At 41.1% G+C, this 221,102-nt stretch overlaps 2 protein-coding genes, 1 long non-coding RNA gene, 1 other non-coding gene and 2 pseudogenes across 5 annotated transcripts; 3 read left to right on the top strand and 3 right to left on the bottom strand.

The window, feature by feature from the left end:
* Positions 1-1,777: 1,777 nt before the first annotated feature.
* LOC109452258 (mitochondrial import receptor subunit TOM7 homolog) lies at positions 1,778-2,362 on the top strand (annotated as a pseudogene).
* Positions 2,363-34,769: 32,407 nt separating this feature from the next.
* Positions 34,770-34,843, top strand: TRNAI-GAU (transfer RNA isoleucine (anticodon GAU)). The gene has a single exon. It is a non-coding gene; the product is annotated as a tRNA-Ile (tRNA).
* A 4,511-nt stretch (positions 34,844-39,354) lies between these two features.
* LOC141569996 (uncharacterized) lies at positions 39,355-45,629 on the bottom strand. The gene is made up of 4 exons (XM_074324805.1): positions 45,582-45,629; positions 44,791-45,454; positions 44,625-44,705; positions 39,355-40,050 (listed from the first exon to the last, which is right to left on the bottom strand). The coding sequence occupies exons 1-3, from the start codon at positions 45,627-45,629 to the stop codon at positions 44,650-44,652; spliced, it is 768 nt and encodes a 255-aa protein (XP_074180906.1). The 3' UTR covers positions 39,355-40,050; positions 44,625-44,649.
* On the top strand, positions 45,139-207,352 carry TSPAN5 (tetraspanin 5). Of its 2 annotated transcripts, XM_019741139.2 has the most exons (8): positions 45,139-45,721; positions 177,796-177,846; positions 194,214-194,360; positions 198,728-198,898; positions 201,162-201,287; positions 203,147-203,194; positions 203,289-203,405; positions 205,163-207,352. In XM_019741139.2, exons 1-8 carry the CDS (start codon positions 45,641-45,643, stop codon positions 205,226-205,228), a joined length of 807 nt encoding a protein of 268 aa, XP_019596698.1. In that variant the 5' UTR covers positions 45,139-45,640; the 3' UTR covers positions 205,229-207,352. The 2 variants fall into 2 exon arrangements, with proteins under 2 accessions (XP_019596698.1, XP_074179380.1); XM_074323279.1 differs by lacking the exon at positions 45,139-45,721 and having other exon boundaries at positions 177,819-177,846; positions 194,183-194,360.
* On the bottom strand, positions 82,370-82,672 carry LOC109452289 (10 kDa heat shock protein, mitochondrial; annotated as a pseudogene).
* LOC141569563 (uncharacterized) lies at positions 183,562-188,014 on the bottom strand. The gene is made up of 2 exons (XR_012493289.1): positions 184,257-188,014; positions 183,562-184,127 (listed from the first exon to the last, which is right to left on the bottom strand). It is a non-coding gene; the product is annotated as an uncharacterized LOC141569563 (long non-coding RNA).
* Positions 207,353-221,102: the final 13,750 nt, after the last annotated feature.

Consider the following 221,102-nt stretch of genomic DNA (forward strand, 5'->3'; position numbering starts at 1 on the left):
CTGAGTGTCAGTTTCCTTTTCTATAAATTGAGAGTATTGAAAAATAATACCTATTTCACAGATCACTGTAAGGAAAATTTGCTTGACGTATCTAAAGGCAACTTGCATAGGATTTAGCTAAAAGTACACAATAAATCAATATTTACTCATCATTCATTTGTTTTCAGATATGGGTGAGTAGATCATAGTTACTGCTCTAGAGACCTGTCAGAAATCAACTGTAACACTGCTTAAAGTTAGCACTTCATCGTATACTATCCTGCCCTGTGACTGTTTTCTGAGAGCCGTTTCTTCAGTTATACTGCAAAGTGTTCCCTGTGCAGTAAGCTAGATAAGAGGTGAGTTTGGAATCTGGAAAGTCTGGCTTCAAATCCTGCTCTACCACTCAAACTTGTGGGATCTTGTCCAACTGAATTACTTTCCAAGAGACTCAATTAGCTTATTTGTAAAATAGGGGTACTGATGCTTACCATGTTTCCCCGGAAATAAGACCTAGCCGGGCAATCAGCTCTAAGGCGTCTATCGGAGCAAAAATTAACATAAGACCCAGTCTTATTTTACTATAATATAAGACCTGGTCTTTAATATAATATAGTATAGTATAATATGATATGATATGATATGATATGATATAATATACCGGGTCTTATATTAATTTTTGCTCCAAAAGGCGCATTAGGGCTTATGTTCAGGGGCTGTCATCCTGAAAAATCATGCTAGGCCCTATTTTCCAGTTAGGTCTTATTTTCAGGGAAACACGGTACCTCACTGGGATTGCTAGAAAAAAGAAATGAGATGATATTTATTATTTCCCTGCCACCATGACAGGTTCAATATATAGTGGCTATCAGCCTAGGCTGGTGTCCACAACACAGTGACTATTCAGTAAATGCATACTTGGCATTAGACACATACTCTAGATAGACCCTCAGGTTTGGTGACTAATGCCTAAACTCTTGGGGCAGCTCTGCTTCCACAGACGTGAAATAACTGAAATAAAAATTTATTCTTAAGACTTTCCTTGGACGTAGACTTCTGAACAGTCAGTATTTCAAAGACACTCTCTTCAGTTTAATAACCATCCCAAAAGATGATATTTTACCCTAGTTTATTCTTGAAGTCTATTCCATATCAATAATTATCCTTCGCTATCATTTATATCATGGACTAAACACTTAATTATCTTTTTTTCTCAATTAACACTGTTTCTAAAGGGGCTCCAGGGTAGAGGGGGGTAAGTGCACTTGTGCCGTACTTCTAAGCTTTTGGTTTAGAAGTTGTGAAAAGGCAGCTTTCAAAGAGGAAAAGAGTGGTAAGATGATGTTTAAGGACAACATGTAACTTGTGTGTGGATTGGGTGTGAAAGGGGCTGGCATTACCAGGTAGAAAAGCAGCACTGACATTTTGGCACCAACTGTTATTACCATCTTCTCCATTTCTTAGGTTTTTCATTTTTATCCACTTTTCTTTATTCAAAAAATAATTGTTGAGCCCGTATTATATCCAGGCTGGTTGTGGGGCAACAGAGGCAGCAAGCCACAGCTTCTGACCTGAAAAATCTTAGCGTTCTTAGAGTTGACAATGAATGTGGAGAGAAGGCGATTCTAGTGGGAGATAGGCCAGGAGTGGGAATGGGTGGGGATCAGGGAGAGCAGCTCTGTTTTGGCTAAAGTCTGTGGACTGCAGAAAGGGGAGTATAAGACAGCATGTTGGACAGTAAGGTAGGACCACATCACATGTCAAGGAGTTGACTTTCATATTGCATATTGATCCTACCATGGGTGATCAAACGCCAGTGGCCCCACGCACCACCCTGGGCGTTGCTGTGGTGAAGCGGAGCAAAGAGGCCCAGCAGAGGCTGCAGCAGCTCCTCAAGGGCAGTTTGCCATCTGCTGGGGCTTCATTCTCTTGTGATTCACTTGGAATTTAAGAGGAATGCAGATCGTGAAATGTCTGAACCAACTGTTTTGAGCCTACTTTGGAGACCGAGGACCATTTGGTCGTCTGGATTTGGAAGCAGTCAGTGAATGGGAATGACATGGAAGGTGTGTGCTCTGACTAAAATAAGGAATTGCACATCGTTCAGATGTTTACCTCGTGAATGGCACAGGGATCTTCATGGATGCATCTGTGGCAGTGAAACTTTGACTTACTTATGATAGACTGTATAAAACAAATATTTTTAACAATGGAAAACCAAAATTTAACAAACCCATCAACCCAGGCTTCCTGTCTTTAGGTTAGTAAGGAATTGTCTTCATTTGATTGATGAGGCAATAAAGTTCAGAGATGTTCAGCGACTTTCCCAAAGTCACACAGCTTCCATGGGCCTTCTTTGGGATCAAGCCACATCTTTAATATGTCTCTGTTCTGAAAAGGAGAGTTAATATGATTTACAATGGGATCTTCATAAACTACCATGTTTCCCCGAAAATAAGACTGGGTCTTATACTAAGTTTGCTCCAAAAGACATATTAGGGCTCATGTTCAGGAGATGTCTTCCTGAAAAATCATGCTAGGGCTCATTTTCCGGTTAGTTCTTATTTTCGGGGAAACACAGTAGTTGACCAATAAGTTTCAGAAATAATGACACCTACAAATATTTTAGTATTTCTTTTAATTTATTTGCCTTCAGTTCAGGAAATAATAATCTAAACAGAGACACTGTTTAGATTTCATTCATCCATAAACACCCATTACATAGAAAGTACCGGGCTAGGATTATTCAGTGAAGAATAAACAGTACATGCTTTCTCTTTCACTTGTATGCATCTAATATAATCCTAAAATGAGTTCTGTATTCCATCAAGGTCATCAAACCTATCCATTTTGACATCAAGCTGTGTCCATTATCCAATACAAAGCAAGTTCTTTTTTTATGTTAAGACAATTTTTTTAAAGCCGTTTTAGGTTCACAGCAAAATTAAGAGGGAGGAACAGAGATTTCCCATATACCCGGACAAGAAAAAAAGTTATGAGATGTTCTAAATTAAATTACAGAGGCCAGAGAGTGAGAGAATGAGATAGAGCTGTCAGTTTGTTAATGGCTGCTGACCAGCTAATGAAACCCTTCTCATATTCCTGGTTTGCCTGTTGGAATTTGGATTAATTTCCAGGTAGCTTTGTCCGCAGATTATTTCAGCCAGACACCATCTAACCCAAGGAGTCTCTACTGTTGTTCACACGTAGCTTTCTGGATGGCTGCCTCAGCTAATCCACAGGAGCGGGTCCTTCTTTCTATGGACTCTGTGATCCCAGAGTCCTCTCTTCACCTTCCTCCACCCCTTGCCTATTTGGCTTCGGTAAATTCTGTCAGACTACCTCCTCTCTTCCCCTTGCCTCCCACTGATGTATAAAAACACCTGCAAAACTCTAGGATGACAGATATATTGTCTTTTTGACCTAGCCATGCTGCTGGTGGTTGACACTCCATGCCCCAAGACCTATCTTTTGGCTAACATTTTTGGCTTAATAAAAGCTTACTTACAAAAGGACTTGCAGCTGTGGAAGTTAACATTTTTAGTTTAACAATCCCCTTCTCCTACACATGAACAACCTTCCCCATCATCTACATTCCGCACGATGTGGTACAATGGTTATAACTGATGAACCTCCGCTGACACATCATTATCACCCAAATTTCATAGTTTACATTAGGGTTTACTATTGATGTTGTACATTCTATGGGTTTGGACAAATGTTTAATGACATGTATCCATCATTATGGTATCATACAGAGGAGTTTCACTGCCCTGAAACTCTTCTGTTCTGCCTATTCATCCCTACCCACTTCCAGCTCTGGACAACTAAAAACCTTTTTACTGTTTCCACAGTTTTGCCTTTTCCAGAATGTCATATGGTTTTGAATGATATAGTATGTAGCTGTGATACTGTGATTTATAATAAGAAATATACATTTGGTCTTCCTCCAGTTCCTGGCACAGAGCTCCTAAAACCCGTGGAATTTCCTAAGTGAGGAGAGCAACAAAGGTGTCTATTGGTATGCTAATGAGGTGACCTTTGAAAGCACCTAAGGTTGCCAGGAGAACCAACCACATGTTTAAAGGGTTGGAACTTTCAGTTTCACCCTCTGACCTCTGGGGAGGGGAGAGGTGCTGAAGGTTGAGTTCAAGTGCCCAATGACTTAATCAGTCATGCATAAGTAATGAAACCTCCATAAAAACCCAAAAGGATGGGGTTTGGAGAGCTTCCATGTTGGTGAAGTTGTGGAGGTTCTGGAATGTAGTGTGCACTGAGGGCATACTCTGAATCCCTTTCTCCACACCTTTCCCCATGTATCTCTTTCATCTGGCTTTTCCTGAGTTATATCCTTTTATAATAAACCATGATCTAGTAAGTAACACATTTCTCTGAGTTCTGTGAGTCACTCTAGTAAATTAAGCAAACCTAAGGAGGGGATTGTTTGAACCTCCAATCTATAGCCAGTTGGTCAGAAGCACAGGTGACACCCTGGACTTACCACTGGCATCTGAAGTAGGGGGAAGGGGGAGAAGTCTTGTAGGACTGAGCCCTTAACCTGTGGAATCTGACTCTATCTCCAGGTAGATAGTGTCAGAGTCGAGTTGAAATGTAGGACACCCAACTGGTGTCTGGAAAATTACTTGTTGCTGTGGGGACCATCCCCCTGCTCCCACGTTAGAATTGGTACCAGAACCTAGAGGAGCCTTTTCAGATTGGCTTATTGTACTTAGTAATATGCATTTAAGGTTTCTCCATGTCTTTTCATGGCTTGAGAGTTCATTTCTTATTAGCACTGAATAATATTCCATTGTCTGGATGTACCATAGTATATTTACCTGTTCACCTACATCTTGGTTGCTTCCAAGTTTGGACAGTTATGAGTAAAGCTGCTGTAAGCATCTGTGTGCAGTTTTTTGTGTGGACAAAAGTTTTAAACTCCTTTTGGTAAATACCAAGGAGCATGATTGCTAGATCATGTGGTAGGAATATGTTTAGTGTGTTCCAAAGTATCTGTGCCATTTTGCATTCCCACCAGCAATGAATGAGAGTTCCTGTAGCTCTGCATTCTTGCCAACATTTGGTGTTGTCAGTGTTCCAGATTTTGACCATTCTAAAAGATATGCAAGTAAGTTTTAATATAAGGAAAATCAAATTTACACACACACACACACACACACACCTTTGATAGTATAGTGGCAAAAAGATAAACTTAGGAAACTGACCAGGAATGATCCCAGCTCCATTAATTCCTAGCCATGTGGCCTTGGGCAAATTATTTAACCTCTTCATTTCTTCTTTTATAAAAAGGTCATGGTAGTGGAAGTCTTACAGCATTTTGAGACAATTCTCTTCTCTTCCCACTGTAAAACATGTGACACATGTGGTTCAGGTCCTCTCTCTTTATTATGACAGCACTTCCCTATTATCTCTCCATTGCAATTACTAACATGACTAGACTTGACTTTCTGATTTTTCAGGCTATATTTTTAACTTATTTCACAGAATAATAGTGAACTTAATCTAAACTACTTGCCTTTACTTTATTAGTGGATACATAGCACATAGGCTATAACTTAAAGCAATATAGAATCCAATATTAGATGCTCATTTCATATAACATATTTTTAAATGAATGAATGATCAAATCCTCCAATTTGAAAAAACCTCTACATTGTTAAAAAACCCATCAAGTAAACACAGAAACATATTGTCCTGAAAGTTTATAGATTCCTTCTTAGATCACCTATCCTGGAACATATTGGATCTCAGAGTTTTAAGTTTCTGTTTCAAAATGTGATGTCTTTCAAAGGGAGATTATTACGTTTTTTTCACATAAGGAATATGCTACATAAATAAGTTATGCCCTAATGCAGAATGCTTTCCACACAAGAACCACAAGAAATCAACAGAAAAGATCATAGAACTTCCATAATTATAACAAACCCTTGGAGCAAGCAACATTAGTGACATAGAACAGTGGGGCAAAGAAGGAAATAGAACTTCGAGACTTGGTTCAAACCTCAGCCAAAGGAATTAGGAAACTGATGGTATAAGCAAGAGTTGCTTGTGTTTGTTTCTCAAATAAAAGTAAAGGAAACTAGGAACAGTGGGAAAATTCCTTCCACCTCCTCAAAGGGACATAGAAGGGGTCTAGGAAAGGGGTCACCCCGGCTTTGCAAAAAAGAAACTGAAATACTTACAGACAGTTTTATTGCCATCAAAATGTGAGCCCTTTCCAAATGTAGCTAATGATGGGCACACTGAGCTAGGATAAGTTAATTTTAATTCCAGAACAAACACATCACATGCTTGGTTTTCCTTATCCTGCTTTTCTGTCACTGCGATAAATGATGTAAATAGTACATTTTTTCCTTTGGGAAGAATAACAGAAGTGACTGTGGGATTTTTTTTTTTTTTAAACTCTTCTGTTTGTGTTGATACACTTGACTAGGGAGAAATCTACCAAACATATAATAATATGTAAACAATTCAGCATGCAACTTGAGGCTGCAAGTTCCTTGAGGCTAAGGACCATTCTGGAGCTGTTTTCACATCCTTCAGAGTATCTAGAGGTGTCCACAGCACTTGACATTCAAAAGATAATTAGGGATGGGCTCCCTAGAAGCTTGGGGCTATCCTCACCTAATGATCACAGAGAGTAGTTTCCAGAAAGTAAAGGAGGCAAATTAAGACAAGGAACCAGAGGAAAACCCCTCCCACACACATACGCCTCACATGAAAATTGCAGAGAGAAGGTGGTAACTGATCCTTAAAGGAATGTTGGCATCCTTTCTGAATGTTGGCATCCTTGGTATAGTAAACTTCCTGGTGGTCTTAACAAATCAATAGATCGACATCAGCCAAAACAACTGTGAGAAATTAGCCACTTAACGTGGTTATATAACCACCCCTGGTGGCAAAAGGCACATATTATGCCACAATACTACTAGCTAGCACTTTTTGAGCACCTAGTATGTGCTAGAGGGGCAACATGTTAAGTATTCTATAGATATTATTTTATCCGGCCCTCATAACCTGATGAAGTAGGTACAATTATTCTCATGTCATGAATGGGAAAACTGGGGTTTCAAATGAGAGATGAAGTCACTTGCCCAATGTTACACAACTAATAAGTAATGAAGCCAGGTTTAAACCCAAGAATTTTGATTCTTGAACTTACACTCTTAATTACTATGCTTAGCTGTGGGGGAAAAAAGCACCATTTTTGTCTTATTTCCCTGAAGTTTCAATATTTGTGTTCAAAAGTCTTATCACTTTCTTTTAAAGTAGCAACTTTTGAACTTCTGAAGAGTTGTCTCAAAGTCCTTTAATTATGAAATATCCTTGTCTGAGGATGCAAGTCTGTGAATCTTTTCAACAATTTTCTTTGAGTTAGCTATCTTATTTTATTTAACTAAACACCTATAATTTAATACTCTGCTTCAGCTTCTCATAAATGTCCCAGAAACCTTGGTGATTATTAGGACAGAAACAGGAAGAAAACTCATCATCTTAAACGTTTTTCTACATAATAATATGGGATGAATCAGACTTGTAAAGTTCATAGCACAAAAGTTCCCGTTGAATGCTAATTCTGGGGATGCTGTGTATCCTACTCTCTTTTAAAACAAAACTTCCTTTAGATGTTTATTATATTTGTGGCAGATTTCCCAAATTTAGTTTCATTCCTTACTGATGTATGGATAGGAACTTTATTAGGTCATAAATACCATGATAGTCTCATATCTATTACTGGGAGACCTTAAGCAAGCCATTTAATTCCTTGAGTCTGAGTGCTTTCACGTCCAAAATGAAGTGTGGTGTAAGGAAGGCACCTCCAGATCCGCTCTCTGTCTTCCTCCTCTACTCTATGTCCTGGCGTCTTTAATGGGTTCTTTTGCCTGCTGACTTCCAGATGGGTTCAACCAATAGAAAGCACCAGCAGAAGGTCAGAGGAAGGCATTTTTATTTGACCAGCTCCCCTCTTGCTAGCCATGCATGGCAATAGTCACATTCCTATACCAAAGGTCATTGCCTCTCCTATAACCCCAGCTCCAGTTCCAGTTACCACTCTCTCCCCACCTGCTTACCCTCAATCTACCAGGGCAATAATGGCTTCCTACCTATGTTAACCCTATCCTCACCCTGACTAATGTAGAAGTTGTAGGTTTAAGAAAATGCTAAAGTTTCTTCTAATTCTAGAACAATTATTATCCCTTTTTGATATGTCCTAATAAGATTTTCTCTTCTGGGAAAGGAAATGGTTGTAATGCTTAATTACTAGAATGTACTCTGATAGGAGCCAGACTATATAAATGACAGGATTCTGGACTGGGAGCCAGGAGATCAGCAATGCTACTCACCAGGTACGCAACTTTCTTGCTTTCCTTCTGCCTTGTTCTCTACCTCTCCCCACCCCCACCCTCCTCCCTCCCTCCCTCCCTCCCTCCCTCCCTCCCTCCCTCCCTCCCTCCCTCCTTTCTCTCTCTCTCTCTCTCTCTCTCTCAATTCTTATAAAATACACATAACATAAAATTTACCATTTACCGCTTCTTAAAAAAATTTGCTGTTTTTAAATGGCATTAAATTCGTTTGCATTGTATGTTACCATCACCATTATCAGTCTACAAAACTCTCTTTATCTTGCAAAAGTGAAACTCTGTGGCCATTAAACAAATAACTTGCTGTTTTTCCTTCTCCCAGCTCCTGGGAACAACGGTTCTACCTTCTGTCTCTTTGAATTAGACTTTTCTGGGTACCTCATATAATTGGAATCATACAGTATTCGTCTTTTTGTGACTGGCTTTTTTCATTTAGCATAATGTCTTCAAAGGTCATCAGTGTTATAGCATGTGTCAAAATTTTCTTCCTTTTGCGGCTGAAAAATATTCTGTTTTATGTATATACCACATTTTGTTTATACATTAATCCATCTATGAACAGTTGGGTTGCTTCCACTTTTTGGCCCTTACAAATAAAGATGCTATCTATGAACATAGAAATATCTCTTCAAGTCCCTGTTTTCAATTCTTCTGGCTATATTCCAGAACTGGGATTGCTAGACGATATGATTATTTCATTTTTAGTTATTTGAGGAACCGCCATATTGTTTTCCGTAGGGGCTGCACCGTATTATGTTTCTACCAACAGTGCACGAGGGTTCCGATTTCTCCTCACAAACATGTGCTTTTTCCTGTTTTTTTCTTTCGTCTTTCTTCTTCTTCTTTTTTTAAAATATAGTAACCATTCAATAGGTATACAACATTGAACCAATATTTATTTATCACCCATTTATCCATTCATACCCTATGTCAGGTGTTGGGAACATAACAAACAAACCCTGCTCTAATGAACTTATTCTTCTAGAAGGACAGACAAAAATAAGCAAATGAAGGAAAACACTTAGAAACTATGATAAATGCTGTAAAGGAAACAAGCAGATGAGGCAGATTATAATGTGGACCTACTTTAAACACCTTTTATGAAGAAGTAACATTTATAGAGAGATACTTAGAGCGAGCAATATGGAAGGGAAGAATATAGAAAAGAGCAAACCAGGCAGGGGCAAAGAAGATGCACAGGCCTGAAGCTAGAAGGAGTCTGAATTGCTCAAGTTATGGTGGGAACTACATTATTCTGGGAACAGTGTAGCAGGAGGACAGGGATATGGAGAGAAAGGCAGGGACCTGTCATTCAAGTCCTCATAAGCCGTTTTTCACATCTGGGGTTTTAGTCAATATTCAGGAGGAGGCCATTGGAGCTTGATGTGGGAGAAGTGCATGCTTTGAATTTTGGACTAAACACTGACCTCCTAAGCCTCTGTTTACTAGGTTTCTTTCCAACAGCCTTTACAGGGTGAGGGCTGTGGCTCAGATGCTCACTGGCTCCTGGAAGCCATGTTGCACAGTGGTTAAGAACTTACGCTCTGGAGTCAGACATACTTGGATTCAAATCCCCATCCTACCACCTATGGCAGTGTGATTTTGAGCAGGAGGGTTAAGCCCTCAGAGCCTCAGTTTCTTCATCAGGAAAATGAAAATAATAGTACTTTCCCCATAAAATTGTTTGAGGATAAAATGGGGAAATATATGTGAATCCCTTAACACAGTGCCCAGTGCACATTAAACTCTCGTAAACAAAAGCTATTATAATTACTATAATCTTGTATTCATTCATTCAACTAGCTTTTCTTGAGAGCCTATTATATCCCTGGCTCCATGCTAGGAGAGGGGGGTGAAATGATGAGACCATTGTCCTGATTTTCAAGGAGCAGTAACATATCTAATTATGTATAACACTTAGAATGCTAAGTGCAGTGGGAGATGTATGGATAGGATATTATAAATGCACAGAGAAGGTACAGCCAACCAACTGACACAGTGGCATGATTTTTTTCCCCTGGTCCTCAGCTTTATGCACAGAGATATTAATTAAATAACAAAATACCTATATAGCCAAGTTGTCACAAAGACTGTTTAATGGCAAAGGAAAAAATCTTCTGATATGCTGTAGCAGACACTGTGGGGACCCCTCGGCATTCATCTCCGTGCAGATCTCTGTTCCTGCAAGGTTGTTTGCTGTGACCGTGTGAAACTCTCTGACGGAGGCTTTCCTCTGGCAGGGAGCATGCTAGAAGTCAACACTAGGGGAATGCCCATCAAATCCTAGGGGAATTATTGCTCCCTCCTCAAACTTTCCAGCCCTAACAAATGACTGATTGGAAGTTGATAGTTAAATACTTTAGCTTCCTTGGGGACAATTTGAAGATGTTTTCTGCACTGTTTGCAAGAATCCTCCAGCAGAACTCAGATCCAGTAGCAACACAATGCCAGTTGGATAAATTACATACAATTTACTGGCTTTCTTCTTATAATGATTTTTTAAAAGTCCCCAATTTTTTGGCATTCCTCCCACTAAGTGGTAGGGTCTATGTCCCTTCCCCTGTGAGCTTGTGACAGCCTTAACTAAAAGAGGACACCAGTATTGAGACCATATGATTTCCAACGCTAGACTATCCAAGGCCATCAGCTTCTGCCTAGTTCTCTCGGACACTCACTCTTGGGGAACCCAGTCACCAGGTAAGAAGTCTGACTCCATTGAGGTGGCTGTGCAGGCAAGCCCACCTGCAGATGCTCTGGTCCACAGCCCCACCTGAGCTCCCCGTAGGGCTTCAGGATCAACTGTCAGCCGTAGAAATGAGCCATCTGGAACATCCAGCCCGGCAGAGCCTTCAAATGCTGGCAGACTCAGAGGCTATTTCACAATTGAGCCCTTTTCAAATTTCTCTTGCACAAAATTCTATGCAAAATATAATGGTTGTTATTTTATGCCACTAAGGAGTAACTTGTTACATAGCAGTAATGACTGGAGCATTTCCCTTCCCTGTATCTCTTCCCCACTTTCCGACCTGTGTTTCCTGGAGTTGTCTTCAAAATAAATTATGTGCTCTTGAATTTTTATTTCAGAATTTGTTCCTAGAAAACTCAAACCAAGAAAAACTATGTTAAAAAATATTAATGATAACCACAACCATGGGAAAAAAAAAAACACTAGGAAAAAGAAAAGAAATATATACAAATGTTAACCAGGTTAATTTCTAAGTAGGAAGATTGAGGTTTGTTTCTATTTTTAATATTCTTTTTGTAAATTTTCTAAAACTTATAAAATACATATTTCTTTTATCAGAAGAAAACTCTTTTATAAAACATGGGGAAATGAGTAATGTACTATGAAAAGATTTTTCTATGAAAATTAAAATTGAGCAGTTAAAGTAAAATTTGTGATCTGAAAATTAATGGTAGATCTTCTAGCTTAATGGGCCTTATGCCAACGAACAGAGTGATTCTAGTATCATGTGAAGCACTTGCCTATCACAGCCGATGGGACAAAGGGGAACCATATTTGACTCCCTAAGAACCAATCCATAGTCTGGCCAAAATCCAGTCCTCTTCTCTCTAGAATTTGACTAAGAAATGCAGTGCCTGTAGTGACCGGGCCGTGAAAATCCAGCATTTGAGGCCCAGTAGAGCCAGGACTAGAGGTGGCCCATGGCAGGCTGATGCCACATAAGAGCTGAAGTTGTATGGAGGAGAAGAAACCATGAGAAAGAGAGGACATTGATCTGTTTCGAGAATGGGGCAAATGCAGAAAGAGAAACAATTATGAAAAACTGTTTCTCTTTCTGTGTGTCTGCACGCACATCTATAGAGAGAAAGAGATACGAGGCTTTCTAGTTCCCATAAAGCTTGGCTATTCTTCCTTGAGATTCTCACGTAGCTCTTCATGATCCCCTTTTACCTGACCTTGTTTGTGTGGTTTCTGTTCTTTGTAATCAGTAGAATCTGATCTGAAAAAGTTCATTTCCAAAGACCAAAAAGCTAAAATAAGGCTAATGCTGATATTAATATTGTCTTAGTTGGTTCCAGATGTTATAACAAAAATACTATATAGACTGGATGGCTTAAGCAACAGATATTTATTTCTCACAGTTCTAGAAGCTGGGAAGTCCAAGATCAAGGCACTAGCAAATTGGGTGTCTGGTGAGGACCTGTTTCCTGGTTTATGGACAGCTGTCTTTTCTCCGTGCCTTCATTTGGTGGAAGGGGCAAGAGCTCTCAGGGTCTCTTTTATAAAGGCACTAATCTCATTTATGACAAATCACCTCCCAAACCCCCCACCTCCTAATACCATCACATCAGGGTTAGGATTTCAACACTGGAATTTTGAGGGGATACAAACATCCAGTCCATAACAAATGCTAACACTAATTACTTAACAAGGAAGAATTATTCCTCTTCCTATTTCATGTATGATGTGCTGAGACCTAAGGACGATTGGTAAAGCCCACGGTCCTGTGGCTGGCAAGTGCACTTAACCTCTATGCCATCCATGCCACATTGCTGCCCGCTCTAGGTTGGGGACCTGAGGCCATGGCTCTTCATTGATGACTCACTGTGGGGTGCTGAGGAGGTAAAGTGTCAAGGCTCCCCAAACTGTACACATAAATAAGTACTCCACAGGTTGGAGGCTGTTGTAAGATAAAATGTGCATCGTATGATGACTGGCAAAAACAGCCTGAACCAGCCTTTTACTCTCCCTCCCCCACACGTACACTTTTCAGCAGTGTTTATTCATTTTCCACCCATGACCTCACTGGCAAGATGACCTAAGAATACCGAGAATAAGAAGGAACTATAAACTGTAAGGTACTTGAGGCTGAGGAAAGGCAAGGAAAGCCAAGTGTGGAATGCAGCTCTTGGAGGCACAATGCAGTGACCAGTTGAAGCCTCAGGTGGGCTCATAGCCTCAGTTTAAGGAGGGTAAATGGGAGGCATCAATGCCTTCACTAACATTCTCTAATTTCACCCTTTCTACAACCCTGTGATGTGACTAGCATTAAACTTAATTTAGAGATGGGAAAATGAAGCTCAGAGAGGGTAAGTGATTTGGCAAAGGACACACAGTGAGTAACGGCAGAGCTGAGATTCTAAATCCCATGCAATTTCCATTGCAGGATATTGTGTCTTCAGTCTGGCCTTCTCTACATTTGTTTTTCACTCTGTGTCTTAACTCTCAGATTAACAATGTGTGAGCTAGGGTAGAAATGTATTAAAGCTTACGTAGTTTGTTTTAAGTATGAACCTAAAATTGTGCCATATAGTGACCAATAGTCTCATTCACTAACATATAAGACTGGTATGGTTAGTTTCTTCCTTAGGCACATATTTTTGAACTTAGTGCTACTAATTTTTAAATTTGTAAATTGAGAGCCAAGGCTATGCCAATCAGATGCTGGCAGGGATTCAGTACCCGTTATTAGCCTCACAGACAGATAGACACACAGACAAGGACCTACGAGGCAAGGAGGTTGCTCATCTCGTAACTGATAACACCTATTTTATAACTAGTTAGAACAGTTCATCTTTTTCCAGAGTATCCATAATAGTTTCACTGGTTGCTAATTTTTAAAATAAGTACCACAAATAGAATCTCAAACATATATAACATTAAAGGGTGAAGATGGAAATTTCTCTCCAAGATCGATAACAAGGAGATAGGTAGTCCACATAAATAATGAGTCCAGCATTTTTATAGAGTGAAATGAGTTCAGTCATTTGGAAAAAATATGTCACTTCATACTTTAGCAGCTCTCTGGGCCTTTAAAAATGCAGCATATGGCCACCAGTTAATGCTTGTACAGGACTGTCTATCTTTTAATCTCGCCTGAAAGTCAGCCCTGAAAGCAGTGCATTTAGTAGGGGACATCAATGGTGCACGAACGTTCAAGAAAAGAAGAGAAGCTGCTGACATGAATGGTCCGGAAAAAGAGAGGATGCAAAAACAGCCTTTCTGACTTTTTCTTTTCTTTTCTTTTCTTTTCTTTTCTTTTCTTTTCTTTTCTTTTCTTTTCTTTTCTTTTCTTTTCTTTTCTCTTCTCTTCTCTTCTCTTCTCTTCTCTTCTCTTCTCTTCTCTTCTTTCCTCCCTCCCTCCCTCCCTCCCTCCCTCCCTCCCTCCCTCCCTCCCTCCCTTCCTTTCTATCTTTTAAACTGTGACAATGAAGGGAAGAGAGCGTCCCAAGGAACCATGGGGTGGGGAGTCCCCAGCTCCTCAGAATATGGTTTCCACATTTCCATGGCCCCGATCTGCTTTCAAACAGAAGAACTTCTGAGGTTCTCTGACATCCACAGCCAGCTCCAGCCACATATGTGCAACTTTTAAGAGCCCCATTTTGGTCTCTGGGTATCATGGTCATCACCCCTGAACCCTCAAGATCCTGACACTACCAAGAAGTTTCTTGGAATAGGAAATTATGTGGAGTAAGTGTGGAATGTGGTAAAGCATGATTTGCTCCAGTGAGCCTTACATTGAAATCCTGACTGCACAACTTCCCAGCTGTGTGGCAATGGGTATGTCACTGGAATGCACAGAACCTCAGTGTCCTCATGTATGAAGTTCACTCGACAAATATTTCTTTAGTACCTACTCTGCACCACCTGAGCTGTACCAGGTGCTGGGGATATGGTGTTGCCTTCATGGAGCGTTCCCTTGTGATCACGAATCCTCAGGGGGGTTTCCTTGAAGAATTGTTGTGAGGATCCTAGATCATGGCGGGGGTTTCTGGAACACTGTGAAAGGGCTGAGTAGACATCAGCTCTTTTATTATGAGAAGCTGATACATTCTTAAAGGCCATCCCTGCATCTCACTCAATGGTCCATGGCAGAGCAGACACCAGGGCCTTCATATCCAGATAGGGAACTTGTATGTCTCCTGCTTTGGAGGAAGTTACAACCAGCTCTGAATCCCCTGCCCTATGGAGCTGTAGACACCTAGCGTTGGCATGAACCATGGCAAACTCTGGCTCTCTGAGGTGCATCTCACAGGTGCATCTCTCTGACCCAGAGAATCAAGTACAAATCCCAGCCAGTCCAGGAGCCCAGGGAGAGATTACTTTTTTCCCTAAAGTTCCTTTGTCCATCTCCAGTCGATCCATGAATACATTTCCTCTGTGCCAGCCCTGGGCTTGGGGTTGGGAAACAGCATGGACAGGATAGGCTTGACACTGTTGTCTTAGGGCTTACTCTCTAATGGTTTGTTTGTGTGCATGGATGGGGTGGGGGAGCAGTTTGATATAAAGGCATTAAAGAAGCTGGTTAGGCACACAGACTCTGAGCTAGATGGCTTGGGTTCAAATGCCTCCAATCCTTATCTGTAAACTGGGTAAACCCTGATTGAATTGATGTGAGAATTAAATAAACAAATATACATACAAGTCACTTAGAACAGTGCCTGGGTATGTGGCAAATTCTATGTAAGTGCTTATGACGGTGTGAAGTCTTACCAAAAGGGATGTCGAAGTCATCTAAGGGATCAGGGAGTGGTCTGAGGAGGTGCCATTTAAGATGTGACCTAAAGGATGAGTAGAAGAGGGAGAGTTGGGTGGCTTCCATTCTGGGTAGCAGAACTGTCAAGTGGTGACATTAAAGGAACTCAATAAGAGTCATTTTGGTGGTGGTGGTTTTATAGAAACAATGTTGTGAATTGAGTACCTGCTCTGGGCCAGGCACTGCGCTGGCCATTGGAATAATTGTGGAATGTGGGCAAAGCATGACTGCCTTTGTGCCAGAGAACCTTATGTTGCAAGTCATTGTTTAAATGGTGGGAGCTCGAGAAGCACAAATGCCAATCATCTGATCTAGATAACTATATTTGTATAAATTCTACAGTCATATTGGTTAAAAATGACTTGTTTTCATTAAAGGCAAGACTTTGATCCCCTATCTGACAGCTGCATATCTATATAAGATGAGACACTTTGACATCTACAGCTCTGATCTCAATTGGACAGGAGGTTTCCTGCACACTAATGGGACAGAAAGACAAATGAGCATTATTAGATAGGAGAGAATGTTCTCACACACAGGAAAATAGCTTTTTCTTTTGAAAAAAAACATGATGAAGAGCAGAAAATGACTGACAGAACCAGAGCTTCCCAAATGTCAGCAGAGCTGTTTCAGCTACATTCTGGCCTCTGTTATGGAAGATTAGGATAGTTTTTAGACAAGTATTGAACATACCTTAGCACTAGCTGATGCAGGAGGAATTTGCTGGGAAAAGAAGCCTGCTCTTGAAGCATGTCAGAAAGCAAAACTGCTTCTTGGGCTTTTTGTATCAAAGCAAAGCAAACACCTTGGTAAAGCCTAATTTATACACACTTGCTGAAAAGTTTAGTAAGCAGGAAAACTTTAGTGTAAAACCTTCTTTGTTCTTTCTTTCAATAAATACCTTCCAGAGTACACATCTATCCTAGATGCTGGGAATATGTGGGAAAGACAGTTGAGGTCACTTTACCCCAGTGATTTACAGATTACAGGACAAGACAGACATTAATCTAATAATGAAAATAAACTCTGAAGCACGTTGTGTTGGAGGAAGTAGACATGCTACCAGTGGTTCACCCTGAAGTGACCTAATTCAAGCCAGTGACTTGGGGAAGCACCCAGAGGACCAAAAGTTGAGTAAGAGTTTGCCAGTTCAAGGGGGTGGGCGGGGAGAGGCTTTGGACTGTGTGCTATTTACCTGGCAACATAAGAACTGTTTTCTCACATATTTTATATCCATCATTGGATTTTCCTTTGACAATCCAAATCATTACCGTACATGCTGAAAAAAAAGTCAGCTCGTATTGGTAGCAGGACCGTAATGTAGGAAACAAGCATTTCTTACAATACTAATGATAGCGGGCTCTTTTGCAAAATGCAAATCCTATGTTTTCATCTTACTTTTTTTGTCACAAAGAAGTTATTTAAAACCAAACGATGAGAGTAGATGACAGGCAAGGTTGTGGAAAAACCTGAGACAATGACTGGTAGAATGCAAAATGATGCTGCTACTTTGGAAAACAACCTGGCAGTTCCTCAAATGGTTGCACGTAAAACTACTACATGACTCATCAATTGCACTTCCAGGTATATACTCAAGGGAAATGAAAACATATACCCACACAAAAACTTATACATGAAGGGTTACTCATAATATTCAGAGTTGCCAAATGGTAGAAACAACCCAATAGTTCATCAGTTGACAAATGGAGCAACAAATGTGGTACGTTCACACAATAGAATATTATTTGTCCATAAAAAGGAATGAAGTTAAGTACCAGTACGTGCTACCAGGTTGGTGCAAAAGTAATTGCGGTTTTTGCAGTTTTTAACTTTTTAAACTGCAATTACTTTTGTGCCAACCTAATACAATATGGCTAAACCTTGGAAACACTAAGCTAAGTGAAATAAGCCAGACATAAAACTCCACATTGTATGACTCCATTCCTATGAAATGTCTAGAATAAGCAACACTATAAAGATCAAAAGTAGATTAGTGGTGGCTTAGGGCCGGGGGAGGAATAGGAAGAAAGGGGTCACAGCTAAGTTTCTTTCTGAAGTGATGGAAATATTTTAAAATTGACTGTGGTGATGGTTGCACTTATCTGTGACTATATTAAAAACCATTGAATGGTATACTTTAGATGGGTGACTTTTATGGTACGTGAACTTTATCTCCATAAAGCTATTAAAAAAGAAACGTGAGCACACGATAGTCACCTCATTCTTCCTTCCTGGGTGTTGGACCAGCCAATAGAGATGGGTGATGTGGTGTTTGCTTATGACACTGAAGCATGTCCCTGTTCTTTCCACTAAAAGTCCCTTGGCCTTTGCCTTTTTTCCCCTTCTGTTCATTTTTTTCTTTTTCCTAAATAAACACCAGGAATACTTGTGTCATTTTCTTCTTCCTTTTATATTTTTATCCACTAGTCTCCAGTAACGTATTGAAGTGCAGTATCTTTAATTTGGTTTGGAATTGTGATGCCTTACCCTTGTACACTATAACTTAAGGCCCTCATTTTCAAAATTTTACCCCTGTTATTAACCACCCCCATGTGTTTACATTTCAGCCCTTTTCCCATGGCTTTAACCTTGCTACTTCTCCACTAATCTATGGGATTCAGCTCCATGGAATGGCTGATAAGTCATCAGCCAGCCACGATTACATTACTTTCCTCTCCAGGGGCCCAGAGAAGGGATTGAGCTTAGATGTGACTGATTTGATGATCACGACTGAGCCAGTGGCAGCAAACATTTTAGATGTCAGAAAAGCTGTTTGGTAAAAATTAATACTGGTGTTTATACATAGACATGATCTAAGAGTTTTAAGTGAAAAAAAGTTTTTTTTTAAAATTTACAAAACCACACAATTCTTTGGCCAGGTTATCCTGTTCTCCAGTTTAATACAACAAAATTAAAATATTTTGCATCTGGCTTGTTCAGCAATCTTGGCAAGTAACTGCAGTTAGAGAACCCAAATGTCATAAATGTTTGGTTTTTTAATGTATCCCATTCGTGGCCGCAGATTTACCTTTCTACTAATGTAATATGTAGCTTAATATTAAATTGTTTGCATTCTATAAACACACGCGAGATTGGTGGTGGGAAGTCAGCCAAGAATAAATGAGGAGTTCATGGGAAAATCTACTTATTTTCAAAATTTTGCTAGAGCTAATTTGCAAAGAGAATAACCCACATGTGGATTATTGAGGGTTAGCTGTGTAATTTCCAAAGAGCAAAACACTGGGTAATGATTTCTATTGAGAGAGATTTACTGCCATTTTCCATGTTTCAAGGATTTTGCATATATTATGTCAAATTCTTACAATAAACTTAGAAAATAGGTATTATATCCACATTTTAGATGAGGAAACTGAGGCCCAGAGAAGCTAACCTGCCCAACGCCACTGAGATATTATTGATGGAGCCAAAACCTGGTAGACCTGGGTTTACCTATTAATACATTGTCTCATTTGTTCATTCATTGATTTATTCCATCATTATTGCAGTGTGCGAAGAACTGCCTTGATCGTGGGACAGCATCTGTGGATAACAATTAACAAAACAATTCAAGGGAAGGACAAGTTAGAGGGTAGTGTCTTGATTGTAAACAGTTTTAATGACAAAGCATTAAAAGAAAGATTACTTAGCAGAGGCCAACAGCCATATTAAAAAATAATCATTTTCCAAAGGTCTCCAAAACTCAAAAATCTCTAGGCAATACGTAGGTAACAGTCTGCCAGAAGGTCTCAGTTGGGTCTCTAAGTTGCAGCTGTGACTTCTCTCTCTTTCTCTCTGGCATGCTGAGCTGCTTTCCGTATTAGTGTAAAAAAGACTGACTTTTCTTTGATATATAAAGTTCAAAGGAACTTTGTTGGACTGAAGTTAACTTACTTACAAGTTGAATAATAGCACACAGGTGAAAAGAATTCTGGGTTGACTGGTAAGCTGTGGTCCCCACCCAAATTGCAAATATTTGGCTAAAATCAGGAAAGCACAAAACGACAAAGTAGCAATGAAAGGAAATGGACCGCCCAGGAATCTGGAAATGGACTTTGATGCCCTTTGGTTTTATTGTATAATCAGCAATTTAAATCAAGCCAAGACAAATAATAAACAAAGTAGTAGTATTTATCTCTTGATCTCATGTGCACACTAGATACCGTGTTTCCCCAAAAATAAGACCTAGCCGGACAATCAGCTCTAATGTGTCTCTTGGAGCAAATATTAACATAATACCCAGTCTTATTTTACTAGAATATAAGACCAGGTATAATATAATATAATATAATATAATATAATATAATATAATATAATATAATATAATATAATATAATATAATATAATATAATATAATATAGTATAATTTTAATACTGGGTCTTATATTAATTTTTGCTCCAAAAGACTCATTATAGCTGATTGTCCGTCTAGGTTTTATTTTCGGGGAAACACAGTAGCAACTCAACTCATACAAAATACAACCCTCAGAGTTCTTAAGAGTGGAGATGTCACCAATGATCTTTATGATGATGATGATGATGATGATTGATATTATTATTATTATACTGGGGGTGCCACAAAGATGTAGATACATTTTAAGAGATGTTAACATTTTGGTCAACGTTATTCAAACAGTAGTTCGTGGTAATCAGAAGTGTCTGGATGCTGATGGTAACCACTTTGAGCACCTCTTGTAATTGTAGAAGTCAAACATTCATCTTTTGTTATTGGTATATATTAACACAGTTTTTTCCTTTCTTAAAATGTATATACATTTTTTGGCACCCTCTGTATTATTATTATTATTATTAATTTTTAAAGAGAAAAGCCATTCCCATCTACCTCACTCTTACACCACCATGTTTGAAAACCTCTCCCTTTGGAGGGTTAAGAATGAAGATATTCCATAGATTGTTTCTTGCAGTAGAGTGGGAAGGCTAGGGAAATGTGGTAGGCAGAATAATGGAGCACTAAAATCTGTTTTAATTCCAAGGACCTGAGAATATGTTAACTTATATGGCAAAAGTAACTTCGCAGATGTGATTAAGTTAAGAATCTTAAAATGGGGACATTAATCTGGGTTTTCCAGGTTGGGCCCAATCAAATCACATGAGTCCTGAAATGTGAAGACTCTTCCTCAGCCGTGGTCAGAAACAGACATGCCGATGGAAGAAAGGCTCCATTGCTGGCCTTAAAGATAAAGGGGCCACAAGCCAAGGAATGTGGGCAGCCCTTAGAATTTGGAAAAGGCAAGGAAATTAATTTTTCCCTAGAGCCTGCAAAAAGGAACGCAGCCCTGCTGACCCCTTTATTTTAGCCATTGAGACCCATGTGGACTTCTGATCTCCAGAACTGTAAGAAAATACATGTGCTGTTGAAAGCCACCAAGTTAGTGATAGTTACAACAGCAAGAGAAAATGAACACAGGAGAGAACAAATCAAGGCAGTTAGAGAATCTGACCCCTGTGTCAGCGTATCCTTCCACCAGCTCTAGGGTGAAACCAGGAGTAGGATGCTTTTTAGTTAGGAAGAACATCTCTAGCTTCTCAGACCAAAGTTAATACCTGTTAAAGTCCTCGTGACTTTCACTGATCTTTCAGATTGTTTTTTTGTTTTTATACTCACTAAACAATAGATTGCATGTTAATGCCTTTGAAAATTCATTTCTTTGTCTTCCTCTACCTAAAGATCTATAGTGCAATTTAATTATTAATCAAAAGAACACTTTATTTATATAAAGAAATCTACCAAATAACCAAGGGCTATTCTTAACACTATGGCTTCAGTTGAGCCAAAGAATACAAAAGCAAACAAAATTTGGTGGGCCCCAAAACTAATATTATCATTATTATCACTATGAGAAAAACATAGGCTTTTTCCAGTTTATTATTACTATGGCTAAATACAAACCTTGTGTACTTTCTGTTTATAAACATATTAAGAAAATCATTTGGTCTGAGGCCCATGTGAAAATAAGGTACAAAGTGATAGCTCAAATGAACTTTCAGTGGATAGGTCCTTATATCTCAAACCTTTCTGGATTGAACAAAACCAAGTTTTCTGACTCCTTTGGTTAATAAATCAGATTGGCTTTATATTGTCTTTGAAGGTCATCTTCTATTCTTTATATTAGACATAAAGGACAGAGAAAATGCTATATTTTGAACTTGTTGCTTATTTCCAGCTACACTACCACTTTCCAGGTCTTCTAACTATTCTGTTCTCATTTACCCACTCTCTTTCCTTTTCATCATAGCCTACCACTTACCCCAGAAGCGTTGCCTTTATTCCCTGCTGCCAAAGTATTACAAATGATCAAAAATGAAATATATAAAGTACATACCAGTGACGAAGCTTTAGATCATTCATTTAATTCTATGAAAGACAGGGTTACCGTGAAGTGAATGAAGCTCAAGCCTCGAGGTACTTCTCATGGAGGGGTCCTCTCATGCATGGGCTCCTTCTAAGGCCCTTGGAAGGATCCTGACACGTGTACACAGTTGTAGTTTTTTTTTTATGAACTTTGCAAGAGTAAAATACTTCCATTGCAATTTGTTAAGGCCATTCTCTTTCCACTCTGACTTCCCATCTATCACACTGCAGTCAAGTGGTGTTACTGTGGACATGAGTGTTTTGGAGATCTGGGAAAGGGAAAGTTTTGTTGGGGGCACATTAAGTTTCTGTTTAGTGGGCTATATTTATGAGGGTCTCAGTCATGTCCTTACGTAGTTAAGCTGTTCCTGGCTGACCTGGTATAGAAATGGCTTCTGGATACTCTTCCTGCTCTTGAGTCAATTTATCAGGGATCTGACTTGAAGGACCAGGGTCAAAGGTCATGATAAGAATGTGTCCCGAAGCACCTAGCACTGGAAGTATGTGGGGAATAGAGAGAAACAAGATGTGCAATGATCAGAGCCAGAAGCAATTCTGTGGAAAATTCCTCCAAGCATCAGATGTGTAAAGTTATAAGCAGAGGATTCCATTACCATCAAGGCAGAAATTCTCTCCTGTCAGGAATGTACTTGATAATACATGTATATCATGATAAACTCCAAATATATTTTTATGGAAATCATCTAAAATAGAATTTGTTAGAATTCCCATGTTTCTGGCTCACAATCCTATAGCAGCGAGTACATCTCTGTGTGAAATTGCATGTTTTATGCATCCCATCCATCAATAATGAAAAACAAATTTTGACCACCCATGCTAGTGGAAGACAATTTTCTTTTCTCTTTGTGGAAAACCATGTTACAAAATTGGTGTCATATTAAGAGGTGATCAAAGAATATGCAGCCAAAATATGTAGAACAAAAATGTTATAAAGGGATGTGAGGTAATTGAAAAATAAGAATGTTATATAGTTGTAGATTTAGGGGTATTTGTAGTGGTTATCTTCTTTCTAATATTTGTAATTTGTTTTATTCTAAATAAATGTTTACTTTTGTACCAATTTTGTATTTATAATTTTATACTCTTAGAGATGATTAAGTAACTTCGTGCCTCACACAACCTAGATCCACTCCTGCATCCAATTCTAATCATTGATTTTTGAGATTTGGTGATCTGTGGTGAAGATCTTTATTGATTTGCTTGATTATCTTTTATGTGTAAACCCACTGGGAAAATAAGAGAAAACAAACTAAAAACATTTTGATACTCCTGAGGCAGGCTTACATCCTGAGCAACATCCTGAGTGTCAAACATTAATTAACACCAAGTCGTTTTCTTAATCTCTGTTTCCAGGGGAACCCAAAGTAAAAAATATGCCTATAGTAATTGACACATGCTGCCATAACAAAGTATCATAGACTAGTTGGCTTAAGCAACAGAAATTTATTGTCTCATAGTGGTGGTATAATAGAGTGAAGTGATCAGTCTCAATGACTCTCTTAATTCTAGCCTGCATTTCTCCTTTGGCCTTCAGGGAAATAGCTCCTGCTGTAGATATGCTAATCATTAGAGGTTTTCTGCTAGAGGCTTGAGCTTTTGGAAAGATTTGTAGGAGCCTCAGGACGTCACTTAGATAGGCATGGGTCAACAGACTGGGAACAAAGAAACTTAGAGATTTCGAACTCTTTCTTAGACCCCTGTTGGCCCCCAGATGTCACACAGCTCTTGCCCCACCCATTCTCCCTTCCCTTGACATAAATGAAACCTCAATTCTGGGCTCTCTTAGGATGTATTTGTGGATGCTCTAATGCCCTCTATCTTCTCCTGCTGGCACCTTCTCGATCAATAGATAAAACTTTCCTTATTCCAAACTGACGTTTTGAACATTGGCCTTTTGACGCGTCGGGCATGCAAGCCTTGAATTTATAACAGTGGAGGCTAGAAGTCTGAGATCAATGTGTTGGCAGGGTTGGTTCTTTCTGAGTGTTGTGAGGGAGAATCTTTTCCATCCATGCCTCTCTCCTAGCTTCTGCTGGTTTGCTGGTAGTCATTGTTATTGCTTGGCTTGTAGCTGCATAGCCCTGATCTGTACCTTAATCTTCACATGGTGTTCTCCATGTGTGTGACTGTGTTCAACTTGCCCTGTTTTATAAGGGCATCAGTTATATTGGATTAGGGCCCACCCAAATGACCTCATCTCAGCTAATTACATCTGCAGAAACCCTACTTCCAAACAAGGTCACATTCAAAAACAAAAAAAGGAAAAATTAAAAAACAAAATTAAAAAATAAACAGAGAAAAAGAAATAAGGTCATATTCTGAGGTACTGGAAGTTAGGACTTTAACATATCTTTTGGGGTGAGGGGACACAATTCAACTCATAACAATCTCTCTCTCTTTTTTTTTTTTTTTTGTACTTTTATTCATTATAAAAGCAAGCAATGATAATACCCAATGCTGATGAGAATGCAGTAAAGTGGTCATTTCCTTTATATTGCTGTTGGGAATTAATTAGAACATTAGAAACAGAATTTGAGTTCATGCTAGAATGTAAGCTCCGTCAGGTCAGGGACTTGTGTGTCTTCCTTTCCACTGCAACTTCAGCTGCAGAAATAGAGCTTAGCACAAAAGAGGCACTCAACACATACTTGTTTTAAATGAATGTATGATCTTGAAATGCCTACACTAAATGGTTACAGTTTGATAATGGTTAGAATACCAAAACAAATGTTGCTAAATACCAGAATCTTGACTATATACATAGATGGAAAGGGTCCACCCAATCTGAAAATTTATCCAAAAGAATTACTTAGATCTTTATAAAAGTAATAAAATTTGTTGAATGTGATGGAATTCATGCAATGGAACAAAAACTATAATTATACTTAATTTAACTATAGAAAACATATGTCGACGTAAGAAACATCCAAGCCTGTAGAGAATTTTAATGAGTTTGAGCCAAATTGACAATTGCAGGGAAGCAAAATCTCACTTAATTCGCTGGGATTAAGAAAATGCTCCCGAGATTGGCAGTTTTGCAGCGTATTTTATACATTAGAATCAAAGGAGGAGACGTAAGGAGGGTTACATGAAATCCATTGATGGTAGGTTAAGTGGGTAGGAGAAAGCAAAGCGAGGAAATCTCTGGGATTGGATAAAAAGTGAGATGGAGAGACACACACTTCTTTTACATTGGTGGGTACATGACAGTTAACATTTACAGCACATAGAGATGGTATTTGGGGAACAAGATAGCAATGAGGGGCTTTGTGATCTGGAGCTGTAGTGCCATGGATTGTACCCTGAGGGCTTTGGAAAAACAGATTCACGGTTACCTTAAATGCAAAAAGACAATAGACAGGCTCACTTAAGGTAAAGACTGACCTTTTCAAGAAAGCTACAGGCCCAGGATATGACTACCTGCCATGACCTGCTTTTAGTTAGGGATTTTTATGTTCAGGTCATACTATGTAGTTCATTTTGGTCTCTGAGTTTGTAAGGCCCACCATGCTGGTTCCTCCTGAGCTTGTTACGTTTAGTATGTGGCCTCTTTTTTGTCCACACATATGTTGTATAATATATTCAGTAAACCACAAATAAGGTTTCCAATTCCTTATCCACTAAGGAACTGGGAAAAACCCTTACCCTAGCTAAATCTTTTTCACCTTTCAATTTTGATTTAAAATTTCAAGTCTCATAGACACCCAAAGAAGGATTCTCTGATCTTCTGAGTTAGGTTAGGTTCTCCTGTCACTTACTCTCACAGATTTCAAAACTTCTTTTCTGTTAGACTTATCACAATTGAACTTAAATAATGTTATTATTATTTCAGTCCTAGCTTTGCTACTGTATGTTCTATGAAAACAGATCTTCTTTGGCTTTTTCACTAAGGTAATCCCCAGTACTTGGTCTGGCATATATTTGCTACTCAATAAATATTTGATGAATCAACTAATAATGAGTAAATGAAAAAGTGAATGAGTCAATAAATGAATATGCATGGAAGTGTGACTAAGTGAACCATCTCTAGTCTGGACTCGATTTCTCTCCTTATGACTTTGAGTTCTGCTGATGATTTTCATCTTCTTTTCCTATGCCAATATTTGCAGGAATGTCATTTTCTTTTATTGTGATCCTTATTTCTCTACAGAAAGTCTGTCTTTGCTCTAAGTTTGCTCAAAATGATAGTCTTTATTAATTTTATTGAAAGGGAGACTTTGTCTTCCTTCAATAAACTCTGCAAAGATGCCTACGGCTGCTTATTTAGTATCAGAGGGACCTCCCTTTCTATTTGCATGACCCTGGAGCTTTCTCGTCCTTCAATCTGGGTTCTCTGTGTTCCCTGGTCAGTGGCCTCTATGTTCTGCCCACATGGTGCGGATGGAAGCAAAATTCTGTTTTTGGTGGACAGAGTAACTTACTTATTGGGGTCAGAACTACAAAGAGATCCCTACTGACAAGAAATATGCACACAGTGAAACTTCCTTTGTAACATGGAGAAATATTTCTGGCTGTAGCTGGGAAGGCTGTTTTCTAATTTAACCATTTTAGGTCCACTGCATCTGCATAACTTTTGTATCATTTCCACTTGGAAGCTATTATAAATAATCATATTTTGATTTTCTTTTTTTGTGTGTAAAGCTTTCTCCATATAAGGATTATTCCTTTAAGATAATCTACAAGTGGAGATGTTGGGCATTCATTGAGTATGAACCATTTTTTTAAAGGATCTTGATACAGATTTAAATTGCTTTTTACAATGTATACCATCAGAACAAAAGAAGGCCCTCCTGAATGCATCCCAAGATTACATTATGATTTTTAAAAGCTAATCTTTCACAATAGGACTGGTGAAAAATTATAACAATTTATTGTGTTATTTCTTACATTATTATCAAGAATCAACGTGCTTACATATGAATTGTCTAGCTGGATTTTCTCTTCTGGGCAATGACCTCTTCTGTGAATGTTCTGTTGACCACTTATTAATCAGGTCCTAGTGCTTTTCTTATCAGTTAGTGTGAGCTCTTTATGCAGAAAATATATTAAATTTGACATTTTATTGAAAACATTTTCCCATTTTAATATTGCCTTAGTCTCTTGTGCATAGAATTTTTCATTTTTTAGACTGGTCTTTTGCTCTATAATTTCTTCTGTTATTGCTAAGCTTAGGAAATATTCCCCTTGTACAGTTTTACAAATAGAGGTCTTCAAATGTTTCTATTGTTAGAATTTTAAGTACTGAACTTTTTAATCAATCTAAAATTTACTTGGGTGTGTAGAACAGAGTGAAAAATCAATTTAGTATTTATATTTCTAGACATTTGTCCCAGGACCATTTATTGAATAATTTATTCCTGCCCAATGGTTTAATATGCTTCTTTATAGCATATTAGATTCTTGTATACAATAAGATCAAAAGCAAAATTTCTTAGACAAATTTTTCTCAAGCATGTACTACATTTTGTTAACTTGCTACAAGAACACCAACAAGGTGACTGAAACAAATGTGCCGATATAAAAATGGAGGGATTATACAGTGGAAGACTGAATGCTCACATAAGCAAGTAGCTTATTTTTAAGTAAGAAAGATTTCATTTTCATTTTACAAGGTCATAAAAACATCCATGTCCTTGCCAGTTATTACAAAAGAAATATGTAGTGGGATGGTCCATTATTCTAAGCTTTTCTGGTATGTTCTAGAATGATTTTGTCAGTTAATAAAAATAAGTCATTGATATTTTGATGGGAGTTATATTAAGCGCTTCTTTGGCTTCTGAGACCCCAAACTCACCCAGGTTCTCTCCTATTTTCTAGCTGCCTCATTTCAGTCTTCTCTGTGAGATCTTTTTGCTTGTCCCAAATTTCAAATGTTGGTGAGCCCTAGGGGTCTATCTATGTGCATTCTCTCCCTAGATGACCTCATCCAATTCAATAGCTTCACATTTCATTTGTCTGCTGATGGCCTGAGAAGTTCCCCTGAGTTTCAGATTCATAGCAACTGCTTGCTCAACATCTCCACTTGGGGTCTGATAAACATTTCAAGCTTAACATGTTCAAAACACAGCTCTTCATTTCAATTCCCCAATTCCTGCTCCCTTCCCAATCTTCCCCATCTCAGTATTTAATGCTATAATCCAACCGGTTGCTTCAAGACAAAAACGTAGGGTCCAACCTTGATTCCTCTCTTTCTCTCACCCTTCTTACCTAACTCTCCAGCAAATCTTTTGTCTCCCTGCAAAATATATCTGGAATCTACTTCTAATGCCTCTACTCCTTTATACCCTCGTACAAGCCCATTTTGTCTAGTCTGAATTACTGAAATAGTCTCCTAATGGCTCTCGCTATTTCCCCATCACTTCTACCCTATTCTCAGCACTGACACCAGACAAATCTTTTATAAAAATGTAATTAGATCACATCCTCACCTGATCGAAATCTTCAAGTGGTTACTATCCAACTTAGGACCAAACCCCAAGTTCTTATATGGTTTACAAGACTGTCGGATCTGTCCTACATTACCCTGTCCTCATCTCCTGCCAGTCTCCATTTCACTTACTCTGCTTCGGCAACACTGGATTACTTATTGCTTTTGGAAGATATCAGGCATAGTTACACATCTGGGGTTTTACATGTGCTGTTCCCTCTGCAAGAAACACTATTCCCCCAGACAGCCACATGGTTTTCTACTACACTTTATTCAAATATCTGCTCAAATGTTACTTCCTCAGGGGCCTTTCCTGACCACTCCTTTCTAAACAGCACCTCCTTCCTTTCATTCTCTCTGTCTTAACCCTGTCCTATTTTTATTTGATTAACATATCATTGCCTGACATTATATTTTTTTAGCAAGGCTCTATTTGTTTGGTGTGTCCACTCCATAAAAATCTAGACACCATGTGGGCAGAGTCTTTGTGTTATTCACTGCCTGTATGGTTGGTTATCCCCAGTAACTAGGATTTTGCTAGGCATATAGTATGTGCTCAGTAAATATTTGTTGAATGTCTTGATTAAACCGATATTGTTTTGAAAATATTTAAATATTTCTAACAATGTCTTCCTACTCAGGAACACAGTATATTTTTCCACTTTCTCAAGCTTTGATAAATATAAAAATTTGCATTTTTCTTTGACTAGTTGAAAGACATTATGAATTAAGGCTGCCTCTTAGATGTTTTATATTTTTTGCTGTTATTGTGTGTGGGCTTTCTGTATTCGTTTTTTTTCTTACAACCATCTCAAATATTTTTTAGCTGATTATTTCATTTATATTGGAATGTTTCTGTCTGTTTATTTTACATGAATCCCCTTGTATTTAATTAATTTTTAAATTATTTCTTTGGAGTTATAAATGTATCTTGACTTCATCCAAAAAATATTATTTTATTTCTTCATTGTTAATAATATACCTTTAGGCCCAGCCCGGTGGCTCAGGCAGTTAGAGCTCCATGCTCCTAACTCCGAAGGCTGCCAGTTCGAGTCCTACATGGGCCAGTGGGCTCTCAACCACAAGGTTGTCAGTTCAATTCCTCGAGTCCCGTAAGGGATGGTGGGCTCCTCCCCCTGCAACTAAGATTGAACATGGCACCTTGAGCTGAGCTGCCTCCTGGATGGCTCAGTTGTTGGTTGGAGCCTGGGCTCTCAACCACAAGGTTGCCAGTTCAATTCCCCGTGTCCTGCAAGGGATGGTGGGCTGCGCCCCCTGCAACTAGCAACAGCAACTGGACCTGGAGCTGAGCTGCGCCCTCCACAACTAAGACTGAAGGGACAACAACTTGAAGCAGAATGGCACCCTCCACAACTAAGATTGAAAGGACAATAACTTGACTTGGAAAAAAGTCCTGGAAGTACACACTGTTCCTGAATAAAGTTCTGTTCCCCTTCCCCAATAAAATCTTACAAAAAAAAAAAAAAATCATCATTTTGATTAAAAAAATATATATATACCTTTAATTTTGTATCAAATCTTATTGCATTGACCATAACTTTCAGAACAATATTAAGTGATAGTCCTTCTTTTGTACATATTTTTAATGGTGATACCATATACTACTACTAATAAATATAATGTTGGCTGTTGATTTTAATCTTGTATGTTTTCTTACATTAAGGATGTATTTTTTCTATGTTTACTCTTAAAATAATGTAATTAGAGATTAGTGTTGAATCTTATCAAATGCATCTTAATAGCTCTCCTATTATTTAATAATTTCTATCTCCCTAACTATGGTAGCTTATTCCTTTATATATAGCATAATGCAACTTGGGAATATTTATTTTGCAAAGTTGTGGTCATTTTATGTCTCTCAGTCTGTATTGCTGGATGTTTTAATTCAGAGTTTTCTTGCTAATCTTCTTTTTCCTATCTACCTGCTATTCATTATTACTACCAACCCTTATTATTATTGGCTAAGACATAAGAGAGAAGAAGCCATTACTTCTGCTTCAAAGTCTTATCTCAAAAATAAAAAATAACCCTGTCATCTTCTTAATGAGTAAAAAGGACCAGGTGGTGAGTATCTATAGAGGAAGGTTTTCATCAGGCTGGGTTAGCAGGACATCACCTTCCATTATAGGTAACAGTCTGTCAAGGCTCCATTCAACATTTGCTAATGGGAATTACCATTTGTTGAGAACATTTTTTATGTGTCAGACATCTTGCATGTTTTATCTCACTCAGACTTTACACTAATCCTAGGACCTGAATATTAATATTCTCATTTTTACAGATGGGAAAACTAAAGTAGGGAAGGGTTAAATAATTTTACAGCAAAAATGGCTATGGCAGAGCTGGAATTTAAACGTAGGGCTCTCTGACTCCAAAGTCCACTCTCTTTCCATACAGCTGTAAGGCTCACAGGGCAGTGCTCTGAAGAAGCAACAGCTCCGTGAAGGGGATAAGATATAGCCATAGATAACCACACTGCAAGGCAGGATATAATGACTGCGTGAAAGAAGGTCAAGCACAGTGTTTGTCATCGGCTTCAAATTCACTTGGAGAACTCTGAGAGTGTTTAGGAAGGAGGTGGCATAGAGTGGGGAGGAGGGTCTTCTAGGCTGAAGGAGCTGTAGGGTGAGGGCACATAATCAGGAAATCCTAGGACATTTTTAGAAAAGAAAGAGCAATACTCTTTGGCGATGGAGTATGTTCATGCTGCCGTGTAATCCAAGATGAGGTTGGAAACTTACATTGGTTTCCTATTGTAGAACCTAAAAGATAGATGAAGGGGTTTATTTTGAAAGGTTAGGCAGTGGGAACCACTGTAGTTATTCAAACAAGGGGCTAATAAAGTCAGATTAGCATGGCTCAGAGAGGATAAAGATGAGAGAATGAGACCTCTGTACACGGCTATAAACAATATAAAGATATAAAGGGAGCCTGGTTTAAAGAGCAGCAGTAGGAATGGAAAGCTGGGACCTGATATGGGATCAGATGTCGGGTAGGTTTGTGCAGATAGGATGCTGGGAGCACAGAGTGTCAGAATCAAAGATGCCTTCTAGTTGTTAGGAGCCTGAGACACTGGAACAAGGGCTGTGCCACTAACAGAATGATATGAAAAGCAAGGCTGGCAGGCAGGCAAAGAGCTGCTGAGATACCCAGATGGAAGCTGGTTGTTTCTAGAGAGTTTGATTTGGAGTCATCTGCCTAAAAATGATAGCTGACGTTTTGGAAGGTCATTAATGTCTTAAGAGAATGTTAGTAAAAAGTTGAAGAGCTGAAACCAAACAGAGATTCTCAGTCCTACTTACACATCAGTATCACCTATGGATCTTAAGACACACACACACACACACACCAAGACAAATAGCTGAGAATGCTCCATCCCCGTATCTGTTGACTCAGAATATCCAGAGGTGAGGCCCAGGCCCTCAGATAACTTAATGGTTCCACAAATGATTCTATTGGAAAGCCAGAGCTGAGAACAACAGGGTAAGAGCTAAGAAGGGAAGGAAGAAAGAGTGGTACAGCTCTTTTTCCAAACCTAGAACAGAGGTGTACCATCTGGATTTCTCTTTAAGTTTCCTCATTCCCGTCCTTCAAACATCTCTTTATTTTGCAGATTCCATCAATAGCTAGTTAGTACTTTAACTGAGAACCTTCTAGTTTCTTTAGCAGGCATTCATCCCTCTTATCATCGAATGTTAAAGAATCAGAGGGTGTGAGAGCTGAAAGGAAACAGTTGATTCAGTCCACTGGTTTACAAAGTTTCTTTAGCAAGGGATACCTTTCAGAAAATGAAATCTTTTATGAAATCCCAATGTGCAAACAGATAAAAGTGGAAAGTTGGGAGAGAACCACAGCATTGAACCCAGTTACTTTCCCACTTGCCCAAAGCAGGGACTTTGGAGAGTTCTTCCAGATGAAGATTTCTGTCTCACAGGTTCAGTCTAACCTCCTCCCTTTCAGGTAAGGAAAGGAAGGTTTTGGATAGTGGAGTAACGAATCGTTCTGAGTTAGGATAGATCTCCTAAGTCCTTAAATAGTTTTCCTTCTTTCACAGGGTATTGCCATCCCCTGGACCTAACATCTCCCTAAAATCCACTTTCCATTCTGACAGAGAAAGGTGCACAGGGAATTAAATTACCCACAGTAGCTTTGGTACAAGGTTAAGTGAGGGAAGAGGCTGCAACTCCTGACTGCCCTGAATTACGTGGTTTATCTACAGGGATCTCATTTGTCTGTGCTGCTCCACTTTCAGCTCTCTCTGGTAATTCTGAGTGGCCCGCAAAATCGTTATCTGGCCAACTCGGGGAGATAAAAAGCCTTGTTAGTTTTAAAGGGAAAGTTTTAGTGATTGAAATTTTATCAGCAGGATGGGCGTGAAAAAACTTTGTCTTATGCATATCTGAGGAAAAAGTAATGAGACCTAAGGAATTATAATTGAAAGTGAGAATTGTTAAGTGTCTTGCATGTTTTTGTGACTGTCAAAGGAGGCTAACTTTGTGGCATATTTGGCATTTAACGTGTTTTTGGCATCTAATATACTTCCTAATTATCCCAAAGCCATCTCCTGGCTGCAGCTCAACTAACTGCTTGGGAATGTTTGTCACAATGGAAGCAGCCACAACTTCTAAAGAGGCTAAAACACATTGCTGAGTTAACCTAGAATTCCTTTGTCTTTTATAATTTACTCAGAAAACAATTGCATCTAGGAGATTTAACTGCTCTTCTCATTTATGCTATTTATTTGTACAATGTTCCTTTGCCGAGTTGAGTTGCTTATATTTAGTTATATAATCATGGCTTTAGAGGTGATCATAAAAAGCCAATCCATTTCTGTCACTATGCAGAAACATAGTCAGTTACAAAAGATCTTTTTAAGGAGATTTGGAGCACGATTTTCTTTTTCTTATTGCCAGGTGAGTCTGCAGGCTACTATTTAACTCACAGCTTCTTGTTCAAGCTTCAAAAAGAGGGGTTGTTATCGCTAAATTATCTCCCAGCACCCTACAAGAATATACATTTCTGGCATCATTGCGAATTTTCATCAGTATGTTACAGGAGTCTCGGTTCTTGCAGACACAGTGAAGAATCAAAGTTCAGCAAGCTCATTAACATGCAAGCAGGGTTTATTAGTGATACTTCTCAGGGAAGGGAAGGGGGCTAGCCAAGGTGGGGGAGAAAGAGAGAGAGAAGCCTAGGTCCCCAGTATTAGTGATTCATTCTCAGGGAAGAGAATGGGCCTAGCCCAGGAGGGGAAGAGGGAGAGAGGGGGCGAGAGGGAGAAGGACAAAAGGAGAGAGAGAAAGAGGGAGCAAGAAAGGGGAAGAGCGTGTGAGTGTCAGAGAGGGCTCTAGAGCCAGAGAGAGCCCTTGTCCCAAGGACTTCTAGTTTGCTGGGTGGGGTGAGGGAGTTACATATTGCTTTGGTGGGAAAAGTGGTGCATGCTCTTCCACAGGAGGGCGTGACCTCCTAAGATGGGTGGGGGTCTGTTGACTCAGATCCAGACCACCTCTTGTCATCTGTTCTTGTAAAAACAGATATGTGGCTGGAGGCATTTAATCAAAGCTAGTTATGAGCTTTATCTGTAGGCATTATGGACCCCCTCCCACCCGTCCTCCTTCTGCATTTTCTAACTTCTACCTAACAAGTATTGTACGGAATGGCCTGGTCTTTGGGTCTGTGGAGGAAGACCACACTCTAACTGCATCTGTCTTTAATTTATGGTAAGTCAGCAGCAAAATCGCCAGGATAGAAACTTTTCCCTAGCTGTGGCAATTTCATGTAGATGACTAAAACACACTAAAACTACTTTGTATGACAGCCTACCAGACAGATGCTTGTCTTAGCACCTAGTTGTATCTCACTTTCATTCACATAGTAATACTAAAAAATAAAATTGCAAGTTCAATAAATGAATGATTCAGCTAACACATTCAGTTTTTAATATCTAAAAATTCATGCTGTTTACATTTCTCCCCCTCAATCTCTTTCCTTCCTTTGATTTATATCAGCAGCCACAGCAGCTGTGAATTGAAATACATATGTATTAATTTCCAGATTCCAGGGGTGGCCCGTTAGCTCAGTTGGTTAGAGCGTGGTGCTGATAACACCATGGCTGCCGGTTCGATCCCCACATGGGCCACTGTGAGCTGCACCCTCCTTAAAAAGACAAACAAACAAAAAAATGTCTAACTTCCAGATTCCAGCCTTTGCTATTCCTCTCCCTCTCTCCTCTGTCTTTGGCCCCCTCCTCAACCTCCTCTGTCTTCTGGGACCTCAAAGACGTGGCTGGTCACTTGGCCCTATGTGTTGAGAAGCACACCCCGGCTGTGTGTATTGTCCTGGTGGCTGTGGCTAAAGGTATATAATCATCATAATGACAACATGCCTTGGATTTACAGACTCTCTAGTGTACAGAGCACATTCCCCTTCATTATCTCTGTAGATAGCAAGGCTTGAATCTATGCAGGGCAACTTTCCCTCCTGGGACACTCCAGGAACACTTTGAAGAGTGCTTGATTTCAATATTTCCCAAAATTCCTTGATGAAGAGCATCACCTGGGCAGTTTTAAAAATTCAGATTCTTGGACCCTGTGAGGAAGGGGGAAAGTTCCTTTTCCCTCTTCTGGTTCTTTTGGCTGGCCGAATAATCACATCAACAGGAGACAAATTGACAAGAGAAAATCAAATTTAATGTTGTGTGCATGGGAACCCCATATACTTGAGCGTGTCAGAGACCCCGCATACATGAGAGGTTCAGAGACAGAAAGGGGGATTGAGGTATGTAAGACACCCTGAGCTAGGGATGAGGTCATTGCAGGATGATAAGAAGAGCAGATGTTCGGTAATTAGTAGTTTGCCCTGCCCGATAGATAGGTCAAAAGACATTATCTCTGATAATCTCTTATGAGCAAGGCCTCTAATTCAAATACTTTTAGGTAGTTTAAAGGGAGGGGCAGAAGTTTCTCTTGAACCTAACACTAAAATTGCCTTTAGCTCAAAGTAATCTGCATACCACTGAGGCATATCTTGGGGTAGCTCATTCTAGACCCCCCAAACCCCAAAGAGACCTACAAAATATTCCCAGGGAAGGGCCCTGGGAATCTGTGATTACATCAGCATCCCTAGATGATTCTTATTAGCAGACAAGGCTAGAAAACATGGCTCTAGAAAGACTCCTGTTTTTCTCATAGGCTTGGTGCCAGCAGTCCTGGGAGGACCCAATGACCAAAGTACTGGGCATTCATATGGTGCCAGAGGTGTATCAATAGCAGGGTGCAAGAGGAGGCTGGGTGCTAGAAATTCTATCCAAGCTACATTCTTGGTCCTAGAGAGGTGCTCCAGGTGGTGGTAAATCTTGAGGGACTGAGGAGTTAAGAGGAAGGGACAGGATATCTCTTAGTAGTAGAGATTCGAGCCCCTCTTAATGGTCTTGGCCCAGACCTGGTGTTGCATCTAACCTAGGTTTGCAGTTTGGATCTGTTCTTCCTCCTGGTTCATTAGTGTAACAGTATACAGAGTTGTTTCACTACTTCATGGAGTCTTCTTTGCTCCAGATAGGGTCTTGGAGAGAAGAAGGTGGTGATGGACTAGCAGTAGCAGAAGGGCACATAGAAGCTGGAGCTATAGAGGCTGCAACTTGGAAAACTGCACCTTTCTGAGGCTATATAGGGCAGCAAGGTGCTAGGGTTCTGCATATATATATATATATATATATATATATATATATATATACACACATATATATATACATATGTGTGTGTGTGTGTGTGTATATATATATATATATATATTATTTGGTCAATTCCAATTTATCATAGTGAGGGACAATAGTTCCTATTCTGTACCTCAAATTTTAGTTTACCATGGTGATATTAGATATTATAGAGCAAATTTGATTTTCAATGATCTTATCCCTTTCAATTTAGATTTTCAATGATCTTATGCCTTTATTTTATTTTTGGAGGATAAACAATCATCTAATTGAAATAAAATAAAAGTTAGCTTTTAGTTATACATTTTTACTGAGTGTTTTATGCCTAATAATTATGTTACTGGAATTGATGAATTTGAAGAGACACGGAAAATAACATTGGCTATAGCCAATGTGAATCTAGTGATATGAGACACTGAATTTATATGTTAATTTAATTCATGTGCAAGTCAAAACATGCATATTTTAATCAGCAGATGGTTTAATATGCTTTCCATACTTGTAAAAAATGAAAAGTTCTGCACGCTATTTTTTTGCCTTGTCATTCATTCTGTCAACAGTATTTATTGTGAACCCAGTTAATTTATTTTTTGTTGTAAGTGTAGACTTATTTATTGTGGTATAATAGACATAACAAAATTTACCATTTTAACCATTTTTAAGTGTTCAGTTCAGTGATCCTAAGTATTCACAACCATTACCACTATCAATTTCTGGAAAATTTTCATCATCCCAAACAGAAACTCTACCTATTAAACAAAAACTCCCAATTCCCCTGCTCGTCAGTCCTTGCTAACCTCTATTCCACTTTCGGTCTCTATGTTCTCGGTACTTCATATAAGTGGAATCATACAGTCTCTGTCCTTTTGTGTAAGGCTATTTCACTTAGCATAGTGTTTTCAAGTTTCATCCATGTTGTAGCATGTGTCAGAATTTCCTTCCTTTTTAAGGTTGAATAATATACACCACATTTTATTTATCCATTCATCCGTTGATGGACACTTGGCTTGTTTCCACCTTTTGGCTCTTGTGCCTCTATGAGCATTACTATACACGTTATCTGTTTGGGTCCCTGCTTTCAATTATTTGGAATATACATCTAGGAATAGAATTACTGAATCATATGGTAATTCTTTTTAATGTTTTGAGGAACTGCTGAACTGTTTTTCACAGTAGCTGTACAATGTGGTGAAGTGTAAACTTAAAAAATATTTTTTTGCAATCTTGACCTCATTCAACTAAATGATTCCAATGTAAGACATTCAGTCCTGATCAATGTAACTAGTTTTTATTTCTAGTAATTGTACTTTAATGTTACTACTATAGGAAAGAAAAAGAAGAGAAAAATTAGAACTAGAAGAAGTGTTTTTTCATGATTCCATTCTGATCGTTTGCTGTACAAATATTGCACTTTGTTGGAATTGTAGCACTTCATCCCTTCTGACTTATATTCTTAAACCACTATTAGTTCCAGTTGCATTCTTAGGGCAGGACCTGTAAACACAGGTGCTTTAATGGGAGATGTGCTCAATAAATATTTGTTATTGAATCAACTGATTATGCATAATAAAGCCTAAAATGATAACTGATGAATCTACTTCTCTTCCTTGTTTCTGAATCTTCAGTTCAATGTTCCACCAATTACAGTTCTCTTGGAAAGCGATATATCGCAGAAGCAATGGTTTAAGAAGGTTTTTAAAAGAAACTGTGTGGTGAAAGAGAGAGTTACTGGATATGATTAGCATGCCTCATGTTAAATGGGGGCAGATTTCATAAGGAGTTGAATTATACTTAACTGCAAAATAATTTGATTTGGTGATGGATGTAAGGGTGGAGTTTGTGGGGTGGCAATAGCATTTAGAGATTGTTTGGAGGTAGGAGTGACTTAGGAATGTAAGGAAGCATGAAGGCATGTTTGCCTCATAAGAATGGAAACAAAAGACTGATATATGGTGGAAACGGAAAACACTCAGGACTAGAGGTATGGGATGATGAGGTTAGAATCTTTTTTTAAAAAAATTATTTTTATTTGTTTATTTTTTAATTTTTATTGGGGAATATTGGGGAACAGTGTGTTTTTAGGACCCATCAGCTCCACGTCAAGTCATTGTCCTTCAATCTAGTTGTGGAGGGCACAGCTCAGCTCCAAGTCCAGGCACTGTTTTCAATCTTTAGTTGCAGGGGGCACAGCCCACCATCCCATGTGGGAATTGAACTGGCAACCCTGTTGTTAAGAGTTTGCGCTCTAACCAACTGAGCCATCCTGCTGCCCGAGGTTAGAATCTTGGCCGATAACCACAGCCTGGAAATTGAAATGGACTTGCTTCTGTTCTAATGGAGGATTTCTCTGTGCTGTTTTTGGGCACTGGAAAGTGGAAAATGTAATAGTTTTAAGTTGTTTTCTCTGAAGAATGAGGTAAATAACATAAAAATATTTATTAATGAATGAAATATATCAAAATAATGACAGTAGTTTCTTTGTAAATGTTGTCATGGGTGATTCTTTAAAAATGTTTTCTAGATACTGTATAATGAGAGTAACTTACTTTTGAAACCAGAAAATTAACATTTCTCTTTGGAAGTACAGTTTTTAAAGCTCACATAATATTGATTAGGAATTTTTTGGTCTAAGCCATAAAAACAGGCATTGACTAATTTAATCAGAAAGGAAATTCACTGGAAAGAAATAAACTAGCTGAAGGAACTAGAGAGAGGGCAAAAGAACCAGGAGGTCTCAAGGGCATCCTCAGGCTTGTCTAGAGGCTGCAATCAACAAACTTCAGGTGGTTTTTGGTCTTTTATTCCCTCTTCTCAGTAACATCAAGAGAGCTTCTGATTGGCCAAACTGTGTCATGCACTTGTCTCTGGTAAGGTGAGGCATCTTGATTCACGGGCCTAGATGACTATGTCCATAGTGGGAGGAAATTGAGGTGCTATTTCCAAAAAAAGGCAGAATAAAATAAATATCAATGCCTGCCCTGTCATATTTTGTTACAGATAGAATTCATTTTATTACGCAAACAATTATAATTGATTTTTAAAAGTGAAACAACTGTATTCCATATATGCTTGTGTAATCATATTTATAAGAGATACACTTTCTTTTTATGTTCTTCTTGGGGCCTTGAAAGCTTCTTTAATGGGTATGTGTGAGCATGGGGCAAGAGGGGTATGAGGGTGGTGCTGATCCTGTTTTTTTACAGAAATAAAATTTTTTTTACAGAAATATAACATTTGAATGTACTCACTTTTCAACTAAGGAACAGTAGGCACAATATTTAATTCATTAATTCTCACAAAAAATACACTTTAATTTTATATTATGGCCAATTAAAAAAATGTCATTTCATTTTTGAGGGGGGATGACCTGTTGTGTTAATCAAGGTTCTTTGATTTGCAAATGTGAGACACCCACTTCAAAGTCGTTAAAGCCAAAATGGGATGTGATGGAAGAATTCTATCTTCAAGTCTCATAAACCTCGAGGACAGGGTCTTCTTGGAGAAATCCGGAAGTAGAATGTCTTTAGCAGGGCCAGGAGCCTTTTAGAGCACAAAATGCACAACCATTTGTACGGCCCACGCTATCACAGACTCTGCTGCTGCTTCTCTCTGGTGTTTATGCTTCCTTCCTCTTTCTGTAGAGAGAGACAGAGTGTCTGGCTTCCTCCTGGAAACACAGGCCCCCAGCTCTCCTAAAAACATTGCCTCTATTTCAGCCACTTGCAGGATTGCTTTGTTACCGAATCCCATCTCCAGTGAGACAGGCTCTCAGGCGTCCCCGCCTAGATCCATCCAGGCCTGTCAACTGTGATGTACACATTGGGTTGGAGGTGGGGAAGCACTTTATGGTTGAGAAAGTCTGAGAGAAAGGGGTGGGTGTGTGCTGGCCAGACAATGCTAAAGGTTTCCCCTGTATTGTTCAAGAGAGACAGGAACAGTTGGGGGAGAGAGGAGAAGGGAGGGAAAAGTAAAATAAAAAGAGTGGTGCTGAGAGAAAGGTGAAAACACTGGTGGTGATTCAAGAAGAAGAAAAAAATCAAAGGGTCGGGGGAGAACATTGGGAGAGTATATAAGTCAGGATATTTTCAGCCAGCTGTTTGCAATGGAAAACCTCTTACTGTGCCTTAACCAAGCAAATTCTCTCATGACAGGAAGTCCTGAGGTAGGCTTAAGTCAGCCATGCAACAATGTCATGAACTTAAATCCAAAGCCAAAAAGAAACCCCTTCTTAGATGTGAGGAAACCCCTAGCAGCTTCTCCTCATTTCTCATTGGCCAGAATTGTATCACATGCCCATTTCTGAACCAAACAGTTGGCAAGAGCCACTCACGCACTGGAGCTGGGCTTGTCTTCCCAAAGCTGTTAAAAGAGGGGGACATTGGAACAGCACCAGGGTTCTGAGAGGACGGAGATCATGGAGGTGTGTAGGCAATCAGCAGTGCTGGTTACAGAGAAGAAAAGAAAAAATACAGGACTGGAGGAACAGAGAGATGGTGAAAGAGAAAGAGAGAGGAAGGAGACAGAAGAGTGGGTGGGAAGAGTGAAACAGAGACAGACAAGCTCATTAAATTTGGTGTCTTAGGTTAAAATGTTGTTGTCATATCTTGCTGTTCATCTAGGCAACTATTAGAAAAGCATGCTTTACCTGTTCTTATTGCCATTTGCAAGACTGATTAGCTTTTCAGTAATGAAACTTATTAACCATTTTTCAATCTCAGAATTATGAAGGAGATGGCCATAAGAGTCTCCAGGGAGAAAATTACTCACTTTTTTTCTCCTTAAAATAGACCAGAATTCATTGAGTCATGGAGTTGTGATGAAGTAAATGTGATTACTTAGTTTCTAGTTTATGTCTTTGTTGATAATTCTGTCTTCATAATTGTAAAAGCAATATAACCACATTAAAAAAAAATTGGAAACTGGAAACATGAAACCCAAATCAGACACAATACCACAATCTAACTGTTACTATTTGGCCAGAATTAATTCCTAACATTTTTTCCTTGTAATTGCATACAAGTTTGTAGGGTGATTTATTTTTCTGTTGTTTTTTAAGGAGGGTGCAGCTCACAGTGGCCCATTCCAGGATTGAACCAGCAACCTTGTGATGGTGTTATTAGTACCATGTTCTAACCGACTGAGCTAACCGGCCACCCCAAGAGTGATTTATTTTTCAGAATGGGTATATTATGTACATGGTACAGATTTTGAAAACAAACAAAAGGGTAATTAAAAAATAAATCAGGTCTCCTTCCCATCCATCTCTTTTAGTCTTCCAGTCTGCCCAACTCACCCCCAACTACTATTACCAGTGTTCTTTATTTTCATCTACTGATAGCCTACCCATTAACAAGGAAGTGTATGTGTATATAAAATTTCCACTTTCTGTTGCCAACATGCATTTTTTCTTTTTTTTTTACAAAATGGTACCCTACTGTGCATATTGTTTTGCACCTTGATTTTTTTCATTTAACAATATTACTTTAAGATAATTCCATATATAGTGCCTTTACAATTTAACATTATAATGTATTCACACATTGCCACATACTCTTTATAATTATCATCCTTGATGTCTGTAAAATGTTTGAGTAAGTGATTCATCCATTCCTTTATAAATATTTACCAAGCACCTGCCACATTAGCAAGGCACCAGTGATTCTAAGATTAAAGAGAGACAGACCACACCCTTGAAGGAGTCACAGTAGAGTGGAGGAGAAGAACAGGTAAACGAGTGATTTACAGGAGTGGCCAGTTAGCTCAGTTGGTTAGAGTGTGGTGCTAATAAAACCAAAATTGCCGGTTCGATCCCCACACGGGCGACTATGAGCTGTGCCCTCCATTAAACAAAAAAAAAAAAGAAATCATGATCCAATAAAAGAGAAGTGGAAATAATAAAAAAAAAAGACAAAACAACAATGACAAAAAAAAAAAAAAAACAACCAAGTGATTACAGGTAGTCTCCAAGTGCCCAAATGGAAGAATGGAAGAGGGTGTTCAGGGGACAAAAGAGGGGGCCTTGAAAAAGCTGATCAAAGTATTGAAGATAAAAAAGAGGAAGCAGCTCACAGACAAAGGGCAGGGAGAGTGCTTTAGCCTCAGACCTGGAATGCCATGTGCATAGGCTGAGAACAGGGATGGTGGCTACAAGGAGCCCTACTCTAGGATCTGCAACTCGTGGCCAAGTCATCAATATAAATAATGCTATGGTATACAACTTTCAGTATACAAGTTTTTTTTTGGGGTGTGTGTGTGACTATTTTGGAATATTTCTTTGGCTGGATTCCCAGAAATGGTACTGCTGTGTCAAAATGTAAAGACTACTCTGACCTGTAACAGCCAAAAATGCTTTCCAAATGGACGATATAATTTCATAACAACACCAGCAGTATATGAGCAAACTGGTGCTCATGATCTTTGTATCTTTATCATTAATGTGTTTTAATGTCTATTTCTGATTACTAGTAAGATTAATTTTCACCATATATTTATTACAATTCAATTTCTTTGCATGTGGCTTGTTTTCTGTTTATACTCAATCATTGAGACTCTATATTTTACTTTAGCTGTATAAGCCATATAGATATTCAGATTTTTAAAAAGGTTTTTGCTGTCAATATATTATTTTCCTGGTTTAGGTTGCCTTTTTTAAAAAAAGTTTGACACATATAAGTTTTAAGATATTACCGAGTCATATCCATTGATCATTCCTTTTACCGCTTCTAAATTGAGAAATACTTCTAGCCAGAGGTTTAATAAGTATTCTATTCTTCCGGTTTGCTTTAGAAAATACATTTAACTCATTGATCCTCCTAGAACTTATTTGTGATATATGAAATGAGAATTCAACTAGTCTCCCCCCCACCCCCGCCAAATTACCAAAGAGTAATCTGAACTTTACCCTCTCTGTTGATTTTTATTTCAAAGATAAATCTTGCTTAGGGATCAACTCAGTCATCAGTTGGACCTAATGTCTAGTCCTTTTCTGAATTGTGTCACATCAGCTTAAGACAGACCTTTCTTCTGACATCCAGGAATCTGCAGCAACTGTTCTATTTATATATAGCAAGAATTAAACTATTACAATTAGGTAAAGCTTGTTAGTGCTTTCTAGTTATTAGGGAATCTGCTGCTGAATGCAGACCTTACCTCTGAAGCCTATCAGATTGGTGGTAGGACGCTGTGTGTTTTGTGGAAGGCACTTTTGAGGGAGAAAGGGTTATTTCATCCAAAAGTCTGGTTATTTCAGCCACAGTTAGCCAGTGTCATAGTTCTGTGGTATTGAATGGGTAGGATTTCCTGGCTCTCCCACATTTGTGGATACCATGGCTCCTATCTATGACCTCAATGTAGCCTCAATCCCCCTGAACGCCAAGCCTACTTCAAAGCGTGGTTTATTCCAAGAAAAAGTAACGCCTTGCCCCTCCAAAGCTGGAGGTTGTCAATTAGCTAGCCAGTTTTTGAGAAAGGTGAGAGGTGGTTAAGTAGGTTTCCCTTTGCCAAAGGTTCTCAAACTTAAGCTTACTTAAGTATCACCTGGGATGCTTAGGAAACAAGCAGATTTCTGTGCCCAGAACCATGTTACACGAGGTCCTTCCGGAAAATTTTCCTGATCTCATCTCTCTTTCTAGCTTTTTTTTGAAGCTTACTCTCCAAAAAACAAACAAACCAACAAATGAAAAACAAAACAGCTGTTCTTCATCCTTCTTACATGAGATACTGGTATCTGCTTGCTAGCACCTATGAAAATGCTCCAGGAGGAGGATGGAGACGCAACACTTTCTCAGGTAGGGCTTTGAAACAATTTCCAGCCACGCGTTCTATCCTTCCCTAGAGGTCAAAAGCTTAATGATTCATGATCTATAAACCCTATTCCAACCCCCCAGACCGTTCTGGAACTCCTGGATCTCTTTTTAAGAGTTAGGAACCAGTTAAATTTCTTCAGCACTATTCCGTGCGGTGGGGGCATTAGCTGTCTGGGTTTGTGTTGTTGCAACAGATCCTAGGGGAGGGTCGTATCCCGGGTCAGGACTCCTTTGGACCATCTCCCCTTTTCATCCCCATTTCTAGGATGAAGCTCATTTCTTCAGCAGGTGGGGAGGTTGGTCTGGAGCCACACTGGGATTCAGGAGACTTTCCTTTGCAACCCTCTTAATTCGCTCCCCCCATTTCCCGTCTCTCTTTTTCTCCCCATTCCCCAACACCCTACCTTCTTCCTCTGCCCCCAGAAAAGTCTACGACCCCTTTCCTCGTCGGCGCAGCAGCTCGGTGCCTTCTCTTGCAACATAACCTGGTGATGGAAGAGGGAATATGAATGTGGTTACACCCAAGGGGGGCTTGTCCCAGGGCGGGGGGCTCGCAGGATCCCCACTCACCCAGCCCTCTTGCTCCGGAGCGACCCTTGCCCCAGTGTCCCTCCAGGAGCTGTCTGTTGGTGCGGGAGGCGGAGAGAGATCGGACCCGCTGCTCATCAATTGCGGTCACTCCGCCAACCTGCTTCCAATCGGCGTTCTCCCTGGCTCCCTCCCTCCTTCCTTCCGCCCGCTGTCCTTCCGAACTACCCCGCTGCCGCGCTGGGGGGTCGTTGGCGCTCCAGGCTGCCAGGGAAGGGGCGGGGAGAAAGGGAGCGGGCGGAGCCGAGAAGGTGGAAGGAGGAGGTGGCGCGGCTACGTGGTGCCACGGCCACCCGGGAGCGCCCGAGCCCGTGCGCGCGCGCGGGACGCACCGAGGCTCGGGCGGCAGGCGGAGCTGCAGGCGGCCCGCGGAGGAGCTGCCGGGGGAGCGGGTGGAGCGAGCGGCGGGCGGAGCGAGGGGTGGGCGGGCGCGCGCCAGCCAGCAGGCGGGCGAGTAGTGTCTCCAGCAGCATCGGCTGCGGCCGCGTTTGCCTGAAGCCGGTAGACGGACCGACGGCCAGATCGTCTGGCGGACGGACGCGGGCGCTCGCCGAGTGCTCGGGGCCACCTTCGGCGAGTGTCGGGCTTGCAGCGCGCGGATTCCTAGCCCGCTCGCGGCCACCCCGACTCCGGCGGCCTCGGCGTGCTAGGGGCTGGAGGTGCGGGAGCCGCTCTCCGCCGGGCGGTCCCCGCGCGGCTCAGCCCGGGCCACCGCGCCGCGGCCCCGAGTGGCATCCCCGAGTCCCCGCTCCTGGCCGGGCTGCTCCGAGCACCGGGGCTGCGGGGCTCCAAACTCGGGCTGCCGGGGCAAGTGTCTTCATGAACCCAGAGGATGTCCGGGAAGCACTACAAGGGTCCTGAAGTCAGTTGTTGCATCAAATATTTCATATTTGGCTTCAATGTCATATTTTGGGTAAGTTGGAGCGCTTTAGGATTTCAACTACTGTGGCCGATCGATTCGCGATTCCCCCCGCGTTGCCGGCTGCCTTTACTTTTCGCAGCCCTGCGGGCGCATGCCAGAGCAAGAGGAGGCATTTGCCTTCCGCCTTTCCAGCTTGCGTGTTGGAGAAACATTTAATCCTTTCTAGGAATGGGAAGAGGTGAAAAAGAAAAACCGAACCGGAGAGGGGGCACCCAGGCCTTGGCGTAGCTTTGTAAGGGACGAATCGCAGGGATGCAGATGAAAGAATGGGCTCGGCAGTTGGAGAAATGAGCAACCACACGCATTAGATTTGCTCCCGATGGGGTATGGATGTTGGGCAGAGCGTGGTGTCATAATAGGGAAGGCTAATCCGGCAGAGCCGACCCTGAGGTCCACCTTCTAACAAGGCTCTGATTGGACGAGGGCTTGGCTCCGTGTTGCCGCGGCTGGTCGGTGCCGTGCCCAGCGTGTATCATCTTGCACCATCTCGGGCTTTGTGTAGGATGCAGATGTGGCGGTATATGGCTCTGTAATGTGTACGCAAATAACGCTTCCTGCAAGCTCTTCCCTTTGGGCTGGAAAGCGCTTCTTTTGCATCATGGACTGCCTAGTGGGCACGTGAGGTGGAGGGATTTATTGCTACATATAGTCTTGTCAAGATAATAACAAGTCACCATCAACATTTGTTTCCATGTGTTTGTGCCTCACGTCCTCCTTTTCTAAGAGTGACATAGAGCAGGCCCTTTGGGGGAAACCTTGGAGAGACGCAAAGGAGAAGGGGAGCGAGACGTGTTTTATTGGGGGTACCCAGAGAGCAAATGCTTGAACGCAAGGTTGAAACCATGCTTTCCTGGCACTACAGTGTGCTGGGCACCTATTGTAATTAGGTTGGGATGCCGACTCTTTTGTTTGGATTCTTTTCCTTGGTCTCACAAATGTTTTCAGCAACCAGACAAAGAGTTCTCTAGTACCAGGGGAAAACGCTGGATCAAAGACTATGTTATTTTTCCATCCCATCCCATCCCACCCCACCCCACCCCACCCCACCCCATCCCATCCCATCCTCTTCTTTATTCCCCCCCCATCCCACCCCATGGAAAGTAAAGATGGTGGCTCTCTGAGGGGTTCTCCAAGTTGCTGTTGGGTGTAGGTTCAGTGTGAGATAAACAATAATGCAAAAAAGGCGGGATCAATAATAATTCACAGCAGTCTGAACACAGGGTACATTTATTTTGGTTCCCTTTAATTTTGGCCATTTGCTATAAGCATATACATCTATGAGAATAGTTGGCTATTTTATTTTTATTTTCCATTTTCTATAGGAGTATCTTACATTGTTCATGCATGTTTTGCAAAAAGGAAGTGGAAGGGATTGGAGACTACTTTCTGTAGGACTGATGAAGATATGAGGGGGACACATGAATACATATATCCAGTCATTCACAGGCAATTTTTATATTTTTTGCCAGTGATTGTACGCAATTCCTCTTAGCAGTCATCCCCCTACCTCCAATCAAACATGACTACAAATATAGGAAAAATAAATTATTTTCTCTCTGCCTTTTTTTTCCCCCCACCCCTGCTGGTGTTTAAAAATGGTGGGTAGTCACATTTCTGAGTGAGGTGTTTTGATTTTATCTGAACTAAAAACTTGTGACTTTGAGAGTCAGGGACTACGAAATTAAGACAGGACCTTGTTGGGGGAGTGAGCCCAGGCCTCTTGATTCTACTTGAAAACTTCCAAAAGTTGCACATTTCAGCTGCCAGGCAACAAAAAGCACCCAGAGACTTTCTCTGCAGTTTCATTGCAGGAGGTGGAAAAGAAATAAAGAGATTTGGGCCTGTTTCCTTGAAGTTTGTTATAATTTTGTAGCATGTACAGAGGTAAATTTAATATTTTCTGTGAATTAGGTTGTAGCAAAACCTGTAAAATTGTGGAGAGCTTCAAAGAATTGCAGAGTGCTTGCCTAGAGAGTTCCAGAATAAAGCCATACCTTATCTGATTTTGAAGGTGGGGGTTTTATGGGAAGGCTGAAAGCAGAGGTAGGCTTTGAAATGAAACCAGCTGCCCAATTGTTACATAGATGCCTTTGTCATAAGGGCCCTTCTCTTACTCTGCTTTCTATACACCCTGATCCCTCTTTTCTCTGCCTAAAGCCTTCCACTCGGGTACCCCCTCATACCTTTCCTCTCCTGCTGTCTGCTTTAGAATCACCCCATATTTAAATCTTGCAGTTTGTCAGTTCCCTGGTCTCTAATAGATGATCAGCAGGAAGGCAACCATGATATTTGATCAAAGTAATTCAGACTAAGATGTTAGTGTCTGAAGAACTGGGGTCAGTAACTTGGCAGCCTGTTGCTGTCAAGTGGCACCTTTGCTCTCTACAGAGTCACCATCCTATCTGTGACTGCCAGAAACAGCCGGCTCGGGGCCACCCTTATACAGGTGTGAAGAAGAGACTGATAACAGAGAGCATGGTTCCCTAATCTTTCATGTTCACACTGTGAAATGCTAGAATAAATTTGAAATACATTGAGGACATTTAGAGGTAAAGTTCTGGTAACATAAACATTGAAAATGTAGTAACACCAGCACGAAGAGTTTGGTTTTCTTACTAATGAGTAGTCTGACTCCTTGCTACTCAGTTATCTGCCCTGAGCTCTAGTTTCTCAGCTGTTAAAATGAAAGAATTGGATGAATTGTAAGATTCTCTCTGGTTCCGAAAAAGGATGAGTCTATTGAGTTTCAACACGCTGGGGAAGAGGAATACAAGAGATGGGCACCAATATATAATGAAAGTAGCATATATTGGGATATTTGTTAAATTATAGACTTTTTCTCGTACTACTTCCTTTCTTCGTCAAACATTCTTTCATTAAAAAAAAAATTTACGTAATTTCGTCTTGGCTTATTCACTTATTGGTATAGTATGCGTTTTTCCCTGTCCCCGCTGGAAATCTCAAATGTAGTCCTATGAGTCATTAAATATATTTTCATAATGAGAGTTTGAGTTTTGTGTGTAAAATCTGAATCCTTTTATATAACAGTTATATTCTGAATAACAAAGTCGACATCTTGTACAGATTCCTTTCTCATTAGTTATCATAGCGTGGTGGGGGAAAATCTCATTTTCCCTATTTTATATTGGAAGAACTCAAGCCAGAAGAGAGTTGATTTTATTGAGGGTGTCACCATACTAGGACATTTCTCAGAAAAGCCCAAGGCTGCTTTGAGGTAGGGGAGGGAAGAAAAAGGGAGTTTTGTTTTATAGTTACTTCTTTTGTGTATTGGACCCCCACATCCCATCACCCAGTACTAATAGCTGTTTTGCTCTGGACGCTTTTGGATCTGGCTGTAATACTGAACTGTGCCTAGGCAAGTACATTGATCTCAGTATTCTGGTGATTTATTGCTACATAACACACAACTCCCAAACTTAGTTGTTTTAAACACTACTTCATTACGATAGCTCACAGTTCTGTGATTTGACTAGGCTCATCTGGGTGACTGGCATTTGGAATTTCTCATGCAGTTGCAGGGAGATGTGGCTGGAGCTGGAGTTATTTGAAGGCTCTTTGGAGCGGTACCCAAGATGGTACACTCACATAACTGGCAGTTGTTACTTGCTGAGAACTCAGCCAGGGTTGTTGGTTGGCGCACCTATACATGGCTTCTTTCTGTCTCTGAGACTGGATTAATGTTATACCCAGAACTGGCCCAGTGTCGTTTTCATCTATTGCACTGGTTAAAGCATGCATGGAGCTTGCTCAGTTTCTGGATGTGTGTGTGTGAAGAAAGGGACTCCATCTTTTGATGGGCAAGTGTTTAGGTTATGTGGGTTGTGGCTATCTTTGGAAAATGCAGTCTGCTGCACTGAACCTTAACTTCTTGTTTACAAAAGAAAATACCATTATCTAATGGAGCTGTAGATTCAGGGATTCAATGAGATAATGTATTACCTAGCACAATGTCTCAGTATTTAACCAATGGTGAATATCATTATTGTTATTATCTCCAGATTTCATACTAGTTCCATCCTGGACTGTAGAATTTCTAAAATACCTTAACCTGGTACATTGGCGTCATTACTGCCAGGTAATAGTGATACCCTTATCTCCAAAGAGATGAGGAGAATGGATGCAGTAGATTTAATCATCACTTAGTAGAAGAAAGTCTCATGGATCAGCGGAAGCCTTGAATGACTTGGGAGAACCAAGTCATTTTTCTCTTTTCTTTGCTGTATAAGCATTAAGACAGCCTTGCATACCTAAGGCCAAATTTCTCTTTGATGTGCTTGCAAATATTATATTGTATCTTTAAATGGAGGTTTTTCCTGGGTTGATGGCAGAATGTTGTATCTAATTTGTTTCCGCAGGGCTTAAATGCAGAGAGAGATTTAGGGAACCTTGGGGGGCATCTCGTAGGAAGCCTTATCTTATGATTCACTATAAATTGTAAGATGTTCTGGAATGATGATACATCAGCAGTTTATAAGTCATAATTTTTGTTTTAATTTGCTAGACATCTGTTAGCTTCGATGGCAACCATATGGAAGTCTAAATTGCCTTTTGAATTACAGGGAGATGGTAGGAAGAAAGCTAAATATGGTTATGAAAATGTCATATGGGAAAAATGTAAGAAAGGTGTGTGTAGACCTCAGTGGGGGAAGTAATTCAATACTGACTTGCTTGGGCTGGCCACTCACTCTTGGGTCAGTGAGAAGGCACTGAAGCATTCTCACTCGATGATATGCCTAGAAGACTGAAATGCAGCCAAGGGGAAAAGTAGGAAAACAAAATAATGTTCCACCCTCCATAAAATTGCCAAGGTGAGCTCATTTAGATGGATCACTCTGTCTTAATATGGCCACAGTAATAGTTAGTCCCTGGCAGAAGGTGAAAGCAACCTGTATTTGAACAGAGCTTTATAATTACGATGTCTTTCTTCTAAGCATCTCAAAACAACTTACAAGCATATTATGACATCTTTGTGACAGATGAAGAAATTGGAGTAGAGACGTGGAGTGACTTTTGAGTGTTGAAGAACATGTCAGGGTTCACTTTTGAAGTGTTAAGTCTCATCCAGTAACTACAGCCCTAGCTTCTCCTTTTTTATTTTAGAAGATGCTTGTTATTTTAAAATAAAACATCAAGTAAGTTACTTACATCTGTTCATAATTGAAAAGTGATAAAGTTTTTGCATATGCCTCAATTAACACCACCCACAAGCACAAAAATGTTGGGATGAAAATGTTGTTAAAGAATATGATGGAGTAATAAACTATTGTGCAGTCTATTGAAAATTCACGGGTGGGCTGGTTGGCTCAGTGGATTAGAGCACAGTGCTTGTAACACCCAAGGTTGCTGGTTCGATTCCCACATGAGCCAGTGAGCTGCGCCCTCCACAACTAGATTGAAAACAATGACTTGACTTGGAGCTGATGGGTCCTGGAAAAACACACTGATCCCCAATTTAAAAAATTGGAATATTAAAAACAATGTTCTTGGGTCATGTGCTTCTTTCTGTATCAACACTGATGACTGTCTTAAAATTGCTAACTTCCAAACCATCATACTTCACTGAAGGACCTCAACTGCAGGAACTGTCTCTCAGTCATTTTCATAAGCCTAGTGTCTAGTACATTGTCTGAAACACAGTAGGTGTTTAATAAATGTTTGTTGAATGAAGGAATTATGAAATCATTGGAAAGTGCATAGGTGTCATCTCCTCTAACTTCCTGTTCAGTGAAGCATTTTCTCTCTAACATCCGGCCAACCCTTCTAAGGATGGATCTGGTTTTGGACCACTTTAATCATTAGAGAGTTTCATCTATCCTCAAATAGATGTAATGTGTTTCCCTGTAACTTCTGCCCTCCTAATTTACGGTTGATAATTTTTAATTTTTATTTTGAAATAATCTCACACCCACAAAAAACATTGCACAAGATACAATTTGATTTTATCCCGGATCATTTGAGAAAAAGTTGCCGGCATGATGGCTGTCACACCAACACTTTAGTGTATATTTTCTGTAAACTAGGATATTCTCCTAGATAACCACAGGACAGCCATCAAAGCCAGGAAATGACCATTGCTATATCACCATCATCTAACCCTTAGACTTCATTCAACTTTCCCCATTGTTCCAATCATGTCTTGTAAAGGAGAGGAATCCAGTTCAGAACACACACTGTGTTTAGTTAAGCCTTTTCAGTTTTTTTCAGCCCTTCACTGAAAAATGTCAGGATCTTGACATTTTTAAAGATTCTAAACCAGTTATTTGGTATAATGTCCCTCAGTCTGGGTTTGTCTGCGTATTCGTCATTCTTAGATTCAAGCTGTGCATCTTTGGGAGGAAAATTATAGAAATGATGCTGTGTTTTTCTTGTTGCATGCCATCAGGTGGCACTTTCTGTTTGTGCCACTGCTAATGATGGTCACTTGATGAAAGTGTTGTCTGGCAAGCTTCTCCACAATAAAGTTAATCTTTACCCTTTTTTGTAATTTTTGTGATTTTGTGACAAGTTACTTTGAAACTATGTAAACAGCCCATTTCTCATCAAGTATTTCATCTATTAATTAAACTGTTACTCTTATTACTTACTTTGATGTTCCAGTTGGTCCAGGTTTGGCAGTCAGTGACATTCTTTTCAGGCTGCCTCTTGTGCCCTTTCACTCCCATCATTCTTTGAGGACTTCTTTGTTTTTGGCAGAACAAGATGTCCCAACCTCATCATGTAATTTACTGGTGTCATCTGTTTTGTATCAGCTATTTCTCCAAGGAGCCCTGGTTCCTTTGAGTGGAAAGTGGTATTTAGAAACCAATATCTGGTGAAGTGTGCTCATGACTACGAGGGTGTCACCACCCCTGGGATCTCTCAGTGGATAGAACCATGGGATAGATGTACGCATGTGCACACGTACACACCTTTATGCCTGCATTTCGATATCTGTCTATATATTTTGAAAATCATGAGTTCACAATGATACCTCAAATCCCTATCTAATACCACAGTGTTTATTTTAGATTTCATCCTTTTCCATATTTATAACTACCTGCTTTGACAGTGAGATTCCTGGCTCCCTTACTCTGTGTATAGCCAGGCCTCCCCTGCTGCCCCCATCCCTCACAAGGCAGCCCTCCTTACCTGCTGGGGCTCTGACATGCTGTGGTACAACCCCACACCCCAATGTGAACACCCTTCTCACTCTGATTTGGCTCTGATGCCCTGTTCTGTTCTTGCACATCCCTCCCCATATTCATCTCGGGGCAAAGGTCTATGATGTTTGGTCCCCACTAATGGCTTCAGGACTGAATTTTTCAGGAAGGAGAAGGGGAAGGGCCTGTGCTACTCTTGTGTGATATGAAACAAGACTCATCTCCCTTCTGTATATTTAAAAATAGCCATTCTGTCATTCCTAAACTTTCTGTTTCCCATCTTTAAAAGCTCTTTGTTCCTTCATGTGTTCTTCACATATTATTTCCAGATTGTTCCTTGCCCTGGTCATGGTACTTGGCCTGTGGTCCCATTTGGACACACCTCCGTTAATGTAGCAACCAGAATGGAACACATTCTTTACACGCTAATCCAGCAATCCAGAGAGAGGTGGGCTGTTACTCTTAAACTCCTCCTTAAGTCTCTAGGTTGTGCTGGAGCTGGAGGCAGAAGCCTCTGCTACTGCCTGGATTTGTCACTGAGTAAGTTACGCTCACAAATTAGTTCCTCAGTTGCTCATCTGAAGTATGGGGAAAATAATTCCAATAGATCACCGAGTTGTTATCCAGTATTAAATAAGATCATGCATACGAAGGTGCTTTGTAAAAGGTAAGCCTCTCAATACAGATAGTAGTTAATAACCCAGGTGAAACTGCATCTGCTTTTCCTGGCAGCCAGAGAACATGGTTGGCTCAAGTTGATTCCTAGTGCAATGGAACCTTCCCCGCTTTTGCAAGTGAACTTCTGTTAAACCCATCTCACTAGGCTAAGTGCTAATCAGAATCCAAACCCTCCAGTTAATGATTTGAATTTAGATTTAGGACTATATATTCATGCCATTTAAATGTTTTATTCTGACCCAGTGGTTTTCAAACTGTGCTGCCAGCAGCTCTAGGCTTCCCTGGAGTGTTCAGGGGCCTGAGTGGGAGTGTCTCTGATCTCTCTGTCCTCCAGAGAAGGTCAGGCGTTAGGTTTGATACTCTGGGACACCATCAAGGATTTTGCTTGAAAAAAGGGGTCTACTGCTTAAACATGCAATTGAGCTGTCATGTTTTTGAATCTTAATAGTCAAGGCATAATTTAAAAAAATTATTCCCAATGTGAGTTTATGAATCTGCATGAATCTATACATAGGAAGTCCCTCTCACTAACCAGGGGTGACTTCTGTAGCATTAGTTGGTATTTCACCCCTTTATAGATGTAGCAGTATGAGTAGTAAGTTCTTAGTAAGTTTTAGTCTTCCCAACAGGGGATCTCGTTCAGTAGGTTAGGGATAGGGTCCTGGGATTCATTCACCTTTTCTGTTTTGTTTTGTTTTTTAATTCCCTGCAGGTGATTCTGATACTCAGCTGAGGTTGAGAAGCTTGTTTTTCTTGGCAAGATGTGACATCTCTTCCCATTGCTCTTGGGAGGGGACACTTGGGGGAGCTGGGAGTGGGTAGTGTAGAGTTCTGACCAAAGGGTGGCTGATTTCACAAGCACATGAAGCTAGTGTTCCTTGCTTATGAGAAAAAAAAAAAAAAAAAAGAAAAAAAGAAAAGAATGTGGCATGTTTTATCCTTGAAGGAATTTTTTATTAATCCAAAAATGCCAGTTTATTTTTAAACCGGAAAGCCTTAAAAACAAAATGAGAAAATTCTCTGCTAAAGAGAACCTCTTGTACTGCAATTAATATGCTAAAAATTAGCATCATATGGGGAATAGAAGCTAGTTATTTATTCGGGAGGAACAAGGAAGAAATAGATGTTTTGTTCTTTTGGTGTTGCCGTCCTGTACACTTCAGCGCCAGGCAGTGACCAGTCCTTCCTTCAAAAACCAGCCTCCTTGTTCAAGATGCTCTGCCTTGCATCCTTTGTTTCCGGGGGCTTCCTCACTGTGCTGTGATGCCGCGTAGGGTCATTTCTTCTCTCGTATCCAACTTTGCAGCACTGTCACCGAGAGCTGACAGGAAAGCAAATACAGGAGACACAGCCCCAATATTTGACAGTTTTCTTTAAACGGAAAAGTTTCATGGCAGAATATTTAGAGTATGTGTAACAAAATTTCCCATTATTTTCTCGATGTCTTCCTTTCCCTTCTTAAAAAAAAGTTAATTAGGTATTTGATTATGGCTGGGCTCCTAAAGTGGAAATCTTTTGAAAGAAATACAAGTTTGAATAAAAATCTAAATCATTTCTCTGAGATGTTTTACTGGGGCATAGTCATCACCACTCCTATAAAAAATACCAAACCCTCCAAAAATGGCGTGCGGACCCTATGGTTAGGTAGCATGATGATACTATCTGTATGTACATACAGGATCATCAATTATGAAATGCAAGGTATAATTTTTAAGTCATGTCCTCACCAACCTCAATAACAACATAGTATTTGGAAGTGGATGGCAAAACATATTGGCGCCCCACACTGAAAAGGCATAGTGGTGTTCTAGACCTCTCATAGCACTATTTACTATTTAGACAAGTATTATAAGGCATAAGGCTCTTCTGACTTGTTGACAATTTTTTTTCTAAATCATACTTGGCACTAAGGCTCGAATTTCTAAAAATTTTGAGGGGACAGCTGGTGCTCTAGTAAATATTCAGGCCAGCTATTTTAATGCTTTTTACATAATTAAGTAGTCCCAAGAAAAGAGGAATACTTGACTTAAGCATTTCTCACAGTACAATGTTTTGTTTCCAACAAAAATTTCCCCCAACTGTTAATATTTCCCCTGAAGCAGCCTTAAAACTTAGTTCTGCCAAATAAGTATGATAGTTCTTAACCACGATTGAAGACATTTAATGCCAAACTTCATTTTCCTGTTTGAAGGGATGGTAGCCCCGCCTTTTCACTGAAGAAGACTCCACAGTCATTGGCCTTTTAGAAAAATTCTTTTTAGAGTACAGTATTAGAGAATGAGAAAAGGTTCATCCCGACATGGGTATCCTAGTGCCCTGGTGGCAGGCTGGCAGATGAGTCTGGTGTGAAGGAGTTTGGTCTTCGAGTATGTCTGGAGTTTTCTGCAACTCCCTTCGTAGGCTTGTGACCTTAGACAGGTTACTTACCTTGTGGTTAAGCGTCCACCTCACCTGCAAAGTGGCATTCTTGGCTGTAGTGTTAATTAATGGTATTAGTAGTAGTATTAAGACCTAACAACTAACTCGGAGTCATGAGGATTAGAGGAGTTAATATGCATACACGGCTTGGAATATGTAAGTAGTATTAGCAATTATTCTGTTTTCCTCAACGCCCATCATTTCTTTTGGTTGTTTTTCGTCACTTCTTTCAGAACCATTAAAATAATCTTACATTGTAACATATATTTTTTTGTTCTCTGTAATGTTCAGCCTACATGAGTACATTCTCAAAATAACTGAAGGGAAAAAAGATCTGACAAATGTTCACAATGTTCTTTTCATTGAAATGAATGGCATGTAATTCTTATCATGGATACCAGACTTTGAGTTCACGTCTATTGTTTGTTGTTAATTTTCCCATTTTTCTTTACCCAGTTAGATACACTCTTCAGTTTCTTTGCCAAACCAAACTGTCTCATATTAGTGTTTTGTACTGGGAAGTTGCGTTTCAGCCTTACGGGGGGGGGGGGGGGGGGGAATGGAAACATTTTATTAACATTTGTTAAATCTGGATATTCTGGAAATATCTAGATGGCTGTAACTATATATTTTCAGTGTCCATGCTATAAGTTCTGTGCATTTTGGTCATTGTTTTACTTCTGTATTTCAGACAAACTCATTAGGTTGCGAAGGTGAACATCCAGTCAGTGATACAGTTACCTCATGATGTTTTCCCCTTGTGTGTCCTGCCAGTTGCTGCACCGCTAGCATTTTGGCTTGGACAACCTGGATCATTGACTAAATGAGCCACCCATCTTGGTGTATGAGTGGCCTCCTGGCTTCACCTCTGGGGCATTAAAGGGATGCACCAAGAGCTGTGCTCTTTTGCCTCTGGTACTGTCGCCTTATGCAGAAAACCCAAGCTATCCTATTTCCAAGCATCATCTTCTCTCTAACTGCACTCGAGCCTGGGAGCAAAGGCCAGGGCATGCTAACTTAGTGCGAGGAGACTTGTCACTCATTCTCATGCAGAAGGAGTGCAGGAAACACCAGCCCTGGAAGGTGGAAGAGGAGGGATTAAGGGGAGGGTTAAATAGAATTTTACTATGGTATTCATTGGTAGAAAGAATGATCTTTGTAGCATGATAGGATATTATAGGAGTGTATTTAAAGTAATTTTAGCTTACTACCACACCCCCAACACTGCTGGTTTAGATTCACTCACTGATCTCACAAACCATTGATGGTTTGTGACTCCTCTTTGGGAAAGCATTCAAGTTGCCTCCTTTTCCTGACTTCTCGCTGATTTCTTTGAGTGTCTGGAGGATAGCCACCTGATTATCGAAAGCATGCATCTCACAGCTCAGTCATTTGCAAACTGTCTGCATGGTTTTGGGCAAGCTTTTGTGCCACCCCAGAGTTTCTCAGATTTTAATGTGCATACAATTCACACAGAGATCTCATTTAAGATGTAGATTCTCATTCAGTAGATGTGACACCTTGAACAAGATCCCAGCTCAGGTGGAGGAAGCTGCTGTTCCACTGATCCAATTTTGAGTTGCAAGGATCTAGACCATTTCAACCTTATTCTTTTCTTTTAAATCGACTCTGTTTTTAAACCTTAAATACACTTATTTAAAAAGGAAACTTGAAAAATATCATCATTCAAATGCATACAATGATAACAATATGGCTTATTAACTTCTAGGTAGCTCTTGGTGCCTGCTGGCAGGCCTGAGTCAGGCAGATTTTCCTTTGTTACCGTGGAGGTGAACAAGTACACAGTGTGTTCGACATACTGGCATCCATGGAGACTTTCTCCTTGACTAGACCAGAGGATTTAGAGAGTTGAAATGACGTTTTTATTCAAAGTTATTTAATGCTATATTCTAAAATTGTCTCTTCTGGCACCCCAGGTCACCAGGGAATCACACTTTGGGGAACACTGCTTTTAAGTAATTTGCAGGAAGGCACGCATTTATAAGCTGAAACCTATTAGTGAGATGGATGAATCTCTAGAGGTAAAGTTTAAAGTGGGGGGGCGGGGAGGGGAGGATGTGTTGAAATTTTTGCCTAGTCCGGGTTCTATTTCCTATCAGGGAAAAAAAGAAGGGCATCCTCCATTTCTGAAAAGTTGATAACCCCAGGCCCAAGGTCTGCAAGTGCTGCACCTTAGGTATAAAAAGGGAAATGCTTTGGAAAATTACATCTCAGGCTAACAGGAAGCCAACCTTTCATACTTAGGAAACCTATCTCAGTGCCTTTTTCTTCCTCTGCTCCTCCGTCTCCTCTTCCTTCAAGTTACTCTTGATATTATTCAACTTTGGATTGAGTCCATTTATTTGATGCATTTTTTAAGAATAGGGCTTTTTATGCTTTTCTATTGTAAAAACAATACAGCAACATTAATACACCTTTTTTTCTTTTTAAGGAAAGAAATACACCACAATCCCAATAATACTTTCTTTTGGTTCAATTATTATAAAAGTGGAGACCTTTGGTCAAATGCTCTGAGAGCAGTGAACAAACACCCCAAACCAAACAAACAAAAAATATTTTTGAGTTTCAGTTGTAGTCACAAGAATTTGGATTTAACAAATCTTAGTTACTAAACTTTGTATATGAGAAATGTGCCTTTCTATCACTACCTTTTAAGTGTTTCTTCTGACTTTACTGGCATTTCCCCCTCAGGATAACATTTAGAATAAGTGTTTTCAACATATAGAACAAATACCTTGTAAATAAACATCAATTTCACACAACCGAAAAAAAAAAATTAAATCAATAAATCTGCTTTAGGCATTTGAGTGAGGAACCTTGTACTTTTAAAGGAGTTATAGTGTTAAGTTACTGAAAAACAAAAACAAAAAAAAGGCCCTTAGCTTTAAATGACCTTTAGGTAGATGAAAAAATGTAGTTGAGAGCTTTCTGAGCATTTGTTTTATTGTTGGTGCCCAGGTGCTACTTCATATTTCTTTTTTTAATCTTGTAACTGGACTCCTAGGGAAAATAGTGTTTTTCTGATACCAGTTTGTATATCTTCATCTATTGGTTTTTGAAAGAATAAACTGAATGGCTAGATGATATAATTATATGTGGCATTTTAATTTTTTCCGAGTCTGCAAGATTTAATAATCCCTAATCTTTCTACTGTATGCTTTGAGAGTTTTAAAGTTGCTCTCCGGTGGGGAATTAAAACGATTGCAGAAAAGTTGCAAAAATAGTATTTTATGCATCTTAAAAAAATGCAGAATCAATATTTTAGAAATGAAAGGATTGGGGTCACTAAAAATAAAATTGAAATAACTTTTCTATTTTTTGAAATACATATATAGTCAATTTAAATATTGATATATATTCTTGGATTTTTGAAATATAGATTATCAATATATATCCTTCAAGGATATGTATGTATGTATGTATGTATGTGTGTGTGTGTATATATATATATTATCAATATATATCCTTCATATATTGATCTATATCCTTGGAATTCTTTTTTTTTTTTTTTTTTTTTTTTTGGTGAGAACGTATGTGCTCTCTTTGGAGAAAGAAAAACTACCTAAATGACCATTTGACCTCTAAACCGTTTCATTTTCAGTAAAAGAGTAAAATTTCCTTATCATAGTATACTATAAATATGCAAACTAAATGAAACTTTCTTTTAAATTAAAAATAAAAATCAGAGATCAATTTTAGTATCTAACACACAAGCTGAACAAAAAGACTATTATTGTATTTTTTGTTCTTAGACGAAGATTAGAAAATAAACTCTTTGAACTATGAAATTACTATATCTTAACTAGAGGCACCAGCAGATCACCAATTATTGCTAAGAACCTTTCAGGTGCAGTTTTTAAATAATAAGTATCCTTCCTATTGAAAATTGCCCTTCTCTCCCCGCTTCTTTCTGTGATTTTAATTCCAAATTGAGAGGACAGGGCTCTTTGCTTTTAGGAAAGCTAAATCTCTTTCTCATTCTTTAAAAAGGTTAACCTGCTGATGAAGGAACAGCAGGTTGAAATTATTTTGAAATAGGAATCCAAATACTTAATTCAGTGTTCCTGTGGGTCATTTTAGTGCCCATATATTGGAACTACCCTTTAAGTGGTCTTTTGCAGTCCTGATTATGTAATCTTAGGACTTATATGTTGAAAGGGACCTTAAAAATCACTTAGCCTTCTACTTTTTACCTCCCTTTCCTACCTTTCCCCTACCCTCTTAGTAGTGGCATCCTTTCTTTTTTGCCTACAAGCAAAATTCTAAGTAAAGCCCCCAATTTATAAAACAGAGAACAGCTGCTGTTGTGGGAGCTTAGCATCTCGGTGCGCTCAGCCATTCTCGGCCTTGCTTCATGGGGAGAGTGTGCAGAGAGGACAATGGGAGGCCTTGCGGATTTCATGTCTTGCGGGAGGAGGGTGGAGAAGGCATCTGTTTACCATTTACGCATTGTGAGAACCAGGATGAAGCCAGCATTTGCCAGCGCTGTCTGTAGACTGTGTGCACAACAATTGCCCAAGTTTCCAAGACCCCAGCACTTTGACGCCATTTGGTTCTACTAAGCAGTTTTGGCGCAGTCATTTTGATTAACATCAACCTTGCTTATGTTGAGTAAGTATTCAGGTTATTTATTATGTATTATTCTCCTGCTCTGGAATGAGCAGACTGAAAAACTCCTGCTTCATATGGATTCCATATGTGGCTTTTAAGTTAGCAGAAATGCAAAGACTTCCAATTAATTTGTACATAAAGTTGCATATTTAATAGATTAAGCTTGATGGCATAGATATTATTTGAAATTCTTTGTAGTCGTGAATATTGTTCATATTTCACTTAAACAAGCGATTAGGTGTTTGAAGATTTTGTGGTGGTGAATTTAATCTATGAATTCACATATGTCCTATTTGGTTTTTTTTATTTTTTATTACTGAATGCATCTATCCATGGAATTTATTTTGTTTGTTTTGCACTGATGAGGTCCAGATAGTATGAGGTGATATTTTTTTAAAAAATGGGACATTTACTCTTTATTTCTAACTTTCCTGCCTCCCTCCACCCGGCCCGGCCCCAAAGCTAGGCATCGAATATTGCAACATACGAGTGGTGACTAAGAGTGAGACTAGTAAGGTTCAGATATTGGCCTTGACACTTCTAAGTTGTGTATCCATGAACAATTACTTCATCAAACTGAACTGTTCCCTGTTCCTTTTGGGCAAAAAATGGGTAGCAGTAGTGCCCACCTCTAGCAAAATTGTATATGTTTAATGAGATGATGAATGCATAGCCCTGAGCATGGTGCCTGAGAGGGGTGGGTGTTCAGTGAGTACTGACACTGTAATCAAGTGTGGAATAGATGGCAGCTCAGGACACATGCAGGATTTTGGTTCATTATCACCTGGGAAAGGTATTGTCAATGTCCAGGAACCTCAACTTTCTGTGTCAGAGAAGTAGACTTTGTATGATAGAACTTTTCACACATGCCAAGCTTCTTGTTCTCCTTCACCCACTGGAGGAAATTATATCTCCAAGCTTTCCTTTGGCAACTGGATCTAGCTGAGAATTTGCTAGCCAGAGCAGCTGCTCTATTCTCCTCTCTCTTGACCCCTCATTTCCTCTGACGTTTAGCTGCAGCTGTCCACCATGTTCATCCCTGGCATGACCTGAGCAGCCCTCTGTTTCCGTATCCCAAATGCCAGCATTTCTCATGTCTTGCCTAGAGGGTCACTTTGAGGTCACAGACCTACCTGGGTTTTATTTTTATTTTTAAATGGTAGTATATGTAGAAGATTACAGTTCCAATAAAATAATATACATATGCCTAGAAAAATGCCTAAAATATAGTAGATAGCCCATAATTATTGAAATAAGTTAGTTAAAATGAATTTTCTTAGCTTAGGAACAAAATTAGCAACCATCTGGTTCCCTCTGCAAAAGTTTGTTATGCACAAATAGGTATGTTTATGAGGTTTAATTTATTAATGTATGATTTATTCTGATGATAATTACAGATTTTCTAATTGAATTTATATTTACAAGCTTACAAGTTTTTGTTACAAATGGTGTTCCCGGCTGTTGAACTTTAAGGAAATCTGGCATTTAAAATTATTTTTTGCTGTATGGGAAGTAAAAATGATTTGAAAAATCATTGATGTTATAATAAAAGAAAGCTGCCTCCTTCCCTGAAGTTAGTGCTTTTCAGAGTGTGAGCATTTGTCAAGTGGAACTTTATCTCATTGTTTTTCATTTTCTGACCTATCATAAGTGGTTTCTCTTCCTTCGACTGTGTGGACAGAGATTTCTGGAACTAAAGTTTTGCCCAGATTGAGACCAGCTTCTCTCCTCTCCACTATTCATTCATTTTTTGATTTCTTGTGCATTTCTAAACATACATAAGTTTATAAAGTTGGAGGAGGTGGAACGGAAAGGAGAAGCAAAGGCTGTGTTGGGGCGCTGTATTGAGGGAAGGATATACTTGGTGTCCCAGACTATATTCTTGGACTAAGCAATGAAATTATGGGGTGTTTCCAAGTACCTTTCCAATGAGGGGCGTATGCTGCTGCTTTTGCCATTGCTGATGTGAAGAATGTAATGGGAGTTCATGTGGAGGAGTTGCTGGGGCCATGAACCCCATAAGGATAGTTGGAATAAATGTAGGAACATGAGCAGTTTGTTTGGAGATGCTCCTGCGTACGTAGGTCTCTGATGCTTCTATGTGGCTTGCTGAGTGTGCCAAGAATGCTCTTTATGTGGGCCGTTTCTTAGGATTGTGATTGCAGTGAGCAACCTTGAAGGATGAGGTGATGTCGCTCTTGGGAACAAAGAACAATCTCACTGCTTAGTATAAAGCAGTAGGTTCCCTAAGCACAGGTTTCTCAGCTCGATGCGAACATAAAGCAGCACGTGCAGCTTCCATCTGGGCCCCGCAATGTCACCCCAATTGGACGTTGGGGGCCAGGAGAACTGACATAAGCATGATGCTCGTGCTGCCTGCTGTGCTGCGAATAATAAAATCCTTTGTCTCTGACCCAGGAGTCTTGTATCTTCTGCCAGCTTCCATGAAACACAGGCACACCTCAGAGATATTATGGGTCTGGTACCAGACCATCACAATAAAGTGAGTCTTGCAATAAAGTGAGTCATAATCTTTTTGTTGGTGGAGGGCCTTTACTTCATTTTCTAAAACATAACAATGTTATTGCAGCATAGTAAAGCAAAGCACAAAGAAACGAAGTATGCCTGTAGTAACAGGCTAATTTATTACCTTGTAGTAGGGTAAAAGCTAATCAAGGCCAGACACAGTTGTATTGTATATAAGGTGCATACACATCAAATTAAATGTGTTCAGATGTGTCCTGTTCAGAACACAATCACCTGGGTCTACAAATAGTGTGGTTAGGAAGGTGATGGTGGGTGGCTCCTCAGGTTTCTAAGACCTGCTGAGGGCTTCTCAGGCACTTCGTATCTCTGCCACTGGCCAATAGGTCTCCAGGGAACCAAGGAGTCTTTGCCAAGAATTGTGGATCCTGAGTTAGGTAAGATGTAAAACTGGCACTTGTGAGTGGTTGATTTGGAGAATGCAGAACAACAGGCTCCAGGGTTATTGGTGGCAGTGGGAGGAGAGCACAGAATGGTAGGAGCCCAGGCAGCCCCAGCGGGCATAGATGGGGGCAAGATGCAGAAATTGTCAGACATCTGGCCCTGAAAGAAGAGACAGAAGTGGGGAAGTCCAGGCCACGGCAACGGGCCAGAGCTAAGATGGGGCAAGAAAAGCCTGGTTCAGAAACATCCTGGCTTCTGCTGAAATTGAACAGGGGAAGAGAATTTCTGTTTGCTTTTTTGATATTTGTGGAATGAATTGTTTTCAAGCAATCAGTTAACCAACCTATTGGAAAATGATGCTGAGATCACCTCCAAGCTGGTTTAGGCAATTTAGAGAAGCATTTATAATTAACAGCCATGCTGCTGATGATCGCCAAGTAAGAGCATTTGTTTAGAACAATGTATATATATTTTTCTTTGTAATATATCTGTAAAAGTTTGCTCCTTCCCCCATCAGACGATTAATTATACTTGACTTTAAGATTCTAGATGGAAAGAGGACTCTCAGATGTCAAATATGAGATAAGATGTTGAAACCCACCCCTGTTGTCTCCAACATGAATCTTACTGACATTTAGTCAGAACCAAATTCTAAATAATATTTTTCATTTGTTTAATAATATGTGAAAATTATTAACTTCCTGCAGCCATCAATTTAGATCCATGGTGACTGCCAGAGTCTCGTGATTCATGGATTAACTAAACAAATTGATCAGGAAGTGGATTTTAATGGAGATACATCTGAGGAAGTGACCCCTTCTCTCTAAGGGCTGCCACCGCATATAGCTGCACAGGCTGTGAACCACACACCTCCCTGGGACATGTGTGATGCTCCCTGGAGTTGTGCTGTGTGGCAGCTTTGTGAGCACTGGGCAGCCATTCAAAGGTTTAAATAAGTGGCATATAAAATGGGTGATCCTTTTAAGTTGAATGGGTTCAGACATTGCTGTTAGTGTGATAAGTACTGCCTGTGCCTTTCAGCCCTTGAAGAGGAAACGTGGTGGTGGTGGTGGTGGTGGTGGTGGTTGTGGTTGTGAGGGCGTGGGCTTCTCACGGGGAGCTGTGGAGCTCCCTGCCAAGGGAGAACCTTTCTCAGTTTGACAAAGATTACTCAGGTGCCAAGGGACCTTGCAGACTGGGCCAAGAAACCTCATCCCAGGATCTACTCTTAGTCGGGCCCAGGGAGCCCAAAATACCTGCCTTTGCTGAAGCTCTGTTACTGTACCATTGAAGCCAAGTAAACCATTTGTTTGCTTATGTTAATGGATAAAGAAGCAGGATCACTCATGTTCAAAGAAATTAACCCTCATTTATGAAGTAATTGTCTGCAATTGCTTTTGACTCTTGAAACCAGTGTATTTGTTATCAAAATGAAGAGAGTGCCAACCAAGTTTTTTCAGTTTCTTAATACCATTCCTCTACTTTATTTTAATTATATGTGAAGTGTTAGCTAGCTTAAATACACAGATTAATAGAGATAATTTTTACGTGGAAAGTTATTTTAATGCATACCTCTGCAAGTAATTTTAGGAAATCAAGGCCGAATATTAACATGTAAACTTTTTTTCATTCTGAATGCATTGTCACATAACACTTAAAATTTTGTAGGGTGGATTTAGGGAGGGGCTAACAGAAGACTTGGGAGTGGAATTCTCCCCCACCACACAGAGACATCACTGTTACTTCCCACAACAGCCTAGTTCAGTTCTACCATTCAATTTTTGAGACATATAGCACAAGGAGAATGTCTACTATCCTTATAGATAGGCAGAGCTACCAGCCCCTAGTATCTTCCTTGTTTCCTTCTGAGGTGAGCTGACAGCATCCAAGAAAGTCTGTCTCACTCCCATACCCAGCAGAAGTTGCTGTTTTATGTAATAGGATTTTGAATAGTGGAAGGCAGTGGCATCATGTTGGAATATAGAGACTTGGCATCATAATGTCTGGGTGTGAATCCCACTTCCATTACTTTCTAGCTATGTTACCCTGGCTCATTTTAAGCTTTTTGTGTCTTCATTTCCTCAGAGGTAAAGTGAATGTGTTGGGAAATAGTTCTCCACAGATCTTTCATGTTTCTGCACTTCTTGTGAGCTGAGGTACTGGCTGCCTTTGTGCTGTACTACCTTTTCAAGGATGTTTGTACAGTGAAAAACCTTGAAAGAGAGACACCTGTGAAAAAAAAATTGGGTTCCCTAAGTTCAGGGGTTCTCTCTTGTAGTGTAGTTCACTGTGTGAATCCTCCTCGCAGTGTCCTGTTGGAATTGTTGCTCAGGGAACTGGTGCACATGCTGATTATGTGGCTACTGCTATTGCTTTGTTGTAAACCGCCCTTTGTCTCTGATCCAGGAGTTTCATGTCTCCTGCCAGCATTCGTGAAACTGTGGTAGGCTAATGTGTTAGCTTCTAAGTAGGTTAAAATCTCCAACCCTGAGCAGTACTGCAAGCAATAATGCTTGTTCAATCTTAACTCGATCAATGTGCTCTCTTATTCTCTCCAGCATCTGCCCCTGCCTTGGTTCAGGTCATGACCTTTTCTCACATGCATTATGTAATACTTTCTTCTTCAGTACTCCATTTTCTCCATTCTACTGCAGAGAGATTTCCCTAGTGGCAAATCTGATTGTGTCATACTTCCTTGCTTTAAATACTTAAATGGCTCTTAATTTGGATGGATTAAAGCCAAACCATTATAGGGACTTTGCCTGTTTCTCACCTTCCACATCCATAATCTGTTCCCCAGCTATACCTATGTGGAGCAAAGAGGTAGGCGTATTTAATGTCCATTATAAAATATTCAGGTTCCCTAAGTTCAGGGGTCCTCTATTTTCCACCTGGTGGTCTTTGATTCACAGCAAATTGTTTCCTAAAGTATAAATAAAAGGTGGATTTAAATGGTTAAAACATAATCTGGCTATTAAACTGAGTTTTACAAGCTGTTAAATCATGTGGATTTTATTCTGTCTAGCTAGGTCCACCATTGGAACTATTTTAAGCAGTGATGAAAAGATAAAGACATCAGTCAATAAATCCCTCCCTCATGTAGGGATTCAATTGTTGGAATTGCACCTCCCTAGGGGGCTTGAACAGTGGCCTTCTTTGGTGTTGATTTGGTTATGGCACCCATTTTTCCCTGTTCTTTGACGTTCTGGTGTTAGAATAGAAAGAGTTCGTCCACCCGGCGCTAGCAGAGACAAACACTAAAAACCGAGAATTACAGTGGAGTAATACTGGCTATTTTATTGATGAATGGTGCCATCCAGGAGAACGGGAAGCTAATGCTCAAAAGCCTGAACTCCCTGATGTTATGTAGGTTACAGATTCTAATAACAAGATGCCATGGGTTAGGGGTTCGGGGTCATGTTGGGAGCTGATTGGTCAGAGGTGAGGTAAGGGTAATAAATCATTTCTTAAGGTCTTGAGGACAGTTCTGAGGTCTTTTCCAGTGACCCTCTGTCTGGTATCATGAGAAAGTAGCCAGGGGGTCATTCCTCCTTAGGGCTCAGGAACTGAAACCTAAGTCAGCATGTGATCTTTAGCCTGCCAGAGAGGTGTGGACCTTGTGACCATTGGTTAGGTCTTGGCTACTGTTTTCTGCTACCTTGGGTTGCTGACTATCTGGGGGAAAGGCTAGGTCTCTGAGGGGGAAATGGGGGGTGGTGGCTATGATTTCTAGAGCTAGGGTTTAAAAGTAAATTTAATCAAAGTCATAAGGACCCTTGGTCCTGGGGGACAGAACCTTCATGGCATTTCATCCCAGGTCTTGGCAGGTCCCAGCTCCTAGGAGGCATTCCATAAATTGTTTTGAATGCATGAATGACTAAATAAGAAATTGTGAGAGCGTTTAGTTAACTGTAAAGCATGAACTAATTTTTTTCCCCTTATCTCATGTGGAAAGATGTGCTAGTACAGGAGCGGGGGCTGACAGAGATTTGGGGGATAGAAAAAAATGCCTGTTATATGTGGCTTTCTCTCTGCTTTTGCTTCTCTGTCCTTCTCTTTCATCTTTCTCTCTGAAATGTTAGCAAACCTGGCTGTGGAGGATGTAGCATATCTTACTCACTTCTGTGATCCATTTTAGTTCAACCCTAGAAGGCTTTCCAAAGAACGGGCATCTTTTGTCTCTTCTCCCACCCGCCCCTCCAGTTGGGTTTATAATCCCTTTAATTCTCTTCACCTAATTCTCACCACCTCTATTCTGGTCTTCATCTATAGAGAATGATATCTCTGACACCATTTTGTGTGCCCTGGATGGTATCTTTCCTCTCAGAGCCACTGATTCCTCCTTTGCGTTTCCTGGATACTTTCTAGGACCCTTTTTTGAATGAGTTAGGGTATGTCTGGTAAGATAAAGTGGTGGTGACTATATATTTTCAAAAATTCAAATTGGGACAAAGAACCTAACAAAGGATTTTTCCCCTTATTTATGGGCTTCTTTTATATCAAATATTTTATAGTAACATATAAATCAAGCCACATTTAATGGATTTGTTTTATTGCAAATACAATTACTCAAAAAAGGGGAACATACATATATATGTGTGTCAGTTGGTAGTATTTGAATATTTCATATGAAAACTTCTCTAGAAACTCTGGGACATGACACTCTTGTATATACCTGTAAACTTTACATACCTGTAATCCAGACTTTTGTCCCAGACAGTTTTCCTTTGTTGGCTTATGGTAAGGAAAAAGTGCTTTGTACTCATCTGTCATAGAGATGGCATTACAGATGAGCTCTGTCACTCCCTACCAATTGAGCCCTCGTGACAAATCTTGATACTGGAGTGTGTATTTGCCTGTTTGTGCTATCGAGTTCACTGAAAAGTCAAAATTTTGCAAACTGGAGGGTATGAGCCGAACGTAAGTTGTTATTAATTTTTACTGTGATCATTTTTATTTAATTGCACAGGATTTTTTGGCTTGACATTATTGAAGAGGCTGGACACTGGTCTATTTGTGATATATTTCATGAAAATCCAATCTTTTGGGGGTAGTGGTACAGGGTAGTGTAGCCATTGTAACCTAAATGATTCCATTTATCAGATTCTTGCAAAGGGTGACTACCAAATATTTTTAATTCTGTTTATAAACAAAATTGTTCATTGAAGTGGAGAAATAAATAGGAACCACGTATGATTTTACAGAGTTGTCAACCTAGAAAGGATTTGAGATTTGAACATCTCTAAAAATAAAAGGCAAACTTTCTGTGTCATTCAGAATTCTAATAACTTCAATTGTATTATTGGGTGACGTAATTAAAGAGGTCACAGCAAACACAGAATATTGAGTTGTTTGGGTGAATCTGTCTTGTTTAGATTGTTGAAAGGTTCATTGATTTGTGGGTGAGGAAAAAATGTGGTTGGGTAGTTTTAACATTTGTATTTCATTTTAACATTATGTGATGGATTTTTTGAGGCTGTGTAAATATTGCAAGGCAACCCTAGGGCAGCTTAAGGTTGTGTAAGGAACTGGCTTTGCTGTCTATGTTCAGGCCCTTTTTTTCTGGCTTAGCCAGAACCTGGCAACCTTCTCACCCATCACCAAGGTATTTGGATGTCACCACTTAATCTCTTTCACACCTGCTGTCATTAGTCCATCTGCACAACAGTTGCCCTGATCTGAGCCTGCATCCTCCTGACTGCACTGGCCTCCTGCTGTTTCTCTGCCTCCTGCTTTCCTCCCTATGGTCCACTTTTCACCCTGTGCCAGAATCCTCCTGTCCTACTTCTGTCTGATCATGATATTCCCATGCTAAGAGTGGCTTCCATGGCTTCCTGCTGTCATTGGTGTCGCCTAAAATACTCCCTGTCTTCTTTTCCTCCTTCAGTGCTCACTTAGCGTCCTTACCGCCTCCATCTCTTCTGCCTCCCACGCTCTATCTCTCTTACCTTTTCTTTTCTTCCTGAATTCTTTCTACTTCAGAGCCTTTACACGTTATTCCCAGCACACTTGGGATCCCCCCAAATTAGGTTAAGCTGTGTCATACCACCCAAGACTTTCCCTTCCGAGCACCCATCATAATTAAGTTAGATCATTATTACTTTTTGGGTGATTATTTGATTGTCTGTATCCTACACTACTCAGTCAGCTTCCAGAGGGTGGGGCTATTCATTTAATGTAACATTGATGGTCACCTCATTGAAAGGCCCTCAGGATAGGGCCTTTAAAGTGCTCAATAGATCTTGGTTTTCAGTGACAATTGGTTGACACCTGTAGTCTCCATGTAATGATTAATAATTGTCCTCTTTCACTTTGAAAATTATTCATTTTGCATGACAGTGTATATACCATGTTTCCCCGAAAATAAGACCTAGCCAGACAATCAACTCTAACGCCTCTTTTGGAGCAAAAATTAATATAAGACCCAGTCTTATTTTACTATAAGACTGGGTCTTATAATATAATATAATATAATATAATATAATATAATATAATATAATATAATATAATATAATATAAAATAAATACCAGGTCTTATATTAATTTTTCCTCCAAAAGACGCATTAGAACTGATTGTCCGGCTAGGTCTTATTTTTGGGGAAACACGGTAGTGCACCTATATAAAGGATCTCCAGGATGTGAAACACTCAGGTAAAGGGTTCTGTTATCAGGTTCCTAGAGCAAGGAGCCCAGCACAGGGCGGGAGTGGCAGGGGGCTGTTGCTAAATCTGATTCTGGCTGAAGATAATTTATGTTTTTGAAACTCTGACAGCATATACAGACGTGCATGTTTTTAACGTTTTGAAGAGATAATAACATTCCCTATGCACATGGGCTTTTAGAATATGAGAGTGGGAGGCATGAAGGCTGTTACAGAAATGGAAAATACACACAGGGTGGCAGAGGGTAGGTACTTCCAGTCAGAGGCTGACAAACTTTGATTGGAAGGTGTTGAGGATGCTACCTACCCCTTTTTGTTTGGCCAGCAAACACAGTCCTTACTGTCCTCATTCAGGGGTGAGCTGGTCTCCAGTCAGCAGTGTTTTCTTTTCTTTGGGGGGGGGGGGGGCGGCATCTTGTGGAAGCGCATAGATCATCTGTTTCAATTTTCCTGCCCACCTGTAGACTCCAAGGTGTGTGGACAGTGTCAAGTGATATTGTCGCGTTAAGGAAAAAATAAAATCTAAAAGGCTGCATGGGGCTTTGGCCTCTACGGTCTGTTCTGGACCAGGCCTCCAGAGACTGTTTCCTTCTCTGACGTGGAGTCTACTTGTGCCTGCCTCAGGGAAGGCTCTGAAGAATGGAGCAAATACATGCTTTGCCAGACACTTTCAAATTGCTGGGTCCCTCCAGGGGTTAAAGGGCTTTTTGTCACCCTCCTCTGAAGACAATTTTTATCAGAATCCATAGCCTGAGGTCGCAAAACAACAACAGTACAAAGGCCTTCTCAGGCCCGGCTTCTGTGCAGTGGTTCAGCTGAGACTTGAAGTGGTGGATTCCTTCATGCGGACCTTGCAGCCATGAGAGCTGGCAGAAAACAAAATAAGCAACAGAAACACAGAGTGCTGCCTTTGCCCCAGTGTGGGTGTGTTCATTTCATAGATACAGGCACACCCACCTGGAGGCAGGGATGGAAAATGTACTTTAAGGCCACACGCCCTATGAAGGGGCCCTAATGGGAGTCTGGGGATGGGCTTGGGGAAATGGGATACAGCCTTCCTTGCTTTTCTGCCGTCTTTTGGTTTGAAGGTTGTCTGAGAGGGGTGCCCAGTTGGCTCAGACCAGAGCATTAGGACATGGGGGATGTGCTGGCCTCGTGCAGATTTTGCTTGTCGAACGATTCAGCAAAGCATTTGCAAGGTTTCTCTATTTGATAGTTCAGTATCTACAACAGGCTGAATTTGGATTGGCTGGAAAGGAAGGTGAAATGAGGTAATGAAAATTATGTGATTTTTTTATTTTTATTTTTTTTTAAGTTCTGGCATCTTGTATGCTCTGCCTACCAGAAATATTCCAGCAAAACCATGATAATGCCTTTCATCTGCTAAGCCTTCCAGATGGCAATTTCTCAGCCAGTGAGCAAAAGAGGGAGCATCTTGCGTTTTGTTCTGAGTGGGTTAATTTCCTTCGTTGGTGTGACCCAGTGAACTCTGGTTCACTTTGGTGCCAAGCACCATTGGAATGTCATCCTGAAGTCCTTAGCCTGTAAAAATCACTACACCTCACTTTAAGGGGAGGATGTCTTCCCATTGCCAGTAATAAATAAGTGACTGTCTCAAAAGAGCACTTCAAATGCTTTCTCAGAACGCTGTGTAATCTAAGTGGACGCTAAATTCCTTGAGGACCGAGGCTCTCCTCCTGCTGGGAACGTGATGCGTTGGGAAGCTGGGTTTTGGATTCTGGGGTTCCACCTTTTCTAGTTGTGCACACAGACTCAGTTCTCTGGCTGTATTTATCGAGCCCTTTCTTTGGCTCAGGGATCCTCCCCATGGCTCATTTAATCTGGGGATGTTTGCTGAGTGTTTTGACCTGGGACCACAGTACAAAATGGTTTCAGATCATTCGTGGATTTTGGGATCTCTCAGTCCCAAAGAAGAAAGACATATGCTTATAAAAGGGAAGTGCTGTGTAAGCCTGAGGGTGAAGTGGTCACAGGATGCTTTAGGACAGGCCATTGTTGCCGTGCGTTTTGAGGAGGTTTCAGGATTTGCTGAGCAGAGCAACACCTGTTGTATTTTTCTCCCACCACAACAACCACCCATCCAACTTGCTGGGATGCAGAGCTGAGCCTTATGTTACACACGCAGCCTAGTAGATTATGATCCCTACAGTGTTGTTTCTCTGGGCCCTACTCCTTTGTCTATCCAGTCCCCATTGACCCTGAGTGCGCTTGCAGCCTAACCCGGTGTGCCTTTCGTTGAACTTGTATAATTGATACTCAGAGGTTACCACTAAGTTTATCTCTGTTAGTTTTGTTCCCCAACTAGAGTTCAAATTCAGTGAGGGCAGGGACCATCCTTTCCACATCAAATGCAAATGCAGTCAGTGCATATAGCAAGCATTTAGGGGAGGCTAGTTGAGTATATTTATATGTCATTATTACCTGGCTCTGTAAGTATGACAAGGCAATTCATCAGTAACTCTAAAGTATAAGCAGAGTGTTTTTTTTTTTTTTTTTTTTAATCAAAGTACAAGTTTGTGGTCCGCAGCATATCACTGATTTGTTGTTCATTCATTTGTTCATTCATTCACTAAAAGGCTCTACCTTTTGGAACAATGCTTATCTTTTCCTGCATTGGGTTTTTTTGAGTGTTGCATTTTTTGCTGCACTGAAGATTTTATTCTTTAAACTTGATAAGTATTTTGATAAATCTCTATCTCTTGGATACTGACTTAGAGCTAATTCTTTTCTATTGAGTACTTGGAGTGGTTGACCGTAAACCATTTGAGAAATCACCACTTTTATTAATGAGTTCTGAGATTTGGCAGCAACTAAAATTGATAATAATGGAATGTGCTTTTGGGTAGAAAACTGTAAGACAGTGTTTCACTCTGCGTGCAGAACAGAGATGAGCATGCTTCCCACAGAAACACGTAACCTATTGGCAATTTAGGTCGGTACATCACGTCATACAAGGCTGGGCAACAGCAATTGCTTCTTTTTAATTCTTACGTGGCACTTATAATGTGCTGGACACTGTTGTACGCGCAGCTTGTGTGTGTTAACTGATTCAGTCCTCCCAGTGATCATGTCTGAGGTGTCTACACCATTCTTCATCACGCTGCATGGATGAGGAACACGCTGAGGCCCAGACAGGTGTGTGCCTGGCCCCCGGGCTTGGTCACGTGCCCACAAACAAGCCCCTTGCGACTGAAGGTATTCCAGTTACATACAGTACAGTATGCAACTGGGAGATTTCGAAATATTCAGAAAGAAGTTTCAATAGTCATTCTTCTGACAGGGTAGGGCAGTTCTATTATTTGTTTCCATTACAGTATGTGTGTTTATAGTAGTTTTCTTTTGTTTTTTAAATTGTGGTAAATTATACATAACTATGATGGTTAGTTTTGAACTCATTTAGAGGCCATCTAAAACAAATAACTTCACATTTTGATCAGTTAGGAGACTTTCAAAGCATTCCTGTTTTCCAAGCAAAGTGGTTTCAGTTAAAAAATGACAAACGTTGCCTCCTTGCCACTGATGCTTGTGAGAATGGCTTTGGAAAAATGTGAATGTAATTTATGCATAATTATATCAACTTATGCTTTCTCTCTGAAGTCTTGTCAGAGCAGAATGTATAAGATAACATCTCAGTTTTGGTATCCTAGCAAGTTGTGTGTTTTGTTGTTGTTTTTTAAAGTTGGGGTTGTAGGTTCCTATGCTTGGAGGGACCAGGCAGAAAAACGAAGCCACTGAGAGTCAGAGGTGTGACTGTGATAGGGACCGATAGGGAGTGTGCTAAAGGGTCAGCCATGCTTCTGCCCTGTGTAGGGGGAGCTGCTTTCCTTCCACTGATGGTTGGCCAGAGAATATGTACCTATGTTGCCGGATCTAACCATTTTCCAGAAGTTGGGACTCCATATATTTTAAATGAGGAATTTCTCAGCTTGGTGCTTTGGAGGAAAATTCAAGTTAAAACAAACCAATACCAGAAAGTGTGGCAGATCCCCCCCCCCCCCCCCCCCCAAACACACACACAGAAGAGTAGTGGACTTAGAAGGAGCTCTGTGTCTATCCATTGACCCCCCTGCTGGGGCATTAACTCCTGCTCTCCTTTGCCTGTTGACATTTTGGTTGTACAGTTCTCGTAGATCTATACCTGAAAAGTTGTATGTAAGCTAATCCCCCCTGCCCCCCGCCTTCTTTCTTATTATGGAAAATCAGGGGACTTTCAGGGGACTTTGGATGAGTCCTTGGATACAGTGAGTAATCACTCAGTGTATTAGTTTTGTATGTTTGTACTTCTGTGTCTAAAATGGAGGGCGCTGTTAGATATTGTATGCTGCTTGAGCTGAGGAGGTCATTAGCTAGGCACACTTTGGGTTTCTCAGAGATTCTTATGGCTGTGATATTTGTTGTAATGAGATTGGACCTGTCAGAGGAGTTGCAGATTCCTGGAGGAGGGTCCAGCTCTTAATACTGGCATCTAAATTCTAGGCATGTTGCCTATAGCTTCCAGTTTAAAAAAAAAATCTATGTCAATCTGTTTTTTTTATATCTCAGTGCTATTGCTGTCTTCCTTCCTTCCTTCCTTCCTTCCTTCCTTCCTTCCTTCCTTCCTTCCTTCCTTCCTTCCTTTCTTTTCTTGTTTATATTTAATCATTCTCTTTGGCTCACAACAGAAATCCAGTACAAAGATTTACTTTTTCTATTTTCAACCTCATCATTATTTTTATGTAAAAAGTATGTTTTGAGTTATCAGTTACATGAGGATCTAGCTTCTACTCTGTAGAGAGAATAGAGATGTCATTTATTGCAGAATTTGTACAGGTAGATGTTCTGCTACACTGTGTTTCCACCATAATCTGGGGGGCTTATTTGTGTTACACTTAATGAAAAATGACCTTATTTGGGCTGATTCCAAGCCAAGATGATATAGGCCCCAAGTTGTTCTTGGAGGAATGGGGGAACAAGAGGAGAGAAATATTTGAAAGAAATAGTCCTTTTCCTCCTTATCTTATTCATTGAGCATTTCACTTACAGATTATTTAATGCATGATATTCTCATATAATTCTGGTTTCTTTTATGTTTTCCTAGCCCCCTCTTTTTTCCCCCTTCTTTTGAAACAATTTCAAACTTACAGGAAAGTTGTAAGCATATTCAAAAGAACTATATACCTTTACTGAAAGACTCCATTCAGGTTTCTCCAGTTGTCCCAATAATGCAGAAGGATCCAGTTCAGAAGCATGCATCACACACAGTTGTCACGTCTTTTTAGGCTCCTTCAATCTGGAAGAGTTGCTCTTTCTTTCCTTGTCTTTCATGACATTAACATTTTTGAAGATTATAAGCCAGCTTTTATGTAGAACATCCTTATTCTTAGAGGCTGTTCTCTATTTGTTCTTCAAAACCCAGCTTGTGTTACCTTCTATGAGGAGAGCTGGGAATTGGTTGTGCTCTCCTACAGATTTCTACATCACTCTATTAATACAAATAATTCAATATATTGAATATATACAAAATTGTATATACATATACAAAATTGTATATACATATACAATATTGTATATACATATACAATATTGTATATACATATATACAGATATTCAACATAAATAATGAATATTTATATTCATTCATTCACTTATTCATTCAGTGAATACTTGTTGACTTCTGGGTGCCAAGTGGGATACATTTAAGAACAAAACAGGGGCGGCCGGTTAGCTCAGTTGGTTAGAACGTGATGCTCTTAACGACAAGGTTGCTGGTTTGATCCCCACATGGGCCACTGGGAGCTGTGCCCTCCACCACTAGATTGAAACAACTACTTGACTTGGAGCTGATGGGTCCTGGAAAAACACTTAAAATAAAATTTAAAAAAGTTAAAAAAAACAAACAAAAACAAAGCAGATTGACAAAAAAATTCCCTGCTTTGATGAAGAATACATTTTAGTGAGGTAACAGATCACTAATAAGATAAGTAAGTGAACTAGCAAGTATGTCAGATAGCGATAGGTGCTGAAGAGGATAAAATCAGGCAGAAAGGAGAGGGGGAGTATTCTTGATAGGTCAGTCAGGGAAGACCTCCCATAAAGGTGATTATGGAGCAAGACTCCCAAGGAAGTGTGGTAACAGGCCATGCAGGTATCTGCAGGACAGCAATTGGGGCAGCGGGAGCCTCTAGGGAGCTGAGGTTCTGTCTTAGGCGGCCAGGTGTGGGAGGAGGCAGCATGGAATTGGAGCAGATGGGAGCGAGAGGGGTAGGAAAAGTGAAGGGTGAGATGATTCCGGGCTTGTGACCATGGAGGGGCATGAGAAGCCCTTGGAGAGTTTTGAACAGAGAATTGATATGGTCTGACTTGTGCTTGAAAAAGAAACCCTCTGTTGTGTAGAGAATAGCAGGTGTGTAAGTACATGGAGAAGTAGAAGCAGGGAGACTGATGAAGGGGCTGTGATAAGCTCTTTGCACAGTTTGTCCTATATGGCACATTGAAGGGGCTCAGTGTTTTCCAGCCTTTATGATACATTACACAAGACTTACCTGGGCTATTTGTAAGGGATGCAGATTTCTTCGCTAGAAATGAGGATTCATTAGGTCTCACCTGTATTGTTAACAGCCACCCCCAGGTGATTCTCATGTGGATGGTCCTTGAACCACAAGCTGATAAATACAGTAACAAGTGATTTTGGAATGAGTGAATAATTGGTGTATGGGAAATCCTTTAGCGATACTTAGATATGAAGTGTTGCTACTCTTAGTGCTTTATTTCTTATAAACATATTAATTTTAAAAAAGATGTCTGTGGTTGTATAAATTTCCTTTTACAACTTATCTTGTACCTAGATCTCCAACTAGGCAAAGCTATTTTTTAAAGAGAAGATGTGTATTTTATGAAATGAACATAATACTCTGACATGCTGTTTTCCTGCCTCTAAATGTGTGATTTCAGAAGGACTGAATAAATGCTTCTAGTAGGATTCATTCACAAAGATGCTATTAAATGTATTCAAGAGGAAATTGGATTCAGGGAGTAGATTAGATGAAGCCATTAAAGACACAAATGAGTGTTTTAGATACAAATCAGTATTTTAGGTACAAGTGAATATTTTAGAGCTGGAGTGGACCAGATCTGGCTTGCCTTTTATTGCACTAGAGGTCCACGGGGTGTGTCTCAGCAGGAGCCTTGGAAACAGTGTAAAGTGCAGATCCTTAAGGGACTTTTGTTTCTTCTCCTTGGTATGAAGTAAGTTTAATCTTGCATGGGTAATCTTGGGTTGAACATGAAAACAAGTTGTGCCTTGTTTAACCGCATAATGTTGTGATCAAGAGCATGGCCATTGCAGCCAGACTGACTCCGAATCCTGCTCTGAACTCTCAGTGTGACTCCGGGCACCTCACATGCCTCAGTTTCCACACAGGAGGGAACTAGTAAGTCTTTACTTACTTAGCTCACAAGCTCATTGTGAGGATTGAGCGTTAAAATGCTCATACATGCTTAGAATGGGGTCTGGCGTATTGTAAGCACTCGACAATTAATTAGCTTTTTCTCCTCCGCCCCCTTCTGTTATTATTATTATTGTTATGATTAATTTCAGTGCTTTCAAATCATGTTTTGCCTTCTGGAGTATAAATTTTCAATGATTGTTGTTTTGGGATGAGTGTCGTTATTGGTTGTGGCTAAAAAATATGTTCATTTATGCCTCGGTGTATCTGAGGAATTTAAAGTCTTCAGTGTAGTGTTTGTCCTTTGTATTTAGGACCAACATTTTCTGGAAGTTGGTTGCCATCACTTATGTAACATTGTTTTTTTTCTCCATAAAAAAGGGATGCTCATACTTGCTTCAGGGTCTTGTGGTGAGAATTAATGAATAAGTTAATGTGTTTGGCTCTACCCCATTAACTTCTAATTAGCATTAGTTACTGCTCTTATAGTCTCTCCAAGTATTATCATCGAACTGATTCTCTGAACCAGGGGCTTTGAGAGGACTCCTCCTTATGCGCTGTGGGGAATTGTGTTTTATTTGACATCTGCTGTTTTATTACTCCCTATATCTGAAAAAACAGTCTTACTCCCCATATCTAAAATTTTTATACCTCCCCATCAACAGCAAAAAACTAAATTAACTCAAATAACAATTTCTTGTAGAACTTAGTCATAAAATATTACTTATTAAGTAAATATTAAGTAATTATTTCTTTCCTCTGGTAGATCACCGTCTTTCATTTTTTACTTTATTTTCTCATTGCTATCCAACAGTTGTATCTGTAGTTAGCAAGAATTCCTACAACAGGTCGGGGAAGGCGTAGTGTGGTAGAGGCAGTCCTAGCATTGTGGTTTAAAACAAACAAAAAAAGGTTTGTGTTTCAATTCTGTGTCATAGAGCCAAGATTTGGAACTTCTGCACCCCACAACCTTTGTCTGTCAAACATGGTTGATAATACCTTTGGAATAACGTAGATGTCATATACCGGGCACAAATACCAGCATATGTGGCTGACTGTGTGCGGCTAATACAATGATTTTATTCCTTTTTCCAGTGAGATTCAGTTTGCTAATATAATTGGAGTCAATTTCATAACTTTCATATAAAGCAAAAGAAGATATCTTTTAGGGTCCTAATGTCAATTGGATTTCTGCCTGACATAGACTTACCTTCAATATCTTATTTCCAAACTTACTCTGGGAGGACACCTCTTCTGTCAATTGGTAATATAAAAGCTTTCAAAGGATGTGAACATAGAGTGAATGTGGTATTTTGTGTCTGTGTTTTATTCAAATAAAGTAATTGAGTGTAATGCAATTTTACATTTCCTGATTTTGTGTTACTATGGTCGGTCATCAAAGGAGTCTGCTAACAAAGGGCAGGGGCACAGATCTGTATCCAGGAGAAGACCAAGGCCTGAGCCAGACTGGTTCTTAGGCTCTTCTAAAGGCAATGTGTATTTAACCGCAAAAGTCCTTTGTTCACATAATTACAAAGTTAAAATTCAATTCCTTGCAATGTAGGCCTGAAAGGATTATCTACACTCTTGATTGATATGTAAAGAAAGTTTTCTAATCTTCTGAAACTATGGCTTTTGAGGAACAAAGTAATCTAAACTATAATTTTGACATGGGACAAGGGATGTGGTTTATAGGTTTATTTTTAGGATTCTCATCTTTGATTTCCCTCTGTAATTAAATAGCTGCTTGTCAGTGGGGAGGGTGTGTAGGGGAATGCTTTAATTGCTGATTGCTGTTGATTTCTTAGTGATACTTTGAAGTGGTGTCCAACTGTCTTCCTGAGCTTTCAGACACTTTGATGAAACAATAGGAACTTGTTAAGTACATAACCAGATTCGTCCACACAGCCCCTTTATGGGACGCCTTTTTAAAGTCAGATGGGTTTGATGTCCAGACTGAAAAGCATTTATTCACCAGTTCTGATAAAAGATCAAGTAGTTTACCTCTTACACATAAGACGGAGGGAACTAAAACCATTCTTCACTCCCTTCCTTCCAAAAAAAAAAACACCAGAAAAAAAACACTAGGAAATATATAGAAAAATAAAATGGTGCGTATACTTCTTTGTTAATGTGTCAGAATTTAGACCCTTTTTAGATTTTTTCTTATTACATTTTGGTGAATCTCTTTTGTCTTTGCTCAGTTACCTTTCTCTTTCTTATTCTACCAATTTTGTAATTTTGGTATATTCTATTTATCAGGTTCCTTTGTACAGACTCATTTTCCTCTACTCCACCATTCATTTGGAACTCCTAGAAGTTCTGACCAAGCTGTCTTTTTTTATACTCTATGCTTTCTCTTACGGAATCTCATCCATACCCATGGTTGCTGAGTCTCAAATTTTAATCCTGAGCCTATTGACCTCTTTTCCAAGCCTCTCCTACCTGACATTTCCACTTGAATGTTTTAAAAGGCATGTCAAACCATTGGTACAAAACTAACTTACGTTCTTTCACAAAAGCTGGTTCCTATTCTTTTTTTTAAAGCACAATTCTGATGTTTCCCCATTTGCTTGAAACTTCCCAGGGAATCCTCAGACATGGCTGGGGGGAATGAAAATGGTGCAGCCGCTGTGAGAAACACTTTGGTGGTTCCTCAGAAAGTTAAATATAGAGTTAACCACATGGCCCAGCAATTCTATCCCTAGGTACTTGCCCAAGAGAATTGAAAACAGGTGTCTATATGAAATGTGTACAGGAATGTTCAATAGCAACATTATTCATAAGAGCCAAAATTTGGAAACAACTCACATGTCCATCTGTTGATGAATGGATAAGTAAAATGTGGCATATACATACAATGGAATATTCAGCTATGTAGAGAAATGAAGTACTGAAACATGCTACAACATGGATGTACCTTGAAAATATTATGCAAAGTGAAGGAAGCAGGACACAAAAGGCCACGTATTGTATGCCATTTATATGCCATGTCCAGAACAGGCAAATCCATAGCAACAGAAAGCAGATTAATGGTTGCCAGGGCTAGGGGAGAGGGGGGCGGAAAGGGAATGGTATTTCCTTGTGGGATATGAAAGTGTTCTAGAATTAGATAGTGGTTATTACTGTTCTGTATTTTGAAGATACTAAAAATCACTGAACTGTATGTTTAAAAATGGTAACTATTAGTTTCCCAGGGTTGCTGGGACCACAAATTGAGTGATATAAAAAGCAGGTAATTTTTATCTCACAGCTCTGGAGGCCACAAATCTGAGATCAAGGTGTTGGCAGAGCAGGTTTCCTCTGAGGGCAGTGAGGGAGATTCTGTTCCATGCCTCCCCTAGCTTCTGGTGGTTTGCTGGCAATCTTTGGCATTCCTTAGCTCATAGACCCATCCCCCCAATCTCTGCCTTTATCTTCACATGACATCGTGCATGTCTGTGTCCAGATTTCCCTTTTTTATATGGACACAGTCCTATTTGATTAGAGCCTACCTTAATTACTTCATTTTAACTAATTACACCTGCAATAACCCACTTTCCAAATAAGCTTACATTTTGAGGTCCTGGTTTTGATGTCACATGAATTTTTGAAGTATATAATTCAACCCGTAACAATGACTTTTATGATGTGTGAATTTTATCTCAATTAAAAAAAAAATCCCCAAGTCATAAAACAACCCTCCAAGAACTTCTAACTGTTCTCAGTTACAGACCAAAGCCCTGAACATGGTCTGGCCCCAGCCTACTGCCCTCGCCAGTCTTTCTATTCTTCTCTCATTCTGTTCTCTGGCCAGCTGACTTGCTTCCGGTACCAGTCACGCTTTTGCTGACCACAGGGCCTGTGCCTGCAACCAACTTTTATTTTTTTTGTAGGAAGCCTTTCACCCTTCAGGTCTCAGCTCCAAAATTACTTTCATGGAGAGTGCTTGTATGACTTTCCAGTATAAGACAGCCTCTTTTATCATATCTTATCGACTGCTATATAGAAAAGCACTCCACAACTTCCTAATGTTAAGACACATCCATTCTCTTATGCTCCTGGATTCTGTGGGGGCAGGAATTCAGACACATGGAAGATGACTTGTGTCTCCTCTATGATGTGTGGAGCCTCAGTTGGGACAATTGGAACAGCTTGGGGGCTGGAATCGTGTGGGAGCATCTACACTCATTGTCTGGTGCCTGGACTGGGCTGACTCAAAACCAAGTTCATCTGGGACTGTGGACCAGAGTTCTTACCCATGGTTCCTTCATGAGGCTCATAGGAGGGTGGAGGCTTAGAGTGGGGGTAGCCTCAAGCTAGTCAGACTTACAGGGCAGTTCATCTCTAAGAGTGAGTATTCCAGCAAACAAAAAGAAGCAAGAAACTCCATGGCTCTTACGATGTAGCTTTGGAAGTCACATGGCATCATTCCCACCCTAATCTGATGGTTGAAGCTGTTATAGCCAACCCAGATTCACAAGGAGGGGACACAGAACTTACCCCTCAGTGGGAACAGTATTAGAACTTGCAGCCATGTTTATAAACTGCCACAATGCTCATCAATCTGTGTTCCCTCACGGAGCTCCTTTGTAAATCACTCATTCTGTTTTTTTTTTTTTTTTTTGGTATCATTAGTTTATCAAAAGATAGACATGGAAATTATTTACATGATGAGATTTCAGAATACCAGTGGAATGGGTAGCTTTACATAATGTCATTTTAATGGTGATTTACTTCAGTCTACATACTTTCCAGAAATGTCACCATCTCTAAATAAAGAATCCTTGTCATCTAGAACTACTTTAGTGCCTCCATATTCTGGAAAAAGAACTCTATCTCCATCTTTCATGCTAACTGGTTGAATCTCTCCACCCTTTCCTTTAAACCCTGATCCAACATCTACTGTTGCTTGTAGTACTTTTCCTTGAGATTTTTCTGGAAGCATAATGCCTTCTTTGATTACAGTTTCTGCAGTACTCCTTTCAACTAATACTCGGTCAAAGAGGGGGAGAAACTTTCTAAATGCCTCTCCTGCCATGACTCTGGCCACTGCAGTTCATATTCTGCCAATCACTCATTGCTTTGTGTCACTATTGGATGAATTTCTGCCTAGACAATAAATTCAACTAGACGATAAGCCTATTTTGCTCACCGTAGTATTCCCAGCATCTAACACAGTGGCTGGCACATAATAGGTGCTTAGTGAATGAAACTCTATGGAAAGAAAGTTGACTGTGAAGAATTAGAAAATGTAGAGCATGGCAAGACATTCGCTTCTGTTGTAAACATCACGAGCTTATGCAGCTGATGCTGGCATGGTCACTGGTAAATATGCCCACTCGTCCACGGCTTTATTGTTTTATCTTCGAGATTTCAGTTGTTCAGCCGTAAATCTGTGGCTGCTTTGTGACTGTTGATATTGCTTGAGCTGTCTGAGAGCTGCCACTTGAGAGGAAGTCATACTGATGCCTGCAGTAAAACATAGCAAAAGAAGTATAAGTGAAGCCAAGTGCTGGCTGAATGAATTCTCCAAAAGAGAATAAAGAGAATTAAAAAATGGAAGGTTTAAATAGGCTAATACTAATAGGGTTTATGTGTATGCTCATGGATTTCTGTGCTTGTTAGGTGTAGAAGGGAAGATAGTAAGGGATACAGTTTTTTATTTATTCTTTATTTTTAACAGACTGTATCAGAGCTGTGTGGGGCCGATCATGTTTCTTTAACACTCTGCAGAATTTAGAAGGAGATTCTCCCTTCCATTTCCTCGGCTCCTCCTTTCTTTGAAAAATTTCAAGTCTGAGACAGACGCACATATGACCTTGCCAGGCTCACAGTTCACTTGTCCCCTGGCTCCCGCACAGCTGCTTGACATCTGTGCTACAGACTCGGTAGATAAGTGCTAATTTCCCTTTCTTGCCTGTAAAATTTTCAGGGCAGTCATTTATACAGAACCTCTTAAAATGCAAGGGGACGTGGTTCAATAAATTAAAATGCAGTTGTAGTTTTTGCTTCTACACACTGAAGACTCTCCCCCCAAGGCAGCGTGTCGGGTAATGTTACACACCAGCTTTGGAGTCACATGGACCTTGGTTTGAACCTTGACCCTGCCCCTTTTTATTGATGTGACGCTAGGCAAGTTACCTTCCATATGCCCCTCTCACTTAAAAAAGGGGGAGATGATAATAGAGCTGTTAGAAAATTTTAGTGAGATCTTACATATAAAGATCCTAGTTTGACACCTGGTGAATGCTCAATCGATGTTAGTTATGATGACTGTTATACAACTGTAATTGCTCGAGGTTTACGTGGAATTTAAATACAGTAATATAGGAACAGCTTTCAAAGAAGGCTCAATCTTATTCTGGTTTTGCTCTTAATTGGAAAATAAGTTTATGCTGCTTTAGGTCTGAAATACAGTATATTATTAGTGTGATTGTTTCTACATTATGTTTAATACTGTGGCTTATGCTTTGAAAAATGTCATTAAAGAATAAATAAGTATAAATTGAAATGGAGAAATGGTTCAAAATTCTAAGACTTTAGAATATTGAATGTATTTTTTCCTGCATTTTTCTAACATCTACCATAGCTAATGCCACCAGACAGAATGCATGGAAGTGTTTGTTTCAGGGTGTTTGATTTTGGCTCCCCTGACTCTGGAGAGTGTCAGCATGGGCTGGGGGGTGGGGGTACTCTCCAAGGTCACCCATGAGAACTCCAAAGTTTTGGTTTCAGAGGGCTGTTATTGGTTCCTCCTTGTGTAACCACTGACGGTGGCAGAGGCTGTGGTGAAGTTGGAGGAGTGAGGGTTTTGTAACAGATGGTTTCTTGGATATCCGAGGCCTATGCAGCTCTAAGCTTTGGAAATGATGGGCCAGACCCTGAATGGGGCGGATGTAGGCTTGGTTGCTAGAACAGGAAGTGAGATCTGCGGGTGATGTCTTTGGGGCAGCTGCTGCTGCTCGGCTGATGGCTGGCACCAGCAGCCTGGGCTTCCTGACGTTTAGTGAGGTGATCGTGTGTGGTTCAGTAACAACAAGGTGGGAAACTGCCTGGGATCTGAGAGGGTCATAAGCACTTTGGAACTATTGGCCTCTTTTAGAAGGGATGTCAGCTAGTGTGCCTTGTGCCACCTTTGGCATGGATGGAAATGTGGGAGCCAAAGATATACGTGTCATCGTACACAGGTTAGCCCAGTGTTCCAGCTTTGTGGGAGGGCTTGGCTGTTCTCATAGACTAGGAGCTTATTCCACACTTTGCTAACATCCTCTGATACCTTTTTGGAATAATTACATCATTCTTGGCTGGGTTTTAGTATTTGGCCTGCATCTCACTAGCTGGGTGTCCTTGGGCAAATTACTTAACCTCTCTGTGCCTCACTTTCCCTATCTATAAAATGAAGAGGCCAGACTAGATGATGCCGTAGGTATGAGAGGACCTTTAATGTCCAACTCTGATGAAAGCATTTTATGTATCTTTTCATATATTTTAGTATTTGCTTTTTTGAATAGTGGGCTTCACAAATTTGTTTCTGTACAAAGTGAAACATAACTTTTCTTTTGTTCCTAAATTCTTTCTTAAAAGATTCAGGTGGTGCTTCCTCATATCTAGTATTTAAGAGTTTGGAAATTAGAGTCTGTACCATTATTTTCTGGAGCAAGGGACCCAGATTTTATCTCCTGCAGCCTGGAAATGATCTTGTCCCATTTGTTGTTGTGACAATACTGGTCACAATTGCTGTTGGGGGAGGTAAAGTATGGAGGAAACATGGTATAGAGTAATGGAAGCATAATATTGCAGTAGCAGTAGAGGCCATCTGGCCAACCCATTTATGTTGAGAGGAGAGTAAGGCCCAGAAAGTTTTTACCTCATGTCTGAGGCTATACAGCTTGACTCTGTGAAGAAACAGGAAATCTCTGCATTGGAGAATGTGGAAATAGTAAGAGTTAAATGCTGGACTTTCTTAGTGAAGAGAGAAGCTGAGGAATTGAGAGCAAAAATGATTAGAATGACAGGGCAACAGAAATTATAAAGGTGGGGACAATTTGTTAAGTGAGACGGAAAGCACTGTATTATCTTTACCCCCTGAGGTTTTACAGGCTGTTGTAAATTTTGCACAGGGGCGGGCAGCCTCAAGAATTTTCAGGATTGCCTCTTTATTTTGTTGTTGGTTTCTTTTGCTGTGCAGAAGCTTTTTTAAAAAATATTTTATTGGGGAAGGGGAACAGGACTTTATTGGGGAACAGTGTGTATTTCCAGGACTTTATTGGGGAACAGTGTGTTTTCTCCAGGACCCATCAGCTCCAAGTCAAGTTGTTGTCCTTTCAATCTCAGTTCTGGAAGGCACAGCTCAGCTCCAAGTCCAGTTGCCGTTGTTCAATCTTAGTTGCAGCGGGCGCAGCCCACCATCCCTTGTGGGAGTCGAACCGGCAGCCCTGCTGCCCAGAGCTCACGCTCTAACCAACTGAGCCACCTGTCTGCCCCTGCTGTGCAGAAACTTTTTAGTTTGATATAGTCCCATTCATTTATTTTAGCTTTTATTTCCCTTGACTTTGAAGTCAAATTTGTAAAATCCTCTTTGAACCTAAGGTCCATAAGTTTATTACCTATGTTTTCTTCTATGCAGTTTATTGTTTCAGGTCTTATGCTCAAGTGTTTGACCCATTTTGAATTAATTTTGGTACATGGTGACAGATAGCAGTCTAGTTTCATTCTTTTGCATGTGGCTTTCCAATTCTCCCAGCACCATTTTTTGAAGAGGCTGTCTGTTCTCCATTGTATGTTTTTGGCTTCTTTGTCGAAAATTATCTGTCCATATTTATGTGGGTTTATTTCTGGGTTCTCAGTTCTATTCCATTGGTCTGTGTGTCTGATTTTCTGCCAATACCATACTGTCTTGATTATTGTTGCTCTGTAGTACAAGATTATTATGCTAAGCTAAATAAGTCAGATGGAAAAAGTCGAGAACCATATGATTTCACTGATATGTGGGATATAAAACTGAAAGCAACAAAGAAACAAGACAAACAAATAAACACAAATACATAGACACAGACAATAGTTTAGTGGGTACCAGAGGGTAAGGGGGAGGGGGTGGTAGATGAGGGTAAAAGGGATCAAATATATGGTGATGGAAGGAGAACTGACTCTGCGTGGTGAACACACAATGCGATTTATAGATGATGTATTTGTACACCTGAAACCTATGTGACTTTACTAACATTGTCATCCCAGTAAACTTTAATTAAAACAAAAACAAAAAACGAGGCTTTGGAATCAAACAGAAAAAAAAAAAGAATTTTCAAGAAAGTTGTGTCATCATGCTCTGCTGGTCCCAAGGTCACAAAAACTCTGTAGCAGGGGTTATCATTTAGGATACATGTAGTAAAGGAGATGGGACTCTCAAGAATATCTAAGATAAAAACTGTGTCCCATGGCCAGGCCTTACACATAGTACATTGACAGATTGTTCTAGATCCAAGGCAGCACTGGAAATGTCATCAGCAGGAGTTTGTGATTACTATTCCTTATTGTAACCTGCTATGATGACTTATCAGGATTAGGGTCTGGCTAATTACCATCATCTTTGTTTAAATAGAACTTTTAATTACTTTGTTGTTGGCCAGCCGGCATAGTGTGTGTCTGTGTGTGTGGGGGGCAGGGGGATCAGTGTGGTGGATGGAGGTGGTTGACTGCAAAACCATTTAATTTGGGCCTCATGCTCACCAAGGGCCTCAAATTTATTTCTTTAGTGTTGTCTCCACGTGAACTTATACATTCAGTCACAGAGACAAACTGGCAGGATTGAAAGAATGTGGCATTCATCATCAAAATTTTGATTTGTTTCTCATTAATAGACATTCTGCCTGTAAGTGCACTTTGAATTAATATGTTTTCTAAATCTTGAACTGTCTTACGAAGAGCATAACTATTAGTGTTTGGTGTTAGAAATGTTAATTTGTTCAATGTAGACATTAAAATATGTCAGTTCTTTGTTTTTAACGGAACTGGGAGTGTTAAAATTCAGAGTGGCTAAAGCCTCTCGACCTCTGAAAAGCCCTGCTAAACCATCTTTGCATTGGTTTTCCTGGATCATGTGCTCACTTCTGGTCCAATCAACTGGGAGTGGGGCCATCACATGATGTAGAAAACTTTGCCTCTTTGGTACATGGAAAAGTCTGGGACATTTTCCCTCAGAAAGTGCTATGGGTATGGCAGGCTTGTGACTGAAGATGGGGAACCTGGGAGTCTGATTTATAAGTCAGGCCCTCAGCAGAACTCTGATTTAGTCATGAGATTACTAACGTGTTAGGCAGCTCAGCTAATTTCTCAGCCAGTTTACTCTTATACATTACAGATGAATGACACCAAATGACTTTTGAAAACTGCGAAGGCTGTAAAACTCATTTATGCTTTGAGATATGTAGCCACTGCTAAAATACTTTCCTAAAAATGAAATAATTGTTTAGGCAGTTGGCAGTTGTTTTGGTAAAATTTCATAGTGAGCAGCTCTATGAGAAAAACAGTTCCAGAAATGAGAGGATAAAGCGATGCAAGGGGCCATTTAGTCAGCTAGATGAAGGCTGGAAAACATAATTGGTTGTGCTTAGGTAGGGATAAAATTGGAAAGCAGGGCGAAAATGCGACTCAAGTCATTGTTGAGGGGACTTTGAAATGAAAACTGCATTTAGTAGTAACTGACCATGCATTTTAAATTCAACCCCCCCCATTTATTTTTTTATCAACCTGTAATAATTTGTGCTGTAACCACTACCAAGATATATCTTAGGCGGGACTGAATTGCATGAGTCACTATTTTTGTTGTTATTTGGCCAAAGCTTTGATGTCTACAATAGAAAATTTTATGTGGAAAGGTTGGTGTAGGGACAGAGTCCCAGAGAGCAGTTTCCAGGCTCTCGACCTCACATAGAAAGGTGCTGGCTCAGGTAGTAGATGGCCATCAGCTGTGATCAGATGGCCATCAGCTGTAAGTAGTTGACCATCAGCTATAATCAGTTAACCATTAACCACTAATACAACTGCCATGGCTACGCTAGCAAGCACGGATTGCGGCTAGCTAGTGGGGTTAGCAAGCAGATTGTAGATTGTGGATTGTGTTGATCCTACTGCCTGTGTCTCGACCAGTCGCCAGCGAGAATATAGTGGTATGACTCCCCTATCTATGGCTCCATTGTTGTTCCTTTTTGGCCTCACCATATCCTGCATTCTTGTGTGGGGAGCGGAAGCTGAGTCCCTGCATTATAGTTGGCATATTAATAGATGTAGAAGTGAGCAGTCTGGGACCCTGTTGCATTATGAGGGAAGGGATTTTGGACCTTGGTGTTTTGCAAATGCAACATTTGTATGATTAGAGAGTACTGGATTATGGGTAAATGGTTACAACTTCTAAACCAGCGTGGTATACATGGATTCTTGTTCATTCACAAAATGCCTTTTCTGTGTGCTTGTTGAAACTCTAATATCCTGGGTACGTTTTATTATAATCATCTGTGGTATAGTCAACACATCTGCAAATACTATGAGAGTAGAGTATAGGCACCAATTGTAATCCTGCTGCTTTATGGACAGATTGTGTTTATCAGAAATTATGGCATTTCTGTAAATTTTTCTTCAGACTTCTTTTATATAGAGCAACTGACATGGTATTTCAGTGTATTATTTTGCCAGGAAAATGTCAGATTAGTAATCCTCAGTAGGGCATTGTGCATCTCAATCACATGTGGAATTTAAAAAAGGAAAATGCAGCCCCTGGGCTAGGCCTGAAGCTATTAGACCTAATCTCCAGTGCTGGGCCCATCACATCCTTTTGATTCTTAGTCTCTTCCACCATCCTTTCTTCTGCAGTAAATACATACTGAACTTGGTGACTTGTCACTGAGCTGAGCATACAATGGAGAACAAAACAGAAATGATTCTTGACATGTTGGCATTTGCATCTATGAGGGAGCCAGGGAATAACTACATAAATACTGTTGGAGAAAAATTATAAACTGCAGTAGTGCTCTGGAGAGAGAAACAAAACACAAGGGGGCAATGAAAGAGAATAACAGAAGAACACAGTTTAGGTGGGAGGGAAGGCCTCTCTCAGGAAGTGGTATTGCAACTGAAAACTGGGTGGGGGGAGAGTATTAGCCATGTGAGGAGATGGGTGAGAGTCTGTTAGTCCCCGGGGGCAGCGTGGTGGAAGGCTCTGGAGTGGGAAAAGGCTTGGTGAGTTGGAGGAGTGAGAGAGGAGAGATTGTGGCTGTGTCTATTCTGCATTCTCTTAGTATTGTGGTTACAAGATGACTTACCTAAAGGTCCCTTTAAAGCGAAGGGGTCCTTGCCAGTTACAGTGGTGGTCACTGTTTAGGTCTGTCTGCTAAACAAATTCTAGGGTGTCTGTTGGCTGTGTTTTGGACGTTGTAAATGGATTTCACTTGAAAACATTACAAGAACTGAAAGATTAGTTTAAGCAAAAGAATTTAATTGAAAAATGCATCCTTGTTCTTGGAAATCCCTTGATACTTGTCCATTGTCTTCTAGCCTTTTCATTCAGTGTTCATTGTCCTCTGCTTGGAGTTCTGGGCTGTAAGCCTTTACCTTTCACCTCCTACCACCTGTTTTTTTTGTAATGCAGCTTTCTTTTCTTTCCTTTTTTTCTGGGCACATGGAAGTGAGATGGGAAAGAGAGTTCACTTAGCGGTTCTTCTTTGGAATGAAATAAACCTCGGTTTCCCGTGAAGGAATTCTGATGGATTTACTGACAGTTGGTAGTTTCTCTCTGTAATCAAGACCCCCAGGAAACATTAAGTACAATTACAGTATTGATAATAATAATGCTGTATGCACTTTAAATTTGGGACAGGGCCCTGAGTACAGTTGTAACATGTATCTTGGCACAAGGGCCCTGGCTGAGGAGCAAGTAAGGGCTGAATCCACTGCAATGTATGCAACCGGCTCTCCAACATCCACAGACGTGGAGATGGGTCAGCCTGGAGGAAGGGGGTATCTTTTTTCTATTTCTCATGAAAGCCGCTTAGCAAGCCAAGCCCATTTCTGAAATCCCCCAGAGGTACCCGAAGGCCTGGCAGTGGCTCTGCCTGAGAGAAACCTCAGTGAGCTGTGGATCCCGCCTTCCTGCCCACCTGGTGAGACATGACGAGAACCACTTTCAGTCCCCTTTTCACCACACAGGGCCACTGCACTTTTCTCTCCTGGTGTGTTACTAGTTTTAATGGGCATGTGAGTGTAGTCAGTGCATATAAATCATATTTTTTGCATTTGATAGATTTTAAAATATTTTCATCATCACACTGAACTCACATTTTAGCTTGTCAAAAACAGTAGTACTTTGGTATAACTCCAACCTAGTTTCCTGCTGGGGCCGTACTTTCCACAAGTGTGTGGTGCCGGGATTGTAGTTACATCATATTCATTGCAGAGGCTGCCTCACATAACTTTCCAAAGCATTTGTATTTTAATATTGCATTTGATTTTTCTCAATAAGATTGAGCAGGTACTTTTATCCCTAATTTATAAAGGAGGAAACCGTGGAAGGGGGCGGTTAAGTTGGCTTGCCCCAAACAAAGGTTGGAGTCAAGGCCAGAAAATGAGTTCTCTGCTTCCTTTTGGAATTTGTCAAGGTGTGGCCTAATCTCCTGTGACAGGGACACCCCCAAGCACAGTGGTCCTCAGGTCATATTCCAGAGGTGAGTAGTTGAGGGCTGGAGGGGTGGCACTGCCTTTTCCACTCCTGTCCCAGGTATCTCCACTTGTCACCATGTCTCAGTCAGGACTGCAAGTGGCTGTGTCTTTAAGAAGGTAACCCCAAAGTTGACACATCACTTCAAGTCATATCATATCACTTATAGTCAATCATAGGAGCTTACCTAGCTTCAAGGGAGCCTGAGAAATGTAGTCTCTACTGGAGGGGCCAAGTGCTTGGTTTAAAAATAGGGGGGCTGAGTACTAAAAGGAGCAAGGGGAGGATACCAGGGAATTTGCTAGCACATTAGTCCTCAGACTTTCTTGATGCAACATTAGGGTACATGGGGGATGCTAGGTGACTGGTGGGCTAATAAAGAGGGATCATGAATGGCTGCAACAAAACGTTTTATGATGGTTCTTCTGTGGCTCTAACTTTATCAGACTGCTTTTCGTACATGTGCTTGAATGTTCTGGGGTCCAATTCATTCATTCACTCTTCTTCACCTGAGTGCTGTGTGTTCCATGCATTGACGGTACCTATGAGATAGACTGGGTCAGGCCAGCTCACCACAAAGGTCCTACGTTTGCAGCTAATTTTGAACCCCAAACAAGAAGGAAGTTGGTTTACCTGTCTGTCACCACGTTTTAAAAGATTTTTGCTACTGGTAGCAACTGAATGGAGATGGAGAAAGAGAGAGGGCTGTGCAGGACTGGGGCATTTCCTGTACCGCAGATGGGTTAACAACTTTTATTAGCCCTTTGTATTGGGGAAGGGGCCCTTTGTATTGGGTAAGGGGCCCTCCTGCTTGTTACATGAAGGCACCTGCTCCTGAAGGCACAGAAATCAGTCTCCGCCTTACCTTCTGCTCAGAACCCTTCGGCGCTCACTTTCCCTTAGGCTGAGCTCTGTCCCCACTGATCTCTCCCAGGGGCAGTGGCCTTCCTGCCTCTAAAGTAAGGGACAGACTCTGCCATGACAATGTAAGGAGTTTGGGGCATTGGGAATCCTCCGAACTGAGAAGAGGAGGCGGTAATGGTGAACAAACTGGTAGAAGAAGAGTTGTCCTTGATCACACCCATGAGTCCCAAGAAACTACGTGTGGAGTAGATCTGCACCCAGACCGGAGAGGATGGCGGCTGGGTTGGGGCTGTGCTCACGAGACACTTGTTCATTGTCCCACTCCTGTACATGGAGTGTTGGTTGTCTCCACTACTGCTCAGGGAACGGATTCCTTGCAAACACCTACTTGGGTGATCATGTCTACCTGGGAGGACCAGCAAAAAGGGGCAGAGAGACACATCTGGTTTGCTCTCCAGCATTCCAGCCATCACCCCTGTTTTTGCCTTGACTCTCCCCATGGCTCACCCTTCTGGGCGAATGGACTGTGTTGGGTGTTTCTCCACTCTGGCTGCACCGCGGACTAACGGGGGAAGCTTTGAAAAGCCAATGTCTAGAGCCCACCCCTAGCAATTCTGAGTTAATTAGTCGTGGATGAGGCTTGGGCATCAGTGTTTCCTTTTAAAAAAATTTTTTTTAGTTGAATTTAATGTTATGACTGGAGTTGAAAATCCTGGTCTAAGTGGACTATTTAGTGTCCTCCCTCCCTCCCTCCCTCCCTCCCTTCTTTCCTTTCTTCCTTCCTTCCTTGCATTCATTTCTTTTACGACCCTTTAGAGCATTGTGGTTTCCTAGCATAATCCTAATTTGCTACAGAAAACCCTCTAAATTTACGTCTTAGACAAGCGAGTGATGTAAGCCTTGGTTTATGATAAGAGATACATTGCTCAGTAAACAGAAATAAGTACCTTTTATAGATAACTGAAATTTTATCTGGGAGAGCAACAGAAAAGAATTTAAAGGGCTCAATGGGAAAAACAGCTGTGTTTGAGGGTGAGTATTCACTCTCAAAGATTTTGGACTTAGAGGAAGAAGTCCTCAAAAATTCAAATCAGAGACAGATATTGAGGGGAGAGACTGAAGGAAAAAGTACTGTGTGAATTTTATGATTAAAAATAAGCCACTGCATTTATATAACCTGTTTCCTCCAAAGCAGTGATAATGTGTTACAGGTTTTTTTTGGTTGGTTGTTTGTTTTTTTTCCTGGAGAGAAGCATTCTGCTACTGAATAGCAGAGAGGGTGAATATCATGAGTTCCTGATGGAGTCAGGAGACCTGGGCTTTGTTCTGTTGTCACTTGCCAGTGTTGGGACTGGACTGTTACAGAAGATTGGTTCTCTGTGGTGATTCACAGGGGACAGGGACAGGGAAGGGGGGTTAGGGACCTGTATCTCCATGTGGAGCTGCATTGATGGGTGTGTTGGGAGCTGGAAGCCTCCATGTGGCTGTCAGCAGTGGACCTACCACCTTCCCTGCCATTTCTGTAGCAAGACGTAAACCAGGTGGGGTCAGGAGCTGTGAATGCCGTACAATTGTGTCAAACATTGTACGTGTGTATGTGAGAGTGCATATTTTTCTGGAGAAGTTCCACAGCTTCTCAAAATCAGAATCCTAAAGGGAGTCAACTGACTATAAAAGGATTCCTATCATAGGTTTGTTTATCTGTGGTGGGGGAAGGGATGTCTGCATAATGTAGTAGAGAATCCTGTGAATTCCAACAGTTTTTTTTTTTATCATTAACACTCTAGGTTCATGTCTAGCATGCTATGCCATTATGGGTAAGGTTCCAAAGTTAAACTTTTTCTGAAGATTCCTCAAAAAAATAAAATACTAGATACACTGTGTATAAATTTTATTTAAGGCATTACAAATGTTTTCTTTTTAAAACTGTACTCTAATTCTAGGCAAGAAGGATTTCAAGAAGATTGTAACAAAATGTATATGTAGATAATAGGACCAATAAAATACAAATAAATGATAAAAACCACATAGTGGAAGGGGGACATAATTATAGCAAGTAACTTAGGCTAGTGAAGGTATTGCAAATGAGCATTACATTTAAGTCTGAGCTTCCAGGAAACCAAGGTAAGAAGAGAAACGTGGTGGGTATTAGAATTCTTTTTTAATTAAAGGAGCAAATGATTTCAGTAGGTGAGATACTCTCTGGAGTTAATATATAAAATCTAAGACTTTATAGCATTTCTCTCTGTATGTGCCATCCTCTGCGCTTTCATCAAACACATGGAAATGCTTTTCTTGTGACTGCTTTCCACTTCAGCAGCTGTTTTGTAGAGAGAGTCTTGGTGTGGAATACCTAGTTTTTCCCAACATGAGGTTCTTTGTGCCTTCTGCCTCGTCTTTCTGAGAAGTCTTAGCTGCCAGGAATTGTAGTAGCTGACAATGCACGATTACATCTTTGGAATTGCTCAGAGGGAGCATGGATAAAGAGGAGGGTGTGAATGTGCTTTCCTTCCGGACCTACATACTAGCATCAGTGATCGTTTTCTGCCATGGAAATTCAGGATCCTGACCAGAATGTCTGCTGGGATGCAGGGCTCTGTCACCTTAGAGAGCTGAGCTACAGGAAGGCCCTTTGCTGTCCTCAGTCTGCACCTTGCCACTTTACGAAGAACTCTTTCTTTCACCTTCTGGCAAAGCACACATGCTTTGTGACTATTCATAAGTGCCTCATAAAGATGAAAATTATTTTTTAACTTGGAATGAGAATCACAGTAAAACCTCTTTAGAATCAAATTACATTTCTTTGCCACACTGCAAGCCTTTCTTTTTCTGCTCTTTTTCCTCCTCTAAAAAAAGTCACAAAAATTCAGGAGGAATTAAAAGGACTTTTTATTCAGGTCCTCATTTCCTTCCGTATGTGTTCAATAGTTGTGTAAACGTTCTTGCTGACGCCACTGCTAATAACAGCTTTTATGTTTTGGAAAACTGAAAACAAGTATCCCAATGCATAAATACTTCAAAATTTATTTCCTTGATATTAGTGTTTGATCTGGGTGAAAGGTGGAGAATGAGGGGGCAGTGGAAAATATTTATGCACTTGCATATTTTACCTAGATCTCTATTACAGTTTTATCCAGAAATAGTATGTGGTGCCGACAGATGTTTCCTTATTTTTCTGGAGTAGCTTGAGAGGAGAACCTAATATTGCTTTGAAATGTTTTGCTGTATATTTTGAAAAGTGCAGATCTGAGTGTGAACTTTGCAGAATGGGGTAAAGCTGCACTTGGATGTGATGACTTGCTTTATGTAGCAAAGGCCCTTTTTGAGGGTGCAGGTACAGCTGCAGAAATAAAATCAAGCCTTTTTTTCGTCTGTTGGTTCCCACATCATGTGAAATGGGTTGAGTAGATTTTCACTCCCTTTGGAGAGTAGATGTAGGGTGTTGTGGTGTAAGATGCAGGCTATTGTGATGTGCGTGATTTTACACAGTCCCGATTGCCCAGAGCAGCTGAGACTGCTATACAAAAAGATGCATGTTCAAATGCCCTATGGGTGAAATGTGCCATATGCATAAAAGTGCCATAGCCAGAGACAACGAACAATGGTTTCAGTGTGAGCCCCCACATCAGGTAATGGGGTACACCCTGCACTCCAGAGGTGGAGTTGCAGTTGAGGTTCTTATAAGGGCAATTCCATGAAGTCCAGACAGCAGAGAGGAGTTGCAGGAAGGTGTGTATTCTACAGTGACCCATGGATTTCCGGAGCAATCCTGGATAGGTAGCTAAGATATAGTACAGAAAACACACATTAACTCAAACTGGTGAATTTTAAATAGCCACATGTATGTCCCCATTTTTAGACTGTTTAGAAATCATTAAAAATTGGCTTCTCCTCTGGTCATTTGAAAGGAGGAAGTATTCAGAGAGGTTGACAGTTTAGGGTTGAGCTGTTTAAAGGCTGTGTAAACACAAGGCATTTTAAATTAGCCTTGTAAATGAATTGCAATAATCTGCAGAATATTTTGCTTAAAAATTTGTATGCTTGTTGTGTTCTGGGCACAGTTTGCATCAAAGGTTCAAGAGATTCGTGCAGGAAAAATGGTGAGCAGCTGTGGTGGGAGGAGGGAGAGGGCAGAGGTAAGTTTCCACGTTCTCACCTGCTCCAGCTGTAAGTTGGTGGCGTTGTCCACAGGTTGGTCCTGGCACCCACTGTGGAAGGGTGATGAAACACTATTTTTAATGGATTAATTAGTGCCCCCACAGTTGTACTTTAGCCAAGTTGCTGCTTAATAATTGGCATATTTTCCCCTGACATACTGATAATCCAGTTATTGCTTTAAGGTTACATTAAAATGTTCGACTCCTTCAGACCTTAGGGGTTATGATGATGTCAGTAGACTTTCTGATATAGTTCTTTGTTTTAACAACTAAAAAGACCCCAGGGAGACAGAAGCTTAAATGATAATCCACTATTATTGGTTGTTAAACCATCATAAACTGTCTTCTTTCATGGAAACATTTATTTAAAATATTTATTTTATATTTATGTAAAATATTTAAAATGTGGAGCAAATGGGAAGTGAATTCAATTTTGGACCTGCTGGATTTAAAGTGCCTGGTAGCGGTTGTAGATTGTAAGAGTGCACTCCAAGTGGGAGAGAGGGTTGAGGAACCCTAGCTGGGTATCCCTGGGCAAGTTGCTTAATATCTTTGAGCCTTGGTTTTCATATGTGTACAAAAGGCACGAAACCTGCTTGTTGATTGTGTTAAGCGATTAAATGAAGAGTCATATAAGGAGTACTGAGAACACAATATGTGCTCAAGAAATATTCTCGTTTCCATTTTCCTTCTTTTGGGTTTTGAAGACAGTTGTAAAACGTTTTCACACGTTCGGGAACATATCTTTCTCTAAATGTAAGTTTATTCACATATCTTGGGAATTGGAACCTCTAGTTACTGTGGTATTCCAGTACAAATCCCATGTCTGCCTAGATTATGGTGGGGAGATTCTTTCCAAGTCCTTCCATGCCTTATTCCTAGTAATGCATCGTATGACATGTTAGCTGTTGTATAAGATGACTAATTGCTGATTCATCGCAGCTCTTCAGTTCTAGAATGTCATGGTGTCAAAGATGCAGTGACTCTTGTCATTTTGATGCGGAGATGTTAGAACAGTTTTCAGTGTAAGACTCTGCTTAGCATTACAAAGCATTCATTTTTGTGGAAAGAAATCTTCATGAAGCCCAGGAATTAACGAAAATTAAACCTTTATATATATTTTTGTTTCGTATCAAGAATAGAACATATTTGAAACTCGGGTGATTGGTGATGAGGAGAGTTATCTGGACTGAGTTTGGGCCTCATTTCTGACAGAGATGGTGATGAATTTGCCTGGTGTGGCAGCACCACCGAATCACAGCGTGCCAAAACCTCACTGTGGTTCTGCAGGATTGAAAGTGCAGGTGCACCTCGTTTTACTGTGCTTCGCTTTATTGTGTCTCACCGATGTTGTGTTTTTTTTACAAATTGAAGACCCTCCACCAGCAAAAAGATTACGGCTCGCTTTATTACAGTGGCCTGGAATCAAGCCTGCAGTGTCTCTGAAGTATGCCTGTACTGATACTCTCTCATTTTTCATCCTGGTTCACCCCATTTTCATATAGCTCCAAAGGCTAAGTAACCATTAGACAGGGAACAAGAAATGGCAAGCAAAAGGAGAGGTAGTTCAAAATGACCAAGTAATTCCAGAAATTCATGAAAGTAATTGTTTCTCAAGTGCCGATTAGGATTGTGCGACTCAGAAGTGATTAGAGGAGTTTTGTGGCTTTTCTAATCTGATGGCTAGAGCTGGTTTCAAGCTCCAGGGTAAGTCGCAGAAGAGTAAGATAAATCCTGGGGAGCCAATGTGGGCACAAATTCTCTTTTCCATTGTGAAGGAGATCTGTGTCTATTACCTGCCACAGGATCAATTCACCAAATTAAGTTGGACTCTTGTGGTACATTAACTTTATATTGTTTAATAGAAATAATTAAAGGGTTTAAATTAAAGTGTTTCTTCCATTAGAACTCTAGGACGGTTGCATAAGCCAGAAGGGTTTTGTCCATTTCCTGGCTGATATCTAAGCTCTCTGGGTAACTTTATTCATGACACTTGAGGTGGTGAAAGACAAAAACCACAGTGGCATTGATGTATCAAAGGCACTGATTTTATTTTTCTTCCATGTCCCAGTGTGAGTCGGCTAACAAATAATGGTTTTAGGCTCAACATCTATTGACAACAGACTTATTTTGATAGCAAAATTTCTTTTATGTTTGAGTTTCTGAAATCTAACCTTTTACAATAGGCCTATGGCAAATGTCCTTTATCCACTTCATGAAAACATGTGATGTTAACGATATGGCTGGGGGATTCTTTGACAAAGTCTGTGTGTATTTGTTCTAAGGGTTGAGAATGCTGTATATGTACATAGCAAATTGCCTTGTAGGGTGAAGTCTAAAGGAACCAGTAGGTAAAATGATTATGAAAGATTTTTTTTCTAGTATTGATGGCAACATCCAGCTTACAAATGACACCCCTTTGCCACCACCATGCTGCCATTCCTAGGAGTTCTAATGTAAAAAGAACCTGAGACTTTTTGAGAATGTGTGAGTTCAGAGGTACCGAAGAAGGATAGAAACTGAAAAGCAGAAATAACTTTGGGGGACAGAGAATATGAGTAGGCAGGTCTAGCCTATAAACGCTGAACTTCCTGTCCTAAAATGAGAAATCTTTCTCTGCCTTGCCTCATGTTCCGGCCTTTCATTATTCCACTTTATTGCATTGCTGTATGCCACACGTGTCAGGGGCTCACTTGATATGAGAGCAGTATTGCAGAATACAGAGACACCCATCTCTCTAAGCTTTTGTATGAACATCTTCATTTAAAGGGGTTACCAGTCCTTCATACAGAGGCCCATTTAATCAGATTGCCTTCCTAATCCCTAAACACAAGCAATTAAATGGAGGGGCAGAAGTTTTGATTTGTAAGGGGGGAGGAAGGAAAGGGGAAGAATGTAGCTTTGCAAAATGGAATGCTTTGAACGAGAGGTGCGCCAGTTCTGTAACTCCATCAAGGATTTAGAGCAGGGTTGGTATGGGGCTGTGAGCATCCAGACATCAATGGAGGTGGGGGAGTGAACGAGAGATGCATAAATGGGGCTTTGTCAAAAAGAAATTTTGAAATGGGCAGTGTTCTAGTTTTGCCAATAGAAAAATGGGGAGGAAATTTTCAACAACTCTCTTACACCACAAACCTTATTTTTTACCAGCCCAGTGGTGATAGTACTAGGCACACAGCAGATTGAGAAGACACTTGTGGGTTGCTTTTTCAACAATGAGAGAGTTGAAAATCACAGTGTAAAATGGTCCAGTCATGTTGGAAAACCATTGTCATGCAGGGAGTCACGCGGGGACTCTGGTCCCACTCCCCACATAAGAACGCAGGACGCGGTGAGGCCAGAAAGGAACACCCACGGAGCCATAGATAGGGGAGTCACACCACTATAGTCTTGCTGGCGGCTGGATTGGAGACACAGGAAGCAGGAGCCACACTATCTGCAACCTGCCGTCTACTTCTCTGCAATCCGCAACCTGCACACTGCTGTGCTAACTGCAGTCCGCACTTGCCAGCCACCATCATCTGCTAGCATAGCCATGGCAGTTATATTAGTGGCCAACAGCTCACCGGTTACAGCTAACAGCCATCCAATCACAGTTGATGGCCATTTACTACCCGAGCCAGCACCTTTTCACGTGAGGGCAAGAGCCTGGAAACTGCACTCCTGGCTCTGTCCCCACAACCATTTAGTAGTTTCCCAAGATAATTAAAATGTGTCCACAAAAGAGACTTGTGTGTGAATATTCATAGCAGCATTATTCATAACAGCTCCAAACTGGAAACAACCCAAGTATCCATCACCCAGTGAATTGTTAAATAAATGGTGGTATATGCGTACAATGGAACACCACTCAGCAACCAAAAGAACTCACCTATGGACATACACAACAACACACGTGAATCACAGAAGTATTGTGCTGAGTCAAAGCAGTGAGACAAAGAGTACCTACTATATGATCCCATTTAAATGAAGTCAGAACAGGCAAAACTAGTCTGTGTTTACAGGAAGCAGGCCAGTGGTTGTCTGGAGCTTGGCTTGGGATTAACAAGGGAATTTTGAAGGGGGGGATGTTTTAAATCTTGATTGTGGGGGATGATTGCGTGGTGTATACACTTGTCAAAACACAACTGTAAGTTCAAAATGAGTATATTTAAGTAAATTATACTGCAGAGTTGATTTTTAAAGTTTTGGTTAAAAAGTAAAGACATTTGTGGTGTTCCTTGTAAATATTATTACTAATTGTAATCTGGTTTCTATCGAAAGATACTACTTTCCAAGTTAAAAAAAAATAATTTAGAAATGAGTTTTAGATTAATAGCTGTACAAAACTGGGGGTTACTTCTACTTTTATATTATTGGTCCATTTTCATTCTTTCTAAACAGCCTTCTGGATTATGTGTTATTTTCAGAAAGCTTTTGGAGACTTTTTAAAGTGGATGTTTTAACGGGGTTTTCCTGTAGGTCTTTGGCAAACTTTGCACTTTTATTGTTTAAAGAGTATAAATAAAAACAGAACAGTATTATTTTCTGGCACATTTCCTCTTGTCCTGCTTCTTTTATGTTAAATAACTCGTCAGTTCCTGTTACTCCTGCCTTTGAACTTAGAAAAACAGACTATCTGTCATAGGCCTGAAATTAAGAGAAAACATATAATATAGGAGAAGCCTGGTAGGGCAAAGGTGCTGGTTTCTAATGGGCAATCAGTGAAGCAAAAAACTAGGGAAGTTGATTTCCTACTTGATGCACACATATTTGAGGTTTACAGAGTTACCCAAAATATGTGTTCCTTTTTGCCTTCTCAGGTTCCTGCATAGATGGGTGGTTATTTGGAAAGTCATCTATTTGAAGAACTCATAGTTTAAGATCTCAAAATTTCATAGCTATTATCTTGTCAAGGTAAACCTAAATTTGATGAAACCCAAATTAAAGGGAATTAAGTGTCTGAAGAACTCAGAATCTTATATACTTGAACTATAAAACATGAGTTGAAGTGGTTTAGGATGGGTTGTTGAATTTTCAAGGGGGTGGTCTGTTCATTTGTATAAGGAGTTGAAGACAGTCCAACTGTGTTACCAGAACCAGACTGCAGCCTCAAGTTAGTTGTCCTGTCTTGGTAGAAGCAGATTAGATCGAAGACAGTTCTGTCTGAGCTTTCTTCGAGATCAAACACCAGTCTTTCTTAATGCTGGTAATTAGACTAAAGGAACCACTTCACCCTTGAGGGGCCTGGTTTAGGTAATGAGTAGAAATTGCACTAGACTTGGATTTTGACCCATGTTCAAATCATGACACTGGCCAGCACTGTGACCTTGAGCAAGTTAATTCATTTCTTGAGCCTCAGTTAATTCATCTGTAAAGTGGGGATATCCATTTCAGAGTTCCCCTTGGCCTTGTGCCTGGCACATAATATACTTGGTAAACATGAGTTCATTTTCTTCTTTGTCAGGCAGCTCCCTGGCTTTGGTCTGTATGACATATAACTGTATGTCCAGTAGCACCATATTCATTTTACAGAATACTTGATGGATGTGAATGAGATGAGAAGAATTTGAGACCATATGCTGAATTTTTGTTAACCTGCGGTGGTTTTTGAAATGGAGGTGGTGTGCTTTCATTTCCTGGTTTGTGTTGTGTAGCATGCCTTCACAATATGCAGCGACGTGACTGGAATTGCATGCAGCCGGCTGGGATGCTGAGAATAAATCTGATCATTGGAGGCTTGTTACCTGTGATTGCAGTGCAGGAGAGAGGAGGTGTGATTGTGTAAATGGAGCTAGATGTGCTACTGAAATAACTCAGTATATTCTTAAAAAAAAAGAAAAAAGAACAAGAGGAGGAGAAAAATACCTCAACCATCTTCCACGGCAACACTTTCTTGATATGCTTCTACCGACCCTACACCACCAAATAGAAGATTCAGTATGTATTGCTCCAAGATTTTACAGTTTGGTCAGAGAAAACACACTTCACAGAAAGTAATAAAAATTTTTTGTGGCATGGCAAAGTAAAAAGCGTAATTACATTATTGGTGTTCCCATTCTAAGCCTAATTCTGGTCCTCTGTACATGGATGGCACGCCAGTCCCCAGTTGTGCGGCTAGGCAGTTGGAGAACGGAAGCAATTATCCAGCTAATGTAAAGAAATCCTGCAAAGGAGGAAAGAAAGGCACCCCTCACTCTCTTGTCAATTACTCCAAATTAGTGTTTATAGGGAATTAAATTCCCTGGTAATTGCCTACTCTCTCCTTCCTTTGTCTGTTAGAGCGATCATTAGAGGCCTTAAGTGAAAGCCCTGGGAGTATTTCCGGCCTCTAAGTTAGGCCAGTGATCTGGCTATTAAACACCCACGTTGCAGAGGTTTCATTGATGCTTACAGGCCATGGTTGGCCTTAATTCTAGAGGATTAGTTGACCCATAAGAAATATTATAGTGCGAAAATATACTCTCCCCGATTTGTTGACAGTGTTTGCTTTGCGGGAATTCACAATATGGTGGCCCACGATTTTCTGGTATTAAAGATAAGAGATGTCTCGTTTCCAGCATGGACCAGTCCAGGGTGAACTTTCTTCCCACATGGAGACTGTGGAGGGGGAGGTGCTGTAGAAAACGCCTTGGAATAGGGGTCAGGGTGTGGAGTCTAGTCACTGAACGGTCACCTGCTGGTTGTGTGTCATTTTCCAGGCCTCTCGCCTGTTCTGGGCCTCACTTTTCTCATCTGTGAAATAGTAGTAGCTAGTAGTTTTCTCATCTGTGATAGTGGGAGCTTATTTTCCAGCCAACCTTCTAGGGTTTTTATTAAAAAATAAATGTGACATTTATAATGGCACGTTATAAATGAAGACATCTTCAAAAACAAAGCACTCTACAAATACAAGATGTTATTAAATATAAACTCAATGACATTATTTCAGTGCTCACATCAGAGAAACAACATGTGAAGTCTTCCGGGAGCACACAAATAATTGTAGAGCTTAAATTTCCCTTTGGTGAAGATCTTTGAGGACAGATAAATATGCTGCAGGGCAAACTTATCTCTATGAATATCATAATTGGACTTTCTTTGGCTTCCTTTTTCCATTGTTTGATCTTATTATTGTCACTCTTTACGGTCGAGCATTGGGAATAATGGGAAAATTGGAAGATTTTTTACAAAGAGTGAAAATAAGTTGGAGGACCTATAGTTAGAGAGAAGGGAGTCTTTGAAAAATAGGCAATGGTAATTTTAAAATTCCTTTTTAAGAAGTGACAGACTCAGGAATAGAAAAGGATTGTTAACTTAAAAAAAAAAAAAAAAAAAAATTAACACCCAGCACTGCCCTTTCTTTGCTTGGTGAGGCATATGGTAGAAACAGATTTCTGTGATCCTCTGTGGTCGCAGTTACCAGTCCCCCCATGCATGTAACACTGGCACAGTGAGCTCATTTAAAAGACTCACTGATGTCTTGGAAGCTTAATGCGGCTTTATTTTTTCATCTTGTGGGCCATCATGAAGTTAATTCCTTTTTAACGTTCTGAGACACAACCCCTTTTACAAAAGAGGAAAATGAAAGGACTTTGAAAAGTGGGACACAGACTCTCCAGTTTGAAGAATAGACAGTGCAGGCCTGTGCTCAGCAGGAGGACGGGTGGCCATGGGCTTCCCTTAAGAGCTCAAAGTAAAAGGACAGGGTGGGAAGTGTAGGGAACGCCTTCAGGGAAATGCCAGAGTATTGTTAGAAAACTTAGAAATGTCTGGGCCTGGTGCGCCTGGGTCCAAGTACGCAGGCCTCTATGGAGATGGTGGGTGTGCCTGGCTTGACTGAGGACGAGATAGATGGAGTGTCCCCTGTTCCCGACTTGCTTGTGTCTCCCTTCACCTTGCCCACCTCCTTTAGAGTAGTGCGATATACTCTTCATGGAGCTGAGAAGAAGGCAGACAGTTGAGGAAGAGACAAACAATTAGGCCTCTTTGGAAGGTGTGGGACACATCGGCAGCATGGCTGCCTGAAAAAACACAATGGGTCTTTGTTTGCAAATAAGAACACTAGAAATCATGGTGACTCAGTGCGCCAGGGTTCTGTAGTAAGGGGAGCCTCGCCCTGCCTGTGCCAAGCCGGGCTCTCTATCTAATTAGACCGCTGGTCCACACAAATGTTTCTATATCATCTCTGCCCATGTCCCTCCAGACATCTCTTTGTTTTTGTTACTGCAGTATTCTGAATTGAAACCCCCCCCCATCCCCCACTCCTCACTTTCTTTGGCTTCTTTCACTTTTCTTGAAGGAAGGCTGGAAGCAGCTGCTGGCTTGTGTGGTGGCAGGGCTGCATGCTGGCCATTGGAGGAGAGCAGTCAAAGGAAAAGCTGCCCTCCTTCGGCCCCTCACTGTTGGCTTCTGGCCCCCTCTGCCTCCCAAGTGCCAGTGCATTTAGTCTCCTGCCTTTGTCCAGGGGCAGGACAGGCACCACCTCCTTGGCTCCCCTTTTCTTGGCTTCCCCTCACCCATTTGGAAGCCATCGTCACTCCTCCAACTGGGGAATTCTGAGTTTCTTGTCCGAGCCCCTGGCTTGCTGGGAAGATCAGAATGGGGATTCTAGCCATTGGTTGTGTGAAGAGTTGGCAGGAGTGCATGTGCTGTGCCATTGTTATCTGCAAGGGAGCTGCAAAAGCAAGTGTCTAGAATCCAATTCAGTGAGCCAGGACCCCCTTTCCTTTCTCCACTTGGACTTGCTCAACAGAAGCTGCTTTTCGCTTGATTAACTGAAACAAACTCTCTTTGGAGTTTTGTATTTTGGAAACCACGTTGCCAGAGGAGAATCATTATGTCTGTTGTAAAGTCCCCAAATCAATTGCTGCTAGTATAAATGGAGAAGAAAGAATAGAAGGCTTTAATCTATCTTCTTGCCTATTAGTGAAATACTACTGGGTGACCTAGTTCATCTACATATTAAATGTGCTAGACCTATCTGTGCTTTTTTCCCCTTTGTTACCTTGGAAACGATGCTCTAGCTCAGAAATTGCATGAGGCCTGCTTCAAATCTGCGGTATGGTTTCTTCACACTGAGAAGGCACTTCATGGGGAAAGGTTGGCTTTTTCGAAAATGTCTTCAGTGGTTAGAAAAGGGAAAGGAAGGAAAAAAAAGTGAGAGAGATTTCTTCTCCTGGTAATCGTTCCAGAATACTACTTTCACTTTTCAATTCATTGGAAGTGGTTTTACCTAGATTTAAAAAAAAAAAAAAATAACAGTATGGCCTCGTATATCTTGAGGCTGCTTTTAAAGGTGAACTTTCCTGGTGCATTTGCCAACCCTAGCATAGGAAGGGTCAGCTACCAAGTGGCACTGATTCCAAACTTACCACTGGGGAGTCTTGACTCTCACTGCTGTATTTGATAGCACTGATTCTTCCAGATTGTTTCGTGGTGTCTTATTTTCTCAGGCCAACTTTCCCAGCAGATGGAGAAGCAAGATTTAAAAATAGGATTTAATCAGCAGCCAGAGAGCAAAATTAGCCTATCTTTCAAGCTGACTATGTAGCCTCCCTGTCATGGTGCAGCAAGGAACCCTCACGATCTTCTACAGTATCTCAGCTCAGTTGAAGATATTGGTGCCCAGAGAAGTGAAATAGATCGCCCAAGGCACACGTCTGGTTTGGGGCTGAGTCTGGACTAAATACCCGATTTCTTTAGTCTAAGTCTAGTGCTCTTTCAACATTAGTCCTGAGCTAAATAAATCACTTGCTCTGAGTTCTGTTGAAGGTAAAATTGGGTGAAGCAAGTGTGAGAAGAATGCTGTTCTCTTGAAGCCAACCAGCAGTCAACTTTCTTGGGAAACTGTGGAAGGAGGAGGCAGTATGTCCTCAAATTTTAAATCTCCTCTTATTGGTATTTATTATTAATAGAAGGAATTAGATCTCATATGGACCCTTGGGTGCTTTGAGGACAAATTGTCAAAAATGTGCCTGACCCTTCAAGCACAATTCGATTCTCTTGGTAACACCATCTTTTCTGACATCCCATTTACCATGCTTTGCAATGGTGAGAGACCTATAGTACAAGGAGACAAAATGTCCTTTAGGCATTTCCTCTTGAAAGCTTGGGACAGGGAAACGTTAGCCTGAGGCGATCACAGAATCTTACAAAAGAGACCTTTCCTGAGGAAACAGTGCTTTTCAATATGGCATAGGATTCTGGTCATGACTTTGAACTGGAAGGTCTTCAGATAAAAAGAGAAACTGGGTATATCTTTTGTGTATTCGCTTTTCATTTGTAAATGTGTTTTCTTACCTGTTGGTTATTTGTTCATTCAATAGTTATTGAGCTTGTATTAAGTGCTACATACCACTTGTATGGAGGTGCTCAGGAAGCAGAGTTGAAAAGTATATAAGAGGTCTGGCAGTTAAGTTCATGAACTTGATGCAATGATGTTGCTAAACATTTTTTATATCAGAGGGATTATTCATTATGAATTTGCAACAACTGTACAAACAGTTAACCAAACTTACTATTGGGAAGTGCTGAAAAGGCTGCATGAAAAAGTTAGATGACCTGAACTTTTTGCCAACAATTCATGGCTCTTGCATCACGACAATGCACCAGCTCACATGGCACTGTCGGTGAGGGAGTTTTTAGCCAGTAAACAAATACCATATTGGGAATGCCCTCCCTACTCACCTGATCTGGCCCCCAGTGATTTCTTTCTTTCCTTGAAGATAAAGGAAATATTGAAAGGAAGACAGTTTGATGACATTCAGGACATCAAGGGGGTAATATGATGATAACTCTGATGGCCATTCCAGAAAAAGAGTTCCAAAATTGCTTTGAAGGGTGGATGAGGCACTGGTATTGGTGCATAGCTTCCCAAGGGGAGTACTTTGAAGGTGACTGTAGTGATATTCAGCAATGAGGTATGTAGCACTTTTTCTAGGATGAGTTCTTGAACTTAATTGTCAGACCGTGTACGATCTCTGGCCTTAGTAATATTTAGTCATACATATTTGTTCAGTTCAGTAACTGGAAAATTTTCAACAAAAAGAGACGTGCATTTTGACTGCTTACATTTAATGTGAAGGATTGAATAACTATTTCATAAGATGGCAGTAGGTCAAGTGTCCTTATTAACCTAAGAATAATTCATAAGGTCTCTCTAAGGTCTCACCTCTCATTTTCCTCAAAATAAGCTCTGGTGCCAGCGTGGGGTCCAGTGGCCTTTGGCTCAGGGTGTTATTTGATATTGGAAGGTGGGGGTGGGGGCGGGGAGTGAGCTAGGGCCAAATATGGCAGAGTTCCCAAATCTGTCAGGTGTGTAAATCCTACTGCAAAGACCTACTGACTGTGCAATGGAGGTCGGATGGGAAGAGGCAGTGGTGAAGCAGTGAATACAAGCCATAGCAGGTACAATTTACAACACCTGCCACGATGCAGCCTCCCTACTTAGGTGCTTTACGTATTTCTCACTTACTCCTCTTAGCCTGTGAGGTGGTCTCGTTTCGGATTCCCGTAGTGCCAATGAGGACACTGCTGCTATGAGGATCAGCAACGTGGACAGCGTCCTTTGACTACATGACGGAGAAGGCATGTAACTGGGGCTTCTGCGGCCCAGCCCACCAGCTCTGGCCTTCACACAACAGTCCTCCTCTAGTTGAAAATTTGTCAAGACCACGGGTCTAATTTTCTTCCTATTTTTAATCATTACAGAAGGGTCTCTGTGGGCCTTAAAGGGGAAAGAAAATGAAGGAAAATTATACTGGAGTGTCAAGAATAAAAGGGAGAATCTAGGACTACACTGGTAAAGTGAAGCAGAAATGAAAGGAATCACATATACAACTTTGCCTTCCAACCCACTTTGCCTTAATTAAGTTATTTTAGTAGACAAATTGAATTTGGGTTGAGGACAGTGGGAGTAGGAGGTGGTGATTTCTGGGTAAATACAACATTCCATGTTCTAGGTGTAAGTAGATTGGCCCCTCTTTCTGTACGGTACCAAGGAGTGTGTTTTGCTTTCGTCTCACGTGGGAATTCACAACTAATAGTAGTTATTTTTCATCTGTTGTGGGTACCTGCTACCACACACACTCTTCTTCATTGTAGGGTCTAGTCCTTTGATATAATAAAGCCAGCATAAGCCCTGCCTTTGGAAGGCTGGCCATTCAGCCAGAGGGATGCATGACTACAGTATAGTGGGAGGCACCGGTAAAGAACATAGCGTGAGTTCATATTTAGCTTTAGTGATGTGGAAAACAAGTGAGAGGAAAGATACGAGGTATGATCGAAAAATATGGCGTATGTTTAAATAAAAGTAAAAGACATATTGCCATTAATCCCCCACATTGCCTTCCCCTCACTTTGAATACACTTATCCCTTCATCCTTGCCCCTTTCTGAGGCAGTTCTAGAAGTCCTGTTTTGTGAGTGTCTTTACTTCATCCTCTATCATGACAATGCTCTGTGTCACACATCGCTTCTGCTACAGCAATTTCTGTCGAATAAAAACATCACAGTGTGTCCTCATCCACCTCATTCACCGGATCTGGCACATGCGTCTTCTGGCTCTTCCCCAAAGTCAGGATGACCATGAAATGTGATTCAGGCCATCGAAGCAGCCACAACAGCGTAACTCAAGACACTCACGAAAGAGGACTTCCAGAACTGCTTCAGAAAGTGGCAAGAATGAGGGGCTAAGTGTGTTCCAAGCGAGGGGGAATATTTTGAGAGGGAATAATGGCAGTGTGACTTTTACTGTAATAATATTTTTATTTAAACATTCACCACATTTTTTAAATTACACCTCGTATTTTGGACTTCATTTTACAAGGAGCTTGAGGAACTCCTGAAAACTTGTTCTGTGGAGTTGTTTGCCACAGGACTTGTGATTCTAAGCCTGGTGTTGAGATCATAGTAAGGTTCTTGTTGCTGAGGCTTTTGTTCAGCTATGTGTAGCAAGTTGTATGGCGAATGCTTTCTTGCACTGTAAAGGCTGAAAGCAAATCTCTTCCACATGCTTTTCCATCTCATCTTCCTTATTAGGGCACATGTAGTGTGTATTTATTTTCCTTGCAGGTTTGCATGAATTTGGTCCTAGATAGCATCACAATTTGAACCCAATTACTAGTGGTAATCACTCAGGGCTAGCATTCTGGTCAGCAGGTGAGTATTTCCCTACTGGGCCCCTAAGTGACCTCAATTTCTAGTCAGTCTTGTGAAAAATAGTATAATTTGGTTTCATGCAGTGGGTCTCTTAGACCAAAATCATGTTTAGGCAAATTACTGGCTGTACAGCTTACTTTGAAATATTTCTAGGGCTTTTTTTTTTTTTAAATCAAAGTCAGTGGAGCTGAAGACAAAGGGAAAGAATTACCTTTTTCTTTTTAATGTTTTTCTTTTTAATGTGCAGCAAAATATGCACTAATGATGCAATTATAGCATATTAAGTAGTTAATACAATAAATACAAAGTTAATCCATTTTGGACTTTGTGTTGTCCTTGTTTGTGGAGTAATTGTGGAAAAGTAATTAATACCCCTACAGAGGGATTAGCAGTAATAACTGAGATAAAAGAACAAGGAGAAAAGAACTGAGTTGTCTAGAAGTCAGGGCAGTTTAGAAAGTGCTGAGGCATGGAATTTCCTGAGGGTGATTTTTAGCTTTCCTGATTCTAATTATACATTTTCACATCTGCTAGCGATAATCCACTGGGTCATACGCGTAAAAGGCATTAGAAATGATGGCATTCTGAGATGGATCAGCAGGAAGAAGGATGCTCCATCTGAACCACCGGCCCTCAGTTTGGGCTTTGCTGTGTGCTCAGGCGTTCTTGTCTCTGTAATTTACGTGTTCTTGTTATGAAAATATCTTTTTGGTCATCATTTATTCTATACAAATATTAGAAAATGAAAGCCAAATCAGAAGGCGTTCCCCCAAACAAGTATTTGGTTTTTATATCAGAGCATGGTGGGCCTCTCAGTGCCAAGCTATTGTTTCAGTTGATTTTTCTTGCCCCCTTTGATTGGCTCTGGGCTTTCTAATGCTCGGTGTATGCTTCTAGATTGACATCATTAACTTTGGCCCAAACGGGAGGGATTTGAGAAGAGGAGGAGAAAGTGGATATCCAAGCAGAATGTCCTGTGTTTTACAGAAATTACAGTTGGAAAAAACTCCAGGAAGCAGATTAGGTTGCCTTGTCCTTCTCAGTGCCTCTGCCCAGGCAGCAGAGAGGAAGTCCTCTCTCTATCTGTCTCCACCTGGCTCCACCTGGCTCCACCAGGTTTCTCATTTTTAAATTGAAAAGTAGGCTTTCGTGTTAAATTATTAAAAATTCTGTGGTTTGGCTGTAAAATCAAATAACTCAATTTATTCATGAATGAATTAGGCATTATTTCTATTTTGAAAAAAAAATTATTTATCCTCCAGTGTTATTCATCTTGGCCTTTATGGCCATGGTCTTGGTGTTTGGTGTGTCTGCTCTCTCCTTGACTTTGCTCCCTGCAGCCTTCTCCAGGTTGGCTTGCTGCGCTGTCCCCCACTGCTCTGTGCAGGAAGGTTGAAGCAAGTGCATATGGGGCTGCCAGGATGCCCTGGAAGTCTGAGCCCAGGGTCATTTTACTTTCAAGATCCGTCCATAGTTTGCATCAGAGTAAAAGAAGTCAGCTGGGCAGCTTGGCCTCGCTGGAACCAAGCAGTCTGGGTCAGGTCATGTTTCCATGGACTGTTTTGCTGGGTCAGATGGCCTTGTGTCCTCAGCCAGCACCATTGGCCCCCATCCACATGCACTAGCTGGATCGTAGTGGGTGGTCACCTCCTACGATAATTTCTTGGAGATTTCTGCGTGTTAAACCTACATCTAGATGTATGTGCTTGCAATTGTGATGGGCAAGAGCTTATTTTTCATAAAGAGAATAATGGAAATTTTTTATTCAACTAGTATTCCCATTTCCTCTAGGCAAATAGGTATACACGCTTTTTTTTTTTTTTTTTCCAAGACAAAAACCTGGAGAGAATCACTAATGGAAAAAAAATGACGCTGTGTACTGTTAAAATGTCATAAGTAGATTTCCTAGCCAGTCCTCATATATGCAGATAAATTCTTTTAAAGGATGCTTTAAACATCCTTTTGGATCTATAGTTTTTTAAAAACTCTTTATCTGACATCTAAATACAAATATTTGAAAAATTTCACATAATAATTGCAACCAAATTATATGCTTTTTTTTTTTTCATGTCTGTCCTTCACGTTGTTTATGAAGCTCTGACTTGAATAAACAGAACCTGGGAGCTTTTGCCTTCCGTAGATAAGCCTAAATGCCATCCTGATACTGCATACAATAGTGAGGATTAGAGAAGCTCTTGAAAAGCAAGACTTATAATGGGGAGTGATAGCTGTGTGTGAAAGGCTTAATATTGAAGTATATTCTCCTAATGCAATTTTCTTGTCGTCTGTTCTCTTACGATTTTAGTGGGAAAGCTAATAACAATGTTATTTTCAAAAAAGTGGTTAAAAAATAATCAAATTTAATAGAAAATGAGTCTCTGGCCTTTGGTGAAACATTCATTTACTCAGCAGTCTTTCTCTCTCTCTCTGAATGGAACCATGAATCCTCTCTGCACAGTTGCATGGGTTGGTATTAACTCTTTCTCGGGTTATCATTGGTTCAGGGCTCCAGAGATTTACCTTGCTCTTGGTTCCTGTGTGAAATGCTGCCCTTGGGGACAGGTTTGTGGAGGGTGAGAATTTTCTTCCTGGGATTGAGTTTATGGTGGTTCTGACACAGGAAGAAGAACCTGTGTGAGGATGCTGGAGAATGCCAGGATGAAGCCAGGAGCTTGGAGGGACCAGGGCTGGCTTGGGCTCCCTGGAGATGCAGAACCATTGTGGATGGTATTGTAGATGGCAGTTGACACTGCCCTTTCTGGGGGACCTGGGGGCTGCAGCTATTCTGCTTCTGCAGCTTTATGTGGGGGACAACTGCCTCAGCCCTCATCACCCAGCATGTCTCCTTATTTTCTTGACATTCGTAACCATATAAGAGATATTTATGTGGTAAAGAACACAGGACAGTATGGTTGAAGTTGTAGGGCATATCCAGGTGAAAAATAGACCATCCTTACCCTCTAGAAGCTTTCAGCTGGTATGTGTGTGGGGAAGCTGTGCCTTAAGGAAGTGCCATATTCAGGTTAGAGGAAAGGATTCCTGAGAGGTCGGAGGAGGACTGGGGGTGGAGGCGACGACTTGGATCTGGAAGGAAGGAGGTGGCACTGTCCATCTGACAGAATGGTACCAGAAACAGTTTGCTATTTGTTCCGTAGTCAAATGGGTACATAGCAAAGAGAACATTCCCTTACTCATGGGGAGGAATCAGGAAGAGTGTTTGGGTAGTGGAGGATGGATAGTTTTGTTGACTCTTGGAGCAATATGCCATGAGCACTGTTGTGTCAATGCTTATTTCATTCCATGGCTCAGCAGTCCTATCTATTCTGTATAACTTCATGTTACTCTGGAGTCAAATAAAAAAACTCAAACCCAGTGCATGTGGATTTTCTAGATAAAGAGGAGACTCTTCTGAGCTTTCCAAAGGGGGACTGTGACTTTTGTTTGCATTCGATCCCTAAAGCTGAGCACAGGGTTTGGCAGATAATAAATGTTAATAAATACTGGTGGGAGGAATGAAGAAAACTCCAGGGGTTATTATTGGGATAAGAGCTAAGAGGGAATTCATTTTTGAGTAGATAAATTCAATATAATTCCAGGATTATTTTCTCTTTAGTGTGAGCATTTGGGGAGTCTGTGAATTGACTTCCTTTGCCGGTGGGTTAGCTCTGCAGGAATAAAGGTGATGGCATTTCCAGAAAGCTTATGTTCCAAGTTCATGTCTCAGGGGGAGGTTCAGGGAAATGTGGGACTGCACACACAGCTTTGCATAATTGATTAACTCTGCATAGCTGTTTGCATTCTTTCCTAAAATAAATTTTATTTTCTGATTAACTCTCCAGAATTAATAAGTGCCCCAAAAAAGCAGGATGTGTGTTGAATCTTGTGATCTGATGCGATGCGGCCAGCTTCTTGGAAAGGTATAATTAATGATCTCGAATCTCTCAGGGCATTCTTAGGTCCCAAATTGGTAAACAGGTCTCCGCAAATAGTTAAATTGTTTACCACAGGTCAGGCATTGTACTGAGGACTTCACCTAGTTCCCTCCTTTGGTTATCTTTATCACAAACACCCTAAGAATTTGCACTATGAATATCTTCATTTCTAACTGTGAGAACTGATTCTTGAAGTGGTGAAGCCACTCAAAGTTGACATAGTCAGTAGGAGAACTGGATTTGTGTTGAAACAGTCGGGCTCTGGAAGGCCAGCCAATGTTGCTTCTTTTATTTCACCTGGGCAGTCCCGTTTTCCTGCCCAGGTGCTTCCTCATTTTTCCAGTCTGTCATCCTCACACCCTTTTCGGATGTGATAAACAGCCCTGAGTGGGTATAGTGCAGGTCAGGAGACCCCAATGCCAGAACGCAGGTTAAGAAAGGTTTGGGCAAATCATCACTTGCCTGGTGGTAGGTCTGATCACATAATGCATTGGAGGTCAGTTTTGGAGCAATGCTACAAGGCAGGTGTGTGTTCTACACCAGCACAGACTGTTGGGCTGGGAGAAGCCACATGATGAGGGGACTTGGAGTTCGAAGGGGGTGGGGGGAATAATTAAGGATTCTGGGTGGCAAGTCTCTTGGAAAATTTTAAGGGCAGTAACCATTTTAAATTCAGTACATCAGTAGTTTTTTGATGAGAAGTTCCAGGTACTTCAGAACACAAATACAGTGTGTGATCATTGTGGTTGATAAGTCGGAGCGAGCCTCTTCTCTCTTTTGTGTTAATGGAAATACGCAAAAGACAGAAGATGAAGACTTTTTGTTTTTTGCGTTTTAGATTTTGGTTTTTATTTTAAAGCAGAATATAAAACCATTATAGAAGCCTTAATAAAAAGCAATAGCTAAGTTTATGCTAGGAAAAAATATTATTATTTGTGAGGGTTTTTGAATCAAAATGTCCAGATAATCAATGTATTCAGATAATCTAATTTGGTTGATGTGCAACTGTATTTTTATTTTCCTTTTTTTAAAAAAAGGCAAAATTTGTGGATATTATAAACTTGGCAATACAACTTTAAGTAACTTTTGTAGTATATTATAGGTTGATTTTTCAGTGGATTGTATAATTTGAAGTTTTACTCACATTGGAAAAGTGGATGTGTGCACATAAATTGAAGGAGAAAGAGAAAGTTAATGTTGTTTCATTTTTTAAAAAAGTCCTCTTTTAAATAATGTAGCTATTCAGAAGGTGATGGAAAATACACTAGGGCTTCAGAGACAGAGAAAGGAAATAAAATAATCTTTTTTTTTCTTTCATGGTAGATGAATGACGATTGTATTGGTTACAATATTCAGGGTATTGTAGTTTCTAATGGAAGAAAGTTCTCAGAATATGGTGTGAATATTGTGTAAGGTGCTGATTAGTGAGAATAAAATTAAGCCATAAGGAGAATTTTTCATTAATTGAGATATGTAAAAGAGTTTGGATATTATTCCTGACCCTCCTTTTTAGTCTGAAGAAACCCATGGATAAACCCCCATGGCTCTGACTGGCAAAGATCACCCAGCAGTAATCACAGACTCGAGAAGGTAGAATGAGCTGGGGAATCACACCGACTTGGAGGTTTACAAACCTGTCAAGGGATACGTCTATTGAAGAGCTTAGATGCGTAAGATTAACATTTCTGTCATCTCATTGGGAAGGAGACTGACAGGATGGGCCCTGTTTAAAAATATACTATGTGTTCAAATCATTTCCCACATTTAGAAAACCTGTAAATATGAAAGCGTGTGTCGGTATGTGTAGTGATTTTTTCCATATTTTTATCTTCCAAATATTTGTATAGATGTAGCCATACCTTTTTATATTTAGTTTATGCTTTTTCCCCCCTAATTTGCTTCTGCATAGAGAGCATTTCCCTGTGTCACCAGATAGTCTTTGAAAAGGGGATTTGTAAGTTCTATAGCTCTGTGCTTTTGGGGGGCTCTGATTTGTCCATCTCCTCTTGGTACTCAGCGCTCCAGTGTCTGCTCTGCTCACACCTCTCAGCTCCTGCACACCCTGTGCTTTTGCTCTATTCTAGAACCTTCTGGCTCCCACCCTCTTCACCCAGCTGTTGCTTAATCTTCATGGTACTCTTTTTTATTTAGATGAATTTTAATGCGTTGGAAAGTGGGCCAAGGGCATTTTAGCTGGATGTCAAAAGTCGGCTTCCTTGGGCAGAACAATCTCTAATCTCTTTAATAATGTCATCATTATTGTGTGTCCCTTGGGGTCAGACCCCTTGCTGAGCACCCTTCATGCTTTCCCCGTAATAGTCATAGATACCCTGGGGGGGAGGTGGCATTCTCATTTTAGAAAAGATGAAACCAGTACTGAAAGAAAGTAAGGCATGAGGGGGAGCCAGGCCTGGAAGCCGCCTCTGTCTCTTGTCCTTAGATCATGCTACTGTTTCTTTCAGTAGTGACTCACTAGGACATTGCTGTGGGAGGAGAGGGAGAAATCTTAATAGGGTACTTGGTGAACCTCCACAGGTTGTGATTCCCAAGGCTGCGTTAGACTGGAGACACTCATTGTAAGGCCTTGTCTTGAATGCCTCAAGTTAAAGAGGTCTCTGGACAATGTTCAAGATCTCTGAGGGAGAGCTGTTAAAAATCTCACAAGAATTAGTCTTACATTACGTGCGTGTGAGTAAGGTAAATGATCTTGGAGCAGAAAGGAAAAGAGCCTTGAACAAAATCTCTGATCTACAAGGAGGTATCTTGCTCATCGTTAACAGTTGGTAAATTTAGAAAAAATAAAGAAATGCAGCCCAAGTTCAGTAAGTAGGTGAACTCTGATGTACTTTACCTGTAACGGCCTGAGAAGTTGGTTATTTTGGCGACAAGGGTTAACTTAAAGATTGAATCAAGAAGAGATCTACAAAGTTAGACTCTCTCTTGTTTGCACCATTCAGTTCAGTTCAACAAATACTTTCCCAGGCCGAATGGGATCATTAGCCTTGTAGGAAACTCTTGGCCTTTTCTTAAATGACTAAATTGTGGCTAGTTTTGTAAATATAATTTAGGGTCTACTCTGTAGACCCATGGAAGCCCGTTGGTGGAGGACTTGGTTTCTCTGGATCTTAGCAGCAGTGCAATGACCCACTTGTACCACAAGAGTCTAACCTTGATTATCTAAATGCTTTAGTGTTCCCCGCCATATAATTTTAAACCATAGGCACTTTGGGGGATAAGTTTTATTCATACTTTGCTTAACAAGTAAACTGAACCCAATTAAAATCCAAAACATTTTGTACGGCTGCTGGTTATTAAGTTGTTTTGTCATCGGTGGGTGATGGGAGTAGAAAGAACAGTGTTCCACAGTTTGAGAATTCTTAAATGAAAATAGCATTAGAAAATAGTTTTTGTTTCAAATGATGATTTTAATTCATTTGCAGTTTTTAATCTGCTTTAGAATGGAGTTACTCTGATTGAAAACTTGGTATTTGATGACTTGGAGTTTTAAAATACAGTAGATAATAAACAGGGAGAATTGTTTATAAGATACATTTAGTTGCTTATGTGCATTTCTCTTGCTGTCACCAGGTTAAACCACAGAAGAGAACGAAGATTCTGGGGCTTTACATCTGTCCACCCAGTGTCTCCTGGGAAAGCTTTTCAGAAATTTCTAGAAATCATTAGGGTTATTTGGGTTGGTAGTCATGGACAAAGCATGACCAGACAAAATAAAAATTTTTTAATTAAAAAGAAATGTGCTGGTAATGGAGAGGGAAGTGTATCCCCAACAGCCCCTCCACCAGAGGAAAAATGGGTTTGTAGCATTTTTCTTGGTGGGGGGATGAGGGTATATTACTCCAGTTCAGCAGTTGATGAAAACAACATATGGTTAGTTTTATGAGGACTTAGAGACAGATGGTGACCTATAGGCTAATTATGCAGTGGGCAAGATTCTTTAAACAAATCACTGTGATTGTGACATGGCTCTTTCTCAGGAGTTAGACAATCTGGACTGTTTATTGTCACACTAGGTAAACATGTTCCAGGTGAATAGGGAAAAGGTGCTACATGAAGGAAGTCTATTTATAATTTCTTTTCATCTCCATGTTTATTTTAGTGACTAAAGGAAAAAAATAAGAAAAAAATTAAAAGAGGTAGTAAAATAAAACGCCAGTTTATGCTATGATGGCATTATTTTGGACAGCTAACTTTCTGGAGAGCTGAGGGTTTTCCCCATTAAACATCAACATTTCTGTAGTAACTATGTGCAGTGTCAGATGGGTAACAGATTTATTGGGGTTATCACTCTGTGAGGTATATAAATATCTAATCACTGTTGTTTTGTACAGCTGAAAGTGATAAAAATAGGAATAAATAAAAATGTTCCCTGCTTAGAATCAGAATAGAATCCTTTCATCATATTAGGGGGAATTTCCTTCTCCACTCAAGTCCGTTCTCAGATTTTGCTTGAGATCTTATTTTTATGTGAATTTCCGGATTTGTTTTTTGTTTTTTTGCTGGAAATAGATGCATCCCTGGGAATGAAGTGATTGATTAGCTTTGTATAAAAGGGAATTAAAAGTATGTCCTGGGAAGGAGGCTTTGGCATAACTCAGGCCAAGGGAGAACAAAGTAAAAATTAAGGTTAATTAACTAAAGCATCTCCATGCTGAGAGAGAGACAGAGAGAGAGAAGGGGGTGTGGAGAGAGAGAGAGAGACTCAGACTAGTTCTCAGGTGCAAAACTCATCCAAAAGTATAAGCCCTTTGCTTAATTCTGGTGGGCAAAGCTATAGCCTTAATTCTCTTTACCTGTGACTAAGTGTCATTCCATGTAGAAGCAAGGAAATGATAAAAGGAATGTTATATTTTCATATTAATAAACTAAAATAACAAAAAAAAAATCAGCGTTTTTCTTTTAATCCCTTTGAATGGAACACTTTCTGAAGTCTTTGTTGTCCTCTGAAAATGTAATGTCTGGAACATAAGTAAGTCTCTGAGATGAAAATACCAGGCTAGCTTCCACCTTGGAGCCTTCACACCTGCCTTTCTCTCCACCGGGAGGGCATGTTCCAGAGAGTTCATGGTTCCTTTTCACCCATTTCAGCATCGCAAGATTGCATCCTCTTCCTGGCATTCCATCTCCCTGACTTTAGTGTCCTTCACCACACTTTTTGATCCTCTGACATAGTTTTTTAATTAAATATTTGTTTATTTTACCTCTGTTACCCCAGATGTAAAGTTTATGAGGGCAGGGGTCTTAGACTGTTCTCTGCTATGATCTCAGCCCCTGGAATGGCAGCATTTACATATTTACAGATATAAGTAATTGATTAATGAAATCCCCTTCAATCTTCACAACTGTGCTGCAGTGTAGGCTTTGTTGTCTCCTGTCTGTTAGTACACTGGTCCCATAGCCCCATCAAGTACTGCTCCATGCTAATGGTTCTGGTGTTCAGCTCCCTGTATTGTTAATGCCTTTTTTTGTCTCTCCCGCACTGAACTGTCACTTCCTTGATAGTGGTAATTTGGGAAGGTCACCGCTATGTCCACAGTTCTTGGGCTTTCCCAGAGTACCTGCTGTCAGGTGTCACTGCACACTAGTTAGTTTAGCTTGGCTCTGTGAGAGGTGGGATGTAGACTTGAGGAAGGATGGGGTAGGACAGAAAGATTAGAGAGGAAGAAATGAGTGGCGAAATGAAAGAGCATTGACCCGGTCAAGGGTGAGTACTAAAGGGAAAGTTGGATGCTTCTTCAAGCCCTTTCCCTCTGTTTGTGTCCCATCCTCTGCCTAAGCTACCCTGGCTCTGAGGCATGGCATTATGTATTTGCATACGTGTTTTTTCCTCTGACTCTGCAAAGGGCTGGCATTTGCAGTCGGGATTTATATGTGCCCTATAAACAAGGCAGATTGGGTACAAATAAGATGCTGCAGTGACTTGTAGCCTTTTTACTACAGGGGAGGAATAGTTTTTGTTTTGTTCTTTATCGTAGATCATAGCTACAGCTGCTGTTAATGTGGGGTCTCTACACTGTAGCCCAGCGTGGACCAAGTCCCACCTAGTGTATCTCCAGCCATATGCCATCATTAGTGCCCTTTCTTCATGATTTGGTTGAAAAGCCACCACAGAAATGTGAGATACTGATCTAGTTCTCCACACATTTGTCATCTATCTGCCCATCTCTTCATACTCTAACTTTTCCAGAAGCAATCTTAATATATAAATACATAAAATTTAATACATATTAAAGTACTTAGTGTTTAAGGAATCCTAATCTAAGATAGGGGATATGAGGATAGGCCATGATATTAAAATGTCCAATAAACAATATTTGCTATTAACACTATTATAGTTTTTTTGTTTTTGTTTATTTTTAAGTAAATTAGGAGAATGTGTAAAGGGAAAATAAGGGATAAAGGTCATGCTTTTACACTGGTGAGCAGTGAACTTGATGAAAATGAGCTGGGAATTTTTTACTGAGCTTCCTATTAGCCAGTGCAAAAAGAGAAACATGATCAGCCTCATGTTACAAAATACCTGATACTGTTTAGAGAAGTCATAGGGCCTGGTGAAATGGATACTATGCAATAAAGTGGAAACAGCTTTAGCGAAGTCCCTACAGTAAATGCAGTAACAAAGGGCAGCTTCCTATAATGTTCTTTAATGTTGTCCAGTGGAACAACCAATAAATGCATCTCAATAAGTGCAGTCTACCAAGGACAAAGCAGTTTTGAAGGCACATCCAATAGAATGTGTCATGGAAATATTTGTTCCCAAATCTTCCAGTCTTATTCTTCTGCAAATACAGCTCCTACCTTATACTAAGGCTGGGGTGGAGGGTGGGGAAGGGGGAGTAAAAAATGTAGGCAGGAGATATGAGCTCTAATCAAGACTGTCTTTATTTTTGCTCTTTGATGTCTCTCTCTGCGTTGTCTTATGTCTGTCGTTCAATGATCTCAGTTCTGTGTTTTTCTACGTACCTCTGTTGACCCTGTCATGGTGATTGAGGAAGATCCTATGTCTTTCCAAAATTTCTAAATTTTGGTGGCTCTAGTATATATATACAGCTGACATTATTACTCTTGGAAAAGTCCACTGGGTTGCAAAATAATAATAATCTTGGAATTGTCTTGCCTTCTAATTTTGCCTTTCTTATCAACTCTGAGATTTTGTGGTCTCTTAAATTTTGAGTTAATGGAAAATTAAATTGGTAATATGAACTGCAGTTGGGAGTTTTGTAACAGATGATGAAACTAGATGAGTATGTGGTTTTTACATAGACAGTGCGTTATGGGTGTGGTTTTTGGCCTGAATATTAGATATTTGACTTTTCATGGGCTGTCACAGATCTGGCATCTACCTTTATTTTATAATTGGGAGTTTTCTACACATGTTGCTGCAATCTCTGGGCCAAAATCATACTTTCCAGCCCTCTTGCTATTTCTTTTTCACCACTTATGAGATGAAAGAAAGTAAAATTATATATGATTTGATGTCTGATTTAAAATCAACATTTCTACGGATTCCAGAAATTCAAGAAGGTGAACGAAGAACATTTCTTCTCTTTAAAAGTGATTTCTCTCTCTTTGGCTGCAGAAGTTTGGTTCTTCTCCCCATTGTGTTTATTCCTTTATATTTTCCCACAGTAATCTGTGCATACCCCCATCATAGCACCTATATTTACTAAAATAGTAATTTAACCTGTTTTTACACAGCACTAGACTGTAAACTTGTTAGAGGCAGGAATCCCCGATGACTGGTGGAGTAATATCTGACATATTGCAGGCACTCAGTAAATCTTTGTGGAATGAAAAGAATGGCAACATAATGAATTCCTTTATGGTGCCAACCAGTCATTGGATTGGACATAGCTGCTGTAGTGTCATCTCAAATGAACATCTCAAGCCAAATCCAGGTTCAACAAACCTTCTCCCTGTGTGTTACAGGTGCAGGCCCCACTCTGAGACCCTGAAATTGGAAATCTTAGTCATCTTTGCATCACTTTTGCTCCCTTAAGTTTCTCTTATGTTCTCTCCCTGCCTCCCACGCCCATTCCTATTGCCTCTATTCTAGTTTACACGTTTGCTCACCTAATATCTGTGGCTTGCAAACTAGCCTTGCTGACACGAGGTCCCCTTGCTCCCCTAGCTGCCCTGTGCCCTGCCTCAACCACACTGGGCTGCTTCCGCCATCTCTCCTTAGGTCGCCCCTGTAGATGTCAAAGGAGTTTTCACAGGGAGTTTTGCAGAGCAGCATATTCCAAAGGATATCCTTAGTCCCTTGCTGACCCTTAGCTCTGTAAGCTCAGAAACAGATTTGATGAGCATAGCAAGAGTTCATCTCTCCATCATGTCAGCCTGGTTCAGGAAGTAAGATACATAAAATCAGATTGCCAGCTTACTGACTTCATAGGAGGCTAGAACTGTTTCTATTTTCCATTGCATGGCCTGGGATTCGAGTGTGGGAACGATCAGTATACATTCTCTTCCTGTAGCCAGGCCTGCATGGGAAGCCAAATCATAATCAGATGCTTTGTTGGCCAGTATGGAATAAAAACAAAGGAGTGAAGTGTCAAATGGCATCAGGTTAAGTCTGAGGCGTCCGTTTCTCGGTCAGGAGACTTGCCAGTGGGAATACCCAAAGGCAGTTGGCTTCAGCTGCCTGCATCTGCTCCACTGGGGCTGATTTTGCCAGGAGATCCTGAACCCGCCAAGGACTAAGGATGTTGTGTTGCCTGCGGCTCTCTCTCTCCCTGTCTGCTGCTCGGAGTGGCAAGGCCATGGCGGCTCTCTTTACATCTCTACTTTTCTCCACTTTCAGGCCTGACCAGGCCCCATCTCATTGGCATTCTTGCTCCTAGATTTAATGCTTTCTATTTTGTAGGTCGTAGAGCTGTTTCTCTAGGATGCCTTTGTATGTCTTGACTTTTCAAGTGTAGCTCTGAGAGCACTATTTCCCTAATTTCAAAGCCTTACTATTAGCTGACACCTCCTCCTACCTGCCCCCTGTCCTCCCTCCATCTCTCTTCCTCAAAAAACTTTTACGCTCCCTGATTCTAGTTGGTAGAAGTCTCCATTTCTCTGCCTAGCCTCCTTAAGCTGTCTCGCCTTATTTTCTGCTGGCCCACAGCAGAAGGTCCCACTTGTCAGTGTGTCTCTGCTGGAGTTTCCTGAGGTCTGAAAATTTGCCTTGTTATTGTCAGGGCCAAATAAAGTGATATACATGTCCCTTTAGTAATCGGTACAGGATCCTGCATGGGTGAGGCGACATATTTTTTTAAGCTATTGTATGTTGAACGCAAGCACTTTACATAAGTATTTCACTTATTCTTTGTATCCCCATTTTACAGTTGAGAACAGTAAAGCTCAACGTTTGTCCCAAAGTCTCAGGACTGATAGGGGCTGCCTGGGTCTGTCGAATTCCTTTAGTCCGCTCTGAACTTCCAGTGCCTCTGCTACATGAAGCTGGATCTTGACTCACCCCCAAACTAGCCCAGCTCCTTTCTGCATTTCTGCTCCTCTATCCCCACCGAGAGCTCTCCACCTCTCCAAATCCCTGTCAGGTTGTACCCTCTCTCTCCTTTTCTTTCCTCTCCTTCCCAGCCCTCTTTGCTCACCATCATCCGTGAACTCCTGTGGTACTTGAGGACGTATGGAGTCAGACCCATCTGGGATTGCATCCAGGCTCTGCTGTGCTGCTTTCAACAAGTCAGTTAACTTCTCCGACTCACCGCAAAAAGGGGCCTAATGATGACAGTTGCCTCGTGGGGTGTCTGGATAATTCCACAATATGGTGTGTGTGAAAGTTGTTTGTAAGTGGCTGTGTCTTTCTTCCTCAATAGATCAGCTACTTTCAAACTTATTTTTACTTTGACCCACAGCAAGGAATAGACGCATATTTTAACATCATGATGTCGTGGTGGTGAACACACACATTTGAATCGTAAGTTCCACAAGAACTTTCTCTTCTCGTGTGTGTGTGAAGAACAATACTGATTTTGACCCATTTAATTGATTTTGACTATCCACTATGGAAGGCTACCTACAGTTTGGAAAAAAAACCCAAAACGTTTGGCGTAGATGAACAGTAAGTCCTCTAAGGGCAAAGAGTATTTCCTCCTTCTGTGTTCTCACAGGCCTAACAGGTTAGCAGACCCTCGGCCAGTTCTGGGGGGGGGGGGGGGGGGCAGTTCTGGGAGGAATTTTTACCTGGGGGACAGGAAGAGGAGACCAAAGCCAATTATACAGTCATTACTGAGTGCCCCTTTGCAAGCATTGGCCAGCCAGACCCTGAGGGCAGCTTTGTTTCTGCTCCGCTCAGGACCCTGCGTCCTCTTGAAGACATTGCTCTGGCGTCCTGCACTTGGCCGTGTAGGCTGCAGCACAGCTGTTTCTGTGATAATCGGCTACAGTGTTTGGTTCTTACTCTCCAGGCCAAGGCACGTTTGTTGGCCTGGGAGGAGGTGCTGTGTTGGATTTTGAATCTCTCGTCCTGTGTGCTCTGCCGATGCCCAGGGCTATGCATGCACCTGTCCCAGAGGCTGGCATCTCTGTTTGCATCATGTAGTCCCTGCTGTGCTGGTGCTGACAGCCTCCTGCCACCTCAGAGTAAAACTCAGCTGTATATATGCTGCCTGCCTGCCTCCACAGCATCCAGGCTTCCAGAGTAAAAGCCTCTTACAGCTTACATCCTCCAGCTGGAGAAAACAAGCCTGTCGCTTGTGGTGCCTCAGCACCAATTTGTCACCCACTTCACTCTGTGCTGGCCCTCAGCTTCTCCTCTGTATGGTATCTTTCTTTCCCATGGCTGCTCCAGCTGGGCTCTGGCCTGACAACGCAATCACATGTCTTGGCTCTAGCCATTGGCATTATTCTCAAGGTTGTCAGCATATATCCCCGTTGCCATTTTTTTCTGATGCAGAGGTCTTTTCATTAATAGATGCACTTTCCTATGAGACTTGTTTAGGGTGATGCTTTCTCCCCTCAAAGTTTTTACATGCCAAGTCAAAGACCGATTTCCAGCCACTTTCAGAAAAATGCCGGGCCTTTGCTTTGTTTTTAGTGCAATCAGCACACATAACTCTTGTTCTGCTTCAGCTATGTTACATGTCACTTGCTTCTCCTGTCCCTAGAAAGGGATTAGAATTGTTAGCCTGGATGATAAGCGCTCATAATCTCAGGAGCCAGAGTAAGGGAAACTTTTCCACCATTTCCCTAAAACAGACCTAGCAGACAGCTGTTGCCCTACCTCTCCTCTCATTTCCCATCAGAATGTATCCAAGATACTTTCTGCCTGTTTCCTTCTCTTCTGACTAAAGCCAAAGAACTTTCCCCCGTGTTTCCTTTCGGCTTTTAAATTGCTCACTTGGCTTTTTATCCAGCTCGTGTTAAATTGCTTCATGATTTCATGCCTGGAGAGCCTTTGGCATACAGTGAAGTGTTGTTTTTGTGATTGGACCACTTCACTGAAGCAGCATCTGCTTACCTCTGAGTCGGGCACACAGGTGAGGCATGTGCTCTGGGCCAGTGGAGAAGGAGAGAACACAGGAGCCAGGCCAACCGTGGGCAGCTGTGAGTTACTCAGCAGGGATGTTGTTTGTGTGACTTTCTAACAGCCCCTGGGGTCCTCAGCTGTTTGTGATAAGGGCTGCAAAAAAGCAGGCAACTCGGGCCCCTGAAGGAAGTATATATAACTTTCCTACTTTAAAGCAGGTTGAGTTTAATACAGAGAAGTGGAATTAGATGGGTATGAATGATGTCACATCGACAACAGTATTGTGAATCATTATTTTTTCAACAACTCCATTTCAAGAGCATTAAGTGAATTTAGGAAATGCGTATCTGGGAAAAAATTTTTCAACCCATAAATGTGGGGTCTACTGTGTGTGTGCTCTTCAATCCTTTAAGTTGCTCAAAAGTTCTCGTGCAAAATCATAAGAGCAGGAGATTTGATCCACATGGAAAATATATTAAGAAATGATCGCATAAATATGTTTCTAAAATCCTATTAAAATACTCAGCAGTTATATGGAACACACAAATATAAAAGTATTTTACAATGTAACTGGCATGTGGGAATGGGATGTTCTTGTTGTTTTTAACGAAAACATTTCACTGCACAAGGGGAAAAAAAAAACAACCCTAAGTATCAAAAGGAAAAATGCCCTTTATCTACTCATGCAAACAGTCTCCTTGTTCCTAGCTGTCACAAAGGACATGACGGGCCATATTGCACAGGGTCCAAGGTTCATGAGAAGCAGGTTTGTAAGTGGCAGGTAGTGGCAAAGTGATTTATGTTCCATGAAAATCCATTCAGCGGGTGTAGCACTCCCAGGGCCTGTGACGCTTAAGGGAGCCATTGTCTTAACACTGGGGGACAAAAAAGCTTCAGTTTCTGAAGGGTGCTGGTTTGGATAGTGATAGCCTGTCTCCCTTTCCAGTAAGGGCAGGAACGTGATTGTCTAGGGTTTTGTTAAAAGAAAAAGCTTTTATTCTTCCTCATTGAGTTACAGTGGAAATTAACATAGAGGTTTAAAACCTAGGAACAAAGTCAATTTTCATGTCAGGACCCAAGCAAATGGCGGAAGTTAAATCGGACGCCTCATTATGAAATGTGTGAGTTATTACTCTCATTTCAATGTGGAGAAAACAAATGAATGGCTATGAGGTCAGGCGTGGGAAGTAGTAATTAGTAATGGGATAAAAGGACTCAGTGAAATTAATTTAGATCACCTATATTTAGCTTCTGCTTTTATTTCATTTTGTTTGTTTGTTTGTTTGTTTTTTTCCAGTAATCTAACTTAACTGCCAGAATTGCATTTCTCAATATGTAGAACAAGGATCAAGAAGCGTTTTTATTCATATTTTATAGTAGACCATTATTATTTTTATTATTTGTGTGACTCTTGGAAAATAATAATTTTACATAGGAAGATGTATTCTTTTCAAAGATTTGTTTTGGGTCAAAATTTAGTATATCCTACAAGAATTTGATAGAAATTATAGAATATGTTTTATCAACGAGCACTTACACTGTATATGAGGTGTGACAATTAAGTTCGTGAACTTATTGCAGTGATGATGCTAACCTTTTTCTGATATCAGAGGAATTATTCATTATGAATTTGCACCAACTGGACAAACACTTAACCAAGTTTATTATTTGGAAGTGCTGAAAAGGCTGCATGAAATAGACAACCTGAACTTTTTGCCAACAATTCATGGCTCTTACAGCACCACAATGCACCAGCTCACACGGCACTGTCTGTGAGGGAGTTTTTAGCCAGTAAACAAATAACGTATTGAACACCCTCCCTACTCACCTGATCTGGTCCCCAATGACTTTTTTCTTTCCCTGAAAATAAAGGAAATACTGAAAGGAAGACATTTTGATGACATTCAGGACATCAAGGGGTAATACGAGGACAGCTCTGATGGCCATTCCAGAAAAAGAGTTCCAAAATTGCTTTGAAGGGTGGACTAGGTGCTGGCATCAGTGCATAGTTTCCCCAGGGGAGTACTTCGAAGGTAACTGTCATGGTATTCAGCAATGAGGTATGTAGTACTTTTTCTAGGATGAGTTCGTGAACGTACCGTGTTTTCCCGAAAATAAGACCGGGTCTTATATTAAGGTTTTCTCCAAAAGACGCATTAGGGCTTATGTTCAGGGGATGTCATCCGGAAAAATCATGCTAGGGCTTATTGTCCAGTTAGGTCTTATTTTTGGGGAAACACGGTAATTGTCAGACTTCATATATCATTTAGGTGTCTAACACATTTATTGATTTCTTTTGTAATTTGAATTGGGAGCCTAGGAGGAAGGCAGTGATAGCAGTGGGAGAATAAAATAAGTGAAATTGTTGCCCTTATTTTATTCTCTACACTGAAACAAATAAGTGAATTGTTGCTTCAGTGTAGTGGAATAACTGTCTTCCATTTAATTTTGTTAGACATTTTTGAGCATCTGCTTTGCATTGTGGGGGTTAAAAAAATTAGTACTTCCTACCTTTTAAATACTTCTAGCTGGGGTAATAATAAAATTAAGAGACAGATTATCAGAAGAAAAACCAAATTTTAATATGTGTGCATGGGAAATTCACATATGCATGAAAATTCCAAAGACAGTGAGACAACATTGGGTATATATGACATTTTGGACAAAGGAGGAAAGGGGGGTGAATTTCAGAAGTGAGAATGCATGATTTACAGGGAGTTGAGAAAGAGTGGAACACACATGGCAGGCAAATTCTTGATGGGCCACTCAGAAACACTGGGACACAGCAGGTATCCAGCTAACAGGACCCTGCCCGAAGCACTCCTATTACCACACTTAATTCAAATTAGGCTAAAGTAGCACCCTGAGATTCCCTTCCTGAAGCAGGTTTTTCTGTCTGAATCGCTCGGGTAGGAAGGGGGTGGGGGGGTCAAAGTTTCTTTCTGAGTCTTTTGTTTCTTAATAAACAGCTTAAAATCAATATCCCCAAAAGGCAGGTTCAGGGTGACAAAACTTTGCTTCCCTTCAGTGTCAAGATATTTGTCCCAGGCCTCAAGAAGCTTATAGTTTAACATGTGTTTTCAACCATGACACCAGTGACATGTAGGCCAGCTAATTCTTTGTGGTGGGGCTGTCTTATGTGTTGTAGGATGTTTAGCGGCATCCCTGGCCTCTACCTACTAGATGACAGTAGAACACTCCCCCGACCCCCATCCCCTTGTTGTGACAACTAAAAATGTCTCCAGATACTGTCAAATGTCCCTTGGGGGAGAAGCAAGCTCACCCTTATTTCAGAACTACTGATTCGTCACAGTGCATCTTGCTGTAGGAACTCAGCAGCTTTCAGTGCCATTACAGGTATTCCATTACTTATGTTTACTTCTAATTTTGGAAAAAGCCATTTGAAAATGCCCTGAAGTGATTTTTAGTCTAGTCTCGTAATTCTTGAAGGCCAGAAGAGAGTTATTAACTAGGTATAGGCAAGTGCGTATGTATAGAGATGTCTCCTTTCCTCTCACCTTCCCCCTCAAACCCTCACCTTCCCCCTTGTGTATGTTCTTCCTCTCTTTGCTGATGCTCTTTCCTCTGCCAAGAATCTACCCCTACACCCCACCATCCCTTATAAACCACTCACTCTGTTCTAAAAAAGTCCTTATTGTGAACCCTTGCTTATTCCTTTGGTCAATTACCTTTTAACGGAACTAATTGCTTTCTTCATTATTGCTTTCATTTCATTACTGAAATGTAGCATTGATTCAATTAATACTGAGTACCAGCCATTTGCCAGGACTCGTGCCCAGTTCTAGGGATATGGAGGTGACAGAGACCTGATCCTTGTCCTCAAGGATCTCAGTCTAATAGGTGAAAGCATTTTGTTCATGCCGTGTTGCATGCTTGGTCAGGGATGGCCGTTCTCCATGCAGGGCTGGAGAAAAGACCCAGTCCTTTCACGAGGCTCTGCTGACCCTATCGTACTCTGCTTTATGTGGAAGGAAGAGAGCATGGAGTGAGTGTACATGCTGCTTTTGAAAGTCTGGCCTCAGAAGTGGCATGGATCACTTTTCTCACGTTCTGTTGGCAAAGACAAGTCACAAGGCCACCCCAAAATGCAAGGGTCTTTGAGATATGTGGTTTCACTGGGTGCCCAGGAATAAGAAATAGAGTCTTGGTGGACAGCTGGCCAGCCTAGCTGCATACCTCATTATACTGACTGCAAATTGTATTATCATCAGTTGCCTACATATTACTCAATTCTCTTTGTTTAGAACACTTTCACCCCAAATGCTTGCAAGACTTTCTCACCTCATTTAAATCTCAGTCTCATCTGAAAGATCTTCTAAATGTAAGACCACCCAATTTAGAAAAGCTCCCTCCACGTTGTTACACTGCTTTTTTTTTCTTTAGAGCCTGTCACTCACATTATATCATATATACTGTATATAGTTTTCGTTATTGTCTCCCTCACCTCCTCATCCCACCCCCCCCCACTAAAATATAAATGCCCCAAGGGCACAAGGTTTGTTTTGGCTTACTGCTATCGCTGCAGAGCCTAGAATAGTGCCTGGCACTTCAAGAATGATGACCTCCTTGAAGATAAGGATTTGTCATTCATATTCCAGCAAATATTTGGTGAGCCAGGCCTTGTGCTAGGTGGGCCTTGACTATCTCTTTCGACTCTCTTTTGTGCTTAGCATTTAGAAGTGTTTAAATAGGTCTGTGGAGTGAAAAAAATTCATTAGTGTACTTAGAAAATCTCTGTAGCAAGCATGTTATTCCGTTTTAGGAAATTGTGATAATCTAAGTGAAATGCTTTGCAGATCATGGGAAAAACTGGGTTGGAAATCTACCCTGCTCTGCTTCAGCCTTGGAGAAAGTCTGCCTCTAAGTCACTCTCTTCATTGCTAATAATACCACCAGTGGGGGGACACTTGAATAAAGAGGCATTTGTCACCAAATGGTAAGTTAGCAGAATGTCTTGCTATCTGGGTTGGAACACGTAGTCATTAAGTGGCAGTTGGACTAAATCTGATTAGAATGTGGAGTGTACTTGGGGACACAGGGAAATGCGTTTTTGCTTAGAAAAATTGCTTTTTCCATGTTGAGATATTTTGGATTAGAAAATGATTAAAATTAATTTTAAGGGGGGAAATGCTTGTCTTTGAAAGGATAGGTTATGTGTTGGTAGAAGTTGGTAGGAGGAAGTGACATCTCAGGAAGGGGACACACACACACACAAACAGCTTCATACGGTCAACCCAGTCTACATAGAGGAAAAAAATAACTGAAACTACTTATTGGATTTCTGTAGGCTGTAGCAGTTGATTGACTCAAATTTCTGCTTTCCAACAATTTAGCCTTAATTTGAAGAGCCCCGGAATGTTCAGGTTGTGTCTCAAAATAACACGGGCTAAACAGTGTAGCTATGGCTTGTCTGTAGTTACAGTTTTTGCAAATGCAGAAAAGGTTTTGGAGCCTACCTATGTTTTGAAGTATTTTCAACGAGTGGTTATTAAAGTAATTCAAACAAAATCAGTATCTAATGAGAGTAAAGAAGCTTAAAACAGTGTTCAAGAAAATACTGTGTATATAATAATTTAGCGTATATAAAGGCTTAAACTCTCTTGTGAACTCCTACTCATCAATTTCTTTATTATCCTAGTTTTACTCATATTTATAAATTCTCCTTCCTTTCTGGATAAGGGCAGGGATAAATAAGGGTAGATAGATGTAAAAAAATGTCCCCTTCATTATAACATCACCCCATTAGTTTGTTAATGCCAGCAATACTTATTTTGAATATCTGGTCATGTTTTGCCATTTGTATTATGTTCAAAGTTATTCTTTGTGATTTCTAAGTTTGAGAGATTGGAAAGGGAGATCCTAGCCTGCTGGAAATTTTCTCCCAACAGCAATGCCTTTTGCTGTAGAGAACATAGGGACGTTGTCTTACTGTCTTTACTGATGCTGTTGGAATTCTTGAAGGGCTTGTTTCCATCCGTGTGTGGCTGCACCGTATTCAAGGAAGGGAACGTGTAAGTCAGAAAGAGTAGAGGTTTGAGGCAAAGAAAGAGGCTTGGGTAACTTCTGCTCTGCCATTCCCAGAGGGAGTTATTTCTCATTGCTGATTCTGTGTCATCATTATTAAAGTGGGAACATTTGGTGGACCTACCCCATAGGTGTACTGGGAGATTAAACAAGAAAACACACCCAAGCCCAGCACCGGGTAAGCAGGGGTTCTTGTCCCTGCTGCTAAGGAAAAGGAATGAAAGTTTCCAATATGTTGTCTAAGGGATAGTCTGAAAAACCCAGCTGTCTCAGACTCTGGCCCATGTGGGTTCCCACCCACTCTGCCCTGAAGCTAGGTGAGTGAGAACAGGTGATCACAAACACAGAAGGCTGAAGTGGAGGTGAGACAAAGCTGAAACTAAATATCAGAATTCAGAAACTGCCTGATGGAGTGTTCAGATGATAGGAAAAACAAACAAACAAACCCTTTACAGGCACTTTGAAATGCTCTACGTAATGTTAACCAAACGCCTCTGCAGCCCAGCTGGCAGAGCAATCTCTGAAGTTGTACCACATTAAATCCCCGGTGGGAACTGTGGGTATCAATCAGTAGCGTTCAGTGCTCACCTTTCTGCAACTTTTAAAATTGTCCACATACTAATCTCAGTTATGCATTCCGTCTGGACTTGCCAGCCAGGAGACTGAGATCCAGAAGCAGTATAAAACATGGGTTTTAATTGCTAGTTTTGTTAAATAAAAATTACTTCTCAAGCCTTTTTTTTTTTTTAGCTTTCTATTTTTTTATTTTAGTTTTCTGTTATTATATTCTAGTAAAATTTGAAACGCTTTTAATTTTTCAGTGGCCTTTTAAGATTTTACTATTCTACTAGCATGAAATTTTAGAGAAAATTTTTATTTATTTTCTTTTAGATTTTTTTATGCTCAGTTCTCTGAGACAAACATATCTTATTTATTATTATTTTTTTTAGCCTTCTTTCAAACTGCTGTGTTTTAAAGTTGGTATGTGAGTGATCAGTAAGATAGCCCCAACTTCAAAGAGTATTCTAAGGTAGGTTCCTGTGTCCTACTCAGGGATGTAGCCAGATGACAAGTTTTGATAAATAAAATTCTTTCTTCTTCAGCCATGTCTGATGATTGATGTATTATAATCTAATTACTACATTATAACTATGGATATAACTGCTAGGAGGGAAGATGATTCCTTTCAACATTAATTAAATTAAATCTAATATTTTGGAATGCAAGGAGTACCTCACATCTATATATTTTTTTAAAAAAAAATTATTCTCTTTAGTGATGAAATTTAGAATAAATTTAAGTAGAAAAGTTTTAGTTTTCACCATGTATCTCTGTTCACACCTCTTTAGCTGTTCTTATTAAATCATCAGAGGATCAGCTTAACAGGGAACTGTACGCCCTGACTGCCTGCTGAGAAAGATTCTGGTCTTATCTGCAGTGACTGATCCTCAATTTCTGAAGAAATATCCCCAAAGTACTGTAGCTCTTCCTTACAAATGAAAGTCAGTAATCATATTGGCAGGAGATGCGTAGCAATGAGAAAATATACTCTTTTTGAGCTTCTCTTCCTCCCAGATGAAAGCACATGTTATAACTCCCGCGCCCCAACTTTTAAATTGTAAGCTTAGATAGAGAAGTGAAAAAGTAAGATAGAAATCCATATGCTTCAATAACTAAAAATAATACATAGTGTTGAGCACTGTGGGATTGATAGTGTGACAGTGTCACGGAAGCTAAGAGTCCTCCTGGTGTGGGCAGGGACAGAGTGCCTTACCAGAGAAGGCTTTTGCAGGACCCGACATATTGCCTCTGCCTCTGGATATTTGGCCTGTTCAGAGCTGAGTTTCCCCAAATTGTACCATGAAACGTAGACCCTGGAGATTTCCCCCCTCCCCCACACATAAAAGTTTTCTAGTCCATGAAGTTTGGGAAAGGATGCAAAATATCATCCTCTTCACTGTGCACATTTAAAACAAAGATCCTCAGAAGTTCGCCCGTAACGGAACCTATTTTACCTCGACATTACTAAGCTTGCTAGAGTGGCACAGAACCTGCCCAACACACACCCACACTATTCTCCACAATAGCTCTGTGGAGCAGGCCATCCACAGAGAACACTGAGGAGTTTTCTGAGGGGCTCTGGATTTCAATTGTACCGGAAGTAAGGAGATGCTTGTTTATTCTAATAGCCTAAGAGGTACCACTGCTACCTAAGAGGGGAGTAGGCAAGAAGGAGCTCATCATGGACTCCCTGTTTTGAATGATTTTGTTATCTACTCTTTTGTTTTAATTTGACCTAGACCAACAACCATCTGAACAGCAATGAAAACAAGTTTTAAAGATGGGTAGAACTTTTGTCAACACATTTCTACCTTGTCCGTGGCTATAGGGAAACTGAAACATCAAACTCAATTTTAGTTTTTAAAATGCATTTAATTTTTTTAGACTAGTTTTAGATTCACAAAAAAGTGTTCAAAGGTGGTACAGTTTTCCTTTTTACTCTGCATCCAGTTTCCCATTATTAACCTCTTATGTGTTGATATAATACACTTGTCGCAATTAACGAACTGATACCGTTACATTATTATTAACTAAAGTCTATACCTCATTCAGATTTCCATAGTTTTTATCTAATGTCCTTTTGTATTCTAGGTCTCATCCAGGGTATCACATTATAGTTAATCATCGTCATTTCTTAGGCTCCTCTTGTCTGTGACAGTTTCTCAGACTTTGTTTTTGATGATCTTGACAATTTGGAGGAGTGATGACTGTTGCGGTATTTTGTGGAATGCTTCTTGATTCAAATTTGTCTGATGTTTTTCTCATGGTTCGAGTGGGGTTATCAGTTTCAGGGGAAGACCACATAGGTTCCATTTTTGTCATATCAAGGGTACCTACTATTATCAACATGACTTATCACTATTGATGTTGGATTTGATCACCTGGCTGATGGAGGGTCTGCCAGGTGTCTCTATTGTAAAATTACTCCCCTGCCACCTTTTCCACACTATACAGCAGGTCCTCGAACAGTGTTGTTTTGTTCAACGTAGTATTGTTATAACGTTGATGAGGAAAAAAATCGATTCTTGAATAAGGCCATTGTCTATGTGGAGTTGGCATGTTCTCCCCATGTCTGCGTGGGTTTTCTCTGGGGCTTCTTGTTTCCTCCCATGTCCCAAAGATGTGCACATGAGGTGAATGGCATGTCTAGATTGACCCTGCCTGAGTGAGGGTGGTTGTGGGTGTGAGTGGTCCTGTGACGGAAGGGCATCCTGTCCAGGGTGGGCCCTGCCTCTGTGCATTGAACTGCTGCTGGCACAGGCTCTGGCCACTCAAGACCCTGAAATAGAACCAGTGGGTTGGAAAAGAATGATCTTACTTGTGTTTATTACTTTCTTTAATGTCTATATAACATTTATTTTAATGTTTAACATTAGAAGTGTTTTGGGGTCTTTATTTGGAAATTTGGTAATGTTTTTATGACCAGAAATATGTGGTAGGAACTTAACTATTGTTTATATCATCAAGTACCCTCTGGTGAACCTGGTTTTGTTATTTGTCATTTCTCTTAAAGTCATAGTTTCCAAGAACCTGTTGATGATGTTAAGTGAGAACTTACTGTAAGTGTTGGAAGGAAGTCAACTATGCACAGGGCACATCTAAGGAATGGGAGTTATGCCTCTTCTCCCACTGAGGACAGAGTATTTACATTATTGGGTAGTCTCAAACACATTTCTAAGTGTGTGACTTTAAAAACTACTTGGATGGTAAAATGGTTACTGTTGTCTTCATTACAGTTACCTACAAACTTGTTCTGAGGGACATTTTATTCTAAGAGGGAGAAATAGGCTTTCCGATTTGAAGCCACCCAGCCTTGATTAGATACTGTATGTAGAATTTGTGTCCCTGCCAGTGTTAGTTCTAAGCAGCATGCCAGCAGTTCCAGATGCTGCCCTCTTTTTTTTCTGCATAAAGATTTGATCCTGTGTAGTGTTTTCTTCTTCTTCAGTTGAGTTAGTGTCATGTTTGGAGACCACAGACCTATTATTTGTACTGTGTATCTTAGTGTTGAGTGTATACCCTGTTTGAAAAAATGCGGTTACGATAAAATTATTTTAACATCTTTATATATTTTAAGGACATTACTATTAAGACATCCTTTCATGTCTATTAATTGGCTTTGACTTTGTCACTCCCAGTAAGGGTATATATTAGGTTGGTGCAAAAGTAATTGCGGTTTTTGCAATTGTTTTTAACTTTTTAAGCCGCAGTTACTTTTGCACCAACCCAACAATTAAAGGTTTTTGTGTAGTAAACTTGCAAATTACTTCATGTTTAACATTTGTGTACATTACAATACAGTGTGGTTGTAGGGATCATTTTGTTTCCTGGTTCTTTCAAAATATTGCTATAATTTTAAACAGATTTATTATTTAAAAATAGCCATTTCACTTACTTTTTGGTAAGTGTAAACTTGGTGAGAATTGGAAATTTCTTTCCAATATAGAAGTACACATATATTTTCATATGCATATTTATATATATTTCCTTATATTTATATATATGACAATTTTAAAAGATTAAAATATTTTAAAGGTTTTATACTTATTATATATATAAAACAAAAATATTTTATTACCAAAAAGGAATAATGGCCTAGCCCTATTCACAGAGAAAAAAACTGGGTTAATAGTAATAATTTTTTCAGTTTCAAATTTTTCTCCTGTCAACTCTTTTTTTTTTTTTTTTTTTAATTTTTAAATTATTTTTTTCAGTTAGTTGACATTCAGTATTATTTTATATTAGTTTCAGGTGTACAGCATAGTGGTTAGACATCTCCTGTCATCTTCTTAAGACTTCGGCACTGGCTACCACATGCCTATTGGTGAGTGTTAGTAGCCATGAATAGATGAATCAGTAGCAAACGACTATTAACAGAAAGACTCATACAGCCAATTAGTTCAATATCTGTCTCTGTATTATCTTGTTGAGAACACATGTTTAGGCTGTGGTTTTATATGACATTCATATACCATCTTTTCTGCCAGAAAAATTGTTCCTGGTTCATAAGAAGAAACAAAGTACTTCAGTATTTCGTGTTTTTCCTCAATGGACAGCAGGTGCTCCATCATCTGAGCAAGTTTGAAACCCACTGCACTGATGAATAAGAAACAATTAGGGAGCCTCTGGGAGTTTCCTGAGACAGGAAGGCATGGGTCATCCTGAAGTTGTGTAATAATTGTGTGTATCTCCTGCAGGAAGGATAGAATTGGCTTTCCCACCCACAGACTTGGCAAAAAATATCTCTACATCTCAGGCCAAGGATTACAAAGTCCTCAGTGGGTTGAGTTGTAGGTGGAGATACCAGTCTGGTGCTGCCAGAGGTGTAGGCGTGTGTGTGTGTGTGTGTGTGTGTGTGTGTGTGTGTGTGTGTGTACATGTGATTGTAAATGCCTGACGTGATTTTTCCAGTCTTTTTACAGAAAGAAAAAAATTGATTAGGACTGCTTCTTTCCCTAATAACATCCTAACAGTGTGGTCAGTCCTTTTATTGAAAAGGTAGGTTAGATTACTGAGCGGCTCTTAGTTTATTGTTTTGTCATCAAGCATTGTGATTATGCTGATAAGTAAAGCAAGGTACATGAAAGCAGTCTGAAAATACAGTTTTTATTTGATCTCATTTCGAACTAGCTCTTGATTTTTAATTACTTAGTTTTTTCACATCTACCTTTTAGAATAATACCTGGAAAAATTCTTTCTGATGTGAGGTATCATTTATTCATTCAGGCAGTTTGTTTTTAAATACCCATTATGTGCAAGGCACTGTGCTGGGGAAACATAAGTGGGTAAGGTAGATACAGTCTCCATTCTCATGAAGTATACTTTCTATTAGGGGAGACATCTGAAAATACCGTGTTTCCCTGAAAATAAGACCGACTCTTATACCGTATTTCCCTGAAAATAAGACCGGGTTTTATATTAATTTTTGCTCCAAAAGACGCATTAGGGTGTATTTTCAGGGAATGTCTTATTTTTTCATGTACAACAATCTACATTTGTTCAAATACAGTCATGTCATCTTCTTCTGGAACATCGTCATAATGTACTAAATGCATCCGTCTGGCTGACAATCTTAACTGGGGCTTATTTTCGGGGTAGGTCTTATTTTTTGGGAAACACGGTAACTACAAATAAAATATAATTTCAGGATGTGGTGAGGGAAAGGGGAAAATAGGTGATATAGTAAAAACTAGCAAGGATGGGCAGAAAAAGACTTCTCTGCGGAGGTGTCATCTGAAATGAGCCTATGAGACTGAGTCCTGAGAATAATCTATCCTTATGAAGCGGAAAAAGGAGATTTAATTAGCCTGTAGACTGAAGAGGGAAATTGCTTGGTATGATGAAGAAGTAGAGAGTAGGCCAATATGAGTGGGGAGAATGTTGTGACGTGAAATTGGAGAAGCGGTAGGAAAGAACCTGGAGACCTTCATGGGTTATGAAGTGTGATGTGCCTATAGAAAAGCGTGCATATTGATGGGTTTTCACAAATTGGACATAACTGTGTAACCAACATCGGGATAAAAAAACCTGGACATCTCCAAGACCACTGGGAAGCATTGTTTGGGGGCTGCTGGAAGATACACCTCACTCCCATTGTTACTCTGTTGTGTCTATAGTCTAGTCAGATTTCAAAGACTGCTTTGGAGAAATTCTGGTTTTCTCAGGCTGTTTCTTTTATAACCATCCAAAGCCTAACACTTCTAGCAGCACACAGAGTATTTTTCTTTGGGGTTTCATAATAATGCCAGGTCTTCCTTCTCCTCAGCCCTCAGCATATACATACATGGAGTTATTTGGTAAATAGGACACATAATTTGTTTCCAAAAGTCTTTTCTTTAAGCAAGAATTGCCCTTTCAGAGGATTCTTTCTCACTGTATTTGTGGATCTGTCCTTCAGGTCCAAGCTGAAACTTCTGTTTTCATTAAGATTTTACACATGTTAACAGAGTTTATGTTTTCTGTGGTAATGGAATATTTTAAGGCTTGTTGTCTTCTCTTGTTTAGATTCTTATATTAAAAGCCTGCAGGGACATTTAACGAAATTTAAGTTAGAAATAAATTAAAGATAATATAGTAATTTCAAGTAGCTTTGTGTTTAAGATGAGATTTTAAAGTTATTATTCTACAGTGAACTGTAATGATTATCGTGTACAATATGCTCCAACAAAATGAATATAATTTGTACGTTAGATTATGGATTTGTAATGTGAAATGAGGACTTTTTGTTAAGCTTTCTCCATGATGGTTCATGCAGTGAACACATAAAGTATGAGACACGGAACTTCACTAAATCATAGCACAGCTTTTGGAATCAGCAGACTCATGTTTCAAATCAAGATGAGTTTCAAATTTTTAAAAACGCAGCTAAAAAGTTAAAAGGCAGTTGCATAACCAGATATTTTATATGCTTTTGGGGAGCTGAGACAAGATGTTTCTTTTTATAATGCAAGAATAATTCTACTTTTGAAGGGATCAAGTATAAAAATGAAAATGAAGTTACACTTTGAGAAAAACTTGTTGATTTTAAGACCTTGTTAGCATTTAAACACATCACCAAAAATGCTTTTGACATTTTCTTTGAAAGATTTTTGGAGAAGAACTAGCTGAATCTGAAAGTTTAGTGTGGTCTTGCCCAAACTAGTGGTTAGTCATTTTGACCCTCTGATCTGGTGATCCCAAGAAACTTTCTGGAAACAGACCTGGAAATACATAAATGCCTATTCTACCATTTAAAGATTCTTCCAGTAAAAGCATATGAATAATTTTTTAATGAAGTTAATCCATTCTTATGACATTTTGAAAGAAATGCATATTATTTTCAATCTGTATTATTATCTTGTCTTTTATTTTAAAAGCTCAGTTTTATCCCATTATCAAGATACGATCTGGATGGACAATTTGGGAAAGATGCATAATTCTTTGTTCTAACTTTCTATAATACCGCCACCTAGGGATAACAATTTTTGAAGTCTAGTACCTAATGTATTGTTTTTACTCTTTTAAGAGGCATTTTAATGTTTTAGCCGTGGACTTTAGTTTTTTTTTCCTCTTAGAGATTTAGGTTGGTCCTAAATGCTGTCATATTGTTTCAGTTTTTACTTTATTTCGTCTAATAGTTTTAGACAACAAATCAGACGATCTGCTATCAGCGGTGTTATCTAGGAAGATGTTTTGCTTATGGTTGCTTTTTAAGATGTTAGCTCCCCCCCAGATTTTTTTTTTTTTTTAAAGATTTTATTGGGGTAGGGGAACAGGACTTTATTGGGGAACAGTGTGTACTTCCTGGCCTTTTTTCCAAGTCAAGTTGTTGTCCTTTCAATCTTAGTTGTGGAGGGTGCCATTCAGCTTCAAGTTGTCGTCCTTTCAGTCTTAGTTGTGGAGGGCGCAGCTCAGCTCCAGGTCCAGTTGCCGTTGCTAGTTGCAGGGGCTGCAGCCCACCATCCCTTGTGGGAGTCGAGGAATCGAACTGGCAACCTTGTGGTTGAGAGCCCGAGCTCCAACCAACTGAGCCATCTGAGAGGCAGCTCACCTCAAGGTGCCGTGTTCAATCTTAGTTGCAGGGGGCGGAGCCCACCATCCCTTGCGGGACTCGATTTGTTGAACCGGCAACCTTGTGGTTGAGAGCCCACTGGCCCATGTGGGAATCGAACTGGCAGCCTTCGGAGTTAGGAGCATGGAGCTCTAACCGCCTGAGCCACCGGGCCGGCCCCCCCCCCCCCGATTTTTAACATAAATACACATTAAATAAATTGTTGAAAATATATGCCTTTAATTAAAAACCATTGTTTTTTGTTGACCAGCATTGTAATGGCATCAAGTAAAGTAACAGTTAATGGGTCATTCATCAATTTAAATCTTTCATGTTATATGACAATTTAGTAAATTCCAGATACTCCTTGAGAGGTGAACTAGTTGTAGGGAAGAGATGGAGAAGAACAGAACCTGAGCTTACAGAACCTGATCCATGCACTCTGTGAGGCTGGGGACTATTAGCCCACAAACTAGAAAAGGGCTTCAGCCACAGCTGTATCCACTGATCAAACTATGTCCGTTTCTTGGCTCTGCTTTCCCTTGGGTTGACTTCATTCTCAGTCAGGGTATCCCCAGATGGTTTCAAGACGGCCACCAACAGTTCTTGGCATCTGTCCTCCCAGTTTAATAACTCTAGCAAATGAGTTTCTCTTTCCAAACACTCGGATAGAAGTCCCAGTATTGAATCTCACTGGATTAGCTTTAAGCACTTGCTATTCCCAGACCAATCACGTAGCAAGGTAGGTGGAATGCTGTGATTACCACGGTTTGGCCACATCCCTCCCATTTCACCTCGAGCACCAGCATGTTGCCCCAACAAAGATCAAGGTGATGTAACCAAAAGAAGGGAAACAGACTCTTAGTAGGCAGAAAATACCCTTGGATTTCCCTGTGAAGATCAATGGAGAGTAAAGTCTAACTCGCATTATACCATTAGCTGGTGCCATATGATTTAGCATATAGCTGTGTATGGACTTCTTTTTTCTACCATTGCCTCATCACAGTAGTTTTGTTAAGATGAGGGACTGAGACTTCTACATTTTTTTACATCCTTTTCAGCACTAAGCATGGTCCTGAATACTTAACTGTTGACCATTTCTGAAGTATAATAGAGTTAGGTAGGAAATGTTGACATCATTGTTTTTTTGGTATGTGTTTTAAAAAACACACCTAACTCCGTAAGTTGACAGATTTTTTTTTTCCCTACAAATGTTTAATACTATAAAAGGTGATAGGGAATAGAATTGAGAATAACCTGGGGTTCACATGCTTTCTAAGAGACCAAAGAGGGCTTTCTGGGTGTCTGGGGACCCTGTGTGTGCACCTACATCTACACACCTGTGTGCATTTTTCTTTCTTGGGAGAAGGTCCAAAGCTTTCGTTAGCTGCTCAAAGGGGGATCCCTAACACACAAAAAAGGTTCAAAACCACTAATGAAAAATATCTTATAGTGAGAAGAAATAGTTCCTGATTTTATGAGGTTAAACCACTTACTGTGTGGGGAAGAAGCTAAAAGAATGAGGCAACTTTGGAGAAGCCAAAAAAAAAAAAAAAAAAAAGTAAGCTTTTGGATGAATTGTTAACTTACTAGCAAATTCAGCCTGAACAGAGTTCAAACAAGATATATTATGGATGAGCCCATAATAAAATGGGCTTCTTCGGTGCTGCCAGTTTGATGGTTAATGACTGAAAGTGTGCTGCCAGCTGATTTTGGCTCAGCGCTTTAAAGCAGGCACAGGCCCCCTTCTCACCATTTGGAAGTAAAAGGAAAGCGTTAAAATGTTGTTTTCATAAACACTGTATGGTAACAGTTTAATAAAAGTTTAAGAAGTATCCTATCCCTGGGCGAGGAGGGGAGCCAGGAAGCCTCCTGGGAGTTTAGTGTCAGCTATTCAACCCCTCTGCATCTCTTTTGCTGATTTACAGTGGGAAAGAGTGAGTGAGAGGGGAGCCTGATACTTTCCTTGACCCAGTCAGGGCTGCCCTGTGCTTGCCATTTTGGGCCCCCCACCCCCACCCCTCCCAACTCAAGTTGTCCCAGTGAGTTTTGACGTCAGCCTAATGGCTGAGGGGCTGCCTGGAGCTTTGGCTTTTGTGCTCGGCTGTGTAAGCCTCATTAGTTCACCCACAGAACATTCTGTTTTAATATCGCTGGCATCACTCTTTTCAGTTTTGAATGACTACATAAACATCAGATATCGAGGGTTTTGTGAAAGGATTCATAGTCTCTAATATTTAAGTAAGGAACAAAGAGTTCTCCTGGGGACTGAAATGGATTAACTTAAAGGATTTCCTCATGAACACGCATTGTGGCGCAGGTCAGTTTTAATTTCCCTCCCCTCTTGAGGCCATTTGGTTTTAATGTTTACCTCTTTCATACCCCTGACTCTATGAGTCCCAGTTTAGGCAATTTTATAACCAACATGCACAGAGCCTTTGGTTCTACATTAGGGGCCTTAAAACTTTTTTGACAATGATCTAGAGTAAGATGTATTACACACACACACACACACACACACACACACCCCTCCAGATATAACTAGAAAGATTTCACAAAGCAGTATTTACCCTTGTAGCGTATACTGTGTTCTGATGGTATATTTTCTCTTCCGTGGGGGAAAATACTGCTGGTCTCTACTCATTAACTCAGTTTCATGACCTGCTAATGGTTTGTAACCTGCAGGTGGAAAGTCGCCTCTGAATGCTCTGTGGCATATTGTCATTTGTATCACTGTGGGGGAGAGGAGGCTGCTCTGGGCACTCTGGAATGGCTGAGCCTCCTTATGTGGCACAGCAGAGCCCAGCTGAGTTGTGTGTTGTCGGTGAGGCAGCAGAGCATAGAAGTTGAGTCAATGTTCTGGTTAACATGCTCGGTTCATTTTCGAGTCTGTGACACCACCATTTGTCTCGGGGGGCTGGGCAAGTTTCTTAACCTCTCTGAGTTAGTTTCACCATATTTAAAATGTAAATAATAAGAATACTTACTTAGAACCATTGTGAGGCTGGAGTTACAGAAAACCTTTAGCATAAAGCACTTAGTAACATTTAACAAATGTTTGCTATTAGTGTTATTAATACTGTATCGTAGTATTTACATGTATTCCCAGTTGATCGCATTTTCTTCCTGCCCTTTTGGAATAACTTACATTGAGCCATTAAGAGTATGTAGCTTATGTGTGAGGATAAACCCTATGTTCCAAAGCATGATTGCGAGCATTGTGGTTAAACAGAAACAATGCGACTATATTGCCACCAGACATTTACACCTTGAATTAGTCAGGACATTTACAGTTACAAGTGACAGAAACCCTGATCACACTGGCTTAATCAAAAACAGGAAGTTATTGACTCACATAACGGAAAAGTCTGGGGGTATGGCTTTAGGATTGGCCATATCCAGCTGCTCTGATATCAGAAATCGCTTTCTCTTCGTTTCTTGCTCTGCCTTTCCCTGTTGGCATCGTTTTCGGGCAGGCTTGCCCCAAGCAGTGGAAGAAACAGCTACCAGCTGCTCTAGTGTTATATCCCACCAGCAGAAAGAGAAAACCTCCTTTCTGGAATTTCAACTGAGTCCTGCATCTAAGGGGCATTGACTTGGGTGGAAACAGGTCCCCCGTCCTGACTCTGCCAGCTCAGTGGCTGAGCCAATGGAGGCAGCAGTCATACCTGGGTCATGTACGTACCTACCCTGTGGACTCAGCCCCATCCAAAGCACAGGGGAAGAACAAGGGACGGTGCTGCATGCGGAAACACAGCACATGTCCCCTATGCACCTCCAGCATTCCTTCTCGGATCGTAGGACTTTCTATGTGAGATGCTGTGTGAATAATCCCACTGACAGTTGTGTTAAGACTTTGGTACTTCTTATTCTAAACTACATCTCATTTCACTCTTATTATAGTACCGTTGTTCCATACTAAATATTCAGAGGTGTTCCATGCTAAACATTAGACTAAGTGACTTTCTGATCATTGCTAAAAAAAAAAGGGTTTTTGTTTTTTTTCAGTCACCCCATCTTTTTGTTGCCACTTAAAGATAATTTCCTTCTATCTTATTTTATGGGTCTCTCCCTAATCTGCTTTCCCAAGCTTTTAGCACTTGTTGATCTCATTACAAACAACAAAGTACAGAGAGAGATGTGACACCCCACCTCCTCAGTGGTCACTCCCTTTCAGGTTGTGTCTGGCCAGTCTGAGGATCAGAGCCGTGTTATGTAGCACCCTTTTCATCCTCTGGCTGTGGATGAAGCTCACTGATTTACCAGACTCTGTGAGGTTGGGACTCTGAGTTGTTGGACAGCTCCTGGCTTCTCCTGTACATATGTGTGTGCACAGACAGACACAGATGGGGCTGTAGACAATGGGAACTTTGGTTTTAGTAGGGGCTCCAGATGGTGAATTGTGCCTGCCAGGTTGTTTGAGGGAATTGTAGGTCTGGAGCCAGCCAAGTTGAGGGCATATCCCAGAGCCTTTTATCTGCCACATACCAGATATGGTTAGCCCCATTAATTAAATTAGAAACAAGGTAAGCATGCCTTTATTTTTTATTGTGTTAATACACTCGTACACATAAAATTTACTATTTTAACCATTTTGAGTGTATGGTTCAGTGGTATTAAATACATTTACATCATTGTGCAGCTATCAGTCTCATCCATCCCCGTAAACTCTTTTCATCTTGTAAAACTGAAACTCTATACTCATTAAACAATATATATCTCCATTCTCCCCTTCCTCTTGCCCTTGGCAACCACCATTCTGTCTTTATGATTTTGGCTACTCTCAGTATCTCATAAGTAGAATCGTACCGTCTTTTCTTTTTGTGACCGGCTTATTTCACTTAGCATAATATCCTCAAGGGTCATCCATGTTGTAGCATATTTCAGAATTTCCTAACTTTTGAAGGCTGAGTAATATGTTTTATATACCACATTTTGCTTACTCATTCATTTGTTGATGGCCACTTGGGTTGCTTCCATTTTTTAGGTATTGTGAATAATGCTGCAATGAACATGAGTGTACAAATGCCTCTTCAAGACCCTACTTTCAGTTCTTCTGGGCATATACTCAGAAGTGAAATTGCTGGGTCACATGGTAATTCTATTTTTAATTTTTTGAGGACCCACCCTATTGTTTGCCACAGCAGTAGTACCGTTTTATGTTCCCATGCACAGTGTACAGGGTTCCGATTTCTTCACATCCTTGCCAACACTTGTTTTCTGTTTTTTTGATTGTAGCCATTCTAATGGGAATGAAGTGGTATCTCATTGCAGTTTAGATTTGCATTTCCCTAATGATTAGTGATGCTGAGCATCTTTTCATGTGCTTATTGGTTATTCCTATGTCTTCCTTGGAGAAGTGTATTCAAATTCTTTGCCCATTTTTTGCACTCCTTTGTTTTTAAGCCCAATATTATGCCCTTATATTTGATAATTGCATAGAATAGATAAACCAAATGTTGTGAGGTTCATATATAGGCAAAGGTATGGATTCAGTTATTCCCAAAGTATGTATTATATGGGGACAAAATCGGGAAATTCCCTAAAGACATTTAAAGTTTCAAAAAATTTTATGTATAAGTTTGTATATGTGTGTATATGTATATGTGTGTTATGTAAGTGTATTAAATACCAGGCAAGGAACAAATGTAATTTACATTATTATCTAATAATGGGTACCTTGTAACCCCATCAAGTGCATTCACTTGTGTGAAAACACAGAGTTGAAGCCCTATTGTCCAAGTAAATTTGTTAACCTGAAGAGTCAGTTAAAATGATGAGGGTACATGAAAAATGACACATATTTTAAACATTTTATTTTAAATGAAAACATAATTTTAAGCAACATGTTGATTGGCATTTTGTTTTTTTCCCAGCCAGTATTGTACGTATGGAGATCCTGCTATTTTTCTCCCAGTGGTCTGTCACTTGCTATAAAATATTGAATACCAAAAAATGTTCTGATATTGGCCCAAAACCTTTTCCTTAAGGAAGGGGTCCTCTGACTGAAATATCTGTGGGGACAGAGCCCCAGAGAGCAGTTTTCAGGCTCTTGGCCTCACGTGGAAAGGTGCTGGCTCAGGTAGTAAATGGCCATCAACTGTAACCAATGAGCCATTAGCCACTAATACAACTGCCATGGCTACGCTACCAGAAAATGGGGGCTAGCAAGAAGATGGTGGCTGAGCCTGCAAGCAGCTGAGTGGGGGTTGCGGATCGTGTGGCTCCTGTTTCCTGTTTCTCCAACCTAGCTGCCAGTTGAGACTATAGTGGTATGACTCCCCTATCTATGGCTCCATTGGTGTTCCTTTTTGGCCTCACCATGTCCTGCGTTCTTATGTGGGGAGCGGGACCAGAGACCCCGCCTGACACCCGTGTGACAATATCTTTCTTTGATAAAGTTCAGCCATAATTTATTGACTACAACTTCCACTTACATTTCTTTAAGGTGGATCTAGAATATAGCAATATTTGCAAATTAATCTATGTTTAGGATCCTTCCAGAATTCTTTCAAGCTTTTACAATTGTCTCTCCCACACCTAATTCAACAGCAGACTTTTTGTGGTTTGCCTTCACTGAGACTTTGCACGGCAATTTAACTTAGTTTTTACAAAAATGGCCTTTTTGGCATTCATATTTAATTGCTTTTACATGATGTTGGATGGGATAAATGCAAAGCAAATACAGTTGGCACAAAAAGGTCTGAAAAAGAAACACGGCTCACCTGGCAGAAGCACAGAGCTGCATTGGTGGGAACAAAGTAAACAGGTGTGTTGGCACCACGACCACCAGTAGCTGACACTTATATGGGACTGCTGTGTGTTCTAAGCTCTTTACATATATCGACTCATCTAATCTTCATAGTACCCCTATCAGGTGAGATACTATTATTTCTTTTTCACAGACGAGGGCAATGCTGCACAGTAAGGTTAGGAGATTTACCTAAGTATTCTGCCTGCTAGCTGCCAGGATTCAACCTGCCTTGGGCTTTAGTCAATATGTTTTGCAAAGGGAATGAGAGCATTTTACATGGAGTTAAATTAAGAGCAGTGGGAGAGAGGGAGAGAGAGAAACTGAAAAGAGATATCTAGCCCTTAAATAGAAACCCCATCATAACACATAAACACTTCTGAAACATTCTCCATAGCACCTTAAAATTAGAATCTAGGTGGTTAGAGGTAGAAATGACCTGTATAATTATTTTTTCCATCGCCCACATATCCTGACAGGATAACAGGCCCAGAGGGGTGAGATGATTTGCTTTACAAGCACCCACCTAGTTAGTGGCATGTTCTTCATGCAATTTAGTTTCCTGGCTTACTCCACATTTTCTTCCAGAAGAAAGTGATGCATACCAGTGTATACTTGTAATCTTCCTGAGAGAAATATTCAGGAAACGAGAGTCTCTTGGAATTTGCCAAGGGGGGAAAAAAGTAAGCTTGGCAGATATGAACACAGTGTTATCGAATCCACATCTATCTCAAGCCAGTGTAAAGCTTGGACCAGTGAATCTTATTTCACTATAAGACCAGGTGTAGTAATATAATATAATATAATATAATATAATATAATATAATATAATATAATATAATATAATATACCTGGTCTTATTTTACTATAAGACCAGATCTTATATAACATAATATAATATAATACCGGGTCTTATATTAATTTTTGCTCCAAAAGTCACATTAGAGCTGATTGTCTGGGTAGGTCTTATTTTTGGGGAAACATGGTGATATCACCATTTTACACATATGGAAGCTGAGCTTCAGAGAGGTAAAGTGATTTATCCAAAATCTCACAGCCAGAAAGAAATGGAACTTGGATGTGAACGTAGTCATGGCCTTTGTGCCATCTCATCGTGCCACCTCAGGGGGCAGGGTAATTGTTCATCCTGTACAGTGGTTTAACGAAAGTTTTTTTCTTGGCAAGAAGTTCTTTCTAAAACTAATCCTAATTATCTTAAATTTAAATCTACATCATTCTGCAGTCCTCAGTCAAGAACAGAAGCAATTTATCATAGTATTTTGGGTACTAATCCTTATATTTTGTGAGTGAAATTGCATCTTGGATGGATATTTTCGAGCCTAGTTGAGGGGAGAAAAGAAGACAGATTGGAAGTGTTCAGGTGTCAGTAGACTCTTAGGCTAGAAGGAATCTATTTCAAGTCACTGTTATCTGTGCTCACATCTGCTCTGTAGCATCTTCATTAAGCCTGTGCTGGATGGTTTTTAGCCCTGGAATTACTTTAGATTTCTGTTTACAAAAGTAATTCATATTTATCATAGATGCTTTGATAACTGAAGAAAGCTCAAAGAAGAATGTGAAAACCTATTTGTATTATCTATTAGTGTGTAACAAATTACTCCAAAACTTAGCAGTTTAAAGCAACAAACTTTTATTATCTCATATGATTTGAGAGGCAGAAATCTGGGAGTAGTTTAGCTTAGTAGTTCTCTCATGAAGTGTCAGTCAAGCTGTGAGTTGAGGCTGTACTCAGGAGATTTGACTGAGGCTGAAGTGTCTGTTTTCAAAGTCACTCATGTGGGTGTTGTTGGCAGGAGACTTCAGCTCTTGCTATACAGGCCTCTGCATAGGGCTGTTCACAGCATAGCTTCCCTCAGCGCCATGTTGATCTGAGAAAGAGAAAACTTGGACCAGAGAGCAACCATGATAGAAGCTAGACTCTCTTATAAGCTAATCTTAGAAATAACGTTCCATCACCTCTGTTGAGGTCTGTTGGTCACACAATCCAGCCAGGTGTAGTGTTCTAGGAGGGAACTACACGAGGGTGTAAATACCACAAGGTGGGGGTGATTGGAAGCCATCTTGAAGGCCGCCTACCACAGTTTGTGAATTAAAATTTTCTTAGAATAAATTACATAAGTTTTTACTTCCGTTCTCCCCACAGTTCTTCCCCGCCTCCAAGAGTATTACAAAATACAAAGGACCACCAGGGGAAAAAATCTGAAGGGAATGCAATGTTGAGGGATGAATGCCCCAGTAAACTGTTTATTGCTCTCCTATCTTAAAGGAACTTCTGCTTTTCTTTCAAGCCAACATGTTGAAATATGTGTGGTTTGGGGAAGAGGGGCGTCATGGCAATAGAGTCGATGGAAGAATCTGGATGTGCCTTGGTTCTGAGGTCATTTGTGTTTTGGGGAACCTGAGGCCCCACTGCCTCTGAGATGGGTTAAGGAGTTTAGGCTTTGGTCCAGGCTGAAACTTGGGAGAGGCTGGTGACTCATGGATCCCTTCAGTCTGTTGTTTTGGATGAAGTGTAAGAAGCAGAGATTTGTAAGAGATAGTCCAATGTTTGCAAATAATTATTTGAAGGAAAAGATGTAAGTGCTTCAATCATAAATGTACTGAAAGTGACTTAAAGTGTTTTTTTTGGGGGAAAGAATTTTGTTTCTGCCAAAATAGTCTACTGAGTTCTAGTAGGAAATCATAACATCTGGATTAGCAATATTTTAAGCCCCCCCCCCACTATTAAGTCATACAGATAATAAAAGAAAAACATGGGTACATAGTAGGTAATGCAACATTTATAGATAAGTGGCATTTTTATGTCACACGACGCGCAGAGCTTTAAAACAAAAAAGACACATACCTGTATAGTATTTTGGTGAATAATGGTTATGCAAAAGCAAACTATAATATCAAATAAATTTGAATGAATTCTCTTTAGTACATACAATCAAAGGAAATTTATCAGTAAAAATCATCACAAAACAAATAGCAAATAGAATAAATTTGAATACGTTCCTGCAAAGGCAGTCAGAGGACATGTTGATAAATATTTCAACATAAACTGATACAGAGTATAACATAAAATATTAATTTTGCAGGATTTCCTATTTCATGCATTCAATACAAGCTAATATTTCACTGAATAGTAGAATGTGTGTACCAAGCAACAGGGGCAGAAACTGAATCAATTTTTCCTAAGTGTCTTGAATTTAATGTTTAAAGACCGTGCATCTGCTGGCTTTGAGCCTGTCATACAGATATGAATCTTAGATGCCAGAGGCCTAGCCCAGTTCCCCTGGCCTCTGGTCAGCTGAGTGGTCCTCAGCCCCCTCCCTGTCCGTCTTGGGGCCCCACTGGAAGACTGAGGAGCTAACACAGTGAAATGATATGGCCTCCCTGCCCTGCTTCCCTCAGTCAGAGGGGACCCATAGATTTCTCCATCCCAGGCCAGACCTATTGGTGGCCTAGGGTAGATGCAGGCAGGATGGCCATGAAGTAACTACCCTTGCTCCTTGGCTGGACATTGAGAGGTAAAGTGCCCAAAGTCATTGTTTGTTGTGAAAATGGAGCAACTTCATGACCAATGGTTGACTCTGGAGCCCTTTACACATTCTCCCTTTCAGCATGTGAGCTCTGTGCCTCAGAACAGTCTGTTTTCCCTGCTGGATCCAGATGTGGTCCCTCTATAAGAGTGTGAAGAACCCGAGCTTTCCCATGAACATGTCTTCCCCTGGTGCTGTTCATGCTTTAGAAAAAGCTGTGCCAGGCAGTGATATGATCCAGGGTCCCCCAGGCCCCTATGTGAGGATATGCAGCTGAGCCCCTTGCAGGCGGCCACACAGCCCCTTTTGTCCTGCTGTCAGCTGGAATCCAGCCAACCCAGCTCAGAGTGCGGGAGAAGGTAAACCCGACATCTCTCCACAGGGAGCAGTGCCTTGGATAACAGTACCACAGAGAAAAATGGAGCAAAGCCAGGGCGGCAGAATGCAGAGGGATGTGGCTGTGGAGACCTCCATGTGGGGTCCTTGCCACCTCCTTGCAGGGAGAGACAGCACTAGAGACCTGAATACCAGCTCGTTCAGTAGCTCACTGTGAGGTCAGAGAGGAGTTTGTGAGGACCATAGGGGCTTCAGTCAGTTACATAACCTCCTTAGGCATTAGCTTCTGTGTTTTTTTTTTTGTTTTTTTTTAAACTTAAATTTTTATTTACTTATGATGCGATCCTTTGGAAAGAGCAAATAAAAGTGTGAACAGGAGAAAAGTCAGCTCAGGTAGGTAGAACAGGGTACTCCAAGTCACCCAACCAACTCATATCTTTCTCCTTTTTTTGGCAGAATGTTATAGTTTTATTAACACAAATACAATATGCACACAAGCTGTCTATTCATTGTCTTTGCTGCGCAGCCTGGCATTGGGGTTGGTGACTGATGTCCAGCTGGGCTGCTCTTTCCACATGGCTTTGTGGTTCCCTGAGGCGACGCTGTGACAATCTCAGCATCAGTTCAACCTCCTTGACACTGTGGACCATGAGCTCCCGAAAGCCGCTGGCTTTGTTTTCTTGTTGCTCCCATCGCCAGTGCTGGGCAGCAGGATCTGGCCCCTGAATCTTCTGTGCACCCTCCTGTCAGTGCCCTCAGTTTCCGCCAGTTACGCTTAACTTTGACATACTAGCCTGACTCGTGCCAGATGAACTTCTTGGTTCTCTTTTTGACATCCTTAGCTTCTTTAGTTGTAAAATGCGATACCTGCCTCATGGGGTTGTGGTGAGGATTCAATTAGATGATGTAATTAAAGGTGCTAGGACCGGTTCTGGTGCAGAGTAAGGGTTCAGAAATTCTAGTTAAAATCATAAAAGTGGTGTAATCCTATATGAATCTTACCACCTCTCTGTTTTAATCTGTAAGTGAAAAGCCTAGGCCTCTAAACTCTTTATTGGTTCTAAATATGTCTTCCTCAGATTAGCATCCGTTCCTTTCTACCCAGGTCTAATACCCATTCCACCTCCTTGTTTCCATTTCTTCACAGGAGCACAGATGGAGTGGAGAACACATCTGGAAAGTGGAAACAGCTGTGGGTTTATGGGGGCTCTGGCCTCAAGCTGCTTCCTGGAGTTATGTTGCCTCTGGGCCTCAGTTTCCTCATTTGTATGATGGGGTGTATAATTGCTGATGAGAATTAATACTATATAGAAGTCACCTGTAGTTCCTGGAACAGGCTGGTGACCAACACGAGGGAATTATTATCACTGTCTCAGCATCAAGGGGACTTGCACAGGATGTGCTCATGAGCCCTGCCTACCTTGGACCTTTCCTCCACCCCAACAAGCTGGCTTTGTCAGCCCCTGGCAGCTTGCATCCATCATGTCTGCCTAATTAGTGAGGAGATGGCTGTGTGGGCAACAGAGTATTGGGCTGTGGCTGAGGGTCTCAGTAGTCTTTCTACAGTCCTTTGCGTGTAGCAACCACATGCGAGATATGACGTGTGTTGAGGAACTGACTCACCGACTCGCAGTCTAAGGTGGAGGCTGCAGGAATGGTGGTGGTCTAGCTTTTTGACCAAAGCTGGGTTTTGTGCTTCCAGGGTGGTGTGAATCTCTTTGCTGGAACATACTTGAAATTGTAATAGGCTTTAATTAGTGATTCTTAGGATCTCAGTAGTTTTTGGTCTCAACGCCAAAATGTTCTTGAATTATAACAAATTACTGTGTTATTTTGTGGCAGAATATCTCTTAACCAACCAGATAGGACAAGTAGGTTACATATTAAACTGGATGCAAAAGTCCCTAGTTCTGAGGCGCAGTAAGGCTTCAAGGGTGTTGTCAATAGGCCTTCTCCCAGCTCTAACGCAGGGTGGGTTCTGGGGTTGGATGCCTGGGTGCCTGTTCAAGGCCAGGTCACTTAGGTCTTTTAAGTTCAATTTCTATACTTGCAAAGTGAAGGTGTTAATAGTGTTTACCTCAGAGGGTTGTTGTGAGATTTCAGTGTGACAACACAAGTGAAGTACTTAACTGCACCAGGTCCATTTTAAGGACTTGAGTAAATGTTAGCTCTTGTTTTTATTTATGATGGGCATATTTTAAAACTCAGTGCTCACATCTGGCAGTTTTTTACTCTTTAGAAGTAGTCATTTTTGGATCCTAAATCAGACCCTACCTGTTTGCAGGAAAAATTTCTGATGTCTTTGAAGGCACCTGTCTCAATTGAATGCAGAACAACTAAATGGAGATAAAAATACCAGTATCTTCCGGATCATGTGCTGAGCCACAGTATAAGTGAATGCTTGGATATCAGGGCAGCGCCTACATCTGATCTGTGTGTGTTCTCAGTGCTTGAATGTGGGCCATGTGGTGATTACAGTGGTCAAGAGGCATTTGTGGTTTAGAGCTTGGGGTCTGGAGTAAGACCAGCTTCCTGGTTTGCATCCTGGCTCTACCACTATCAATCTGTGTGACCTTGGGTGAGTCACTTAACCCAACTGTTTCCTCTTGTGTTAAATGTGGATAAAGTACATTTTCCCCCAGGGTAATTGTGAAGACTGAATGATATGAAGGAGAAGCAATTTGCAGGATGCTCATGCTAAACTGGTAGCAGTCAGTACCATGCTCCAGTTCCCAGCAGGACGTGGGCAGGCCCAGTGTTCTTATGTGCAACTTGCAGTATATAGTTCATCGGTAGTAAGCATAGCTGATAAATACGCAGTGAAAAAAAAATCTTTCTCACTTTAGCAGTGTTTGGATTACATACCCGTTTAGTGCATGATCTTAGTTATATGTGAAATCGAAAAAAGTTGAACTCATAAAAGCAGAGTAGAATGGTGGTTGCCAGGTTGTAAGGGGTTGGGAGAAATGGGGTCGATGTTGGTCAAAGGGTACAATATTTCAGTTATGCAGAATGAATAAGCCTGGAAGCTTTAAGGTACAGCATGGTGACTATAGTTAATACTCTATAACATACTTGAAATTTGCTAAGAGAGATTTTAAGTATTCTCAACACACAAAAAGAGGTAACCCAGTGAGGTGATGGAGCTGTTAATTAGCTTGAGCGTGGCAATCATTTCACAGTGTGTAGTATATCAAAACATCACATTGTATACTTTAAATATATCAATTTTTACTTGTCAATTATACCTCAGTGATGCTGGAAAACATGCAAATTTCAATGATGTTGCAGTGCTACCTCTGAAGTAAGAAAGCATTTTAGTGTTATCATGTGACACCTCTTTAATTGGCTGACTGGGTTAATTAAGTCTGACGTCTGATCATTCCAGTTTCTCCTCTAAGTTTTTTGCTGTTTTGTTCAATATACTTACATAAACAAATGTTCTCTAGGTAAACATTTGTGAAACTCAAAATACCAAAACAGATGAAGTATAGAACGAGGCTGGATGTCGCATCAATGTTTTTAGTGGCAGCAAAAAACATCATCTGTTACGCTTACTTATTGTGGCTAGTTTGAGTTCTGTTGGTTTGATACCGTGTTTCCCTGAAAATAAGTCCTGGCTGGACCATCAGCTCTAATACATCTTTTGGAGCAAAAGTTTATGTAAAACTGGGTCTTATATTAATTTTATTATGTAATTTATAATTTATATTATATTCTATATTATATTATACATTAAATAAGACCAGGTCTTATATTAATTTTTGCTCCAAAAGACACATTAGAGCTGATGGTCTGGCTAGGCCTTATTTTCGGGGAAACATGGTAGTGTTTGTAGTTGACTTACAAATAAATGTATTTGGGATTTTATACCAGTTTTTTTGTTTCTGCATATTTAAGGAATATTTTCATAAACATATGTTGCATTAAGATTGAGAGTCGATGAGTTTCTCTTTTATAAACAGGGTCCATTCAGCAGTAAAAAAATATCAACTAGATCATTCAGAGTGCGCCGTGTCCTGGGCACAGCTGATTTTTCTGATTTTCTGGATGCTCCGTACACATTGTCCAGCTCACACACTGGACAGAGTAGCCCTTTTCCCCTCCTGGACTCTCTGAGCCTTGGGCAATCAGGTTATTCTGGTGATGTGGAGGAGCTTCTTTGACTCTTGTGAGGGGTGCTTGGAGCAGAAAGGGGCGAGGATATTTCTCTCCTTCATAGTTCAATACTCCTGTCTTCCATATTCTGTTCATCAGATATAGCCACTTCCAAATTCTTATTTTTTTCCCCCTTTAAATTGGGTACACCATTATTCCATCTACTGTTACGTACTTGTCACATTTTTATATTAGGAAGTTGATTGTTGGTGTGTTCTCAGCCCTCCCCACCCCCCACAGTGATAATAGCTGGGCTTTCTTCAGCCTTCTTTCTCTGGGAGCTCTGTGCTCTTCACAGATTACACCATGAGTCCTCAGCTATTCCTGGAGGTAGGTAGGATCAGACGGAGTGTCTGGGCATGAGAACAGAGGGCTGGAGGGAGTGAGTCTGAAGACAGCAGTGGGTTACTTCTTTTATGTTAGCATTTCTGCATTTGTACTTATTTTCATGTTGTTTTTTTCTTCAAAGCATTTTTCAAGTGATAATAGTCATTAACTTCATTTCTGCAGAGTGAAATAAAAGGGATACCAATATAGCTATTGAGAAATAAGAACCTTCACTGAAATCTTTTTGGGGTCATTAAGAAAGGGCAATTTTAACTGTTTTGGTGTGATATTTGCCTAGGTTTTGGAGTGTGTTTAAATTGATCTTAAATTCTGAAATTGAGTGATCAAAAGAAACTCCTCTAATAACATAGTTGTCTAAAGTCTCTTCAGGTTTGCTATTTGAAGGTGTAAGATTAATATTCCTAAAGCCCAGCTCTGATCATTTCATAATTTTGTTCTGTTTCTTTTTAAACATTATAAGCTTTGAAGTCAAAAGACCTGGCTTTATTTTATGGGCTGGTTACATGATCTGTCCGATTCTCACTTTCCCCCTTTTTAATGGAGATAATAATACCCTCTTCAAAGGATGCCTGTTACTATTAAGTGAGATCATGTGAGTGAGATACTAAGTACAGTAGGTGTCAATAAAACTTAAAAAAGGTGAAAAGCTAAACACCTAACCCACAATGACCTCTCTGTCCCTAGAGTATAAAATCCAAGTTTTTTATGCCGTGTTCTAGACCCTTGTGGGGACAGAGCCCCAGAGAGCAGTTTCTAGGCTCTCGGTCTCACATGGAAAGGTGCTGGCTCGGTTATTTGATGGCCAAACAGCTGTAATTAGATGGCTATCTGCTGTGGTTGGGTGGCTTTCAGCTGTTACCGGTTAGCCATTAGCCACTAATATAATTGCCGTGGCTACGCTAGCAAACGCGGATTGCAGCTAGCAAGTGAGGTTGGTTGGTTGGCAGAGAAGCAGATGCAGATTGCTGATCGTGTGGCTCCTGCTTCCTATGTCGCCAACCCAGCTGCCATCGAGAATATAGTGGTATGACTCCCCTATCTATGGCTCCGTTGTTGTTCCTTTTTGGCCTCACCATATCCTGTGTTCTTTTGCGAGGAGCAGGACCAGAGTCCCTGCATGACACACTCTGAAGGGCAGTGGAGCAGTTTGTGTATATGAACACTCAATCTCAGGAAGCCCATGAGGAGCAGCTGCCGGAGAGCCTCCCTGGAGGGGTGGGAAGATGTAGACGTTTTTCCGACCAGTATAGGCTGGAGAAAGCTAAGGTCCTTGTGGCCGTGTGTTCTGGGAAGTACTTGCTGAGGCGGCTCAGATGCAGGACTTATAGTCCCAGGAGGAAACGCTTGCTGAGTCCTTGGTGGAGGATGCGGGTGAGGTCAAGCTTGTCCCTCACCCCCGGGTTGGGGAGGCCCTGGAAAGCCCTCACCCGGCAGAGAGGGTGCACATTGTGAGGCCAATACGCAGCCCTGGCGAGTGACTGTGGACTATGGGGAATTGAATAGGGTGATGCCGTCTGTGCATGCTGCAGTGTCTTCATCCCTGACATGATGGACCGCTTGACTGTTTGCTTGAGAAAGTACCACCATGTAGTGGAACTGGCGGACGTTTGCTTCCTGTGTCTCGCCTGGCCACAAGCAAGACTGTGATGCAGGAAGACCCTTTGTTGGGGTGCATGTTTGCTTCCTGTGTCTTGACCATCGGCGTCAAGAATATGTAAGCACCTTGGCTGTGAGCCACTATTGTTCCAGCACGGTACTCTGAAAACTCTGGCTGTGCCCAGGAAGTTTGGTTGTGCCTAGAAAGACTGGTGGTACCCTGAGACACCCTGGCTATACCCAGAAAGTAGGTGGACATTGAGGGCCACCCCCTGGGAGATTACTTGAACTGGACTGAAACTTTTTCTCGTGAGCTAGGTTCCTGGCACAGGGTCCCTTGTGGAAGATGCTTATTGCATAGATTGTGAGGCAAGACCCTGGGGGGGTGGAGTGTGGGGACAGAGTCCCAGAAAGCAGTTTCCAGGCTGTCGGCCTCATGTGGAAAGGTGCTGGTTCAGTTATTAGATGGCCATCAGCTGTGGCTGGGTGGCCATCAGCTGTTACCAGTTCTCCATTAGCCACTAATATAACTGCTGTGGCAAGCGTGGATTGCAGCTAGCAAGTGAGGTTGGTTGGCTGGCAGAGAAGTGGACTGCGGATTGCGAATCATGTGGCTCCTGCTTCCTGTGTCTCCAACCCAGCCGCCAGCGAGAATATTGTGGTATGACTCCCCTATCCATGGCTCCGTGGGTGTTCCTTTTTGGCCTCACCATATCCTGCGTTCTTGTGTGGGGAGTGGGACTAGAGTCCCTGCATGACAACCTTCCACAGTCTACCCTGGAAAGACCTCATAACTGAGTTGTTATTTTTCCAGTCAGGTAGACAACTTCACTCTTCATTTTCCATAAAACAACACAGTGGCTTTCAAATACTTTGACCAAGACTCTCAATATGAAATGCATTTTACATATGAACCAGAAGAGTTTCATGAAGCAGTACTTCATCTTGACACATGAAATACATTCTAGTCTGTTTCACTGAGGAAGAAAAAGCTGGCCCTGACCCATTAAACTGTGAAAAACACTGATCTAGAAGACCCTCCATCTCTATTTCTTGAAATTCTACCATCCCTCAAGAACATACCCACTCATGAACTCTGTCCTCATTTTGGCATCTGGTAGCCTTTTCTGAACTTGTCATTTTTTCTCGATCTCATTTATGGCATTTACTGACAATTGGCTTTTATGTTAATCATTGATTTGTTACTCATCTCTGTGTCTAGATAGTAAGTGCCTTCGGGGCTTGGTCCCTGTGGCCATTTATCAACCTGTGCTGGTAGCAGGTGTCCTGCCCACTGAATCCCTCTGAAATGTTGAGAAATTGCATGGTGTCTTGGATGTTTTGCTACCTTTGTGCTGACATTTGAAAACCGTTAACATTCAAGTTTGTGTGTGGACTTTTGGGAGCAGGGAGCTCCTTGCCTGACTTCTGCCTAGATTGGACGTTTTCATCTGTTGGGCTGCCTTGGATTCCTTGTGTGTCTGGGAAAGAGTGATATTAGGTTGGGATTGGGATTCCAGCTTCTAAATGGAGAATCTCAATTTCCTGTTTCCTGACGTAACTTTATTGGATCTCAGAGGCTCCTTTCAGTGCCACTAGTGTCTGAGCAAAGAGCAGTAATAGCTGCCTCTCTGATTAAGCACATCTTGATATCTTTAAACCTTGGGCCTTTGCATCATGGAACAGATAATGATTTTAACCGATGAGGCCTGCATTTTATAGCATAAGACATTTTTAGATGTTTCTATGTGCATACCCTGCTCTATTTATGCTATATATGAGGGTATTTCTACACAGGGTTCACGTAAAGACTTTCATCTACAATGAAAAAATATTTTAAAAACCAAAGTAGAATATATATATATATATATATATATATATATATATATATATATATATATATCTTAACTCTACACCCCATCTCACATTCGGAGCCCAGTTTTGGGATCCTGACTAATGATGAGATTTAGAGAAGGGCAGAACCCATTTTATGTTTACACAAATTATCTACCCAAAGGTCAACCTCATTTAAAGGAACTGATTTAATTTAGCAAAGTTCTTTCTTTCTTTTTTAAATCTAATTTAAGAAGCCTGACTGAAATAGTAATAGATACCAGAGAGCTGCCTGTGAGGCAATATAAACTAATACATCTAGACATAGTGGCATCTGTCTCGGGACTATACATGGATAAAATACATGTCAGAGATATATAGGAAATTATAGATTTAAAAAATTACTTACCATGTAACGAAACAAAGAATGAAAAGATAAAAAACACACTGATAAAATCTAGCAAAAGTTCCTGATGCACAGTTCTTATAATGACTTTCTTTTTAAAGAGACTGATGGACCTTTAGGTTTTTGTAGTAAATCTGTTCACTCGTAGCAACATTTTTCTGTTTGAACATCAAACACTGATAGCGACTTAATGAAATGAGTTTAGTTTAATTTGGTGCTCAGAGAATTTGCAGACAAGCTTCCTTATGTAGATTCTTTTCCATCCAGCCTGCCATTTGCCAGAGCTAAAATGTATGTAAAAAGAAGCAGGATTTGTTTTAAAAGAGATTGGGAGAAAATCTACCTTCAGTATTTACAGTGCTTGACAAAGTCATGTTCACATGGAAGTCGGTTTTGAGGTGAGGAACTTAGAATCAGGTAAAATTAATGATTATACATTCCTGGCTGAAAGCTCGTCTGATAGGATTGACATGGAGCACTAATTAATCACCCAGGGTCTTTTCATTCACTAATCACATTGCATGAAACTTCCCTGCTGGCTAAAGCTCAAGGGCAAACTGGGGGCTTCCAGCCAGCTTATTTTTCATAAGCATTATGCTACCTCTATAAATTAACGCGAACCCAGTATATGCTGTCAGGGGCTTACTTTCCCATGGCGACCCTCCGTGGTTAAACAGTTCTAAATGAAATCTTATATTGAGAATGAAAAGAAATTTCTTGCAAGAAAAAAAAAAAGATTTAAAATCCTTTTTGTCATCTTTTTTCCCCATGGTATGTACTGTTTTGGTTCCGGTAAAACTGTGCTAGATTAATTGAATAATGCACAGATGACAAGATAATTGCTTTTTGTTATCAGAGAAGTGAGCCTATATGATACTTTTCCCATGACATTTTCACAGGCAATAATAGTGTGTTTATTGAATGCATACTATGCACAAAACACATAACTTACTAATTCTCATATCAGTCCTATGTGGATGCTATCACTAACTCCTTACAGGTGAGAAAATTGAATCTGTTAGTGTGTCCAGTGTCACATCTATTAAATACTGGGGCCCAGAATTGAACCAGGGTTTTGTCACCAAAGGCCATGCTCATTTGACTGTGTTACTATTCATGATCTATCTGGTCCTTTTAAACCATCCCTTCTAACTGGAGGAAACTATCAATGGCCTTAGTCTTTAAGATAAAATTCCTATTTCCATATTGATTTTTTACATTCATCTGAATGAATAAGTCATTTTAGAAGCACATTGATCTCTAGCACTGGTTGTATGTTTTCAGATCATTTTAATATCATGCAGCTTTTGTTCAGAGGAGAGAAAGTTGTGGGCATCTTTGAACCAGAGGAAATAGGTGCAGCTTATTCACACCTTACTCACGCTGTTGCTCGTCTTGAGATGCTTCCAAACAGTTCTAATAGAAAAGGAACATTCCAGAGTGTACACACATGGATCGTTCCCAAGGCAGTGCCAGTTGAGAAAGCAGCCTTGTATCCTAAAGCTGTGAATGGTTTGGCTGCAGCTTGTCCGACATGTAAATTGATTTCCAAGAGTCTATGTAATAAACTCTTATATGAAAGAACATATGAAAGAGTGATTTGTCAAAACCCATTTCCCCTGTTAAAAATACTGAACTAGAGAGAGAGAGAGAGAGAGCAGGTTGATATTCAGTGGTTTATATGGGTTCTGTGTGAAGCCAATACTTTTCTCTTTAGTATGCAGCGCTGATGTTCCTGGTTGAAAAGAATCCATTCCATTTCTTTTTATAGTGTCAGGAAAAACTGAGCTGAACATACAGAATAAATAACTAAATGGTGCCGACAGTCTGCCCTTTTGTTTTCAGCTAGTCCCCCACCCCATTCTTTGTGAGTCACTGAGCCAGTAAGCCTGATCAAAGATGCCTCAGTGTATAGGACATTTTATGTGGAGGTTTATTTGTCATCCACAACAAAAGACTAATTGCCTCCAGGCCTTCTTTCACATGATAATCAATGGATTTGGATCTCCTGGGTGTACTTCATGTATCCTGCATTCATCTCTCAAGATGTTTTAGGTTTTGATTGAGTATAAAGCATCAGAAAGATGACGTCAATCCAGTAAAAATGTTAAGGGGATTTTTAAACATGAGTATGGAAATGGAAAAGAGAGCTTGAAATGAAGGTACCTGCCCTTGCTTTTTTTGTGTGTGCTTGTTTGGTTTGATCAGAATTATAACTTCAATGATAGCTATTACGTGGCATTTCTAGGATGTAGCATGCTTCTCTTAGAATCTAGCATTTTGAAAGACCCACTGGGAGAAAATTCACTTCCTGTTTTAATATGGACTTGAGGTTCTCAGAGGTGATTTCTTGGATACCTTTGTTACTAATAATATCAAGATTTCATTTTAAAGAAATATTCTGAATGTAAACAAGGCAGTGTATAGGATTTTGATTATAGTTTTCTTTAGTGGCTTTGCCTAAATGGCATGTGTGTTGTGTGCATGTGTACCCTGGGGGCAGATAGGTTAGGCAACAAACACCATTTTACTCATTCTATATAATGTCGGAAGAACTAAAGTTAACATTCTCCTAATGTTCTTTAATAATTATTTCTAACTAAGGCAGATTGTTTTCTAAAATTTACCTGAAATAGTCAGTTAGTTCTTAGGCCTATTTTTAATATTTACAGTTAAATGAGAACATTTTTAAATGAAAGAATCATACATTGACTAAAGCAAAGCTGTTTGTTTAGTAACAGTCACTTCTTCCCAGAAAAAAATATATAAATGTCATTATATTTCTTAGAAAAGAAAGTAGATGTTATTGGTGAAACAAATTTTTAAAAATTAAAAAAAAATTAAACACACACACAATTACGTAAGCACAGAGAATGTTTACATTAGGTTGAAAAAAAAAGTACCAGAAATAGCTATGACTTAACATCTCGTCTCCCTTCTCAGCTCTGACTGAGCTGACTTCCAACAGGGCAGACGAGAGCAAGCCATGATGCGGGAGAACAATCTGTTGGGTGCTGGGGAAACACCAGCCCCTCTTCTGCAAAAGAGTAGCACTCACTAAATGTCAGGAACTGTGAAAGGTCTGAGATTTTGCCGACTTGCCAGTATACATTACCTTGTCATGGTGTCAGGGATGCTGCCAGAGACACCAGATCAGACACATACGACTTTGTTAATCACAGCACTTTGTTCATTGTAACCACTGCATCAGTATTTTTCACACTCTTTCCCTGTGCCCTAGTTTTCATAGGGTGATGCAGAGAGGACCAGTTGACACCTGTACACACAGTACAGAACCCAACACTTTTATAATGGGCAGTAAGTCTGCAGAATCTCTGTAAGGAAACACTGACTCTATCTTCCAAGGCTGTCTACTATGCACATTTCCTTGAAAAGATCGGCTGTAACAGATGACTCACTTGTAATTCCAATCAGTTTCTTCCTCATAAGAAGTGCAGAAACTTGAGAAAATTATCTCCCAACACAAAATATTCCGGAAACAGACACCAAATAAGCACATTCCATGAACAACTAATGTGCACTGATTTTTTTAAGGGCTTTGTGTGTGCCAGATGACGTAGTCAGTAGCTACAGCATGTATCTCACTATGTTATTTTAACAGATGGATCAAATGTGATATTTTAATTACATCAAGTATCTTTATAGCATATCTTTTTGAAAATATCTTCCCTTCATTTGTGTGGGATTATCTTCCCTTCAGTCCTCTGTAGCTGGGGACAGGTGACTTGACCGAATTCCTACAGCTAGTTAATGTTTCCATTGGTGCTAAACCTGGGGTTTCCTGCACCCCATCTTTTGGTCTTTGAAATACATTGCATAATTCTGTCTCCCTTTATCTCCTGCACAAGGCAAAGGACATTACCGGCCATGATAGAGGTGACCCCAGTCCAGTCCCGAGTTCCTCTTTGTTAGTTGCCATCCATCTCAACTAATCTTGGGTCTTGCCCATCCATACCATGGGAGATTGGGAGGTGCTGCCCCTGGTGTCCAGGGTCAGTCAGGGACTCGTTTGCAATAAGGGAAATTACTTTCTTTAATGTTTTCTTATCGTTGTATGTTCTATTTTCAATTTAACTGGACACAGGCAGTCTCCATGGTTTCAGATGCTTTCTTTCCCTGTCTTAATGTATCATTATAGGTGATGGACTTTCTCGCTGTGGACTTCGGTGACACCTTTCTTTCCTGGTTTCCTGCTGCCCCTCTGGCTGCTTCTTTGCAGTCAGTCTCCCCTCCAGGTGCCCTCTGCGCACGTCACCATAAATCTAAGTGTTCTCTAGGACAATGCCTGATCCACTTCTCTATAAACTCTTATATATCCTTAACAGTAATGCAGTAAGAGTTGTTTATTGAACATGTTCTACGTTGCAAAGGACCTTACATGTGTTATCTCAGTCTTCCCAGTGACCATGTGAGATGGATGCTACTACTCTCTGTATTTATAGAGGGAAAAATAGAGAACTGAAAGGTTAAATTGTGTGTCTGTGGTCACACCATTCGTAAGTGTTGGGGACCGATTTCTAACTGAGGTCTGACTCTGCAGCCACCTTGCTGTCCAGCCTCCGACCCTTGTGTATGTGCCAGGACACTTTCACCTGAGTGCCCGACATTTACATGATGGGCGACATGCTACCATGCTTCCTCGAAAATAAGACCTAGCCAGACAATCAGTTCTCATGCATCTCTTGGAGCAAAAATTAATAAAAGACCTGGTTTTATTTTAATATAATAAAAGACCCAGTCTTATATAATATATAATATAATATAATATAATATAATATAATATAGGGTCTTATATTAATTTTTGCTCCAAAAGACACATCAGATCTGGCTAGGTCAGATTTTTTGGGAAACATGGTAAACCTGGACTTTAAAATTGATCATTCTCCTAAAATAGTCTTCCCTATCAGGTTTCCTAACTTCAAAAATGATGCTGCAGCCTACCAAGTTGGTTAAACTAAAAGCCTGGGAATTTTCTTAGATTCCTCCCTCTTCCTCATATCCCCCAAGTAATTCAACTCATTCAATTAGCAGATATTTATTTAAGACCCGCTGTGAAGAACACATTATTCTGTGTTTGGGGGATACAGAATGAACTGAAAAGACAAAAATCCTTGCTGCCATAAAGCTTGTTTTCATAGAAATTAATATCCCCATTTTATAGATTTGGAAAGTGAGAAATAGGGAGAGTAGGTGATGTGCCCAAGGTCACTTATTTTATGATTCAAATCTGGCATTCTGGTTCAAGGAACCATGGTCTTAACCTTTCACTCTCTGCTGCTTCCTATCACCAAGTCCCATAGAGTCTCTCCCTCAACCTTCTCTTCTGTCTTCATCCCACTGCCACTGCCTCTTTGGGCTGGTGTCATTGTCACCAGGATTACTGCAGTAGCTTCCCAACTTGTCTCACGCTCTTCAGTTCATTCTCTGAGCTGTACTAGAATGATTGTTCTAAGATGCAATCTGATCCTGTCAACTATTTTGCTGAAAATCCTTGTTTGGCTTCTAGTAGCTTGGTGGTGCCTTGATCCCCAGGACACACACGGCTGGCCTGCCTGCATGATAAGGCCCCTGCTGAGCAACGTCTAGCCCAGAGGTTCTCAGACTTGACCATGTACCACAGTTACCCCCAGGGCTTAAGACTGGGCTTGCTGGACCCACCCCCAGAGTTGCTGCTGCAGTAGGTCTGAGCCAGCCTGAAACTTTGTATTTCTGACAAGTTCCTGGGTGCTGCTGTGGGACCAGGACCCCCACTGAGAAGCACTGTGTGCCTAGGGCCTGGCCTGCCTGTTTCTGCTCTAGCCCTGGAAGAACTTGCAGACCCTGCTGGACATGCTGTGTCAGGCTTTGATCCTTTTGGCACAGCTGCTTCCTCTGCAGGAGACGGTCTTCCTTTCTCCTTCCCTTTAAAACACAGTTCAAGTGTCACTTCCTTGGAAGCTTCCTCTGACCCCACAGTGATCCCATAGCCTCAGCTCTGTGTATCTAGGACAGCATGTCTCTGGGAAGGCTCCATTCCTTGTTTGTGAGTTGTGGTTTTACTTATTTTTTTTTCCCCACGCGCTGCCTCTCAACAGTTAGCTCTTTAAGAAAAGAGATCACCTGTTATATTTTTCGCTTTCTGTCCCTGGCACCTAGCACAGTACCCAGTATACACTGAGGATGCTTGTTAAATGAATTATATAATCCTGTTTGTGCTTTAAAAAACAGAAATTCTGTTTTAATTTTTATTTGCATTAACCTTTACATCTTGCCTAAGATGTTTTTTTTTAAAAAATATTAAGGTGTTTCAACACAAAAGCAGTATACATCTGAGAGTATTAAACTTTCAAAGCTGCGCTTAGCTGGAGCTGCACTGCTTGGCTCTTTAAAGTAAACAGCAGGAGCTTATTCCCACAAAGGCTGATGGGTGTCCCTAGATAACTCACTTCTCATGCCTGCGGTTTGAAGTACTTGAGTTATTCCTCAGGCCTCCTCAGCCTTCAGAACATCTCTCTTGTCTGTTCTTAGCCTTGGTTTTATCTAATCGGAGAGTTACAGATGGAGTAGCCTGGGCAAGGGTAAGCCTTGCTTTTTCCGAGACAAAGATTAGTGCGCTGTAAACTTGCAGCCTCCATGTTTCCATCAAAAGTTACATCGCTTAATCCCTCATGTTCCTTTTTATGTGCACTGTCTGCATAATTTTTAAGAAGAATATAGGCTTTATTGCCGGTGTAAACCTTCCCTTTTCTCTCCCTTCCCCTCTCAGATTACTAGTTCTTGCCAAGTTCCAAACTCTTCACAAAGGAATTTCTGAACAAGATTGTCCCTAGATTGTAGACACTTCTTCAAGGAGTGCTCTGGCCTTCTCCTGGTGTGAAGCAAGTACAAAGGCAGAGAGCCCTTCCACCCTCTCTGGGAAGACAGGAGGAGAGAACAGGCACCCACAATGCTTGGGAAAGCTGAAGAGACCCCTCCCCTGCTCCCCCTTGCCCTTTTCCAGGCTCTGCTGTGTGGGATTGCTTTGGGAACCATTTCTTGGGTTCTTGCTGCAACATTCTGCTTCCAAAATTCCGCAAGTAAGCAAGGGGCAGCTCTTTCTTTCCATCAGGTGGAAGTGTGGCTGAATTACATGTTCCTTCTCATGCCAAGTAACAACTTGGGTAGTTCAGAACCACTAGAATTTCTACTCCGTTATTTGGAAAGGAACGACAGCCTCTGCCAGATGATTCTGAGTCTCTAGAGCACCTGCATATTCATGCCTGTTCTGCATGCTTCATTGTTAACGGTGAGCTTCTCACAGGACTAAACGTGAAGGAAATTAATCTGGTCTCTTATTTATGACTTAGGACCCTCTTGGTTGCAAGTAACAAAAAAACCCAAAGAAGTTTGAGCTGATGGGAGCAGGGAGAGAAGTAAAATAGGGACCTAGGGGTGTTTGTGGGACCTAGGATCATGACATGTGGCCAAGAGTCCCAGGGATAAGGAGCAGAGACTGGTCAGGAGCAGATGGTCTCGCCTCTGCTTTCTAGGAGGTCTGACAGTTAAGTTCACGAACTTGTTGCAATGATGTTGCTAAACTTTTTTGATATCAGAGGGATTATTCATTATGAATTTGTACCAACTGGACAAACACTTAATCAAGTTTACTATTTGGAAGTACTGAAAAGGCTGTGTGAAAAAGTTAGACGACCTGAACTTTTCGCCAACAATTCATGGCTCTTGCATCATGACAATGCACCAGCTCACAGGGTACTTAGTGTCTGTGAGGGAGTTTGTAGCCAATAAACAAATAACTGTATTGGAAGATCCTCCCTACTCACCTGATCTGGCCCCCAATGACTTCTTTCTTTCCCCGAAAATAAAGGAAATATTGAAAGGAAGACAGACATGTTGATGACATTCAGCGTATCAGGGGTAATACAGTGACAGCTTTGATGGCCATTCCAGAAAAACAGTTCCAAAATTGCTTTGAAGGGTGGACTAGGTACTGGTGTCGGTGGATAGCTTTCCAAGGGGAGTACTTCGAAGGTGACCTTAGTGATATTTAGCAATGAGGTATGTGGCACTTTTTCTAGGATGAGTTAATGAACTTAATTGTCTGACTTTATATCTGCATACTCTCTCCTCAGCACGGCCCCCCCATCTGTTCTAGCATAAGGGAAACCGAGGCTGACAAAAATCACCATGTCTGACATCCAGTTCCTGAGGAAGAGAGATGCTGTCCCAGGCTAGTATTTAATGGAATGGCTCTTCCTGAATCACATGGCCCACCTTAGTCAGTCTAGAGAGGGTAGAGTGTGAATGGGTCCCCCTTTACAAAGATGGCTACAGGGCCCCCCCTTTAAGGGTGGGGGCTAGTTTTCAAAAAGGGGGGAAGTGTAGTTTGAGAAGCTGCCCCAGTCAATGTTAGTTATAATTTATACCTCTCATTCTTCTAGAAGGATTTTATTTTTATTTTTTTAAATGGGTATAATGAAACCAAAGCCTGTTTGTTAGGTTGGTGCAAAAGTTATTATGGTTTAAACAGTTAAAAATAATTGCAAGAACCACAATTACTTTTGCATCAACCTAATACAAAGGATATAATATAAAAACAAGGAGTTAGGTTAGGGAGAGAGAAGATATATCAAGAATCCTTAATGGGAAGAAACATATTTTAATGTGGGATTTCAAAAGTAGTAGGTTTTTAGATTCTGGGGCCAATATACCCAGAATTCCTGAATCAGAGATCTAAAATAAGAAACAAAAGATTTGAATTTAAACATGCTCTCGGGATCCTGACTAGAGTTTATTAGTTTCTTTTCAATGCATGGGGATACTTGTATCCACTGTTCGATCCTCAAGCTGATGTCAGGGCAAGGAGATGATTAAGTGGGGGACAGGTGCTGCTGCCCCTTAAATGGGCACATGCTCTCTGCTTGGCCCATCACTCCTGTTGTCTGAGCCCAGGTCACGTCCCTCCTTTACAATCCTCTGTGTGTGTGTGTAAAGGTCAAATCAGGGTATGTGAGGGGTGTGATGCAGAAGTTCAGAAGAGAGGGCCTCTTTGATCACTGATCACAGGATATTTCCTCATGCTTGGAGGAGGCAGGACTTGAAGCAGGGTTTCGTATCGACCCAGGTAGGTCTGGGGAGAAGGCTAAGTAATGCTTGAGGAAGAGGGAGGGAACGAACATGGGTGAAGTCCTGGCTGTACCAGGCACCATGACCGGCTCACCCAGGCCTCACACGACCACATTGCCCCTACAGTTGTTTTGTGCATTTTCTTAAGTGCTCTTATTATCTCCATTGGACAAATAATGACCATGGGGCTCTAGGAAGTCAGGAAACCCTCCAGTGATCCTTTTTCTCTTGGAAGAGAAACCACTGTTGTCACCCAGCCTTCAAAACCCAACCCAGCCTGGCTCCCGTTACCCTTGCACGGTGCACTCTGGCCCTGGCTGGCTGTTCCTCCAAGCGGCCTGCATGCCTCTGCATTAGGGCCTTAGCCAGGCTGTTCCTGGCCTGGAACACCATTGCCTGATATCCGCCAGTCAACTCCTCCATCTTCATGTTTTTGTTTATATGTAGCTTTCTTAATAGAGACTTGACTTGTCTGTTCTATTTTAATATTGCAACATCTCCCTCCACCTTGCACTACATTTCAGTTCCCCTGTGCTGTTCTCCTTTCCCACAGTGACTCTTGCTGTCTAAAATTCTGTGTAATCCACTCCTTTACGTCTCTTTATCGCCTTTCCCTCCCTCACAACCCAACTGGAATGTCAACCCATCAGAGCAGGCACTTTCGTCTATTTTGTTTCCTGATTTATCCCAGCCCCTAGAGAACTGCCTGGCTCATAGTAGATGCTCAGTAAATATGTGCTGAATGAATGAAGAGCCTTTCCCAAGATCATAGAACCACAGAGCCCTGGAGCTGGGGTGCTGTTCAAGCCACATGAAGGAGACCCTTAGGGAGAGGCAAAGTGAGAAAGGTTGACTTGGTTCAGACTCTAATGTCCTGTTTACAAGTTTGAACTTTATCTGTCATACCATCTTATCATGAGGATTCCAGACACTTTGAAGGTACAAACTGGGACATGGGAACCCAGTGGCAAAATTGGGATTGACTTTGTATATTGAATTTTCCACCAGCCCATGCTTATTCCTTAGACCTGGCAAGAATCATGCCCAGAGGCTTTTTATTAGGTTGGTGCAAAAGTAATTACTGTTTAAAAGGTTAAAAACAATTACAAAAACCACAGTTACTTTTGCACCAACCTAATACTCCTGAAATCAGCCCCTGCTCCATAAAGACAACATGTATTTTGTTCACGTAAGTGTTTAGCACACTTGTGTGGACTGTCCCACCTCACTCACCCCTTCCAGAAATGGAGTGTTTTTCACACTAAAGTGTCAGAAAATAGTTAATAAAAAGTACACGTGTTGCAGTTTCGGGAAAATACATCTTTCCTGATGGCATTATTTCCTTTCTTCTCTTCTATGCCAAATGTTTTTAGTGCATCTCCTGTTTATTCAGGCAGAGCTTAAAATTAAAAAAATTTTTTTATCAGAATAATGAAGAAATAACAACTCCATCCATTGTTATTTAAGATAATATTTTTGAGGCTCCAGTAGAGGTGAGAGAACACCTGATATTTTTTTCCCTCCTTTGTGTTTACCTTGCTAGATTATTTTGAGTCTGTTCATGGGACACTGAGCAGATGCTATTGATGTAATTGTTATTTTTAAAGCAAAGATGACTGAAAATATCCATTTAAGAGTTGCCTGTGAACTTTAATGTACATCTGTATATAACTGCTTCCTTTTATGAATAAAAGTAGCAGGGGGTGGTGGATATGTATATTGATTTTATTTTATGCTTATTTTTTAAAGATTTTATTAAAAATATAGCCAACATACACTATAATATTTGTTTCAGGCGTACACCATAGTTAGTCAACACTTATATACCTAAAAATGTGATCACCATAAGTCCAGAAACCACCTGATACTGTACAATTCTATCAATATTATTGACTGTATTCTACATGCACATACATTACATGTCTGATTTATTTGTTTTATACCTCCAAAGACCTCTTATTACCATTCACCTTTTTTGCCCTTTTTAAATTTACAATTACAGTTGACATTCAGGATTAGTTTGTATTAATTTCAGGTGTATAGCATAGTGGTTAGGCAGTTATTTAATTTAAGAAGTGACACACATGACTAATCTAGTACTTTACCTGGCACTATACATAGTTATTACCATATCATTGACTATATCCCCTAAGCTACACCCGACATCCCCATAACTACTTTGTAACAACCAATTTGTACTTAATCCCTTTCCCTTTTTTCAACCACACCCCCAACACCCCTCCCATCTGGCAACCATCAAATTGTTTTCTGTATCTATGAGTTTGTTTCTGTTTTGTCTGTTTATTTTGTTCTTTAGATTCCACATATAAGCAAAATCACATTGCATCTGTCTTTCTCTGTCTGACACTCCACTTTGCACAATACCCTCCAGGTCCATCCATGCCACTGCAGATGGCAAGGACCCATTCCCGTCTATGGCTGAGCAATATTCCACTGTATATATGTACCACCTCCTTTTTATCCATCGGCAGACACCCAGGCTGCCTCTACATCTTGGCCATTGTAAATAGTGCTGCAACGAACATATGGATGCACACGTCCCCTTGAAGTAGTGTTTTTGGTTTCTTCACATAAATACCCTGAAGTGGGATTACTGGGTCCCTCATTGTCTCTTCTTATAGCCTTTCTTTTAAAGTCTATTTTGTTTGGCATAAGTATTGTTATTGCAACTCCTTTTTTTTTTTTCCATTTCCATTTTCATGAAATAACTTTTCCCATCTCTTTACTTTCAGTCTGTGTGTATCTTTCAATCTGAAGTGAGTCAGCATATGTAAGGGTTTTGTCTTCCTATCCATTCAGCCCTCCTACGCCTTTTTTTTTTTTTTTTTTTTTAAGGAGGGCACAGCTCCATGCGGGGATCAAACCAGCAACCTTGGTATTATTAGCACCATGCTCTAACTAACTGAGCTAACTGGTCACCCCGCTCTCCTATGCCCTTTGATTGGAGCTTTTATTGCATTTATATTAAAAGTAATTGTTTATAGATATGTAGTCATTGCCATTTTCTTATTCATAATTTAATTATTATTTTTTCTGCCTTAAAGAATTCTTAACTGCATTCTTCATTGTAGTTACTGTATTCTTCACTTCTGACTGGTTCTTTTTTATGGTTTCTATGTCCTTTTTCTTCCCTTGCTGTCTCTGTTGAAGTTCTCACTAAGTTCCTTGAGCATCCTTATAATGGTGTTTTGAACTCTGTATCTGATAGGTTGCTTGCCTCCATTTCATTTCATTCTTTTTCTGGATTTTTCTCCTGTTCTTTTATTTGGGATATATTTCTTTGTTTCCCCATTTTGGTTGCCTCTCTGTGTTTGTTTATATGTATTAGGTATATCTGCTATGTTTTCCAATCTTGGCTGGGTGACCTTATGTAGTAGGTTCCCTGTGGGGCCCAGGGACACAGTCTCCCTGGTCACCTGCTCCGGGAGTGTCCCTAGTGTGGGTTGTGTGTGCCCTTCTGTTATAGTAGAGCCTTGATTGCTATTGGCACATCAGTGGGTGGGACTAATGACTGTCTTAGGGTTTGGCCACATCCACATCTTCCAGGCTGCTGTGCAGGGGGCTTACCCACTGAGTGGGGTTGCCCCAGTGGGCTCTGGTGCCTGTTGAGACTGCCCTTTGTGTGTGCCACTTTTGGGGCTAATTGAATGGTGTTCTACTGTGGTTTGAAGCCCACCTCCAAGTATGTTGGTTCTGAGGCCTCTTGGGATGGGCTCCGGTGCAGGTCCAGGTCACCCATTGCCTGTGACTGGCTTGGAGGTACCTAGTAGGAGCTACAAAAAGATCCATGGTTGTTCGCTGCCTGTACTAAATCTGAAGGCACGTGGGAGAGCCCATGCTGTGAACTGAGGATGGCTGCCATTAGTACTGGGCCTGGGGTAGCTCTGCAAAAAAGCCAGGACACCCCAAGGCCTGCTGCCACCTGCTGGCTCCCTTTAGGTTCAGCCACTGATAAAGCCTCATGCAGTATGCAAGTTGGGTGAGGCAGGGTCTCAAGGAATCACTAGAGTTGGAAACATTGTGTTTACCAAGTTAATGTAGATTCTGGTTTGGTGTCTGGAGCTACTTGGCAAAAGTCTCAGAGCACACTGAGGCCAGTCACCACTTGACTGGGGCCTGTGGACTTTGTTAGTTTTCCAAGAAAGTGTGCAATGCTGTGGGGATGGCTGCTCTCCCAGAAAGTGCCTCCAATGTTGGGGGAATTTGTGGGGTGGGGGGACCCAGCAGAGCTCACCAGACCCATCAGATTCAAATTTGTTCATGTGGAGGAGGGCTCAACACAGGAAAGATGGTGCCTGCAGGCTGGCTGCACGAGAGGTGGACCCCACACAGGGAAAGTGGTGACAATCCTCCAGCCCTTGCCCCAGAGCCACACACCTCAGTCTGCCCCCCATATGCCTCCAATTCCCTCCCCCCCTCCCCAAGTCACTATTCCTCTGCGAGAGCCCAGGGTGAGTACCTGCAAGTGAGTGGGTCTGACTACAGGCCCTTTAAGAGGACGTCTGGGTTTCCCACAGCCTTCTGTCCCACTAGGATGGTCAGAATCCTCACTGTTTTTCACAGCCGTATGTGCCAGATGTTGTGGAAACTCCTCTTCCCGGAACCAGTACTCTGGCCTGGGAAGCCTAGTGTGGGACTGGGGTCCCTCACTTCTCCAGGGGGAACCTCCGTGGCAGAGATATCTCTCCTGATTCTCAAACTCCACATGGAGGTTTGGGGACAGACTGTTTCGCATCTTGGCACCCCCTACCATTCTTGACATGGCTTCTACTTTATTTACTTAGTTATAAAACTTCTGCTCAGCTAGACTTCAGATGGTTCTACGTGTTGATTGTTCTATAATTTAATTGTAATTTTAGCGTGTTCACAGAAGGAAGCAGGCACAGTGTTTATCGACACCACCATTTTGGATTGCCCCCTGATTTTAAATAATTTATTTTTTAAAAGTATGCAAACTGAAATTTGCTTCAAAGAGAATTCAGATAGAAGCCAAAATACTCACAAAAGAACTGTGCCTTCAGAAATGCCAGTCGGTCTCAAGTTAGTTATAAAATAGCCCCTGAGAGTTATTTCTGTCAGAAAAGAAATAAGATGGATTTTTAGGAGCCATCCATGTAGAAGATCCTGGAATCACAGATATTATTCTGGATACCTCCCTCTCTTTCCCCCATGACCCCTCTTCACCATATCCAGTCATCACTGAAAATGTCAGTTTAACTCATTCTTCTAAATAGTCTCAGTTCCATCTCCTTATCTATAAAATGGAGATAATATCAGGACCTATTGCGTGGGATCGTTGTGGGATACTTTAGAGCAGCATCGTTCAATAGTAATATAGTGCAAGCCACATATACCATTTAAGTGTTCCACTAGCTGTATTTAAAAAAGTAAAATGAAACAAGAGAAATTAATTTTAATGTGTCTTATTTATCCCAGTATATATAAAGTATTATAATTTCAACATGTAATCAATAATAAAACAATTATTAATGAGATATTTTACGATCTTTTTATTTATATTAAATCTTTAAAATCCAGTGTACAAAGATCTGACTATTAAGTTCACAAACCCACCCTAGAAAAAGTGCTACATACCTCATTGTTGAATATCACTACAGTCACCTTTGAAGTACTCCTTTTGGGAAGCTGTGCACCGATGCCAGCGCCTAGTCCACCCTTTGAAGCAATTTTGAAACTCTTTCTGGAATGGCCATCAGAGCGGTTGTCATATTACCCTTGATGTCCTGAATGTCGTCAAAATATCTTCCTTTCAGTATTTCCTTTATCTTCTGGTAAGGAAAGAAGTCATTGGGGGCCAGATCAGGTGAGTAGGGAGGATGTTCCAATATAGTATTTGTTTACTGGCTAAAACCTCCCTCACAGACAGGGCCCTGTGAGCTGGTACATTGTCCTGATGCAAGAGTCATGAATTGTTGGTGAAAAGTTCGGGTCATCTAACTTTTTTACGCAGCCTTTTCAGCACTTCCAAATAGTAAAGTTGGTTAACTATTTGTCCAGTTGGTTCAAATTCATAATGAATCATCTCTCTGATATCAAAAAAAGGGTTAGCAACATCATTGCAACAAGTTCACAAATTTATTTGTCAGACCTTGTATATTTTACATTTATGAGCACATCTCAGTTTGAACTAGCCACCTTTCAGGTGCTCAGTAGCTAGAGGCTACTGTATTCGGCAGTGCTGTTTTAGCTAATTCATATAAAACACAGTACCTAATTCATAATTAACATTCAACAAATGTTGGCAAAATGATTGTTATACATTTTAAAACATCAAAAATTGGGTGGACAAACATTTGTATTGCGTGTTTGCATACATTGCCATGTGAGAAGATGCCTCAGATTTGGTTTTGGTTCTGTTTCAAAGGAATAGAGCGTTGCCTTTAAGTGTTCTCAGCTGTTCCCTGTAAGTTGGCCTCTGGGTTTCAATGAGGTCAGTTTGGTGGTTTATGGTCATCTTTTCTTTGGAAGGTGGGAAGGGGAAACTCAGTGTGCCTCGAGTGCTGCGTGCCTGTCTCTGTTTTTTGGCTCTTCTCTGTTTAATTATTTGGAGCTGGAACAACTTGATTTTAAAACAAAACATATGGGCTGAGAGTAATTGGGAGGACATTTGCTAGTGATGTAGCCCGGAAGGTATGTGCAAGCTGAGGCCCCAGCCCTGCACCACTTGCTTGCTTAGGTATTGAGTGCTTTCCTTGACTTTAAATCCACTGTTATTTCTCCAAATTCTTAAACCCTTGTTTGGAAAGTCACAGTTAAAGCAGGAAATACTGGAGCAAGACTATAAAGGCGTTGTCTGTGAGTCTTCTATAAATTCCAATTTTTTTTCTCTCTCCTTTTTGTGGAAAACTATTGGTTCCCAATCCATTTATATGATTCGTGGAAAAAAAAAAAAAAAGGGATTTTCAAAGTTCCAGGAGGAGAGGGGATACTTGATACAAAGAAGAGAATGTTGACCCATCATGGAATTTCTCTTTTCTATTATACTTCCTTCCATTGCTGACTCTAACATGGGACATTTCTGTTCTTCAACCAGTTCATATGTAAAGGCAAGGTTTTCATCTCTTTTTACCTCTTCCACTTCCCTTTGCTTCCTGGGGAGGGAATATATGATGTCCTGGTCTTATCCCAATATAATTCTAACGTGAATGCCTCAATTTTCTGACTCATGGGGGGAATGGGAATTTATCAGGAGTGATAAGAACATATACGTCGATGTTAGACTCCTCTTGGTTCAAATTTCTGCTTCTCCATTGAGAAGCTGTTTGCCTGTGAGCCTCATTTTTCTGTTTCTTAAAATGTGGTTAATAATAGTGCTTATTTTAAACCAAATTTGTGATGCTTAAGAGAGATACTGCCTACAGAGCATGGAACACAGTGCCTAGAGAGTCATAAAGAGAAATAAATGGTAGCAATTCGGCAGGGCCCTCAGCAATGACAAATCCCCCCTCTTCAGCTGCAAGAGGGACAGCTGACCACGATGTCCTCTGTCACAACATCGCACCCATGTTGTGGTGACACTGATTAAATACTGCATCAGCGGAGATGATCGAGCATTTGTCCTCACAGAGCTTTAGCATTAGAAAGGCAGGCATTTCTCTGGGCCGAGTTTGATGTCAATCAATGTGTGTGAAGTGAAATGCTCAGTAATTTCTAGGTCTGATGGGATCCCATGTGTTTACTTGTCACCTGGTACTCGATTGTGCCTAGGATCTATCAATGCGAGTAACATGCTGAACTGCTTTATTTTTATACTACAGAGTCCCAAGTGCCTTTGAGTCATTTGGGGGACTGGTACCTTTGTTGTTTGGGGTCGAAAATGTAAAGTGAAACAGCACACTGACCAGGGCAGTAGAGGGGAGGGGCTGACCATAGTTTTTCTGTTGGGTTGTTGAAAACAAGAAATGTTTCCAAATACTTCTCAAACCCCTAAAGGCAAAAGCAGTAATAAAGGGGTCTTCAGTTTTTGCCAAACAAAGGACATGCTGAAGCTTTTCTGTAGAGGGGCTTGGAAGTATCGCGCTCTTTCTGCCGTGTCAGATCATTGCTGGAAGATTTGGGAAGTTCTACTTTTAAAAACACCACCACATTTTCAGGGCAGTCAATTGTTGGTGTTTTTTTCAGTTTCCTCTTCTCTCTGTTCCTGCTGTTTTCCCAGCCCTTGTCGGATTTATTAGCTCATGCCTACAAAGTGTCACTCTCCACAGCAAATGGTGAAGACTTCGCCAGGTGGACAGTTCTCAGATTTCCCTGAAACTGGAAAGAATGGCCACCCTCACTCTTGTTCCCTCCATGCACTGCTCTCGGTGGACAGCTATCCTGACATGTAACTTAATCAAGATGTTGGTAAAATAAACAGTGTGCACTGCTGTTGTCAGACTGCGTCTGCTCGTCAACCTGCCCACTCCCTTTTCACTTCAGGATTTGGAAAGGAAATTCAGAGCTGCTCCTGATAATGAAGATGAGGAGTAAGATGAGTCTTTCCTCGTGGCCAATTACATCGGTCTTAATCACTGAGTTCTTAGTGGGTGGATAGCGCTGTACAATGTGTCATTAAACCTGTGACTCTTGATTATAAGACACAGTATTATTTTTGGTACAATCAAGGGGTAAAAAGCTGAGATACCATCTGTTTTTAAGACACGTCCCAATTTCTGAGATGTTAAAATATGTGTGTGTGGGGGGAATGTGTACCTTAGAGAAGAGGGACTACAGTGAGAACTAATTAAAATGGAAAGCACCCCTGGTTACCAACATGCTCCCATCTCACCACCCTTCTGACCCCACACTTGAGCTCTGCACTTGAGATCCATAGTTATGTATGAGAAACACCTCTGCCTTGAGGTTGAGTTCGTTTTGTGTTCTCTGTAACTCAGTCTCGTGTTATTTGTGTGCTCCATGTTATACATGAAATTATGTCACTGAGTTGAGACCAGGCCATGTCGTGGACGCCCCCTCAATTCCAATACAAGTAATTGAAATTTCTGAAAAACAGAGCATCAGGAATTTTCTTTGGGTCACATTGAACTTGATGAACCTCATGTTACCTTTTGAAGGAGTGAGAAAGAGCTTGTTGAATGCCGTCTCTGACCTGGCCCATTTATAATGTCTTGATGATAAAGACAGAATCGCCAGCTCTACTAAATTCATGCCCCTGGTTTTCCATTTTCTAGTGAACACCAGGCTTAGATGTATGGGGGCACGCACTGTTTCCTTCTGTGCCCTAAAAAGCTGCATTAATCCTTATCGATGACTTTGATTTTATTCAAGACTCTACCTACTTATTATTTTTCATAATCTAAATGACTCCTAAGTACCTACAGGTCTCCAACCCTTTTTTTATTTTAAAAATTTCATTTATATTTCCAGCTTTATTGAGGTATAATTGACAAATAAAATGGTAAGCTATTTAAAGAGTACAACACAATACATATCTATTGTGAAAGTATTCCCCTCCATATAATTAACACACGCATCACGTCACATATTTACTTTCTTTTTTTGTAGGAACATTTAAGTTTTACTCTTGTCACAAATTTTAATTATACAATACGTTGTTATCAACTATGGTCACCATATCATGCCTTAGAACCTCATATTCATCTTATAACTGAAAGTTTGTACCTTTGACAAATCACCCCTTATTCCCTTATCCCTGGCAACCATTTTTCTACTTTCTGTTTCTATGAGTTCGACTTATTTATTTTTAGATTCTACATGTAAGTGATACAATGTGTTATTTATCTTTTTTCTGGCTTATTTCATTTAGCATAATGCCCTCCAGGTTCATCCATGTTGTCACAAATGGCAGGATTTCCTTCTTTTTTAAGGCTGAATAATAGTCCTTTGTGTGTGTGTGTGTGTGTGTGTGTGTGTGTGTACACTTTTTCATTCTTTTTTTTTTACCCAATCCTTCTTAATCCTCAATAACTTTAATCAAGGGGATTCTGGTATTTTCTTTTTTCTTTTTCTGTTAAAGATGGTTACTCAGATTTTAGAGAAAACTATTTCTCAGCCAGGTAAAGTGTCAAAAGAATTGATTGAAAACTTTCTAATTTGTATTAGTAAAAACATGTTGTTTACTCTTATGCTTATACTGCTTTCTCTCTTTCTTTCAGTTTTTGGGAATAGCATTTCTTGGAATTGGACTGTGGGCGTGGAATGAAAAAGTAAGTTGAATATCTTACTTTTATGAAATATAGTAATATCTTACGTAATATTATCTTAAGTAATATCTTACTTGGAAGCTTGCTCAAGCCATAAATATGATTTTTTCAGTGTGAGCATTATGTGGTAAGCTGTGAGCATGTTCTATGAAGGAAGCTGGATATAATTTGTGTTTGAATATCAGATAAACTTACCATTAATATGAATGTGAATACTTGTCTTCTAATTAAAAGCATTTAGGAATATTCATAAGTTATGATCAAATGCATTATAATAAAAGGAAATATCTGGAAATAGGGAGTCGCATAGTCTAGGCTACAGTGAAGGTACAGTGTCCTGGACACCCCTACCCTGTGTCCACTCCTTGACTTTACTTCCCATCCTCACTTTTTAATTTTTTTCTCTACAGCATCCCTAACTGAGGCCATGCACTGGAATTCAAAAATGAATACAAACTCCTTTCTTCTCCCTTCTTTGGAAGTGAAATCATTGGCAGCATTTTATCTGTCTTGGTATTTGGCTACACAGTAATGCTTTATCATCTCCCACCTTGTGAGAGTGAGAGAATGGATGGATTGGTTAAAAGTTGTAAACTCAGAGGCTTAAATTTTCCCAGAAGATTGTTCTCTTATCTCTTTGGTATTTCACCCTTTGAGTTTGACCACAGCCAGAATCCAAGAGTTTCTTTGAAGTCTTATATGTATTAAGAAAGGAGAGAAAAACTAAGCAAGTCCAGCAAACGTAAGTCCTTCACATGCCAGTAGGAGTTTCCACAACTAAAACAATGTTCAGACAGACTGAATCAAATAAAACTCAAAGTGAATCCTGAGTTTTGGAGTGAACCACCCTCTGTTTATTTACAGAATACTTCTACAGAATGTAAAATACTTTACGGAAAATGAACCACTTTCCAGCAACGTTATGAGGCAGGGCTGTGATTACATATGAAGGGAGACAAATTAAGTTCCTAAAACAGAGATAATTTTATCTCTGGAAACTTTTATGTTAAATACTGGTCTTCTCTTGGATTATGATTAGCTCCTGCCTTGATCCCCTTGTAAGCTTGGAGATTTGTATTGGTGGAATCTCAGAAATTCCACTTTTAGAAGCCCTCCGGTTGGTTCAATGCCAGATAACACAGCTTTTTATAACTCTTCTTTAATAAGAGTCCATTTTTATCTGCTTTGAAAAGATGCTGGAAGGCATTAAATGAACGAATTGTCTATTCTAGCAATAAACAGACAATTGGTTGTTTTGAGGGCTTTTTTTCCCTCTCTTTGTGAAATATAATTATCTTTTTGTTTCAACAGTTGCCCCAAATGTCTCCTCTCTGATAAAATCACAAAATTCTAAAACCAGCAGTGTCTCACAAATATCAGAGCAAGGGAATGATGCGGTCTTTAGAGAGGGATCAAATAGCAGTCCCTTCTTTGTCAGGGCCACTATCAGTTAGTGGAAAGTTTCTCTGGAGAGCTGAAATCACTTGGCTAAGGTCACCCAGCTACTGTGTAGCCAAACTCTGTGCATAGGGACCAAAAGGAAGTTACAGAGGGTAGAGCACATGCAGCAACCCAATTTGGTTTGCACTGACTGCAAATGGGCCCTGGGCTTGGGGATGCAGCATTGAATGATGCAGAGTCCCTGCCCCTGGGAAGCTTGCATTCTAATGGTGCACTGACAATAAGTAGTTAACTAGCCAAGTATATGCACCCAGGCACTGGTGAGTGCTGCCGGAACATACAGTGTAGGATCCAGGCTAGAGAGTGGCGGGAGAACAGGTCTCTTTAGATCAGCCAATTGGGAACAGCCTCCCTGAGGTGCCATTGGAGCAGAGGCCCGGGTGAAGCAAGAGGGATCTGCGGAGGTCTGGGAGAACAGCACTCCACGCAGAAGAAATAGCAAGTGTGGCAGCCCTGAGTCGGGGACTTGGTGATTCCTAGGAATAGCAGGAAGGCCAGTAGGACTGGAAGGGAGAGAGCACGGGCAAGAAGAAGGAGGGGATGTGGCTAGAGAGGCAGGCAGAGGCCCGAGCCTACTGGGTCCTGTAGTAATTTGGATGAGAGGACGTTTTGATAAGGGAGTGTCCTTTTGTTTTAAGATCACTCTGCATGCTGTGTGGAAAAAGAGCACAGCTTTGCGGTCGAGCAGTACTGAGTTCAAATAGTGGCTCCTCCATTTATAATCTGTGTGACTTTGGACAACTCTGTTAACTTCTGTGTGATGCCTTTTGCTCTTTTGTGCAATGGGGACACTAGTATCACCTCATAGGATTCTTGTGAAATTTCAATGAGTTGGCCCCCCAAGATATTGCCTGGTATGAAGCAAATGTTTCTTAGAGACATGGCTCCCTCCCCTGGATGCATGACCATAGCATGTCAACTCCTACATGGGGACAAGTGCAGAATGGTGGCTTTGGAAGCTGCCTCAGATTTTAGGCGAGTTCCAGGCAGTGATTCATGGACCAGAGAAATGGTTTTGTTTTGGGGTCTCTTAAGGAGGATGTGATGTGCATTGATTGCCTTGGTAACAGCAAAAGCTGTTCTGCTGAAACCCTTGGGTTAACTTCTAAGCTGGACCAGACCTCTGATGGGATGACATTTTGAGGTGAACCACAGCCGGCCAAAGGTGGTGGGTAACACCCACCTGTTGGCCCGATAACTCCAGTGCATGAATCAGTAAATCCCCCCCAATGGAGAGATGTGGTGACATTTACTTGAAAGGAGGCCTAGAGGGTAAGTCTCCAAACTGGGTCACTGCTGGAAGGATCAGATTTCCTTAGTAGACATTTTTATGGGGAGTACAGAAACATTGGAGGCAAAATTGTTACCCCTCACATTTGCTTACTGCCAGGCTGAGTTTTAAACCTAGGGCTAATATTATTGTTGACTATTATGCATAATAATTAAAGAATTCATTTTATCTAAATTCGAAATTAACTGTGAAGATGCAAAGGATGATTGTGTCTCCAGGGAAAACTGGCTTATGTGCAGTTTTTCAGAAATCATAGGATCTGCTGTTTTAGAAGGAATATCAAAATTATGTAGCATGCTTGGCAGTGGTACAACGCACTTGGTGGCATCCAGCCACGATCAACTCATTCATTCAAATAACCTTTACTGAGCATATAACATGGGGCAGGGCTCGTGCTGGACTCTGGGGATGTAATTCCTCAGGGAATTTACAGCCTAGGAAGGGTATGCATACACATGTAAAATGTATACATATATACATAAAATAAAACATTGTGGTGAACGCTAATTTGGAGTGTATACAAGTTTGACAATTCCCTTGGCAAAGTACTCACCACTTTCATTTCCTTGGGTTACTCTTACTATTGTTGAAAAGACTTGCCTTCCACCAAAGTAGAATCATGTCCTGGTAGTTTTCACTCATTGATTGTGGCTCTTCCCTGTTGGATCCCACAGAGTAAACCCTTGTACATGTTGGCCCCTTGGGGAATTCAGGGTGGAGTCCTGGTTCCTTCTGAGTTTCTTGGCTGAACTTCTGTTTCTCTTTGGGTGGAGTCCCTTCTGCATCTTAGTCATGCTCTTCTGACCTCTCTCTAGTTGTGTGCTCTGTACCACTGACAGGGTGCTTTAGGGAACGTAGAGCGTATGGCTGCATGGTGACCCTTCTCCCATCTGTCAGTACATCTTGAGATCCCACTGTTGGTCACTGAGAGTTCAAGTTGATCTCAGATCCCAGTAGGTGTACCCCATCCAGAGTCAAATGCAGCTGTCATCCAGCATGTTCCTCATTCCACTCGGCTTGGTTTGAACTGTACATTTTGATCAACTTCCTCCCTCAATTCCTTCTTCTGCTCAGGCCTTGCTTTAGATTCTCGCCCCAGTGCTACCATGGAGAAAATTCTGGTTCAGTAGGTCTGAGTGGATACTGGGATGCTCTATTTTCATAAGCCTCCGAGATTATTCTGCAGTCAAGTTTAGTTATCACTGATCCAAGCCACTGATATGTTGAGCAGGCCAAGGACAGAGCCCAATAACATGTCACTAGAAATTTCCTTTGGGGTTGACATTTATTCACTTACGTGTGCCCTTGGGTGTCATCAGTCAAGCAATTTCTGATCCATCTACTTGTCATTACATCAGACTTTTTTCTGCATTTTGTCTTTGTAGTTAGACTATATCCTTTTTTTTTTTTTTTTTTTTTTTTTAATCTCTGACTAACCAGCCCAGGGACTTAGAAATCTGTTACTTAGTGAACCCCTCTGGGTTTTCTCATCCAGGTACTTAGAAACTCGTATCAGTAAAGCAAATACTAGGCATGGTTTATCATTCCTCCCTTCTAGAAACACTTTCCTCAGTTGGCTTCTAAGATATCACGTACTCCTGGTTTTCCTCCCTCGCAGACAGCGCCTTCTCACTCTGGTTTGCTAATTCCAGCTCACCTCTCTGACCTCTAAATTTTGGAGTGCCCCAGGTGAGGTCCTGGGACTTCTTCTCTATCTTAACTCATGCTCTAGGATATCTCATCCAGGCTTGGGGCTTTAAATGCCATCTAACACTGATGACTTCCAAATTTCGATTTTTGCTCCTGACCTTGTCTAAACACCAGACTTGTATAGACCAGTGGCCTGCCTCTCCAACATCTCCATTGAAATGCCCAGTGGGCTTCTGACACTTAGCTACCCAAAACAAAACTCCTAACTCCCCCTGCCCTTCCTTCCCAAAGCTGTGTTTCCCAATTGCAGTAAATAGCAACCATGTCTTTCCACTTGCTCTGGTGTCCTTGACACCCTTCTTTCTTTTCTCTCCTACCACATTCAGTCTATTGGCAAATACCGTCAGCTCTACTGTGAAACTGTTTTGAGAATCTAATTTCCACTGTTATACCCTGGTCTAAACTGCCACCACATCTTGCCTGCATTAGTGCAGAATGCTTTAATTGCCCCGCCTCTGCTCTTGAGCCCCACTACCACCCCACACCCATTGCCACGCAGCAACCAGAGTGATCCTTTTAAAATTTAAGACAGATTCTATCACTTCCCTGCTGCAAACCCTCCAATGAGTTTATTACCTAACTCAAAGCAGTAGATGGTGCCCCATTACTTCTGGGACCTTATTTTCCACACTGTGCCCTCTCCTGCTGCATGTTAGACCCAACTCATCTTGTTATTCCTCCAAAATCTCAAACATAAGTCACCACTCTGGGGCCTTTGCACTCTACTACCTGGCCTGCTCTCCCCCAGAGCTCCACATTATCACTTTCTGATCTCTGCTCAAATATTACTTTTGTCCACAGGCCTTCCTGGCTTATTTAAAGCAGCCACTCTCACCCCACCCCAGCCCGTTTTCTCTCCTTCCCAGTGTTTCTCCCCTTGTGTTTTCATAGGACTTATCGCTTATGTGCTGACAAGTTTATCACACTCTTTTGCCACTAAAAAGTCAACTCCGTGAGAGCTGGGACTTGTTTACTGCTACACTCCAGTACCTAGAACATTAACTGGCACATAGTGGGTGTTCACAAAATATTGCTTATGAAAGAATGAATTAGCGAATGAATGACGAGAGCATTCCTTTGAACCCTCGCTATTTTGTGGCCTGTCTCGTTCCGTTATAGAAGGCAGTGTTTGCATCAGATCTCTAGTAAGCGCACTACATTAATAGAATAAGAGGAAGTAATATTACATGTGGTTTCTGATGTCTGATTCGATAGTAGTACAGTATTAGAAACAACAAATCCATTAATTCTGGATGTCAGGAAAGAAAATAGCCATTTATTTCTGGGATCAAAATGGGAATCTATATATGATGGTCTCATTTCGTGGAAAAATTAGGAGTACCTTTTCCATTTTGCCCAACAGTGATGCTTATCAGTCAGTTTTCAGGTGGGGGCAAGAGGCAAAGTGATGTATCACTAGCGGTCACAAGGGAGGTGCTGCCAGCAGAGTTGTTGAGGGCAAGGGGACACTCAGCTTCTCGGAGCAGGAAGGGTGCCCTTCACTGGTCTTCTCTGTGAGGTTGAGGTTCCCTTCCTCCTCTTGCCCCCCCTCCCCCAACACACACAGCAGGAGTCTATCAGGCGGGCGAGGGTGTAACCCAGCCTGGCTTGTCTGGCCTGCACCTTCCTTGAGGAGACGACCGGCTTCTTTGCCCTTTTATGCTCAGTTCTAGCACTGTTTCTCCCACACCATGGATGCCCAGGTGTTTGTGACTAAAGGAATGCCGAACTTCATACGCTGTGGAAGACCACACAGGAAAAATAGCTCTTCACAAAAGGGTTTCGGTTTCACTTCTGTGATCTCTGCATCCCTAGGGTTAAACTTTTAGAGAAAGATGAACTGCTAGTCAGAGGTGGGGAAACTGAGGCCCAGAGAGGTTACACTGGAAGTCTGCCCCCCCCCCCCCCCCCGGTTCTACTCCAGGCCCCCCTCATCCTCCCCTGCACTCACCTGGCTGGGTTCTGTAGGGGGCAGGCTGGAAGGAAAGCGTTGGTGTGCAGTCCTTACCCCTCCGTAGGGCAATGGGAATTAGAAGAGGTCTAGCCCCATGCTTCTTTTCTCCTTGGCTTTCCTGGGGACCAGAGTGATTCTTTTTCCTCTAGGCTTTTCTCTGGACCACTATCTGTAAACGTTAAGTCTCACCTCAGAACCTTCCAGTTGCTTCCTGTCACAATCATACAGTAGATTCATCTTGGAAAAACTTTCCCTATTTGCCCAGGAAGGAAAATGAGCGATAATGAGATTCAGTGATAATAGAAGCGGTCAAGTTTCCCTAGCCTGAAGGAGGCGGTAGGTGGAAGTGGTATGAACAGAAAAAAAACGCATGCCTTGGCTTTGAAACTACTTCAAGGAGACATATCTGAGATGCTGAAAATACTTCTTCGAAGATTTCATTTTATTGACTGAAATGGTGTAAGTTTGTCTACATCTCTCTTCCTCAATTATCCAAATAACCTCCCTCCTCAGTTCTCTGTTGTAGCTAAAAATCTGAAAACCAAACAGCTCTTGCTTAGTATCTGGAAAACTAGTGTATGATCTGATGTGCTGTAACCAGTGTGTTCAACAAACACATAATATATATTGAAAAATAAATTTTTCTCTTTTAGTGTGTCTCTCTAAACTTTATTCAGAGAGTTTTCTCAGGAAATGCAAATTCAGGTGGGGTCAAAAATTCAGTGACGTTGTTGTTCGCTCTCAGATACCACAGTCCTACTCTCTTTCCTGAGCCATAAGTCCAGGCCAGTTACTACACAGGGCTAGGTAATGACTAAAACTCCAAACCTTTGCATTTCAGTGTTCTCCCTTGTCCAGTTCTATCTGCCTTGGGCCCCTTAAGAGGGGAAGGGAGTGAGGCCTTTGCTCCTTGCTTCCTCCTGTCACCCCTCCCACACTCACCAGATGCTCCTCTGCCCACTTCCTGCCAGGGCAGAAGTGGGGGTAGGGCTTTGCCATCTGGGCCTGGCAGATGGTAAGGGGGGTGATGTCTTGGTCTTCTCGAAGCTTCCCTGCCGAGTCCTTCTGCTTCGTAGTTCCCTTGAACTTGGTGGGCATCGCTATTCTAGTGGTTCCTTTGGGCTTGGTGGGCATTGCTATTCTAGGTGGCTGCCTGCTATCCCTGCTCAGACCTGGCTGTTTTCCTCAGCCAGTGCGCTCTGAACTCTGCCTTCTCAGGTCTCTTCTCACCCCAAGCTGCCTCTCCTTTGCTGCCCTCATGTTTTCTCCTGTGCACATTCATGTTGAATGAGGTCAATCCTACCAGAACAGCCCTCACCTGGAGCCCTCTGCTCTCCTTAGAGTTCTAGGGCAGGCAGGTGTCGCACCTCAAGCCCACAAGCTCCTTTCTGGGCAGACTCAGGCCCTAATCATGGTGTCTCAGAGCTCCCCCAGGCGTCCCCTTGAAACTCCTCACTAGGTTTAGGGTAAAACGGAAGCTGCTTCCCTACCCAGGCAGTGGTAGCACACAGCACAGCACCCACTTTCTCCAGAGAAATCTCAATTCCCTCAGTCCTCCCTTTGACCGCTTTTTATCCACTTGATTTTACTGCGGTGTGCAAGGGAAAGACATGCTCTCTGCCTGTGCCTGTGGTGACGTGTGTGTGGACGGGCAGGGCTTACCTTCTCCTCATTCTGCTTTTCAGGTAGTGATCAGTCAGAGGCAACAATATCATTCTAACATCACGTTACATATTTTTCTTAACATTTTAGAAACAGGGATATGACACGGTGTTGGAAATAATCCTCTTGCCCACTGCTGCTTGCTCTTTACAGACGACAGAGCATTGTGGTTAAAACCCTGCTCTGGGGTCAGGCAGCCTGACTCACCTCCCTGTTCTGCCTTTTTCTTACCTCGGTGACCTGGCAAGTGACTCTCTGTTTGGGTCTGTTTTCTGCCATGGAAAATACATAGCCCTACCTGCTAGGTTTATTGTGAGGGTGAAATAATCCAGGTTGCCCAGTGCCTGGCCTACTGTCAGTGTTCAGCAGTGTAGCCCTTATGTCTCTTTTGTTCCGACTCTCAGTGTTGCCTGCCTGGATCACCACCTAGACTACCAGCTGCTTCTGTAGCAACCCCCTGCAGCCCAAGGATGAGCTTTCTCAACACATAAATGACCTGGGCCTTCTTCTGCTCAAATGCTTTCAGATGCAAACCCAGTACCGACCTGCCAACCTCTTAGTCTCCTCTCATCACTAGTCAAATGCATACACAGACCCCCTTGGTGGGCCAGGTCCTGTCACTTTGTCTCTGCACTTTCTGCCATGACGTCTGCCCTTCCCTTTTGTACCCCCATCACACCCGCAGCTAATACCCCTGCCCAGCACTCTCTCTACTTACCTGTCTCTCTCTAGACCAGTTGCTGAGGGTGTCACCACACTTTCACTCTAAATACCTATGACTAACACAGTACCTACTAGGTCTCAGGTGATGCCCATGAAAGTATTTGCTCAATAACTAAGCAAGTTGTGTCTCTTTGAGGCCCCAGATATACACTAGGCAAGACTTTGCATTTTTCCATTTTAGTTTGGAGGGTCACCATGATCAGAGCCTCTGTTACATATTTCAGTTTCAACTTTTCAGTTTCAACTTAGACAGGACTCTTCCTGGGTGTGTCTCCTGTCTTTTGAAAATGCAAGTGAAAATATCTGGGGAGGGCTAGGAATGTGCTAGAGTTCTGAAAAGTGACACTTTTGCACGTGGCTGTGTTCCCATGTTTAGAGAAGCAGTTACTTGTGCCAGGGTGGGGGTGATGGAGGTTTCCCAGCCTCTGAGTGGTACCAGTGATGGGACTTGGCGCAGCTGGCCTCTCAGCAGCTGCTGATGGCAGGCTTTTCTGAAGACCTGTAGAGTGACTGCCCCTCCTCTTCTGTTCTTCCCCAAAGGCGGGTTGTGGCCAGTTTTTATCTGCAAGACAGGATTACTTTTAGTCTCACTGGTGACCTTTCTCAAGACAAAAAGGGAAACCATTTTCCATTAAAGCGGCTGGTCTTCCTTTAACCTAGCGTCTCTTTGCCAGGCTCTTAGTTATGCTGCCCCTTTACATCTCATGGATTGCTCCTAGCGAGTAGCCTTTTCTTTGAGTTCCAAGTCCTGTCTCTGGACTCTGCAGCAGTTCCATAGACAGATGGATGTTTGGGAGTTTGCATCAATAGCTTTGCCCTGTAATGTCCTTTGAAGATCTTTGATGAATTTTTAAGGTGCTGGTTTCCCTGTGGTCCCAGGTTGATCGTCCTGTGGACGTTGTTGAAAATCCCATCTCCAACTCCAGGGCGACTTCACTGAGTCACCCATTTTCTGTAAAATGTCCTATCTTGCCATCTTTTCTCAAGTAGGGAAATGCTTCTCTCCCTCTGGGAAAGCTGTTCCAGTTCCACCCCAGTGGGGTCTGGTTTAAGGAGGGCTGGATGAATCAGGACCCGGACTCATAAATCTCCGAGGAGTCCATCTGGCCTGGCTTTGGATGTGCACTCCATATGCCTGTCTCTGTTTCTCATCCAGCAGTTGGAAGGAATGTGCTTGCATATGCCAATGCAGAAGAGTCCCGGACCTTAGGGGCTTATTAATGCTATTTTTGTATTTTTTTTTCTGTGTGGGTTGAGAGAGAAGGAACTGAAGCTTGCCAGGTGGCACACAGAGGATGCTCTGTGCTGGTGGTGGAAAAAAAACACAGACACTCCTGAGGTTTATTAGTTTGAAGCCCTTCTGGAGCTTTGTTTGCCTTTTCGTTTTTGCACGTGTGTAGAAACCTCTTCCAAGAAGAAATAGTTATACTCCGAGCATGGTCTTTTATTGCAGCACCATAGGGGAGGAGGGAAGCTGCTTAAATTCTGGAGATAATCAAACGAATGAAGTGCTGATGAGCAGAGGGAGGTCTGAGGGAAGGTGGGCTGATGTTTCACATTCTTCTGAAACATACAATGTTCATCAAACCAGTGAATGAGATCTCATAGGGCATAAGTCAGCGGCTGGGAGTCACGTGGATCAGTGACTAGAAGGTCATTCAGGAGCAGTGAGTCTTTGGTGACCAGTGTGCCCAGGCAGCAGCGGTGTCCTTGCCCTTGGTTCAGGATGCCACCCTCATGGTGACACAGTGGCTGACTGCTTGCTGGGCTTGCCACTATTGACAGACTCCGTGCTGCATTTTTCTCCACTTCTGTGTACTCTTAGTTTCCACCCACTCATGGCTTCTGCCTTCTCTTGGCTTTCGCTTACTCCTGGGTTTTCCCTTCTGCCTTTATTCTGAGTGTCTTTTAGGTGACATCCAATTCCCAAAGAAAGAAGATCTGTTTGGCAAGTGAGTTACCCCCATTAGGCATGATCATTGGGTATTGCCAGGGTTTTTCATAGAAGGAGGTCAAGTGCCAGAGCAAAGAGAATCCTCTCCAGTGCAGTCGAGTCACATTCCCCTCCTAAGTGCTGGTATAGCAGTTGATGTCCTCCTCTTAGTTTAGTATAATAGTGATGATAATGACGGTGGTGATAAATTTTGACTGAATTCTTATTATGTAGTGTTGGGATTTGGATTATGTAGTGTTTGGATTCTTAGCATAGTGTTTGGATTTACTTGGATTATTTCCTCTACCCTCATAATAACCTTATGGGGTACCATTTCACTGATGTGGAAACTGAGGCTTAGGCAGGTTTGGTAACTTGCCCAAGATCACATAGGTAGTTAGCAGTGGAAGTGGGATTTAGGACAAGGTGTCTGTATTATAATGCCTTGTCTGTGTCTCTGCCCCATATCTAGCCCTGTCCAAGCTACCCTCTTTCTGTGTTTCAGGGGGAAATTGTAGGTAAGCCAGGTGGCTTGAGTACTGTACAGAATGGTTTGTGCAGGATGCAGTGTTCTCTGCCACATTCCAGAATAGGCTTGGTGTCTAGAATATCAGTGTGTCCCTTTTACCATGATAGACACACATTGACACATTTCTTTGTTGGCTCTCTAAACTTGTTATAATGACATGGCCTTAGACATGTTCCATTGACATATCTTATTTCTCTTTAGACACATATTGGTCATTTTGCTGAGTTCTGAGAGGCACTGTCTAGTACCTGGCGGAAATGGAAATCTGTTTTTGCTGGAGGATCACTCTTAAAGTCTCCGAATTGATACTCCAAGAGCTAGTTGTCCAAAAGCCAATTTGTGGAATGGCTAATTTGCTGGCTATTGTTTCTTTCAACTTTTAAAATTGACTGGTATTCATTTTGTCTTTATAGCAGCACTTTATGTTACGGTCAATTTGTTTTTCCTCTGCTGCAGCAACTGCTGTAGACTTAGATGACGGAGGGGCATAAGAATATAGATACAGGAACATATAGTATGGATATGAAGAATTCTTATAAACGTTTATATTACTTTTCATTAATATAATCTTAATAATGTTATAATTATATGTATAAGAAATCCTCCTACATTCTTTAGTCTGTAGTATTTGAATATATTTTTCTGTAACCTGTGATCTTGGTCTCTGGCTGTCTCTCTCTTATTCTTTTCCTTTCAGCTGCTGCTGTTCAGAATTCCACTTTCATGTCAGCCAACACAAATAAATGGTGAAAGGAATACGTACATGTGGCTAATTGCTCTGCCTCTCATCCGTTTATCCTCCTTCCATTTAGATTCAGCTTCATAGGATATTATCCAACTTTCTCCACAAAGTCCAGTATACTTGACATGTTTCCCTCCGAGGGCTTTGCCTGCAGGATGCACGTGGAGACGGATAAGAACTTACTACCGGGATACAAACGCCAGGCTCTGTGTGTATACGTCTCACATAAGCAGCAGTTCTGGGCATAGAAGAGAGTAGCCAAATGACATTTTGCATTTATTTTTTCCAGTATGTTTAAGTTCTAATAAGTTGTCATTTAAACCCAAGGACTGAACATTCAAGTTTACATGGAGAATTGAAACTGAAATCATGTATTATTTGTCGGTGACATAGACAGAGCACCTAAAAGTTCCATCCAGAACTCATTTCATTCACGATGCTGAATTGATAGTCAACGTGCATGAAGGAAAACTGTTCACACTGGCTTAGTGGTTGTGTTCACTGGAACCATCAGCCAACCGAGTGAAGGGACGATCTTAAATCCAGCACTTCCCTTTACCCCTTGTCTGCTCCCTACCCCACCCCCAGCGCTGTTTTTCCTAGCATAAAGCATGATCTCCAGTTTTGGCCGTGCACGCACGCCTGTGTATGTTGCTCACAAACAACACTAAAGCATAGTTTCGTCAGAGCTGCTGTGGCGTTGTGTGGGACTCCCCAAATGCAAATGCAGACGTAAATAGAACCAGCTTGTTCAGTCAAGGAGGTATATTCTGAGGATCCTGGAGCAACTCACGGAGCTCACGGTCAGGCCAGGGATTATACTACTGTCAGGGCTTTCCCTGGCTACCTTAATTCTTTGTTTCTTCCTAAGTGCTGGCTTTCTATTTCTCACTGTAGACTGACTTTCCCCATGGAGTGAAAAACAGACTGCATGTGCTCCAGAATTTGACACTTTATAGCTTCAGCCACGAGAGAGAGATGCCTGTTCTAAATCCTGTTGTCTGAGGAAGGGAATTCAGGCTTCCATCTCTCATCAGGGCGGTGGGGTCATGTGAGAATTGGCAGCTCTGAGGGGCTTATGGAGTGGATGTTGGGGAGGAGGAATCCTTGCAAGAAGGGGGAAGTGCAGCTCCCTGAAGAAGAGGGTGGTGCCCACAGGTTCCCAGAAGACAAGGTGTCTGCTGTTGGTGTTCTTGTACATTTTCGAGGATTTACCACAAATCTGAACGCCTATTTTAAATCGCTTGGCAGACTTAACTGTAATCATAGATTTTTCTTTTTTCTTCCTGCTTCTTGTCAACTACAAGCTTTAATTGTAAGTATTCTTCAGCAGACATGTTCTAGCACTTCTTACTCATTTGTCATATTGAGCGTAACAAAATTACAAAGTCCAAGGAGAGACCCCATCTTTAAGACAACAGAAGGCTGAACTGTCAACTCCCCTTCATTTTTGTTATCCCAAATCTTTGTTGCCAGGATTCTGTTCAGCTCCTCCTTAATCTCTCTGTAGAGTCAGAAACAGTAAGACTGCCCTTCAGTGAATATTTGGGAACATTGCACAAGTGAAAGAGTAAAGTCTTTTTCTCACCTGCAGCTAGATAAGTGGTCCCAAGGGCCTTGGGTGTTGATGTCTACACTTTGTGTTTTAAGATTTGAGTTAGATTTCAACTGATACCTACCTGGGTATATTCGAGTCCATTAAAAATAAAGTTCTTGGTAGTTCCATGCTTTGCAGAAAATAATTTTCCACACACTTTCAGTATCTGTCTCCATCCTTGTCTTTTCCTGGAATGTAGGATTAAATGAGTAGAATCTACAGTCCAGCTAGGCCCTCAAATGATTGTTGTTTCCATGGAAACAGTGGATGGCCTCAAAATTAACTGTCCCTGCCGGCTGGGGAGAGTAAGTATGAAAATGAGTTTGTCTGAGAAGCCAAATTCTCATCCTCCAGATGAAACCCAGAGAGGATAAATGATACAGGAGTTTACTGGCAGTTTGGATCATACTTTCTTGCCTTTGGGGGGTGAGGGGGTAGGCGGAGTAGCTTGGTGTTTCAGGCAAAGGTGTGTTTGTTGGGTTGCTTGCTTTGCCAGAGTTGCCCAAATAACTGTCCTTGTGATCCATGGAGCTATTTGTGTACAGCCATGGGTCACGGAAGAGTGTTTCGGAACAATCTGATCTTTGCTCAGACTTGAGTGTGAATAACAAATAAAAAGCCCATGAAAAATGGATGAAATCATAAAACGGTTTTAAAGTTGGAAGGAACCTAAAGGTCAGTAAGTCCCAATTTCCCATCCCGTCTGGGAACCCCTCCTAGAGCACTGCTGACAGAGGTTCACAGAGTCGGCACCCTGAGAAGAAGCCATGTTTCTCAGGTAGCTTCTCTGACCCATTGCTGGAGACCTGCTGGTATTAGGTCTCTTTGAGATGGAACTCAGATCTCTTCCATGTCTGCTGCCTCTTCTTTTTGGTGCCAAAGGAAATTGAGTCTAAACTTTTTACATTTTAAGAATGTTATCATATGTCCCCAAAGTTCTCTTTTCTCCTGACTGAGCAGGTCCTAAACATTAAGCCTTTAAGTATCAACACCTGTGTTTAAAGATATTCTGAGAAGAGAGATTGATTTCCTTCCAATACTAGACCCTCACCATTGTTGCTTAGCTTTTGTCTGACTTCTCTGGCAATTTTTTTTCTCAGCATCATTTGTGTAGGTGGAGAATTGGTTACTATATTTCTGGGTTTTCCTTAACCTCTTGGCCCCCAAGTATTCATAGTTCAGAGCTTGAAAATCTAAGAAACATAAGGTTGGGTCAAACCATTGCTCTATGCAGTCTGGTGAAGGGTGTGGTTGCCTTTTGTGATGTCACCCCAGAAGTTCCTGAATACACCCTACATTCCTAAGTGCTTTCATACTCTCTCAACCTTTCATCTGTGATTTATTTAAACCCTTGGACCTTTTCATAAGGTTTAAGTAGCACATTTTAAAAGTCCTTAAGTCCTCATATAGATTCTATATTAATATCCTATTATTGTTCTTGAAGTGATGCTCCCTCCACCCCAAAGAAACAAAAACCTAACAAACAACATACCTTTGTCCAAATGTCCCTACTACCTTAAAATGGGCCAAAACTTAAAACTCCTAAAGTCAGGCATTGATTGGTGCTGACTGGGAAATGCTTGGAAGCACTTGGTAGGGGTAGAGTACTGAAGTATACATTCTATTCTGGTTCCAAAAATTAATAGCTCTGTGACCTTCAGCAAGTCTCCAAACCTCTCTGGGTTCTATTTTCCTCAAGTATACAATCAGAGGAATATTTTCTATTCTTCTAGGTTATTGGGAATGCTTTGAAAACAAATTATTAAACAAGACTTTACAGTAAACTATACCATGATACCCTGGGGGTATTTTGAAAGTTTAAAACAAATAAGAAAATAAATATTGATGATACTGAGTATTTAAGACTTACATGTATTCATGGTTTCGAAAAACCAGTAGCTGGCCTTATAGGAATGAATAGTAAATATGTACCTTGCATTTTAGAGGAAAAAAAATCTCATAATTTCTACATAGTTCTGGGTGGTATTTAATGTGGTATCACATTTAAGGGAGGAAGGATTTCAGTAAAGAAGTGGCATTGTTTGTGGAGAAATGAAATTATTCTGGGTTCCTTTGGTAGGAAAATGAAAGGGTTGAAAGCCAGGGAGTAACCTTTGATTTGTAAATCATTTAAATCCCACTTCTTACAAATAGGTGGTAGGCAAATATCTCTAATGTCTGTGTATTGGGCAGCCATCTACACAGAGCACCCAGTGGGCTTTGGGCATCTGAGCCTGACAGGGTCTCATGTGAAGCTCAAGGGAGGATTCTGAGGTACAATGTTTCCCTGAAAAACTTTTAGGGGCTTGTGGCTGGGCCTAGCTGCTATGTTAGCACTGAGATTCCCTATTTCCTGAGAATGCCAAGGGTTTGAAGCAGGCACTTGCCTGACATCTTCCTAGGTGTTTTTCTTACACACCTGTTTTTTACTGAAGACCACTGATATTTGGGGATGTAGAAAGCAAAGGTGACGTCCACAGTCTTCTCCATGCAGGGTCTGATGATGGTTTCTTGGGGTCATTTCTTTGCTTTATATAGTTTTACCAAAAATATTAACCTATCTACACTTGGAAAGAAACTGGATTTTTGTTTTCTTCTTCTTTTTTTTTTGTTTTGCAGTGTCTCTTGGGTATTAATCACACCTAATAATTAGATGACCACTGAAGTTTTTCTTTGGAAGGGAGGAAAAGACAATTGTAATAATTTTTGCATGTTGGAAAACTGACCGTGCATCTAGTGCTCTGTTGTGTGTTCTTTTCTTCCTCCAGGGAGTTCTCTCAAACATCTCTTCCATCACTGATCTCGGCGGCTTCGACCCAGTCTGGCTCTTCCTTGTGGTGGGAGGAGTGATGTTCATTTTGGGATTTGCAGGGTGCATTGGAGCTCTACGGGAAAACACTTTCCTTCTCAAGTTTGTAAGTATCACACTCTGCTCTCAGGTTGAAAGCCAAACTTAACCACATCAGAAGGACTCCCTGTCTTTAGGCAAAAATGATCTGTACCAAAAGCACTGGCAAACATATGGCCTGGGGAATGCTTTTCTTTTAGGAGAACTCTCTAGATAACCCCCACCCCCACCCATACCTCCTTAATAATATACATGCCACTCCCACCCCATGTTATTTATAGAGGTTTTGTACACATATATCATGACTTTGCATTCCAATCGCTATAGTACTTTTAGGACTAAGATATATATATGTGTGTGTGTGTGTATATATATATATATATATATATATATATATATATATATATATGATATACTGTATATATCATATATATTATATATAATATTATGTATATCTATATATCTATATATCATATATCTATATCTATATCTATATCTATATATATTATACTGGGGGTGCCAAAAAATGTATACACATGACTTGTATTCATCTTTTGTTATTGGTATATATTGAATATTACAATTTTAATGCAGTTTTTTCCTTTCTTAAAATGTGTATACATTTTTTTTTGGCACCCTTTGTATATAGTTTTCTTAAGTGATTTTTGCCTCCTCTTTTGAGCACACAGTCAGTAGAAAGTTGTTCAGGTGATGGGTTTCTGAGAAGCCAGGTATAAGCACAGTGATTGTGGCCTTTCCAGATGTATCTGTTAAGCAGCAGGTTTGGGTGAATATGGAGAAACAGTAAAAGGCAGTCTTCCTCTGTATGACCAGCATCGTTTTTATATCCCTTGCAGCGTGTTTGGTGTGATCACTGTTCGCATGAATATTTTTGGAGGAAGTGTTTTACCAGAGGGTAGATACGTATTAAAAGTAAAAGTAAAGAATGAAAAGTGAAAGCCTTTCCTTTGACAATTCCTTCCACAGGAGAGCAAAATGGCCTGTGTACATAGATGTGTCTGAAATAGATTTGCTAAGTGTGCCAACGAGCGTGCCTGTCAGTCTGGATTTTGGCATCCTGGTGGCGTCTGTATCACAGCCCTCTGTACAGCAGCACCCACTCCCCTTTCCAAAAACAGAAAAAGGATGTTAAGAAAACCCTACCTTCCTATGGTGAGGGCGGATGGTGAGATTTCTAGAGAACAGTACTAGTGAAATAGCCCCTGTTCCTAGAACGATTCTTAAGCTTTATTGACACAACATCATCGAGGGACTTTTCCTGTAAAATAAGAGCACAGACCAGAACTAGTCCCAGCAGCCATGCAGTATGCAATTCTCTTCCCCGTCCTTTCTGCCACATCATCTGGGGCCACTTTTCTTGAACATCCCTAAGAAGAGCAGACTCACTGTCCACCCATTGTCCACCCAGAGCAGCCCATTTTGAATTTAGGCAGCTCTGGCTCAGACAAGGTCCTGAAGGCTGTTTAACCTGAAAGTTCATATGACTCATGCTAATAGGGAAAACTGAGGGTTACTTGGTCCTGTGTACAATTTAATCAATAGTTGGATCTCTGTTCTGTATATATAGGTATCTGATGAGAGGAGCTAGTTTCTCAAGACTCCATTTGTCTTGCGTGTGTACACACACACACACACACACACACACACACACACACTTCATTCCTCACTTAGTCAAAGACCTGTGGAGCCCCCAGGAGAGTTTTGTCCCAGATAGCGAACTGCCACCCTGCCAGTCTTCTTGGCATGAGATACTTCTAAATGCTTGAGCTCATCTCATTCAGCGTCTCTATAGCCATTTTGGGCCTCAGCTCATACTTACTAGCTGCCACTATTTTATCAGTTTTACTTTCAGGGCCCAAAATGTGGGTTCCCCTTTAATATGATTTACTTGAATATAGTTTAGTTTATAAGTGTAGTCCCTTTAACATAATTTATTATTTTTGTAGTTGAAGATATCAGAGTTAACTGAACAGGCCAAGATATGTACATTTCTCTAAATCAGCACCTTATTTTATAAAGTCCCACGTTGGAAATGAAGAGAATTGTGTTTTCTTGGCTTTTTTACGTCTCAGAGAATATTTTAAATAGTCCCTCTCTCCGTTTAGTACAAACAGTAAAAACTGGCCTAGAATATTCTTTGAACAGGAGCTATGAAATAAGTACGAAGTAAATGTCAACATGACTCCAAACAGCTTCAATGATCTGATGTCATAAGGCAGGAGACTTGCCAAGGGAAAATCCAAGAGCTAACATACTGCAAAATAAAAATGGAGCTTCCTTGTTGACTGAGGTCCTAGGACGAAGTCTGTGAGTCTGTCTCCGCACCTTTGGAAATGGGGAAATGAGCTCACAGGGCCTGGCGCACGCAGGTTTCTGCCAAATCTTTGATAAGAATTTAACTTGGATTCAAATTTCGATATGCATATTGTATAACATTATGAGAAGATTTACCAGAGTAACTGGAAAATGAACTTGTGCAGTGTTTATAGAGGTGAGAACAAAAATCTTAATTAAGACCTTTGCATCACTTCTGTCTTGGTGTTTTGCATGTACAGGCATATGAGCTGGCTATGATTTTCTCATTTCTATAGTGTGATAACTGTTGTATTTCCATTTGTAGAGTAGTACCTAATAAAGGGAGGGGAGTTGTTTTGTGCTATAAGGTAGGCATTAAGTAAAACAGATATGATTTTTTTTTTCTGTCCTTTTTCTCGATTGAGGAAAGCTCACATTGAAATTATCGGTATCATTGATAGTTAACGACTCTGTAGATTCTGTTGTTAGTGAGCTCATCAAGGACAGATGAGTTCTGTGGAACTCATCTCCTGAGCTCTGTGGAACCGGAGGGGCTGAGCCTGAAGGATCAAAAATTGGGACCTAAATGTTGGGGTCCTGTTCTTTGCCAGGCACTTATTTTTTCCTTCCACTCCACCCTTCATGCCCACCGTTCCAGAACGGCACTTGGCACCCTGGATAAATACTGTCAGATATACTGACATCTAATGTGAAATGGCCCCACCCCACTGCCCTCTCCTCCCTTCACCCCCAAATCCCATTTTAGTATATGTGCTGCTGAAGTGAGCACACCACCCCCAAATCCCATCAGACTGTAAACTCCTTGGAGACAGGGGTACAGTCCTACTTATCTTTGCTTCTACAAAGCCCACCAAGCCCAGGGCCTGATCTGTTATGGGTCATTCAGTAGATGTTTGCTGAATGAATAAACATTTTTTGTCCTTTTTTAATTTTAATGAGTGACTGTGTAGTTTCCTTTGTACCCCTCCCCCAAAACAGTTTCGTCATTGGCTGCTAGATGTCTGCTTGCTGACTATAGAAAGAGCAGACAGCTTTAGCCTGCTCTGCCTCCTCAACCACTTACTGTCCTGCAGCGTTAGGAGCGCTGCCAAGACAGGGTGGCCCCAGTGTCACCTTTTCTGCACTTGTCAGCAGAAGTTTGCTTGCAGTTTACCCTCTGGTATCTTCACAACCTCATTTCTCATAATTGGTTTGAGCAAAAGAAAAATTGAAAAGGGTAAGAATGTGGGGGTTGTAGGAAGTGGAAAGAATCGTAGGCGTGAATAGTATGTTGATATGACTAAGGTGAGGCTCTTCTGAGTCTTTTAGATGGATGGGAATTTTCTCCCAATATATGGGCAATTACCACATTACCCATGGTCTCTCACCTTCCTTTTAAAACTCCTGTTGTTTACATTAGTCAGAAGTCTCCCCGTGGCTGCATGTTGGTGTTATTTAAAATATTCTGAGACTGGGGCTTCACAAAGGAAGGCCCTCAACCCAGTGGTTTCATTTTGTTTTCATAATGGGAAATTATTTTCATGTCACAGTCACCCCCCACCACTTCCTCTTTGATCTCTTCATCTAAGATAAACACATCTGCCATTTTACCCTGTATAGCTGGTGTGAAGGGGAATTAAAGCAGTGTCTGAATCTGTAAAAGGAATATACCGCACACAGGATCAAGGCCACAGTTACAAATGACAGGTGATCTTAAAATATTGTAATAATTTATTTTTCAACATTACAGAAGCTTACTAGATGTAGGGACGGGTCCTTGTTCAGCATCTGGTGGCACATTAATCAGTAGAAATTCGTTAGGCCTTAATGTGAGTCTGATGAGACATTCCTATTGTTCATGTTTGCTTATGGGCTTTGTTGGGTAATTGCCAAATGGAACACCAGAGCCCCCAAAATGTGATTATGAAATGATTTGTAAAAACCCGTTCTTGTAGTGTAATATTTTATTAATGAATCTTAAGAAACGGAAGGTTATCTGCTTTGGCCATGTGTAACCAACCCAGTGTAATTACAAACCCTTTTTGAGGGAACCATTTAACTGTATGTGATCAAAAGCGCTCTCATAACTCTTCTCTGTGTGTGTGTCTTTTGTCTTAGTTTTCTGTGTTCTTGGGAATTATTTTCTTCCTGGAGCTCACTGCCGGAGTTCTGGCATTTGTTTTCAAAGACTGGATCAAAGACCAGCTGTATTTCTTCATAAACAACAACATCAGAGCGTACAGGGATGACATTGATTTGCAAAACCTCATAGACTTCACCCAGGAATATGTAAGTTTACATTTGGTTTATTGTCAAGTTGAAAGCCTTCTCAGAAGGATGACCCCAGAGAACATCCTCCTGGCTTCTGCATCTGCCAGCTGAAACCCACCTCTGACTTTTCCGCATGGTTTTTTATCTGTTTGTTGATTATTTTCTGACTCGCTCTATGACCTACATGATTTGTACCCTAAATGGAAGTGTCCTGTTTTCACTTATCTTAATTTCTCCTGAGAGGAACAAAGAAGAAAACTCTTGAGCAAGAAGTTTCTAATCATAGTTGCCCTTTCCGGTCGACATTTGAAGAATATTGTTTTGCTGTAGGTTTAACATTTTATTTGGTATTAAATATGGATTCTCTCTCATTCCTTGTCCCTTTTTGATCATCCTCCACACTTCACAGCTCACAATAATATACTTACTTATCAATAGAATATTTTCCACAAGTTTTTAAAATATACCTATCCAAGTATTATTATAGCCCATGCAGTTAAAACCTAAAGTTGAGCAAGTTCTAAGCCCTGGTGGCCTCAAACAAGTGAAGCATCTGTGCAGTATAGCCCCCTTCCGCCGGGTTTCTGAACATTTTTATGTGACAGTCCCTGCAGTGCAAACGAAGTAGCAGATGCCCTGCTCCACTCAAAATGCAAAATGGTATAAACAGGGCTCAGAAGATACAGATCTAGTGCCCAAATCTGATTAGCTAAGTGACCTTGGGCTAATAGGACCTTGACCTAGTTCCCCAACGATACAATGGAAATAATAATAGCTACTGGGGATATTATGACACTCTAATAAGATGTACCTGGTTTTATATTAGGTGTTATTGTCCTATAAACTGACAGGTGTTTATTTGCATTCACTGAACAATTGGATAAGCTGAGCAGACCTGGACAGCGGTGTCCGTGACATTAATGTATATGGCAGGACTGGAGGGCAAACAGAAGCCCAACGGACCATTTTCCAGAATGACCTAGGATCCCCTTTGATAAAGGGAGGAGAGGGCTGCATTAGCACTCACCCCGCAGGAGACCACCCTGCTGTGTCAGGCACCCAGGACTGAGCTGAGCTGTGTTGTTCGGTGACAGCAAGGACTGTCCTGGAGTGAGCTGTACCTCAGGTGTGAAATTAAGTCCTGTTTCATCTCCTCAGCAGACTTCACTCTTTTGTTAGGTCATAATGGATGCAAGCTCACATCTTGCCAAGTATTATTGCTACCTAGGTTGCATGGCAAATCTGATGGAGCTTTGTAGGCAAACCTCAAGATGCATTGCCCACATCCTTGGAGGAGCAGACGAGTCGCAGGAACATGCGTGTACACGTTCTCTTGAAACGCTGTCTGCTTTATGTGGAAATACCGTCATTTCATGTGATGCTCTTCTTCTGTCATGGAGTTTAATCTTTTGAAGTAGCTGTTGGCCCTGAAAGCCTGAAAATGGTCAAGGCCTGATGTTTATTTAACTGGAAGAAATAGAGCTTAGTCTAGCCCCAGGGAGTGACAAGGGAACTTAGAGAGCAGCCCTGGAGTCAGGCCCCACTGAAGACCCCCTGAATTTAACAGCTTGTTTTATATGTGTTTTAATTAGATGACTGAATTTTTAAGTTGAAAATGTAAATACATGGTCTTGTTTAAAAGTATTCAGAGTACTAACTGATAACATAATGAAAAGTAAGCCTCTAAACTTTGGGTTGGGGGGGTGGTGGTAATGGATATGTTCACAATTTTGATTGTGGTGGTAGTTTCATGATGTATACATATGTTAAAAATTATAAAATTGTACACTTTAAATATGTGTAGTTCATTGTATGTCAATGATACCTCAATAAAACAGATTTTTAAAAAACCATTAAGGTGTAGAGATCAGAATTGTCAAAAAGTCTCTAGCTATCCCACCCACAACCCCAGTTGCCTCCTTCAAAGCTCACTACTGTTTAGTATCTCGTTTACCCTTCTAGAATGTTCCTACGTGTACTCGAACCAAACAGTTCTAATGCTCACGGAGCCCTGCTGCACAATGCCCTTCCCCCACCGAACACCATGGGGCTCATCAATCTTTTAGTCACATGCCAACCCATCCTTACAAACCTTCAGCCTTCATTATTTTAGACGCTTTTACAGGGGCTGATTAGGGTCAGTGTGGTTTACAAGGAAATTCTGAGACGAGAAGCTTAATGCTGGCAGAAGCTGGGTGTCGGCTGTTGGGGCGGGAATGTGAGTGTAGGCCCCTGGTGGCCTCCAAGTCCAGGTGTCCTAATTCTCTCCTGTTTGCTCTAGTGGCAGTGCTGTGGGGCTTTTGGAGCTGATGATTGGAACCTAAATATTTACTTCAATTGCACAGATTCCAACGCAAGTCGGGAGCGATGCGGTGTGCCATTCTCCTGCTGCACTAAGGACCCCGCAGTAAGTGGAGGCCAGCAACTTGCCGGCCTGCTCAGTGCGTCACGCCGGGATGGTGCGTGGGAGGAGCAGTGGTTGGGGTCCTGAAACCTCCTCTTACCCGCCTCTGCCTAATCATAGCTCCTGGAGGGGGTACAGTGCTCAGTTCTTCCCAGTAGGAGTAATAATTGCTGACGTTAGGTGAGCAGTACGTGCTGGCTCCTATTCTAAGCTTTTTTGTGCCTTGGCTTATTTAAGTTGGAAACATTCGTACTGGCAAATGCTACCATTATCTTCCCTTTCCAGGTTAAATCAAGGCCCATGGAGTTTCAATAACTTTCCCAAGGTCACATTGCTAGGAAGTGATGAAGTTGAGCTGCAGACCCAGGCAGCCTGCCTATATTCCTTTTTTTGGGCTTATATGAGAGCTGTCTGCATTGGTTTGGGGTTGTAACCCTTTTCTTTCAGACTTAGATGTGGGGGACATGTTAGGAATAGAAGAGTTTGAGGCAAGATAGAGGTAGAATACTATGTGGGAAGATCACAGCTGCCCAGACTTTCATTCGTAATGGTGACAGTATTTACAGTTTATAATGAATATATAACTATTCATAAGCCACTCTCTTTTACCATGGACTTGATTGTATTTTGGGTCCAATTATGTGCCTGTTATATAGTATAGAATGACTTAACATGCAATCCGTTATTTTAATTTAAAAGTCAGAATTGAGTGTTAGAACAACAAATACAAGTTGCTCCTGTACTTGTCCCTTCTGGACTTTTTAGCCTCTCTTTGGCCCATCAGTCCCTAAGTGTCCACCCCCAGAGCCACCCTTCCCCGCATTGAGCAGAGCTGAGTGGGGACTGATGAGTTCAGTGGCCATTTCCCCCTGCAAGGTAGGGGATGTGGGGCTCTTTAAAAGGCGCAGTGATATTGGGGTAGAAAAGCAGGAGTTCCTGCAGTCTGCCCATGGTGGTCATGGGTGGGGGCGGGGGTCAGCCTGGGCTGTTATTCTTGGTCTGAAGGAGACTGAGAATCAGTAAGGACTGTGCTCCGCTGCTCTGGGACCTTGCCAGGAAAGCCAGCCTTTCCCACTGGCTCGTTTCTCCCTTTACTCTGATGAGGGCCAAAAGGCAAGAATGCCCAGCACAGAGCCCAGGGTACCCACTCAGGAGGCCTGGTGCTGGCCAGCCGCTACAAACTGTGCTCTGTCTCCAGTTCCTGCCCTGTGTTAGCATTCCATCAGCAGAATTCTGCAGATTTTCGGAAGGCATTGTGTCTTCCCTTTCAACTACAGATCCTCTAGGCACAGCTACCTCATTCCATAAACACTAAGCCCATACCCTGCAGAGGAGAAAAATAAACTTAGAAGAGGGGAACCCATGTTTCTGATCAGGCCTGTTAGATGTCAGAGCATCTGTCCATGCGATACGTGATGCATTCTCAATGTAAAACCATTTAAATAATACAGACATATATAGATTAAAAAGTAGAAGTCCCCCCAAGAAAGCAAAAATGAAGGTAGTCATTGTACCCTTTAACCATGGTTTGTATCTGGCTCCAGTTCCCTAAATCCCATAAGCTTCTTGAGTTTTTCAACTCTGAATCTGGAGCCTGTCGCATAATTGGCTTGCTCTCCTTTCTGTTATTTCCTGAGCCTCAGTTTTCCTAATTTGGAAAAGAGGGCATATTTTAATACCTACTTCTGAGGATTGTAATAATTCCACGGAATAATATATAAGTGTTTAACAAGGTGCCCTGTCTGTCTGTTTGCCCAAATCCACATTTTATTATCGACACTTAAATGGAGATCTTCTGCTAATTCCTAGGTGGGCTTTCTAACAGGAGTGAATTTCACTGTTCTGTTTTCTTTCTCCACCAGGAAGATGTCATCAACACTCAGTGTGGCTATGATGCCAGGCAAAAACCAGTAAGTGGAATATCATTGTCGCTTAGCACAAAGGGTGTTGGAGGAGCTTTTGAACTTGCATGGTGACGCTGTGCTCTCCTCTTCCCCTGTGAAGGAAGTTGATCAGCAGATTGTAATCTACACGAAAGGCTGTGTGCCCCAGTTTGAGAAGTGGTTGCAGGACAATTTAACCATCGTGGCTGGTATTTTCATAGGCATTGCATTGCTACAGGTAAGACAAGGTTCCTTTCTGGATGTCACAGGGAAATGATGCCCTGGAAGAGCCCTTGCCAGGATAGGAGCTAAAAATTAAAACTGTGCTGAAAATATTCTCAAGAAAATGAAAAGACAACCTCCAAAATGGGAGAAAATAATTTCAAATCATTATACCTGATAAGGATCAAGTATCTAGAAGAAAGCCAACAATTAAAAAGACAAACCCAGGGGCAGCTGGATGGCTCAGTTGGTTAGAGTGCGAGCTCTGAACAACAGGGTTGCCGGTTCGATTCCCACATGGGCCAGTGAGCTGTGCCCTCCACAACTAGATTGCAAACAACAAACTGCCACTGAGCTCCCTGAGGGGCGGCTGGATGGCTCAGTTGGTTAGAGCGAGAGCTCTCAACAGCAAGGTTGCCGGTTCAATCCCACATGGGAAGGTGGGCTGTGCCCCCTGCAACTAAAGATTGAAAATGGCAACTGGACTTGGAGCTGAGCTGTGCCCTCCACAACTACATTGAAGGACAATGACTTGGAGCTGATGGGCCCTGGAGAAACACACTGTTCCCCAATATTCCCCAATTAAAAAAAAAAAAAAACAGTTTAAAGATGGGCAAAGAATTTGAATAGGCATGTCTCCAACGAAGGTAAAAATAGCTAGAAAGCACATGAAAAGAGGCTCAACGGTAGTAATTGTTAGGGAAATTAGAATCAAAACCACAAGGAGATCCCACTTCACTACACTAGGATGGATGTTCAGTTGACCTTTGAACTACATAGTGTTAAACTGCACAGGTCCACTTATGTGCAGATGGTTTTCAATTGACCACAGTTCAATTGACCTGTGTAGTTCAACTGACCTGAGTTGTTGCAGATTCAACTCTGTTGGTGGGAATCTGAGTATGCAGAGGGTCCACTGCAATTATATGCAGATTTTCTACTTCCTGGGAGGTCAGCACTTCCAACCCCCCGTGTAGCTCAAGGGTCACCTGTAATTAAAAAGGAAGACAATAACAAGAGTTGTTGATGATGTGGAGAATTGGAACCCTCGTACATTGCTGAAGGGAATGAAAATGATGCAGCCTCTTTGGAAAACAATTTGGCAATTCCTCAGAAAGTGAAACAGTTACCATATGACCCAGCAATTCTACTCCTAGGTATGTACCCAAAAGAATTGAAAACATATGTTCACCCAAAAATTTGTACACAGATGTTCATAATAGCACTGTTCGTAATAACCAGAAAGTGGAGACACTACAGATGTCTGTCACCTGGTGACTGGATAATCAAAATATTGTTTATCCATATAGTGGAATATTATTCCAGCCATCAAAAGGATCGCAGTACTGGTACATGCTACAACATGGATGAACCTTGAAAACATTTTCCTATGTGAAAGTAGAATAACACAACAGGCCAGATACTATATGATTCCATTTATATGAAATGTCCAGAATGGGCAAATCCACAGAGATAGAAAAGTAGATTAGTGGTTGCCAGGGCTGGAGGGATGAGGAATGGGAATGACTGATAATGGGTATAGTTTATTTTGGGGGTGATGGAAATGTTCTGGAATCAGATACTAGTGATAGTTGCACATCCTTGCAAATATACTAAAAACCACTGACTGACTTTAAAAGGATGGATTGAACAATATATGAATTATATCTCAATCAAAACAAAAAGATAAGAAAAGTGGAATTCATTGGACAGGGAAAAGCCTAATGAAGTTAAGAGTTTCACTGTTTGCTGCTCTTTTTCTTCCTTTCTCAGATTTTTGGGATATGCCTGGCCCAGAATTTGGTTAGTGATATTGAAGCTGTCAGGGCTAGCTGGTAGAGCCCCACAACAGCTGCTGTAAGACACTGGACAGACCCAGCCTTCCAGACCCTTCAGCGTGCCCAACCAAATCCACGCTGCATGGACCCCAGTTACAGAGGCATCCTGAAATCCCACCTGATGGAGCTGCCAAGAACTTCTTTTGGGGGGTAAAACTGGGAAATGCTGCTTACTGACAGAATTTTAAAAAAATAACCAGTATGAAAGTCGTTGCGCCGTGAATCTCTACTGTAGCCATGAATTTATGGATGGTTGGACACTTACCAAAAAACAAAAGGGAGGGTGGGGGACCCAGATGTACCTGAATTTGTGGCAAACATAGTCTTGCTCTCCACTTCGGTCACTGGAGGGCTAGGAGAGGCAGCTCTGCTCTTCGTCACACCTTGAAGGGACTGCCTCCTGCTCCATGGACTAAGGAAGTGCATCCTTTCCAAAACTCAGCCCCTGATCCATGAAGGCTGGGGGTTGGTGTTCGTTCATCATGTATTTCAAGGAACTGTGACAGCTCTCATCCCAAGAAGAACACAGCTTGTCTTTGGGTTCAGATTTTGTGATCGCATTCAACAAGTAACTTGGGTGGGCACGTTTGGTCTCCTGGAGTGTCGTCTTATAAGAGAAGTTGTATATTCCGTGTGCACTGAGTAAGGATGTGGGACTACTTCATGATGCTGGATTTTAGCACAGATCTTTTTTTTCAGTAGGCCTGAGCTTTATTTATCGATGAAATCCAAGGAGAAAATGAAGTTAATGATGAGGTGTTAGTTAAATACCCGTCACCCAGCCCACCAAATTAGGCGTTGGATTCTGTGGAAACTCTGGAATACTCTGGAGTTTTGGCTTTTTTTTTGGTCTCCTCCAAGGTGAAAACTATGATACAGTTTGTTAAATTTTAAAGTGTTTTCTCACAAGCTCGAATGTTAATTTTTTGGTGTAATCTCCCTGCATGACCTATGAGTCTGAATCTACCAGCTTCTCTTTCTGCCCGCCATCTTTCCTACAACATTTATAAATGTGATTTGGTCAGCATTTATTTGATAGGTCCATGGCCTTGAGAGGTGTGGCGAGTCCTCCTCGGCGGAAGGGACCCACTGCACCATCGCAGATTTTTCCATGGACTCAATGATCCCTTAACCACATAGGTTGTTATGGCCTCTTCTACAGCCTCCCTTTCTTGCTCTTTGAATAGAATTAAACCCGACTCCAAAACAGTGTTGACACAATCAAAAAGCTTCTATTGTGTTTTTTTTTTCCTTCTTCTTCTGGTTTTAGTTTTCTTTTTTTTTTTTTTTTAAAGTGCATGGGCAGAGCTCCTTCTGTTCTCTTAGTGCAGACTAACCATCAGGATGGTGACAAAGCACAAATACTCTGGAGGAGAGAACCTTGACGGGGCAAGTGTTCTGTGATACAAGTGGGGAACTATCTCCAGGTGCTGCCACCCACCCCTGCCCTGATTCCAGGGGGGAGGGACAAGTTTGGGCCCCAGATTTTAATCCAACTGGAGCCTACCAGGGTATCATTCCCCTGGGGGAGCAAATAGTAGTCTGTGGAATGCTGGGAAAACCACAGGCATATTTCACGGTGATGACACATTTGCCAACACATAACTGGGCAGCCAGCTAGCATACTTTGTGGAAATTTAACTAGGTTTTCCATTTCACCCTTATGTTGCATCACTGTGGCTGATGAATGTGTCAGTGTGCTCAGAGAAAGGACAAAAAGTCTTTGAAAATCTGGCCTCTAGAGTTTGGGTGTGTATGATCCTGCATGTGTGTGTTTGGTCTCAGTGTACTTAAAGGTGTTCATTCCATATTCCAGCTGTAAGATTAGTTTATTTCATCTCTGCCCCCACCACAGATGTCCTTCTGTAATGTCATGTCAACATGGAGAAGACTTGAGCTCTCCAATTGGCACCCTTGTGCTTTACGTTGATTACCTCATTTTCCAGTGAACTCCATCTGACCAGTTGATTCAGGACTAGGCAAGGTTCCCACCCTGTGGCCCATCCAGCGAAAGGCCAAATGGCAAGTTCAAGTGAGTTTTAAATTTTAATGAATCACCCTTTATTTTTTACACTTGAGAGTGGTTGTAATAAAGGCTGTCATTAATAAACTTGGTTCTACCTTACATGGAGTTATGTCTTTCTTCGTTTCTTCTCTCTTGAAATTGCAAAAACCTCTAATCCAGTGGTTCTCAAACTTTCACGTGATAAGAATCACTGGGTGGTGTGTTGAAACATAGAGAGTGTTTCCCTGAAAATAAGACCTAGCCGGACAATCAGCTCTAATACATTTTTTGGAGCAAAAATTAATATAAGACCAGTATTATATTATTATATTATATTATATTATTATATTATATTATTATATTATAAAGACCGGGTCTTATATTAATTTTTGCTCCAAAAGATACATGAGAGCTGATTGTCCAGCTAGGTCTTATTTTCGGGGAAACACGTGATTACTATTTGCTCCATCCCCAGAAATTCTAATTCAGTATTAGAAGTTTAGAAACCTGTGCATTTCTGACAGGTTTCCAGGTGATGCTTTCGCTGCGTGTCCTGGAAGTACACTCTGAGAAGCACCACTCTGGCCCAATTCTCTAAGAGGGAGAAAGGGAGAGGAACATTCTGTGATTGAGGAGGAAACGTCCCTTTGTGCTACTGGATGCAGATTAATGAGAGACAAGGGCAAAGCTGGGTATGTAAAAAATCTGTTTCTGGGGTCATTGTCTGCAGGGGACCACGTAGAATACAGATCATGAGTCCTTGTCTTAGCAATTCTGGAGTAGGGGTGCCAGAGCCTGTATTTTTAAGCTGTTCCTATTGAAAATTCAATGCACAGTGAGATTTAGGACTCATGGGCCGAGGTAAATCTTGATAATATTCACAACCTTTTTCTAAGAAAATAATTTCTAGTAGTCTTTTAGAGCAGGTATCTTAAAAACCCATTAGAGAAATGCCAACTTAAATGTCCTTTCATTTTGAATTATCACCACAGAAGACTTCTGTCTTTAAAACTATTAAAGATTTTCTCCAAAGATTAAGTGAAAACAAAATTTTAAGGTTCACATAGTATAATGAGACCCTGACACTCTGCCAAGACTCGTTTGAGAAACATTTTGCTTCATTCCCCTGGATATTTGAGACCAAAGTGTTATTTTGACATAAGGAAATTTATCAGGGGTAATGGGAGATCACTAAGCCCTATTTCTTGAGTTTTCTTTGCTATGCTGTAGAGATTATCTTATGCACGTGAGGTAATTTGTCCTCCTTGCTCATGGCAAACTCTAGGCCAACAAAAGAGAAATATTACAGCTCAAAAGTAAAAGGATGCTTTGTCTCCAAAACTCAGAACTTACAGGAAGTTTCTTCTGTGTTTAGAAGGTAGACTTGTAGAATGAGTATTGAATTTCTCTGTATCGCTATTGTTTGGCTGGTTACCATAAACATAATTGCCTTCATGATTTAAAAATATCTAATACCGTTTTTAAAAATGAACACAGGAATTGAAAAGTAGAATTTCGTATCATGAAGCACTTGAAAAAGGAGTGCCGTTACTTTGTTTTCTTCTTTCTTCTACCAGGGGATAAACCTCTACTTGTCTTTCAGTTTTCTTCCTGCCGCAGGTCCCAGTCTTTCTTCTCTCAAGGGGATTCTGAAAAGAGTCTCTTGGCTTTTTTTCTTATTATGCAAAATGTTTTCTCATTGATGCCCTGTTTGTGTGAGCAGGAATGGAATAATTCTGCAGTTTTGTGGAGCTCCTCTCAGCGTCTGTTTCCGGCTGGCTTGGACTACAGCCCTGGGAAGCCGGTGGGTTGAACAATGTGGAGCTCGAGCCCAGTGACCTGGCTGGCCCTCCCCAGCTCTCTTTGTCATTTATTCCACGAAAACTGCTTCTCTAGGGAAATCCTGTTTAGACCTCCGAGGAGGAACTGGGAACCTCTCCATAAACACTAGCCAACCGAGTTTCATGGCCAGCCGTTTCCATGCCGTGGGGCTGTTTCTGGGTTCTGCCCTTTCATGAGTAAGAAGCCTAGTCTGAGAATGAGGAGGAAAACAGTGTTGGCCTGGCAACATACTATCTTTGGCTTTATCATGATGATATGATAAAAGTCTAAAGAAAATCTATACATGACAACAGACAAGGCAGATATACCTGGGTGGGGGTGGAGAGCAGAAAAGAGAAGCTAAACTCTGAAGAAGGCTAAGCCATCTTTAGACTTACTTGAGCTTTTGTCTCTTTGTGGAAGAGTTTGTGACGAAGATAGAGTTTATAAAATTACAGCTTTTAGGACTTCTTTAATTCGAGGATTAAATACAGCTTCGTTTGGAGTGTTCTTGCTGAGTAGCTCTTTTGTAAGCTTGGCACCAATAAGAGGATGGACTGCATTAGTCCGCTTTTGGCTTTCATTAACCTACACCAAACTCCTTAGGACCTGCGCCGGCTAGTGCAATTTATTCCTTTGGTAACTCGCAACTGAAGAAAACCTGCAGGAAGAGCGGGTTGGTTCGTGGGCTTTACACTTTATTAAGATACTCAGAAAACAGGAGTGTGCAAACAGGATACCCTTCATTGAATGGGAGTTGCATTACATGTGGGAGAAAAACCTTTTAAATCTGGAGCTTTTGCAGAGCAACTCGTTTGAACGGGAACGTTTTAATGGCCTGCCCTCTAGTGGTGATCATGTGAGACAGCTCCTGAATAAAGCTGGAGTACTTAGCAGGGCTGAAATCACTATCTGTTGAGAGGTACTTGTGCTTTGCAGAAACTTGAAGGTATACAGCTGTATGTTGTATCCTTAATATGGGTGGATGTTTCATTCCTTTTACACTCTCCTGAAAATGACATTGCTTGTTTTGGAGAGTTAGGGAGCAAGGGTGTTTAGCTCCCTTCACCACCTATGCCCTTATCTTGCTACTGGGACTTTACAGGGCCCTGCCCTCCTGCCAAGACTCAGACACAGTTTACAGAAGAGGTGATAATGGTCTAAAATTGTAATCTGCCAGGCAGGTAAGTCTCCTGAAACAGGGAATAGAACATTCTGTGTATTTCCTCTAAAAACACCCACGTGGATACCCGGAGTTTGCTTTGAACTGAGGATTTGCAACCTTGATTGTAAAGGTAGTAAAGCCTGGTAGGGGGTTGGGGTAGTCTGGATCACTGACTGTAACTTGTTTTGCAGAAGTTTGTTATGGGTTGAATTGTTTCTTCTAAAATTCACATATTGAAGTCCTAACCCCAATACCTCAGAATGTGACATTATTTGGAAATAGGGTCATTGCAAATGTAATTAGTAAAGATGGGGTCGTACTGGAGTAGGGACCCACCCTACTCCAGTATGACCAATGCTATTAAAAAAGAGAAAATTTGGATGCAGATGTGCGCAATCTCCCTGTGTAGGGAGGATGTCATGTGAACATGAAAGCACAGATCAGGTGATACGTCCATAAGCCATATGTAGGGCCAGGGCCAGGAGAGCAGCTTCCAGGCTCTCAACCTCACGTGGAAAGGTGCTGGCTTAGTTATTAGATGGCTATCAGCTGTAACCAGTTGGCCAATAGCCACTATTGTTTTGTATATAACTGCTGTAGCTACTCTGAGTCCACAAAAATAAGACCTACCTGGATAATCAGCTGTAATGCGTCTTTTGGAGCAAAAATTAATATAACCTGGTATATTTATATTATATTATATTATATATTATATTATATTATATTATATTATATTATATTATATTATATTATATTATACCGTGTTTCCCTGAAAATAAGACCTAGCCGGACCATCAACTCTAATGTGTCTTTTGGAGCAAAAATTAGTATAAGACCCGGTCTTATTTTACTATAAGACCTGGTCTTTAGTATAATATAATACTGGGTCTTATATTAATTTTTGCTCCAAAAGATGCATTAGAGCTGATTGTCCGGCTAGGTCTTATTTTGGGGGAAACACAGTACATTAGCAGGCATGGTTAACAAGCGTGGATTGTGGATTGAGGATGGTGCAGATCGTGTGGATCCTACTTCCTGTGTCTCGACCAGCCGCCATCGAGAATATTGTGGTATGAACCCCCTATCCAAGGCTCCGTTGTTCCTTTTCGGCCTCACCATATCCTATGTTCACCTGCCGGGAGCGGGAGCAGAAAACCCTGCATTACACCATAGAACGCCAAAGACTGCCAGCAAGCCACCAGAAGCTAGGAGAGGCATGAACCCATTCTCCCTCAGAGCCTCCAGAAGGAACCAACTCTGCCAACACCTTGGTTTTGGACTTCATCCTCCAGAATCGTGAGACAGTAAGTTTCTGTGTTGTAAGCCTCCCACTTTGTGGTACTTTGTTATGGCAGCCCTAGGAAACTGATGCAGAGTTTTATGATCCATTGCTGGCTTTCCGGCTGGAAATTGTAGCCCTGCTCTGAGGTCCATATGCTACTTTTCACTGGAAGAATGATTAATGTGTATGTGCCCCGTATTATTTGAAACGATGCACCTGAACATGGCATGGGGGCATGCTCTCTGTATCTGCTTTAAGCTCTTGAAGACAGTCTTGACATGTTTTATGGGACATTTTAAAAATAAGGAATGCTTTGTTACATTATGATTAAAAGGGTGGTGCTGCAGTCTGTATTTACTGGAAGTCAGCAATCTTAAATGCAACTTGTTAGAGTGATTAAACTCATAAATAAATGAGCTATATTTCCGTGGTGTGTGCTTTCTTTCATCGTGTTACTTCTTGACCGAATGAGCCCACTTGTTCACTGACTCCCTGCTGTACACTGGCTACCGGGGTGAATGCATCATCTGTCCCTTGAGATAACAGGTCACATTTACTGAAAGTTTACTGTGTTCCAGGCACTGGGCTGTAAACACTCTGCAAATGTTTTGGGGAAATGTAAACTGAAGGAGAGAAAAACCCACACATGTGGGAAATTTAGACTTCATTAAGAGCTAAACTGAGATCTTCCAAGATGGAGCTGGCTAAGATGGAAGAACACAGAGTAATGGAAGAAGGCCTCGAGAAGGAAGAGTGTCTTGACCTGGGCCTCCAAGAGAGAGCAGAGGGCAGGAGTACGAAGGTGAGTGCTGCTGCCTAGATGGGGAACCCCCAGAATGTCCAGAATGCAGGAGTGGGGAGAAGTGCTGATAAGCAGTGAAAAGGTCAAGGTCAGAAAGCCCTGGAATTGTAGCTGAGTCCCTGGCGTATGCTAGGCACTCAAAAACTTGCTGAATGACGAGGGTTGGTAATTGAGCTGATCAGTAGCCACCTCATGCTGGACTGAAGAGGTGATTGACAAAAAGTAGAATTGTTGGTAAAGCTGGACAGTGTCTGCACGTACAGAAACCCTTCCATTTGCTGGGAATATTTAAAAAAATCATTCCAAGATGTTTGCCAGAATTGTCTATCAAAGCATTTTGTGGAATGCAAATAAAGTAACAGTCGCAACACTCCATGCCTTCCTAAGAAGTCACTGTAACTTTACAAACCTGCAAATCGAATAGCCTTAAAGCTCTGCGGAACAGCCAGAATTACCTTATTTCCTCTTTGTTCTGGAACCCAACTGTTTCCTCCATCCAGTTTCACGGCTCTTGTGAAATTTCTATGACCTGGGAGCGGGCAGGGACATCTCCAATATGCTGCAGCACGGGACATTGCATCGAAGCAGGTGGAGGTTGGACGTGACAATCTTGCTCTTTCTCAGGTTGAAACCAGACCCTTTCTTGAGAGCAGACGTTCTCAGCGATAGGTGCATGTTAGACTCACCCAGGAGCATCAAAATGAATCAAAACAAAAAACCTACATGCAGCCCTTCCTCCATCCCACCCCTTTGTTAAAGCTCCTAGGTAGTTCTAATGTGCCACCAGCGGCTCCCAAACTTTAATGTAGATGAATCGCCTGGGTCACTTTAATTTACCTGGCTCTGGCTTAACAGGTCTTGAGTGGGACTGGAGAGTCCACAGCTCTAGCAAGCTTCCAGGTGACACTGATGTCATCTGCAGACCACACTTTGAGAGGCAAGGACAGCCTAGAGGGAGCTGCACTCACCTTCCCATCACTGCCTTAGAATGTCAGAGCAGGAATAAGAAAGTGGCTCTCAAGGGTGTGTCACGCCTTTTTAGACATCATCTCAGGACTCTGGCTTCAAGTCCTAATTTAATTTTCTACTGATGCTTTCATGAGACTGCTTCCTTGAACAACTGCTAATGCTGACTCTCAAGACATAGTTTTTTTGAGCCTCATGTATATCAAAAATTGTACTCTCTAGGGTGAGAGAGGGAAGCGAGAAAGGTATTAAAAAAAAAACCACAAGAAAAAAACAACAAAAAACCAAGACAGGGTTTTCTCATTCCACCACAGTGCAGAGGAAAGCCTTTATGAAATGTTGATTCCTTATCAACTGTCATGGAGAGACCTGGAGGCAAACTGGACATTGGAACCATATGCCTTAATGACTCAGTCTCTATGGAGACTCTAGAAGGCTGGTCACTTGCTAAGTCAGAAGGATACTGTTGTTAAAAAATGAAATTCAACTGAGTAGATTTTGAAGATCTTATTGGCTTTATTCCGTGATTCATGAATCAGGCAGCATCCCATCTGGCAGAAAGGAGCTCTGAGGAGATGTACAAAATGAAAGGCATAGGCAGAAGGGAGTGGGAACAGGAAGTTATACTAGGCAAAAAGTGGAGTGGTTGTGGCAAGGTCCCTTTCCTTTAGGGGATGGCAGGGGTCCCTCAGGCAGATGAGCTCACTAGTGCTGGTCAGGAGATTCCTGATTCCATTTCTTGGCGAGGCTAAAACTAAGGAAGTCTTGGTTTGGTGACATGGGGCTTAGCATAAATGACTCCATTTGGGCCTGCTGCATTGTTTCTAACACTATGCAATCTATACACAGTATAAACGCTCCTCAGGTTACTTTTAGAAAAAAGGAAACCCATTTGTGGTAAAGTAAATAAGTCACAGATTGTGTTTGTGCCCATGAGACCTGAGTGCTGCCCGGAGCTCGGCCACTGCTTGCCATGTGGCCTTAGGCACGTTCCTTTCACCCATCTTCAGGGGCCTCCCTCCTAGGAAAGAGATGGTAATGCCTAAACCATGGGCTGAAAAAGGTGAAAGTGCTCTTCTTCTCCGAATCCTATTCATGCCTCAGACATCACCTAAACTAGTTTTCTAGGCAAGTCCTATGAGAACTCGGTTTGCCCCCTCTCTATCCCACCAAGATGTGCTCCTCAAACACTCTCTTTTGAAGAACTCGCCGTACTTGAACTAACTTGAGTGGTATCTTTTTTTCCACGGAATTAGACTGTAATGTTAACCTCTGTGTCTCTAGCACCCAGATGTTCATGAGGCTGCTGCTTTGAGCAAGTGCGTCACAAGAGGATGACAGGAACTTTTTTCTGGGTAGAAAGTATATGATCACCTAAAGGATGGACTTGTATTCTGTAAAACAGATCTCTCTCTCCTTCCCTCTAAGATGTTTTTCTCAAAGATGAACTGACCCTGGCAGCTGTCAGCCAGCCCTGGATGAGCTCAGCCCGTGTCCTGCACAGCAGGTGCCCTAACACTCCCAGAGATTCTCCACCTTCCTGTTTAAGCATTAAACTGGGAAGGCAAATCTGGGTGAGGATTAAGCCTTGGAAGGTAGTATTTTGCTAATGAATTTTGAGTTTTTCCCAGGCTTGACGGATTTCTGAACCAACCATTTTTTTGAAATAGCTATGTTGCCAGGAGGTGGGATCAAGTCAAGCTGAGAAAAACTCTTGTGGGATTGTCCTATTGAAGTGAGAGCCTCATGAGTTTAGATGCAATCTCATGAGTTTAGCAAGAGTCTATGTGCTGGACTAGATGGCTCCCCTTCAGGTGTCCTGCAGGGGACAGGCAGACCAACCTTCCCAAACTAAGAGGAAACCATAAGCCATCACACAGAACGGCTGTAAGCACACGTGGACACATGGAAGGCTAAAGAGGAAGGCTACGTGCTGTCCAGGGGCCCAGCCATGCCCTTTGCCTTCTCTGGGAGTTCCCGTGTCTGCTCTTTTCATCAGGGTGATGGGGCACAAGATGCTGTGAGAGGATGGTCATGTCTGTGGTTGTGCCCAGTAAGACTGGGCAAGCCTGAGGATATGCAGGTGGTTTCCGCAAAGGATGTGTCAAGCAGAATAACTAGTCTAGGAGTTGTGGGGGGCACACAGGTCTCTGACCATTCTGGGAAATGTCTACCATAGACCACAACTGGCGTCGAGCAGGTGAGGAGGTCTGCTCACTCTAAGTGCAGTGGTTTACTTGGCAAGTGATAACTGGCCCCTGGGTCAGAACCCAGTGGCCTCAAAAAGGATGGAGATTGAATAATAATCCTGAGTTATTGATGCAGTAAATGGCCATCTGCTTGTCCAAATAGGATGATGACCTTTTAGTTGGCTAGGTGAGTCTCTTTCTGAGGACTTTAAGGAAAGTTTGATGGCCCTTGGTTCTGACAGGCCAACACTTTTCCCCTCTGGCTGCAGATCAGAATCCCTTTGGAGCTTTAAAAAAATTCAAATGTCCAGGCTCCAAGTCCAGAGAGTAGATGCCCTACGTTGGGTAAAACACACTTTTTACTTTTTTTTTTTTTTTAAAGGACTCTGTTATTGGTGTCTCCTGGGGACCCTGATGTGACATAAAGCTGTGTGAGTGAAGGGAGCATTGCAGGCTGAGGGGCTGTTTGTCTATGGAGCATCTCCTGTTGTCAAGGCTCAGCTGGAAGGAGGACCTGACCAGATGTTGCTTCCTCAAGGTCCCAGGCACCTCCACCCAACACATCAAGGCCAGTGCATTGTTCTTCCCCAGGAACCTGCTTCTCCTTTCTCCCTTCTCCCAGTTGACATCACCACTGTCTTGTGCCCTGTCACCAACTCAGACCGTGCAGAGTCCTCTTTGCTTCCAGTCTCCATCCTTTCCTGTCCATTGAGTCCTTGTGGAAGCGTGAAGAACTGTGAAGGCTCTGAGGCTTTACCCTTCTTGCAAGCTGCCAAGTTAGCTTGCCTCAGTATCACCGATGTTAAGCGAAGGCGTGAGATTCCTAGGTCAGAGACAAAGGATTGTATTGCTCATGGCCCTGCAGGGGCATGAGTTTCACATTTATAATCGTTCCTCATGCTCCCTAGTTCCACGGGGAACAGTGACTCAGATGGTTACTGCACATACAGTGGGTTTGTACCCGAACATTGAGCTTAGGAAACCCCAATCTCATAAAGGGGTCTGCAAGCAATTCTGGTCAACCTTTGACCCTGAGAGGGAGATTCTCTTATTATCCTTTGCCCTCTGCCCCCAAAGGAAGACATGATCTCCATTTTATAAGGCTGTTTGTTATAGAAATGTCCTTGAAGAGGTAGTTTAAGATAAAAGCGGTTTCTTCACAGAAGTCTAGAAACACAAGACAGTCATGGAGAATTGTCTTCTAGCATTTGGAACTCATCACAATGACCTGTTAATGTCCTTGCTATTAGTCTCTCTCTCTCTCTCTCTCTCTCTCTCTCTCTCTCTGTCTCTCTCCTATTGCAATAGTTCTGGTTCTAGAACAAAACAAAACAATTCCAATCCTCTGTTTAAAGACTTTGCATAGTGCATAATACAAAGCTGAAATGTCCAAGATCCCCTCCTCATCTGGTCTGCTCTGTGTTTCCTGCCTCACCTCTTGTCCCCACCCTTCTTTCTTATGTGCCTTCTGCAGAGGCTGCCCGAGAGCCCAGTCATCTCTCTACAGAACCCCAATAATTTTGTTTATACCTGTTAACACCCTTGTTTGCTTAATGTAACAGGCAGATTAATATGTTTCTCCTCTTCTCCAACGGACCACGTTTACCTTCTCATTCTATCCATAGCCCCAGCATGGAGTCTGATATATACAGTAGTGCTCAATAAATCTTTGTGTAGTGAGGAAGTCTGCTTGGTCAGTGTGTGAAGCTGTTTGGGGTTTTTCTGAAGTTTGAAGGTTAAAGCTGGTAGCCCCAGTTGTTTTAGTCCTTTGAGCTTTGTTTTCATGAATTCTATGGCTGGGGCCTGTAAGTAGCACAAGTTGTCCTAGGAGGGTTTTTGTTTGTTTGTGTATTAGTTTCAGGTGTACGAAACAATGTAATAGACATTTACACCCCTCACAAAGTGATAACCCCCTCCCCCAATCTACTACCCCTCTAACATCGCACACAGCTGTTACATTTCCACTGTCTCTATTCCTTGTGCTGTACTCCGCTTCTTGTAACTATATATATATATTAAATTGTAGTTTTGATGCTTTAATGACTGCCTTGTGAATCAAGATTTCATTCTGCTACAAATAACAGGAAACGTTGCTCTAGGGGTTTAACAGGCAGATGTGTCTCGTGCATTAAGTCTGAGGGTCCTCGATACAAGGCTGGTCCTCAAGTTCATTGATGCTGCTGAGGATCTGGGCTCTTTTCACCTTTCTGATGCACCGTCCTTAAGGTATAGTCCTTCATCCTCGTGTTTGGACCCCATGGTTGGAAAAAGGCTGCTGTACTTCTGGGGCCCACGCCAACATTTGAGGGAGGGAAAAGGAAGAAAAGGAAAAGGTGAGGGCAAAGGCCTTCCTGCAGGTCTTTGTCTTTTTATTCACTAAGGGATGCCCTTTGCAGGGGAACTGGAGTATTTGAAGCTTGGCACAATGTACCCCTTAAAAAATTGGGATTCTGTTAATGAGGAAGAAGGGGGAGCCAGATATTGGGTAACTAAGTCAAAGACAAAGTCTTTTTAATTTTTTTTAAAAAATTATTCTTTATTTATTGGTCCTACCAGCAGGACCCTTTGCCCAAGCCCACTGTTCCTATGTGCGCTGGCTTTGTAGACATTTGCACCATGTCTATGTCCTGAGTAGTGACTGATTTCTCCTTCTTTTCATGCTGTCATTTTCTCAGGAAATTTTTATTTGTTTGCATCTCATTGATACTAAATTCCTCTTCAAACATGGCAAAGATGTGGGGCGCTCTGGCATTTTTTTTTTTTTTTTTGTCCAGGGTTTGTCACCTCTAGAGAAAACAAGGTTTGACAGTGGAAGTTCCTACGCTGGTGCCACAGTGTAGCTCCCAGTCTGTGTGCTTCTTGGAGATCTGAGGTGTGGAGAATCACCTGGCCTGGGAGTTACTCACTCTGGGTATAAGGGTCATGTAGTCTCCTTTGGTACATGATGTCAATGCAACACTTAGGAGCAGGGTGTTTCTCTTCCCAAGGGTCTTGGCTGAGATTGGATGGGAACTTCTCATTGTATGAGCCTTTTAAAATGAGGAGACTCAATTCTGAGGGGTTGGGTATCCGGGGAGGTTGACAGGTGTTAGAATTCTCCAAAGGGAGACCTTCTCAAAGAGCAGAATGTAACAGTATGGTTTAGCGGCATTCCCTAGTGCATAAGACCTCCTGACTCATGGGGTAATGGGGATGGTTGGATACTTTGGCCTCAGGAGAAGGGCTGCATTCCTGACTCAGCTAAGAAGGGACTTTCTAAATTCCTGCAGTTACCACAGGGTGCTGCCAGCCCTGTGAGGGGACAGGAAAGCAGCACCAGCTCCCTCCTACTATAGCAGGATGGAGTGGGTGCAGGCTTGGCTTGGGCAGGGCTTGCCGCTGTCTTTGTTCCCATTTTCCTGACATTTGTTGGTCAGACTGCAGCTGTCAGTGGCTCTCAGAATGTCAAGTCTTTCCTCTGAAGGGATAAAAACCATGCAAGTTTGCAGTCATAAAAATGCTCTTGGGTCATATATTTGGACCTCCGTTAGCCATGGCTTTTCCCATAGTGCTGCCTGCCTTTCTGCCCCTAAAAATTCATCCCCCTTTTTCCTGCTCTGGAAGCAGACAGCCTGCACAGAGCTCTCCACAGCTCAGAGACCGTAGGCTTCCTGGGGCTATGGAATCAAACTGGGGACTCTAACAGGCTGGAGACGCATGCCCTGTGCAAAGGTCTCCTGAAATACAGAGCCCCTGGTTGACAGATCTACCACCCCATTTTAAAAGAAAAGTTAGAGAACTAGATTTTTATGCAAAAAAATCATCCAAAATTTAAATATTTACAGCCATTCATTTTATCCCCCCCCCCTTTTTTTTTCAAAATACCATATGAACCAAAGATGTAGGAGGGCCCCAGTTTGCTGTCTATAGGAAGAAATGGGTTAGGCAGGTCATAGTGCCCTGGGGAGTGTTAAGTGAGGATTCTTGTGGAAGAGACTATACCCCTTCTCTCCCCTCTCCATGTGAGTGGTGCCTGGAGAGTATTTATCAGCTTGGAACAAATCAGAGTGGTGGTTTGCAGGCTTGTAAGAGCTGCAGAAGTGCTGGCAGCAGTTGATGACAGTGCTAAGAGGCAATTAGACTCCAATTAGTTAAACAACAGCTCCAGTGGGTGCTTGGAGGTGTTCTGCACCTCCTCTTTTTAGCGGGCCCACTTGGATACATTTGGTAAGGCGGTGGTGGTAACCGGTAAGTGGGTGGAATGCTAGGTCCTGGGAGGGAGCTGCTGCCACTCGACCCTTGCAGCCCCTCCTCCCCTTAGGACACTAGGGAGGGCTTGGCAGGAGCAGAGTGTCCAGGAGGTGACAAAAGTATGAGTGGATCAGGAAGGCTACACTGAGAAATTGATAAGGACCCCAGAAGAAAGGAATGAGGCTTTGATTTAGGATGTGGGGCAGAAGATAGAGGGACTGACAGTTCAGATAGTTTTTACTCTAGAGACTACCCCAGCAGCTGCAAATGCTCACAGCTTAGCATTGGCGGTTTATTATTTTCAAAACTCGAGAAACGTCTTTAAATGTCCACATACTGGAAAATGGTTAAGTAAATTATGGTACATCCATATAGTTGAAGAATATGCAACTATTAACAATGAGGTTTATGAAATAAAGTTCTTAGTCCTGTGGAAAAATGCTTATTGTGTAAATGGGAATAAAAGGATACAGCCACACATGGTATACCACTGTAATTACGTAAGATGTGCACACCCAGGGCAGGTGCCGTGGGAGAGCATGCCACAACACCCTTCTGAAACACTGCCTCGGACATTAGTCAGAGCTTTAACAAAGCCTGCCTTTTACCGAGTAAGGGACTGTCGCATCAGGTTACGAGCATCCATTAGTCTGGGTAACATCCCCTTTTCACCAGATCTTGTTCTTAGGTCACTGCATGTCTTGCTCCCACTTCTCGTGACTCAGGGGAAGATGCTGCATCTCACAATTATCCTGGTAGGGGAATGAGAGGGCAAGATGCAGGAGAGAGGGAAGCAGAGGCTCTAACAGGTACTAAAAATAGGCTGTGATATTTTGAAGCTCAGTGGTCACTCTGCTGTGTCACTTCCTCTAACATTTGCTGGGCATAAGGGGGTGAGGGATGTGAGTGAAAAGAGTGGAATATGAGTCACTGGTAACTCCTCCCCTACTTTTCTTACCTGCACACAAACAGCAGTCATTGTAGGAGAGGCGTGGTGGGAAGTGGTTGCATTCTAGAACCTTAAAAAAGGGAGGGTGGGGTGAGGAAGTTGTCTACTGATGGTTGGCCCCAGTTGAAATCAGGGACTATTTTAAATTCCTGTTGAGATGGGTATGAAATCAAATCTACTCTGGTTCGTATTTCCTCCCCATTGTTCACCCTGATTAGGACAGCTCTTTCTTGTATTGGGTTGCAATTTATACACCTTTATATTATCGTAACGTACGAGTCAACCTTCCCTTCCTTCCTAAGTTTAGGTAATTATAGGTGTTCGTCTGACATGCCTGTGCTGGACATGGGAAGGGGCGGAGCACCCAGAAGCTGAGCTGAATATCCCCCAAAAGATGACAAGATCAAAGGTGGCTGACCTTCTCTGGTCCTGGTGGTGAGGCGATGCTGACCTTGGGAGAGCATTG

This window comes from Rhinolophus sinicus, linkage group LG02 (genome assembly GCF_036562045.2).
Source record: "Rhinolophus sinicus isolate RSC01 linkage group LG02, ASM3656204v1, whole genome shotgun sequence".
Classification (NCBI taxonomy): Eukaryota; Metazoa; Chordata; class Mammalia; order Chiroptera; family Rhinolophidae; genus Rhinolophus; species Rhinolophus sinicus.

Bases quoted from the DNA above. Each gene is read 5' to 3' on its own strand.
- LOC141569996 (XM_074324805.1), bottom strand. From the start codon at position 45,629: ATGAAGACACTTGCCCCGGCAGCCCGAGTTTGGAGCCCCGCAGCCCCG. The intron at 45,455-45,581 runs GTGCTCGGAGCA...TCCAGCCCCTAG, and splicing joins TTTGGAGCCCCGCAGCCCCG to CACGCCGAGGCCGCCGGAGT. The intron at 44,706-44,790 runs GTGAGTGGGGAT...TTCCATCACCAG, and splicing joins CTCCGGAGCAAGAGGGCTGG to GTTATGTTGCAAGAGAAGGC.
- TSPAN5 (XM_019741139.2), top strand. From the start codon at position 45,641: ATGTCCGGGAAGCACTACAAGGGTCCTGAAGTCAGTTGTTGCATCAAA. The intron at 45,722-177,795 runs GTAAGTTGGAGC...TCTTTCTTTCAG, and splicing joins GCTTCAATGTCATATTTTGG to TTTTTGGGAATAGCATTTCT. The intron at 194,361-198,727 runs GTAAGTATCACA...CTTTTGTCTTAG, and splicing joins ACACTTTCCTTCTCAAGTTT to TTTTCTGTGTTCTTGGGAAT.